Source organism: Macaca fascicularis, chromosome 15, assembly GCF_037993035.2.
Source record: "Macaca fascicularis isolate 582-1 chromosome 15, T2T-MFA8v1.1".
NCBI classification, from domain to species: Eukaryota; Metazoa; Chordata; class Mammalia; order Primates; family Cercopithecidae; genus Macaca; species Macaca fascicularis.
The window spans coordinates 66,466,437-66,754,794 of NC_088389.1; the positions used below are offsets into that span (position 1 = coordinate 66,466,437).

At 40.5% G+C, this 288,358-nt stretch overlaps 5 protein-coding genes, 4 long non-coding RNA genes and 1 pseudogene across 17 annotated transcripts; 6 read left to right on the forward strand and 4 right to left on the reverse strand.

Annotated features, from left to right (window-relative positions):
* The first annotated feature begins 49,849 nt into the window (after positions 1-49,849).
* NDUFB6 (NADH:ubiquinone oxidoreductase subunit B6) lies at positions 49,850-69,151 on the forward strand. Its single transcript, XM_015436501.3, has 4 exons — positions 49,850-50,153; positions 51,965-52,057; positions 63,970-64,014; positions 68,976-69,151. Exons 1-4 carry the CDS (start codon positions 49,974-49,976, stop codon positions 69,042-69,044), a joined length of 387 nt encoding a protein of 128 aa, XP_015291987.2. The 5' UTR covers positions 49,850-49,973; the 3' UTR covers positions 69,045-69,151.
* LOC141408651 (DNA fragmentation factor subunit beta pseudogene) lies at positions 55,515-56,905 on the forward strand (annotated as a pseudogene).
* LOC102138914 (uncharacterized) lies at positions 58,193-58,510 on the forward strand. Its single transcript, XR_012424649.1, has 2 exons — positions 58,193-58,321; positions 58,475-58,510. It is a non-coding gene; the product is annotated as an uncharacterized lncRNA (long non-coding RNA).
* Positions 69,152-69,907: 756 nt separating the features above from the next.
* SMIM27 (small integral membrane protein 27) lies at positions 69,908-70,890 on the reverse strand. 2 transcript variants are annotated; one of them, XM_045373351.2, is made up of 3 exons: positions 70,738-70,890; positions 70,250-70,420; positions 69,908-70,126 (listed from the first exon to the last, which is right to left on the reverse strand). In XM_045373351.2, exons 1-2 carry the CDS (start codon positions 70,780-70,782, stop codon positions 70,298-70,300), a joined length of 168 nt encoding a protein of 55 aa, XP_045229286.1. In that variant the 5' UTR covers positions 70,783-70,890; the 3' UTR covers positions 69,908-70,126; positions 70,250-70,297. The 2 variants fall into 2 exon arrangements, with proteins under 2 accessions (XP_045229286.1, XP_045229285.1); XM_045373350.2 differs by having other exon boundaries at positions 69,908-70,420.
* On the forward strand, positions 70,614-82,050 carry TOPORS (TOP1 binding arginine/serine rich protein, E3 ubiquitin ligase). Of its 4 annotated transcripts, XM_045373349.2 has the most exons (4): positions 70,614-70,783; positions 71,775-71,879; positions 72,277-72,471; positions 78,504-82,050. In XM_045373349.2, exon 4 carries the CDS (start codon positions 78,507-78,509, stop codon positions 81,441-81,443), a length of 2,937 nt encoding a protein of 978 aa, XP_045229284.1. In that variant the 5' UTR covers positions 70,614-70,783; positions 71,775-71,879; positions 72,277-72,471; positions 78,504-78,506; the 3' UTR covers positions 81,444-82,050. The 4 variants fall into 4 exon arrangements, with proteins under 4 accessions (XP_045229284.1, XP_045229283.1, XP_005581612.1 ...); XM_045373348.2 differs by lacking the exon at positions 71,775-71,879 and having other exon boundaries at positions 72,245-72,471; XM_005581555.4 differs by lacking the exon at positions 71,775-71,879.
* Positions 82,051-93,789: 11,739 nt separating this feature from the next.
* LOC135967421 (uncharacterized) lies at positions 93,790-96,856 on the reverse strand. Of its 2 annotated transcripts, none has more exons than XR_012424647.1 (2): positions 96,648-96,856; positions 93,790-95,414 (listed from the first exon to the last, which is right to left on the reverse strand). It is a non-coding gene; the product is annotated as an uncharacterized lncRNA (long non-coding RNA). The 2 variants fall into 2 exon arrangements; XR_010581541.2 differs by having other exon boundaries at positions 94,258-94,496.
* A 194-nt stretch (positions 96,857-97,050) lies between these two features.
* On the forward strand, positions 97,051-170,537 carry RIGI (RNA sensor RIG-I). Of its 2 annotated transcripts, XM_005581558.5 has the most exons (18): positions 97,051-97,180; positions 123,257-123,391; positions 131,454-131,635; positions 132,883-133,030; positions 134,007-134,126; positions 135,998-136,105; positions 136,506-136,659; positions 137,180-137,438; positions 137,753-137,915; positions 140,072-140,176; positions 143,841-143,998; positions 144,989-145,124; positions 148,223-148,371; positions 152,106-152,196; positions 157,585-157,755; positions 158,910-159,061; positions 165,790-165,933; positions 168,412-170,537. In XM_005581558.5, the coding sequence occupies exons 1-18, from the start codon at positions 97,075-97,077 to the stop codon at positions 168,706-168,708; spliced, it is 2,778 nt and encodes a 925-aa protein (XP_005581615.3). In that variant the 5' UTR covers positions 97,051-97,074; the 3' UTR covers positions 168,709-170,537. The 2 variants fall into 2 exon arrangements, with proteins under 2 accessions (XP_005581615.3, XP_065386501.1); XM_065530429.2 differs by lacking the exons at positions 97,051-97,180; positions 123,257-123,391 and having other exon boundaries at positions 131,514-131,635; positions 132,870-133,030.
* On the reverse strand, positions 148,160-150,788 carry LOC107127645 (uncharacterized). The gene is made up of 2 exons (XR_010581543.2): positions 150,560-150,788; positions 148,160-148,684 (listed from the first exon to the last, which is right to left on the reverse strand). It is a non-coding gene; the product is annotated as an uncharacterized lncRNA (long non-coding RNA).
* Positions 170,538-171,478: 941 nt separating the features above from the next.
* On the forward strand, positions 171,479-175,077 carry LOC141408652 (uncharacterized). The gene is made up of 2 exons (XR_012424648.1): positions 171,479-171,585; positions 174,467-175,077. It is a non-coding gene; the product is annotated as an uncharacterized lncRNA (long non-coding RNA).
* ACO1 (aconitase 1) lies at positions 174,985-243,365 on the reverse strand. Of its 3 annotated transcripts, none has more exons than XM_005581561.4 (21): positions 243,281-243,365; positions 221,976-222,094; positions 220,139-220,307; positions 218,603-218,740; positions 209,010-209,079; positions 208,696-208,879; positions 208,017-208,156; positions 205,862-206,033; positions 203,185-203,285; positions 201,943-202,059; positions 200,640-200,799; positions 199,202-199,337; positions 197,484-197,568; positions 196,423-196,579; positions 195,132-195,256; positions 193,166-193,270; positions 192,297-192,439; positions 190,602-190,749; positions 186,387-186,509; positions 176,717-176,902; positions 174,985-175,817 (listed from the first exon to the last, which is right to left on the reverse strand). In XM_005581561.4, exons 2-21 carry the CDS (start codon positions 222,070-222,072, stop codon positions 175,704-175,706), a joined length of 2,670 nt encoding a protein of 889 aa, XP_005581618.3. In that variant the 5' UTR covers positions 222,073-222,094; positions 243,281-243,365; the 3' UTR covers positions 174,985-175,703. The 3 variants fall into 3 exon arrangements, with proteins under 3 accessions (XP_005581618.3, XP_073873454.1, XP_065386502.1); XM_074017353.1 differs by having other exon boundaries at positions 220,139-220,766; XM_065530430.1 differs by lacking the exons at positions 220,139-220,307; positions 221,976-222,094; positions 243,281-243,365 and adding an exon at positions 218,288-218,377 and having other exon boundaries at positions 218,603-218,744.
* Between the last annotated feature and the right edge of the window lie 44,993 nt (positions 243,366-288,358).

The following is a 288,358-nucleotide window of genomic DNA, read 5'->3' on the forward strand; positions in this document are numbered from 1 at the left end:
TGCACCACTGCACCCCATCCTGGGTGACAGGACAAGATACTGTCTCTAAATAAATAAATAAGCAAAATTAAACAACAACAACAAAAAACTGGGTAAAATATCTGAACAGGCACTTCATCAAAGGTGAATTATGAATAGCAAATAAGCATATGAAAAGATGCTCAATGTTATTAGTCATCAAGAAAATGCAAATTAAAAGAATGACATACAGCTGCATAGCAAACTTTTTTAAAAAAGAAAAGCAGGCCGGGCGCGGTGGCTCAAGCCTGTAATCCCAGCACTTTGGGAGGCTGAGACGGGCGGATCACGAGGTCAGGAGATCGAGACCATCCTGGCTAACACGGTGAAACCCTGTCTCTACTGAAAAATACAAAAAACTAGCCGGGCAAGGTGGCGGGCGCCTGTAGTCCCAGCTACTCGGGAGGCTGAGGCAGGAGAATGGCGTAAACCCGGGGGGCGGAGCTTGCAGTGAGCTGAGATCCGGCCACTGCACTCCAGTCTGGGCGACACAGCGAGACTCCGTCTCAAAAAAAAAAAAAAAAAAAAAGAAAAGCAACTGACAATACCAAATGCTGGTGAGGGTGTAGAGCAATTGGAGCTCACATGCACTGCTGGTGGGAATGCAAAACGGTATAACTACTTTGAAAAATAGTTTGACAGGGATCGTTAAAAGTTAAACATAAACTTATCACAGGACTTAGCAATCCAAATTCGAAATAGTTACCCAAGAGAAATGAAGATAAATGTCTACATAAAAAGCTGTTCACAAATGTTTATAGTAACTTTATTTATAATAGTAAAAATGTGGGAACTGTTTATTGGTAAATGGATAAACAGATACACATTGGAATACTACTCAAGTTTCTTAGAAGATTCTTGGAAGAATCTTTTTTTTTTTTTTTTTTTTTTGAGACAGAGTCTCACTCTGTCACCCAGGCTGGAGTGCAATGGTGCAATCTTGGCTTTCTGCAACCTCCAACTCCCGGGTTCAAGCGATTCTCCTGCCTCAGTCTCCTGAGTAGCTGTGATTACAGGCGCACAGCACTATGCCTGGCTAAATTTTGTATTTTTAGTAGAGATGGGGTTCCACCATGTTGGCCAGGCTAGTTTCTAACTCCTAACCTCAGGTGATCCACCCACCTCAGTCTCCCCAAGTGCTGGGATTACAAGCATGAGCCACGGTGCCTGGCCAGAAGAATCTTGTTTTTGTTTTTGTTTTTTTGAGAGGGAGTCTCGCTCTGTTGCCCAGGCTGGAGTGCAGTGGTGCAATCTCAGCTCACTGCAAACTCCGCCTCCCGGGTTCTCGCCATTCTCCTGCCTCAGCCTCCCGAGTAGCTGGGACTACAGGTGCCTGCCACCACGCCGGGCTAATTTTTTGTATTTTTAGTAGAGATAGGGTTTTATCGTGTTCACCAGGATGGTCTCGATCTCCTGACCTTGTGATCTGCCTGCCTCGGCCTCCCAAAGTGCTGGGATTACAGGCTTGAGGCACCGCGCCCGGCCAGGAAGAATCGTTTTTTGAAGAGCCTGCATTGACCCATTCAGAACTGGTCTGACATTTCATTGACTGTGTGAGTTGCCCTTGGAACATGTGGGAGCCCTGAGAGCAGAGTAATGATAAACCTCATACTCCATGCAGGCTTCAGCCCTATCACTTCCCATTCCTCCCTTCCATTTGACTTGCTTGATTCCTCATCTGATTTGGTGCTCCTTCAGTTGTTCCTGCTGTCCCCCGTGGTTTGGCTTTAGGTCTCCTGTGTCACGGCCAGACAGTCAAGGACATTTCCACAGGAAGGGCATTTGCTGTGAGGCTCAGCTGCCTCACTAATTAGCCCAGTGTCTTATGTCATCGAGAGCGGGAAGGAGAAACAGACTTGAGACTTAAGGGCAGGACCTTGTCTTATGCCCCTTGCAGTGGCCCATCATCTGCAAGCACAGAGCCTAATATATAGTAGGTTCCCAATACACGTTTGCTTTGTGCGCCGATTCAGTTTAAGATGTTAAATTCAGTTCTTAGTGTGTGGAATTAAAGTGTAAGCAATGAAAACTGAAAATGCTGTAGCAGGAGACATGCTTAAATCATTGGAAGAGAAATAATAACCTTGATGTGCTTAATTTAAGGATATTGGCTATGTCATATATTTTTGTTCATTGGTGTATTTAGCAAATATTGATTGAATACCAACTATGTTGTAGATTCTATGCCAAATTATTTAGGTCAAAGGGATCTATACCCAAGAACAAAAATGTATTATTAATTAAAAATTTCAAAGATATATATTGGTCTTCACATATTTTGCTTCCCAGTGAATTTTTTTCTCTTCCTTTTTTTTTCACAGTAAGAAATAGATGTTATATACAGGTGTCCTGGAATGGTAACTGGAAACTGTCTTTTCTGTCCCAGCATACATCATTTCAGTGAGTAGTGAAGAATGAAGTATCAGAATTCAAAGAGTTAGGGGAACATGTGTAGTTCTACACCATCTGTCTACCCCTTCTCTTCCACTGTGACTGTCAGCTGTTTTAATATCTGTTTTGTGCAGAGGAAAGAGTTTTCCCATGTTTACTTCCTCTTTCTTAATTGGAAAGACACAATTGTTTTTGCTACTTCGAGGTTTCATTAAACAATAACTATTTTCAAAATATTAAACATATACAGTTAAATTTTCTCTATTAGTCTGTTATTATCTGTAGTTTCTTTCTTTCTTCCCTCTGTCTCTTCCTCTCTCCCTCCTCCTCCCACCTCTTTCTTTCCATACTTCTTTATTCTTGTGTTTTGATGATTTTGATTTTTGTTTAATTAGTTTTGGGTATTGCCATTGGTTTCATAAATTATTGGTGGTAAGAAACAGAAATAAAATATCTAATAATATTTGGAGACTGACTTACATATAGACAATTGAGTCATGTTCATTTTTATTGATGCTAAGTGGTGACTTCAAATCATTTGGGAGATAAATTTTAATAAATAATTTCAATAAACTTTTTTCGCTTGAAAAAATAGTAGACAATGTAACATAGAAGAAAACTTCGTACATCCCCATTATGAGTATCCCAATCCCTCAAACTTTCTGGTGTCCACAAGCATACACACTCTAATATATTACAACTATACTAATGGTGGTTGTGAAGGGCACATGGGGAGAAGGGGGATGAAGGGAATGTTTCACATTGAGCCTCAGTGGTGGTTTTCTTGCTGTCATTGTTTTTCTTCTTTTCTTTTTGACAAGGTCTTGCTCTGTCACCGAGGCTGGAGTACAGTGGCCCGATCATGGCTTATTGTAGCCTCAAACTCCTGGGCTCAAGTGATCCTCCCATCTCAGCTTCTTGAGTAGCTGGGCCTACAGCTGTGGCCCCTACACCTGGCTAATTTTTATATTTTTCTTTCATAGAGGCGGGGACTCCTGATGTTGATCAGGCTGGTTTCAAACTCCTGGTCTCAAGTGATCCTCCTGCGTCAGCCTCCCAAAGTGTCAGGATTACAGGCGTAAGCAACCACGCCTGGCCTAAGTGCTGTTCATTGCTGGGATTCTGGGTGGCACCTCTATCTGCTGCAGGGATTAGAGGATAGTGGGTCTTCTGAGGATCCCTAAATCAGGAATATACAATCAGTGAAGCAGTATACTTTCAATTAGCAGAATCTAGCTTTTTAATGGTCATCTGCTGCTATCAGGCATTGCCTTGAGGAGCCACGTCCCCCAAGCCCTACTCATGGTGATTATTAGTCATCAAACAGAATAGATTTCTTCCTTTGGGTAGGAAGAAGGGATTCTCCTTCTAGGAAAAGAAGATGATCTCCATATGGTAATGTATATGACATGCAGAATAGCTCTTCACTTCTGAGAAGACAGTATGGCCAGAAACACTCCTCAGTAATGTACAGAGCATGGGCTCCTGCTGACCTCTGAGCACACTACTGACACTCTGTGAGTAGCTTTGGATAGATGTGTGCTTGTTTTCTAGGAAATGAGTTTATAACTTCCATTAAATTCTTAAAGGTGCTTATGACCCCACAAATAGTAACCAATGTTTTATATTTGGCCTTTGATTGACCTCATCAATGCTTATAGCTTCACTTGATATCTACATGACAATGATCTCAAATATATTTTTCCAACCCCTTACTCTCTAGAAATAAAATTTATGGATAATATAACCATTCTATACAAACTTTTGAAAGACTATGCCTAATGCCTTAATGGCAATATAAAGGAAAAATCTGAAAATAATTTCTAATAAAATTGTATATATTTCTTTTTTTAATCTTTTTAAAATAGAGATGGAGTCTCACTATTTTGCCCAGGCTGTTCTTGAACTCCTGGACTCAAGCAATCCTTCCCCCTCAGCATCCCAAAGTGCTGGGATTACAAGTGTGAGCCACTGTGCCCAGCCAAAACTGAGTATTTCTTTTTCTTTTTTTTTTTTTTTTTTGAGACAGACTTTTGCTCTTGTTGCCCAGGCTGGAGTGCAATAGTGCAATCTTGGCTCACCGCAATCTCCGCCTCCTGGGTTCAAGCAATTCTCCTGCCTCAGCCTCCTGAGTAGCTAGGATTATAGGCATGTGCCACCATGCCTTGATAATTTTGTATTTTTAGTAGAGACGGGGTTTCTCCATGTTGATCAGGCTGGTCTCGAACTCCCAACCTCAGGTGATCTGCCCACCTTGGCCTCCCAAAGTGCTGGGATTACAGGCGTGAGCCACTGCTCCCGGCCAACTGAGTGTATTTTTATTGCAAATGCTTGCATGTGACTATGCAAGAAGACATAATAAAGTAGTCAGAGGCTCCTGTCAAATTGCACTGTGAGTGACAGTTATGTATACAGCTGAGCATCTGTGCACCATTGGCAGCTCAAATACCATGAGAAGCATTGTTACTGACATCAAAATTTTCCAGAATGGAGACCACTCTTGGTAAAGTTCTAGACAAAATGAGGTTCTCTGATTTACAAGGAAGTTTCATTACTGAAAATTCTAATAAACGAAAACCATACCAAAACAAACAAAACCACCACTACCACCACCATCACAACAAATTTTGTGTTTGATTAAAAAAAAAAAAAAAAAAAGAACAGGAGTTAGGTTGTCAGCTCAGCTCATTATAAACAGGAATGTCACCCACATGAATCCTGCTGGGATAAGAAATGATTCTTCATTGTGTGGGATTGTTCCTTGCATTCAGGATGTCCAGCATCCTTGGTCTCTGTCTGCTGAATACCAGGTCACATCCCCTCCCATCATCACAACAGCCAAAAACATTCCCACAAATGTCCAAAATGCTCTCAAAGAGATGGTGTCACCTCCATTGAGACCACTGACCTGCTGGGTAAAGTTCAGACTCCTGAGCTTTGCACAGAAATCCTTCAGGATCTGGCTTCTGCTTCCCTGTCCATTTTCATCTTGAAGCATACACCCACCCTGTGGCTATTCAGACCATGAGAATTTCCCTGACTGGCTACACCTTTCCTGTCCCTATGCCTGTGAACAGCTCTCTCACAGTTTAACTTATTCATGATCACCTCCTCCCCAGACACTCCTCAGCTCAGCTCAGCTCATCCAGGATGGATTAGCACTCCCTCCCCATGCCCACTCTTCTTGCTTACCTCTTTACAACCTTTGCAAACTTATAGTAAGAGATGGTGTTCTTGTCAATTTCTTCCCAGCACTATTTCCACACTGTGATCTTTTTAATAGTAGGAGAAAGAGCTCCTGTGTCTTTGTACTCTGGTGTGGTCCCCCTGGGTGTTCAGTTAATGGCTGCTGATGTTGATGTGCTAACAGAGAAGACCCTGGCCTTCTCTTGGTGCCAGAGCTCTGTCCTGGCCCCAGGTTTTCTACATGCTCTTCCTTTTTCATTGCTCCTGTTCCCTCAGCTCTGTCACATTCTACTCTTTCTTCAGGTCTTAGCTTAACTGTCACTTATCCAGGAGTGTTTTCCTTGTCCCCCTCCCCCAGCTGTCACCACAATCCTATTATTTGTCATAAATGTACCCTGTACTTCCCTTAACACTGCAAAGATGATCTCCAGGTCCTTAGAAAGAACAGGGACAGCAGAGGAAACCTAGACTGAGAACCAGGCTCCTCCTCCTTTTTATTGGATCTTGTAAGCCAGAGGTTCCTCCATCATCCCTAAATGACTAATAATGACTTCTCCCCAGTCTTAGACATTGAGGCTCTTGAGCTTAATTTATCTTGATTTGGAAATATAAAGAAATGTGACCCTCTTGTTGCTGGTTACATTTCTTAGTCTGACACTAGTGTATAGGAGAGGCTCAACACAGAAGGTGAATCAAAATTTCTGGCACACACAAGGTCAGAAAGACACACACAAGGGCAGTTACACTTCTTTGTATGACCCAGAAAATAAGACAGGCACTCAAATAACGTAATAACCAATACTTGCTTATTATCCTGTGGAATTCTCTGTGCTCTATAAAAACATTAGCAGGTGGAATGGACTCCGCAGTGTTAAGGTAATTAAATGGAGAGGTGAGCATTTTATTGTTGAAAAAGGTGATTAGTTAAAATTATATACGAAGACATGTAGGTTGTTATTTTACTAAACGAAAAAATAAATTCTGCCACTCTAGTCTCAAGATTTGTCTACCTGCGGCTGATTTACCTGCCTAGAGGGTGAGCCGTCTCCATTCTTCAAACTTGTAGGTAACTTCTTTGAGGACCTCATCATGCTGATCCTTTGAACTATTCTAGGACTTTGGGCTTTCTCTGAGTTTTTGTCTCTTCTATCCTTTTTTCTTTTTTAAATTATTTATTTATTTATTTATTTATTTATTTTTGAGACAGAGTCTTACTGTATCGCCTAGGCTGGAGTGCAGTGGTGAGATCTTGACTCACTACAACCTCCACCTCCCAGTTTCAAGTAATTCTCCTGCCTCAGCCTCCCGAGTAGCTGGGATTACAGATGCCTGCCACCATGTCCAGCTAATTTTTTGTATTTTCAGTAGAGATGAGGTATCACCATGTTGGCCAGGCTGGTCTCGAATTCCTGACCTCAAGTGATCTGCCCACCTTGGCCTCCCAAAGTGTTGGGATTACAGGAGTGAGCTACCATAACCGGCCTCTTCCATCCTTTTTAAAATGACACTTTCAATGGTTTGTCATTCAATAGTCAGTCCCATATGTGCCCAAAGCTCTGCAATTCCAGGAGAAACTTAATTTCATAAATGATAAAATGTATTAATTCTGGCCAGGCATGGTGGCTCACCCTTGTAATCCTAGCACTTTGGGAAGCCTAGGTGGGCAGATCACCTGAGGTCAGGAGTTGAAGACCAGCCAACATGGTAAAACCCCATCTCTACTAAAAACACAAAAAATTAGCTGGGTATGGTGGCAGGTGCCTATAATCGCAGCTACTTGGGAGGCTGAGGCAGGAGAATCGCTTGAACCTGGAGGACGGAGGTTATAGTGAGCCGAGATCGTGCCACTTCACTGCAGCCTGGCAAATGAGCAAAACTCCATCTCAAAAAAAAAAAAAAAAGCATTAATTCTTAAATCTCTTTAGCAGCCTAAAGTCAGTTGTTACTAATACTTTTTTCTGATTATATTTTTTAAAATCCTCTTTAAGACAGAGCAACATGCCTTACTAATAATATACTTGAATTTTATCTTCCTGCATACATCATGTCCAATAGCCCAGGTGAGTTTTTGAGTTTTTAATCTCAATACAATTCATGTTATTTTTCTTATTACCATTGCTGTTATCAATTATAAACATTTCTTATATATAAACAAAGTGTCACTGACAAAGCATAAAATTAGGTACTAGTTCTTGCTTGTCAATTTGAAACAGAAACTGCTTGCATTATACATACATCAATTAGCCATCCCAAAATGTTCACTCATGAGATACAGGAAAATAATAATCATGAATGCATCCATATGCTTTAGAAGATGACTAAATCCTTAATAATCTGGAAGTGCTCTAATTTACTGATTAGGAAGCTAATGTGGTTTGTCACACAGTTTAGAGTTGACTTGAATAAGATAATTTTAAATATCAATTATTTCCCCTACACAGAAATAAAACATGTCTTACAAATGTATGTTCAATCTACATGTGAATATTGGTAAACCATAAGTGATTTAGATAATAAATTCTATTTATGGATTAATGAATACCATCCTAATTGACAATACTTTACATTTAAGAATATAATTTAGTAATAAAGAAAAATTGTGGGAAATAAGATTGCTTAGAATAACAGAAGAATCCCAGAAAGAATTTTCTGAGTTCCTACTCTAAACTCCTATTTATATGGCATATGAATATATTTTTATACTTGCGTGTATGTATATATATAACAACAAAAACCTAGATATGTAACTGCTTTGCCTAAACAGCATTTTCATGATTGACTATTGCTAACACATGATTTTAAAACAGTGCTGTGTATGTCTTTTGATTTCAACCCATATTATTCGTTTCCTAAGGACACATGAAAAAGGAGAAACAACCCTTAATACAATGATTAAGCACAATAGAGTGAGAAACAAAGAAATCAGGAAAAAGTGAGAACAATATTTCTACAAGTACAAGAAATGGGGGAAAAGGGTTAGGACTCAAAGCCACCAAACTGTGTATTCCAATTTTCAGTAGACATATATGACTTGCAAAGCCACATCTCCTGCCTGTGTTCTTCTTTATTGACTCATTCCAACACACACTGCTACTCATACGTTTTGTCACTCACACAGTTTCTATGGCCTGCTGACCATGAACACAGAGTGGCTAGTCTGTTGGCATCACTCTGGAGTGGCTGTGTAAAGGAGCTCGTGCTCCACTAGGATGCCTTCTAAAAGGTCCATTTCTAGCTCTTAGTGTCTTTTACACATGCCCAGAAGTCACAAGAAGACTTCTAGCTCCTCTATAATTCCCTGGCTCTCGATGTCCAGTGGGAAGTGAAGATGGTAACTGACGAGTTTGGGACATGGCTGATCTTTGCATGAGGGTCTTTGAATCAATCAATGCTCCCTTTAGCTTGTGTGGTAAGGTCTATTGACATACATTCTGTATCAATTGCCATACAAGAAACTTGAGATCCTCCATTTAAGACTGTTGGTCTTGGCTTGGTGCAGTGGCTCATGCCTGTAATCTCAGCAGGTTGGGATGCCAAGGCAGGAGGATTGCTTGAGCCTAGGAGTTCAAGACTAGCCTGGGCAAATAGTGCGATCCCATCTCTACAAAAAGTAAAAAAATAAAAATAAAAAAAGAATAGCCTGATATGGTGGCATGTGCCATGTGCCTGGGAGGCTGATGTGAGGAGATTGCTTAAGCCAGGAGTTCAAGGCTGCAGTGAGCCATGATTGAGCCATTGCACTTGAGCTGGAGCAATGAGCAACACAGTGAGATCCTGTCTCAAAAAATAAATGAATAAATAAAGATCGTTGGTCTTCTTGTCAATCTTTTCATTGCCCTATTGGGGCAACCCTGTCTCCCTCAGTGGTAGCCCTTTGATAGGCATCCTATATTTTTGTTTCTTTTTTATTACTGTAAATCAAGTTGTTTCAGCTGTAACTTATTTTATTCATGTCCAGTCCTCCTTCCAGCTCAATTTTCTAATTTTGGACTAATTTACAAAAAACCTAGCATGCTAAGGTTTAAGAAAACAGCATAGCATGGAGTAAATGTAAGCATATGCAATGAAATCCACAGCAAAGTTATCCTGGAGTCTCATTAGTGATGGGCTGCTCTCTTCTCTCAGCCTAGCCCGGGCAGAGAAGTGGGCTGCAGTGGTGCTGGTGCTGGTGCTGGTGGTGCTGGTGGTGCTGGTGAGGGTGTGTGTGTGTGAATGCAACTTGCCACCCAGTCTTGGAAATGGGGATGTGAAATGTGGGTTCCCACATCTTCATTATTCTCTGGGCACAATCTCCTTAGATTGGGGCCAGATAAAATGGGAGCCAATAATTGGAGGATTTCTGAAAACACTGCTACTCTTCTAGAAGCTCCGTCCCAGTAATACTTAAACCGGAGTGGACTATTGCCATCAGGTGGTGCCAATCTCAGGACTAGATCTGATTTGGAGCTCAAAACTAGACCCGTCCCAGCTCCTGGTCGGGATCACTTCATTAAACTGGCAATAAAGGAAACACATTTTGGGCCGCTGAATTTTTATACTCGGCTAATCATATAAAGGAGGAGTTTTACTGAATGTGTTCACATGTATTTCATTTCTTATTTTAAACACAAATGTGATAATGTTATGTAGAGGGGTGGTGATACATTCTGCAGTGTAATACATTGCATCTTATTTTTTTCCCCCTCACTAATATGTCTTGGACAGCTTTCCATAGTAATATATGTGGATCAATGTAATGATCCACATGTATTCTAATAGCTGCCTTGTATCACATTACATAAATGTAGCATAATTTATCTGACTCATCTAATGAAAAAAGTTCCATATCCGCTCCTACCAGGTTTTTGGTTGTTTTTGCTGTTATTACAAATAGTGTTGTAATAAGAATTCTGGAATATATATCTTTGCGACATTTGAAAGTATATCTGTAGAAAAAATGCTAGAAGTAGGTTAAAGATTATGTACTCAATGGAGAGAATAGGATTCATTACAGAGGGATGAGATTTGCAGCCACATGAGTTGACAGGAAGGGGCTCTAGCCAGAGACTTAAGAAGCATTCTAGATAAAGCATGGGAAAGGAGAATGGCTTTAATTAGTGCACATTTAGCTGAACTGAATAACTTAGAAATGTTCAGGGAAGTGAGAGGAAGAACAGAAGTTATGGTATTGTGGAAATTATCTTTGTGTTTTTCACATGCGAAGAGTAGAAAATATCTTTCTAGGGGGGAAATAGAGAAAATGACTGAGATATCCATCAACAGGGGTTTGGTTAAACCAGCTGTGGTATAGTCATGCAGGAAAGTACTATTCGGCTGTTAAAAATGAATCTACCCATGGTATATTGAGTGGAAAGGGGAGGTTATAGAACATGATGAATATTGCACACTGGGAGAGAGAGTTAGTTCCCCACGAAGTAGCCATTCTAGTCTTCTCCCTCAAGTTAGGGGGAACTTCTTTTTAGGTGGGCACAATGTAACCCATCAGTAAGATGACATTTCCCTCCTCCCTTGCAAAGATGTGACCATATAACTAAATTCTGACAATGAAGTATAATCAGAAGTTTCCTTGAAAAGGAGAGAATTATGCCCTTTTCCCTCTTCTCCAATCTGCTCCTTGGAATGTGGATGTAATGGCAGAAGCCCTGTCATTTTTCTCTGGTGAGAGACAAGTAAAGATTTATCTTGTTCAAGTCATAATTTAAGAGTTTCTGTTATGTACAGCCAAATGTAATCCTAACTCATATAAACCCCACTTGTGTTTAAAAGTGAAATATGTACACATATATGCACAGATACACACACACACACATATAAGGTGTATATGTTTAAAACACATATGCATAAAATATATGTAAGTGTATATAACAAACTATTAAGAGTTGGGGGATTTGAGATTATAAGCAGGAGGTGGGGGGATTTTTTACATTTTTTAAGTTTTAGCAATAAAATGTTTTCAGGAAAAATTAAGATATTTCTATTTTTATGAAGAAGACAGCTTGACTGATAATTCCTTAAAATCAAAACACTGGGCAAGTCCCTTATTTGTCTCTGTCTTCCTCAGATGAAATGCCCTCATGATCGTGTCAGCTTCCCACCTATTTTTCAATGTTCCCAACTTCATCTAGGAGGATCGGTTTACCCACCCATTCTGAATATTCCAGTTTTCTTTTAAATAGGCAGCATCCTGCTTCTAATACAAAAACAGTTTAAGAGAAAGCTGAATTTAATAATGGAATGAATAATTGATTCCAGTGGATAAGAACACACATACACAGCTGCTTTGACAATAAAAAAAGGTTTTCTCTAAATAAGACTTCTTGTTATCATCAGCACTCAGTTGTTACCATGGCTACATGTTCATTTAAAAACCAATCACAATAAGAAAATATGATCCAGTTCTCCAGATAACTGGAGTGGGTTAAAGCAAGACTTGGAGAGGAAGCTGCTTAGAGGCCCTGGAAGTCCAGGGACTTCTGGTCTCAGCATTACAATGCCTCATCCGTGCTAGTCTGTCCCAATTGTGTTCAATTTCATGAGTAACACAAATAAATAGACATATGGAATATGGAAGTAAGGGACAGGAGGATTGGTACCCCAAGAGAAACCAAATCAAGGAGCTGGGGGGAGGAAGGGGAGGACATTGATTAACGATATGATACATATTCAAAATTCAGGTAAAAAGAAAGGTCTAAGCCTGATGCAGTGGCTCATGCCTGTAATCCCAGCATTCGGGAGGCTGAGGCAGGAGGATTGCTTGAGGCCAGGAGTTCGAGACTAGCTTGGGCAACATAACAAGACCCTGTCTCAAAAAAATCAAAAAATTAGCCAGCATGGTGGCACGTGGTTGTAGTCTCAGCTGCTTGGGAGGCTGAGGCGGGAGGATCACTTGAGCCTAGGAATTGGAGACTGCAGTGAGTTTTGATCATGCAACTGCATTCCAGCTTGGGTGACAGATCAAGACCCTGTCTCAGAAAAAAAAAAAGAGAAAGGTTTCTGTATTATGTGGTTGATTCCAGAGCTGCCTAAGAAGTGTAAAATTATTCTATTTACAAATTCCAACTTTAAATCGTATGTATACATACATAGTTGTATCTCCAAGTGCCAATAAATATTTATAACTTGAGAGGCAGATGGCTAGGACATCGGATCCTGAACATGTGAATTCTAGCTGCTAGCTGCTACCAAGTACCTGTTCCCACAGGGTCCCAGGAGAAAATGGCTTATATACACAGAGGACCAGCCAGGTTGATGGGGAGTTTTTGTCACTCTGAGGGTTGGCCCCAAGCCCCAGAGCAGAACTCCAGTTAGGCCAAACCATGTAAAGAGCTCCTTTTAAATAATGTCTTTTTTTTTTTTTTTTTTTAATGTAACACATGATAAGGGGAAAAAAGAAATGTAAGGCAAAAAGTGAAAATCTCCCAGAGTTCTGGCCTCAGTCGCCAATTTTTCTCTGTCTTATATACTCTACAGAAAATATCTTTCCTAGATCATATGTGCCCTTCCTGAATTATTTCCTTAGGAGAAATGCCTAGAAATGAAATTTCTGGATTAAATTAACTTTCAGAAAGGTTGCACAAACTCTGCACCCAACACTACTATAGGAATGTCAGTTTCCCTCTGCGTGCTAATAAGGTTGAAGATTTGTATATATAAATTAGACATTTTCTTTTTTGAGTAAATTGTCAGTTCACATGCTGTTGGGGTGTTGTTCCAGTTATCTATTGCTGTGTAACAAATAGCCACAAATAAAACAACAGTCATTTTGTTAATTATATCTCATGATTATGTGAGTTAAGAATTTGGCCAGGATTCAGCTAGGTATTCTTCTGTTCCTATATCAAGTGGGGTCTCTTGATGATGTGGAGTTGCCATCTGGGGTACCAAGATGCCATCTGGGGCTTTACTCACCTGCTTGGCATCTTGGTGTAGACAGCTAGAAGGATGGGCCAGTCCTTGTCGTCTCAGAGCCTCTCTATTTGGACAGAAGAGTCCAACTTCTCAGAGGTAGCTCAGGGCTCCCAGAATTGAATGTGAAAGCTGCCAGTCATATATACACATAGAGAAAGACAGTGAGTGAGTGAACAGAGAGTAAGGAGGTATGTGTGTGTGTGTGTGTGTGTGTGTGTGTGTGTGTGTGTGTGTGTGTGTAGAGGGAGAGAGACAGAGAAAGAGAGAGAGGGAGAGACAGATGGAGTCTTACTTTGTTGCCCAGGCTAGTCTCAAACTCCTGACCTCAAGCAATCTTCCACCTTTAGCCTCCCAGAAACTGGGATTATGGGAATGAGCCACTGCATCCAGCCATTGCTGCCAATCCTCTTAAAGGCATAGTGTCACAACCACTGTTCTAAATTGGTCAAAGCAGTCACAGGTCATCTCAGATCTCAGGAGAGGGCCAATAGACCCTACTTCTCAATGGAGGAGTAGCAAAGAATTTGTCCTCATCTTTATTTATTTTATTCATTTTTTTGAGACAGAGTCTCACTGTGTCACCCAGGCTGGAGTGCAGCAGTGTGATCTCAGCTCACTGCAGCCTCCATCTCCTGGGTTCAAGCAATTCTCCTGCCTCAGCCTCCCGAGTAGCTGGGATTACAGGCACCTCCCACCATGCCTGGCTAATTTTTGTATTTTTAGTAGAAGCAGGGTTGCACCATGTTGGCCAGGCTGCTCTCCAATTCCTGATCTCAAATGATCTGCCCACCTGAGCCTCCCAAAGTGGTGGGAATACAGGTGTGAGCCACGGTGCTCGGCCTGTCCTCATCTTTAGTCTGTCACAAATGTCGATATTAGTATATTCTTTTCCTTTTTTTTTTTTTTTTTTTTTTTTGCAGATTCTCACTCTTGTCGCCTAGGCTGTAGCGCAGTGGCATGATCTCAGCTCACTGCAACCTCTGTCTCCTGGGTTCAAGTGATTCTCCTGCCTCAGCCTCCCTAGTAGATGGGATTACAGGTGCCTGCCACCATGCCTGACTAATTTATTTGTATTTTTAGTAGAGACAGGGTTTCACCATATTGGCCAGGCTCGTCTCAAACTTCTGACCTCAGGTGATCCGCCTGCCTCACCCTCCCAAAGTGGTGGGATTATAGGCGTGAGCCACCATGCCCAGCCTAGTATATTTCTGAATACAAAAAAAAAAAAATCATATTTTTTGAGGAAATTCTACTTGAACATGGTGGAAAGTCCCTAAATATGTTATTTAATTTAATTTGTAATTTTTTCTCTCTCTTTTTTTTTATTTTTTAGAGATGTGGTCTCGCTCCATCACCCAGGCTGGAGTGCAGTGGTGCTATCATAGCTCACTGAAGCCTCAAACTGCTGGGCTTAAGCAGTCCTCCCACCTTGGCCTCCTGAGGAGCTGAGTCTACAGGCGCACACCACTGTGCCCAGCTTTCCCTCACCCGTGGCTAATTTTTGAATTTTTTTTTTAGAGATAGGGTCTTGCCATGTTGGCCAGGCTGTTCTTGAACTCCTGGCTTCGAACAATCCTCCTGCCTCAGGTTCCAAAAGTGTTGGAATTACAGGTGTGAGCCACTGCACCCAGCCTAATTTGTAAGTAGTTTACCCAAGGTTTTTGCATCTATATTGATATATAAGATTGGTTTATAGTTGTTGCTATTGTTTTAAGTTTTGGTGCCAAGGTATTTTTCGGTTTTTGTTTTGTTTGTTTGGTTTCTTTTCTATAATTAATTTGGTAGGTTTTCCATTTTTAACTTTGAAGGAGTTTATAGAGGGAGAATCATATGTGTTTTTAATATTTAAAAAGGCTCACCCACAAAGCTACTTGGGTTGGGAGATTTCTTTGGAGTGAATTCTATTATTTTAAAAAATTTTATTATTGGAGGGGCAATTCCTCAAGGATCTAGAACTAGAAATACCATTTGACCCAGCAATTCCATTACTGGGTATATACCCAAAGGATTATAAGTCATGCTACTATAAAAACACATGCACACATATGTTTACTGCAGCGCTATTCACAACAGCAAAGACATGGAACCAACCCCAATGTCCATCAATGATAGACTGAATAAAGAAAATGTGGCACATATGCGCCATGGAATACTATGCAGTCATAAAAAGGAATGAGATCATGTCTTTTGCAGGGACATAGATGAAGCTGGAAACCATCATCCTCAGCAAAGTAACACAGGCACAGAAAACCAAACACTGCATGTTCTCACTTATAAGTAGGAGTTGAATATTGAGAAAACATGGACACAGAGAGGAGAACAACACGCACCACGGCCAGTTGCAGGGTTGGAGGTGAGGGAAAGGAACCGAGATAACAGATCAATAGGTGCAGCAAACCACCATGGCACACATTTACCTATGTAACAAACCTGTACGTTCTGCACATGTATCCTGTTTTTCTTTTTTTAGAAGGAATAAAGAAAAAAAATTATTATTGGTATTCAGATTAGATCACTTCATCCTGAGTCAATTATGATCATTTAATGTTTTTTCACATTTAAGTCTAGAGTTGTATGTTGTTGCTATATTTATGACCTCAGAAAGGGCTTTCTAATGTTAAGGAAGGAAAACAAAAGGATAAAAAAAACCTGGGAAGGTAGTTCTTTCTGGAAAGATTTATTGCAGGCACAAGAAGCAAATTTTAGACCTCATGTTTATTTAATTTTTTTTCATGAAATTCATGAAGATATAGGCTCTTTGAAATTCGAAAAAAAGAAAAAAGAAACTTATACTGAGATGAGACCTGTACTTGAACAAGCAGCCGAGGCAGAACAAGAAACCAGGTTTGGGCTCTTAGGAACATCCTTACTCCTGGCAATAGGAGGTTCAAGAAATCTTTGTGGATGTATATGTGAAGAATTAATGAATGATTAGGAATATCAATTCTCACAGCATGGTGTAGTCTCATGTAGGAGACTACATGAGACTGTAGGAGATTGAGCTGGGCCACAGGGACTGGGGGAGTATCTCTGAGCGCTGCTTTTGTTATGTACTTGGCTCCTCTCCTCCACACCCCCTTAAGGTTAGTTCTCCCTGCAAGGGTCCAGCATCATTACTCTGCTCTGGGTTTTCTCTTACCATTGCTTGTTGCCACTCTCCTGGTTCACCTTTTCCCATCCCTGAGCACTGCCCAGGCCATGGCTTTTTTAACCACTTAATATCCCCAGCAACTAATCATGGTGTGTCCTTGAATTCTAGATTTTCTCAGGCTGCAAAGAAAATTAAAAACAGGCTGGGTATGGTGGCTCATGCCTGTAATCCCAGAGCTTTGGGAAGCCAAGGCAGGAGGATCACTTCAGGCCAGGAGTTCAAGAGCAGCCTGAGCAATGTAGCAAGACCTCATCTCTAAAAATAAAAGTGTATAATTTAATAATTCTTAGTAAGTTTAAAGAGCTTTGCAATCATTACCACAATGGAATTTTAGAACATTTCCTTCACCCCCAAAATAACCTCATTCCCATTTACAGTCACTTCCCATTTCCACCTTCAGCCCCGCTTCCCCAAAACCACTAATCTGCTTTCTGTTTCTATTGATGTGTCTATGATGGATATTTCATATATTTATATTCATATAAATGGAACCATGGTCTTTTGTTTCTGTCTTCTTTCACTTAATGTTTTTGACATGCATTCATGTTGAAGCATGTGTCAATACTTTGTTCCTTTTTATTACTGGAATAGTATTCTGTTGTATGGATATACCACATTTTTCTTATCCATTCACCAGTTAAAACATTTGGGTTATTTCCACTTTTTGGATATTATGGCTAATGTTCTCAGGAACATTCATATACAAGTCTGTGTGTGAACATAGATTTTCATTTCTCCTGGTTAGATAATAATGGCTGAATTGTTGGGTCATATGGGGACTCTATGTAGTAATTTAAGAAACTGAAAAATGTTTTACAAAGTGTCTGCACCATTTTCCCACCAGCAGAATCTTTATATCCTTGTCAACATTTGTTATTGCCTGTTTTTTATACATTGGCTTGGTAAATATTTGTAATAATGTACAGAATCTCATACCAACTTTGTAGACCCTCAGGTGGAAGCTGCTATCTGAAATCACATTCTGAGAAATAGATTAATTATTCTTCACTGATGCTTAGGACCTATGTACACATTCTGCTGTTGTATTAAAATCTAAAAACTCTAGTATTTTTGTAAAAATATCATACTACCTAAAGCTTAGGGTGTCCATGTGTCAAAGACTATTAATTATACTCCAGTATCCAGTCTCCCCTTCTTACACAGGGGACAGTCAAAGAGTCCCATTTTCCAGCCTCCCTTGCAGCTAGATGTAGCTATGTGACTAAGTTCAGAAGAATGGGATGTGAGCAAAAATGTCATGTTCTCTTAAATGGAAGAAGTGAGCCAGGCTTCTGCCTCTTTCCACATCCTCACTGATGGGAAGGTGGAAGTGAGGGTAGCCATCCTTAGAGCAAAGACAGATACTAGGTGCTGAGGTTGGCAGGGCATTAAGATACAGAAGGCTCAGGCATCTGGTGATTGCAGGGCCTCCATTCCAGCCCTGGATTGCTCACCTGGACTTTAACATGAGAGATAAGTATCTTGTTTAATCCAGTGTTGTTTTTTATTTATTTTGTATTTATTTGAGATGTAGTCTTGCTCTGTTGCCCAGGCTAGAGTGCAGTGGCTGCAATCCCAGCTCACTGCAACCTCTGCCTCCCGGGTTCGAGCAATTCTCCTGCCTCAGCCTCCTGAGTAGCTGGGATTACAGGCGCCTACCATCTCACCTAGCTAGTTTTTCATATTTTTAGTAGAGACGAGGTTTTGCCATTTTGGCCAGGCTGGTCTGGAACTCCTGACCTCAAGTGATCCACCCACCTAGGCCTCTCAAAGGGCTGAGATTACAGGCATGAACCACTGAGGCCAGCCCCAGTGTTATTTTGAGGCTCTCTGTTGTAACAGCCAAAATGTGAAATTACTAACATCTAGAATGGCTCTGTAGGAACATGGCTAGAATATGAGAGTCTCCACCGATGAATATGATAGTACAAGGAAAAGCAGGGCAATGGAGTCAAAAAAGCCTGGGAAGAAAATCAGTACACTAGAATTTTAGTACCATTTTTACCTCTAGTCAGCTTTGTGATCTCAGGCAAGCCTTTATATTTCTCTGTCTTCATCCATGAAACAAGATGGTTTTGTACAGTTGAAAATAAATCTTTAAAGCTTGAAAATAAAAAGCATATGGTTTCAGAAGTACTTCATTATATTCATAATCACGGGTAAAGCAACTCAGTACTAGAGGCTGGGAAGGGGAGGGGAGGGAGGAATAGGGATAGATTTGTAGAAGAATTCAAAATTACAGCTAGATAGGAGGAATGAGTTCTAGTGTTACATAGAGCCACAGGATGACGATAGTTAACAATAATATACTATATAGTTTCAAATAGCTAGCAGGAGGATGTTAAATGTTCCCAACACAAAGAAATGATAAATGTTTGACATGATGGCTATGCTAATTACCCTGACCTTATCACTATACATTGTATGTGTCGAAACGTCACTGTGTATGCCATAAATATGTACAAATCATTATGTGTCATTTTTAATATTTTTTAAAATTAGGAAAATACATAAATGTAACTTTGGTATCAGCTTTCTTAAATAAAATAATAGATGTTAATCATCTTCAGCAGCTGCATCAGTGAGAATCTTTACACAGAGCTAAGAATTTTCCTATACACAGTATTAGCTTTTTAAGGCCTCCCAAGGGGTGCCATTATTGTCTCCATTTAACAAATAAGGAACCTGAGGTTTAATGAGGTTAAGGACCTTGCCCTGCCATGCAGATAGTTAGTGGTGGAGCCAGGATTTCAATTCCTAAACCCAGAACACAGATGTTCGACCACTGCTACTCTGCCTCCATAACTATACCTAACACATACCAGAAGATCAATAGTAATGGCCAGTGGCCATATGACCACTTTAGCTATTGTGACTAGGAGGGATTCTCATACTTTAAAATGAATAAACCACTCTTCCTGATTTGCTCACTAGGTTAAGGTGACATGGGAAGCTATCATTGTGAGTCATTCAGGGAACACAGGGGGAGTTAAGCTGATGGTGACGCACACCTGCCAACTGCTGAGAAGAAGATAATCAGCCCTCAGGAACGTTCGACCCAGCCCCACCGCACCGCGTGGTCACTGGACTCCTAGGACCAAGCCTCCTGGGCCTGGCAGGCAGCTGTAATTCAGAGCGGGTCGGGACTCCAGCCTGTGTTGTTTCCTGCTCATTGCACTTCGCAGAAGCACAGAGGAGAAGCTAAGCCTGATGGACTCTGAACACTGGTTGGGTTTCTTTTATTTTTTTCTGGCAACAAAATTAAAACTGCCCCTCGGGATTTATCCACCCTTTTGTTGATCTCGGTGTGAACTGTGCAGCTGAATCCCTGCACACAGTACTGACTGTATCTCCCGGGTGTTGCTTAAAATGTGGCTCCGCACAAATGGAAAACATCAAGTCTTGTTGAAGTCAGCACACAGAATTAATCTCTAAAAGTAATGAAAGAATTAGTTTCACTTTGTAAGATATATAAACGAAAGGATGGTGAAGTCAGAGATGTTTAGCTCAGCTGCTTTTAGAAGGTGACATCTTGTGAAAATGATATTATATATTTGGGACACATTTTAACACCACTCTAATATCTTGTGTTATTATAAGGATGCTTTGGGGTTTTGTGTTGTTGTTTTTGAAGTCTATTTAGCATATGAGATTTTTAACCTGCAGTGATTCACCTTTAGTGAATTTTTAGTGTTGGAAATAGCAAAAGCTTCAAAGTGTCTTGTCCTTTTTTTTAAGTTCTTGGAAACATAAGTATATGATCTAAGTAAATACAAAATTAGAAGTCATCTCAACACTAGAACTTATTCCTCCTGTCTAGCTGTAATTCAGCCTCTAAAGTGAATGTGAAATAAGGCTCACTGTTTTTCACCCCATCCTTAATTTTATTTTTACCCTGACACTGAATTTCAGGCATTGGTTTTTCTGAGTGTGGCCCACCTGCTTGAAAGTTGTTCTGAAAGTCTGAGGTAAAGGAAGTCAGATCAGGGAGCATTTTTCCCCCAGTACCTAACAAAATGAATAAAATGACTGCATTTTAAAGGGTCGAAAATTTATCCTCAGTGATCAAGATTGAAAAAAGGGCAAAACTTCATGTAATACAGTTTGAACATTGGCTTTCAACCTTGTAATGACACTTGCTTTTCAGAAAGAGAAATGAGGAAAGGTGAGTCAACAAAATTCTGATACTTTTTCTGAATTCAGCTTGATGTGAAGAAGTGGACTGAGGCATGAGGAGATGGGGAAACTGAGGCATAGGAGCCACTCTCCAAGGAGGTGGGGAAACTGACGCATAGTAGCCACTCTTCATGCCACTGCAGACCCTTGCTAAGGCAGGAGGAGTAGGCAGGGCCGGACATTCTCCAGGGTGCTTGCTGAATGGGGGAATCAACCAAAGCCCTTGGGTTAGAAAATGTCCCATGCTGGGAAGACTGGCCCTGGTAAGGGACATTTGCTGGGACTTGGAGGACAGAATGCAGCCAGGACCCAGCAACAACTGCAGGCAGCTCCTAATGACCTTTCCTCCTTCTCACAAGTTTTCTGGCTAGAGAAAAGTAAGCAGAAAATAACAGCCAGCCCTCAAGTTGTTCTCCATAGGGGTGATAAATAGTTTCCAGGAAGACGGTCAAGAAGAACTACAGTAGATCAGAGAAACTGAAGAGTTTATACCACAGCAGTGCATAAGTTTAGCTTGAGCAAAATGAAAATAGGTGTCATGTCAACCTTGCAAATGAGACACAGAGGACAGATAGAGAGAGAGACAGGATAACATGAGAATAACAATCTCTGCTTCACAGAGTTGTTGGAAGGAGTAAAAGAGAAAAAAATATGCAACTACTGGACCACAGAACCTGATACATTCGAAGTGCACAAAAATTATAGTCTCTCCTCCACTCCCATCCCTTGCTCATAGCCCTACATATTGTTTTTTGTTTTGTTTTGTTGTGTTCAATTCAGGCTCACTTTGCATTCTTACACCACTGTAGTTGTTTAGGTTATTTATGGCTTAAAGCTAAATAATTATTTGCCAGCAAACTGTTCCTGAAAATATACAGCAGCATAGGACAGGTCATGGGCTTTAGTGTTAGAACTAGGCTTTGATCCTGGGTCACCTCCCTGAGTTTGTGTTTTTAGGCAGGTTATATATTTAATTTCTCTGAGCTGAGTTTTCTTCTTTACTGAATGATATCAATAACCCTAAATCTGCTGTACCTGTATGTATATAAAGCACCTTGCACAAACTATGTGCTCCTTGAGGTGGCATGGTTAATATCATTTTACTTTTTCACATTGTTATATGAAACAACAACAAATTATTGTTTGTTACCCCAAGTGCTTCTTTAGGAGGACGAATCTTATTACTGTAGAGCATCTTGTTTTGCGGAGCACCGTGATGTCCTTGGGTCTGTACGTTTACGAATTGAGGGAAGTGGCTAACTTGCTTGTGTAAGAAAGGGAAGGAAAAAAATGAAAAGGCAGGAATTGGGGGCAGGATGGTCAAGAATCTAGGAGAGAGAATTAAGCAGTGAAATCTGGAATCAATCCAAGGGAGAAAAATCCCTAGAGAGGATAAAGACAGGAAGGGATTTTTGAAGGTACAAATATAGAATGTCAATTTTACCTCGTTTTATTCAGGTTGTGTGATAAAGCTGCCCTTCCTGTCCCCTCCTTCTCCTCCAGGACACACAGAATCTTCAGGGAACTTAACATTGCCCACTAAAGCTGTTTTTGTGGCTGGATTTGGTGGAGAGCAGCGGACTAGGAGAGGTGCTGAGCTCTGCATCCAGGTTGATGCAGTGAGGCTGAGCAGTGTGGGCAGATGCGGGAATCAGAGGACACAGGGGAGGTGACATCTGGCTTTTGGGTAGATTTCCACAGGTCTGATCATGCTCTGTATTTGTCATCTGCCAAGCTTTATTCAGGAAGTCTTAAGGTCTGGGTAGATATTAAATCTCTCAGCTCGTAGAATTTCAACTACTCTTTCCATAGTAGCAGAAAAGTAGAAGTGAAGACAGTACCAGAACCATGTGTCTTCTAGAGCCTTAACATACCCCTGCTCTGCCTTCTTCCACTCCACCCCCATCAATGTCAGACATAAGCCATGTCTGCTTTGCACATTGGTTCAAGGTCTCCAACCAAAAGCATTGGAGTTCACTCTTTGAGTTCCCTTCTACTAGTACCCTGGCTCAGTCCTCCCAAGAAAGATGCTGCTCTGTTTCCTCAGACATCCAACTGTGTAACTCTTAATTCCCTGGGGGAGCTTCCTCTTCTGTTTGCTTATGGAATCTTAATTACTCCCCATCTCCCTTAGCAGCAGTGTTCTTATACCCTAGCCACCACCTCTCCCAGAATATTCTATGTTGCTTAGACCTCTTCTGCTGGTCACCATCAAAATGCTCCTTCCTTCCTTCTCTGCCTAGGCAATCACTCATAGTTTCAAATCTCATCACAAAATTTGCTACTCTGATGTGCTCAGGAAGCTCAATTAAGGAATCAATGTTCAGTCCCAGGCCTTGCCCTTTCATCTCTGTATACTTCTTCCCTAGGTAGCGCCATTCACAACATGGCTTCAGTTATTGACAGGCATATGAACCAAAAGTTTATATCACCCACACAGATTTTTCTTCCAAATTCTAGTCTCATATATCCAACTACCTATTTGATGTTCCCTAAATGTTCAAGAGCTCCTTTAATCTTCTTAAAAATTATGATGTAATTACTTTTATTATTCTTATTTTGAAAACTGGAAAACTGATGCTCAGAAAATTAAAATATGTTTTGTGTGTAAGTTCACACAACTGATTAATATTTGATGGAATCTGAACACAGGACTCACTGCCCTCAAACCGTATTCTTTTATCCAGCATATCATTACTGCCTTTTAAATATTTATAACAGGGAAACTAAGATCACTTGCTTGACATAGTAATAATAACAAAAGTATTATCATTGAGAAATAAAAACAATTTATTTGAACAGGAATAAGACAACATGCTGATAATTTCAGAACTTTCAGAATAATAACAAAATTTTAGGACTGAATTTCCTTCTTTACTGAATGATATCAATAATTCTAAGTTTGCCGTATTTATATATATAAAGTGCCTGGCACAAACTTGGATCTTTAAAAAAATAATTTTTAATTTTTGTGAATACATAGTAGATATAATATTTATGGGATACATGAGATGTTTTGATACAGGCATGCACTGTGAAATAATCACATCATGGAGAATGGGGTATCCATCCCCTCAAGCATTCATCCTTTGTGTTACAGACAATCCAATTACACTCTATTAGTTGTTTTAACGTGTACAACTAAGTTATTATTGACTATAGTCACCCAGTTGGGCTATCAAATACTAGGTCTTACGCATTCTTTCCAACTTTTTTGTACCCATTAACCTCCCGCTTAGCCCCCGCAACTACCCTTCCCAGCCTCTGATAACCATCCTTCTACTCTGTCTGTCCTTGAGTTCAATTGTTTTGATTTTTAGATGCCACAAATAAGTGAGAACATGTGATATTCATCTTTCTGTTCCTGGCTTATTTCACTTAATATAATGATCTCTAGTTCCATTCATGTTGTTGCAGATGACAGGCTCTCATTCTTTTTTATGGCTCAAGGACTCCATTGTGGATATGTACCACTTTTTCCTTATCCATTCATCTGTTGATGGACACTTAGATTGCTTCCAAATCTTAGCTATTGTAAAAGCTGCAACAAACATAGGAGTGCAGATATCTCTTCGATATGCTGATTTCCTTTCTTTTGGGTATATACCCAGCAGTGAGATTGCTGGAGCATATGGTAGCTCTATTTTTAGTTTTTTGAGGAACTTCCAAACTGTTCTCCATAGTAGTTGTGCTAACTTACATTCCCACCAACAGCATGTAAGAGTTCCCTTTACTCCACATTCTCACCAGCATTTGTTATTGCCTGTTTTCTGGATACAAGCCATTTTAACTGGGGTGAGATGATATCTCATTGTGGTTTTGATTTATATTTCTCTGATGATCAATGATGTTGAACACTTTTTCATGTTCCTGTTTGCTATTGTATGTCTGTTGAGAAATGTCTATTCAAATCTTTTGCCCAATTATTTTTATCATTTAGATTTTTTCCTATGGAGTTGTTGTCAGATGGATGGTTTGCAAATATTCTCTCCCATTCTGTGGGTTGTCTCTTCACTTTGTGGATTGTTTCCTTTCCTGTACAGAAGCTTTTCAACTTTATGTGATCCCATTTGTCCATTTTTGCTTTGGTTGCCTGTGCTTGTGGGGTATTGCTCAAGAAATTTTTGCCTGGACCAAATGTCCTGGAGATTTTCCCCAAGTTTTCTTGTAGTAGTTTCATAGTATGAGTTCTTAGATTTAAGTCTTTAATCCACTTTGATTTGATTTTTTTATATGGTGAGAGATAGGGGTCTAATTTCCTTCTTCCGCATATGGATATCCAGTTTTCCTAACACCCTTTATTGAAGAGATTGTCTTTTTTTCCAGTGTATGTTCTTGACACCTTTATTGAAAATGAGTTTACTGTAGATGTGTCGATTTGTTTCTGGGTTCTCTATCCTGTTCCACTGGTGTATGTGTCTGTTTTTATGTCAGCACCATGCCGTTTTGATTACTATAGCTCTGTAGTATAATATGAAGTCAGGTAATGTGATTCCTCCAGTTTTGCTCTCTTTGCTTAGAATAGCTTTGGTTATTCCGGGTCTTTTGTGGTTCTATATAAATTTTAGAATTTTTTTTTCTATTTCTGTGAAGAATGTCATTGGTAGTTTGATAGGAATGACATTAATCTATAGATTGCTTTTGGGTAGTTAGACATTTTAACAATCCATGAACATGAAATATTTTCAATATTTTTGGTGTCCTCTTCAATTTCTTTCATCAGTGTTTTTTAGTTTTTATTGTAGAGATCTTTCACTTTTTTGGTTAATTCCTAGGTATTTAATTTTATGTGTGACTATTATAAGTGGGATTACTTTTTATTTCTGTTTTAGATTCTTTACCGTTGGCATATAGAATTGCTACTGATATTTGTATGTTGATTTTGTATCCTGCAACTTTACTGGATTTGTTGATCACTTCTAGTGGTTTTCTTGTGGAATCTTTAGGTTTTTCCAAATATAAGATTATATCATCTACAAACAAGGATAATTTGACTTCTAGGATGAGTTCTTGAAGGCCATTCTGTCCATCCATTTTGGCAGATGTTTGAGATCATAGGTTTTTGTTGTTTGTTTTTTAAAAGAAAATGTTTTTATTTTTCATTTGAATGGACTGATATTGCTTTTTCAGAGCAACGAGGAGAGGAAATGAGTCATGTTAATATTATTTCAACTCTTGGCTCCTGCTATATCTGATTACCTACCTCCATGATTTTTTTTTTACTTGCACTTTGTGAGCCACCCCCACTTCTTTTTGTTAAACTCATTTAAGCTGAGGTTCTCACTTAGTTGACATTGTCTTTTGGATGTCTCAAGCCATCTCAAATTAGATGGAGCTAATACTAAAACCTGGGTTCTTCTCTCCAAGCTAGCCCTCCTCCAGTTTCACCATCTTGGTGATTGGCACCACTCTTTATCCAGTTCTGCAAGTCAGAACCTTAGCTGTCACCCTAGATCCACTGCTCTCTCACCTCCAACATCTGATTATCATCACATCCTGGCCTATGTACTTTCTAAATAGCTCTTGACTCTGTCCTCATCTCTCTACTTCCACTGCTACCAATTTAGTCAAAGCTAACATTTAACCTCTGCCCTGGACCATTGGAGCAGCCGAGTACTTGATCTTTCTGCTTTCATTTCTTGCTCCTTCCAATTTGTTCTCCAGAGTGCAGAGTAATCTTTTTGACACACAGATCAGTATGTCACTCCCTAGTTAACATCCCACAATGGCTTCTCATTGCCCTTGGAATAAAGTCAAAGCCCCCTAACATGGCTTTTATGGTGCTGCATGGTCCATCCTATTTCAGTGCCTGGTATACATATCATGCTCTCTCCCACCACAGGACCTCGGAACATGTGGTTTCCCCTGCTTGGAACACTCTCCTTTCCTCTTCACCTAATTAACTAAGACCCTGCTTCCTACTACAAAACCTAAAAGAGGAAGAAGGCCATTTCATCTTCCCACATTTGGGCAGGCACATGATCTTAGCCTGAACAAGCAAATAAGCCTTAGGAAATGCTGCAAAAGCACAGGGCTGATTAGAGCTTTTTCTTGGTTGGGCAGAGTTGAGAGTCCAGTGTCACAGTGGCAAGTGTCCAGGGGTGGCAGTGGTGAATGTCCAACAGTCATGTCACCATCAGGGCAGGTATTAGTTCCTGCAGCAGAGTCTTGGCTGTGCATAGCCTTCTTTGGTTTCTGCCTTAGTCTGATTCTTTGACATTTCTGTGAATGCTGTAAGCCATCTGATACTCTTCCATCAAGTTATTTTTCTTCTTAATTTAACCAGACTTAGTTTCGTTTTTACAACCAAGGATCCTGATGACTACAGTGTGACTCTTTGATTAATGGCTGCCTTGTCTTCCAGAGAGGAAGTTCTGTGGCTATTTTGTCCACTAATTTTATTCAAAGAAACTAACACAGTACCTGGAGTAGAATTAGTACTCGATAAATGTTTTTAAAAACATTAATAGGTAGATTATTCTCTACGTTTCAGTAGCAGTTTGCCCTCATCATTTTGTATTGCAATCCTGGTTTTGCCCTTAAGGACACATGCCTCATCTTATTTTCGTCTAGGGGCTGACACTCTTTGCCTGACTCACAGAAAGTCCTCCAGAGCTGTGTGTTGATCAAATGGAAACCACAAATTAGCTTGCTTTGTGGAGTTGTTTGGGAGATGCTTGTCTTAGCATCAAGGGCTAAATTTGCATCTCTCCTCACCCTCCCAATCCCACTGGTCTAAAGTAGGTCACATACCTGGGTACCCTTTGTACCTTGATTATTCAGTTCACTCTATACTTTCCTTAACTAAATGGTAGCTACTTAGTGCCTGTCTGACTTATCTGCATTAGTTAATCCATTTACCATCTAATTTATTGGAGTTGTATCTAGGGTTTGGTTATTATAAATAAAGCTGCTATAAATATTTGAGTATAAGTTTTTATGCGAACATATGTTTTAATTTCTCATGGTAAATCTAGGAATAGAATTGCTAGTTCATATGGTAAGTATACATTCAACTTTTTAAGAAACTGCCAAACTGTTTTCCAAAGTGACTGTACCATTTTGCATTTCCACCAGCAATGTATAGGAGTCTTAATTGGGTCACGCGCGGTGGCTCATGCCTGCAATCCCAGCACTTTGGGAGGCCAAACTGAACGGATCACCTGAGGTAAGGAGATTGAGACCAGCCTGGCAAACATGATGACACCCCGTCTCTACTAAAAATATAAAAATTAGCTGGGCCTGGTGGCGCATACCTGTAATCCCAGCTACTCAGGCAGCTGAGACAGAAGAATCGCTTGAACCCGGGAGGCAGAGGTTGCAGTGAGCCAAGATTGTGCCATTGCACTCCAGTGTGGGTGACAGAGGGACACTCCATCTCAAAAAAACAAAAAAAGAAAAAAAAGTTTTAATTGCTCTACTTACTTGTCAATACTTGATATAATCATTCTTTTTAAATTGCACTGGGAGGCTGGGTATGGTGGCTCACACCTGTAATCCCAGCACTTTGGGAGGCTGACGTGGGTGGATCATTTGAGGTCAGGAGTTTGAGACCAGCCTGGTCAACACGGTGAAAACCCGTCTCTACTAAAATTACAAGAAAATTAACTGGGCGTGGTGGTGCATGCCTGTAATCCCAGCTACTTGGGAGGCTCAGGCAGGAGAATCATTTGAACCCAGGAGAGGGAGGCTTCAATGAGCCAAGATCATGTCACTGCACTCCAGTCTGGATGACAGAGTGAGACTGCACCTCAAAAATAATAATAATAATAATAATAATAATAATGATAAGTTGCATTGTGGTTTTTTTTGCATTTCTATAGTGTCCAATAATGTTGAGCATCTCTTCCGTGCTTGTCATTCAAAACTCTATCAAAGTGTCTATTCAAATTTTTTGCCCATTATAAAAATGAGATTAAAAATGTTTTTAATCATGTATTTTTTTTTCTTGCTACTGAGTTGTAAAAGTGCCATGTCTATTTAAAACCTGTTGGCATTTTGACTGAAAATGTGTTGACACTATGGATCAATTTACAGAGAATTGTCATCTTAATAATATTTAGTTTTCTGATCCATAAATATGCTCTTTGTATTTATATAGGTCTTTAATTTCTCTCAGCAAAGTTTTATAGTTTCTCAGTGTATGGCTCTTAAATATGTTGTATTAAATATATCCCTAAGTATTTAATATTTTTGATGTTATTATAAATTGTATTTTTTTATTTCAACTTCCAATTGTTCATTCTAGTATATATGAATATAAATGATTTTTATATATTGATCTTGTATCCTACAATCCTTTTAAATTCATTATTTCTAGTAGCATTATTGGCCTGCAAATAAAGATGGTTTTAGTTCTTCCTTTCAAATCTGTGTATCTTTTATTTCTTTTCTTAGCCTTATGGTGCTGGCTAGGGCCTTTAGTACAATATTAAATAGAAGTAGTATAAGCAAGAATCTTTCCCTTATTCCCAATTTTAAGGGAAAGAATTAAGATTTTCTCCATTAAATATGTTAGTAGCTAGTGCAGTGGCATGAACCTATAGTCCCAGCTATTCAGGAAGCTGAGGCTTGAGGGTCATCTGAACCCAGGAGTTCAAAGTTTGAGACCAGCCTTGGCAACATAGCAAGATTACATCTCTTTAAAAAAAAAAAAAAAAGATGTTGTAGAATTTTTGTGGGTACTCTTTACCAGGTTTAGGAAGTTCCCTTCTTTTCCTAGCTTGCTGAGAGAGTCTTTGTTTTGTTTCTTTTGGGTTTTTCTTAAATCATGAATGGGTGTCAAATCTTGTCAAATACTTCTTCTCCATCTATTGATTATACAGTTTTTCTCTTTTCCTGTGTTAATATGGTAAGTTCCATTAGTTAATCTTTGAACTTTCAACCAAACTTACATTCTTGTGATAAACCTATGTAGTCCTGATGTTATCATATTATATACTGCAGGATGTGATTTGCTAAAATTTTCTTCAGATTTTTTGTGTCTGTATTATGAAGGATGATGGCCTGTGATTGTGTTTTCTTACAATGTCTTTGTTTGGTTTTGATGTTGGGGTACTGCTTCCCTTGTAGAATGATTTGGGAAGTGTTCCCTCATCTTCAATTTTCTCAAGAGTTTGTGTAGAACTGGTATTATTTCTTCCTAAAATGTTTGTTAGAATTCACCAGTAGAGCCATCAGGAGCTGAAGTTTACTTTGTGGGAGGTTTTTAAACTACAAATTAAATCTCCCTAATAGATATAGGGTTATTCACGTTATCTATTTGTTAATGTATGAGCTTTGCGAGTGTTTGTCATGCAAGGGATTTGTCCATTTCATCCAAATTGTTGAATTTATTGGCTTGGCATTGTTTGTGACACTCTTTTATTTTCCTTTCAATGTCTGCAGCATCTGTAGTGATGTTCTCTCTTTCATTTGATATTGGCGACTTGTGATCTCTCTACTTTTTCTCATCAGTCTGGCTAGAAATTTATGATTTCCTTTTTTGTCTTTTCAAAGAAGCAACCCTTGGTTTCATTGGGGTTTTTTTCTCTATTACCTTTCTTTTCCCTTTTGCTTTGATTTCTGCTTTTCATTCATTTCCTTTTGCTTACTTTAGGTTTCATTTGTTCTTCTAATAGTTTTTTAAGTGGAAGCTTAAATCATGGATTTGAGGCATTTCTTCTTAAATATTATTCTTCAATATGATAACTTTCCTTTTGAGCACTGCTTTAACTACACCCCACAAATTTTTATGTGTTTTTGTTGTTGTTTTTAAGTTCTGGGGTACATGTGCAGGATGTGCAGGTTTGTTACATAGGTAAACATGTGTCAGGGTGGTTTGCTGCACCTATGAACCCATCACCTACGTATTAAGCCCAGCATGCATTAGCTGTTTTCCCTAATGCTCTCCCCTCACTGCCCTCCCTCAACAGGCCCCAGTGAGTGTTGTTCCTCTCTCTGTATCCGTGTGTTCTCATTTTTCAGCTCCCACTTATAAGTGAGAACATGCAGTGTTTGGTTTTCCGTTCCTGAGTTAGTTTGCTAAGGATAATGGCTTCCAGTTTCATCCATGTCCCTGCAAAGGTAATGATCTCATTCCTTTTTATGGCTGCATAGTATTCCGTGGTGTATATGTGCCACATTTTCTTTATTCAGTCTATCATTGATGGGCATTTTGGTTGATTCCATGTCTTTGCTATTGTGAATAGTGCTGCAGTGAACATACACATGCACGTATCTTTATAATAGAATGATTTCTATTCCTTTGGGTATATACCCAGTAATAGGATTGCTGGATCAAAAATGGTATTTCCAGTTCTAAATCTTTGAGGAATTGCCACACTGTCTTTCACAATTTGAACTAATTTACATTCCCACCAACAGTGTAAAAACGTTCCTATTTTTCTGCAACCTTGCCAGCATCTATTGTTTCTTGACTTTTTAATAATCATCATTCTGACTGGTGTGAGATGATATCTCATTGTGGTTTTGATTTGCATTGCTTTAATGATCAGTGATGTTGAGCTTTTTTTCACATTTGTTGGCCACATGTATGTCTTTTTTGAGAAGTGTCTGTTCATATCCTTTGCCCACTTTCTAATGGGGTTGTTTGTTTTTTCTTGTAAATTTACTTAAGTTCCTTGTATATACTGGCAATTATACCTTTGTCAGATAGATAAATTGCAAAAAATTTTTCCCATTCTGTAGGTTGTCTGATTCCTCTCCTGATCATTCTTGCTTTCCTCCAACTTATTGAATATATAGAGCATATTCATAATAGCTTTTTAAAACATCCTTCTTTGCTAATTCCATTATCTTTGTCATTTTTGTTTTTTTCTGCTGACTATTTTTTGCTGGTTACGGATCTGTTTTCCTGCTTTTTTGCATGCTTGGCATTGTTTGTTGTAGTGATTTCTCAGGTTTCTTTCTCTGGCCTCAGGTAGTTTTCTCTGACTCATGCACAGATCATTACTGAGTGAAAAACTTCAGAGCACTCTCCCTCTGTAGCTCCCTCCTCTCTGAGGGAAATTCTAGCTGCCTTGGCTTCCTAAAACTTCAGTCTCTAACTCAGTGAGACTGCCGTGCTCTGTTTGGGTTTTCTCTTCCTGCACTGCAACCTAAAAACTTCTTCAAGCAGAAAACGGGGTAATTGTAGGGCTCACCTCATTTATTTCCCTCTGGCGGGGATCATGATCCCACATTGTCCAATGTCTTAAAACCATTGCTTCGTACATTTTGTCAGATTTCCTAGTTGTTTTGGGGTAGAAAGGTAAATCCAGTCCCTGGTAGTTCATCATAGCCAGAGGTAGAATTACATACGTATTAGCTCTGCCAAATTTAATCCCTCAACTCTCTGGACTCCTTATTCTACCTCCCACACACAGATAAAAGCACACACAAATGTGCAACAGTTTTGGTCTACGTTTTAGTGGATAAGTGCTATAAATCTGGAAGAACTGGGATGGAAGGTATTTTCAACATAATATCCAGATAACCAGATAGCCATAGTACTGGAAGGAGACTATCTTAGCCGAAAGTGGTACTCTGATTTCTCATCTACAATTATGGATGTGTCTTAGAACTGTTTAATAATGAGCTGGGTGCGGTGGCACATGCCTGTAATCCCAGCACTTCGGGAGGCTGAGGTGGGCGAATCACCTGAGGTTAGGAGTTCGAGACCAGTCTGGCCAACATGGAGAAACTCCATTTCTACTAAAAATATTAAATCAGCTGGGCGTGGTGGTGCATGCCTATAATCCCAGCTACTCAGGAGGCTGAGGCAGGAGAAGCACTTGAACCAGGGAAGCAGAGGTTGCTGTGAGCTGAGATTATGCCATTGTACTCCAGCCTGGGCAACAGGAGTGAAACTCTGTCTTAAAAAAAAAAAAAAAAAAAAAGGAACTGTTTAATAATGTTGAGTGTAGTGTGGGGCCTCCATTTAAATACAGGAACAATCCTGATGGATGGTATGAGTGGAGGCTCTGGTGTTGGCTTCCTTTGTTTCTGGGAATAAACCAATGTTGCCACTATCAAATTTGCAGGAGGTGATCATGAGAGCAGAAGTGGTGGAAGATCCCACTATTGGTCTTTAATCTTTAATCAGATAAACTTCCTGTTTGGTTTGAGAGCCAATACCTGACACAAAGGATACCAGCATTAATGAATGCACAGTTAGGAAAAAGAGACACTAGCATTCTCTGTTCTATCTCGTCGGCAATTCTGGAGATGTCTAATAAGGACAACTACCAGACTCTAGTTAATAAATACTGGTTTGTAGCTTTTTATTATAATCATCCCATTTTAGTTTCAGAAAATATTTTAATTGGGTGGTTTAGACTTATTTGGAACTCTCAAAATCCATGTAACATAACAGAATAACCTAGGACTTCGAAATGTGTGTCTCAAAATAGAGCTGGAAAAGGGAGGGGGGAGGACAGAATCTGTGCTGGCTTTAAAATCCACTTGGAGCAAGGGAAATTTACAGCTCCAGCTTCTTCCTGAACTCTTGCAACATCACTGCTGATTCTGCACTTTGGGGGACAGGCTGTCATTTCAGTGCAGGTTGTTCATTGTAAATGATTTGTTCAGAACGAAATACTCTGTTAAGAAAACTTTGGGCTAAATTCTTTTACCAAAACATTTCCATGTCATACTGAAAGAGGAAATTTGCCACATCAATAGCATTTTAGAAAAATCAACTACAATTGATAATGAAGTGCCCTAAATACTTGAAAAGGTCTGAGAGTTGCAGTTACCAGGAAGCTGTACATCTCCAGCTTTGTAGCATTTTGAAACAGGGCCATCTAGTGGAGTCTCCTAATTGTGAAGCTATGAGTGCATTCTCCAAGACCTTACATTTGAGTCTTTAAAATATGCTTTTTCATGCCTTGAGACCCAAATTAACTGTCCCCAATACAAATCTTTTGCGCAGAAATAAGTATCCTTCCACTCAACTTCCTGCACTGATTAATTTTGTAATATCATGTTCTGTGGATACACATTCAACTAAGTTTCTAAAACTAAGTTGTTTTCTTTTTTCCTTTCCTATAGAAAACAGCCCTTTCTAGCTTGTCTCCTCTCACTGCCACCCCCTCAACTGTGAAATCTCATTGAAGAATTAACAAAATGTATATGTGAGATGATCCAAGATTTATACAAGATAGTATATTATATAGAATCTAGATGTTTGTTACAGATGTAACTGGACTGTGTACGGCCCATCAAACACATTGTTGGCATGTATGAGATGTCAAAGGATGTTTCCGTGGACTGGTTGCTTATACCCTTCCTTAGTCCTCCAAGGAAGCATATGCATAAACCTCTCCCTAGCCAAATGGAATGAAGGGTTTGTTCATCAAACTCATTTTGTTCTTTTCCTGAAAACATAGCTAAATTACATTTTCCAGCATTTCCTGCAGTTAGGTGGGGCCGTAAAGCTGAGTTCTGGCAAATGGAATGGGGATGGAAGACTTGCAGTCCTAGCTCCTAAAATACCCGACATTATCCCACATTTTTTTTGTCTCTCCTCCCCACCCACATCTGGTGGATGTCATTGCTCAGGCAGACCATGGGACCCTTTATCATTCTGCATCCTTGAATGTCTGAGGAGAGCCTAATCCTCCACCCTAATCCCCATAACCTGCAATAGACTGTGATGGGGACATGAAATACACTTTTATCATTCTAGGCCAATGAAAATTTGGAGTTATTTGTTAATTACCCTGATCAAGACAGGAGAGAAGAAACTGGGAGAAGGAAAGATGATAATAGGAAAGGCAATGATTTTCTTCAGAGACACATGTGAGCATTCAAACTCTTTTCTTCAAGTTTTGAGAGCAAGCACATGGTTTATAAATAGTGAAAACATCCAGCAGAACAGCTATAAGTAAAACCATAACATTCTGTCTGACAGAATTTGCTCTTGTGGAGTCAGAGGCAGGCTGCAGCTGAAAATGATGAGGCTTGGAAAGAGGTGCTTCCCACAGCTTTAGCCATGGTGAGTGCAGTGTGAGGTGTTCACCACCTGGGAAGTTTGGAAACAGGGCCTTGTCAGTTTAGCCACCAGACGTTTACTAATGTTATCATACATCGTTTCCTGCTAATCAAGCTTCTTAATGAACTCTATTCCAAGATGTCCTGCAAAGATATGGATGTGCCTGTTTCCAATAACAGATATTTCAGGTATATTCAAGCTATGCAGAGTGGGATGTTGTGTAAATTTTTCAACTGAGCCATTTGTGAAAGCAAATATTGGCATAGGTTTAACAGACAAAGAAGCCTTTAGATGGGCAAAAGAAGCAAAAATCACTGAGCCACGGAGGTCAAAGTTTACAGAGGCAGTAGGACTTGGGTAAGACTGTCTGCTAGCAGATAGGAAGAAGTCAAGGAGATGGTAGTGAATACGGTGATATTGTTGGGGGACAGAAATGCAATTGCTCCATAATGTAGGGTTGAGGTAGGGGGAGAGGGTGAAATTAGGTGGTATAGGCAAAATAAAGGCAGGTTACTAAAAGCCTTGAAAACTATCGGTGGGATTTTTCATCTGTTTGTTTGTTTGTTTTGAGACAGTCTTGCTCTGTCACCCAGGCTAAAGTACAGTGGCACAATCTAGGTTCACTGCAACCTCCCCCTCCTGGGTTCAAGCGATTCTCTTGCCTCAGCCTCCCAAGTAGCTGGGATTACAGGTGCACACCACCATGCCCAGCTAAGTTTTGTGGTTTTAGTAGAGATGAGGTTTCGCCATGTTGGCCAGGCTGGTCTCAAACTCCTGACCTCAAGTGATCCACCCGCCTCAGCCTCCCAAAGTTTGGAATTACAGGTATGAGCCACTGTCTAGCCTGGGATTATGATTTGAAGCTACAGGCCAGGGTTCCTGGGTCAGTCAAATGCAGGCATACCTTGTTGTATTGTGCTTCACTTTATGACACTTCACATAAGTTGCATGTTTTACAAATTAATGGTTTGTGGCAATTGTATGGCAAGCAAGTCTATCTGCACCATTTTTTCCAAGAGCATGTGCTCACTTCATGTCTATGTGTCACCTGTTGGCGATTCTTTCAATGTTTCAATCTATATCAGTATTATATCTGGTATGGTGATCTTTCATCAGTAATCTTTGTGTTACTATTCTAATTGTTTTATGGTGCAATGAACCACACCCATAGAAGACAGCAAACTTAATTGATAAATGTCTATGGGTTTTGATTGCTCCACCAACTGGCTGTTTCTCCACTGGTTCATGAGGCTAAGGAAAGAAGCCTTCTCCATAACAAAAGTGCAAGGTGAAGCAGCAAGTATTGATGTAGATGCTGCAGCAAGTTAACCAGAAGATGTAGCTAAGATCTGTGATGAAGGTGGCTACACTGAACGACAGATTTTCAATGTAGACCAGACAGTTTTATATTAGAAGAAGATGCCATCTAGGACTTTTATAGCTAGAGGGAAGTCAATGCCTGGCTTCAAATCTTCAAAGGATAGGCTGACTCTCTTGTTAGGGGTGAATGTAGCTGGATACTTTAAGTTGAAGCCATTGCTAATTACCATTCTGAAAATCCGTAAAGAGCCGTTAAGAATTTTGCTCAGTCTACTCTGCTTGTGATCTATAAATGGCACAACAAAGCCTGGATGATAGCACATCTGTTTACAGCATCATTTACTGAATATTTTAAACCCACTTTGAGAACCACTGCTTAGAAAAGGAGACTTCTTTCAAAACATTACTGCTCATTGACAATGCACCTTGTCACCCAAGAGCTCTGATGGAGATGTACAAAGAAATGAATATTGTATTTATGCCTTCAAACACAGCATGCATTCTGCAGCCCATGGATCAAGGAGTAATTTCAACTTTCAAGTCTTATTCTTTAAGAAGTACATTTCGTAAGGCTACAGCTGCCACAGATAGTGATTCCTCTGATGGATCTGGGCAAAGTAAATTGAAAACCTTCTGGGAAGGAATTTACTGTCCTATATGCCATTAAAAAGATTTGTGATTCATGGGAGGAAGTCAAAGTATCAATATGAACAGGAGTTTGGAAGAAGTTGATTTCAACTCTCATGGATGAATTTGAGGGGTTCAAGACTTCAGTGGAGAAAGTAACTGCAGATGTGGTAGATATAGCAAGAGAACTAGAATTAGAAACTGGAGCCTGAAGATGTGACTGAAGTGCCTCAATCTCATGATAAAGCTTGATAGATGAGAAGTTGCTTCTTCTGGATAAGCAAAGAAAGTGGTTTCTTGAGATGGAAACTGTTCCTGGTGAAGATGCTGTGAACATTGTTGAAATGACAACAAAGGATGTCAAGTGTTACATAAACTTAGTTGATAAAGCAGCAGCATGGTTTGAGAGGATTGACTCCAATTTTGAAAGATGTTATTTTGGACACATAAACAGAAGACAGCCGCATTTATATACAATGCTCAAAAATACTTTTTACAAATAGTAAAGACTTTTAAGACTCTTAAGTCACATCTATGAAGTAAAAAATGAGGGTCAAATTGTATCAATTACTATGAAAATTTGTATTATAATCAGTTGAAATGATTCAGATCCCACTTTTTTTTCCCTCCAAAAGCCATCTATCACCCAAGAAAATCAACTAAAACTAAGGAGAAAAAAGACAAAATTAGTTACTCATGGTGGGAAAAGAGAAAAGAAGGAAAGTAAGAACAAAAAGAAAACATATCTTTCTGGAAGATTTTAGAAAACTTTAGGCTTAAACACTTGGCCTCTGAGGTTCCATAAGATGCATCATTTATGAAATGTAATTTACTAGGTTGAAATTAAAGAATAATCTCTTATCTAAGAATACTAGATCTTTCCTCAAAAAACTAAAAATAGAACTACCTTATGATCTAGCAATTCTACTTCTAGATATATATCCAAAGGAATTGAAATCAATATGTTGAAAAGATTTTTATCTGTGCTCCCATGTTCATTGCAGCACTATTCACAATAGCCAAGATACGAATCAACCTAAGTGTTCATCAGTGGATGAACAGATAAAGACAATATGGCATGTATATACAATGGAATGCTATTCAGCCTTAAAAAAATATGGAAATCTTGTCATTTGCAACAGCATGAATGAATTAGAGGACGTTATACTACATGAAATAAACCAGGCAATCAAGACAAATACTACATGATCTCACATATATGTGGAATCTAAAAAAAGTTGAACTCATGAAAGTAAACAGTAAAATGGTAGTTACCAGAGGCTGGGAGTATGGGGGAGTGGGTGGACAGAGAGATGTTGATCAAAGGGTACAAAATTTAAGTTAGGCGAGAGGAATAAATTTGTGGGATCTGTTACACAGCAGGGTGCCTATAGTTAAAATAGCATATACATCAAAATTGCTAAAAGAATCAATTTTTTCTTTCTTTTTTTTTTTTTTTTTTTTTGACAGAGTCTCACTCTGTCACCCAGGCTGGAGTGCAGTGGCATAATCGTGGCTCACTTTAGCCTCGGCCTTCCAGACTCAAGTGATCCTCTCATCCCAGCCTCCCAAATAGCTGGGACCATGGGCATACACCACCATGCTGGGCTAATTTTTTAATTTTTGTAGAGATGGGGGTCTCACTATGTTGCCCAGGCTGGTCTTGAACGCCTGGGTTCAAGTGATCCTCTTGCCTCAACCTCCCAAAATGCTGGGATTACAGGTGTGAGCCACTGTGCCCAGCCAAAGAGAGTAAATTTCAAATGTCTCACCACAGAAAATTAGTAAGCGATGGATATGTTAATTAGCTTGATTTAATCATTCTGCAGTGTATTCAAAACATTACATTGTTCCCCATAAATGTATATACTTATTACAATTATTATTTTCTAGAGACAGGGTCTCACTGTATTGCCTAGGCTGGTCTCAAACTCCTGACCTCAAGCAATCTTCCTGCCTTGGCCTCCAAAGTGCTGGGATTACAAGCGTAAGCCACCATACTAATAAAGTGTTTTGAAAAAAATATTCGATCTTACAAAGTTAGTTGTCATTCTAGTCCCTAAAAGGCAGTGCAGCTCAGCTTTTGATTATATGCCTACTCTGGCTTTCTTTAGTTTATTCCCTGTTGATTATTAATAGCTTTATAGAAAAAATAAACTTGTATGATGTTATAACAGTGTTTTTCAAAGTTAAATAATGTAATAATCCCTTTTAGAGGAGCAAAAAATTATTGAATATCTTGTGTTAAATTATTTTTATTCCTTTAAATGTTCATAAGCATCAAATTACATATACATTCAGTGTATAGTTTGTTTCAACCATAAAACTGAAATTAATTTGCAAGTTAAGTGCAAACAAAAACATAAAACTAGTAAAATTCAATGAATAATATTTTCATAAAACAAAAACAATGGTTTGGGTTGAATAGTGGAAAGATGCATTTGGAGATTTTATGCTTCATTGTGTATTACATTGACTTTGAACACTCCGGAACATTATTTGAGTCACGGGCATTGTTTTTAGTTTTCCTTTTAAATAATGACAATTTTTAAACTAATTTTTGAACCAATTCATTGTTTTGAAGAGCTGATCTGCTTCATAGCACCCTCCAAGTTGCAATAGTAATAAAATACTTGAACAATTAAAAGTCATAATAAATGCTTTTCCATTTGGCCTATTTATTACCTCACTTACTAAAGGAAGTGTCCTGTGAAGTGTGCTATGAGGTGACTCTCTTCACCACCTCCCTACATCTGGACGACTATGAAACCTTTATTCATATAAAGTGCCAGAACATTACAGGGCCTCCTCTTGGCTCCCACACAATTGTAAACACTCATACGGTTTGGGTGTTTGGTTATAAAGTGGTTATCCAAGTGATCTAGAATATACTCATGCCAGAGTTTTAAAATGATCATTGAAATGAAAACACAAAGTTCAGAAACTCTTGCAGAGAACTCGAGGGCTCCTGTGTTACAAAGTTAGTGATTTTAATCAGTTGCTCTTTCTTTTGTTTGCTTTGTTTTGTTTGTTTTTGTTTTTGAGATGGAGTCTTGCTCTATCGCCCAGGCTAGAGTGCTGTGGTGCAATCTCGGCTCACTGCCATCTCCGCCTCCCGGGTTCGCGCCATTCTCCTGCCTCAGCCTCCTGAGTAGCTGGGACTACAGATGCCTGCCACCACGCCCGGCTAATTTTTTTGTATTTTTAGTAGAGATGGGGTTTCACCGTGTTAGCCAGGATGGTCTCCATCTCCTGACTTCGTGATCCGCCCGCCTCGGCCTCCCAAAGTGCTGGGATTACAGGACTAAGCCACCGCGCCTGGCCAATCAGTTGCTCTTCCTAGAGTTTCACTGGCACCGCACCACTTGCCACTGAGAGTGCGGGGGTCCAACTAGAAGTCAAATTTGAGCAAATGAATATTGTTTTCGACTACTAAATGTTGAAGACGTCAGACAAGTGATTCGGCTCTACTAATATAAGAAGGATATGAAGACAGTGGTAGTCAAGCCCATTGTGCTTCCCGGATGAAAACTAATATTCAACTACAGGTGCAGCTCACAACTCTGTCTCTGGTACACTGTGTGTGACCGTCTGCCCTATAAGTAGCAAACTTCACCATGAATTGCTGATGCCGTTAGTTTCTGCGTATCTCCAAAACACTGACCAGAAAAGTTCCACAGTAGGGATTTGTAGGAGAATGCCCTCGCTTATGCATCTTCACAGATTTTTCTGATCAACATGAGCAAGTTTGCCTCCTTGTCCCCTTGAAAATAATAATGTCTTGTATGGTTGGATGAAACTTTTTTTTTTTTTTTTGCTAAAAAAAAAAAAAAAGAGCCGGGCGCGGTGGCTCAAGCCTGTAATCCCAGCACTTTGGGAGGCCGAGACGGGCAGATCACGAGGTCGGGAGATCGAGACCATCCTGGCGAACACGGTGAAACCCCGTCTCTACTAAAAAGTACAAAAAAAAAAAAAAAAAAAACACAAAACTAGCCGGGCGAGGTGGCGGGCGCCTGTAGTCCCAGCTGCTCGGGAGCCTGAGGCAGGAGAATGGCGTAAACCCGGGAGGCGGAGCTTGCAGTGAGCTGAGATCCGGCCACTGCACTCCAGCCTGGGCGACAGAGCGAGACTCCGTCTCAAAAAAAAAAAAAAAAAAAAAAAAAACCTTACAGGGAGATAAAGGAATTTCTGGATAAAATAATTTTTTTTTCAATTATGCGGGACAAGTGGTGCTTAAAATGAAGATAGGACCAAGGCCCTTAAACTTTTGACTGAATGATGGAAAGGGAACTTGGATGTGGAACTTCCATCTCCATTCCTGATTGCAGACTCAGTCTGACGGGGAGGTCTTGCACTCAAACCTGCCTTCTCTCCACAGCCTCTGAAATCCACGGCCTGTGTGCCCCAATTAGTACACTCTGCCAGGGGGCAAATGAAGCCCCCTACTGGCTTGTAAAAACATAGCTGGAGGTTAGACCCTTATTAGATGGATCCAAAGTTGAAGAGGTAATCTTATTGACAGAAGACACCTCCTCATCTTATTTCCTGGCCCTCTCTCTTCCCTGCCCACTGTGCTTTAGCTCCTTTGAGTTTTGTGGACTGGTTACTGAGGCCTGAGATAAGATGGGATTTACTTGTATTTATAATTTTTCAGCAAGTTAGAGTGCCCTCTGGTGGGAATGTCTCCAGTAGTTACCCAGGTCTTGCAGACTATCTGAATTCCTGAGTCCACATTTTCTGCTTGTGCTAAGCTGAACACTGTCTCTCACTGCTCCCTTTTTATTCAACTCAGCCTCATGAGTTTCACAGCCAGAGATAAGTGAGAAAGGACGGAAATGCGGTCGGCAATAGCCAGTGGTATATTTTTCTAAGCAATATTGATTTTATTTATGTTTCTTTTCAAATGTGGTAGTGGTGGGGAATGGGGGGGAATGTAGTAATTTCCCAGAGTAAGCCAGAATGATGGTTCCAAACTCAAGAAATACTAAATGTATTTAACTCCACTCGCAAAGGAAACATTTGGGTTATCAAATGACTCATTGTGTAACTGAGTGTCCTGTTTTTAAAAGTTTTTTTCTCTTTCCTTCCCGTTCCTTGTCTTGCCTTTAACAATGAGATAATAGTCTTTACTCTCACTCTTTCTGCCAGGCACCACCTTGCACAGTGTTTCCCTTATCTAATTACGTGTTTGCTTAGAAGTTCCAGAGACTAAATCTTGAAGCAATTCAGCTACTATGGGATTCTCCCCCACCTAGAGGTTACTTCATGGCTGCAGTTAATTTGCAACCTGGCTGTCCCAGAGATGGCACCAGCCCACACACCAGATGGGGCAACAGCTCAGGATAGTCATTAGAGCAAGTCACATAGGCTGACACCTATCACCACTCCTGCATGCCCATCATACCAAACTCCCCTTTAGCCTTTACTCCTGATCTAGAAAGCTGAAACGGTTTCTTTAAGGCACTAGCTTTGGCCACTTTTCCACTGCTAGCTCTGAAATAAAGTAACTTTTCTTTAGCTGTAGTTCATCCTTGTTATTGGCTTTGCAAGTGGTGAGCAACTGAGCCTGCACCCGGTAACAATTGGAGACCTAAATATAGTATTTCCTGGGATGTTTAAGCACTCAGGGGCTTACTTTCCCTTGAGTATCAATTGTTCAGATCTCACCATAACAAAGTTGAGAGTTCCAGTCTAAGTAGGTTGCAAAATTTTAGTCCAAAATGTAATAAGACAGACTGAGAATTAGTAATAGTTTAAATACACAGTTTAGTTACTACTTCAAGGCATTTTTTTTTTTTTTTGGTAGAGTCGGGGTGGGGGGGGGTCTTAGTATGTTGCCTAGGCTGGTCTCCAACTTCTGGGCTTACACATTCCTCCTGTCTCAGCCTCCCAATGCAATGGAATTATAGGCTTGAGCCACTGTGCCCAGCCTCAAGGCATAATTTTTTAAAAATTTTATTTAGAATATTTTTAAACATTTACAAAATAGTATATGAGAGACTATAAAAAGCCCCCATTTGCCTATCAGATAGCTTCAGCAGTTGCCAACTTATTACTAGTCTTATTTCTCTATGCCTTCTTCCTCCTTTCTCAAATATTCAGATGTAAACTTCAGACCTCATACCCTTTCATCTATAAATATTTCAGAAGATATCTCTAAGAGATTAGAACTTCCCTTTGAAAAATATAACCACAAATCATCATATACAAAAACTTAATGACAATTCCCTAATACCACATCGAGTAATGTTTAAATTTCCCTCTGTCCTTTTAATCTATGGATTCTCCTCTCTCTCCTTTCTTTTTACTCAATATATTTCTTAAGAAACCCAGTCACTTATATGCAGTTCCTACAATCTAGATTTATCTCAGTGTATCATTTTGGTGTTGTTTAAGGAGCTCTGTTATTAAATAACTAGTTAGATCTAGGAACTTGATCAGATTCAGGTTCAATTTTTGTTTGGCAAGGCAACTTCACAGGCCAATGAGGCAGCTTTCCACCAGGAGGCGCAGTAGGTCCCTTTTTGAGATGTCTGCAGCTATTGATGGATAAACTACTGCATTGATTTATTAATAAATGAACAGTTGCAAAATGGTGATATTCTAACTGTGCCATCCTGTTTTCTTTCATTAGCTTTTTAATGATTCTTTGAAGAAATTTCCCCTCATGAATCATTTTGTTACTTTAAGATGCAATTTGTAACAAAAAACTAGCCGGGCGAGGTGGCGGGCGCCTGTAGTCCCAGCTACTCGGGAGGCTGAGGCCGGAGAACGGCGTAAACCCGGGAGGCGGAGCTTGCAGTGAGCTGAGATCCGGCCACTGCACTCCAGCCTGGGTGACAGAGCGAGACTCCGTCTCAAAAAAAAAAAAAAAAAAAAAGATGCAATTTGTATAGGGAGCCTGGAAAAATGCTTGGGTTTTTTCCTTACCAGTTTTCAAAATGAGTTGGTTCTTCTGAAGAATAGAGAGGAAAAACAAATCCAGTTTCTCTCACTATAGTCTCACAACCCACTTCTGACACCAGAAGTAGGGGTGTTCTCCTTTCCTCCCCTCCTTGCCCCCCGACCTGCCGACCTCAAGCAAGCAATCAATTCTGCCGGAGACACCAGCTGGGTGTCCTCTAATTCAATTCGGTTCTGACACTATCTACCTGGAGACAGTGTTACAGGACAGAGAAATATGTTACAGGAAAGGGCTCCCAATCCAGACACCGAGAGAGGGTTCTTGGATCTCGTGCAAGAAAGAATTCAGGGCGAGTTCACAGAGCAAAGTGAAAGCAAGTTTATTAAGAAAGTAAAGGAATGAAAGAATGGCTATTCCATAGTCAGAGCAACCCTGAGGGCTGCTGGTTGCCCATTTTTAATGGCTATTTTTTGATGATATGCTAAACAAGAGGTGGATTATTCATGCCTCCCCTTTTTAGACCATATAGGGTAACTTCCTGACGTTGCCATGGCATTTGTCAACTGTCATGGCGCTGGTGGGAGTGTCCAGTGAGGATGACCAGAGGTCAGTCTCGTCGCTATTTTGGTTTGGGTGGATTTTGGCTGGCTCCTTTACTGCAACCTGTTTTATCACCAAGGTCTTTATGACATGTATTTTGTGCTGATCTTCTATCTCATCCTGTGACTTAGAATGCCTTAACTGTCTGGGAATGCAGCCCAGTAGGTTTCAGCCTCGTTTTACCCAGCTCCTATTTGAGATGGAGTTGCTTTGATTCACACACCTTTGACAATAGCATCAGAACCCACAGGTTGAGGGCTCAGCCCCACAAGAGTTCTTCCCGCTTCAGATCTGAAGTAATAAGTTGTCACCCATTTTTCTGTCCAATTAGCTATAAATTGGGGTTTCTATGACCGCCTGCTCTGGCTTTATTAATTTGTTAGGACAATTCACAGAACTCAGGGAAACACATTTCTGGCTTATTGTTGTAAAAGATATTACAAAGCCTACAGATGAACAGTCAGATGGAAGAGGTGCACACAGTAAGATATGTGGGAAGGGGTGTGGAGTTCCTGCCACCCTCCAGGAACCTCCATATGTTCAGCTATCCAGTCTTTTTGGATTTTTATGGAAGCTTCATTACACAGGCATGACTGATTAAATTATTGGCCATTGGTAATCAACTCAACCTTCAGCCCCTCTCTCCTCACCAAAAGTTGAGGCAGTGGGGCTGGAAGTCCCAACACTCTAATCATGCCTTATTCTTTCCAGTGACCAATTCTCATCCTGAGGCTATCCAGGGAGAGCCAGTCATGAATCATTAGCATACAAAAAGACACATCACTTTGGAGATTCCAAGGATTTTAGAAGCTGTGTGCCAGGAAGTGGGAAGAAGACCAAATATATATTTTACAATATCACAGTTCCCTAACATCATCCAAAGGTGACAAGTGAGGTTTTAAAAAATCATTATGAATTCACGTATGTGAACATATTTGATATTTTTCAGTCCACTGAAGTTATTATACTTGTTGATGCTCAAATTTTCCTATCTTTAACCAGTGGGAACCTATTTAAGTTGGCTACCAAATCATTTTGACATAACCCTACCGGCCTTTAAAACTTCCCTGCTTTCTGACATGACGAGATGTTCCAGGCTTTCTTTACATTTCCTAATCCAACCCAGGCCTGGGGTTAGCCATTTTTCCAAGGCAGAGGTTCTCAAAGCTTGGCCCAGGGCCTCTTGTGATTCCTTGTGATCCTTTTATGGGGTCCATGATGTCAAGATTATTTCATAATAAGAGTTATCACTCATACCCATGCCCCCAAGGATACTGAAGGTCCCAGGACCCCTCTCAGATACCCAAATCCACAGATGCTCATCTACCTCGTTAAAAGAAAAACTGTAGACAAATTAAGTTTAACAAAGTTTAATTGATCAAGGAAAAAGCAATTCACAAATTGGGTCCTCAGAATCACAGCAAATTCAGAGAGTTATCTCTGCACAGTTGGAGAGATTTTAAGAATAGAAAAAGGAAAGTAAAATACAAAAAAACAGAAGAGGTACAGAAACAGCCAGATTGGCTACAGCTTGGCGTTTGCCTTATTTGGTCCTGGTTTGGACAGTTGGCCACCTGTGAGTGGCTGAAGTATGGCTGCAGTGATTAACTGAGATGCAGTTATTGTTACAGAAGTATGTCTCCATTAGATTTTTCAGTTTGCTTATCTATTAAGTTAGGTTGCAATCCCTAAGTAAAAACTCAAGTATGCAAGTATGGAGACTTTCTCGGGCCAGATTTTAGTTTGGTTTAGCACCCTCATATAAAATGGGGGAGTATTTGCATATAACCTATGCACATCCTCACATATACTTTAAGTCATCTGTAGGTTATGTAACTGGGTACCCCAATTTTTCTAAGAAAAAGATAATGAGTTATTTTTTTTTTGTTGTTATTTTTCTTCTTTTCTCTTCTGTTTCTTGCTATTCTCCACTTCCTACTAGCCCATTTGAAATGCAATTATAATCTTTTACCTCCCCTTCCCCAGACACTCCCTACAGGGAAAGTTCATCTAACAATGTACTTAGAAGCTCCAGAACAAACTCTCACCTACCAGACAATTGCCTCAAGCGGTAACAGTTGATTTACAACCCGAAGTATACCTGATGAGAAACCCTCTCCCACCAGGAAAGTTTTTGGCCATTTTTATAACTTATGTCTGCGCATAAAGATGCCAACTTGACTGACTAGTAGATAAGGTACCAAGCTACCATGTGGACTACCCACCCACTTGCTGTCTCCCCTGCCTTTCAAAAGTACCCACTTTCTGCTCCAAAAGTGAAGCAGTACCTTTGAGGCTGGAAGCCCATACTTCTTCCCCTAAGCTAGCTTTGGAATACAAAGTCACTTTCTTTATACCAGACCTCGCTCTTGTTAACTGGACTCTACAAGTATTGAGTGACTAAACCTGTGTTTCAGTTACAATTACTTATAATACTTAATACAATGTCAATACTCTGTCAATAGTTGTTATGCTGTATTGTTTAAAATTCATATTACTTTTTATTGGTTTTTTTTTTTCCTGAATAGTTTCTATCTGTGGTTGGCTGAATATGTAATTGTGGAACCCACAGATACAGAGAACTGACTATTTGCCCTTTTTATTTTACCCTTATAAAGTCTCATTCTCTCACAAATATACATGGGGATTTTCAGAGGCTATACGATGTGTTACACTATCATGGAATGCAGAGCAGTTATAACAATTCTGCTGTCATTTGTGAAGCAAGACATTAAAGACATTTACAAAAATGTAAAACAATGGCATTCTTCTCACTAATTTTTTAATAAGTACATTGTTACTTTAAAATTTTTAATTTCTAATGCAGTAAACATCAATAGATTTAACCCACATAAACAAAATCTCTTTGGGATCTCCAACAATTTTTAAGAATTTGAAGATTTCTTGGAAGCAAAACTTTTGAGAACTGCTGCTTCAAGCAGTCCTAGTCCCTTTCAATGGAAAATGTACATGAAAGATCACAATCTAAGAACAAAAGATGCTCATGATTACTGGTTTGGCAATTTCTTCTAGGCCATTATCAACAGGCAGAGCTAAGACAAAATGATATACATTTTTTAAGATAAAATACAATATGAGTTCATACTGATTCTTTCTGTTCATAATTTAAGACTATAGGATTTTTACTTAAACACATATAATTTATATACATATCTCCTTTCTCCCATACCAAAAAATACCAGTTTTTAGAGTACTCATGTAAACAGTTATTTTCAGTGTCAGATTAACAATACCACGATCAACACCACTATCCCCGATATGATTACTTAAAACAGGTTAAGATTTTTTTAAGTTTTTCTTTGTCTTTGCAGGTTATCTCACTGTAGATTTACAATAATTCAGTGGTTTAAATTTATAGTTGATCTTTGAAAAAAACAGGTTGAACTTCAAGGGTCCATCATATGTGGATTTTCTTCTGTCTCTGGCACCCCAAGACAGCAAAACCAACCCCTCTCTTTGCCTCCTTATGATTTTCTTAATAACAGTTTATTTTTTCTGGCTTACTTTATTGTAATAATATAGTATATAGTACATATACAAAATGTGTGTTAGTTGACTGTATGTTATCAGTAAGACTTCTGGTCAACAGTAGGCTATTAAGTTTTCGGACAGTTGAAAGTTATATGTGGATGTTTGAGTGTGCCGAGTGGAGGGGACTGGCACTTCTAACCCCATAATTGTTACAAGGGCTATTGTATTTAGAATGATGTGTACCTTTGAGATTATGCCACCAAGTGGACCAGTTAGAGCTACTGGTTTTTACTTGATTTTTTTATGGACTGCTTTTTGTAAATTTAATTTTGTTTTATAATGATATTGCTAAAATTAAAATTTTAGAAAAATTAAATTTAGCAGAAATTAATTGAGCAATGACTAATTTGAGAATCAGACAGCCCTCAGAACAACAGGAGGTTCAGAAAGTATCGTTCCACAAAGAGGCCAGGCAGCACTCATAGAAAAAAAACAGAAATGAGATACGGAAACAGCTTGATTGGCTACAGGTTGGCCTTTGCCTTATTTGAACATGGGCTGATCAGTCGACCACCTGTGATGATTGACTGAGACTCAGTTATTTGTTACAGAAGTATATTCCTAAGTTAAGCTGTGAGTTAAATTGCATACTAAGTTGGGTTGCAGTTCATTATATAAGGGCTCAAAATAGGGAGACATCTTTAAGCTAAATTTAGTTTCACAATGTGAAATATTTACTTGGTTCTAAAGTCAAATGTATGAAGTAAGATGTTTCCAGAGATGTCTAGATTCTATCCCTGTCTCCTCTATCCTATTTATTTCCTCCACCATAGGTAACATCTTAAAAAACCTCAATTGTTTTCTTTCCCATTATTTTGAAATTTTAAGAAAATATGTATATATATTGAAATTACCACCATCTTTCTCTTTTTGGGTAAAAGCATACTGTATAAATTCCCATCCATTTTTTTTTTCACTTTATAATGTATCCTGGAAATCACACCACAGATGTATATAGAGTTCTTCCCCATTACTTTTCTCAATTATATTAGCATTTCATTGCTTTGTTGTGTGAAAGTTTTTGGGAAGCCACTGTTTTGGACTAGCCTCATGCACTAGGCCCCAGCAGACCAGACCAAATCAGAATGGAGTCGTTTGTGCTAAGTACAACGTAATCAAACTGAACTTTGAAATGGGCCAGTTTTCCAAAAAATGGGAAATTCCCCTAAGCCTGAGTCAGTGAAACAAGGAAGTTCCTTCTGCTTTAACTCTAAGAGAAAAATAACTTTGAAACGACGAGTCTGCTTTTTGTTCTGTTTCTGCTTTCTTCAGCCCCTATTTGCCAATAAAACCAACCGCCTCTGCTCAGCTGATCAGAACACTCATTCTACTTTATAGAATGGGGTGTTTTCTGAGTCTAGAATCACAAATAAGAGTCAATTAAGATTTTTAAACTAATTCATTGTAACGCTGTCTTTCGACTGTTGTACTATAATTTATTCAAGCATTCCTTTATTTAGGAATTTGGGGGTAATTTCCAATATTTTGGTATTACGAATCATGCTGAATAGTCGTGCATGCCCTTTCATATTTTCACCACACGTATTTTTGGGTGAAAGCATGAATGCATCCATGCAATTTTGCTAGATATTAAGCTACTCTTTTCACTATTTCTGTACAGATGGAGGGACAGATGAGACAGCTGCCTGGGGCACTTCAGCAGTTACTGGCACAGCTGGGATTTGAACTTGGATGTTAACTATTTTCATACACTCTCTAGGTCATTCCAAGGTGGCAGAGACAAGCAAATAATTTCGTATCTGGACAGCATATTCACTGAAACACTTATGCGTATCCTTCCTGCTCCCAGCATACAAGTTCTTCCTTAGCAAAACCTCCAGTCCTCTAATTTAGCATACTTTCGTCTAATCTGTCACTTTCCTCAGGCCTCAAAACTAAGAGCACTCCTCATCCCCACCCGGTAATAATCTGGTCGGGTATAGCGGCGGTGGGCGGAGAGAGAATTGGAGGTGGAGAGCTTTGCGCATGCCCGGACACTTAGGACTCTGGGGCCCCTGCAGAGGCAGGACCAGGATGTGACGTAATAACCGCGCGCGGCGCCCGGCGTTCCCACAAGGTCGCTTTGCAGAGCGGGAGCGAGCTTAAGTAACTAGTCCCTAGTTCGAGGGTGGGTCGTGTCCTTTTGCCTTGGTACCAGCGGAGACATGACGGGGTATACTCCGGATGAGAAACTGCGGCTGCAACAGCTGCGAGAGCTGAGAAGGCGATGGCTGAAGGACCAGGAGCTGAGCGCTCGGGAGCCGGTGCTGCCCCCACAGAAGATGTGGCCTATGGAGAAATTCTGGAATAAGTTTTTGGAGAATAAATCCCCTTGGAGGAGAACGGTGAGTGACAGACCTCTCCGGTCCCCCCTCAACACACCCCACCGCGGCCAGCAGCCCGGACACTGAACGTCCGCTCCCTGCAGCCACACCAAGGACTGATAACCGCTCCGTGCTGGGAAACACTGGCCAGTCCCGAGAGCGCTCCTGGAGTCCCGGGAGGCAGGAGTCCGGGAATATGTATGGCTTTGAGAGAATCATGCCTTTTATTGTCAAGTACAGTGAGACGGGGGCGAATTTTAATACTTAGGTTTTCCAGGACGCTGCACATTTGGTTCTCTTTTGACTGTAGAAATCTTCCCTCAGAATAATAGCCAAGGACTCGCTAGAATTAAAATTCTGTGATTTAAGTATTTGAGGACACTTGTCTAACTTTTAAGTGTGACGTTCTAGAGATCAAGTAACACAGTATCCAACTACCAGAGGGCACAGCCAGCCCTTAGCTGGTAGTACAGCCCCATGTGATCCCCGTAAAAGACAGGGTCCTGTTGGTATGCCTTGTGAGTCACATTCAAGAGCTACCTTTCTAAACTACCGTTCTGTACTTTTAACACAGGGTTTCGTTAAAAAATGACATTTTGGACTTTGAAGAAAATCACTCATTCAAGAAATTTATTTTCAAGGCCTCTGGGTATTTTCTTGAGGTCTGTTATGGGTGATAAACATCTCAGAATTGCTTTCAGTTACCTACAACACTTACTGATAATAGTAGTAATAATACTAAGTAGCACCTGGGTGCTTGCTGTGTACTTGGCACTCTACTGAGGGTTTTACAAATGTTACTTCATTTCTTTATTCCTGCAAGGTAGATATTCCTAATCCTCACTTTAAATGTGAAGAAACTGAGGCCTATAAAGATTCAGTGATTTGCCGGTGGTCAGGGAGCTAGGAATTGAAGGAGTTCATATTGAAATCAACATGTACCTATTTCTTACTGTACTACAAAGTCTAGTGCAATAGAATTGTTGAAAATTTTTTCTGAGAAAGTGGTATTGGATACTTATTTATGGTGGTAAAATTCAACTCTTCTCTCACCCTTTGTATCCCTGACATTATCGGGATATTGGCAGTCACTGATTTAAGTTGACATCCCATCCATCAGCCAGTGATAAAAGGAAGTAAATAAATTATCATGTGTTGAAATTCACCTTACCTTAATGTATTCTTTTATAATCATATCTGTTATAATTCTTAGATTCTTGATTGTCCCTTCCTTGAATGGATAGGTGTTTTGTAATCAAATTGGAGGACATGGGAAAGTTCCATTTTTAGTTCTTTTTTAAAATAGTGTTGCAGAGGGCATTTTGGAGTGAGTTTGGGACACCCATTAGTATGTAAAATGTCCTTTTTCCAGCATTGGTGTTGTCAAGGTTTTCTGCCTTATACTTAAAATAATGTGAGTGCCATTGATCAATAAATAAGGGAGATGACTATACCTGAAAAATTATGAGGTTTGATTACTCTGGTTAAATACATTAAAATTATTATTTCATTAATTTGCTCTATTTTATCTTTAACAAACTTATAATAAGGGTATTTTTTAAAGTCTTTAAAAAATCTATAAATGCCTTGCTATATTCTTGCAAAATACTATTTAAGCATTTTGGTCTGGACTTTGTAGGTATCTTCTAGTGGACTCTGCATTTACTAAGAATATTTGAGTAGATGAGGTTACCTACAAACTATAAGAAAATATGTACCATTTAGAGTTTTGTAAAATAATAATGACATTGTTACATCATTGATGCCTTTTGTTCTGCCATAAATATGAAAAATGGGATATGTTTATTTTGTGTATGTGTTTTTTCCGCCAGGTCCATGGGGTATACCAAAAGGGTATCTTTATTTTCACTCATATACTTGTACCTGCCTGGATTATTCATTATTACCTGAAGTATCATGTGTCTGTAAGTATGTCCTCTTCAGAATTTATTTTTATATTGTCCAAAATTATTTTCTATGTGGATATCTTACCCTACTTAGTGGAAATAATCTGCCACTTATAAATGGATTTTGAAGTACTTTGAATTCTCTTAGGTAAAAGGTTTAATGAAAGTTACGTAATTGGGTATAGTTTTTTAAAAAAATACTGTGACTAGTTTACAACTTGGAATGGATTTCCTCATAGAAATTGGTATTTAAGAGATAAGAATGTAGTGACCTAATAATACTAGGGTAAATTTGGGGTCATGAATAGGAAAGGAGAAAAGAATTTCTGCTCCTTTTAAAAAACCTATATCTGGTATAAGATAAAAATTCAAAATAGACAAAGCTTATCTTTGTCATCATCCTATTTCTGTTTCCTTCATTTTATCTGATTCTTCACAACTTTTATTTATTTAGAACTCAGGATGTCCAGATGCCTGCACTTTTTCACTGATACAGATCTTGCATGGGCTGATTGAACTCAGCCAGTCATGGTATTTTAAATGCTTAGTCTGGTGCAGGGTGTTGGATCCCAGGCAGAATGAGAAGGGCATACATTTTGGGAAGTGGCGTGGCAGAGGGAGCAGTGGAGTGTTGGAACACAAAAGAGTGAGGAGGGCATTTGTATACCAAGAGAGGGGTGTTAGATCCTGAGTGGGTTGCAGGGGAGAAGGGTGAGTACGTCTGTTTGGGGGGCAACAGTGGCAACAACCTAGTATGGGATATTAGTACCTGAGCAGAGGGAGGAGGACATCTGGAAGAAGGATGGTATGAGGCAGTGAGGCAAGTGGTAACTTAGAGTAAGATGTCAGAACCTGAATGAGGTGAGGCAGGTATTCATGCTGGGATGTGGTTGTGGTGACAGGAGATGGCTTATATATAGGGAGATTGGTCAAATACAGGCATACCTCAGAGATACTACAGAATTGGTTCTAGACCACTGCAGTTCCAAAAGTATTCTTTGGTTCTAGACCACCAAAATGAGTTACACAAATTTTTTGGCTTCCTAGTGCATATAAAAGTTATGTTTACACTGTGCTGTAGTCTCAGTGTGTAATAGCAGTATGTGTAAAAGAACAATGTATATGCTTTAATTTAAAAATACTTTATTGCTGGGCCATGTGCGGCGGCTCCCACCTGTAGCCCTAGCATTTTGAGAGGCCAAGGCAGGAAGATTGCTTGAGGCCAGAAGTTCGACCAGCCTGGGCAACATAGTGAGACTCCATCTCTACAAAAAAAAAAAAAAAAAAGAGCTGGATGTGGTGGTCCACACCTGTAATCCCAGCTACTCAAGAGGCTGAGATGGGAGGATTGCTTGAGCCCAGGAGGTCAAGGCTACAATAAACTGTGATTGCACCACTGCACCCCAGCCTAGGTGCCAGGGTGATATCCTGCCTTAAAAAAGCAGGCTGGGCACGGTGGCTCACACCTGTAATCCCAGCACTTTGCGAGGCCGAGGCGGGTAGATCACGAGGTCAAGAGATAGAGACCATCCTGGCCAACGTGGTGAAACCCTACCTCTACTAAAAATAAAAAAAAAATAGCTAGGCATGGTAGTGCGTGCCTGTAGCCCCAGCTACTCGGGAGATTGAGGCAGAAGAATCACTTGACCCTGGGAGGCGGAGGTTGCAGTGAGCTGAGATCGTGCCTTTGCACTCCAGCCTGGCAACAGAGCAAGACTCCGTCTAAAAAAAAAAAAAAAGAAAAAAAAACTTCATTGCTAAAAAATGCTAACGGTCATCTAAGTATGATCTTTTTGCTAGTGGAAAGTCTGCTTTGATGTTGATAACTGCTGACTGATAGGGTGATAGTTGTTGCAGGCTGGAGTGGCTGTGGCAATTTCTTAGTATAAGACAACAGGCTGGGCACGGTGGCTCACGCCTGTAATCCCACCACTTTGGGAGGCCAAGGCAGGTAGATCACGAGGTGAGGAGTTCAAGACCAGCCTGGCCAAGATGGTGAAACCCTGTCTCTACTAAAAATACAAAAATTATCTGGGCGTAGTGGTGGGCGCCTGTAATCCCAGCTACTCAGGAGGCTGAGGCAGGAGAATCACTTGAACCGGGGAGGCAGAGGTTGCAGTGAGCTGAGATTGCACCACTGCACTCCAGCCTGGGCAACAGAGCAAGACTCCGTCTCAAAAAAAAGAAATTATATATATATATGTATATTTGACAACACTGCTGAGGTTTGCCACATCTATTGACTTTTATTTTCATGAAAGATATCTCTGTAGCATGAGATGCTGTTTGATAGCATTTTACCCACAGTAGAACTTTTGGAGTCAGGCCTTTGAAACCATGCAGCTGCTTTATCAACTAAGTTTATGTAATATTTGAAATATTTTGTTGTCATTTCAACAATGTTCATAGCATCTTCACCTGGAGCAGATTCCATCTCAAGAAACCACTTTGTTTGCTCATCCAAAAGGAGCAACTTCTCATCTATCAAGCTTTATTATGTGATTGAGGCACTTCAGTCACATCTTCAGGCTCCACTTCTAATTCTAGTTCTTTTGCTATATCCACTACATTGAGAGTTCCTTCCTGCACTGGTCTTGAACCCCTCAAAGTCATCCACGAGAGTTGAAATCAACTTCTTCCAAACTCCTGTTCATGTTGAAGATACTTTGACCTCCTCCTATTAATCACAAATCTTCTTAATGGCATATAGGATGGTAAATTCTTTCCCAGAAGATTTTCCATTTACTTTGCTTTGATCCATCAGAGGAATCACTATCTTTTTTTTTTTTTTTCTTTTTGAGACAAGGTCTTGCTGTGTCACCCAGGCTGGAGTGCAGTGGTGCCATCTTGGCTCACTGCAACCTCCGCCTCCCAGGTTCAAGCAATTCTCCTGCCTTAGCCTATCAAGTAGCTTTTGAAAGAAAGTGAGAAACACGCAGCTCTTCCTTTTATTTGAACAGTTGGAGGTCATTGTAGTATTATTATTTGGCCTAATTTCAATCTTGTGTCTCAGGGAATAGGACGGTCCAAGGAGAGGGAGAGAGGTGGGGAATGACCAGTTGGTGGAACAGTCACAACATACAACATTTACTGATTAAATTCACTATCTTATATGGGTGTGATTTGTGTTGCCCCTAAAATTTATAGTAGTAACATCAAGAATCACTGAGTGCAGATTACCATAACAAATATTAATATAACAATAATGACAAAGTTTGAAGCCAGGCGCGGTGGCTCACACCTGTAATCCCAGCACTTTGGGAGGCTGAGGCGGGCAGATCAGCTGAGGTCAGGAGTTCGAGATCAGCCTGGCCAACATGGTGAAACCGCATCTCTACTGAAAATACAAAAATTAGCCGGGCGTGGTGGTGCACGTCTGTAGTCCCAGCCACTCGGGAGGCTGAGGCAGGAGAATACCTTGAACCTGGGAGAATGAGGTTGCAGTGAGCCAAGATCCTACCACTGCACTCCAGCCTGGGTGACAGAGCGAGACTCCACCTGAAAAAGTTTGAAATATTGGGAGAATTACCAAAATATTGCACAGAGATGGGAAGTGAACACATGCTCTTAGAAAAATGGCACTGAGTTTCCGGGATTGGGGCCCGGCCCATGCCAGCTTTGCAGAGCACACCTGGTGTAGACCCCAGCAGCCAGGGCCACGACCAGCTTGAGCAGCTGGCCAGCAGGGGCCACTCCCTGCAGGGCCTAGAGGCCTTGAGGACATCTGCAGTGCTCCAGAAGCCCAAGACCGTGACGCTGCGGGCCCTGTGCAGCCAGAGGAAGTTTGGCGTGGTGGGCAGGAGCTGCAGGGAGGTGCTGCGCAAGGGCTGCCTCCGCTTCCAGCTCCCTGAGCATGGCTCCCGGCTGTGCCTGTACAAGGATGGCATGGAGCTGACCGAAGACTACTTCCCCAGCGTCCTCGACAATGCTGAGCTCCTGCTGCTCACCTCGGGCCAGGCCTGGCAGGGATATGTGAGTGACATCGGGCGTTTCCTCAGTGCTTTTCTCGAGCCGCACGCTTGGCTCATCCAGGCCGCCTGACAGCTACTGTGTGATGAGCAGGCCCTGCAGAGGCAGAGGCTGCTGGCCGACCTCCTGTACAACATCAGCCAGAACATCACAGCCGACACCCAGGCTGAGGACCCGCTGTGGTTTGAAGGCTTGGAGTCCCAATTTTGGAATAAGTCTGGCTATCTGAGATATAGCTGTGAGAGCCAGATCCGGAGTTACCTGAGAGAGGTGAGCTCCTGCTCCTCCATGGTGGGTGCAGAGGTTCAGGAGGAATTCCTGCAGGTCCTCCGCTCCATATGCCAGAAGCTCTAGTCTGTGCAGTGCAATGGCATCTACTTCGACAGAGGAGCCAAGGGTGGCAGCCGTCTCTACACACTGGAAGGCTAGTTCTCCTGCCAGAGTCCCTTTGACATGGATGGCTGCTTGTCGAGATACTCCATCAACCCCTAAAGTAACAGGGAGAGCAGGATCCTATTCAGCACCTGGAACCTGGATCACATAATAGCAGAAACGTACCATCATTCCTACACTGGGTGGAAGCAATTAAAGAACAAGATGGAAGAGAAATGGACTAGGAATATTTTTATGGCCTGCTTTTTACGTCAGAGAACCTAAAATTAGTGCACATTGTCTGCCATAAGAAAACCATCCAAGACCAGCTATGACCTGAACAGAATCTACAAATCCGAGACAAGGTTGAAGAGGAAATGGCCTGTGCGAAAGTGCCAGTGACACGTACACACCACATTCTCGTCTTTGCTCGAGGCCTGACGTGGGCATAATGTTAACAGGTGCCTTTTTTTTTTTTTTTTTTTTGGTCCAGTAGCTCCTGGAAAAAAACCTTAAAAAATATTTCCAGCAAATCTGATTTCAGTACATTTCTGAATCGTTGTTTGTTTGTTTTTTGTAGCTGGAGTTTCACTTTTGTTGCCCAGGCTGGAGTGTAGTGGTGCGATCTCGGCTCACTGCAACCTCCGCCTCCCGGGTTCAAGTGATTCTCCTGCCTCAGCCTCCCAAGTAGCTGGGATTACAGGCATGTGCCACCATGCCTGGCTAATTTTTGTATTTTTAGTAGAGACAGGGTTTCACCATGTTGATCAGGCTGGTCTTGAACTCCTGACCTCAGGTGATCCACCTGCCTCGGCCTCCCAAAGTGCTGGGATTACAGGCGTGAGCCTCCGTGCCTGGCCTGAATCATTTTTTATACCTTCTGACAGCCCAACTTCAAGAGGACAGCTTTGGGGTACTCACTGGACGTATGGTGAGTTGTCAGTAGGGATAAGAATTGTCCTGAGCTCAGGAATTCTTCTGTTCTCTGGTTTTACCAATATATGGTTTGCGCATGTGGTGTGGTCACTATACTAAAGCGGTGTTATGGCTGAAGTTAGCCACTCTTGTTTGAGGGACAAGTTGTTTATGCATCAGCCGTCTCTTGGGTCTCCATTTCCATGGCACATGGGCAACTCCATCCTTTTTGACTCTTCTAAATGCCCAAAAGAGAGGTGTCATGCTTTGGGGTTAAGATGTTTGTACTCCATAAAGAACATACAAGGACGTTCACTGCTGGCTTTTTTTTTTTTTTTTTTTTTTTTTTTTTTTTTTTGTGAGACAGGGTCTCACTGTGTCTCCTAGCTGGAGTGCAATGGCGTGATCTCGGCTCCCTGCAACCTCTGCCTCCTGGGTTCAAGCGATTCTCCTGCCTCAGCCTCCCAACTAGCTGGGATTACAGGTGTCCACCACTATGGCTGGCTAATTTTTGTATTTTTAGTAGAGATGGGCTTTTGCCCTGTTGGCCAAGCTGGTCTCGAACTCCTGACCTCAGGTGATCTGCCCACTTTGTCCTCCCAAAGTGCTGGGATTACAAGCGTGAGCCACTGCACCTGGCCTGCTGAATTGTTTATAATGGCAAAAAGTAGGAAACCTCCCAATGTCTATGAGTAGGGCCATAGCTATTATGTCGAACTACATGAAACTGCTGTTCTTCTAGGCCAAAAATGGTGAGTGATGATTAACTTCATAATTCAACCTGATACGTTTACATAGTGCTAACTATGTTGCAGTTTCAAGCTTTTATGAAGAAAGTGTTTCTATATAGAAACTGGAAGCTGTTCAGTGCAAGGCAGCTGAACCCTGCCCCTGCTCCATTTGTCATAGTTACTATCATCTCAGATAATATGGAGCTCATGTCAGCAGTGCAAGTGGTGGGTGCACAGAGACAATCTGGAAGGAAACATGCTGATCTGAACAGCAGTAATCCTGGGGGACATGCAGGTGGGACTGAACTACAGAGGACTCATTTTCTAAGTCATGTATTTTATGATACTGGAATTTTTTTGAAATGGGCATTTTATAACATGTTATAATGTACTTTTTTTAAAAAGTCATTTTGTAATATTTGAATTTTTACATTTGTTGTATAATCAGGAAAAGCAATAAAGATTTTTGAGAAAAAAAGAAAAATGGCACGGATAGAGTTGCTTGTCTCGGGGTTACTAAAACCTTCTCTTTATAAGAAAACACAATATATGTGAAGTGCAGTAAAGCAAAGTGCAATAAGGTGAGGTATGCCTGTGAGTACATATGTTGATGATAAAGGGACCCAGGATTCTCACTGCCGGAAAAGGGAGTTATGTATGTGAAAAGGAAGAAAAGCTTGTGGTGGTGGAATGGAATTGGAGGTACTGGTGTGAACTCTTGGTTTTTAAAACGTATTGATAGACCTAGAAATAGATATAGATGTAAATGTGGATGTGTGTGTATCTGCGTGTACATATTCTCTAGTTCTGTCCACTGAGATGGCCTGGAAACATTGCCACTCCTTAGTAATTAGCACACTTAGAAGCCAGGTCTTATTTTCTAAATACAGATATCCACTGAAAGGACCCAGAGCTCAGAGCAATGGCCGATTCCAGGGCGGGAGGAGAGAAAGTATAAGATGAACTTGGAACATATTATTGTGCCAGAAAGTAAAGAAGTGCTGAAAGAATGATGGGAACATATTTCAAAGGACACAGAGTCAGTTTGCAAGGATTCCTACTAGGGCAATTTGAGCATCAAAATAAATAATGATAGTAATAGATGATAGTCACCTGAATAAAATGAAAATCCATGAGTGTAAACTGATATAAATAAGTGAAATAATAAATGGGTAGAAAAGAAAGCTTTTTGATGCAATAATTTGCTGAATGATGGAAAAATTACCATTTGAGAATCATCATAGTAATATTTAATTCAGCTAAGGAACATCAAAAGATGCTAACATTAGTCTGGGCACAGTGGCTAACACCTGTAGTCCCACCACTTTGGGAGGCTGAAGTGGGAGGACCACTTGAGGCCAAGAGTTTGAGATCAACCTGGGCAACATAAAGAGACCCCATCCCCATCCCTACCAAAAAAAAAAAATGCTGAGTAGTCCCAGCTATTCAGGAGGCTGAGGCAGGAGGATTGCTTGAGCCCAGGATGTGGAACCTGCAATGAGCTACGATTGTGCTGCCCACTGTACTCCATCCACCCTGGGTGACACAGTGAGACTCCCATCTCAATCAAAAAGAGAAAATTCAAAAAAAAAGGAGGATGCTAATACTAAGTTTAAAGTACTTATCCTCAAAGTACTTATTTGTTACAAAGGGAGAAAGAGTGTCTTTGTAGTAGAGAAATCTGACAGATGACACCTTAGTCAAGGGGTCTAAATTAACATTATCGATAATGGGGCAAACTGAAATTATGTGTTACTTGATAGGCTGAAATAAGAACACAGCATTACTTTTGTGATATTCCTGCCAAAGGTGCATAACCTGAATATAATTTATTGATTAAATTCACATGAGGAAACAGAAGATAAACCCGAACAGAGGGGCTGTTCTGCATCATTATAGGCATTATACCTTCAGAAATGTCAAGAACATGAATGTTAAAGAACAGCTTTAATATTGTTCCAGTTTGAGGAAGAATAAAGAGGTATGCCAACTAAATGCAATTCTTCATTAATAGGCATAATTGCATTATCTGTAAGAACAGTGATGGTGTTGGCAGTCAGAATTTTAAAGAGCCTACACAATCAATGGGGAACATGTCATGTAAGGGGATTTTCTGGTAAGTCCAAACAATTATTGAGACAATTGGGAAAATCTGAATGGATTTTTTTAGACCAGGTAGAGATAGTAATGTATGAGTGTTAATTTCCTGATCTTGATAGTTGTATTGTAATTATTTTAAGAATATTGTCTTTGTAGGACGTACACTAGAGTAATAAACTAGTCAGCAATTTACTATAAAGTGATTCAAGGAAAAAATTCTTTTTTTTCATTCTTGCAGCCTTATGTAAATTTAAAATTATTTCAGAGTAAAGACAGAAGTTAAGGACTGCCTAACAAATTATAGCTAATGCAATGGATATTGGCTTTTCTGTTAGCCTATTGACAGGAGAGTGAAACAACCAAAATTTTGGGGGGTTTTCAAAACACCTCTGCCCCCAACATGACTTATTCTCTCTGATTGTGTTCTCTATTGATTGTGTAGGCTCTTTAAAATTCTGATTGCTGACATCTTTGTTCCGTGTAATAAGCAGATTAAGCCCCTTGATTAACAAATACGGAGTGCCTAGCATGTCCTCTTCCTTTATTGCTACAGAAAGAATATACAAGACCAAATTCCTTATCTCAAAGACTTCATAGTAAAGTTGGAAGATAGGTATAATTTGGGAAAGAGTATGGAGGAAAAAAGTTAATTCCCGTTAGAAGCAAAGATATGGAGTCAGTAATGAACGTGGCCATATGTACTTAAGACTGAGGAGCTGATTAGAATGGAAGGTCTGTTGACTAGGTAGTCTGGAACCAATTTCTGGAAGGTCTTGAAAGTTAGATGAAGTTGAACTGCATGTGATAGACAATGGGAAGCTTTCCATTTTTTAACGGGAGAGTGACTTGAATGTGATACATTGAGGAAAATGAAGAAAAACATTGAAACATAGGGTGAATTGAAGGGAAGAAAGTTCTGACAGCGGGGCAGATCAGCTGGAGGCTGTTGGATTTTAGTAGATGTCAGTTGAGAATCTGGTTAGGGTGAAGATAGCAGGGATGAAGAAGAATAAAGCCAGAGACACTTTGGAAGGAAGAAACACCTGAAGTTGGTGGTTGATTAAGTTGGGGATAAAACCAAAGTTCACAGTCATTTATCACTGTAAAATCTCTAGCCTTGGAAATTATAAGTAGGGTATTGGAAGGGAGGGCTTTCTGATGATAGGACAGAAGTGAATTTTTTTAGGCCGGGTGCAGTGGCTCATGCCTATAATCTAGCACTTTGGGAGGCTGAGGTGGTGGATTGCTTGAGCTCAGGAGTTCAAGACCAGCCTGGGCAACATGGCGGAACCCCATCTCTACTAAAATACAAACAATTGGCTGGGCTTGGTGGCGTGTGCCTGTGATCCCAGCTACTCAGGAGGCTGAGGCAGAAGAATTGCTAGAACCCAGGAGGCGAAGTTGCAGTGAGTCGTGATCGGGCCACTGCGCTCCCCAGCCTGGGCAATATAACGAGACTCCGTCTCAAACAAAAAAAAAGAGTGAATTTTTTAGGAACGTCTGCTGCCATGGCAGTTTTGGAGATGTCCAAATGGACATTGCCTGTCTTATGTGTTACAAACATGAGATTATTAGTTCTAAGAGGAATTAGAGTTGGGTTAGGGGATTTTCACATTATAAACCAACACAAACTCTCTCTACAACCATTGAAAAGGGCTAACAATTTATATCTCTAAGGGTCAGAGAATAGTTTAGATTTCTGTTGTTGATGGGCTTAAAAAAACTTTATGTTCATAAAAAGGCTACTTCATTTCATTATACATCTGTTATGTTTTCACTATTTTGGCATGTAAGACCCTAGAGAAGAAAATATATTACTTTCTGTCACTGAAAGTTTAACATCCAAGAGGGATTTTTATGTGCAGAAAGAACTGGTTACAGTGACTTGAAATACAGATTAATATTCAGTTCTTTAGTTTCAAATATAAAACATAATTTTTTCCTAATTCTTTAAATTCAGTTTTAAAATTCTATTAAACTATGCATCTAGTAAAATAATAATCTCCTTTGTTTTTACCGTCTTTGGATTAATTGAAGTTGAACTCTTCTGAAACAATTCCATTTACAAACATAGCCAAATTCTCTTAAATATTTTCAATTGTATTTATACATTTTGTGTGTTCAATTTTATTTTGAAGTATTTATATGGTAAGTTTATGATTCTAAGAAGTAATTTTTTTAACCTGAAATCACAAATCTAAATCAATTATGCATTGTACCTAGAATCCTAAACCTAATTTTTTAAAACCTCTGTTAGCCAGATTATCTTATACATTACAAACTCTAACCAACAGAATGTATGGAATATACCAATGTTTTCAGAACTTTTAAAAGTTGACACATTCACTTATTTATACTCTGGGTTTAACTTCCTTTATCATATCTAAATTTAACTACATTTTTCTGGGATCTAAAAGACATTTTTAGGAGAAGCAAATTTAACAAGCTGCAGTTACTGGGTTGGCAATTCAATATAGTTATGTGGTTCCTTATCTGAGGGTTCACACTTCCAGGTGATTTTTCCTGAGCCATAGATGGACATATTTAGTTAAACATTTTGTGTCAGTAGAGGTCCCAAAGCCACTCACTTACCTTACTTTTTCTCTTGATTTGGGTATGTAAAGGATTGCATCTTCAGTAAGATTGCAACCAGTTTGCTTCAGCTCACTCCTTTGCTGCCTAATTGAATTTTGCATCTCTCAGATGACTTTTCAGTGTCTTTTTGCCTTTTGGCACGTAAAGACATTTTAAAGTCCTCACATTGTATTCTGAGTTTCTCTCATGTTCCAGTTCTCTATGCTTTATATCATGCCAATAATCTTTTAAATTTTGAGCAGTGGTATCTTGTGCAGATGTATATGCATTAAAAGTACATGTATTCAACAATTACTTATGTAGTACCTCTTATGTGCAAGGCACTGTTTTAAACACCAGGATACAGCAGTGAACAGAGCAGATTGAGTTCCTCCCCTCATGAAATGTTTAGTTTTAGAGACTGGTAATAAGTATATAAACAAAGAGGTATATTATGTTATAGGAGAACAAGTCTATAGAAGAAGAATTAAGCAGGGTAAAAACTAGAGACTGATAGGGCTTGCTATTTTAATTAGGCCTCTCTGAGGGAGTGATCTTTGAAGACAAATATAAATGAAATGAGGATACAGGCCAAGCAGTATTTAGGAGAAGAACATTTCAGGTAGAGGAATCTTGAAGTACAAAAGCCTTGAGGCACAAGCAGGCTTGACTGAATTGGCCTCCTAGGAAGGGAGCCACTGTGGCTGTAGTACAGTGAGTGAAGGAGAAAAGACTGGCTTTTTCTCTAAGAATTATGAAACTTTGAGCAGCATGACCTATCTTAAAAGAATCAGTGTACTCTGCCTTGAACTGTGGAGAATAGACTTTTCATTTGCATAGGAGGGCACAAGTGGAAGCAGGGAGGCTAGTAGGTGCTGTGTGGTAGTTGAGGTGAAAATATGATAAGGCTTGGACAAGGGTGGTGATGAGAACTAGTTGGATTCAGATAGATTCAAGATAGAATCAACAGGCTCTGCTGAGGAGTCAAGGTTTCTGGCTTTCATAACTGGGGGAATAAAAGTGCCATTTACTGAGATGAGGGACATGGGGAGGAACAGTTTGGGGATGGGAGAAGTTAAGTGTTAGACCTGGTTAAGTTTGAGATGCTTATTTGATAGCTAAGTAGAGATGTTGAGTAAATAGTTGGATATGTGAATCTGGATTTCTGTGAAAGTTTGGAGCTTAAGTTAAAATTTGGGGTATGACCTATTTCTTATTTTCAGAAGAAACTCAACACCATAATTAATACAGAGTTAACTTTTATTACAGGAAAAACCGTATGGCATAGTTGACACGAAGGCCGGAATATTCCCTGTAAGTCTTAAAACTTCTGATTTTTCTTTTGTTTATTGTTTTTCTCTCTCCTTTTCCTCCCCTTCCAAGCAATTATTAGATTAAAATGTTCTTTCCTTCTCACTTTCAGTTTAAGTCCGTTTTGTGTATTCTTGTTAAAAAAAAAAAAAAAAAAAGGAAGAAATAACGTAAGGTAACAATTACAGTTCAAATGGGAAGTGAGCACATTTATTTTCAACCTGCCTGTAAAACGTGTTTTGTGACCTTGATTGTCCTAAAGGGAGTTGAAAGTACCAAAAGTTTTTCACTGTGTCCTGTTTCATGTTGGGTAAAGAGCTTAGGGCACAAGCCTAAGCAAACATCCATGCATGGTGACAGCAACTGAATTTCTGTTATTAATTCAAAACTCTCATGTCCTATGGCTTTGTACTTCATTTTCAAGATTTGACCTTAAGTTCTCCATCTGTGAATTTAATATCCACTAGTGAGTGTTTTAAATTTTATACTATGGGCTGGGCACAGTGGCTCACGCCTATAATCCCAGCACTTTGGGAGTCCGAGGCGGGTGGATCATGAGGTCAAGAGATTGAGACCATCCTGGCTAACACGGTGAAACACCATCTCTACTAAAAATACAAAAAATTAGCTGGGCATGGTGGTGGGTGCCTGTAGTCCCAGCTGCTCGGGAGGCTGAGGCAGGAGAATGGTGTGAACCTGGGAGGCGGAGCTTATAGTGATCCGAGATCACGCCACTGCACTCCAGCCTGGGCGACAGAGCGAGACTCTGTCTCAAAAAAAAAAAAAAAAATTTTTTTATACTATGAATGTGTGAGCTATAGTACTAATTTGAAATGAGTTATTTTAGCATTAAAAGATGACTCAGTAGTTGGTATTTTTACTAGCCGTTTGTGAGGTTATTATTTAGCATAGTAGAATACATACTATGTTCTTGTCTATTTCTAGTCACAGATGATGAATGAACTATGATAACTCAAAATTCCTTAATTTAAATAACAAAACTTAGTGTGATTCTTGCTTTAATCAAATGACTTAGTCACAGTAATCATTATCTTTTGCAACAAGGGAATTTTAGGAAGGGCCACCAAAACTGGCCAACTGTCCCAGTTGGAACGCTGCTTTAGAAAATAGTTGGGGGAGTGGCCGGGCACAGTGGCTCATGCCTGTAATCCCAGCACTTTGGGAGGCCGAGGTGGGTGAATCACGAGGTCAGGAGTTCAAGACCAGCCTGGCCAACATGGTGAAACCCCATCTCTATTAAAAATACAAAAATTACCGTGCGTGGTGGCGGGTGTCTGTAATCACAGCTACTGGGGAGGCTGAGGCAGGAGAATTACTTGCAACTGGAAGGCGGAGGTTGCAGTGAGCCGAGATCGTGCCACTGCACTCCAGCCTGGGAAACAAGAGTGAAACTCCATCACAAAAAAAAAAAAAAAAAGTAGGGGGGTATCAGGGGCTCACCTGTAATTACAGCACTATGGGAAGCCAAGGTGGGTGGATCCCTTGAGGCTAGGAGTTCAAGACCAGCCTGGCCAACATGGTGAAACACCATCTCTACTAAAAAAAAAAAATACAAAAATAAACCAGGTGTGGTGGTGCACGCCTGTAATCCCAGCTACCTGGAGGCTGAGGCACAAGAATTGCTTGAACCTGGAAGGTGGAAGTTGCAGTGTGTGGAGATTGTGCCACTACGCTCCAGCCTGGGTCACAGAATGAGACTCTGTCTCAGGGGGAAAAAAAAAAAAGAAGTAGGGGCCGGGCATGGTGGCTCACACCTATAATCCCAGCACTTTGAGAGGCAGAGACAGGTGGGTCACCTGAGGTCAGGATTTTGAGACCAGCCTGGCCAACATGGTAAAACTCCATCTCTACTATTAATAAAAATACAAAAATTAGCTGGGCATGGTGGTGCATGCCTGTAATCCTAGCTACTGGGGAGGCTGAGGCACAAGAATCGCCTGAACCTGGGAGGCACAGGTTGCAGTGAGCCAAGATTGTGCCACTGCACTCCAGCCTGAGCAACAGAGCACCCTGCCTCAAAAAAAAAAAAAAAAAAAAAAAGTAGGGGATTTCTCCTTTTGTTTTATTGTGTAACATTGATGTGTGTTATAGCCTAGATAGTCTCAAAATAGGAAATTATCTTGCTGGTTTTACCAGTTGGGCAATTTATATTTATTTAGTCTTCCATTTATTCCATTTAAATGTTAATTTATTTTGCCATTACTGTTCAAAGGAAAAGGAGAGCTCTATTCAGAAGATCATATCAGGGATCCTGTAGCATTTCTCATATTTCTGTATTTTTTGCCACTGTGGTTCTTTCCTGTTTCTGTGCCATGACCCCTTTGAGGAACTGAAGAATGCTCATTGTATGTATGTTTAGAATAGGACAAGTAATAACAAACTTCCAAATCCCAGTGGCTTAACAAAACAGAGGTTTATTTCTTGTTGACATCACAGAATACTATGGATCAGGTGCTCCTCCTCAATCTTATAGCCGTGCCTCTCGAATATGAGGTTCCAAGATCGTGATAGAGAGGGCAGGATGTCTCAGGGGATGATTTTTAGGGTCTAAGCTTACAAGTAGCTCACATCACTTCTGCTCAAATTCTGTTAGCTAAAACTCACTGTCATCTTCCCAAATATTATCTGTGTGCTCTTTGCTATTTCCCAGGCCCCTGTTCATGGAGTTTCTGCTACATTCCATATTTCTAGTCACCAAACAGCTCTTTGCTTCTTTCTTTACCCATGCATAACACACTTAGTCCCTCTCCTTAGGGAGAAATCCCCAAGTCCCATTCCATCACTGCACCCGGCCTTAAATCCATGATCTCCAGATGATGTACATAGTATGTCAGGTTTAGACATGACTTCTGTTGATCTGAGGATCAGTGAACTAAGAGAGGTTAACTATATCCTTGTTCCCCTACCACACCCATTGTTCAGTGGTATAATTTGGATAGCATAGTAGTCACTGATTCTTGGCAATTCTGAAATCTCACTCGTAACCCCTGTGTGTGAGAAATTACTTGAGTGGGCACTGATTTTGTTTTCTTGAAAGAACACCTTTGTCCATAGTTCTTCCTGGTTCCTGGCTCTGTCCAGGGGGTTTGTTCTTTTCATTATCTACCTAGACCACATCTAAGTGGTATTGGGAAGCATGCCCTCCTTAGGTGCCGTAAGGGCTTCAAAATCTGCCACCTGCTTGCAGGAGGTTGAATGCCAGAGGTGGTTTTAATTTCAGACATTCTGGCAGGATTTTGTAAACTATATGTTTGGTTTCTTTGTCCATCCATTTCCCTTAACATTTGGAAGCATGAAAAGAAAAATATTTGGTAGGCATCTAATGTGTTTACTTCTAGTCAGTTTCTCATGCCAGTATCTGTTTTTCCTATACATAGTTACCAGCTTCTCTCATTTCTTTGTCCTTATGCATCTGCCTCTCTCACCTCATTGGCAGCTATGTGGAGGCCATCTGAGGCAGACTGGTTCAAAGGCTACCTTCATTTTAAACTGATCTTTGCCATAGTGCTGTGTCCCTCTGTTTGAATTTTATTGGGCTTCTGTTGCTTAGATCTTTTGTGTTAACTTACTGTTCAGGAATTCTGAAGTGGTCTGATTTTCCAATATCACAAGGTCCTGATTTTTTATTTATTTTTAAGATAGAGGGTCCCACTCTTACCCAGCCTGGTTTTGAACTCTGGGCCTCAGGCATGCCTCCTGCCTTGGACTCTCAAAGTGCTGGGATTACAGGCATGAGCCACCATGACTGGCCCGAATTTTTAGATTCTATTAACTTTTTTTTTTTTTTTTTTTTTGGTCAGGAACAGAAAGTCTCTAGCGTGGGCCAAAGGTGTTCTCTCTTCCTCTCTATTTTTGTCTCCTCTCAAATCAGCCACTTTTTGCCTGAGCAAAAGTACATGCTTCTTAAAGTACATTCCCAAGGCAGCCAATAGGATCCAAACACATACTATAAACTTTTTTTTTCTAGCTACTACTTTTAGAACCTCAAGTTCATTAGGCAGTCTGCTTCCAAGTTATAGGACATATTTTGCTAAATAGTTTGCCACTGCCTTTTGTTTCCATTTTTATCTTTGCTACCAGACTGCTAAGCCAGTGCCCTATAGCTTGATTTTTATTACAGCAGCATTAGTGCCACTTCAAGGCACTGATTTCTGTTGGGATAATGCTGGCTATGAAAACAAATTGTTGCCCAAATGTATAATGGCTTAAACATAATATATTTTTTCATTGGATTATAATCCTGAGCAGTACCAGTCAGGGAATGGCAGGAATTGGGGTGGGGATGGGGACAATTCTACTCTTCCCAGTCATTCAGGGACTGGCAGGCTAACATAATCTGTTATCTTAAACACATGGCTGAAACTGAAATTGAATAATCTTAAAACTATACAGCTTGTCAGTGGAGGTCCCAAGATTCTTACCACTTGGTTCTGGCTTCAAAGCCCATGCCTTTTTGCCCACACACTATATCAAGAATTGAAGAGACACCTGGACCAGTTACCTAGCCAAAGTTTGTATTCTGTATTCAATATGTAAGCCAATCAGAAAACTGGTGATTGCTTAACACATTCAGTTGCTGGGGGTACATTACCTCCTTATCTGCAACTGCAGATGTTTCCTTGCAACTTCTTTCTTGGGCCTCCATTTATTGGGGCCATACAAAATAAAAGATTATCCCTTTATCCCTTAGAGAACACAATTTTCGTGCCCTTTTCGATTATTTCGTTTCTGAGTGAAAATTTCCCTATTATTTCAGTGTACCTGAAGATTTTGAATACTGATTGTTCAGATTTAGACAGCTTCTACTTTGTCTAGGTTCCTTTTAAAGGGAATGCCAGAACTCAAGTACATTTTCCATGTGAGATGTGATAAACATGGAACAGAATAGAACTATCACCTCTGTAGACTTAAGATTTTTCTCCTAACTATCTTTGTGTTCCTAGGGTGATACAATTCTGGAGACTGGAGAAGTAATTCCACCGATGAAAGAATTTCCTGATCAACATCATTAAAGATTATGTAAAAACTTAAAAGGCTTATGAGCCTAAATTTGTTCCTATATTACCGTATTTACTGAATTTTCTGGAAAAGTAACTTTAATAAAGTTTAATCTCAGAAATTGTCATATTTCTTTTCCAGCATTGTACAATTTGAGACTCTTTGAGTAATTTAATAATAAGTAAAAAGTGGACATGCTAAAAAAAAATATGAGAGACCACCTACTGTTTCTGGTCATTCTTGACTTGGAAAACAGGGTATGGAAAAGTATTCAGTTACGTACTAGTTTGTTTGGTTTTTTTTCCTTATACAATACTTTAATTTGGTATCAGGGTATGCAACAGTGAATTTTCGCAATAAACAAATATAAGAACAGAAATTCCATGCACTTTTGTTTTAAGGAAATCTTTCCGGCTGGGCATGGTGGCTCACGCCTGTAATCCTAGCACTTTGGGAGGCCAAGGCGGGCAGATCACGAGGTCAGGAGATCAAGACCATCCTGGCAAACACAGTGAAACCCCGTCTCTACTAAAAATACAAAAAAATTAGCCGGGCATGGTGGCGGGCACCTGTAGTCCCAGCTACTCGGGAGGCTGAGGCAGGAGAATGGTGTGAACCCAGAAGGCAGAGCTTGCAGTGAGCTGAGATAGAGCCACTGACTGCACTCCAGCCTGGGCGACAGAGCAAGACACTGTCCCTACCCACCCCCCCCAAAAAATAAAAAGGAATCTTTCCGAGTCATTTTTAAAGAATTTAGAAACTTCATTGAAAAGCTTATTTGCTGTTTTGTCATGAGAATGTAAAATACTAAAATTTCTAAGTTAAAAATTTGCATATTAGTGCTTGTTACAAAAGATAATGCAAAAATAAACTTGGGAACTTTGCATTATGAATTTTATTTTTAAATCTACATAAGCATGAGGGAAAGAACTGTATTTTCAAAGAATTAAATACAGAGGAGTTACAAATTTTCATTCGTCCCAAAGATTTTGTCTGTGTATTTCTTCCTTAGCTGTCGTCTTGCAGACACCATTGAAGCATAGATGATGCAGCCCCAGTTGATTAAAACGATGGCAAGCAGCAACTAAACCAAAAACTGCAAAAGAGGTGTGAAATGTGCCTGATATTTCTGCAAATTTGCATACTAGTGCTTGTTATAAAGGATAATGCAAAAATAAACTTGGGAACTTTGCATTATGAATTTTACTTTTAAATCTACCTAAGCATGAGGGAAAGAACTATTTTCAGAGAAGTAAATCCAGAGGAGTTACAAATTTTCATTCGTCCCAAAGATTTTGTCTGGGTATTTCTTCCTTAGCTGTCGTCTTGCAGACACCATTGAAGCATAGATGATGCAGCCCCAGGAGATTAAAACGATGACAAGCAGCAACTAAACCAAAAACCAAAAGAGGTGTGAAATGTGCCTGGTATTTCCCCCCGCCGTCAGGTTACCGTGTGCCATTGCTAAGGTGGGAATTAAAGTAACAAAGTCGAATAAATGGGGTTCCAGTGGCGGGTACACCCAGCTGCCCTTACGTAAGAAGCGGAAGATCGTATCCTCCAGGAAGAGGCGGAGTCGAGGTGAGGGAGTGAAATGCTTAATTCAGGAATGGATTTTGGAGTTTCTGGGTGCTGAAGAAGTAGAGCCTTTCTGCCTGCAGGCCCAGTGAGTCGACACGGTGGGGGCCCGCGAGCCCCGGGACTTACCACAGAATAAATCCAGTCCAGCGTGCGACGACTCACTGGCTTCATGGTAAGGAGGCGGCAGCGGTTCGCGGGAGCTGGCGGGAGTTGCGGGCCTTACAGTAACCTCCCAGGCGGTGGCTGCCCGGCGGCAGCAGCCATCTTTTAGCCGGGCACGAGCGGCCGCCCACTCGCTTCGTGCAGAGGTGTTGCCGGCCTCTTCCGCCCGGAGTTGGTAGTGGGGGGGGGGGGGGGGCGGGATCACGTGATCGGGGGCCTTGCCCGCCTTTTAGAGGGGAATAAACGAGAAAATGTTAAAAATTGCCTTTTTTTTTTTTTCTTCCTTTTTTTGCCAACTAGAGAGATAGGAGATGGGCGTACCTCCACAGGTTTTCTTTATAGTTGCAATGCAGTATTAACGCAGGATGAGGTGCTGTCGTGTCCATTGAAAAGTTTATTTGAAAAACAATCCACGTTTTAAATATTACGTCGGGGTCTAAAGCTGGAAGAATTAATGCTTTCTCCCCCGGCTTCCCTACGCCTCTCCGCATCTGATACCACACGATTTAGATGAACGTTCGCCTGTTCATCTTTGACGTAAAAATACCACCCACTCTTTTGTATGTGACAGATCGTTGTGGGAACCCCTGTAAATCGAGCCGTTCTTCACAAATGTATAGCATGATGTATATCTCTAAGAAGAAATATGTGGGATGCGTTACCCGCCATAATGTACCAGTCAAGCAACAAGTGTTTTCTGAGCGTGTCTGAGGTTCTTGAACGGCCGCGCATGAGATACTGAGCCCCGAGCACGGCAGTTTGGCTGGCAAGCGTACCAGGTTCAGCTCTAGAATGTTTGGGACGCTCACATTTGAGGCCTGAGGAGTAGAATCTGGCAACGGGCCGCTTTAGGCTCTAGACGTTCTTTATACCTCGCAGTTATCTTAAAAGAGTTTTAGTCTAGATTTCAGGGAGTGGGAAGGGGAAGAGCGGAGAAAAACGTGGTCTGTTTAGGGAAGAGTCCAGGCCCTGTTTTGTTAGGTTGTCCTGTTTCTCCCCAGCCTGGAGGGGATCCCTCTCTGAAGATTTTATAGGATACTGGTTGGGCTCTGGTTTTGGATCCCGTTGGACTCCCGGTGTTGCTTCCGGGAGGCGTACAACAGGAGGTGAGAGACTTCAACTCCGTGTAACAGTTCCCTTATCTAGACACTAGAGACAATTTCGTAAGTTCCCGCAGAGTTTGGTGAGGTTGAAACGACATCGAACTAGTTGTCGTGTTTTCCGGGTAAGTTAGGGGCGAACATTCAGTCAGTGTCCCCAGCGGCTGAGTACCAGTAACAAGATGGGGAGGGTCGCACTGCCCTCATCCCGGGTCTGGAGCTGCGGGGGAGGGGCCGCGTTTCGGCAGGCGCGCTGAGCCCCGCCCTCGGGGCCGGCGCCCATCTCCTGCGCATGCGTGGCGAAGGCGGGTGTTGTGTTTTGACGCGCCGGGAGCTGGTGGGTGGGTCTCACTCTCTGCCCTGCTTCCGAGCTGCCATTGGTGATGAGCGCTTTGCGTCACAGGGGTCGCAGCCGCCGCTGGGGTCTCCGCTGTCTCGCGAGGAGGGTGAAGCGCCCCCGCCTGCTCCCGCTTCGGAGGGTAGGCGGAGAAGTCGCCGGGTACGCCTTCGCGGATCCTGCCGTCACCGACCTAGCTTTCTGGGCTGCCGGGAGCTCGTGGCGAGCGCCCCAGCCAGGCCTGCGCCGGCATCCTCCGAGGTGAGTGAGATTCGGAACAATGGGACGTGGGGGTCGGAAGGGTCGGATGAGCTGACGCTCCCGCCTGGAGCGGCGCCTCGGGACCCGAGGGCTGCGGGTTTGGCCTGCGGGGCCGTCCGGGCCTCAGCGGGCCAGGGCCAGGGCCCCCGGGCGGCTTCTGCGCGCACCTGTGGATTGGTGCGGGCGGGCGAGGGTTGCGCTTCCCACAAGCGCTCCCGAGGGGCGCGAGCCTGCCCGTGTACTGGAAAGAGCTTGGTCTCAGGGAAAAACGAAAAAGCAATGAAACTGAATCGTGGCGTCACCCTTACAGGATATGTGACCTTGCCTAGGTCCCCTAAGCCCCTGAGCCTGTCTGTAAAATGGGAATAACAATATTTAAGTTCATTGTAGTTATGTAATGCTCATGGTGCCTATCTTAGGTCTGTCTAGTGGCAGTTCTGAACCAAAGCAAACGACTATCACCGTGGCTTTTGGACTCGTCTGTGCTGTGTTAAACATTCTGAGCAGAAATTGCCCGTGACTTGTTCATGCATCCAGTTACTGCAGCTTTCCTCATGGGTTGCTGATTGTAGGCTGGAAGGGGGCAGTGCTGAGATGAGCCACATAGTGATTTAAGAGGAAAACGGAGTAGACCTTTTGATAGATAATTTTCAAGATTATTTAAGATAAATTAAGAAACAGCTGCCCGAGATTTTAGTAGTGGTGAGAACTTTCTGGGTTTTGTCCATGAAATGCAAAGAAAGCTATACAATCAGCTAAAATCAATCATGCTTGTCTGGAATGAGTGGTTTTAGAGGGGAACGGTTCCCAACCAATTCTTATTGCAGGAATTGGAATTCAATTTGATAGGATCTGGTCAGCAGATCGCATAACTTTTGTATCTTCTTTTGGAATTGATTAAAATGTATTTCAGAGAGGTACAGTGATTTTTTTAAGGTGGCAAGAGGTAGCGAACCTGTTTAAGTATGATGATTGTTTTGTTGTTACAGACTATCCTCTGTCTGGGCCCTTATAATCAGTTATGGGTGATGAGCTACCAAAATTCACTTCGTGTTCACGTAACATAGAGAACAGTGTTGAGGTCTTACTGTGCACCAAGCACTGTGCTAAGGGTTTTCATGAAATATGTTCCGTCACACAACCACCTTTTCAATTCCATTTTAGAACTGAGAAAACGTGAGATTTTGAGAAATAACTTCCTCCAGATCACACACCTAATAAGTGGTGGTAATTCTCAGCCTTGGCTCTGCGTCAGAATTAACATCACTCCTGCAAATATAATCAGCAGATGATTAAATTTTATATACAGTGTATGCCATAGATGACTTTTGTAATAAGTCTGACTTTAATTCCACAGAGCAGTTCTACTTCGTTTATATCATTGTGCAGTTTTTCAAATATCCAGTCTCCTGAAATGTAGATTCGAGCTTCCTGATTTTTTTATCTCCCCCATCCATTTTCCCTAGATGTGTGTCCGTATTAATTATCTAAAATTTCCCTGAATTGTGACATGAAGGGTTCTTATCCTTGTTAAAACCAGATTTGAGGATTTGGGAAAGGGAAGTTTTGGCTTAATCAGTTTATACTAAAGATGGTGAACTTCATTTAGGATTTGAGAGACAGTTTAAAAAGTGCGACTGGAGGAACTGATTGTCTCCTGTGAGGAAATGAATAGTCCTAATTCCTAGAGTGCTAGGATGGAGAAACTTTTACACAGGCTTCTTACAGAACCTGAAGCACTGTGTTTTTCATCGGGTCTACCTGATGAAAATTTAAGAATTGCTACTTAAATTCAGAACTTCTCCTGGAAATCAACCACTCTTGTGTGTGTGAGGCAGAGTTTCGCTCTTACTGCCCAGGCTGGAGTGCAGTGGCACAATCTCGGCTCACTGCAACCTCTGCCTCCAGGTTCAAGCGATTCTCCTGCTTCAGCCTCCTGAGTAGCTGGGATTCCAGGCATGTGCCACCACGCCTGGCTAATTTTTGTATTTTTAGTAGAGACGGGGTTTCTCCATGTTGGTCAGGCTGGTCTCGAACTGCCGACCTCAGGTGATCCGCTGGCCTCGGCCTCCCAAAGTGTTGAGATTACAGGCATGAGCCACCGCGCCCGGCCAGCAAATCAACGACTCTTAATCTGTATCTAGTCATCCCAGTTTTTATGCCTTAATTTGTATTTTTAAACAGCTTTGTTAAGATTACATTTCGGGCCAGTCACGGTGGCTCACGCCTGTAATCCCAGCACTTTGGGAGGCCGAGACGGGCGGATCACTAGGTCAGGAGATCGAGACCATCTTGGCTAACACCATGAAACCCCGTCTCTACTAAAAATACAAAAAAATTAGCCAGGCGTGGTGGCAGGTGCCTGTAATCCAGCTACTGGGGAGGCTGAGGCAGGAGAAGGGCGTGAACCCGGGCGGCGGAGCTTGCAGTGAGCCGAGATCCGCACCACTGCCCTGCAGCCTGGGTGACAGAGCAAGACTCTGTCTCAAACAAAATAAAAAATAAAAAATAAAAAAAAAGATTACATTCCATCCATAAAGTTCACCCGTTTAAAGTTTGTAAGTCAATTATTTTTAGTATACTTACAGAGTTGTACAACCATTACAATAATCTAATTGTAGAACATTTTCGTCATCCCAGAAATAAACCTCATTACTGCCCCAGCAGCAGCCACCAACCAGCCTTATTTCCTCTCTATAGATTTGCCTATTCTGGACATTTCATATAAAAGGTATCATACTATATGTGGGTTCTTGTGAATTTTTTTTCATTCATTTAGCATAATAAAAAGGTTCATCCATGTTACAACATGGTACCAGTACTTTGTTCCTTTTTATTGCCATAAAATTCCATTGTATGGATAGACCACATTTTATTAATCTGTTAATCAATTGATGGGTATTTGAGTTTCTCCTTTTGAGGTATTATGACTAAAGTTGCTGTGAATATTCATATACAGTTTTTTGTGTGGACAAGTTTTCATTTCCCTTGGGTATATCTAGGTGTGTAATTGCTGGGTCATAGTTCGACTTTATTTGCATTTTAAAAAACATTTTAATTTAGTATTTAGTGATGATTTTGAAGAGCTAATTACTTATTTGATGATTTACATGCATTCCAATTGTTTGATGTTTCTTTTTATTTTTTAAAATAGAGACTGGATCTCGCTTTGTTGCCTAGGCTGTCTCAAATTCCTGGCCTCAAGTGTCTTCTGCCTTGGCTTTCCAAAGTGATAGGATTACAGGCGTGAGCTACCGTGCCCCGCTTCTTTGATGTTTCTGATGAAGACTGCTTGTTTTGTTTATTTTGAAGCGGGGTCTCATTCTGTCACCTAGGCTGGAGTGCAGTGGTGCAATTATGGCTCACTGCAGCTTGGACCTCCCAGGCTCAGTTAATCCTCCTGCCTCAGTCTCCTGAATAACTGGGACTACAGGTGTTCCCATCATGCCTGGCTAAGATTATTCTTTTCAGCTAATGATTCCTGTGTAGAAATATAAGAATGAGTTCTAATTTGTTTGTTTGTTTTTTTTAACCTATTGTGGAGGACATTACCAGTCATTCATTCACCTTTTACTGTCAAAGTGGTTAACAGGCTTATAAAACTAGAGAAGGGAAGGGTAAGGTTTCATTTTTTTTTTTTAAATCATACTTTGTTGAGATTTTATTTTATTTGAACTTCAAGTTTACTACCTAATAATTCCCTTTAATACATTAATTTTCAGCTGTAATTTTTATGTGAAATGGAAGTGTTCAGAAAACACTAAAATTCTATTTCAAAGAACTAAGTGAAGATAACATGTATTAACTTGGAATTCACAGGTATTTTTTCCAAGTCCAGTAATCCCTTCATTATATAGAGGAGAAAACTAAAGTCCAGAGTAATGTGGTTTTCTTCACATTAACTAGAGCTCGTTCTAGATGAAGCCTGGTCTTCAATCCAGATCTTTTGATAACCTCTTCGATTCCCTCCCAACTTTTCTCTATCCCTTCCCTCCACCACACACACAGTCTCTGAACTGAAAGGTTTTTATTTTTATATGTGTGTTTCTTTAAATTTCCTGAGTGGGCAGATTAAAAAATGTTAAAAGTAGAGGGAAATACTGAGAAGATTGTGCAGTATTAGGGTTTTAGAGTGCTTATGAACAAAAAAGCAGTATGATGTATTTATAATTCTGCTTTTCCAGACCTTCCAGGACAGTGATGATTTTTTGCATTTTCAGTCCAGTAAATAGAAGACTAGAAATACCTGAACCCCTGAAGAAAGACTTGTTTAGCATTAATTGATTGTCTATTAAGTTATGGTTCTGAGAAAGCCAAGATGCCCTAAAGTGAGCAAGTTTAATATGAAAACTATGGTGGAATACTTGTATTTCACAGTCATGAGTTTTTGTTGTGGGTTTTGTTTATTGGTTTTTCTTATCTCTTTAGAAAATTACCATTCTGTTATTTGATTAACTTGACCCCAGTTGACTAGTGATGGAACTTCCTGTGATAAAGGAGGTGGAGGAAGATGAATATTAGGCCCCGGGAAACAAAGGGCCTAGTAGTTTTTTGTTGTTGTTTGTTTGTTTTGAGACGGAGTTTCACTCTTGTCACCCAGGCTAGAGCGCAATGGCACAATCTCGGCTCACTGCAACCTCTGCCTCCTGGGTTCAAGCGATTCTCCTGTCTCAGCCTTCCAAGTAGCTGGGATTACAGGTGCCTGCCACCATGCCCGGCTAATTTTTGTATTCTTAGTAGAGACGGGGTTTCACCATGTTGGCCAGGCTGGTCTTGAACTCCTGACCTCAGGTGATCTGCTTGCCTTGGCCTCCCAGAGTTCTGGATTATAGGCATGAGCCACTGCACCCGGCCCCCCAGTAGTCAATATATTCAAAATGGTTAGTATAAAATGCAGCTTTGGGGTTTATGAGATAAAGCTAAAATGCGTACTAGATTTCAGCTCTAGCAAAGTTTTGAGCCAGTGTAAACTGATAAAACAAACTAATCTTTAATATTCTAGTCATCCTTATGGGAAAGGATAATAGGGAAGGGGACCGAAAACATGATTTCAAGATATTTTGTGGCCTGACTTTTGGATTAAAGAAAAAAAGCTAAAGGAAGGCTTATTGGGAATGCTGAAAGGAATGAGAGATAAACTGAATATAATAGTGTAGTAATAACAGTAATACAGTGTAGTAATAATAACAGCTAACATTTACTCAGCACCTGCTGTGAGCCAGGCACTGCCTCTTGGCTGCTTTTTCATTTATTATTTAATCTTCACTAAAAGTTTCCTGTGCTTTTTTAAAATTAGCTTTCTAAGGTTGAAAAAAGAATCTTTCACTAAAAACCATAGGATTGGTTTAAACAGGTGAACTTTCTGGTATGTAAGTTATATCTCACCAAAGTTGTTTTAGAAAAGTACATATAAAATACTATCACAGATAAATCAGTAGTCTGTATTGTTAGTGGCATATGTATATGAAAGGTATGAAGCCGTACATAGAAATAACATCAACTGAGGACTGTGGTGTTTTTGTTTTTTGTTTTCTACAGAGTGATAGGAGGGGAAGATAAGGGGCATAAGATAAGTGGTGGATACATGGATATTTGGTACTTTTTTTTGTCTATGTCAGATATTTCTCAAATTGGTTTTAAAAAGATTAGTAGAGTGTTAAATAATATTTGAGAACTTTACTGTGTACCGGGTGCCTTTTCTAAGGGCTTTTTACATCTTCACAAACCCTGTGAGGCAGATTCTGTTATCACTGACTTGCGGATGAAATTAAAGCACAGATATACTAACTGGCACATAATTACGCTGGTAGTGTGGAACCAGAATTCAGTCTTAGGAAATCTGACTTCAGAGCTTATGCTTTAACCACTACATTACTATGCTACAGTGCCCCTTTATAATACAACAGAAGTAATGGGTCACTTAAGTATTTTCACCAAAATATGTTTCAAGGTCTTTATTTGCATTTTTTGTTGAGACTATTTAGTCATTCGTCTGTTTTCAGGTTACTGATATATTTCTTTCCCTTTTACAGATAATGGCATCAGCTGCTAAGGAATTTAAAATGGACAACTTTTCACCTAAAGCTGGCACTAGCAAATTGCAACAGACAGTACCAGCTGATGCATCTCCTGATTCTAAGTGTCCTATATGCTTGGATAGATTTGATAATGTGTCTTACTTAGATCGCTGCTTACATAAGTTCTGTTTTCGCTGTGTACAGGAGTGGTCAAAAAACAAAGCTGAATGTCCACTATGTAAACAGCCCTTTGATTCTATTTTCCATTCTGTGAGGGCGGAAGATGACTTCAAGGAGTATGTCCTAAGGCCTTCGTATAATGGTTCTTTTGTCACCCCTGATCGACGATTTCGCTACCGTACAACTCTGACAAGGGAACGAAATGCTTCTGTGTATTCACCTAGTGGTCCTGTGAACAGAAGAACAACAACTCCACCAGATAGTGGAGTACTATTTGAAGGGTTAGGCATTTCAACAAGACCTAGAGATGCTGAAATTCCTCAATTTATGAGACAAATTGCAGTAAGAAGGCCAACTACTGCAGATGAAAGATCTTTGCGGAAAATTCAAGAACAAGATATTATTAATTTTAGACGAACTCTCTATCGTGCTGGTGCTCGAGTTAGAAATATTGAAGATGGTGGCCGCTACAGGGATATTTCAGCTGAATTTTTCCGTAGAAATCCAGCTTGCCTTCACAGATTAGTCCCCTGGTTAAAACGTGAACTTACAGTTCTTTTTGGAGCTCATGGATCTTTAGTGAATATTGTCCAGCATATTATCATGAGTAATGTTACTCGCTATGACTTGGAGAGTCAGGCATTTGTGTCTGATTTAAGACCATTTTTACTTAATCGAACTGAGCATTTTATACATGAATTTATCAGTTTTGCCCGATCTCCTTTTAACATGGCAGCCTTTGACCAGCATGCCAATTATGATTGCCCTGCTCCTTCATATGAAGAAGGCAGCCATTCTGATTCTTCAGTCATAACAATATCCCCAGATGAGGCTGAGACCCAAGAGCTGGATATTAATGTAGCCACTGTTAGTCAGGCACCATGGGATGATGAAACTCCAGGACCATCTTACTCAAGCTCAGAGCAGGTACACGTTACTATGTCTTCTCTTTTAAATACTTCTGACAGTTCAGATGAAGAACTTGTCACAGGAGGAGCCACGTCTCAGATACAAGGAGTACAAACCAATGAGGACCTAAATAATGACAGTGATGATTCTTCAGATAATTGTGTCATTGTTGGGTTTGTTAAACCACTAGCTGAGAGGACCCCAGAACTTGTTGAACTGTCCTCTGATTCTGAGGACTTAGGTTCTTATGAGAAAATGGAGACAGTGAAGACACAAGAACAGGAGCAATCTTACAGTTCTGGTGATAGCGATGTTAGTAGATGCTCATCTCCACACTCTGTCCTTGGAAAGGATGAAGAAATAAATAAAGGTCATTGTGATTCTAGTACAAGAATCAAATCAAAGAAGGAAGAGAAACGATCTACGTCATTGTCATCTCCCAGAAACCTGAGCTCATCTGTAAGAGGAGACAGAGTATATTCTCCATATAATCATAGACACAGAAAGAGGGGAAGATCAAGAAGTTCAGATTCACGTTCTCAGAGTAGAAGTGGGCATGATCAGAAGAATCATAGAAAGCATCATGGGAAGAAAAGGATGAAAAGTAAACGATCCAGAAGCAGGGAAAGTAGCAGACCTAGAGGGAGAAGAGACAAAAAGAGATCAAGAACTAGAGATAGCAGTTGGTCCAGAAGAAGCCAAACTCTGTCTTTAAGTAGTGAAAGCACAAGCAGATCAAGGTCTCGTAGCAGTGATCATGGTAAAAGAAGATCACGGAGCAGAAATAGAGATCGTTATTATTTAAGAAATAATTATGGAAGCAGATACAAATGGGAGTATACTTATTACAGTAGAAACAAGGACAGGGATGGGTATGAATCATCTTACAGGAGGAGGACTCTGTCCAGAGCTCATTATTCTAGACAGTCTTCAAGTCCAGAATTTAGAGTGCAGTCCTTTTCTGAAAGAACAAATGCTAGGAAAAAAAATAATCACAGTGAGAGGAAATATTACTACTATGAAAGGCACAGATCAAGGAGCCTGTCTAGTAACAGATCAAGGACTGCATCTACCGGGACTGACCGGGTGAGAAATGAAAAGCCTGGAGGGAAACGAAAATATAAAACACGGCATTTGGAGGGTACTAACGAAGTGGCTCAGCCATCTCGTGAATTTGCTTCTAAAGCAAAGGACAGTCATTACCAAAAATCTTCATCAAAATTGGATGGAAACTACAAAAATGAGAGTGATACCTTTTCGGACAGCCGATCATCAGACAGAGAGACAAAACACAAAAGGAGAAAAAGGAAGACCCGGAGCCTAAGTGTAGAGATAGTCTATGAAGGAAAAGCTACTGATACAACTAAACACCATAAAAAGAAAAAGAAGAAACATAAGAAGAAGCATAAGAAACACCATGGAGATAATGCTTCACGTTCCCCAGTTGTAATTACCATCGACAGTGACAGTGATAAGGATTCTGAAATAAAGGAGGATACAGAATGTGACAATAGTGGTCCTCAAGACCCTCTACAAAATGAGTTTTTGGCTCCTTCCTTGGAACCATTTGAAACTAAAGATGTAGTTACAATAGAAGATGAATTTGGTGTGCTGGACAAGGAGTGTGATATTGCTTCACTTAGTAACAACTTGAATAATGCCAACAAAACTGTAGATAATATTCCATCTCCAGCAGCTTCAGTTGAACAAACTCTGGATGTAAGAGAAGAGAGCACCTTTGTTTCTGATTTGGAGAACCAGCCCAGTAACATTGTGTCTATTCAAACTGAGCCATCAAGGCAGTTGCCATCTCCACGGACATCATTAATGTCAGTATGTCTTGGTAGAGACTGTGATATGTCTTAAAACTGGCCAAAGCATTTCATTGAGAATTCTGATGGTATAAAAAGAAAAAAGGAAGAATGTCATCTACTGCAGTCTCTTTAAAGATGACGTTTGGTGAAAACTCTCTTCCTCACAATATTTTAAGTGATTTTTTTTTTTTGGTGTTAATTTGTAAAAATCATTATTTGTTCAAAATGTATGTCCCACCCTCAAAGATATGCACTTTTAAGTGAAGAAAATGATACTGCTAGCAGTTTATTTAAAACTTGGGGTCCTTTTTAAATAAGAAAAATTATATAAATTTTAGAAGTTATTTCATAAAGCCATACGGTATTGACATATTTTTAAGGTAGTCAATGAGTATTTTTGAATTTTTTTTTTTTTGAGAGTTATTCTGGAAATGTGTTATAAGCTAGGAGAATCCCTTTGGACAGTCTTTATTTTTCTTAAAAATTTATATGATTCAAAACCATTTCTTCAGGTTAAATTGAGGCATTTTAATCTGCACAGTTTATCTTCTGCCAAAATAAAAATTTACTATTTCCTTTATATACTTGTTTATCTGGACTGCTAGTAAAACAAATGTGTATTCAACAAAAGAAAAATAAAACACACTTTCAAACAAGAATCAGACATTTTCCTATGCAGTATTTTTTTTTTTTTAAGTTTATTTTAGTAAAGCTAAAATCTTGAAAGTAGCTAAGGGCTTAATTATCTCATAAATACTGAACTTCAGGTGAACATATACTTTATAGTTTTAATTATTTTAGTTTTTTGAGTATCTCATTTGCTTTTTATCATCAGTAAAAACAGCATTTAACTTGCTAAATAAACATGAAAAATCCTTGTCATACTTATTTTACATTGGTAGTTCTTTTATATAAAGTGGTTATGTTTTCTCTTGTTTTAGGGATGATAAAATTACATCGATGCTGATGTAGGATTGCCACTGAACAGTGGAGCTTGAGTTGAATCTTAATTCAGCCTTCAGTTTGCCTCTGCCTTGTTCCCATATTCATTCTTTATTCAGTAGAAATTGCAATGCCTACTATGTGGCAGGTTCTGCACTAAGTTTTGCTTTTTGTTTTTTTGAGTTGGAATCTGGCTCTGTTGCCCAGGCTGGAGTTCAGTGGTGCAATCTCACTTCACCACAACCTCTGCCTCCCGGGTTCAAGCAATTCTCCTGCTTCAGCCTCCGGAGTAGCTGGGGCTACAGACACGCGCCACCATGCCCGGCTAATTTGTGTGTTTTTAGTAGAGGCAGGGTTTCACTATGTTGGCCAGACTGGTCTCGAACTCCTGACCGTGATCCACCCGCCTCAGCCTCCCAAAGTGCTGGTATTACAGGCATGAGCCACCACACCCGGTGGTTCTGCACTAAGTTTTATCAAGAGAGCAAAGCAGATATGCTCCTTGCCTTCATGGTGCTTATGGACTGTTAAGACAAATATTTATGTAAGTATAACATTATCATATGTTCTCTGAGGAAAAAGTATAATTCCCTTAGAAGTGAATGGGAACCTAATCATGATTGGAAGTAATAGTTGAATCTAGAAAACAAGCCAGCATTAACTGGGGGGAGGAATTGCTGTTGGCAAAGGATTCTCAAAGGCTGATGAAGAGACTAGTATATTCCAAGAACTAACAGGATTAGACAAAGGACAGAGGGTGGGAACAGTCTTGGTAGGCCATGTTTAGAATCTGTTTATCCTAAGGACAGTAGAAAATTGTTTAAGGAGAATCTAAAATTGATGTTGGCAATTTTTAGGTAAGCTCGGACATTGAGAAATTGTGGGAAGACTATAGTTGATCAAGAAATACACATTTGAAATTACTTTGTAGTTACAGTGTAATTTTTCTTAAGTATTAAAAAAAAAAACTATTCCACATGGTAATTTCACATCATGTTTTCCGTTAAATATTTAATGAAAACAATACATGGCACCATCATCCTTTTGGGTGTTGAAGCCAAAAATTGCCAAGTCTTGATTCATGCCTGCCCTTCAGCCCCCCTCATTCAGCTTTCAAATCCTTGGCACTAATGATTTTTATGATATTTCTATTGTGTCTATACCATCCACATCCAATCTGGGTAGCCAAGATCTCTCATCTGTGCTACCATAATGGGTCAGCCTGCATTCATTGTTGGCCTACACCCACTCCTTCCCCCATCCATTTGTGATGCAGCACTGAAAAGATTTTTTTTTCTCTTGAGACAGTCTTGCTCTGTCACCCAGGCTGGAATACAGTGGCACGATCTCGGCTCACTGCAATGCAACCTCCACCTCCTGGGTTCAAGCGATTCTCCTATCAGCTTCCTGAGTAGCTGGTATTACAGATGCCCGTCACCACGCCCGGCTAGTTTTTGTATTTCTAGTAGAGATGGGGTTTCACTATGTTGGCCAGGCTGGTCTCGAACTCCTGACCTCAGGTGATCTGCCCGCTTTTGCCTCCCAAAGTGCTGGGATTACAGGCATGAGCCACCGTGCCCTGCTGATCTGTGCCCTGATAATGAAATTTTCATTTCATCCGCTTCTTAAAATCCTTCAGTAGCTTCCTATTTCCTTAGGATATTAAAAGCAGACAAAAAATCCAACAGCGTGATATGGTTTATAGAGTTCTGCCTAATTAGGCTCTGGCCCATCTTCAGCATTTCTGTCACTTCATTTGGGCTCATGCCACGCTAGGCTGCTCCAGGGCTATGGCGGTGCTGCTCTGTACTACATGAGAGCTTTCATTCGTGGCAGTTTTCTTCTGCTGGAAACTGAACTCCACCCTGGCTAAACTAGATTTGTTAAAAGTGTGCCCTCTTCCCACCTCCCCAAAACTGCTTCAGACAACTCCAGGCTCCTTCAGACCACTCATCACAATTAGCAGTTGATTACTAAATGTCTTATCTCCCACCAGTCGGAAAGTTCTGTGAAACTGTATCAGTGTACTGCTAGATTCTTTCACTGCTTGACAACCGACATGCTTAAAACACTGAATGAATGGGACCTGGAAAATTTGAAAATGGGCTCAGGCCTGCTATAAACTTTTAGAATAATAGTATATTCTTTTAATATGTTCATCTGAATTCAGTGTCCATGCCATTTTATTTTACCTTGGGTTCTCAGTGTAGTGACTTTGTCATTTAATCTGTGTAAGGAAGTATAAACCATTCATGCTTGCTTACTCATGATCATGATCCTGAGGTTCACAACACGAAAATTTGTTACTACTTTTTACCTCCTAGTCCAAGTAATGAAGTTCAATAGTCCCCAATTTCTAGGCTAGCCAATCTAAAGGGCCTCCCTAACTCATCCAGTCTGTAGTAAAGATGTGCAGTGTGCACAAAGGGGCTTACAGGAGGCAAGCTGACAACCCACACTTGCTGGGAATTCTTCCCTTGTGAAGAATAATTGCAGTCCCCTGCCAGTGTAGGATGTAGACACGCTGAGCAAGCCAGTAGCACATTTCTGGATGCAGAAAAATTTTTGGAAGGCACTTGGGGGTGCTGGAACCCAAGTGTGATCTGGTTTAGGCTGTTGCCACTCCCAGTATTCCCACCAACAGGGGCAAGGAATGGGAAGTGGAGAGGGAGAGGTTTCCCTTTATCAAAACTCTTGATTTCCTCAGCATTCAGTGTGGATGCACCATTTAGAAGAGTATATAGAGTTTAGAGGGGTATAAAATCAAAAAGAGTTTTTTGTTTTGAAACTTAATGGGAGGGAGAGAGGAGCCTTTTTTTGGGAGAGAGCCCCTTGAGAAGGAAAGGTTGACTAATGAAACAGTTCCTGAATGGGAAAGATGGTCCAGAGCACAGAGAAATAAAATTAGCAATGGACAAGCAAAGGCAAGTCTTACTATAAAACGGCAGGAGGTAAAAACAGAAAAAAAAGTGTTTGTGGGTAGATGCATTAAGATGAGGTAATACATGCCCTAAAGCCTCTCCTTTGTCTATGAAATAGAATGCCATCTTCTGAAAAGGTTGGATCATGAGTAGGATTGAGTTTGAGAGGAGTGCAAAAAACGCCCCTTGAAAGGCACAAAGAGAAGGTTAAGAATCGCTGATTAGTGTTGAGGCCTCACCTGAGATGGGATATTTAAATTTGTGGGACACTATGACTTGTGACTTCTTTTTGTCCCACCAGCATTCAACATTGGAAGAAGCAGAAACTAATGTTGGACCTATAGTATTCATTTAGTATTTGTACTGAGCAAATGAATAAATGGATGGATTTATTAGATGTTCTGGATGTCAGCAGTAAAAGGACGGGCAAAGGAGTTGAGGGATAGAGTGGTGAGAGTAGCAGAATTGATGCATTTTGTTATCTGGGCTGAGTAGGGAGGGAAGTGAAGCTATGAGATGGCCAATGTACTTGGAGAACAGAGAGATTATCAAGGGATTCATTTTCCAATGGGGTTCCAGTAGATACAAGGGCAGGAGTAAGAAGACAAAAATATATATATATTTTTTAGAGAGTGCCTAATTGTAGGTATTGTTGGAAGTAGGTGACTAAAATTGAAGCAGGTGGAGCTGAAGGTAACTGGAATTGAGAATAATGATCTGCGAGGCTGTAGGTATATCCTCAACAAGAAAAACATTCTGTGATGGCAGGAGATACAGGGTGGAGAAGAAAATAGTTGTGTTGTGATTATATCTTCCTTTAACTATATTTGTGTTCCTCCACAGCAGCTGGCATGCAGAGAAGATTTAAAATGTGTTGAATAAACGATTATTTCCTCATTCTTGGTTCTTAGTCAAAACCTAAATCAGTTATTAGAAAACTGTGGGATATGGCCATTTTTAAAAATACAGTAGGATTAGTTGTTACAATGTCACGAAAATTGGTAAGTTCTTTCCTGTTTTACCTACAAAGATATTGGGTGATCGTAAATACCATTGGATCTGTCCTTGAAGAAAGCAAGAGGCAAGGAAATGGAGTTCAAATTAGGCTAAGCTCTGAAGCCAAATTCCTACCTGTAGAATCCGTAACTGTGGTTGCTCCAGAACATTGGGTAATATAATTTATATAGACACAAGGGGGCAAAGTTAGGCATCTTGTACAATTTGCTTGGAGTAGGCTGGTTCCAGCTTATCTGCATGACTATTTGCACTGTAAATAGGTAAATAGTTCTCTCCTGGACAAGGGGATATCCCTTTGCTTTTCTATCTGTAAAACTCATTTTTTTTTTTTTTTTTGAGACGGAGTCTTGCTCTGTTGCCCAGTCTGGAGTGCCGTGGAAAACTCATTTATTCATCAGGCATTGAGTACATAGAGTCCAAGAGTATTCTAAATGCTAGGGATATAAGGATGAATAGGATGGAACCAACAGGAATCTTAAAGAAGGTAGGAATGGAACAATCAGATTTGTTCTTAAGAAACAACTAGTAGTAATGTAGCATAAGGTTTGGAGTAGGGAAAGCCTCAGAAAAAGACTTTAAGAAGCTCTTGTCTTGATGCAGTGGTTCATGCCTGCAGTCCCAGCACTTTGGGAGGCTGAGGCAGGAGGATCGCTTGAACCCAGGAGTTTGAAGCTGCAGTAGCTTCAAGTAGTAGAGAGATATTTCCTATCTCTAAAATATATCTCAATTAACTTCTTACACTCTCTGCCACAATGTCCTTATCTATGCCTCTCATCATCTTACTTGAGGGCCACTGCACTCCAGACAGGGTCTCACACACACACACACACACACACACACACACACACACACACACACAAAAGCTCTGAAAAGTAGCTCAAACCAGATATCAGAAGGGCCTGTACAAGAACAGGGATAATAAGGATCCAGAGAAGGGGCTAGATTGGAGATTTCTGAGGTACACGAGACAATATTTAGGTACAATTTAGATGGAGATGGGCTGTGAAGGAGAGGGAAAAGTCTAAGATGACCAGACCTTTTTTTTTTTTTTTTTTTTTTTTTTCCAAATGAGAGATGCATGGTGATACCAGTATCTATGGTGAGAAATACAGGAACAGGAATAGTCTGGGGAAGAAAATGAGTTCAGTTTGAAACTAAGCAGCCTAGAGTTGTGCTATAGTAGCTGCTAGCCCCATGTTGATATCGAGTACTTAAAATGTGGCTGGTAAAACCTAGGAGTTGAACTTTAAATTTTATTTAGTTTTAAGTAATTTAAATAGCCACTTGAGGCTAGTGGCTACCGCATTGGTCAGTAGAGGTATACAACATTCCCACCATCACAGATGAAATAGAAGATACTCATCAGGAGGAAAATTTCCAGTGGGAATCCGAAAATTGGAGTGTGAATCTTGGAGGCAAGATTGGGGCTAGAGAAATGATTTAGGAGTTGCTGTGAAACAGAGTAGTACTGAGGCTGTGGGAGCATGAGATACTCCAGAGAGAGGAGGTAGAGCAAGAGAAGCAGACATAAGTGAGAATACTAGGGAACATAACATGAAAAGTTGGCTGGCAACAGAAAAGAAGCTTTCAAAAGAGGCCAATAAGTGTTTCCCATATATTTTATTTGCCTCTTCAATTTTATGTTGTGTCTCCTGTATCTAAAACAGTGCCCTCGTCACTATGGAATGTAAACAGATTTTTTGAGAGGTTAATCTTATTTTTAGGTTCTTGGGGGCACCTTACTCTTACCCTCATGTGATCATTATATTAGAAACCGCTGCTTTGGTGGAGCAGGTTAGGCTGCCTCCAAGGAAATCTAGTAGGATTTTTAGACAGAATATATGACCGGGAAGTACCATCTTTAGATTCTACTCTATCAGTCACTCTCCTTTGCTTTCCTTCATGTCCAGTTATGATTTTCCAGATAATGTTTTAATCACTCTCCTTGCAGTACCCTCCAACTTGCTTGCCCTTCTTTCATCGTTTACCTACTTTAGGAGTTGGGAAACGTTTCCTCTAGGGCCATGCACAGGCTGTGTCACATAATCTTTGTTTTTTTCTACACTTTTTTTCAAATTGAGGTGGAGCTTTGCTTTGTTGCCCAGCATGGTCTCAAACTCCTGGGTTCAAGCAGTCCTCCCACCTTGGCCTCCCAAAGTGCTGGGTTTACAGGTGTGAGCCACCATGCCTGGCCTACAACACTTTTTAAATGTTAAAACAATTTTTAGCTTTTGGTCTGTACAAAAACAAGCCATGTGCCAGATTTGGCATGCAAGCTGTAGTTGGCTAACACTTTACCTGGCAAGATCTCAGTCTGGATGAACCCATTTCTTCAGTTGTGCCTACACGCGTGCTTCTAAGTATCGTGAAGGAAATCAGTAACTGGTAACTGTGCAGATTGGTGTATATCAGCTTCCTATGCTGTACAACATTAGAGGGCAAGTTTTTGTAGTATTCTTGCTCATTGTATTTCACATAATGGCTGTTTTACACCTTTTTCTCCTCAAGCCTCCTATTTCTCTCTACCACCCATATATTTTAGAGATAGGATTGAGTGACTGGCTGGGCAGTTATGATCAGCACAGGATCAAACACAAACCCTGCCTGTTTACCAAAACCAGTATCTGCATCATAGTAGTTCTTAGAGATACTGCCTGCCAAGATTGTCTTGACTGGCATTCTTGTGTGTCTTCAGTCAACTTGTGGGTTGGCTGCTCTAAGGCTTCAGCTGGGATTACTGGGCTCTGTGTGTTTTCTCATCCTCCAGCACATTGGCCTGAGCTTGTTTACATGGTGATCTGACCAACTCATCTAATATAAGCAGCCCCATTACTCATTATTCCTTTATTCTACTTTATTTCTCCTCACTGCACTTATTACTATGTAACATCTACTTTTCTGTCTGTCTCCCGCGCTAGAATGTGGTAAGCTCTAAAGCCATATTCTCCACTTTAGTCATGGTACTACCATTCTCCTAGTTGCTCAAACCAGATACCTGGAATGTATCAATTTTTTCTTATTCCTTTCATTTGCCAGCCACTCAATCCTATCTCTAAAATATATCTCAATTAACTTCTTACACTCTCTGCCACAATGTCCTTATCTATGCTTCTCATCATCTTACTTGAGTCACCTCCCAACTGATCTCATTCTGGATAGGAGCCAGAGAAGTTTTTAAAAAATGTAATCAGATTATGTTATTTCTTGCTTGAAACCCTGCAGTATGGCCGGGCGCGGTGGCTAACGCCTGTAATCCCAGCACTTTGAGAGGGGCGGATCACGAGATCAGAAGATCAAGACCATCCTGGCTAACATGGTGAAACCCCATCTCTACTAAAAATACAGAAACAAAATTAGCTGGGCGTGGTGGTGGGTGCCTGTAGTCCCAGCTACTCGGGAGGCTGAGGTGGGAGAATGGTGTGAACCTAGAGGCGGAGCGTGTAGTGAGCCTAGATCCCACCACTGCACTCCAGCCTGGGCGAAAAAGCGAGACTCCATCTCAAAAAAAAAAAAAATCGAAAAACAAAAACAACAAAAACCCTGCAGTATGTTCTCATTGCACTTCATTCCTTGCATTAAAGATGCTGCTTACTGGTTCAGCTCCACCGCAATACCATTTACCTCTTGCTCACAGAGTTCCAGCTACAAGCATCTTGCATTTTTCACTTTTTTTTTTTTTAAACTCTTTTGTGCATTCTGTCTCCCTGTATGGAATACCCCTTTACCTGCCTTACCTGCCTTTTTTTTTTTTTTGAGACTGAGTCTGGCTCTATTGCCCAGACTGGAGGGCAGTGGCATGATCTCGGTTCACTGCAACCCCTGCCTCCCAGGTTCAAGCGATTCTCCTGTCTCAGACACCTGGGACTACAGGTGCGTGCCACCACACCCAATTTTTTGTATTTTTAGTAGAGATGGGGTTTCACCATGTTGGCTAGGCTGGTCTCGAACTCCTAACTACAAATAATCCATCCACCTTGGCCTCCCAAAGTGCTGGGATTACAGGTGTGAGCCTCCGTGCCCAGCCTACCTGCTTTTTTTGAATAGCTAATTCCTTCTCAATCTTCAGGATTCAGCTGAAATGTGACCTCCTCAGAAAGGTATTCCCTTACCACTGTATTGAAATAGTTTCCTCCATGTCACTTCACATTTGGCAGTTACTGTTTGTGTTTTTACATCTTTATTGTGTCTTCTTCCTCCTTCAATCAGACTCTAAGCTCTTGACAGAGATTTTTTTCCACTTATCTCCATATATCTAGTGTTTTTCACACTACCTGACATACAGTAGATATTCTGTAAATGTGCTGAGTAAATTAATGCCCAGGTGAGGAGACGGTCCAAGACTGAGATTTTTTTTAATTTTTAATTTTTATTTTTAAGTTCTGGGGTACATGTTACAGGATGTGCAGGTTTGGTACATAGGTAAATGTGTGCCATGGTGGTTTGCTGCACCTATCAATGAATCATCTAGGTATTAAGCCCAGGACTGAGATCTTACCATTCTGTGACACTCCCCTTCTTCCCTGGCCTTGGTCAAATTTTACCTATGAATCTGTCAAATGATTCCATTTCTGGAACTTCAGTTCTTTCAGATATAATCTATATTATAATTGTTGATGTTTTCTAAATCCATTGTTATTCAGGTATACATTATTTCCCACTAGTAGCATAGAAGGAGGCATGTCTTTACCTTTTTAAAGGAATTTTGGATCTGATTTCTTTTTCTCAGCTAAAACCCAAATCCAGGTATTGGCAGAGTAGCTTGCATGAGATAATAATTATAAACATAGATAAAACATAAGGGTATAAAGAACTTGAAGGTATTGGAGGGCAGTCAAAAAGCAGAAACTGGAGGGAATTAGACCCTTGAAAGATGGAGATAACACTGTATGAGAACAGTTTCTTTGGCATTTCATCTGAGGGTCATCCCTAGTACATAGGGAGAATAGAATGCAAGCAGAGAGCCACAGTCATTGTTTCAGAAGATGGACCCTGGGGCTGCTGAGTGACTGCATTTTGAGGGAGATATTTCAGAAAGTAGACACAGAAAACAAGTCCTAAAGTTTTTATATAACTTTTACTCAAATCTTTACCTGACCCTGAAATGTACATGTGCAGGAAAGATCCCAAAGAGCCCATGTAAGCAATAGCTGGAAAGCTCAAAGGGCTCAATAGATACATTTCAGCCGCCACCACCACAGGGAATATAGAACTTGGAGGTTGAATCCCACCAACTTAGATGGGCTGAGAAACATGTAGGACTTTTCACTGGAACCCATGCAGGGCCACAGCTTACTGTGGAAGACTATGACTTAGGACTAAGTACTTACCTTGCAATAAGGGCAAAACTTGAAACAGACCTACCACAGTGTATAAATGATGTCTTTGTAAGTTTAAAGTGATTCACTGGTAATTCAGTGGAATGCTAGAACAAAAAGTAATACTCTTGAGAGTAAAATAATAGAATCCAGAGATTCTATAATACATCTATAGCATCTAGTGTAAAAAAAAAAATTCTAGACATGTGAATGAACCCATAGTCAAGAGAAAAAGCAGTCACCAAAACAGGTTCTGAGATGGAATTAGCAGACAAGGACTTTAAAGACACTATTAGAAATACGTATATGAACTTAAAGGAAAACATGGTTATAATGAATGAACAGATAGTGGTTCTCAGCTGAGACATGAGAAGTAGAAAAAAGAAACAGTGGAAATCCTAGAACTACAAAAAACAAACAAACAAACAAAAACCTGAAATGAAAAAGTTACTGGAAGCCTTAAGAGATTGGAGAAGATAGAAGTGAAATGACATTAGATGGAAACGAGTGTTTACCAGAGGCAATGAATAGCACTAGCAATAGCAAACAGCATGGAAAAACAAAAACTATGTTTTTTCTTATTTTACTTAAAAGACAACAAGCTATAACAAGGTTTATAACATTGTATTATTGTAGTATGTATTTTATAACATATATAAAAGTACAGTTTCAGACAATGATAGCAAAAAGGATGGGGTGGAATTATATGGTTGTGATGGTCTTATATTTTACCTAATGTGGTACAATATTAGTTCTAAATAGATCGAGATAAGTTGAGGATACACATTGTAATCCCTAGTGCAACCACTAAATACACACACACACGAATAAAATAATATATAGAGTGTATACAAATATATATGTATATGTGTGTATGGAGAGAGACCTATAGCTAAAAGAATACAAAGAGTTATAGCTAAAAGAAGTTAAAGTTATATTTGATTAATGTACATCAAAGGAGTCCATTTTACTGGATGACACAGCAAAACCCTATCTCTTAAAATTATTGAATTAAAAATTTGTTGTTTGAAAAGATGCAATTGGTAAATCCCTGGCAAGACTGAATTTCTTTTTTCTTTTTTTTTTTTTTTTGAGATGGAGTCTCGCTCTGTCACCATGCTGGAGTGCAGTGGCGCGATCTTGGCTCACTGCAACCTCCACCTCCCAGGTTCAAGTGATTCTCCTGTCTCGGACTTCTGAGGAGCTGGGACTATAGGCACACACCATGACACCCAGTTAATTTTTGTATTTTTAGTAGAGATGGGGTTTCACCATGTTGGTCAGGATGGTTTTGATCTCTTGACTTCATGATCTGCCTGCCTTGGCCTCCCAAAGTGCTGGGATTACAGGTGTGAGCCACCACGCCTGGCCAAGACTGATTTTTTAAAAAGGCAAAAAGATAATAAGGTCTATCATGAACACCATATGCCAATATACTTAACAATTTAGAGGAAATGATCAAATTCTTTGTGTTATAATATAAACTTTTCCACATTAAAATTTCAAGCTGGCCAGGCGTGGTGGCTCACACCTGTAATCCCATCACTCTGGGAGGCCAAGGGGGTTGGATCACCTGAGCTCAGGAGTTCGAGACCACCCTGGTAACATGGTGAAACCCCGTCTCTACTAAAACTACAAAAAAATTAACTGGGTATGGTGGCACATGGCTCTAGTCCCAGCTACTTGGGGGCTGGGGCAGGAGAATCACTTGAGCCCTAGAGGTGAAGTCTGCAGTGAGCCGAGATAGTGCCACTACACTCCAGCTTGGGCTACAGAGTGAGACTCTGTCTCAAACAAACAAAAAAAAATTTAAGGTATTCCAGCAGTGCTTCATAAATTGAGCAGTTACAAACCAGAAGTGGTTTGGGGCTCTGTTAGAAGGGGTTGCAGAGCAAAGAAATTGTTTCATTGGTTAAAGTTTGAGTGTTTGCCTTATTTGGACTATCCAAATGAGAAATTTATGACAATACAACCAATATCCCAGTTAGCCAACTGTGATTGGCTAAACTTAAGTTTCATTTTCCTCATGAGGGTATTAGAGCTACATAAGTCTAATGGCTTACCAATTATTTTAACACTTGAGAAGCACAATTTATCAAAACTGATTAAAGATTAAAAGTCAGAATAGCTTTGTATCTAATTGAGAAATTGAATTCATTATAAAGAATCTTCAAACAAGGAAAATGTCAAGCCCAAATGGTTCTGTTAAACATTTAAGGGAAAAATGATACCAATCTGAAGCAAACTCTTGTTTTATGAGACTGGCATAACTCTGATATCAAAACCTGATAAAGGCATTACAAGAAAATAAAATTATTGACTAATATTCCTCATGAACACAGACACAAAAATATTTATGAAAATACTCATTTGGTCATGATATAGCATCCTTTGTATCTACAACCAAATGAGATTTATCCCAGGAATGGTAGGTTGGGTTAACATTCAAAAATTGATCAATGAAATTTGGTATGTTAACAGAATATATGATCACCTCAATAAATGCAGGAAAAAACATTTGAAAAATTCAACACCCATGCATTATAAAAACTCAGCAAACCAGGAATAAAAGAGAACTTCATCAATCTGATAAAAGGTATCTGAGAAAAATTTACAGCTACCATATTATTTAAAGTTATTATTACTACATTGTTATTTCCCCACTGAAATTAGCAATAAAGTAATGGTGTCAACAGTCACCACTTTTATTTTACTTTCTATAGGAGACTCTAGAAGTTACCGTAATAAAGAAAGGAAGCAAAAAGCATGAAGACTGGAAAGAAAGAAGTAAAACTGGCTAGGCGTGGTGGCTCATGTCTGTAATCCCAGCACTTTGAGAGGCTGAGATGGACGGATCGCTTGAGTTCAGCATGTTGAGACCAGCCTGGGCATCAGGGCGAAACTCCATCTCTACAAAAAAATACAAAAATTAGCTGGGTGTAGTGGTGTGCACCTGTGGTCCTAGCTACTCAGGAGGCTACGGTGGGAGGATCCTTGAGCCTGGGAGGTGGAGGCTACAGCAGCCTGGTTGACAAAGTGAGACCCTGTCTCAAAAAGAAAAAACTGTAATGAAAGGAAATAAAAGGCATAAAGATTGGAAAGGAAGAAGTTAAATTATGTATTCACAAATGACATCATTATTTATCTAGAAAATTTAAAGGAATTTACAGAACAATTACTAGAACAAATAAGTGAAGTTAGCTATGTTGCCTGTTTTAAGGTCAAAAAACAAAAATCACTTGTATTTCTTTTTTTTTTTTTTTCGTGAGATGGAGTCTCACTCTCTCGCCCAGGCTAGAGTGCAGTGGTGTGATCTCGGCTCACCGCACCCTCCAATTCCTGGGTTCAAGCGATTCTCCTGCCTCAGCCTCCCAAGTAGCTGGGATTACAGGCACCTGCCACCATGCCCGGCTAATTTTTGTACTTTTAGTAGAGACAAGGTTTCACCATGTTGGCCAGGCTGGTCTTGAAAGCCTGACCTCAGGTGATCCACCCGCTTCGGCCTCCCAAAATGCTGCGATTACAGGCGTGAGCCACCACGCCTGGCCAGTCATTTGTATTTCTATACAGTAGCAACAGACAATTTGAAAATGAAATCTTAAAAACAATTCCATTGACAGTATCATCAAATAACATAAAATAGTTCAGAATAGCCAGGTGTGACGGTCCATGCCTGTAGTCCCAGCTACTCTGGATGGCTGAGGTAGGAGGATTGCTTGAGTCCAGGTGGATTCCTTGAGCCCACCAGTTCAAGGCTGTAGCACACTATAATTGTGCCTGTTTGAATAGCCACTGCACTCCAGCTTGGGCAACATAGTGAGACTCCATCTGTAAAATAAAATGAAACAAAACTAAAATACTGCTGAGAGAAATTATAGACCTTAGTAAATGAAAAGACATACCATGCTTATGGATTAGAAGACTCAATATTGTTAAGATGTCACTTCTCCCCAAGTTTATCTGTAGGTTCAATGCAATCTTGATCAAAATCCCAATAAGCTTTTTTTGGGGGGAGGAAGGGGTAGTTGACAAGTTGATTCTTATTTCATATGGAAATGCACAGGGATTCAAGGTTGCAGTGACCCCTGTTTGCACCACTGCACTCCAGCCTGGGAGACAGAGTGAGACCTTGTCTCAAAGAAGAAATTTAAAAAAATAAATAAAAAGGAATGCAAAGAATCTCAAATAGCTAATATCTTCACATTGAAAAAACAAATTTGGAGAACTTAGTAGTACCTAAGTTTGAGACTTAGTTGATATCTAAAGTAACCAAGAGACACTGGTATTGTCATAAGTAGTAGTAGAATATAACAAGAGTCAGAAATAGACCCACATACATTCAATGGACTTGGTTTTTTTTACAAAGGTCCCAAGGCTATCCAATGGCGAAAGGAAAAGTTTTCAACAAATGGTGCTGAAACAATTAGAAATATGGAAAAAGTGAACCTGGACCCCCCATCTCACACCACAACAAAATTATTTTGAGATAGTAATAGACCCAGAAGTAAAGGCTAAAAATATAAATAATCTAAAAGGAAACAATATTTTCATGACCTTGGGGTAGGCAAAGATTTATTAAAGAGGACACAAAAAACAACAGAAGAAAAACCTGAAAAATTGCATCAATATAAGTGTCTGCTCCTCAAAAGACACCTTTAAGAAAATGAAATGGTAAGCCACAGACTGGAAGAAGATACTTCGAATACATATATTTAACAATTTTGTATCCATAATAAACTCCTGTCAGTCCATAAAACAAAAAACTCCAAAGTCAGGGAAAAGATTGGAGCAGATGCTTCACAAAAGAATATGAATGACCCAGTGAGCACATGCAAATGTGCCCACCATTAATTATATGGGAAATTAAAATTAAAACCACAATAATATACCATTTCACACCGACCAAGATGGAAGTTAAAAAAAAAAAAAAAAAAAAAGAAAGGCTGACCAATGTGTCTATCTACTGGAGCTCTCCTACTGCAGGTGGGAATGTAAACTGGATATAATCAATCATTTTGGAAAACAGGTGGCGGTTTCCCATAAAGCTAAACATCGACTTACCCTGGCACCCAGCCGACGTGGGAGAGCTGGGTACACCGGTGTACACTTTACAAAACTCATCGAATTGCACACTCAGATTGTGTGCATTTTACTGTATCTAAACGTTAGCGCTATAAAAGCAAAACAAAATATAAGATCATAAAAATAAAAGCAGTTCCTAGGGGTCCCCTCCTTTTCCTGGCTTCCTCGGTGCGGAGGGAAACGAAACTAGCGAGAGGCAGCACAGCCTCCGCGGCCCCCGCCCACCGCTAGTTGCACTTTCGATTTTCCTTTTAGTTATTAAGATTCCCATGCAGCTCCGCCTCTCGTCCGGTATCATTTCAGCGGAAAATCCTTGCTTTCCCTGCTGGCCACGCCCTCCTCCTATCCGGCTTTAAAGCTAGTGAGGCACAGCCGGGCGGGCACGTAGCTGGAAGCAGAGGCCGGCATGACTACGGAGCAGCGGCGCAGCCTGCTAGCCTTCCAGGATTATATCCGGAAGACCCTGGACCCTACCTACATCCTGAGCTACATGGCCCCCTGGTTTAGGGAGGGTGAGTGTCCCCAGCGGCGCCTTCTCGGCGGAATACATCTGAGGACTTGTTTTTCTCTTGCTTCGCTCCCTTTTAATCTATACAGATAGCCTGCCAGACACCCCAGTTTGTGGTAAGATCTCCGCAGCATTTTAGGCTAGAGGTTGCCAGAGTTTGAGGAGCCCTCGGAGGCCTAGGTGGGGAAACTGAGTTCCAGCGAGGTGAAGCGACTTGTTTAAGGGTGCTCATCTATTTAGTTCAAAGCTGGGGAAGAAATGTTCTGTTTGTTTAACTGATTTTCACTAATATTAAAGTCTACTGTGCTTGGCTGGATACTGACAGAGATTGAGAAATGAGATAAGGGCTCTTCCTTAGTATACATTACAGCCCAAGGGATGGGACACAAAGGTCAGATAATTACTGTACTGAGCACAAAATGCGCTCTGAGCTTAAAGGAAGTTGATGCTTACTCTGCCGAGTCTTATTTTCACATCCAAAGAACTGGAAGCTGGAGAGGAGCCGGACTTTTCCAGACGTTAGGCTTTAATACAGGTGTTTCCATCTAGCTTCGGAGACAGGTGATCCTGGGTAATGACCATTTGTAAATTTGTATCACATTACTTTCTGCTGGCGATGAGCGGAGGCTTTTGGGAAAGAGGTGAAAGGAGGTGGTACTTACAAGATATCGATGAGGCCCGGCGCAGTGGCTCACGCTGTAATCCCAGTTGTAGAGCACCCGATGCTGTTGCTGTTCGGGGTGCCACTAGGAAACCCGCATGGACCTAGGGGGACTGAACAAAGGGGGGCAAACGTGGGAATAAAAGACAAGAGACAAAAGAGTATATTTGGAAGAAGAGATCAGGGGGCACCTTGCGTCTAGTGGACAAGGGCCCTGAGCTTTACACAGCCCTCCTTATTTATTAGGCAAAAGAGTGAGAAGTGGGGGTGGTTGACAAGGGGGGATGGTTGACGGTGGGCAGCTTGATTCACAGCAGGTTTGCAAGACTGCATTCTTCGAACAATAGGTGCTAGATTTCTCAATAAATAATTTCAAGGAGCCCAGCACCAGGGAGTGAGGCTCTCAGCAAACCTTTTGGTGGCAAGGCAGTGTGAGTTTGCCTACCTACTGCATTCATGATAAGCAGTTTGTTGTTTGATCATATAGCCTCCAGCGGAATGCTGAGTTGGTCACGGTCCCAAGGGCCTTCAGCTCCCTGCACCCAGCACTTTGGGAGGCCGAGGCAGGAGGATCACAAGGTCAGGAGTTCAAGACCAGCTTGGCCAATATGATAAAACCCCGTCTCTACTGAAAAATACAAAATTAGCCAGGCGTAGTGGTGCACGCCTGTAGTCCCAGCTACTCAGGAGGCCGAGGCAGGAAAATCGCTTGAACCAGAGGCACGGAGGTTGCGGTGAGCCGAGATCATACCACTGCACTCCAGCCTGGGCGACAGCTGTCTTGAACTACCTAATAGGGCGTGTCATTGAAAGCTGAGGAAGCAATGAGGAGCACAGTAGAAACCTCCCCTGCCCTAATAGTGATTAGTGTGCGTATGTGAATGCAGGTAACAAAATAGTAAATAATAAAGTGCAGCAGTGCTTTGATGGAAAAAAGCTGGGATGTCTACTAGAGTCCGAAGGGCACAGCCAAAGCTTCCCAGATATTTGGCATTTGAACTGAGGTATGAAGGAGGAGAAAAAATTAGCTGGAAGGAGACAATAATAAATTGCAGTTAGAGGGCTCCTTATGTGCAAAGGTCCGAGATGAAAGAGAAACCAGAGTGTTCCAGGTATCCAGAAAATATTAGTATGGTGGCATTGTGGAGAGAGAGGCAGGAGTTGAGAGAGATGAGACTTGAGAGGCAAGCAGAAGTGGGATATGAACAGTTTTGGACTTTATCCACTGAAATGTGATAAGGAGAGGGGACCAAAATAGAATTTGCATTGTAGAAAAACGACTTTGACTTCAGTTTGAGGAATTGCTTGGATAGGTACAAGACAGGGAGAAAGAGAAGGGCAGATGCAATGATGCCAGGACAGCAGAGTGGAAAATCTGGAAGCAGGGAGACCAGTTAGGAAAATAGGAATCCAGAGGAATGGGAAGAAATGGATGGATTCAAGACACAGTTGGAAAGTATAATCAATAGGTCTCTTGGGGAGTTGTGGTGAGGAGGTAAGGGTGAGGACAGGGTGGAGAATGACTTCCAGGTCTCTGGCTTTGGTCCTTGGGTGAATAAATGGTAGTTTCTGAGATAGGAAATGTGGGAAGAGGGACAGGTTTGCAGGAGGAGAAAAATTCGGATTTAGGTATGCTGGGTTTGTATGCCTTGGATACATCAATGAAGAGATGTTCATCAGATTGTTGGCTGCACAGGTGTGGAGTTCAGGAAAAGGGTCCACAGTTGGGGAGACATTAATGTAGAGATCCTTGCTGAAACAATGAGAGTGGGTGCGATTGTTACTGAAGCACCAGGGATTCAGCCTAGGTTCTGTTGCTGCCTGCACAGAAAGCCAATCACTGAGACGACAAGTATCACCAGGGCTTTAATTGGGAGCTGCAGCAGAGGAGGTAGGAGATCAGTCTCAAATCCATCTCCCTGACCCATTGAAATTAGGGGTATGGATAGAAGAAAAGAAATATAACTAGGTGTTGGAAAATGGACTCTCGAGGGGTGAGGAAGCAATCATGAGAAATGAGGGGCCTGGTGTCTCATTGTCCGGATGTGATGATCTGATGAGTTTCAGTTCTTTTATATCTTTTGAGAGGCCTGGGTGTCCCTTTCCTGGGGAAGGAACTCAGATAAAACAAATATAAGTTTCAGCTTTAAGATCAGAAGGGTCAATTTCTGTGTTTATTCGAAAGAATTGTATATGGGACTATTGTGTTGGTTTCAGTCCCCCTCTTTCTATTTATCAATTCCTGGATCATGGGGAATCTGATCCTCAATCTTTCTGGCAGCTTCATGCTGAGGAATGGTGTGGGTGCAGTTCCATACTATGGGTGACCACGTGGCCACCCAGGAATCAAAAGTTAATCTAATACTATAGTTTTTTCTGAGACACAATCTATATCATTGCTGTTTCCCACTTCCACCAAAGACATATCACACCAGGGTGGGCCTACCTGCAAAATAAGCCTCAGTTACATATACTTGGCTTATTTACCCACACAAAGTGCAGCAAAAATTATTGTCTATATGGGCTCTCCTAATTGGCTTTGCTGGAACCTCTCACAAGGCCATTTCAGTCAAAGCCCTGGGAAAATAACTTGTTCCTCCAACTGTGTCCCATTATAAAAGAAAATAGATTTTTATTAAATGTATGCAAGAAAACACATTGCCATGAATTAAGAGTATTCACAAATAGTTTATAAATTCTGGAGAAATTAGGGAGAGAGAAAATGCCTTAAATTCTGTTTACAAGGGTATACTCTACTTAATATACTGTATTCTTTTTTTTTTTTTTTTTGAGACGGAGTCTCGCTCTGCTGCCCAGGCTGGAGTGCAGTGGCCGGATCTCAGCTCACTGCAAGCTCCGCCTCCCGGGTTCACGCCATTCTCCTGCCTCAGCCTCCTGAGTAGCTGGGATTACAGGCGCCCGCCACCTCGCCCGGCTAGTTTTTTGTATTCTCTAAAGGCTACGAAGCTTAAAAGAAAAAAATTCTCCAGATTCTGAAAAACAAAAATTCTCCAGACTTTTTCAAACACAACCATAAAAAATTATTTCAGTCTCACATTAGTTCAGTCCATGCAATCAACTCCTGCTGTGCTTCATATTGGGTTAGTCATCTTTATAAACATGTTATTCTTTTAATTAAGAGGGACTCTAGAAGTTTTCTGTAGGACATTTTCTAGGACTCTAAGAGTCTTAGAAGTTTTCTGTATTCCAGTGGCACAATCTCCAAAGTTATCAGAAATCTGCATTCAAGACTCCTTTTCATGAAGTCCCCTAAATAAATAATCTCTGGACTACATCTGATTATAAGTCACTTTTTGAGAAGAATCGATGCAAAACAACAATTGTGATGACAAAAGTCTTAGGAGAGCCATAAAGACACAGTTGGCAAGGATATTTTTTTTTTCTGTTGGCATACAACACTTTAACATAATAATCATCATTACTGACACCATATATTAAGACATATCAGAATTTTAGGAATCTCATATAATCCTGCAACACATATTAATAGCACATCTATATAAATATAACCCAAAGCAAGTTAAATACCACCTCACATTTGATAATGCTTCCTGTATAATTCTAACATACCAAAGAAGCCTAACATGTCTCTCTTGGACTTCAAGGAAGCTAATATACAAAAAAGTTAGTTTGAGGTAATAACAAAACAAAAAACCTGAATTTAGAACTTGAAATTTTTGCTGTTGGGAAGTCTGTCAGTTATCAAAGATTTAAGACACTTGATATCACAAAATAGGATCACAGGTCACTATAAAATTGTTATTCATTTAGCCAAAAACATAAAACATTTACCCTTTGATAGATGACTCAGTTTCCTAAACAATACGGCCTAATAAAGACAGCATGAGGCCAACTAAATGTCTCTCCCTCTCCTTTTTCTTCCCCCTACAGTTTACTCAAAAGGTAAACAAATATTTTATCTCATTAATAATATACAAACATCTTATTCAAAAGAGAACATCAAATTTTACCTTTGTATGGTATATTTTTAATGTTAAAGCTAATTTTAATAAAACCTTGTAAACCTAATTTTAATCAGTTTGACTATAAGGTAGGATTTCTGTAAACTTTTTTTTTTTTTTTTAGATGGAGTCTTCTGCTCTGTTGCCCAGGCTACAGTGGTGCGATTTTGGCTCACTGCAACCTCCACCTCCTGGGTTCAAGCAGTTCTCCTGCCTCAACCTCCCTAGTAGCTGGGATTACAGGCCATGCCACCACATCTGGCTAATTTTTGTATTTTTAGTAGAGACAGGGTTTCACCATGTTGGCCAGGCTGGTCTCCAACTCCTGACCTCAGCTGCTCCACCTGCCTCGGCCTCTCAAAGAAGTGAGATTACAGACGTGACCCACCACACCCAGCCTGAGCCACCACGCCCAGCCTGAGCCACCACACCCGGCCATCTTTTTATAACCTTTTACGATTTCCTATTAAAGAGTAGAGTAATGCTCCAAGAAAACCCTGTTATGACACAGGGGCCCAGACATTGGTCTTGCATCAGTGTGCTTTTGATGTCAATGTTTAATTCATAGAAAAACCCTGAGCTAATTTTATAACTCAAAATCAGCCCTTACAAGTTCACATGCTCACCTTTTCTGCAGTAGTTCCTGGGCCTAGAGGGATTGAATGGTTTTAATTTCTAGCCCTGTGTCTCATGAAAGCAGTTCATTTTCGTTGTCACCTTCTGAGTCTGAAGATGAGGCTTCAATTGGTGTCAATGCTCAAGATTTAGCAGGTGTTGGTGTTTTTTGGACCCAGGAGTCAAAGGCCTTTGAATTATTAAATAATTGTTTTCTAAGAATTATTTAATAGGGTATTTTTACGATAGAAAACCCCATCATTCTCTCTAATATGTCACAAAATAAAACTCTGGGATTTGGTGTCCAGTAGTTACCGTCTGAAACACTTAAACCCATTATACAATCCATTGTATTAAAGTGGTTAGGTTACTCCTTGCATTTATCTGTTAGCATTCTAGTGACAAAACTGTGACCTAGAGCCTCAAAAATGTGGTAGGTCCTGTGCCAAACTTACCAAAGTAAGATGGTTAACTTTTCTTTCCATCATTAAAAAAAAAAAAGGTAAATGCGAGTATGAGTTCTGGAAATTCAGTATGAGGATAAATCTTTCATTTAAAAAATATACAACAAAACAAGGACAAAGTGACAGCAAGCACACAGTAATTTCTTTTCAGCTATTTTAAAAGAGCCTCATCTTACATTTCCAAGATTGGTTTCTAGAGGCAGTACTGACAACTGATTTAGGTGACTTACACCACTAGAATCTTCAAACTGGCGCAACACTTGTATGTACATATTTTGTTTTCAAGTATACACATGAAGGCCCATCAGTGATAAACAGCTTAGGATAAAAAAACACTAGAAAGTCTTATAATTTTTTTTATGACTTAATCCAAGTAAATGTTATTTAATCTTAATAATGGTAAACACAACTAAATTAGTTTGAGAGAAAGCCCAATCAATATAATTTCCTTAAAGTCAATTTTTTTCTGAATCTTAAAACTTTGTACCCGTGTAGCAGTTTTGCCTCATTAAAGGAAAAGATCTGAAACCACTCAAATTGTTGATTGAATTGAATTACCTTGGAAATTAACACCATTTAAACATTTCTCTCACCTACTTTTCCAAATAACCAATAATAATGTACTATTTCTGTTCAGAACTTATAAGAATAAACCTTTTATTATTTTTTGCCAGGAGCCTTAAAGTTCTTATAGCTCTCTAGTTCATTAGAGGTAAGCAAAACCAAACAAACTTTAAAGGCTGATGTCCACCATCAATTTTTGGAGGCTTGAAAAAGGTAGCTTAGGAACTTTGGATAAGTAGAGCAAATGATGAGTTACTGGAAATGCATAGGAAACAAAATGACTATTCATGGCACCAAATAAGAGCCTTCCTTCCATTAGAAACTAAAAACCATCAATGGTTTTATTAATATGTATATATAAGTAAAACCTAAAGAAGAGCAAACAGCAAATAAATGCAAATTAAAAGAAAAAACAAACAGGAAACCAACCTGAAAATTTTCTACTCAGTTTACCTTGGAGGCTACAGTGTTACCCAGAGCCAAAAAAAACACATGAAGAATATTTTGTTCCTGATGCACAATTTAATGTCTTTAAGTTCACCAATACCACTATATATATATAGTACAATTAAGAAATTCACTTTAGGATGGGCATGGTGGCTCACGCCTGTAATCTCAGCACTTTGGGAGGTGGAGGTGGGTAGATCACTTGAGGCCAGGAGTTTGAGACCAGCCTGGCCAACATGGTAATACTCCATCTCTACTAAAAATACAAAAATTGGCCAGGCATGATGGCACACACCTATAATCCCAGCTACTCTGGAGGAGGCTGAGGCATGAAAATTGTGTGATCGGGAGGTGGAGCCAAGATCATGCCACTGCACTCCAACCTGGATGACAGTGAGAATCTGTATCCAAAAAAAAAAAAAAAAATCACTTTAGGTATGTGACCAGTAAGTGATTATACTTTAATAAATAGTATATATACTTTAATAGATAGTATATCTATACAGAAGAGCAAATACAGTGTGAAGCAATGCAAGCATGTAGGGAAATTTGGTTGCTGATATATCTGGCTTCTGTCTGGCTTCATGATTAACTATATTAAGAAAGAACTGCCAAACTGCCAGTGTGTTTCTTTACAATATTTCTTATTTTACTTTCATCAGGACAAAGAACTTTATGAGCAGTGTTAATTAGCCAAATTTCTCCAATATTCTATCTGGTTTTAAGAGAGTATTATTTAAACCTTTTAAATTTTATATTTTCGCTGTCTGTACATACAGATAGACACACAAAGAAATAGGAAATAAACTATATATGACTTACACCATCTATGATATGCTTGGACTTTCTGATTTGTCCTGGATTTTCCTTCTTCTTCTTTCTTCTTCTTTCTGTTTTTTTTTTTCAGTCATTTAACTTTAGGACAAAAAATTTACCATTATAAGATGCTTTGTCATACAAAATTATTTTCTTTATAACCTTCCTTACCAAAAATACATCTTCATACTCATAACTTTCTCCACATCTTTCCTCTACTTCTTTTCTACATTGTTTCATAAGTAACTTTTCAAGTCCATAATTTGAATTATTAATAGACTTTAGATGACTTCTGAGTTATATAAAATTATTTTTTTCTGAATAAAAACACATTGGCTTTTGCACATTTTATATGTAGAATTACATATGAACTAGAATTCTAATCCTTAGTAACAACCTTAAATTTCAGTAAAAACCCAGGAAGCAAGAAATCTTGAGCTGCCTAGCACATGTTAGTATTTTATAGATGAGAACCATCCCACAATTTTTTAGAAACATGTTCCCCACATCATAACCTTTTCTTGATTGGAAATGACTCAAACATCCAATGATTATATTTCTGATTATGCCAAAATTCATCTACAGCACTTGACCATTTACATTTTATTTACTTTTAGCAGTTTATCTAGATTATTTCTGTATCATTTCCTTGTTGACCATTTTATAACCTGTGAATGTCAGGTGTTCACCTAAATAAGGACCTTAAAAATAACTGCATGGGCATTGTTATTTATCAATAACTCAGATGATTCAGCTGTTTTCATTAAACTAACTGTTAAATTAGTCTTATAAAGAATTCACACAAATATTCACTGGGTTTATAGCTTTATAACCTTCTGCCAAACTCTGATACCTCACATTATCTAGCTGAGACAAATATAAAACCGAGACAAAAATATATGCTGACAATTCTGAAGACATTTCTATTTTTATTTTATCTAAAATTTAAAAGACAGCTTGTTTAATAAAGATTTATTTAAGTCATGTGGACTTGAAAAACACTTTGGACTTAATTTATGAGCACTCTTTTATTTATAAGCCAATTTGGTATGTATAGTGTATAACATAGTTAATGTACATCTAGATAAACACATCTAAACATGTATACACACGTACATGTTTCAATAGCTTTTACCTTGGAACTCTAGCCATGAGATAGCAATACAAACTCACCAGTCTACAACCAAGTCCCCATATGGCTAAACTTTGTTTGCTCCAATCGGTAATCCAGTGAAGGCTGTGAACCACAATTTTGGGTAAAGCAGTTTCCATGGCAGTTCGATTTTTAGAAGCTAGATTCCAAAGAACCCTGGGGGCAAACAGCACTACAGAAGAACGTCATGTTGCAACTACTCACCAGGCCCAACCCTGCTTAAAACAGCGGCATAAAATACACGGGAAATTTGGCTAATACCCAGAATACATGGGACTCCACCTGGCTTTCCTATTCAACAGCCAACTCCAGATTCCAAAGAATATTTGTTTATTGAATTCTAATTTCCTATTACTAAATTCACACACACACACACACACACACAATCACCAAAACACAATCCAAACTGCTGTAGCAATAGACAAGCCCTCACAGTGTTCAAACTGAAATAGTCAAGGTGCGTTTCTGTCTCAATTGGGCTTTATTAACCTGCAAACAGAAATTTCTTAGGAGTTTTCCAAATTGAGAGGAGCTGATCCCACTGTCTGGTACCCAAAAAAGACACTAACTTGGCCAGACACAAACACAGCAATTACAAACATGCTCCCTAGAGTATCATACTGAAAGAGTCAGGGTGCTTCCCTTTCTTAGTCAGCTGGGCTTGTTTAACCTGCAAATGGAAGCTCCTTTTAAAATTTCCCAAATTGAGAGGAGCAGATCTTGCTGTCTGGGCCAACAAAGGACACTCACTTATCCAGATGCCAACGTCACATTTCAAAGGTTGTTCTTCCTAGCAATCAGGAACTCAGCTGGGGCTGGCAGCAGTGGGGCCAGAGAGCCCAAAACTCACTTCCAGCCAAAATTAGGTGGGCAGTTGCTTAGGAGGGCTTCTGAGACTCCTGGACCACAGCAACCCAGCCACAAAAATCTGTTACTGAAGCACCAGGGGTTTGGCCTAGGTCCTCCTGCTAGCCACACAGAAAGCCAAACAAGGAGACAATGAGTATTGCCAGGGGAGAAGGCTTTAATTGGGAGCTGTAGCCAAGAGATGAGAGATTAGTCTCTGATCCACCTCCCTGACCCACTAAAATTAGGGGTTTATATAGCAGGGAAGAAATGTAATTGTGTGGGAAAACAAGAACTCAGGAAGCAATCATGATGAATGAGGGGCGTGGCCTCTTATTGTCTGGATGTGATAATCTGGTGAATTTCAGTTTGATACTTTTTGAGAGGCCTGGTGGTCTTTCTCCTGAGAAAGGATCTCAGATAAAACTAGTGTAAGCTTCAAGCTTAAAGACCAGAAGGGTCAATTTCCATTTATCTGGAATAAATGTCTATGGGACTGTAGTCAGTTTCAAGATTGCTTTTTGGAGGGTGAGTAGAAAGAGCCTGGGATGGAATCCTGTGCAAGCCCTCATTTAAGAGATGAGCAGAGGAGGAAAAGAGACTGGGAAAGAGTGCTACATAATGTGGGCAAGGAGACATCACGAAAACCAAGGGAGAATGATGCTGAGAACCCAAGCTCTGTCAGAACTGAAAAAACTTGCCCTTTACTTTGGCATTATTGACTTCTGGGGCCACCCACAGGACTAGTTTCTGTGGAGTAGGGATGAAGGTACAGGTATAAGATGGTTGGGAAACTAACTGCAAGAGTAGACTGAGGAATAAATAGAGGTCAAGGAAGTGGAGAAGATAAATGTAGGCAGTTCTTTTGAAAATATAATTCACAAATTAAAAATTACAAGGGAGGTAGTGCTTAATAGTATTTTCACACAAATCCAGTCTATACAATTTGGTTACAATGTGGGTTCCAAGAAAGGAGAGAAGACAGAAGCAAATATAAATGGAAAAAATAGAAAATTTCACGTGTCTAAGAAAGAAACAGCACTTTGTATGTGAGTTTAATGAGAAGGGAATACACTAGGATTTTCATATTTCTGAGATGAAGAAATAATCATGTAAGCATTCAGGAAAAACAAATAAGGTTTTTTGGGTTTTTTTGTTTGTTTGTTTTTGTTTTGAGATGGAGTCTCTCTCTGTCACCCAGGCTGGAGTGCAGTGGTGTGATCTCGGCTCACTGCAGCATCTACCTCCTGGGTTCAAGTGAGACGGAATTTCACCATGTTGGTCAGGCTGTTCTCAAACTCCTGGCCTTGTGATCCACCTCGGCCTCTCAAAGTGCTGGGATTACAGGCGTGAGCCACCACACCTGGCCACAAATAAGATTACTCAGGTTTCTTCTAATGAAATCAACATCAATTGGTCTCTGACTTCTCTGCAACTCTAATGTAACTAAAGAGTAAAACTGTGTGCAGAATTTAAAAGGTAAAACAAAGTTGCCCCTATTTTATATTTAGCCAGGTATTTATATATGTAAGCAAGAAGAAAACATTATTATATGTGTGGGGTCTCATATATATTTCTTACAGAAATTACTGGAAATGTGATTCCAAACAATGAGAACTGAAAAAAATTAGCTTAAAAAAAGAAGTTCTTGTAAGGCAAGGATTGGTTGTGAATGTTGAAACTAGGCATGTAGAGTTGATTTTAAATAACTTTATAAATTTGTCCACAAAAGTAAGTGCAATAGTCAAGCATTTTTTAAAAATTATACTTTAAGTTCTGGGACACATGTGCAGAACGTGCAGGTTTGTTACATAGGTATAAATGTGCCATGGTGGTTTGCTGCACCCATCAACCTGTCATCTCCATTAGGTATTTCTCCTAATGCTATCCCTCCCCTGGCACCTCACCCCCCGACAGGCCCCAGTGTGTGATGTTCCCCTCACTGTGTCCATGTGTTCTTACTGTTCAACTCCCACTTATGAGTAAGAACATACAGTGTTTGGTTTTCTGTTCCTGTGTTAGTTTGCTGAGAATGATGGTTTCCAGCTTCATCCATGTCCCTGCAAAGGACATGAACTCATTATTTTTTATGGCTGCATAGTATCCGTGGTATATATGTGCCACATTTGCTTTATCCAGTTTATCATAGTATCTGTGGTATATATGTGCCACAGTTGCTTTATCCAGTTTATCACTGATGGGCATTTGGGTTGGTTCCAAGTCTTTGCTATTGTAAACAATGCCACAAGACACATACATTTGCATGTGTCTTTATAGGAGGATGATTTACAATCTTTTGGTATATACCCAGTAATGGGATTGCTGGGTCAAAGATTATTTCTGGTTCTAGATCCTTGAGGAATCACCACACTGTCTTCCACAATGGTTGAACTAGTTTACACTCCCACCCACAGTGTAAAAACTTTCCTGTTTCTCCACATCCTCTCCAGCATCTGTTGTTTCCTAACTTTTTAATGATCGCCATTCTAACTGGCAGGAGATGGTATCTCATTGTGGTTTTCATTTGCATTTCTCTAATGACCAGTGATGATGAGCATTTTTCATGTGTTTGTTGGCAGTATAAATGTCTTCATTTGAGAAGTGTCTGTTCATATCCTTCACCCACTTGTTGATGGGGTTGTTTCTTTCTTTAAAATTTGTTTAAGTTCCTTATAGATTCTGGATATTAGCCCTTTGTCAGATGGATAGATTGCAAAAATTTTCTCCCATTGTATAGGTTGCCTGTTCACTCTGATGGTAGTTTCTTTAGCTGTGCAGAAACTTTTTGGTTTATTAGATTCCATTTGTCAGTTTTCACTTTTGTTGCCATTGCTTTTGGTGTTTTAATCATGAAGTCTTTGCCCATGCCTACGTCCTGAATGGTATTGCCTAGGTTTTCTTCTAGGGATTTTATGATTTTAGGTCTTACATTTAAGTCTTTAATCCATCTTGAGTTAATTTTTGTATAAGATGTAAGGAAGTGGTCCAGTTTCAGTTTTCTGCATATGGCTAGTCAGTTTTCCCAACAACATTTATTAACTAGGGAATCCTTTCTCCATTGCTTGTTTTTGTCAGGGTTGTCAAAGACCATATGGTTGTAGATGTGTGGCATTATTTCTGATGCCTGTTCTGTTCCATTGGTCTATATATCTGATAATCTGTTTTGGTACCAGTACCATGCTCTTTTGATTACTGTAGCCTTGTAGTATAGTTTGAAGTCAGGTACCGTGATTCCTTCAGCTTTGTTCTTTTTTGCTTAGGATTGTCTTGGCTGTGTGAGTTCTTTTTTGGTCCCATACTAAATTTAAAGTAGTTTTTTCCAATTCTGTGAAGAAAGTCAGTGGTAGCTTGATGTGGATACCATTGAATCTATAAATTACCTTGGGCAGTATGGCCATTTTCATGATATTGATTCTTCGTATTCATGAGCATGGAATGTTCTTCCATTTGTTTGTGTCCTCTTTTATTTTGTTGACCAGTGGTTTGTAGTTCTTGAAGAGGTCCTTTATGTCCCTTCTAAGTTGGATTCCTAGGTATTTTATTCTCTTTGTAGTAATTGTGAATGGGAGTTCACTCATGATTTGGCTGTGTGTCTGTTCTTGGTGTATAGGAATGCTTGTGATTTTTGCATATTGATTTTGCATCCTGAGACTTTGCTGAAGTTGCTTATCAGCTTAAGGAGATTTTGGGCTGAGACTATGGGGTTTTCTAAATATACCATCATGTCATCTGCAAACAGATACAATTTGACTTCCTCTTCTCCTAACTGAATACCTTTTATTTCTTTCTCTTGCCTAATTGCCCTGGCCAGAACTTCTAACAGTATGTTGAATAGGAGTGAGGAGAGAGGGCATCCTTGTCCTGTGCCAGTTTTCAAAGGAAATGCTTCCAAGTTTTGCCCATTCAGTATGATATTGGCTGTGGGTTTGTCATAAATAGCTCTTTATTATTTTGAGGTATGTTCCATCAATACCTAGTTTATTGAGAGTTTTTAGCATGAAGGGCTGTTGAATTTTATCAAAGGCGTTTTCTGCATCTATTGAGATAATCATATGATTTTTGTCATTAGTTCTCTTTATGTGATGGATTATGTTTATCGATTTGCATATGTTGAACCAGCCTTGCATCCCAGGAATGAAGCAGACTTGATTATGGTGAATAAGCTTTTTGATGTCCTGCTGGATTCAGTTTTCCAGTATTTTATTGAGGATTTTTGCTTTGATGTTCATCAGAGATATTGGCTTGAAATTTTCTTTTTTTTGTTTTGTCTCTTCCAGGTTTTGGTATCAGGATGATGCTAGCTTCATAAAATGAATTAGGGAGGAGTCCCTCTTTTTCTATTGTTGGGAATGGTTTCAGAAGGAATGGTATAAGCTCCTCTTTGTACCTCTGATAGAATTCAGCTGTGAATCCATCTGGTCTTGGGCTTTTTTTTTTTTTTTTTTTATTGGTAGGCTGTTATTGCCTCAATTTCAGGACTTGTTATTAGTCTATTCAGGGATTTGACTTCTTCCTGGTTTAGTCTTGGGAAGGTGTATGTGTCTAGGAATTTATCCATTTCTTCTAGATTTTCTAGTGTATTTGAGTAGATGTGTTTATAGTATTCTGTGATGGTAGTTTGTATTTCTGTGGGATCACTGGTAATATCCCCTTTATTATTTTCATTGTGTCTATTTGAGCCTTCTCTCTTTTCTTCTTTATTAGACTGGCTTGTGGTCTATTTTGTTAATATTTTCGAAAAACCAGCTCCTGGATTCACTGATTTTTTTTTGAAGGGTTTTTTGTGTCTCTATCTCCTTCAGTTCTACTCTGATCTTAGTTATTTCTTGTCTTTTGCTAGCTTTTGAATTTGTTTGCTCTTGCTTCTCTAGTTCTTTTAATTGTGATGTTACAATGTCAATTTTAGATCTTTCCCGCTTTCTCCTGTGGTCATTTAGTGCTATAAATTTCCATCTACACACTCCTTTAAATGTGTCACAGAGATTCTGGTACGTTGTGTCTTTGTTCTCATTGGTTTCAAAGACCTTATTTATTTCTGCCTTCATTTCATTATTTACCCAGTAGTCATTCAGGAGCAGGTTGTTCAGCTTCCATGTAGTTGTGCAGTTTTGAGTGAGTTTCTTAATCCTTAGTTCTAATTAGATTGCACAGTGTTCTGGCAGACTGTTATGATTTCCACTCTTTTGCGTTTGCTGTGGAGTGTTTTATTTCCTATTATGTGGTCAATTTTAGAATAAGTATGATGTGGTGCTGAGAAGAACGTATATTCTGTTGATCTGTGGTGGAGAGTTCTGTAGATGTCTATTGGGTCAGCTTTGTCCAGAGCTGAGTTCAAGTCCTGAATATTCTTGTTAATTTTTCTGTTTCGTTGATCTATTATTGACAGTGGGGTGTTAAAGTCTCCCACTATTATTGTGTGGGGTCTGTGTCTCTTTGTAGGTCTGTAAGAACTTGCTTTATGAATCTGGGTATTCCTGTATTGGGTGCATATATATTTAGGATGGTTAGCTCTTCTTGTTGCATTGATCCTTTACCATTATATAATGCCCTTCTTTGTCTTTTTTGATCTTTGTTGGTTGAAAGTCTGTTTTATCAGAGACTGGGATTGCATCCCCTGCTTTTTTTTTTTTTTTTTTTTTTTTTTTCCTTTCCATTTGCTTGGTAAATCTTCCTCCATCCCTTTATTTTGAGCCTATGTGTATCTTTGCATGTGAGATGGGTCTCCTGAATACAACACACCAATGGATCTTGACTCCATCCAATTTGCCAGTCTGTGTCTTTTAATTGGGGCATTTAGCCCATTTACACTTAAGGTTAATATTGTTATGTGTGAATTTGATCCTGTCATTATGATGCTAGCTGGTTATTTTGCCCATTAGTTGATGCATTTTCTTCATCGTGTTGATAGTCTTTATGATTGGTATGTTTTTGCAGTGGCTGGTACCGGTTTTCCTTTCCATATTTCCATAAATATTTCCATATTTAGTGCTTCCTTCAGCAGCTCTTGTAAGGCAGGCCTGGTGGTGACAAAATCTCTCAGCATTTGCTTGTCTGTAAAGGATTTTATTTCTTCTTCACTTATGAATCTTAGTTTGGCTGGATATGAAATTTGGGTTGAAAAATCTTTAAGAATGTTGAATACTGGCCCCCACTCTCTTCTGGCTTGTAGGGTTTCTGCAGCGAGATCTGTTAGTCTGATGGGCTTCCCTTTGTGAGTAACTCAACCTTTCTTTCTGGCTGCGCCTAACATTTTTTCCTCCATTTCAACCTTGGTGAATCTGACGATTATGTCTTGTGTCTTGTGGTTGCTCTTCTCGAGGAGTATCTTTGTGGTGTTCTCTGTATTTTCTGAATTTGAATGTTGGCATGTATTGCTAGGTTGGGGATGTTCTCCTAGATAACATCCTGACGAGGGTTTTCTAACTTGGTTCCATTCTCCCCGTGACTTTCAGGTACACCAATCAAACATTGATTTGGTATTTTCACATAGTCCCGTATTTCTTGGAAGCTTTGTTCATTCCTTTTCATTCTTTTTTTCTCTAATCTTGTGTTCATGCTTTATTTCATTAAATTGATCTTCAATCTCCAATATCCTTTCTTCTGCTTGATTGATTCAGCTATTGATAGTTGTGTATGCTTCACAAAGTTCTTATGCTGTTTTTCAGTTCCATCAGGTCATTTAGGTTCTTCTCTAAATTGGTTATTCTAGTTATCACTCCTCTAACCTTTTTTCAAGGTTTGTAGCGTCCTTGCATTGGGTTAGAACATGCTCCATTAGCTCAGAGGAGTTATTACCCACCTTCTGAAGCCTACTTCTGTCAATTTGTCAAAGTCATTCTCTGTCCACTTTAGTTCCCTGGCTGGTGAGGAGTTGTGATCCTTCGGAGGAGAAAAGGGGTTCTGGTTTTTTGAATTTTCTGCCTTTTTGTGCTGGCTTTTCCTCATCTTCATGGATTTATCTACCTTTGGTCTTTGATTTTGGTGACCTTCAGATGGGTTATCTGTGTGGATGTCCTTTTTGTTGATATTGATGCTATTCCTGTCTGTTTGTTAGTTTTCCTTCTAACAGGCCGCTCAGCTGCAGGTCTGATGAAGTTTGCTGGAGGTCCACTCCAGACCCTGTTTGCCTGGGTATCACCAGCAGAGGCGGCAGAACACCAAAGATTTCTGCCTGTTTCTTCCTTTGGAAGCTTCATCCCAGAGGGGCACCTGCCAGATGCCAGCTGGAGCCTTCCTGTATGAGGTGTCTGTTGTCCCTGGTAGGAGGTGTCTCCCTGCCAAGAGGCATGGGTGTCAGGGACCCACTTGAGGAGGCAATCTGTCCATTAGCAGAGCTCAAGCGTTGTGCTGGGAGATGTCATACTCTCTTCAGAGCCAGCAGGCAGCAACATTTAAGTCTGCCGAAGCTGCGCCCACAGCCACCCCTTTCCCCAGGCGCCCTGTCCCAGGAAGATGGGAGTTTTATCTATATGCCCCTGACTGAGGCTGCTGCCTTTTTTTCAGAGATGCCCTGCCCAGAGTGAAGAATCTAGAGAGGCAGTCTGGCTACAGTGGCTTTGCCAAGCTGCAGTAGGCTCCACCCAGTTCGAACTTCCAGGTGGCTTTGTTTACACTGTGAGGGGAATACAGCCTACTCAAGCCTCAGTAATTGTGGATGCCCCTCCCCCAACCAAGCTTGAGTGTCCCAGGTTGACTTCAGACTGCTGTGCTGGCAGCGAGAATTTCAAGCCAGTGGATTTTAGCTTGCTGGGCTCTGTAGGGTTGAGATTTGCTGAGCTAGACCACTTGGCTCCCTGGCTTCAGCCCGCTTTCCAGGAGAGTGAATGGTTCTGTCTTGCTGGCATTAGAGGTACCACTGGGGTATGAAAAAAACTCCTGCAGCTAGCTCAGTGTCTGCCCAAATGGCCACCCAGTTTTGTGCTTAAAACCCAGAGCCCTGGTGGTGTAGGCACCAGAGAGAATCTCCTGGTCTGCGGATTGCGAAGACCATGGGGAAAAGCATAGTATCTGGGCCAGGGTGCACCATTCTTCATGGCACAGTCCTTCATGGCTTCCCTTGGCTAGGGGAGGGAGTTCCCAGACCCCTTGTGCTTCGTGGGTGAGGTGACACCCTACCCTGCTTCGGCTCGCCGTCTGTGGGCTGCACCCACTCTCTAACCAGTCCCAATGAGGTGAACCGGGTACCTCTGTTGGAAATGCAGAAATCACTCTCCTTCTGTGTTGATCTCTCTGTGAGCTGCAGACCAGACCAGAGCTGCTCCTTTTTGGCCATCTTGCCCTGGTTCCTAGTCAAGCATTTTTTAAGAGAGGATTTTCATATAGTTAAAAAAAAAAAAAAAAAAAAATTTAAATAATTTGGTTTAAAATTTTAGATTGAGTCTGTAAGGAGCTAGGGAAAATTATGATAAATAACAGTTAAATCCCTTGCCTCAAAAGGGGGAGACTTAAAATATTACCATTTTCCACTTGCTTCTGTAGTTTTAAAAACTATATGAATGGTTACAGATAATGATACAATTTAAATGATGTTGTATATGTTTTGTTGTTCTTGAAGGAGATAGGAAAGGGAAATATAAACAAGATAACGCAAGGAAAACTAGTTATATCAGCTATGGCCATGTAATTAGGTCAAACATCTTTTAAATAGGTGTAAATGAGTCAGAAAGCAGAATCCAGGTTTTGGTCATCTGCCAGAGACCCGTGTAAAGTCTAGTAACATAAAAAATGAAAACGGGGGCCAGGCTTGGTGGCTCATGCCTGTAATTCCAGCACTTTGGGAGCCCCAGGTGGGAGGATTGCTTGAGCCCCCAAAATTGAGCCTATGGTGAGCTATGATCATGCTGCTGTACTTCCGCCTGGGCAATGGAGCAAGACCCTGTCTCAAAAATAAATAAATAAAAAAGAGATAAAGAAGGGACAAAAATATATTAAATAAATGCATACAAAAAGAAAGCAAGAATTATACTTAAATCGCACTAGTGGAAGGTATTAAGATATCACAGTGAAGAATTGGTACACATAAATCTTTGTTTATTAAATATTAGAAAACATCAAGAAATGGGAATTATAAGATATCTTTATTAGTACTGCTAAGTCAGATAAATGATAAAGGTATAAATAGGCCGGGCGTGGTGGCTCAAGCCTGTAATCCCAGCACTTTGGGAGGCCAAGACGGGCGGATCACGAGGTCAGGAGATCGAGACCATCCTGGCTAACACGGTGAAACCCCGTCTCTACTAAAAAATACAAAAAAACTAGCCGGGCGAGGTGGCAGGCGCCTGTAGTCCCAGCTACTCGGGAGGCTGAGGCAGGAGAATGGCATAAACCCGGGAGGCGGAGCTTGCAGTGAGCTGAGATCCGGCCACTGCACTCCAGCCTGGGCGACAGAGCGAGACTCCGTCTCAAAAAAAAAAAAAAAAAAAAAGGTATAAATGATCTGTTTAATAAGGTTAATTTAATGTCTATGTTTTCCATTTTGTATCATATAAAGAATATATCCTTCTCCTCCAATTCTTAAAAAGCTTTGCCAAAGTGATCCTATATGAGTTACAGATAAATATTTAATAAATTCTCAAAGCATAACTTTTATGAGTTTTATTTTCAAGTTTGTAGGCTCTGTGACTCTGGGCAAATGTCTTAACTCTTGTATGCCTCAGTTTCCTTATTTGTAAAATTAGAATAACAACTACGTTTGGGTGTTTTGGAAATTAAACTGCATGGCATTAAATTACAGTTAGCTATTATTCTATATCCCAGAAATTAATCATAGGTTTAAAAAAGTATCAAATAATTTCAAAGTAACATTCTTTTGAGTAACTCCTAACAGAATGAGAAAATGTAAACAAGTATAGCTACTTTCAAAAGTAAGCATGGCAATCAGCCAACACATTATATATTTTAAGATGTAATATGCTTTTAATCAGAATTTATAGCCTAAATGGATTTATTGGTATTTCAAAAGAATGAAAACTTATGAATTAATTAATTTGACAGAAGTAATTGCAAAAAGAACAGCCAGTTAACTCCAAAGACAGCAAACTGGCTAAAATAAAGAACAAAAACAAAATTCCCCCAAATTACCGGAACTAACAGAGTTCATTCAGTCTTGTTGCAATAGATACGTAAAATAAAACTGGAGGCCACGCATTTTTATCTACTGGAAAACAAGTGAGATTATACTAGAAAAACAGTATTTTCATATACTGGAAAAACGAGCCAGATTATATAACATCTACCTAAATGCATAAAAGATTCTTATAAATCCAATTTAGAAAAAATATGAATGTCCCCTCAAAACTAGCTGTGTGACATGAACAGGAAATTTATTCAGAAAAAAAAAAAAAAAGACATTGGCCAAAGGTGGAAGAAATGCCACAAGAAATCATTAAAAACGGTGAAGTTTATTTGTTTGGTCTGTTTTTTTCTCTCAGTTTTGCAAAAGTTATGAAGATTGAGCACATTCAGTGCTATGGAGGGAAATATCATTCATACACTATGGATGGAGGGTAAGTTAGTACAGTTTGGAAGGTAGTTGGGGAAAATGTATTAATATTCATTCATTCCTTCATTGATTCATTCCTTCATTTATGGATTGATTGATTGATTGATTGAGACAGAATCTCACTCTGTCGCCTCTGCTGGAGTACGGTGGTGCAATCTCAGCTCACTGCAATCTCCACCTCCCAGGTTTAAGCGATTCTCCTACCTCAGCCTTCTGAGTAGCTGGGATTACGGGTGCAAGCCACCACGCCTGGCTAATTTTTCTATTTTTAGTAGAGATGGAGTTTCACCATGTTGGCTAGGCTGGTCTTGAACTCCTGACCTCAAGTGATCCACCTGCCTTGGCCTCCCAAAGTGCGGGATTAGAGGCATGAGCCACCGCGCCTGGCCTCAACATTTAAAAGCATATACCATTAAACTGAGGAATTATACTTCTGAGAACTTATTCTAGGGAAAAGTTGGTAAAGCAGGTAAAGACAGATGTGTCTGTACTAAACACATTTTAGTTACCTATTAATAAGGAATACATTAAATTATACTACACTTATGTGACATAAAACTATGCAGCCACTAAAAGTTGATGTAGGTACATATTTATTAATAGGAAACAACATCTGTAATCCATTGAGTAGAAAAGAGCAGATTTGTTAAATCTTATTTATTTAAAACTATATATTTATACACATAATCAGATACATAGAAGGATGGTTTCTAGAGGTTGTTACATGTGATTGAAGATAGTCATACATTTAACAAAAATATGCTGAAATGATATGAAGAAAACTATGAAGTCCCTGAGAAGAAATCAGGCTCTGATTTGATTGAGGAAGAGACAGCCTACGTTTCTGCATGGGGACTATAGGTTTGTAAACATGTCAGTTCTCCCCACGCTAATTTATAGAAGGCAATCACAATAAATATACCAGAAAGTAAGTTAAAAGAAAAAGCACGCTGAAGAACTTCTTAATTTTTAATGTGAGTATATATTAATGTAGTATAATTTAATGTATTCCTTATTAATAGGTAACTAAAATGTGTTTAGTACATACATATCTATGTCTTTACCTGCTTTACCAACTTTTCCCTGGAATAAGTTCTCAGAAGTATAATGTGAAAGATACCCTTGAGGTCTTCTTTTGATTCCCTCTGCAGAGGCAACCATTGTTATGAAGTTGATTTACATTTTTCTTACTTATGCCTTTTTACTTTATAATGTGCATCTCTGTCCACATACCTTTTGGGTTCAACTCCTTTTTCTATTTTCTATTAGAGTGATCAAGTTTTTCTCTCTTCCCTATTTTTTTCTAGGCTGCTTTGGAAGCTCTAGATTCCATTGGTTAACTTTAATTGTGACACATATATCTATTATATATAATAGATATATAATATAATATAAATATAATATATAATTATACAAAAATATGTATGTTATATAATATATAACAATATTATATATTATAATAGATATTATATACTATATATGATATATAGTATATATTATACTATATATAATTTATTATATAATATATAATATATGTAATTATATATAATTAATATATGTTAAAATTATATATAATATATTAAAAATTATAAACTAAAATATAAATTTAATTTATATTTATATAAAATAATACATTTATTATAAATAAAAATAAAATTTTAATTTATATAAAAATATAAATTTATTTTAATTATATATAATTATATATTATATAAATATATAATTTATTTATGTAATATAAATATATTTATTTATGTAATATATATTATATAAATATATTTATTTATGTAATATAAATATATTTATATAAATATATTTATTTATGTAATATAAATATATTATATTTATGTAATATAAATATTTATATAATATAAATATAATTATTTATGTTTATGTAATATAAATATTTATATAGTATAAATATAATTTATATATTATATAGTATAAATATAAAATTATTTATACTATATAAATATATTTATATTATATAAATATATTATATATTTATATAGATAATTATGTATAATTAATATATAATATATATAATATATAATATAAAAATTATATAAATTGTAATAAATTATACATTTAATAATTTAATACATCTATATATTTAGTATATAAAATAATGATATATGATAATATATATGATATAATATATATTATATATGATATCAGTATTATTTTTTATACTAAATATATATATTTTATATACTAAATATGTATATTTTATATATTTATTAAATGTATTAAATGTATAATACATATATATGTTTTTGAGATGGTCTTCTTCTGTTGCCCAGGCTGGAGTGCAGTGGTGGGATTTTAGCTCTTAGCTCACTGCAGTCTCCACCTCCGGGGTTCAAGTGATTCTCCTGCCTCAGCCTCCTGAGTAGCTGAGATTACAGGCACTGGCCACCATGCCCATCTAATTTTTGTATTTTTTTAGTAGAGACAGGGTTTCACCATGTTAGCCAGGCTGGTCTTGAACTCCTGGCCTCAAGTAATCCACCCACCTCAGCCTCCCAAAGTGCTAGGATTACAGGCGTGAGCCACTGTGCCTGGCCGTGACAAGTATATTTTATCAGTGAGGATTTGGTCAGGGACCAGAGACACTAATGAGTGTTATGGCTGGATATAAAACTTTTGATTCATATTTTTTTGCCATCCGTGGAAAGCAAAGGGAGCTTATCCACACTCTCCCCATGCCCACATCTAGCATCTCGTTTACTATAACCCTCTCTGCAATCAGATACTGTGATTACTGACACTAGTTACTTCGTGGAAAAGGAGCACTGAAGCCATGTTTCTCCTGGAGAACTTGCATGGTTCCCTGGAAGCTGCAGGACTTTTCTTACTCACAGGTTGTCCAGGATGTTTCAAGGCAGACCTGGGGGTGTGTGTGTGTGTGTGTGTGTGTATGTGTGTATGTGTGTGTATTTGAGATGGAGTCTTGCTCTATTGCCCGGGCTGGAGTGCAGTGGCACGATCTCGGCTCACGGCAACCTCTGTCTCCTGGGTTCAAGTGATTCTCCTGCCTCAGCCTCCCGAGTAGCTGGAATTATAGGCACTGACCACCACGCCTGGCTAATTTTTGTATTTTCAGTAGAGATGGGGTTTCACCATGTTGGCTGGTCTCAAACCCCTGACCTCAAGTGATCCACCCACCTCAGCCTCCCAAAGTGCTGGGATTAGAGGTGTGAGCCACTGTGCCCACCCTCAGATTTTTTATAACATTTTGGAGTCAAAGGCCAAGTGTGATTCTGGAGAGGCACCAGGTGGGCACTATTCTGAGTATCCATTCCTTTGGTAGCACTTTCTGGACACATGCATGAGCCAGGTACTGTGCTGACGATTACAAGATAAATGTTCCAAGTCACAGTCTCAGGTAGAAGACAGGCCCACATTTACTACGTACTATGCAGTGTAAGTGCTTTAGTCAGTAGTCAGTAAAGAGCTTTAGTCAGTAAAGAGACTGAGAAAGCAGAGAAGGGATCAAGAAATTCTACCTTGAGAAGCTGAGGTTGGCATCACAGTGGGCCCGGGGACAGCAAAGGCAGTGGGAAATACTGTTAAAGATGAGGTTTTGTCTGCATTGTCGATGCTTTTGAGGAAATTGTCACTACTCTGTAGCAGCAGATATTGGGGCCAGGTAGTGGGATGGGCCTGACCACATGCAAAGTAAATGTGAACTGCCCAGGATACTGCAAGGCAGTTTATCTGGGAAGGCGGTAGCTGTGGCTGGGATAAATTTGCGTCTCCACGTGGAATATCTGTAATGGCTGGTAGCATGTCAAAAGGAAGCTCAAGCAGCAGGGAGGCCTGGGAACAAAAGTACAGCTGTAAGGACTGGGCTTAGGAACAGAATGAACTGACTCAATGAAATACGGTAGGATTGTGGGTCCAGGGAAGCTGGGATAGGTGACAAGATAGGTTGCTGTTACGAGTTGAATTGTGTCCCCCCGACCCAAAAGATATGTTCAAGTCCTAATTCCCAGTACTTCAGAATGTGATTTATTTGGAGATTGTGTCTTTACAGAGGTAATTAGTTACGATGAGGTCATACTAGAGTAGGGCAGGCCCCTAGTTCAATCTGACTGGTGTCCCTCTAAGAAAACAGCCATGTGAAGTCATAGAGACAACAAGAATGCCATGTGAAAACATAGGCAGAGACTGGAGTGATGTGGCCACAAGCCAGAGAAACGGAAGGCACAGTTGGAGGGAGCATTGTCACAAGCCAAGGAATGCCAGCAGCTACCAGAAACTGGAAGGGCAGGGAATGCATTCTCCCTTAGAGTCTTCAGAGGAAGCATGACTCTGCTGACACCGTGATTCACAATTCTGGCCTCCAAGAACAGAGAGAATAAGCTTCTATTGTTTAAACCACCTGGTTTGTCCTAATTTGTTATTGCAGCCACAGGAAACTCATACAGAAGGCTAAAATGAAAAAGATGATAAGAAGTATTGGCAAGGATGTGTGGAAATTGGAATCCTCTTAGATTACTTGTGGGAATGTAAGATGGTGCAGCTCCTTTGGAAAATGGCTTGACAATTCCCTACAACGTTAAAAACCGAGTTACCATAAGAACTAGAAATCTCACACCTATGTGTATACTCAAGAGAAATGAATATATACATCTTCACATAAAATTACTCATGAATGTTCATAGCATGTCTATTTGTAATAGGCAAAATGTGGACACAACTCAAATGGCCACTGAGGAGTGGATAAACAAAATGTGGTGTATCCATACAGTGGGATATGATCTGGCAATAAAAAGGAATGAATAATAACATGCTACAACATGGTTAAACCTTAAAAACATTATGCAAAGTAAGACAGGCCAGACACAGACTATGTATTGCATGATTCCATTAATATGAAATGTGTAAAATAGGCAAATCCATGGAGACTCAATTTGATTAGTGTTTGCCCGGGGCTAAGGAGAGGGAAAGTAGGGAATGACTGCTAATGGATATAGGTTTTCTTTTTATAGTAATGAAAATGTACTAAAATTAGATAGTACTAATGGATTCACCGCTCCAAAAACCATTGAATTTTATTTTTTGAAAGGGTTGATTTTATTGTTGTCAAGACAGAGACCTTGGCAGAGATGCCTTTAAGTAGAGCAAGATTATAAGGCATTCCTTCTTCTCTTCCTTCATTCATTAAACATACCTTTGTTTACTGTCTATAATGTGCTAGGTCTTCTTCTAATCTACGAGGATATAGTGGTTCACCAGCCTGACAACTTGCTTACTCCCTTGGAATTTGCATTCCATCAACAATTGAAAAAACCCCAGAAAATTATCAAGTATTAGGTCATACCAAGGTAGCATTTTTGTTACTACTCCTCAGGTATGAAATTAGTGTACAAAGTTAGAATGACCACCAGCAGTTGGTAGATAGTTTTCTCCCAAAAAGACCATGAAAATATCCCTTACTTACTTCCTTCTCCTTTGCTTGTCCTATTTCAAGACAAGTTTTCACTCTGTTTCCCAGGCTGGAGTACAGTGATGCCATCATAGCTTACTGGAACCTTGAACTCCTTGGTTCAAGTGATCCTCCCACCTCAGCCTCCAAAGTAGCTGAGACTACAGGTGTGAGCCACCACACCCAACTAATTAAAAGAAATTTTTTTTTCTAGAGGCTGGGTGCAGTGGCTTACACCTGTAATCCCAGTACTTTGAGAGGCTGAGACAGGAGGATAGTTTGAGGCCACCATGACTTCTCCCTTTTTGCAGGGACATTTTTTTACACATCTTCAAGAAATTCCTTTTCTAGAATGTGTGCTCAGACCTCCATACCAAACTGGAAGTTTCCAGAGAGGATGGGAAGAGTGGCTTGGTGAAGAATGGGCATAGTCGGCCTGGGCAGAGGTTTTGCTGCTTCTCTAAAGATTCTTCCAATGCTGTGACTTGTTACAGTTCCTGTCACTATTTGGGAAGGTCTCATGATCCTTTTCTGGTTTTTCTTCTAATGATTAATAGTTCTGCAATTTGATGAGTCATTTTTGCTTCTGTTCGTAGAAGAGGTGCAGTATATTCAGGCTGAGAAAAACAACAAGGGCCCAATGGAGGCTGCCACACTTTTTCTCAAGTTCCTGTTGGAGCTCCAGGAGGAAGGCTGGTTCCGTGGCTTTTTGGATGCCCTAGACCATGCAGGTTAGTTCATTCTTTTTAATCACAAATCCCAAATCTTTTTAATCACAAATCACAAATCACAAAACCTTGCTGCCTGACAATACTGTAAAAGTTAAAAGCTATTAATTTTGAAGTATCCACTTATAGTTCATGCCTCTTAGTCTGAGGCAATGTAAAGACTGTGTTTAGGCAGATGACATAATTGTTTACCTGAAACATCCAGCAAAAGAATCTGCAGAGAGATTATTGTTACTAATGGAAGAGTTTTGCAAGATTATTTGGATATAAAACTAATACACAAAAATTAGTTGCATTTCTGCCCAGTGGAAGCAAACAAAATATGTAATCCAAAATGAAGTATCATTTCTAATAATAACAATTGTAATATATTTAGGAATAAATCTAACAAAAGATGTATAAGGTCTGAATGGAGAAAATGATAAAATGTTATTGAAAGATACTAAAGAAGTCCTGAATGGAAAAACATACCCATCACATAGAGAAGGAGGCTTGAGATCATAAAAAATGTCAGTTCTCCCTACATTGATCTGTATATTCAATATAATTCTAATAAAAATCCTACATATTTTTCAGAGTGTGGCAAGTTGATTCTACAATGTATATGGAAGAATTACGACCCAACAATAGTCAAGACACCCCTAAAGAAGACAAGTTTAGTAGATTGGGGCTTTTCTTTCTACCTGTCAGCATTTGTTAGAAAGCTACAGGCATTGAGACAGTGAAATGTTGGTTCTGGCACTGACAAACTGACCATTGAAACAGAATAAAGACCCTTTAATTAGGCCCATGTCTTTATGGAAACCTGATATATTAGACATCACTGAGAAAGGAAGATTACTGGGAAAGGAGGAGCTATTAAAAAAATAGCGTTGATAAACAGAATAATATTAAAAACCAAACAAACTCAAGCTGGACATGGTGGCATGTACCTGTAGTCCCAGCTACTCAGGAGGCTGAGGCAGGAGGACTGCCTGAGTCCAGAAGTTTGAGGCTGCAGTGAGCTATGATGGCACTGCTGCACTCCAGCCTGGGCAACATAGGGAGACCCCCGCATTTAAAAAACAAACCCTGGGCCGGGCGTGGTGGCTCACGCCTGTAATCCCAGCACTTTGGGAGGATGAGGCAGGCAGATTACCTGAGGTCAGGAGTTTGAGACCAGTTTAGCCAACTTGGCAAAACCCTGTCTCTACTAAAAATACAAAAATTAGCTGGGCGTGGTGGTGGGCACCTGTAATCCCAGCTACTCTGGAGGCTGAAGCAGGAGAATTGCCTGAACCCAGGAGGCGGAGGTTGCAGTGAGCTGAGATTGCATCATTGCACTCCAGCTTGGGCAATGAGTAAAACTCCTTCTCAAATTAAAATAAATAAATAAATAAATAAACCGTGTATTTAAAAAACAAACCCTAACTTTCATGCCCATGTGGATACAAATAAATAAATACATTTGTATTCCTTACATCAAGTTTATCAAAAACACCATAAAGAAAGTGAAAAAACAAAACAAAACAAATCACAAACTCTGGGAGAAGATATTTTCAAAATATATAATCACTAAAGGATTAGTATCTAGAATATATTAAAAAGGTCTTAAAATCAATTGGAAAAAGAAAACACATAGAGCAAAAAATTTGGACAAACATTTCAATGAATACGAAGAATGAAATAAATGTATGAAAAGATTCTCAGCCCAATTAGGAATTTGGGAATTGTAGATTAGGAACACAGTGAAATAACATTTTATAACTACCAGACAGCAAAACTTAAGTCCAACAGTGCTAAGGTTAAAGAAGATATTTAATGGAAATCTTTTTTTTTTTTTTTGAGACAGAGTCTCGCTCTGTTGCCCAGGCTGGAGTGCAATGGCACGATCTCGGCTCACTGCAACCTCCGCCTCCTAGGTTCAAGTTATTTTCATGTCTCAGCCTCCTGAGTAGCTGGGATTACAGGTGCCCACCACCATACCTGGCTAATTATTGTATTTTTAGTAGAGATGGGTTTTTTTGTTATTTGGGGTTTTTTTGAGATGGAGTCTCACTCTGTCGCCTAGGCTGGAGTGCAGTGGCGCGATCTCGGCTCACTGCAAGCTCCGCCTCCCGGGTTCATGCCATTCTCCTGCCTCAGCCTTCGAGTAGCTGGTACTACAGGCGCGCACCACCACGCCTGGCTAATTTTTTGTATTTTTAGTAGAGACAGGGTTTCACCATGTTAGCCAGGATGGTCTCGATCTACTGACCTCGTGATCCGCCTGCCTCGGTCTCCCAAAGTGCTGGAATTACAGGCGTGAGCCACCGCGCCTAGCCAGAGATGGGGTTTTGTCATGTTGGTCAGGTTGGCCTCGAACTCCTGACCTCAGGTGATCCACCTGCCTCGGCCTCCCAAAGTGCTGGGATTATAGGCGTGAGCTACCGTGCCTGGCTGGAAATCTTAAATATCATTATATAGATTGTAAATTGATACAACTATTTTGAAAAATAACTTGATATCACCTTGTAGAATTCAGCTCTCATGTATCCTTCTATCCAAAAGTTTCACTTTTAAGTTTGTGCCCTAGAAAAACTTATATATATATTCCAGAATATGCATATAAGAGTGTTCATAGTATAATTGTAGTAACAAAAGCAAGCAAACAAAACTGGAAATTAGCCTGATGTCTTTTAAGAGGAGAATGTATACATAAATTTTATAGTATTTACACATGGTCCATTAAACTACAATGAAAAGGTGTGAACACATCTATAGATGACAACTCAGGTGAGTTGTAGAAATGTAATGTTAAATTTTAAAGAAAGAGAAACTTACATGGCATAGGATATAATATTTATAAAGCTCCAAAAAGCTAAACTTAACATATTGCTTAGGGAATCAAATATATGCAACTATAAAAAAATTAAAGTATTGATATATTAAATACAGGAAAGCAGTGACTTTGGCAGGGAGCAGAGAGGTTGGAAAGAGAAGGCACAAAGTATTGGAATATGTTGGGTTTTTTTGTTTGTTTGTTTGTTTGTTTTTGTTTTTTTGAGGCAGAGTTTCACTCCATAGCCCAGGCTGGAGTGCAGTGTTGCAATCTCCGCTCACTGCAACCTCCGCCTCCTGGGTCCCGGTTCAAGCAATTCTTCTCCCTCAGCCTCCCGAGTAGCTGGGATTACAGGCACATGCCACCATGCCCAGCTAATTTTTGTATTTTTAGTAGAGATGGGGTTTCACCATGTTGGTCAGACTGGTCTTGAATACCTGGCCTCAAGTGATCTGCCTGCCTTGGCCTCCTAAAGTGCTGGGATTACAGGCATGAGCCCCTGCACCCAGCCGGAATTTGGTGGTTCTTAAATTGGATAGTGGGTTCACATATGTTCCTTTTCTTGTTACAGTCTTTATTATATATGTTACAAATATTCTGGTACATGCATCAAATATTACATAATTTTTACATTTCTGTTTTCAGAGCTATGGCGTTTTCTATCAACAGAAGAATCATGAAGTTCATAAATTTGGAAAGGAGAGCTTTATTTTTCATAAAGGGTTGGCAGTCTGTCTGCATGGTGGCCATTTTGACAGGCTGGGAAGTGTAGCCTCCTGCCAGAAGCGGGAAACAGGCACTTTGAGGGTGGGAAGAGTGAAACAGGGATTTATGCTGAACAGGGTGACCAAATATTCAGTAAGCTGCAGGAGGAGTCATGAATATGAAAGTAGAAGAATGCACCTGGGCAGCTGAGTTCATGCCTTTCCATGGCACCCATGTTCAAAAACTGGCAGTGTTAGCATGATCCATGGGTGGAGTTTTTGGCCCTCTGATGTCAGAAGGTGAAACAGAGGACATGAAAACTCTCACTGCACATCCTTCATAGACTAGCCAGACCCACTCTATGGTTGGTGGTCTCTTATCAGGAAGAAATGCTGGTTGGTTGTAGTGTTGAAACTGCTAAAGGGAGGGGCAGTCAGGAGGTTGGTTGAAATCAGCAATGGAGCAAGTCTTTCCAAAGGGCTGGTTTCTGTTTCTCTTCAGAGAAAGCACTATTTCTCCACTTTGGGGATATGATTAATCTGGATATTGTAAGTTATTTTAACCCTTACCAACCTGTTAGGTAAAAATAGTACTTTTAATGGTTTAGTATTGGAAGTCCTAGCTGGAGCAGTTAGGCGAGGAAAAGAAAGACAAGGTATCCAAATTGGAAAAGAAGAAGTAAAATAATCTGTTTGCAGATGGCAGAATTTTTTTTTTGAGACAGTCTCGCTCTGTCGCCTGGGTTGGATGGAATGCAGTGGCGCGATCTCGGCTCACTGCAAGCTCTGCCTCCTGGGTTCACGCCATTCTCCTGCCTCAGCCTCCCGAGTAGCTGGGACTACAGGTGCTCGCCACCACACCCAGCTAATTTTGTGTATTTTTAGTAGAGACCGGCTTTCACCGTGTTAACCAGGATGATCTCAATCTCCTGACCTCGTGATCTGCCTGCCTTAGCCTCCCAAAGTGCTGGGATTACAGGCGTGAGCCACCATGCCCGGCCAATGGCAGAATCTTATATGTAGAAAACCCTAAAGATTTTAGAAAAAACTATTAGAACTAATTCAGAAAAGTTTCAGGACACAAATCAACACCCCCAAATTAGTCACATGTTTATGTATTGACAAATAATCCAAAAAAGAAATTAAGGTAACAATTCCATTTATAATAGCAACAAAAAGATTAAAATACTTAGGAAGAAACCTAACCAAGGAGATAAAAGATTCACACCCTGAAAACAACAAAATATTGCTGAAAGAATGAAAGATAACACAAATAAATGGAAAGACATCTCCATTCATGAATTAAAGACTTAAGATGCCTATACTACCAAAAGTGAACTGCAGATTCAATGCACTCCCTATCAAAATCCCAATGGCATTTTTTTTGTAGAAATAGAAAAATGTATCCAAAATTTATAGAGAATCTCAAGGTATCTCGAATAGGTAAAATTTTGATAATGAAAAATAAACCAGGAGGCCTCACCTCTCCTGATTTCAAAACACATTAAAAATCTGTAGCAATCAAAATGGTGTGGCACTGGCATAAAGACAGAGAAATAAGCCAAAAGAGCACCCAGAAATAAATTCTCAAGTATGTGGTCAAAGATACCAAGACCACTCAATGGGGAAAGGACAATCTCTTCAGCAAATGTTGTTGGGAAAACTGGATATTCATATGCAAAATAATGAATTTTGACACTTATACCATGTATTACAGTTCTCCAGAGAAACAAAAGCAATAGGATATATTTGTGTGTATATATTATGAGATATGTATACACATTGTTACATGTATATTTTTGGAATTGGCTCACGTGATTATGGAGGCTGAGATGTCCCATGATCTGCTGTCTGCAATCTGGAGAATCAGAAGAGCAGTTGGTGTAATTCAGAGTCTGAAGGCCTGAGAACCAGGACCTCTGATGTCCAAGGGCAAGAAAAATGATGAGCTCAAGAAAAGAGAATTGGCCCTTCTTCTCCCTTTTTGTTCCCTTTTGGTCTATAATGGATTGGATGATGTCTGCACACATCAGTGAGGGTGAATTTCTTTATTCAGTCTGATTCAAGTGATAATCTGTTCTGAAAACACCGTTACAGACACACCCAAAAATAATGTTTTACCAGCTATCTGGGCATCCCTTAGCCCAGTCAAGCTGACACAGAAAATTAACCATCACACACTTTATACAAAAATCAACTCAAAATGCATTAAAGACCTAAATATAAGACCTAAAACTGTTAAAACTCCTAGAAGAAAGCATAGGAGAAAAAAATTCATGACATTGGAATTGGCAATGATTTCTTGGACATGATATCAGAAGCATAGGCAGCAAAAGTGAAAAAATAGACAAATGGGACTATATGAAACTTACATGCCTCAAAGGACGTAATAGGGTGAAAAAACCCATGGAATGAGAGAAAATGTTTGCAAATCATATACCTGATAAGGGGTTAATATGTAGACTATATCAAGGACTCCTGCAACTCAAAGACAAAAAAATCAAATTAAAAAATAGGCAAAGGGACTGGGCGTGGTGGCTCATGCCTGTAATCCCAGCACTTTGGGAGGCTGAGGGAGGTGGATCACCTGAGGTCAGGAGTTCAAGACCAGCCTGGCCAACATGACAAAACCCTGTCTCTACTAAAAATACAAATAGCCGGGTGTGGTGGCATACGCCTGTAGTCCCAGCTACTCAGGAGGCTGAGGCAGGAGAATAACTTGAACCTGGGAGGTGCAGGTTGCAGTGAGCCGACATCATGCCACTGTGCTCCAGCCTGGGTGACAGAGCGAGACTCATCTAAAAAAAAAAGCAAAAAAAAAAAAAAAGCAAAGGACTTGAATAGACATTTATCCAAATATGGTATGCAAATGGCTAATGAGTATATGGAAAGATATTCAACATCAGTAATCATCAGAGAAATTCAAAGCCATTATGTGATATCACATCACCCCCATTACAATGGTTTCTATAAAAATAAAAACAGGCCGGGCGCGGTGGCTCAAGCCTGTAATCCCAGCACTTTGGGAGGCTGAGACGGGCGGATCACGAGGTCAGGAGATCGAGACCATCCTGGCTAACACGGTGAAACCCCGTCTCTACTAAAAAATACAAAAAACTAGCCGGGCGAGGTGGCGGGTGCCTGTAGTCCCAGCTACTCGGGAGGCTGAGGCAGGAGAATGGTCTAAACCCGGGAAGCGGAGCTTGCAGTGAGCTGAGATCCGGCCACTGCACCCCAGCCTGGGCGACAGAGCAAGACTCTGTCTCAAAAAAATAAATAAATAAATAAATAATAAAAAAATAAAAACAGAAAATAATGCGTATAGTTGAGGATGTGGAGAAACTGCAACCCTGTGCCTGATTGGTAGGACTGTAAAATGGTATAACAGCCATGGAAAATAGTTTGGCAGTCCCTCAAATAATTGAAAATATATATCACCATATGATCCAGCAATTCTGCTTCTGGTGTATTTCCAAAAGAATTGAAAGCAGGGTATTGATGAGATATTTGCACATCCATGTTGATAGTAGCGTTATTCGTGATCACTTACAAGGTAGAAGCAACTCAGATGTCCATCAGTGATGAATGGATCAACAAAATGTGATATACACATGCAATGGAATATTATTCCGCCTTAAAAAGAAAAGGAAAGGAAATCCTGGCACATGCTGCAAAATCGACATACATTGAGGGCGCTGTGCTGAGTGGAGTAAGCCAGTCAAAAAAGACAAATATTGTATTTTGCCACCTATATAAATTATCTAAAGTAGTCGGATTCATAAAAACAGAAAGAGTGGTGGTTACCGGGAGCAGGGGTGAGGAGAGAAAAAGGAATAGTTGTTTTATAGAGTTTTAGATTTGCAAGGTGGAAAAGGTCTGGATTTTTGTTTTATAACAAAAATGAATTTAACACGACCGAACTGTACATTTAAAAATAGTTAAGATGGTAAATGTTTTATCTGTTTTTTACTACAATTTTAAAAAAGAATGAGGTTGAACATCTTATGTATGTTGGCCATTAGTATTTTTTTCTGAACTTTCTAAATATGATTTTTAAATAAATGTCTTTTAAAGGCATGTGGAATAATATTAAGTAAATTTCCCATTTACTTAATATTATCTTAGAAAAATTAGAAGGAAAGTTCCTTGGGGTCAGGAATTAAGGTTTATGTTTCTTTTTGCCTTCTTTACTGCTTTCCACTGAGAAGATACTTAATAAACCTGTTGACTCTGACTTTTTAAAGACAAATTAGGGATTGTAGGTGAAGTCCATGGAGCACTTTGTAAGAAAGATTTTATACTAAGATAAAAATGTAAGACTTCAAAGTTGTCCTTAGTACTTTTTCCCAATAGATAATAAGTATTGCTAGAAGGCCTAAAAGTGTTGGATGACTAAAATGAATACTGTTTTCTTTTTGAAAAATCAATGACAATTGGGGGTAATTTACAGATATTTTTTGAATTCTACCACCATACATTCAAACATGATTTCTATGATACTAATCTCAAAGTATTTTTCAGTTGGTTTCATAAAAGTCCACATTTTTTTCATTCTTTTCAGGTTATTCTGGACTTTATGAAGCCATTGAAAGTTGGGATTTCAAAAAAATTGAAAAGTTGGAGGAGTATAGATTACTTTTAAAACGTTTACAACCAGAATTTAAAACCAGAATTATTCCAACAGATATCCTTTCTGATCTGTCTGAATGTTTAATTAATCAGGAATGTGAAGAAATTCTACAGGTAAGTTAATATAAAGTACTAAAATTGGGGGAAATAATAATAACATGGGAGGTGTCTTCTGTTTTCTATACTGTTTTAGACCTGAGAAAGACCATTGAAACCCACAAAAGTACTCATAGAATAGTACCTTTTTTTTTTTTTTTTTGAGATGGAGTCTCGCTCTGTCACCGAGGCTGGAGTGCAATGGCATGATCTCGGTTCACTGCACCCTCTGCCTCCTGGGTTCAAGTGATTATCCTGCCTCAGCCTCCTGAGTAGCTGGGATTATGGGTGCGCGCTACCACGCCCAGCTAATTTTTGTATTTTTAGTAGAGACGGGGTTTCACCATGTTGATCAGGCTGGTCTCGAACTCCTGACCTCGTGATCCACCTGCCTCGGCCTCTCAAAGTGCTGGGATTACAGGTGTGAGCCACCGCGCCCAGCCAGAATGGTACTTTTAATGTGAACTGAGTAATATTTATGTCACAAAGTTTTTTTGAAGTTTGCCCTATTTTCAGTTAAAATCACCACAGTCTGTGAACAGTGTTTTATGCAAATTTAAATTGAACAGTTGAGCAGATGAGAAAGGGCTACAGACTCTAGCAGTTAAGTGTTTAGACTCTGAACACAGATAAATTTCGTTAGAATCATAGCTCAACCACTTACTAGCAGTATGATCTTGGGCAAGTTACTTAGTTTCTCTGAATATCTATCTGTTTCCTTGTGTGTAAAATGGAAATAATAATGGTACCTTATTAATATGGTACTTTTATAAGGGTAATGAGATATGTAAATGAGATAATATATATAAAGTACTCATGTATGTCTTGCACAGAGTGTGTGAACAATAAACTTTAGTTATTATGATTAGTAAAAGTCATACAAATTCCTCAACCCTGAAAAAAAAATTGTTAGTATTTTGTTATCTGTTTCCACATATTGCTATATGCCAATATACCCATGTTGGGAATGGTTGTCAAATGATTATTTTCCTAATATTGCTGATGAGGATAGGTGTAAGAACTCAGAGGCGATGAGAAGGCTTGGCTTGACACAGTGACATCTAGTGGAAAGGAAAGGATGAGGGAAAAAGTATCTTAAAAGATGTGTTGGACGGGGAAAAAATTGTCATGAATATGACCCATTGAACCGTAATGTACAATGGCTTTAAATCAGATAGTATGTGAACTGACATTTCTTCAGTCAAAACTGATAGAGGGAAAGCTTTTGAGATAATTGATCAATAAACTACAGTTGCTTTGCTTAGATTTGCTCCACTAAGGGGATGATGGCAGGTGCAGAGAAATTGGTGGAATGCCTTCTCAGATCAGACAAGGAGAACTGGCCCAAAACTTTGAAACTTGCTTTGGAGAGAGAGAGGAACAAGTTCAGTGAACTGTGGACTGTAGAGAAAGGTAAGACACTGTACCCTCCTCACAGCTCTACTTAGGGCTTCGCTCATTCCAACTGGTCTCTCACATCCCATCAGAGGCGTTTTCCCCTCAGAGAGCCAGAGCTACATGTCTAGTGCGAGACCAGCAGGAAGCTGCATTCTGGGAGGGAGGCAGTTACTTGCCTACAAAGTTAGTTTGGTTGTATATAACCCCTAAAAATGGACTGGGGAAAACCACTTTCATCCAGAATTAGCCCATCTGGCCCAAAGGATTTGGGGAAGGCAGAATCCGAACTCCCAGTCTAAGTTTAGATTATCAGAGAAATAGCTTGAGAATTCTAGAGTGAAAGGTTCAAACTCCAGGACTTACCCCCTTTTCAGAGTAGATTTTTTGATAGACATCGCCTGGTTCTCTTACTGGAAGCCATCTGGAACTGAATCCGACAGGTGAAAGAATTGGTTGTTGATTAAGTGTCTGAACCATCATTTGGTTTCTTGAAGCTAACGCTCAGAGCGTTGTTTCAAAGGCTGAGTTTGGTAAACATCTGAATATCTGGTCTTAGCTTTCCTAGGCTTCTTTGGATCGTAAGTTGTTTCAGAAACTGTCTGTATAAATACACATCTGATTTACTGGGTCAAGAGTCAGTCAGAAATGGAAGACACGAATGTCTGCTAAATCATGCTTCTATTTTTTTTTTTTTTTTTGGTGCATATGAATCCCTTGGAGGTCTTGTTAAAATGTGGATTCTGACTCAGTAGGGCAATACATTCCACACTTTGAGTAATATAGCTCTAAATTACATTGGAGGTCAACTCCAAATTGAGATTTGAAACTCAAAGTGATTCTTTTAACTGTTTTAAAAGGTGAAGAGGAGTGGTTGTGAGAAATTTTAATAGAAGTTAAAAATCTTAGTGTTATGACCTTTTTGTGGAGCTTTCACCATCAAAACTATAATCAGATTATGTGAAGATTCTAAGACTTTTTTGGTCTTACAAAGGTATAAAAGATGTTGAAACAGAAGATCTCGAGGATAAGATGGAAACTTCTGACATACAGATTTTCTACCAAGAAGATCCAGAATGCCAGAATCTTAGTGAGAATTCATGTCCACCTTCAGGTACCTGGCATTGTTTGTTCTTTTCCATAATGGTGCTCTTCTGGTATTTGGTGTGGGGACACGTTTTGCAGTACCCAAAGTCACAGCCTTGTGAAAAGGCTTGTAAGGAAAATTAAGAAAGAAAAGAGAATTTATGTTACAATAGATACTTTTTCTATATTTGGAATGCCATTCTTTCCTTCCAGTTCTTCCACTATCTTTTTTTTTCTTCTTTTTACTATCTTTTGTTCTTCTTTTACCACTAAGAAAGTATGTGCATGTCTCTGGTGGAAATGCAAATAGAGTCTTCACCAAAACCTGATGATGTCTATGAATTCCCAAATCAGCCTTGCTTTCTAAAGAAATACTACTTCTATTTCTGAGCCACTTGCTCAATTTCCTTTTAGGACCCCTGGGCTGCCCTGCAAGTTGATGAAGTTAGTGTGCTACCCAAATGCACCCAGCTGAGAATTGAGTAGCGGCTGAGATCCAGCCTGTGCATTTGCCACACAGTGCACTGGGGGGCTGTGTCCTCCAAGAGAAGCTCCTTTTTCTCATTTACACAGAGGCATTGTGTAAGTTAGCTGTGGCCCTGTGAGGCCCCCATATGCTTCTCGAAGCATATTTTCTTGATGGCTTTATGACACCAGAAAGTTGTATAATATGCCATAGTAAAAAGTTATTTATAAAAGAGTATCAGGAAGGAAATTAGGATTAATAATGAGTGATGTTAGAAGAAAAATGATATTAGGATAACATCATAAAGAGAAAATGTGCAGATTGCTTCTGCAACTGAATATTACAAGTATTTTTGTTTTGTTTTGTTGTTGGTCATTTCAGAATAAAATCTGTTACCCCTTGGGAAAAAAAAGAAGAAGAAATAATGAATATGAGTTGCTTTGAATTTTCTGACATGTGAAGATTTTTGCATGTCTTTTGTTGTTTTTTGAGATGGAGTCTCTCGCTCTATTGTTCAGGCTGGAGTGCAGTGGCACAATCTCAGCTCACTGCAACGTTGGCCTCCTGGGTTCAAGTGATTCTCCTGCCTCAGTCTCCCAAGTAGCTGGGACCACGGGCATGTGCCACCACATCTGGATAATTTTTGTATTTTTTTTTTTTTTTTTTTTTGTAGAGATGGGGATTTCACCATGTTGGCCAGGCTGTTCTCAAACTCCTGACCTCAAGTGATCCATCCACTTCGGCCTCCCAAGTGCTGGGATTATAGGCATGAGCCACTGCGCCTGGCCCTTACATGTCTTTTGTGTGAGGTTAATTCACTTAACCTTTTAGAAATTCTCCCTTTCTCTAAAATGGGCAGGTTAGACTCAGTAGATAATTTCCAAAGTCTTTGCTAGCTCTTAACATTTTATATGCCTACCTGTTATTGAGATAAAGCCTTTGATTATTTTTTAAAACTTCTGGTTGTGTCGAGAGAAAATATCGTTTGAGAACCTGAAGAACGACAAAGTGTTATTGCTCCTTAATAAGAAATTGCTTTGAGAATCCAATGTTAACAGTTTGGTTTTCTTCAAATATCTTGGGAGGATTTGTTGCTTTTTTCCATACAGCATTGCCTTTAGTGGACAGGTTGTCTTACCCTGAATTGGGCCATTCTTGCTTTGGTTTCTCTTGTTAGCCTTCCATGATTGTATAAAAAATAATTCATGGTTTGTTTTTTTTTCCCTTCTTGCCATCAATACTTGGTCACTGAGAGAATTCTGTACTTCAAATTAGTGGAAAAGAAAGAGTGGTTACCAAGAGAAAGGATTCTAAACTTTCTCCAGTGAGGCTTTTCTTGCTGGAGTCAGAATTTGTGGACATTAGACTGTAGCTATTACCGTGATTCCTCAGAGCAGGAACTGTTTGGTAATTTTGCTCCTTTTGTATTCCAGAAGTGTCTGATACAAACTTGTACAGCCCATTTAAACTAAGAAATTACCAATTAGAGCTTGCTTTGCCTGCTAAGAAAGGAAAAAACACAATAATATGTGCTCCTACAGGTAAGCCTATTGCCATTACTTACATTGTTTTTCTGTTTGCTTCCTTTTTGGTTGTTGTTGTTGAATACTGGGACAGAATGGGCAAGTTTCAGTTTTTTCCTTGTTCCATATGTCTTTTGAGAAAACTGTCGTACTAATGTCCTTGTGTATTTTATGGGACATGAGAAGGTAAGAAAAGTGCCCTCTGTTAGCTTGCTTTTGGGTCTTGGCTGTTTGCATGCACCTAGGAAGTAGCTTGATATTTTTTAGTCATAGTGTAAATTCTGTAACTGTTAACCCATCTAAATTATCAGTTAATTAGTCAGCTCAGTAGTATTAGAAGATCCAAAAATAAATGCCTTTCTAGAGAAATATCTAATATATGAGTTACATGTTTTCTTTTTTTCTTACATGTTAAAAGGTTGTGGAAAAACCCTGGTTGCAGTCCTTATATGTGAACATCATCTTAAAAAATTCCCACCAGGACAAAAGGGGAAAGTTGTCTTTTTTGCAAATCAGATCCCAGTATATGAACAGCAGGAATCTGTATTCTCAAAATACTTTGAAAGACTTGGGTAGGTATAATAGTTGCTTCAATTTCTTTTCCTCCAGCTTTGTGTTAATTGATGTGTTTTCTGTTTGGTTTTGAAAAACAACAATAAAAAATTATATTAGATTCAGCTTTTATATAATCCAGATGTAATTCCTTCATGGATTCAAGTCTTTTTTGTTAGATGTACCAGAAAGCTTAAACTCCCCTGGTTTGCCCTTGTATGGGGAGTAAATGACTTCAGGGATAAATCTGATGTTTATGGGACACGTTTAACTTCTTTAGTGATTTTATAATTTATTTGATATTATTCTTTTACATACTCTTTTCTCAGTGACTTAATATATACTACTATAAATTACAACTAGCTTGGATTTATTGATCACTTACTATGTGTCAGGCTCTGTGCTAAGGACTTGCCTACAGCTATACTCCTTTTGGACTCAGGGAGAATTTCATCAGTTGATGTTCTGAGCTAGCATTTCATATTTGTGGTTCCTTATTCACATCGTGATTGGTAATATGGAATTTCTGTCATTTCCCAGGTATAGAGTTACAGGCATTTCTGGAGCAACAGCTGAGAATGTACCGGTGGAACAGATTGTTGAGAACAATGACATCATCATTTTAACTCCGCAGATTCTTGTGAACAACCTTAAAAAGGGAACGATTCCATCACTGTCCGTCTTTACTTTGATGATATTTGATGAATGCCACAACACCAGTAAACAACACCCATACAATATGATCATGTTTAATTATCTAGATCAGAAACTTGGAGGATCTTCAGGCCCACTGCCCCAGGTATCTCCAAAGTCAGACGAATACTTCGGAAGAGTTATAATCTTCCTAACTCCTATTTTCTTACTCTTGTGGCCACATTGAAGATGTCCTTCTCAAGTCCCGAGTCCATATTGTACAACTCATTATGAATTTTGTTTCCTTTACTCATTTGTTCACTTAGTAAATATGCATTATGCACCTCCATGTGCTATACACTGTGTGTTAGTAAAAACAAAAAAAACAAAAACCGTACTCCAGCAGGAAAGTTATATGAGGGGTTGTGGAAACATGGTACCGTTTCTCAGACATCTCATGATTTTGAATGCTCCTTACAGGTCATTGGGCTGACTGCCTCGGTTGGTGTTGGGGATGCCAAAGACACAGATGAAGCCTTGGATTATATCTGCAAGCTGTGTGCTTCTCTTGATGCGTCAGTGATAGCAACAGTCAAAGACAACCTGGAGGAACTGGAGCAAGTTGTTTATAAGCCCCAGAAGTGTAAGTTGGATCCAGTAACAAGCCCTTTGAGATTTTGTTACTCTCTGCTACCTCTGGTTCAGAGCCATCTAGACGAACACTGAACTTTGACTCTTTCTCTGCTTAGTAGAAAATATTTAACCCCAAACTTGAGTAATAGTCACATTTTTAGCCTCTCTAACTGAGCTCTCATCCCAAGCAATGGATGAACCTCAGAAGTGGCCTGTAGAGAGTAAACGTTCTTCCTCTTTGGTTCCAAAAACCTCTTATAAATGTACTAGCAATGCAAAAGAGGTGATGAGAGAATTTAGACATCAGATAGCCAAGAGCTGGGCTCACTCAGCCTTTTCCCATGCTCTGTCCCTGTGTGATCATCACTGTTTGAATATGTATTTGATCATTTGAGTTGAAATGGAATGATCTGAATTCATTATGTCACTCCTCAAAAGATCAGAGACGATTTTTTAATAAGACTAACAACTGTTTATTGATGTTATTATTATGCTAACCCTGCAAGGAAGAGAGGGATACGGAAAATATATATGACTTCACCCTTGCTCTCTGAGTAGTACGTGACTGTATGTCTGAGGTAGAACAAATAGACCTGTAATAGGGAGTGGTATAGATAAGTTGCTTTTTGAAGGCTGCTTGTAAGTAAGGAGTTTGATGTACCCAATCCCAACTTTTCAGTGTCACATATGAATTTCTTTATAATCCGGTTCCTCCTGCCCCTCTGAGCTTCATCGCCTTCAAATATTCATAAACCCAACCATGTTGCATTCCTCTGGGCTACTCAATCATGCCGTGTGCTTTCTCTCTCCAACCTTTTGTCTGTGCTTCCTTTGTACGTCACTGCGCTTTTTTTTTCTTTGCCAAGTTGTGATGGAATATATATGACTTCTCTTGCTTTCTTCTTTCTTCTTCCTGTATTTATTCTACAACTCTGACTTCCCTGGAAGAATTAGGTGTTACTTTCCTTGTGTTTTGTGACACTTTGCTTGTACAATTTCTTTTTTTTTGAGACGGAGTCTCACGCTGTTGCCTAGGCTGGAGTGCAGTGGTGCAATCTCAGCTCACTGCAAGCTCCACCTCCTGGGTTCAAGTGATTCTCCTGCCTCAGTCTCCTGAGTAGCTGGAATTACAAGCATGTACCACCACACCTGGCTAATTTTTTGTATTTTTAGTAGAGACAGGGTTTCACCATGTTGGCCAGGCTGGTCTTGAATTCCTGACCTCAAGTGATCCACCCTCCTCGGCCTCCCAAAGTGTTAGGATTACAGGCATGAGCCACCACACCCGGCCACACTTTACATGTACTTCCGTTAGAGAACTGCTATGGTTAGTTAGCCATGTATATTTCTCTCCCTTAAGATCACAGCCCTGTATGGAGCATGAAGTGTGTTCTTTCAACTGTTTTTAATCAAAGCATGGCACATTACAGGCAATTAATAATTAGGCTGAAATAATACAGTGATAAATGGAGGATCAGTGTGAATACCGCTGGGGGCTGTGGGAGGAGGGAGAATGTCAAAGCACAGAGACAGGGTTAGATTTTGGCACTTGCAGAGACATGAGAGATGCCAGCCTCATCAGAGAAGAGGTAACAGGACAGCCACAGTAAGAAACTGGTTAGGCCGGGTGCAGTGGCTCACACCTGTAATCCTGGCACTTTGGGAGGCCAAGGCGGGTGGATCACCAGCTCAGGAGTTCGAGACCAACCTGGCCAATATGGTAAAGCCCTGTCTCTACTAAAAATATAAAAATTAGCCAGGCGTGGTGGCGGGTGCCTGTAGTTCCATCTACTTGGGAGGCTGAGGCAGAAGAATCACTTGAACCTGGGAGACGGAGGTTGCAGTGAGCTGAGATCACACCACTGCACTCCAGCCTGGGTGACAGAGTGAGACTCCGTCTCAATCAAAAAAAAAAAAAAAAGAAGTTAGTTAGACCTACACCATGAAAGACAGATGTTAGAATCAGTACAAGAAGCAACAGGGAGCCATTGCATTTTGAGCATTTGTTATATCATCTGGACCACCTGCCAGTGAGCTTGGAGCCTTAGGTTTTTCAGAGGAAGTATCAAAGGCAGAAAAAGGTTTTAGAGATATCTACTTTGAACTACAGTCTGTCCTTCCTGAAAATATACTCACTCTTTTTTCTTTTTTTTTTTATGTCTCTAGTTTTCAGGAAAGTGGAATCACGGGTTAGCGACAAATTTAAATGCATCATAGCTCAGCTGATGAAGGACACAGAGAGTCTGGCGAAGAGAATCTGCAAAGACCTCGGTGAGATAAATCTCATATTTTGTGTTCTGTCTACTTGGGAATAGCCATTTGTTGTTCACTGTGGTCTTTTTGCGTTCTCCTTAGTTCAGACAATGTCAAGAGCATATCCAGAGATTGTCTTCTTGATTATAGGTTATTTGGGAGCCTTATATGTCTTCCTTTATTCTTTCTTTTTTTCCTTTTTAAATCCAAAATAAGTTCATCCAGACACACGCACCTGAAAAATAACCATGATAACCATACTTAAGTCAGTTCATTGCTTTCTCTACCTTCTAAATCAGCTTTCCCTCCTGACTTTCCTGTTTACCTGAATGAAACCCCCATTCCTCTGCTGGCTCAGATTTATACCTAGAGGCAGTCACCTCACACATTTCCCAGCACTAAAGGAGTGCGACTAGAGATGGGCCAGGGGAAGACAGTGAAGGGTCTGGATTTGAATTTTATCCTAAAAATAATGGGGAAAAAGTGAAGATTTAAAACTGATTAGTGATGTAATAAAGATACCAGTGAATGAGAAGGACCAAAGAGAGGCAGTGGAGATGGACTGGAGAAGGAAGGAGACACATGTGAGATGCTTCTAACTTGAGTGTTATGATTGGATGGCTAACCGGATTCGGGTGGGGATGAGAAAGGGGAGGGAGGGGCTGATTCCCCCCCAGGTGTCTGGCTTAGGCCCCTGTATGAATGCCAGTGGGTGGTCCTGGTACCAGGACTAGAAGCATTGGCAGGTACAAGGTGAGTTTTGAGCTTTAGAGATGTTAAATGTGACGTCTGTAAGACACCTCATGGAGTCTCTCCTTCTCTCACACGTATTTTGCTTTTCTCTCCCCTTTTCTTTCACAATTGCTATTATAACTGTTCTAACAGCCTTCTAGCTGATTTTGCCCACCTCCGCTCTCTCTTCCATTCAACCCCTCATGAACTAGTCAGTCTTCATGAATACATTTTATCATGTCCCTGTCCTGCTTAAAAACCCTTTGCCTACAGGATAATCGTCACGCCTCTAACCTGCAGTCTGAGCTCTGCCTGAACAACCAGGTTCTACTTATCTTTCCAATGTTATATTCTACTACTTCCCTACCTGAATCCTTCTGATTTAGCAATTTCCTGAATGTGTTCATGCATATGTTCATTCGTTTAGTACTAAGGAATGTGCTAGGTGATGGGAATACAGCATGAACCCAAAGACACAGCCCCGGGCCTCAGGGCATTTCTAGTCTGATGGTAAGGCCAAAATTAGATAAGTAATAATAATACTAAAGCAGCTGGTGTGGTAGGGATAATAAGGTGTGTTTCAGGCACAGGGAATAGCATATGCAAAGGCCAGGACACTAGGAAGAGTATGGGGACTTCCATTAGTCCTGTAGAATGCTGAAAGGAGAGTGGCCGGAAATGAGAAGCAAAAGCAAGCAGAGGCCAGAACATGGGGAGGAGCCTGTGAGCTGGAGCAGGATTTTGACTGCGGGAACCCACTAAAAGCTTTTAAGCAGTGGGGTGGAATGGTTTCTCATCTGCAATTTTGCAAACTCCTCTAACCACTGGGTAGAGAATGGGGTAGAGGGAACAAGGCAAGAGGAAGGGAGACCAGTTTGGAGGTTGTCATATTATCCAGCAGCACAATGATGTGGTTTGAATTGGGGAAGTAGCAAAGGATGGAGAGATGGTGACGTGAGTTTCTGTTTTCTTACTCCTCCCACCTCAGGTACCCTGCCTTTTTGCAGGTCCGAATACAGTTAGCTGCTTATTTCTAAATTGCTTAGGCTATTTTTACACCTACCCAGGTTCAATCAGTACCCGTTGGCTCATCATCTTTACTGCTGGCTGCCTCGTTGTAGCTGCAACTTGGAAAGAAGAATGTCAATACTACTTGTTTGGGTAGCCTCCTTTGTTCCTATTATTGAAAATGAGTGAGGGGAAGAATTTAACCCAGAAATATAGCTCTTGCCTGTGACTTTTGTTGTACTGCGCTCTTCACGAGGAGCCCTGGCGAACTGATACCAGAGTAACTCACAGACTCAGCCGCTTGAGAACACAGCCATAGTCTCCTCATCTTTTTATTCCCAGCACCCTGCACAGAGCCTGGACCACAGCAGACGCTCCAGCTGTAAACCAAGCCGCTGAGGCTTATCCTAGGAGATGCACACAGACAGATGCATCTGTGATCAGTGTCTTTTGAGGGCCGATTCTGTGCTTGGCCCTGAGAATGCTGCTCTGGAGAACAAGAGGCCCAAGTCCACAGCAAAGCAGAATATAGGGTGTACTGAGTCCTCAATCTCCTCCTTGATTTTTTTTGTTTTTAAGAGTCTCACTCTGTTGCCAGGCTGGAGTACAGTGATGTAATCTCAGTTCACTGCAACCTCCGCCTCCTGGGTTCAAGCGATTCTTCTGCCTCAGTCTCCCAAGTAGGTGGGACTACAGGTGCGCACCACCACCCCCAGCTAATTTTTGTATTTTTAGTAGAAACAGGGTTTTACCATGTTGGCCAGGATGGTCTCGATCTGTTGACCTCGTGATCCATCCGCCTGGGGCTCCCAAAGTGCTGGGATTACAGGCATGAGCCACCGCGGCTGGCCAATCTCCTGCTTTTATATATCCTCCTCTAACGAAGCTCTTGAGACCTGTTATTTTTACTTTGTCATTTTTAAAGGCAAAGTTGGGTTTTTCATGTCTACTGTTTTATTTCTGGGCTGCTTTGGTTGTCATCTCATAGAGCCAGTAGAGCTTGGGCATGAGACACAAGTGGGTTTGAATTCCTGCCCTTTGTCCACGTACTTGCTGTGTGACTTCAGGTAAATTACTTATTACTTGGCTTTTCTGAACTTCAGTTTCCCAATATGTGAAATGTAATACGTATCTCATGGGTTGCGAAAATTATATAAAATTATGAATGTAAGGTACTTTGAAAATTATATAAAATTATGAATGTAAGGTACTTTGATTCTTGGTACATAGTACTCAAGAAACAATCAAACACACACACACACACACACAGATGCACTGCTTAAAACTCAAGGGAGGGAACAAGGCAAGAGGTAGGGAGAACAGTTTGGAGGTTGTCATATTACCTAGCAGCACAGTGATGTGGTCTGAATGGGGGAAGGAGCAGAAGGATGGAGAGATGGTAATGGAGTCACATGAGTTTCTATTTTCTTACTCTTCCCACCTCAGGTACCCTGCCTCCACCTTTTCACCAGTCTGAATCCAGTTAAATAGTTTTAACTAGACTACTTAAGACTATTTCATGGAGGAATACCCTGTTTGCAGAGAGTAAGAAAGAAAATTAGGCCGGGTGCAGTGGCTCACGCCTGTAATCCCAGCACTTTGGGAGACCAAGGCAGGCAGATCACCTGAGGTCAGGAGTTCAAAACCAGCCTGACAACATGGTGAAACCCTGTCTCTACTAAAAATATAAAAATTAGCCAGGCTTGGTGGTGCATGCCTGTAGTCTCAGCTGCTTAGCAGGCTAAGGCAGGAGAATCGCTTGAATCCGGGAAGTGGAGGTTGCGGTGAGCCAAGATCGTACCACTGTACTACAGCCTGGGCATCAGAGTGAGACTCTGCCTCAAGAAAAAAAAAGAAAAAAGAAAATGAAAGGGTGAGGCCTGTTTATAACCTAAATGACCATATGACACAGTGACAAACTTTTTTTTTTTTTTTTTTACAGAAAGCTTTTCTCAAATTCAAAATAGGGAATTTGGAACACAGAAATATGAACAATGGATTGTTACAGTTCAGAAGGCATGCATGGTGTTCCAGATGCCAGACAAAGATGAAGAGAGCAGGATTTGTAAAGCCCTGTTTTTATATACTTCACATTTGCGGGTATGTTCCTCCTTTTAAGAGTCATATTCTGGTCGCAGCACCTACTGGGAGTGGCACCCTGGAAGCCAAGATAACAACTTCTTATCCTGTCCTCAAGAGCTTGCTTAGGAACCTTTCCAGAAAGTTCTTATGAAGCAAACTCCAAAAGTTTTCCCATTCAGCAGCATCTCAGTTTACTTTCTGAAATTTCACACTGCAGGCAACAGGACTGAAATAAAGGCTCAGATTCTATGCCTTGCCTCTAGCATTAACTGACATGGTTGGACAAAATTGGGTGATGATGAGAGAACATTATTCCAGATACAAGACCAGTTCAGTGACAGCCATCTTTAAAGCTCAGCAAGTGGAAAGTTCTGTTGCCATGTCTTGAAGCACACATTTCTTCACCTTTGGTGACTCTCCATGCTCAGAAATCCAGGTTCTCTGGCTAACCAAGAAGTTAAGGAACTACAGCAACAGCTATCACCTCTGCTTATCCAGCCATTGAAAATATATTCAAATGCATTCAATTAGCATGCATTTGTAGAATTTCAGTTAGCTTAGTTGAAAATTTGATGGAGGTGGTCAGGGCCATCATTTTGGAAGATGCAATGAGAATGTAGTGATGGCTTCAGATGTAAATAGAAATTAAGTGAAATGTCGGAATTATGAGGCAGGTTGATGTAGAAGTTGATTTACTTTCATTATTGTTTTTTAATTTGGATATGTGTTTTTCATGTAGTTTTTCTTTTCTAAGGTAAAATTCAATAATCCAAAGTGATGATAATTAATGTTACTAGCTAATTGAGATTTTTTTTTTTTAACACTATTTGGTTCAAAGATTTTGTTACAGAACTGTTAGAGGCCATTCATTTTTAAAAAGCTAAGTTGGAATAGATTTGAAAAGAAAAGTTTTCTTAAAACTAATTCTTTAAATACAATGAATTGAACCTGAGTACAGTGAATGTGTTGACATTGGAAGCATATTGAGACAGTTTTTACTTTCAACAGAAATATAATGATGCCCTCATTATCAGTGAGCACGCACGAGTGAAAGATGCTTTGGATTACCTGAAAGACTTCTTCAGCAATGTCCGAGCAGCAGGATTCGATGAGACTGAGCAAGATCTTACTCAGAGGTTTGAAGGTGGGTGGTGTTTTCAGAGGAGGAAGCCACAGTAGCATTCTTGGTGATTGGAATGGCAAAACAAACATGTATTGTATTTAATATACATAAACTTGGGGATGCTTAGGGAGTTGTCCTGGATGTAGGAAGATGGAGATGGTAGGACTATTTAGGTTCAATGAAATCTAGTACCTATGGGAAGAGTCTGTTTCTTATACCATTCCCTATTTAGAAGAAGGAAAAACAGGATTTGCAAAGGGTGTTTCCCATATGGTTCACAGACAGTAGCATTCTTTTTGTTTAACGTTCTTTTTTAGTAATTTTATAAAGGTTTAAAAAATATGAAAAAGTATTTTAATGATATTAAAAAGACTATAATTTATATATACTTTTGTGTTTTTTTGAGATGGAGTCTTGCTCTGTTGCCCAGGGTCAAGTGCAGTGGCTCAATCATGGCTCACTGCAACCTCTGCCTCCTGGACTCAGGCAATTCTCATGTCTCAGCCTCCCGAGTAGCCAGGAATACAGGTGTGTGCCACCACACCCAGCTAATTTTTGTATTTTTAGTAGAGATGGAGTTTTGCCATCTTGGCCAGATTGGTCTTGAACTCCTGACCTCAAGTGATCCACCCGCCTCTGCCTCCCAAAATGCTGGAATTACAGGCATGAGCCACTGCGCCTGGCCTATATATATTTTTACATAAAGAGGAAACCAAAATGGCACATAATCTCACCGCTGCATATGATTAAAAAATAGATATTAAACAAAAAAGCTGCTTCTCTCTGTTTTGAATTCTTTTCCCAAAGGTAATTACTGGTAATTTGGGGTTTTTTGGCCTATACCTAAGTATTTACTTACTGGTAAATACTTACTGTATATACTTACTGGTACATACGTGTAACCAGTGCTTTGCTGGTAAATATTTAACAACTCACTAGAGAAAAAAATGTATGCATGTATATGTACAAAAGCTTATTTTTTTTTTATATAGAGGAGGTATGCAACCCACAATTTATGAATAATAATAAAAATAGACTATTCTTTATTATAAAATCCACATAGCCAATTAATTCTCATAGAATGCTTTTGGTGGTTTTTGCAGATTTTTTGTATACATGGCCAACCAAGGGTTGCAATGACAAAGAAGTGTGGTTCTTTCTGATATGGTTGTTAGTATATAGTTTCGTTAATATTAGAAGATGAAAATGAAACAACAAAGGTGTATGTTGGAACTTCACTCGTTTGCCAATGATGCAAGCAATTTTTTGCTGAATTGTATAATAGTTTTTCAAAAACCGGGAGACTGTTTCTCCATATTTTGTGCTATTCACAATGTAATTGCTAAATTTAATCTGTATTATCATGTTTTTATCATGTTCATAAGTCTAAACTCTCAACATAAGCATGACATGGTGGCTTACATTTGTCACTGTGGCACTTTAGGAGGTTAAGGTGGGTAGATTACTTGAGCCCAGGAGCTGGAGATCAGTCTGGGCAGAATGGCGAAACCCCATCTCTACAAAAAATACAAAAATTAGCTGAGTGTGGTGGTATGCTCCTGTGGTCCCAGCTACTTGGGAGGCTGAGGTGGAAGGATCACCTGAGCCTGGAAGGCAGAGGTTGCAGTGAGCTGAGATTGCACCACTGGACCCCAGCTTGGGTGATAGAGTGAGTCCTTGTCTCAATCAATCAATCCAGCACTGATTTTTTGTGTTTTCTTGATTTCCATGGTATAACTGCTTCCACTGTAGTGAATTCCAGGCTACCAACAAGATGTCATTGAACTAGTGTTAAAAAGAGATGAGCAGCACATCATTCTATAGTATTTCTACCGTACAGATACAATAGATGTAACTAACCTCAAAAGCATAGATAATTGAAAAAAGTAATACAATTTAACAATTGGCCAGGCATGGTGGCTCACACCTGTAGTGCCAGCACTTTGGGAGGCTGAGATGGGTGGGCCATCTGAGGTCAGGAGTTCAAGACCAGCCTGACCAACATGGTGAAACCCCATCTTTACTAAAAATACAAAATATTAGCCAGATGTGGTGGCACGCACCTGTAATCCCAGTTACTTGAGAGGCTGAGGCAGGAGAATCGCTTGAACTCAGAAGGCAGAGGTTGCAGTGAGCCAAGTTGTACCACTGCACTCCAGCCTGAGTGACAGGAGACTCCATCTCAAGAAAAACAAACAAAAAAAACAATAAAACAGAAACCACAATTGATTCCCATAGTCCCATAGTCTGGTATGATCTGGCTATAACACATCCCTGTTTTATAACTATATGTATTTTTTTTTTCTTTTTTCTTTTTTTTGAGACAGAGTATCATTCTCTTTCCCAGGCTGGAGTGCAGTGGTGAGATCTTGGCTCACTGTAACCCCTGCTTCCCAGGTTCAAGTGATTCTCCTGCCTTATCCTCCTGAGGAGCTGGGATTATAGGCGCCTGCCAGCATGCCCAGCTAATTTTTGTATTTTAAGTAGAGACGGGGTTTCACCATGTTGACCAGTCTAGTCTTGAACCCCTGAGGGTGATCCACCCATCTCAACCTCCCAAAGTGCTGGGATTACAGGTGTGAGCCACCCCACCCAGCCTAACTATATTTTTAAAGATGGGACCATACTGAACATAGTGTCCTTACCTTGATTTTTTTTAACCTTAAAATATTTTGGTATCATATATATCATGTACATAACTCCCTTATTAATTTTCACAGCCACATTTTATTAATATTAGATGCATAGCCCATGATCTATTGAACTGTTTTCCTATTGTTGGGCACTTAGGTTTTCTGTTTTTCTTTTATACCTTAAACAGTGGTACAGTGAAATCCTTGGAGACCTCTTCCATAATTTTCTAAATATAACTGTGTCTCAAACTTCTTAGATGTAGAATTATTGGATCGAAGGATGTGTGTGTATTATATTTTGATAGATATTGCCAAATTGCCTCTTAAAAGGTTATACCAACTTAAATCAGTAGTTATTACTCAAAACATTCTGGTCAAAGATGTAGAGATTAACTGTTTGAACGATAGCTAAAGGTCACAGTGTGTTCTAAATTTTTAGAATTTATTAGCCATTTATAAAATTTATAAAATGTTTCCCATTTGCAGAAAAGCTGCAGGAACTAGAAAGTGTTTCCAGGGATCCCAGCAATGAGAACCCTAAACTTGAAGACCTCTGCTTCATCTTACAAGAAGAGTACCACTTAAACCCAGAGACAATCACAATTCTCTTTGTGAAAACCAGAGCACTTGTGGATGTAAGCTTTTTTTCTCCTTGTAGATAACAAATGGACTCAGCACTGTTCATTGAAAAGATTGGGCTGGGTATGGTGGCTCACGCCTGTAATCCCAGAAGTCTGGGAAGTCGAGGCAGGAGAATTGCTTGGGCCAAGAGTTCAAGACCAGCCTGGGCAACATAGTGAAACCTCATCTCTTAAAAAAGAAAAATTAGCTGGTAGTGTGCACCTGTAATTCCAGTTACTTGGGAGGCTAAGGCTCGAGGATTGCTTGAAGCTGCAGTGATCATGACAGTGTACTCCTGCACTCCAGCCCGAGCAACAGAGGTAGAACCTGTGTCAAAGAAAAAAAAAAGCTGTTTTCTCTCTACGGTCAGGAAACCATATATGTGTATGTGGGGGTCTGTTTTGGGGTTCTCTATTCTGTTCTGAATATATGTTTATCCTTACACTAATACTCCTCACTGTGTTTTTTGTTTGTTTGTTTGTTTCACTTAGAGACGGTCTCACTCTGTCACCTAGGCTGGAATGCAATGGCACAATTATGGCTCTCTGCACCCTCAACCTCTCAAACTCAAGCGATTCTCCCACCTCAGCCCCCTCTCCCACCATGCCTGGGACTATAGTCATGTGCCACCATGCCCAGCTAATTTATTTATTCATTTTTGTAGGGATGGGGTCTTGCTATGTTGCCTAGACTGGTCTTGAATTCCTGGCCTCACATAATCCTCCCACCTTGGCCTCCCAAAGTTTTGGAACCTGGCTTCGTGCTGTCACTATGTTAATCACTCTAATTATAAGTATTGATACTTGTAGAGCAAGCATTTCTTCCTTTCTTTACTTTTTAAATTTTAGTCATTTTATGGGTAGGTAATGATACCTCACTACAGTTTTAATTTGCATTTCACTAATGAGTAATATGGCTGAACATCTTTCTTCTGCTTATTCGCCATCTGTATCTGCCTTGGTGAGGTGTCTGTTCAGATCTTCTGGTTTGAAAAGATTGGTTTATCATCTGATTGAGTTTTTGAGAATTCTTTCTATAGTCTGACAAAAAAGTCCTCTGTCAGAAATGTGATTTGCAAATATTTTCTTCTGGTCTGTGGCTTGTCTGCTTATTCTCTTGACAGTATCTTTTGCAGATTGGAAGTTTTGAGTTTTGACAAAGTTCAGTATATCAGTTTTTTCTTTTATGGGTTTTTGCCTATGGTGGTATTATCTCTAAAAATCCTTTGCTTACCTAAGGTCACAAAGATTTTCACTATGTCGTCATCTGGAAGTGTTACAGCTTTACATTTTACATTTAGGTCTGCAGTCAATTTTAAATTAATTTTGTATAAGGTGTGAGGTATTGGTTGAGATGCTTTTTTTTTTTTCTTTTTGTATGTGGACATTCAGTTGTTCCAGTTCTGTATGTTGACAAGACTATCTTTTCTTCATTGAATTGCCTTTGTAACTTCTGAAAACATCAATTGACTATATTTGCATGGATCTGTTTCTGGATTCTCTATTTTGTTTATTGATCCATACATATACCTCTTCACCCATTCCATGCTGTCGTGATTACTGTAGCTTGATAGTAAGTCTTGAAATGGGGTGATGCGAGTCCTCCAATTTTTTTTTTAAAGGTTATTTTAAGCTATGTTCCTTTGCCTTTCTATATACATTTTTGAGGCAACTTGTCCACATATATGAAAAAGTCTGCTGGGATTTTATTGAATCTGAACATAAAATTGAGGCTGGGCATGGTGGCTTACACCTCTAATCCCACCACTTTGGGAGGCTGAGGCGGGCGGATCGTTTGAAGTCAGGAGTTTGACATCAGCCTGGCCAACATGGTGAAACCCTGTCTCTACTAAAAATACAAAAATTAGCCTAGCGTGGTGGCTTGCCCCTGTAATCATAGATACTTGGGAGACTGAGGCAAGAGAATCACTTGAACCTGGGAGGCGAAGGCTGTGGTGAGCTGAAATTGCACCACTGCACTCCAGCCCGGGCGACAGAGTGAGACTTGGTCTTGAAAAAATAAAATATTTTAAAAAATACATAAAGATAAAATTGGGGGAGAAATGACATCTTGACAATATTGAGTGTTCTAATCCATGACCATAGTATATCTCTTTCTTTATATGGCTTCCATATTAGTTATATAATGCCGAGGAACAATTACCCCAAAACTGAGTGTCTGGAAACAAGAAACATCTATTACCTTACAATATCTATGAGCCATGAATCTGGAAACAATTTAACTGGGTGTTTCTGGCTGAAGATCTCTCATGAGGCTGTAGTGAAGGTGTTGGCCATGGCTTGACTCAAGGCTTGACTGGGGGAGGTTAACTTCCAAACTCCTCTCATATGGCTGTTGGCTGAAGAGCCTCTGAGTTCACTCATGTGGGTCTCTCCACACGTCCATCTCACAGACCAGCAGATGGCTTCCCCTAGAAAGAGTGATCCCAGAGATTGAGATAGAGGGTATCTAAGTTGGAAGCCACAGTCATAACTTCATCTTGGAAATGATGCCACATTGCATCTGTTGTATTTTATTCATTAAAAGCAAGTCAGTAAGTCCCCTTCACACTCAGGGGAGGGGATTACACGAGGATCTGAATACAGAAGGTGGAGATCATTGAGGGCTACCTTAAAGGTGGACTAACCAGATGTTCTTTGGTTTCTTTTATCAGTGTTTTGTCATTTTCAGCAGATTCTGCACATATTTTGTTAGCCTTATACTTAGGTATTAATTTTTTGATGCTATTATAAATGGTACTTTAAAAACTTTTTTTTTTTTTTTGAGACAGGGTCTCACTGTCATTGCCCAGGCTGGAGTACACTAGTGTGATCACAGCTCACTGCAGCCTCAACTTCCCTGGCTTAGGTGATTCTCCCATCTCAGCCTCCCCAGTAGCTGGGACTGCAGGTGTATACCACCACACCCAGCTAATTTTTATTTTTATTTATTTATTTAATTTTGAGACAGAGTCTCGCTCTGTCACCCAGGTGGGAGTGCAGTGGCACAACCTCGGCTCACTGCAGTCTACACCTCCCGGGTTCAAGTGATTCTCTTGCCTCAGCTTCCTGAGTAGCTGAGACCACAGGCGTGTGCCACCACGCCCAGCTAATTTTTGTATTTTTAGTAGAGACAGGCTTTTGCCATGTTGCCCAGGTTGGTCTTGAATTCCTGACCTCGTGATCCACCCACCTCAGCCTCCCAAAGTGCTGGGATTACAGGCATGAGCTACCGTACCTGGCCATCTCTAAGACATTTTTAAGAGAAAAAACAAAAGTTCAAAATAGTGGGTATGTAGAATAAGTGAGTTTAGTGTGATTGCAGGACATGAGATCAATATACATAATTCAACTGTATTTCTACATACTAGCAACAAACCACTGGAATTTCAAAAGTTTTTAAGTACTGGACACAGTGGCTCACACTTATAATCCCAGCATTTTGGGAGGCCGAGGCAGGAGAGTCACTTGAGCCCAGGCGATAGACCAAGATTCCATCTCAAAAAAAAAAACAAAAACACCAAAAAAGTCTTAGAGATTAAACCATATCAGGTCACAGAGATCTATGCCATTTTAGTTAATTATTACATAGAGTTCAATTCCAAAATGCTTTTTTTCTCAGGTTTGTCAGTCTGAAAACTGTACATATACTAACTTTAAATTTTTTTCTTTTTGCATGTATTTCAATATTGAATTAGTACAAATGATTTATAAGGAGTGTCCAATTGATAATTGCTTTTCATTTTCAGGCTTTAAAAAATTGGATTGAAGGAAATCCTAAACTCCATTTTCTAAAACCTGGCATATTGACTGGACGTGGCAAAACAAATCAGAACACAGGTATTTATATATAGTGAATTAGATTTAGTGGATTATGCATTTAAGAATATGTGTGTGTGTGGGTGTGTATATATATATTTCAAATTCTGTTTTAATATATTTCAATATTAAATATTGAATATTTAATAAATATAAATTTTAATATATATTTAATATATATTTCAAATTCTGTTTTAATGTTTGTATCAGTCAAGGTTTAACCAGAGAAGCAAAAGCAGTAGGTGATTATACATATATATGAGAGGCATGTGTCTCACATATGCACACATACAGAGATTTCTTGCAAGGAATTATTTTACACAATTGGGTTGGCAAAGCAAGTCTGAAGTCTGTAGGACAGGTAGTCAGGAAGGGACTATCAGGAACAGACTACAACCCCACAGGCATGAGCTATCTGGAGTCTCTGAGCTCGGAGAAGGCCTAAGCTGTCTTTTAAAAGGCTCACCTGATTAGGCAGGCCCACCTGGAATGAACTCTCTTTCTATTTGACTTAAAGTCAACTGATTAGGGACTTGAATCACATCCGTAAAATCTCTTCAGAGCTGTAGCTAGATGAATTACTGGGAACTGTTGTTTGGCCTAGCCAAGTTAATGCATCAAAAAGCCATCACAATGCTCAAACGCCAAAAACCACTCCAGTCTCTTTCCTTGTAGACATTGCCTCCTCTCATATGTCCTACAGACAAAGCCAGGGATGTTTTTTAAGTCATGCTTGAGTGCATTATTATCCTGCTCAAATTTTCAACCAATAGATTAAGATTAACTGGAAATAGAAATGTTCTGTTTGTTTTATTGTTATTCTTTAAGCAGTAGATATGCATAGCTTTCATGTGTATTATGTATTTTACAATTTTAAAAATTCCAAGCAGACAATTCTGAAATCCAGCTAGAGTGATCAAATGATAACAGGCTGCCTATGTTATTATCTGGGAGGATCCTAGGTGGCCTGCCCTCATCCTGACCACCTCACAGCTGTGCCCCCCACCCCTCAGTGACTGGCGCTGACAAGTCTTCCTATTTAGTGTTGTTTATAATAAGCACCCTCCCATGCCCACCCTGTCAGTCCCCAGTTATCGCCCTCGCACTTTCCCTTCATGTAATTTTTAAATATCACAAATATGAAAAGTAGATTCGGGTCTTAAAAAGTGGCTCACCAGGCCGGGCATGGTGGCTCACGCCTGTAATCCCAGCACTTTGGAAGGCTGAGGCGGGCAGATCACGAGGTCAGGAGATCAAGACCATCCTGGCTAACACAGTGACACCCTGTCTCTACTAAAAAAAAATACAAAAAAATTAGCTGGGGCTGGTGGCGGATGCCTGTAGTCCCAGCTACTTGGGAGGCTGAGGCAGGAGAATGGCGTGAACCCGGGAGGCGGAGCTTACAGTGAGCCGAGATTGCGCCACTGCACTCCAGCCTGGGCCACAGAGAGAGACTCTGTCTCAAAAAAAAAAAATAATAAAAAAAAAAAGGGGCTCACCAAATGAAGTCTAACACCGTATTCTCGTGGTTGGGATTCAAAGTTCTCTGCGATCTGACTCCAACATGAGTCCTACTTGATTTTCAAACTTTGTTGTTTCTCCACACATAGACACTCAGGAAATATTTTCTTATTGGTTTGTTCATTTATTCATCCATTCATTCAACAACATTTATTTATAACTTATGCTGTACCAGGCATTGTGCTTCTCCCATGTAGCCTTCCCCAACCTCCAAAAACTGGTAGAGATCTCCTTCTTCCACATTCCTATAGCATCCTTTCTGTGCTCATCACACTCAATTATAGCTTCCTATTTATATTTTTCTTCCACAAAATATGAGCTCCTTGTGGATAAAAATGGACCTTTTAATCATTATTTTTATCTGACAAGCCATAATTACTGAATAAATGTTTGACTGAATAGATGAATAAATTAAGAAATTAATCACGTATGATGTCTGTTCCAGAGATGCTCATTGTTTAGTAGATGATGATGGTGAAAATAAATTGTTTTGGCCATAGAAAAATATATCTCAAGATTTGGGCTGGAAATACATTAGGAAAAAATTGGAACTTTATTTTATTTTATTTTTGAGACAGAGTCTTGCTCTATTTTCCAGGCTAGAGTGCAGTGGCACGAACTCAGCTCACTGCAACCTTCCAGTTTCAAGCGATTCTCATGCCTCGGCCTCCCAAGTAGCTGGGATTACAGATGCATGCCGCCATGCCCAGCTAATTTTTGTAATTTTAGTAGGGAAAGGATTTCGCCATGTTGGCCAGGCTGGTCTTGAACTCCTGGCCTCAAGTAATCTGCCACCTTCGCCTCCCAAAATGCTGGGATTACAGGTGTGAAACACCGTGCCTAGCCAGTTGGAGCTTTTATAAATTCTGTTAACTGTGAGGTGGAAACCACTGAAGTATTTTCTTCACTCAGTTTATCAGTGTGAACTCCATAGCTTTTATCGAATGGGTTAAACTTGATTTACCAGGTAATTAAGACAATTTTAGCTGAATTTGTTTCTGGTCTCATCCTCTTCCTTGCACAGTTAAGCTAGAAGAATTGTGAACAGCTTTTTTATAAAAAGCTGCATGTAAATAAGCAAAAGTTCAGTTTGCTAAATTTGTATATTTCCAAATTTCCATTTCTTAATTTCCTGTTTTGTGAAGAAGCAGGTTATCTAACATCTTCATGACTTACTTTCTTCATCTGTCAAATGGAAAAATAATAAGAGTACCTAGCTGAGAGGGTTAATGTCATTAGCAAAATCTGGCTCACTGCCTGCTTATGAATGACTCTTGAGCTAAGAATGATTTTTGTTTGAAAAGGAATATTTTATGACATGTGAAAGGCTTGTGCAATTCACATTTCATTGTCTATAAAATAATCTTTGGGGGGAACACAGTCATGACCATTCATGTATGTGTTGTCTGTGGCTGCTTTCACACTATAATGGCAGTGTTGTGTAGCTGAGACAGCATGGCCTGCAAAGCCTAAAGTATTTACTATACATCTAGCCCTTTATGGAAAAAGTTTGCCAACTCCTGGTTTAGAACAATGCCTGGCATATGGTGAGTGTTCAATATATGTTAAATGTTAGCTATTATTCACATCCAGAAGTTTTATGTAATGGTCCACAATGTTCATCATTTGTTTGGTTTTGGTTTTACTGAGAATACATGGATTCAAAAATAACAGAAAGTACGTATCTTTAAAAAAAGTATTCTGGATAAAGCAAGCTCAAAAGTAAAATCAAAATAATGTTTAGAGATTGATTTTTAAGCACCTTTCTGAAAATAAAGCTGCCTGCATTTGAATTTTCATGACTTTGAATAGTAAATAATTCAAAAATCACAAGGGATCTTTTTCCACAAACTCTGAGTCCACTGCCAGCTAGGTAATGGAAAGTAATACACATTACCTTCCTCTACCTGCCTGAGGTGGGTCTGCCCAGTGAGCAGTGAGTGGAGATCAGGTGATTCTACTAATAGACAAACATAGATGTCTTTAGGATCCACACAGTTTGAAGTGTGCATATTGTTTGAGCCACCATTTTGGGTGTCCGCCATGATCACACAAACTGGGTAATTATCACATCCGAACTTCACACCGTATTCAGACAATTTAAATTTAGCCTCCACTATCATAGGATATTAGAAGGCAGTATGTGGTTGTTTTAGTCAAGATGCTTTCTTTTCCCCAATTAACAGAAACCCACTTAGGCTAGTCTAAGCACAAGGGGGTGTAGCTGCTACAGGGATAATTGGGTCTACCATAGAACTCACAGTCCGGAAGTGCACTCGGGCTTTGTGGACAATTGCAACTGGGACTGGAAATTTTTCTGAATCCTGCACATCTGCTTCATAGTTTCCTTTTACAGATTGCTCTCTCTGCTTCTCCATTCATGACTGCCCCACACCTTCCTGATTTACTACCTGTCTCCAAATCCCAATTGCAGATTCCAAGAGGGAAGAATTGCATTGGCCCAACATAGTTCAGATGTTTATTTCAGTCCAGTAGCTGCAGCCAGGAACAGGCTGTGTGTAAATCAGGGTAATCTGATTGCTCTAACAGACAACCCCCATGATCTCAGGGGCAGGGCAAAATAAAAGTTATACCTCACACTCACAGGTGTAGGGAGGTAGGGGTGGGGGCTCTGCTCACTTACGCTCCCAAGTATAGATAGGTAGGGGTGGGGGCTCTGCTCCATCCTCTTCCACTTACTGTAGGGACCCAGGCTCTTTCCTTGTTATGGCTCACAGGGGGTCTCTAAGTCCTCTACTGTGACCTTATCATCCAGTGATGAGAAATAACAAGAACATGGACAATTTTTAGGGGTCTGGTTTGGAAGATATACACATGACCTCTGCCTACATGCCATTAGTGACAGGTTAGATTGGGAAGTATAATTCAGCTGTGTGCCCCCAGCAGGAGAAAGAAACAGGATTGGTGAGCAGACAGCATTGCCTTTTTCATAGAGAAACATAATACAACTGTATTGTGGGTGGGTGTGGCAGAAAATGATTTAGTTTGTGTATGGGGAGGCCGACACCCCAACAGTGCACACTATTAGGGTCTTAAACTGAAGTTCAAGGTCCAACACTGCTGATAGCTAGCTTGTCAGCTTACCTTACTTCTGGAACCTCAAGCCCCTTCATTTGTGTCTTTATTTTATTTTTTGAGATAGTCTCATTCTGTTGCCCAGGCTGGAGTGTAGTAGCGCCATCATGGCTCACTGCAGCCTCAACTTCCCTGGCTCAGGTGATTCTCTTACCTAAGCCTCCTGAGTAGCTGGGACTACAGGTGTGTGCCACCATGCCCAGCTAATTCTTAAATTTTTTTGTAGAGATGGGTTCTCCCTGTGTTAACCAGGCTGATTTCAAACTCCTATGCTCAAGTGATTCACCTGCCTTGGCCTCCCAAAGTGTTATGACTACAGGCGTGAGCCACGCCTGGCACGGCCCTCATTTGTTAAGGGGAATCGGAACACTTACCCGTTGACCTATAGGGCTTTATGATGATATCACTCTGGTGAGAAGACGTGAAAGTGTTTTGTCAGCTATAAATTCTTACACACATGTAAAGGTGTTAAAATTAGCTGTTGATATTTCTGCAAACAAGTGTGTTTCTTAGATAATATGGCTAAAGCCATACAACCAATAAGTCCCCCAGAGCTGGGATTTGAACTCAGTCTTGTGGCAGAGTCTAAGCATTAGATGCCACCCTAAATGTCCCTTCTGAAACAGCCATAGAAACAGACCCCACTGCCTAGGTGTGTTGTGAGATCATGGATATAAAGTACTTATCACAGTACTTGGCATGTAATAAGCATTCCATAATTAGTAACTGTTTTTTTCAAGGGGGAAGTTCCCTCTTTGGTGAGTTGTATAACGCCCTCTTACTCTGACACAGGAATGACCCTCCCAGCACAGAAGTGTATATTGGAAGCATTCAAAGTCAATGGAGATCACAATATTCTGATTGCCACCTCAGTTGCTGATGAAGGCATTGACATTGCACAGTGCAATCTTGTCATCCTGTATGAGTATGTGGGCAATGTCATCAAAATGATCCAAACCAGAGGTAAGAGAAGCTTTGAGACCATTCCTACATGGATTCTGTTTTGACTGATTTGTAAGTGTATGTGTCATTCTGGCCTTTCTCTTTACTGAGCCATGGTTGAGTATGTAAACAATGGCACAGTGCACTTTAGTATCATTGGCCTTCGAGGTGGCTACAGTTTTGTTCACTAACATAAACTCTACTTTGATTCTTACAATGATGCTGCTCACTTGCCTGGCATTGACTGATATATTTATGGAAGAATAATTCCAACTTGGATTGAAGCTTTGCCAGTCAACCTGTAGACCTTTCATGGTGGTGCTGGTGGGCTGAAGGGCCCCCTGTATTCAAGAAGGGATACTCCACAGTTCTTCTGCCCCACCTGGACTAGACTAGTCTCCTAACTAGTCTTCCCTCCTTTTTCCTTTTCTTCTTCCAATTTCCATAAGTACAGCTATCATACTAATTTTCCTGAAAAACAGCTGTGATCATGTCACTTCCTTGTATTGAAACGCCAGTGGTTCCCCAATTTACTTGATGCTAAAGTTTCCAAAATCCAGCACCCATTTCTTTCCAACTTTATTATCCATTCTTCCCTTTTGTTCATTATCCACTTCCGCCAACCTGACTTCCTCATTTATTGCTTGTTGAAGGAACTGCTCAGGTACTGCTACTCTTCATTTTACCTCTTCCCCTGCCTCCATATCATCTGACCCTAATCCTCCTAGCTGGTAAAAAATCTCTCTTTGGAATATATAAAGCCTGTAACCCTTTATATCTATCTTTGTAATAACACTTAAAATTTTCCACCTATGTTTTGCTGGTTATGAAGAGATCTTATTTCCTCATTGTCTAGAAGGTTCTCGAAGGAGGGCCTGTTTATTGCTCATCTTAGAGCCATCACAGTGTCATACTGGGGGTTCATGTAGATAGGTCTTGCTCTGTCACCCAGGTTAGAGTGCAGTGGTGTAATTCTAGCTCACTGCAACTTCAAACTCCTGGGTTCAAGCAGTGCTGCCTCATGAGTTCACTCTTTAATAGCTCAACTTTCCTGGGAAGTGGGATTCAGTGAACCAAAGTTGAATTTTAGGACTACCTCTATCTGTTTACCTATTTGCAGATTATATCAGAGCTTTAAGTCAAAAACACCAACTAAAATATTTATTTTCTGATAGGCAGAGGAAGAGCAAGAGGTAGCAAGTGCTTCCTTCTGACTAGTAATGCTGGTGTAATTGAAAAAGAACAAATAAACATGTACAAAGAAAAAATGATGAATGACTGTATTTTACACCTTCAGACATGGGATGAAGCAGTATTTAGGGAAAAGGTAAGTCTATGTTATTCTTTCAGCATCTGACTATAAATAACTATCAGGGAAGGTGAGGATGGTTGGTACCTTTTATCATATTGCTTAGAGTGTTACAACAAAAAGTTTATACTTAGCGAATATTAACTTCATTCTGTTTTTAAGTGTCAATGAGGTTAGATTATATTTAATAGTGCTAATAACTGAAGTTATGTTTTCAGATCTAAAAGGCAAATTGAGCTAGGATTTCTGTAGTTGACAGTTCATCTCAAGGACTATATCCTAATACTGAAAACAACAGCTCTTCTTAGTCTCTTCCTTAAATCTCTCTCTCTCCAATGAGTCCTCAGAGAAAAGCTCCTAGGTCATGATGCAGGTATTGGAATGTCTTTTTATAGCTGTGGACAATCATATATACCTTGGAGTGGCATACCTATTCAGATCAACTTCTTAGTGTAATAACCTTCATTCCATTGTAATTTCCATAACACAGAAGCATGAAATCAGATTGGAGAAAGTCAAGAAACACATACCTACACTTTCTCCAGACCCATTGCAGAGATTTACATAGGCTCAGAATCTCTGGAAGCATGGTCACTGCAGGGCTAGGGGAGAGCTTTAACACTAGAATCCATGGTTCAAATCCCAGTTCTGTCACTTGCAAGATGTGTGACCTCAGGCAGTTGCTCTGTCTTTTAAATAATCGATCTCCTCGTGTAAAAAGTGGGGGACATAATGGTATTTAATTCCCAGGGTGGTCATGAGGATAAATGAGATGTATGCATTGTATCTCTTAGTGCCTGGCATAAAATACATGCCCAAGAAATGAGAGCTGTTACTGGATAGACATGTGAGACGTAGTTTAACTTCATGAAGATGAACCTTACAGTTTAATAGACCAACTCCATAGTGTCTATAATTTTAAAAAGTCATAATCTCTGTGCTCCAAAAAGTATTGACAATCAATTATCGAAAGCAGATTAACACTTTAGTACACAAATCACAACTTTGTCAGTGTTTACTAATCTAAAAAACAATTTTCTTCCTAAAGCTGGGAGATTAAGTTATCCAGAACCACGTCTTCCACATTTTCAGTGAGGAGAATTGCAGGGAAATTATGTAGTTCCTCCCTTAGTTTTACTGGGGATGGGATTCTCTTTTCACTGAGCCACCTTTCCATTTTGTAAAATATATTGCCAAAACATGTTTTAAAACCGCGAGTTTTAATAACCATGGCATAATGTTTATCTCTTCTCCTAGGTGACAGGCTACTTAGACTCATGTGACAGAAGCAATAGAGTAAAAGTCTGTTGAGGAAGAGAGAGGCTAGACCAGATGTAGGCATTCTTTTGTAGCCAGCACACCAGGATAAGGAGTGGGGTGAGGAGGAAATGGGTTACATATCTGTTGAATCAGGCTGTGTAATAGCATTTGGGGTTCCCCTAACACCTATAGATAGATAGGCAGAGATGGTAGGGAACAAGAAGCCCTATAACCAGTGTAGCTGGGAGTTACTGGCAGCCGGGAGGCCTGAGTTGTGTTGGTATCCCTGTCCTATAATACATGACCAGGCCCAGCTGCCCTGTTCAAAGGGGAAGGATTTGCTTTCAAAGGCTTAGTAAAGGCCGGGTGCGGTGGCTCACGCCTGTAATCCCAGCACTTTGGGAGCCCGAGGCGGGTGGATCCCGAGGTCAGGAGATTGAGACTACGGTGAAACCCCGTCTCTACTAAAAATACAAAAAGTTAGCCAGGTGCGGTGGTGGGTGCCTGTAGTCCCAGCTACTTGGGAGGCTGAGGCAGGAGAATGGCGTGAACCAGGGAGGCGGAGCTTGCAGTGAGCTGAGATCACACCACTGCATTCCAGCCTGGGCAACACAGTGAGAGACTGTCTAAAAAAAAAAAAAAGGCTTAGTAAAAGTATAATGAGGTAGGGAAAATCTTATATTCTTAAAACTAAAGGGAATTATGGTTCTAGGGGTGAGCCCCCCTTTTGTGGGTGCTTTGATAAGGGTTTGGGGTTTGGGTTTGAGCATCCTGGTCCCTATATATGGGTTTTAATGGAAGGAAGGAACTCTGCAGAAGAGAGGGCAAAAGCTTGGAGCTCTTTAGGGCAATCTGCAAGAACAGGAAAGGGAGATGGAGGAGCAGAGAGTACTGGGAGACTGCTTTCTTCCCCAGCGCCCCAGCTGCACTGTCCCTTGTCTGCGTGTGGCCTGCTGTCACTAGAGCACTCCCCATCCCCCGCCCCAGAATTCTCTGGTCACTCTGCAGCCATCTTAACATGTAGACAGCCCAGAGGTATCCAAGAACTGATTTCCATGGTGGACGCTTCAGGATTTGGTGGTGTTTCATTCTGGAGGAATAAGGATGAAGGGTCTGGCAGTTGTGGTTGTGAAGGTTTATTTGAAATCAAAATGAGGAAGCTGCTTTTCTTTCCTCATGAAGCAGAGAACAAAGATGGGATGCAAGAAAGTTCATTTTGAACAAAGAACTTCCAACATGCGTACCCATGACTACACATAATTAAGATAGTTTGCTTTTCTCCACCTCCGTGTGGAGCTAGGCTTCTTTTTTTAGGTTGTATGGGTGAAGGTCAGTATGCCATAGACTTATGATTGGTTGAGCCTCTTTACCCAGTTATTGATTTTTACTTAGTTTTAAGTATAGCTGTAATAGTTTTAGCTTATTAGGATTTATACCTATTGCCTAGAGTAACACTTAAAATATTTGAGATTATTAGTATTTAATTGAATTTCAGTATATAATTGAATACCATTATAAGTGAATTTTTTAAAAACTTGGATGCCTGAAAGGCAAGGTTATATTTTCACCTTCTTTCCTGGTAACCTCTATTCTGCTTAAGTAGTGATTAGAACCATATCTGAAAAAACTAATTAAAAAAGAAAATTAAAATTGCTCATAGGAAAATGTGTATCATATAACCCAGGTATTTCAAATCTAGAAATTTGTCCAAAGGGAAATAATGGGATATAATGTAGCAGTTTTACAACAGTGAAAAATTGGATTAAAAACAGGAGGCCTGAACACCCTTTATTTTTACAAAAATAATGAAGATAATTTCAGGTGGGATGGGGCAAGAAGTGGGGAAGGGGAAATCACGTTTGGTTTTTAATTTTTAAATTATTTATTTCTTATTTATTTTTTTGAGACAGGGTCTCACTCTGTCTCCCAGGCTGGAGTGCAGTGGCGTGATCTTGGCTCACTGCAATCTCAGCCTCCAAAGTAGCTAGGACTACAGGTGTGTGCCACCACGCATCATTAATTTTTGTATTTTTAGTAGAGATGGTCTCTACAGCCCAGGCTGGTCTTGAACTCTAGACTCAAGTGATATGTCAGCCTTGGCCTCCCAAAGTGTCGGGATTACAGGCTGGGATTATAGGCATGAGCTACTGTGCCCAGCCAGTATATTTGGTTTTTTAAATCAAAACATTCTAGGTCTAGCTGGGCATGATGGCTCACGCCTATAGTCCCAGCTACATGGGAGGATCATTTAAGCCCAAGAGTTCAAGTCCAGCCAGGGCAACGTAGTAGGAATCTATCTCAAAAAGCGGGGGTAGGGGAAAGGAAGCCGGGTGTGGTGGCTTACACGTGTAATACCAGCACTTTGGGAGGCTGAGGTGGGTGGATAACCCGAGGTCAGGAGTTCAAGACCAGCCTAGCCAACATGGTGAAACCCCATCTCTACTAAAAATACAAAAATTAGCTGGATGTGGTGGCACCTGCCTGTAATCCCAGCTACTTGGGAGGCTGAGGCAGGAGAATCACTTGAACCCAGGAGAATCACTTGAACCCAGGAGTCGGAGGTTGCAGTGAGCTGAGATTGTGCCACTGTACTCCAGCCTGGGTGACAAAGTGAGACTCTGTCTCAAAAAAAAAAAAAAAAAAAAATCTAAATTTTTTTTTATATAAAGCAAATTTGAATTTGAAGTGGTATGGGAATCAGATTATCTATGTATGATCAGTAACCAACTAAAAGATATAAGGGGGAGGGAGATTTCCATTCACAGTGACAATAACTGCAGTTCATGCATGTAGAACACTGACTCTCCACTAGTCCCTGCAAATGCTTTACTTACATCAATAGGCTTTACAGCAATCCATATAGTAGTGCCTCCTATGTCATTTTATAGGCAGGAAACTGAGACTTGAATAGCTTCAGTGCCAGTAGATCACACAGCTAGTTCATGGCAGAGTTGGTAGAGCCCATCTGTTTAACCATTACATCTACCAGCCTAATCAGAAAAGTTTGAAGCAGAAATGAGGACAAATAAATTTTACTGGGAGATATTAAGATAAAAGAAATGCCATGCTCTTGAATGACTGAATATTTTAAACATGTGCATTCATCCCAAATTCGCTTATTCATGTATCACAAACCATATTGAAAGCATAAATATACTTTTAATTTGATAAAATGGTTCTAGAGTTTATATAAAATAATAAATAGATGAAAATAGCTATATTTCTAGAAAAATTAAAATGGGGGTAGCTAGTTGTTTTGTATTGATAAGGCAATCCCTAATGAATGGAGATTGCCTTATCAATACAAAACTACAAGCCACCCCATTACAACATTTTCATGGCTCTTAGCATAAGACTAGCCTAACAGAGGGAGGCAACGCTGATGGGCATTTACCCTGTGCTGGGCAGGCCTGAGCAGTCATAAGCTCATGTTATCTCCTGACAGTCCATGAAGCAGATGCTATCATCCCATTTTATATGTAAAGAAACGAGGCGCTTGCCCAAAATGACGTAGCTGCTAAGTGACAGGGACGCTATTTGCATCTAGGCTGTCTGGATCCACCTGGGACACTTGAAAGCATAGTCTGATATAGAGAGGCGCCACCATAAACCAGTGGGACGGACAGAATCTTCCATAGAAGACATGGAGGAAATCTGTGTTCTTTCTTCCTTCATGATGTTTCAGGGTTCCTTTTATCATTTCCTCTGTTTAGAAAACTTCCTTTAGCCAATATTTTAGGGTAAATCTGCTGATGACAGATTCTCAGTGTTCCTTCATCTGAGAATGTCTTCATTTCTTCCTTATTTTTGAAGGTGGCATCTTGCTGAGTCTAGGGTTCTGGGATGGACTGTTCTTTTCTTTCAGCATTTAAAAAATATTGTGCCACTTCCAGGTAGCCTCCATTGTTTCTAATGACAAATCTCCTGTTATTCAGACTGATTTCCCCCTATGGGTAAGATGTCTTTTTTTTTTTTTTTCCTCTGCTTTCAAGATTTTTTTCTTCAGTTTTCATAAGTTTAATTATAACGTGTCTCAGAGTGTTTTTTGAAGGTGTTTATCCTGTTTGGAGCTTGTTCAGCTTCTTGAATCTTGGTTGATGTAGCTTGTTAAATTTGGGATATATTTGGCTGTTATTTCTTTGAATACTTTTTAAGCCCTGCTCTTCTCTCCTTGCAGAACTCCAGTGCCATGACATCGTTTTTTATAGTCCTACAGGTCCTTGAGACTTTGCTTCCCCCCCTCCCAGTGTATTTTGTTGTTGTTTAGATTGGGTAATTTCTGTTGTTCTTTCAGATCACTGACTCTTTTCTTTGTCCCTTCCATTCTGCCACGGAAAGCCCATCCATTGACCTTTTTATTTTGGTTGTATCTTTCAGTTCTAAACTTTGTCTTCCATTTCATTGTTGAACCTTTATGTTTTCTCTTTATGTTTCAAAAGTATTTATAATTGTCCATCGAAGCATCTTTATTAGGGGCTTTAAAATCTTTCTCATCTTAGTGTTGGCATCTATGATTTTTTTTTCATTCAGTTTGAGATCTATTTATTGGTATGAAGAGTTTTATACTATCATGTCCATGGTTCTAAGTTGGACCATGTTCTTAGCCAAGGACTAGATTTTGAATTAGAATATAATCATACTACACATATGCAACAATATTCCCTGTGGCTGAAGGGGAGAGAGAAAAAAGGTTTTAGATGTTGAGGGCTGTATTAGTCTGTTTTTATGCCACCGACAAAGACATACCTGAGATTGGGAAAACAAAGAGGTTTAATTGGACTTACAGTTCCACATGGCTGGGGAGGCCTCAGAATCATGGTGGGAGGCAGAAGGCACTTCTTACATGGCAGCAGCAGGAGAAAAATGAGGAAGAAGCAAAAGTGGAAACCCCTGATAAACCCATCAGATCTCGTGAGACTTATTCACTATCATAAGAATAGCACAGGAAAGACTGGCCCCCATGATTCAATTACCTCTCCCTGGGTCTGTCCCATAACACACGGGAATTCTGGAAGATGAAAACAATTCAAGTTGAGATTTGGGTAAGGATACAGCCAAACCGTATCAGGGGCTCTTCTGCCTGCTGTATCACTCATTGGGTTTGTGCCTGCAAATGGATATAATTATGCCTGAAACAGTGCATATTGTATATCTGGTACAGGTTTTGCTTTTTTTCAAGTTTTGCAAAACACTAAAGTAGAAAGCATGGTTCATATGACTATTCTATGGACGTCTTTAGTGCTTTTATGAGCATTTTTGATGAAGAAATTCAAAGACTGGTTGGAGGCCACAATTAAACATTGACTAATATTAAGTTAGGAGAACCAATAAAATCTGTGATTTTACCAAGTCAGGTACCATATGTTCATGGAAGTTGTATATGAATGATTGTATATGTGCATGTATATGTATATATCTATCTGTGCCTGTTTCTCTCTATATGTGTTATACTCAAATTATATTTGAGGTCTTTATTTTTGCATTAGATTCTGCATATACAGACTCATGAAAAATTAATCAGAGATAGTCAAGAAAAACCAAAACCTGTACCTGATAAGGAAAATAAAAAACTGCTCTGCGGAAAGTGCAAAGCCTTGGTATGTTACACAGCTGACATAAGAGTGATAGAGGTAAGCTGCCTTTTTACAAAGTGCCTGGTCATGTTTTAGCACTAGCTAAAGCTTACTGTTGGTGAAATATTTATAGTAAAACTCTATTATTTCCATTGCTATTGTGGCCATGATCTGTGTATTTGAAAAAAAGCTAAGAAGTGAAAAAGAAATACTAAATGTTCAATAATAAAGTTTTTGGCCAGGCATAGTGGCTCACACCTGTAATCCAAACACTTTGGGAGGCCGAGGTGGGTAAATCACAAGGTCAGGAGTTCGAGACCAGCCCGGCCAACATGATGAAACCCTGTCTCTACTAAAAATACAAAAATTAGCTGGGCGTAGGGGCAGGCGGCTGTAATCTTAGCTACTCGGGAGGCTGAGGCAGGAGAATTGCTTGAACCCAGGAGGCAGAGGTTGCAGTGAGCCGAAATCACGCCATTCCACTCCAGCCCAGGTGACAGAGAGACTCCGTCACAAAAAAAAAATTAAAAAAAAAAAAAAAAAGCTGGGCATGGTAGCAAGAGCCTGTAGTTCCAGCTACTCAGGAGGCTAGGTGGGCTGATTGTTTGAACTTGAGAGATCAAGGCTGCAGTAAGCCATGATTGCACCACTGCACTCTAGTCTGGATGACAGAGTAAGACCCTGGCTCAAAAAAAGAAAAAAATAGTTTTAAAACATTGCTGTACAGCCACTTAATATTACACAGCCATTTAAAAAAAAGCCATTAAAGTGGTCAGGCCGAGCATGGTGGCTCATGCCTGTAATCCCAGTACTTTGAGGCAGGTGGATCACCTGAGGTCAGGAGTTCGAGACCAGCCTGGCCAACATGGCAAAACCCTCTCTCTACTAAAAATACAAAAATAAGCTGGGCATGGTGGTGGGCACCTGTAATCCCAGCTACTCAGGAGGCTGAGGCAGGAGAATCACTTGAACCCAGGAGGCGGAGGTTGCAGTGAGCTGATGTCGCACCACTGCACTCTAGTCTGGGTGACAGAGCAAGACTCTGTCTCAAAAAAAAAAAAAAAAAAAAAAAAAAAAAAAAGTCATGCTACATGCAATGAAGTGTCCTGGATTAGCTCCTGGAACAGATAAAGGATATGACTAGAGAAAGAGTGGTAAAATCTGTAGTTTAGATAATAGTAATGTACTGAGGTTAATATCTTGGTTTTGACAAATGTACTGTGGTATATGAAATGTTAGCATTTGGGGAAACTGGGCAAAGGGTATGCAGAAATTTTCTGGGATATCTTTGCAATTTTTCTGTAAATCTAAAATTGTTCCAAAGTAAAGTTTATTTTAAAGATTATGAAGTTTATGTAGTATAATGAAAAACTGCTTACAAACTAATGTGGAAAAAAGTAACCAGAACACAAAATTATAAAGATGCTACTTTATAGCTGTGTGAAACAGCAGCAAATACCATTGTCACTGTCAAGAAAAAGTCAAAAAACTTACCTTTCTACAGAAAAACAAAGGCTAGGGGAACTATACCAAAATGTATTAATATTTTGGTGGTGAGATTCCATGATCTTTTTCTCTTTCCCTAGTACTTTATGTTTTCCAAACATTCCTTTTGGGCTATGGATCACTTCTATAATGAAGAAAATATATCCTTATTTGTAAAATGTGACATCTGAAGGTTGGCTTTCTATTGCAGCCTTGTATTTTGTTCTTAAAACTTTCAGAAAAAGGGTTAGAAAAATCTCCAAAGAGAAATGTGGGGTATAACTGTCTTGCATGTGGGGTTACGGTGGAGGGGCTGGGCTGGCTCAGATGAGGAGTTATTACTTCAGGGTGTTCCATTCATCTTCAGAAAGCAGAAATCTCTCATCAGCTCAGCTGTTTGGGCAAAAAGCATATTAGGAGTCATATTGCTAAGTTCCCTTACCTTTCTAAGTCTGCTGCTTTAGCGTAAAAGGTCCTTTTAGCTCCAATTTGGGTGATTATTCTACTAAAAATGGCCCTTTTAGACCCTATGTTTTCCTGAGGGACTAGTATGTTGGATCTGCATTTGTTTGAGCCGTTTACTCTAAAGTTGACTCTAGGTGGGGCCTGTGAACACGTTAGTCCCTGACCTTCTTCAATTGCACCTTGACCTTGGTCATTTTCCCTGTATCCTTTGGATTGTGCCTGCTAGGGCCACTGGTGAACTTCAGCTTCACAGATTTTCAACAAACATCGCTTGTGTTTTTGAATAATAAGTATCTACCTTCAGAAGCTGGGTTACCTGGGTCTTTCTTAATCTTCCTCTCTATGAGGTGCCCAGTGTCTCACTTGCAACACTACCCTGCCTGTAGAAGGGAGTCAGGTGCATGGATCGTCCTCTGGACTTTAGGTGAATCCATATTTGTTTTCCTCCAATTGTAAAATAAGTGAGACCCACCTATTCTTCATCTCAGATTATTGTGGAGTTCTCTCTTTTTTTTTTTTTTAATCACAATTATGTACTGGTTCTAATGTTCTCTTTTGTGTGTTATTCCATCCCTTTATCTGTAGGAATGCCATTACACTGTGCTTGGAGATGCTTTTAAGGAATGCTTTGTGAGGAGACCACATCCCAAGCCAAAGAAGTTTTCAAATTTTGATAAAAGAGAAAAGATATTCTGTGCCCGACAGAACTGCAGCCATGACTGGGGAATCCATATGAAGTACAAGACATTTGAGATTCCAGTTATAAAAATTGAAAGTTTTGTGGTGGAGGATATTGCAACTGGAGTTCAGACACTGTACTCGAAATGGAAGGACTTTCATTTTGAGAAGATACCATTTGATCCAGCAGAAATGGCCAAATGATATCAGGGCCTCAATCTTCAGCTACAGGGAATGAGTAACTTTGAGTGGAGAAGAAACAAACATAGTGGGTATAATCATGGATCGCTTGTACGCCTGTGAAAATATTTTTTTAAAAATATCTTTAACAGTTTGTATTATATTATATATGCAAAGCACACATGAGTGAATCACAGCACTGAATATTTTGTAGGCCAACAGAGCTCTTAGTACTTGGGAAAAATTTAAAAGCCTCATTTCTAGCTTTCTTTTTAGAGTAACTGCCAACAAACACACAGTAATCACTCTGTACACACCGGGATAGATGAATGAATGGAATGTTGGGAATTTTTATCTCCTTTTTTCTCCTTAACCTACTGTACATTGGCTTTTGCCATTAACAATCTACTGAAATTGTTCTTTTGAAGGTTACCAGTGACTCTGGTTGCCAAATCCACTGGGCACTTCTTGACCTTCTATTTGACCTCTGCACATTTGGCCCTGTTGAGCACTCTTCTTGAAACTGTCCCTGGGCTCTTCTCTCTTCTAGTTCTAGTCTAGTCTTTTTTATTGAGTCCTCCTCTTTGCTGATCCCTTAAGGGTTGGTAATTCCAAGGGTTCAATATATATACATGTATATACTGTAAATATGTATATATAACTATTATACATACATACAGGTATGTATATGTAATGGTTATATGTACTCATGTTCCCTGTGTAGCAACATGTGGTACGGCTACACAGAGAACATGAGTACATAAAGCCATTTTTATGCTCACTACTAAAAGCTGTCCACTCTAGAGTTGCTGTATGTAGCAATGTGTGTCCACTCTACAGTGGACAGCTTTTAGTAGTGAGCATAAAAATGATAAAATATTTCTTGAAAACTTAGTTTACTATATATCTTACCCTATTAATATGTTCTCTTAATATGTGCCATTGTTCTCTTTGACGATTTTCCTTTAATGGTTGATGTTCAACACCTGGACTGAATGTCTGTTCTCAGATCCCTTGGATGTTACAGGTGAGGCAGTCTGACTGTCCTTTCTACTTGAAAGATTAGAATATGTATCCAAATGGCATTCATGTGTCACTTAGCAAGGTTTGCTCATGCTTCAAAGAGCTTAGTTTGCGGTTTTTCTAGACATGGAAGCAAGTGCCTGAGTTCCCTGGAGATCAACGGGATGAGGTGTTCCAGCCGCCTCCCTCTCCATGCAATCTAGTGAGCAATGGTGCAGGCAGGGAGCCAGAGAAACTTGCCAGTTATATAACTTCTCTTTGGCTTTTCTTCATCTATAAAACAAGGATAATACTGAACTGTAAGGGTTAGTGGAGAGTTTTTAATTAAAAGAATGTGTGAAATGTACATGACACAGTAGTTGCTTGATAATAATTACTAGTAGCAGTATTCTTACTAAGATCCAATACAAATTGATTATTTAAACCAAGTTTATGAGTTGATTTTTTTTTCATTTTCCATTTGTATTTTATTAAGAATGTCTTTTCTTATGTGACTGTTTTTTTAATTGCTATTTGATATGGTTTGGCTCTGTGTCCCCACCCAAATCTCATCTTGAATTATAATCCCCATGTGTCAAGGGAGGGACCTGATGGGAGGTGATTAGATCACGGGGGCAGTTGTCCCCATGCTGTTCTTGGGATAGTGAGTTCTCATAAGAGCTGATGGTTTTATAAGTGTTTGACAATTCCTCCTTTACACACACACTTTCTCTCTCATCTGCTGCCATGTAAGACGTGCCTACTTCCCCTTCTGCCATGATTGTAAGTTTCCTGAGGCCTCCTCAGCCATGTGTAACTGTGAGTCTATTAAACCTCTTTTCTTTATAAATTACCCAGTCTCAGGCAGTTCTTTATAGCAGTGTGAAAATGGACTAATACACTACTGTTTAAGAACTCCAATAGGATGTGTAAAACATCTACCAGAAATAGATTTAATAAGAGAAAAAAAAATTTTTTTTGAGATGGAGTCTCACTCTGTTGCCCAGGTTGGAGTATAGTGGTGTGATCTCGGCTCACTGCAATCTCTGCTTTCTGGGTTCAAGTGATTCTCCTGCCTCAGCCTCCCAAGTAGCTGGGTACGGGCACCTGCCACCACACCCGGCTAATTTTTATTATTGTTAGTGGAGTCAGGGTTTCACCATGTTGGCCAGGCTGATCTTGAACTCCTGACCTCAAGTGATCCACTTGCCTCAGCCTCCCACAGTGTTGGGATTACAGGCATAAGCCACCATAACTGGCCAAGAAAAGTTCTTTTAAGTGTGTAAATGATTCAATTTGGATGAAGGTGAATAGCCCTCTTCAGCCAACTGAGGCAGGCAGACTGAAGTGAAATAAGGAAAACTTAGCATTTCCTTGTTTGACTTTTAATAGAATAATGTCATTGCCAGGCATGGACTCAAACAAAGTAGGCACTTGGTTAACATGTATTGAATGAAAGAGATGAGTAGGTAGGCTTTTAGGAAGTGGATCTCTTGACTGACTCCCAAATGCTGGTCATTGCATTTCTAGACCAAAGGCCACATTTTAGAAACAACTGGGGAGTCTTCTTCATGGACACATGCCCAGCCCCATTACAGCATCCTGGCAGGGTGTCCAGCCATGTGCATGTTTTGAAGCTCCTGTGGTTGAGACACCACCTGTTATACAACCACCACCTTGTTATCTCTGCAGTCCTGGCCTGTGCTGATGCTGTGATATTTTCACCCTGAAATGAAGACTCATCTCAATATTAAGGTCAGTAAAACAATTCCTGTCCTTAAAACTGATTCATTATTATTTGAATTTCAAACAGCAGACCAACCATAGCTCAGTGTTTCTCAAGAGCATCCTGTGGAGCACAGTGTGTGAGACGCCCAGAAGAAAGCACTCTGTGGTCAGGTGGGTTTCTGTGCCATTTGCTGCCACCTTCCCTGCAAACAGTGATTTACAGCACACATTGTTCTTGTGTCTGTTCTGCAGTGATAAAACCCGTTTAACTCAGTGGTTCCCAAATGTACTGACCCTGGGTCTGTTTTACTCAGGGGACACTGTTAACATCCTGTAAAAGCACAGTAGCAGGTATCCAGCCTGCATACGAAAAGACAACCAGAACCAAATTTGGCAGGTACATGCCTGGAACTCTGTTTCATTATAACATAAAACTACGAATTTCATTCAATAAATCTGTATTGAATATGTAGGATTCACTCTTGGGATGTCAACTTTTAAAAATAAGAATATCAGCTACCATTATATAATCTTTTTTCATGATAATTATGCCGTCTGGTTGAACACAAACTGGCTGGATGTTAAAATCCACTTGTGTTTATGACATTTAATAATGTCCTAAGAAGGCAGCCAGGAGAACCTTGGTTACTATTTTTCAAAAGTGGCTCTGCATTGCTCCTACATAACCCCGTGCATTACTCCAGTCCTGTTAGAGCCCTGAAAGGGAAACTGCCAAAAATAAAGTTCTTCATTTAGGTGACTAGGAACTCCCAATATTTTTGCCCTAGGGAATACTGGGAGACAAATCTCCAAGATCACAAATTATTAATGGTTGCCCCAGAACTGCTGGTGGCCATATCCCCTGGCATATGGAAGGGCCCAGAATAGGCCACTTTACTGCAGAGGCCAATAGAAGGTATGATTGGCGGAGGGATGGGGGGTGGTTGGAGGGGCAAATGGAAGGGAGCTTGAGTCACTAGATCCAATCAAGCCCACAGTCATGGCCACCACTGTTCCTCAAGTTCTGTGAGCCAGCTTTTTTTTTTTTTTTTTTTTTGCTTTAGCTAATTTCAGTTGTGCTTCATGCACACAGCTAAGATTCATGCCTAATGGATCTTTCCCCTAGATTACTCCCGACGTACCATAAGAATCTGGTGGGTAAATAAGGACGAGGGATGCCCTTCGTGTGTATTTGCTATATTAAAAATATTAACTCTTAGCTTGCTGTGGATGCCAGGAATGCCTTTTTCCCTAGGAGGGATCAGGCAGTAATGAATTTGGAAAACTATCAGAACAAACATGGGAATCTTCATTCCCAAAGAATATGGGAGGGAGAACAGCATATTTTTCATTTGGATAGTAAGACGACCAGCCCTTAAAGAACCAGGTAAAAGAAGTTCGTTTATTTAGGCTTGTTAGTGGGCAAGGTTGAGACACTGGCCAAGATACCTTTTTTTTTTTTTTTTTTTTCCGGGGGGGTGATAGGGTCTTACTTTGTTGCCCAGGCTGGAGTGCAGTGGAACAATCATGGCCTCGACCTCCCAGGCTCAAGTGGTCTTCCCACCTCAGCCTCCTCAAAAGCTGGGACCACAGGTGCACACCTGGCTGATTTAATTAATTAATTTTTTTTTGTAAAGTGTTGCCCAGGTTGGTCTCAAACTTCTGGGCTCAAGCAACCCTCCAGCCTCGGCCTCCCAAAGTGTTGGGATTATAGGCATGAGCCACTGTGTCTGGCAAAGATATTTTTACTGAAAAGGACAGAAGGTATACTTGGAGGTAAGGGACCCAATTCCATTAGTCTAGCCACAAGAATCTGTTTCCTCATAACCACGGTCTTTGGTTGGGCTGCTGTAACTAAATATGAACTGGGTGCCTTATAAACAATAGACATTCCTCACAGTTCTGGCCGAAAGTCTAGGTTCAAAGCACTGGCAGATTCAGTATCTGGTGAGAACCCACTTTCTGGTTCACAGATGGTACTTTCTTGCTGTGTTCTCCCATGGTAGAAGAAATGAGGGGGTCTCTAACTTGAGCCTCTTTTAAGGCACTACCCCCATCCATGAGGGCCTCACCACCATGATCTAATCACCTTCCAAAGGCCCCAGCTTCTATTACCATCACCTAGGGGGTTAAGGTTTCACCACGTGAATTTTGGGAGGATACAAACATTCAGACCATAGGAGCCACTGAATGTGGGGATTAAGACGGCTCCCCAGCTGCTCAGTAATGGAGAGCTAAGAGGGTGGAGGTCTGTTTTCTCAGCCATTCTTAGTGTTTTTATTCTAGGACTGATCCTAACATGAGGATCACAGGCTTTTTGTATAATGGAGTTCTGTTTGTATTTTTTTTTTTTTTTTTGAGATGGAGTTTTGCTCTTGTAGCCAGGCTGGAGTACAATGGCATGATCTCCGCTCACTGCAGCCTCTGCCTCCTGGGTTCAAGCAATTTTCCTGCCTCAGCCTCCCATGTAGCTGGGATTACAGGCGCCTGACACCATACCTGGCTAATTTTTGTATTTTTAGTAGAGACAGGGTTTTACCATGTTGGCCAGGCTGGTCTAGAACTCCTGACCTCAGATGATCTACCCGCCTCAGCCTCCCAAAGTGCTTTATAGGTGTGAGCCACCGTGCCTGGCTGTTTGTAATTTTTTTTTATTAATATAAATAAGATCCCCAGGACCGCAAGTGCAGGGATGCTAAATAACCTGTCTTGATCCCTCATCTGGTGAGAAGTAGAAAAAGGATTAGATTCCAGATGTTGTGATGGCCAGGCCATATCCCCTGAGTGCTAAGTTTGACATAAAAAATTTGTTACAAAGATCCTGCCCTCTTGTCCCTGGACATCACAGCTCCTGCTGGTTCTTGGGCATTCAGACTCTGGGACTTACACCAGCATTCCCCATGCCCCTCCAGGTTCTTAGGCCATTTGGACTTGAACCAAGTTATACCGCCAGCTTTCCTGGGTCTCCCTAAGAGTGGAACCCTGATCCAATACAATTAGTGTTGCTGTAAGAAGAGACATGGGAGAGCCCATTTTCTCTCTCTCCCACTAGGCACAAACCAAAGAAATGCCATGTGAGAACAAGCAAGAAGGTGGCCATCTGTAAGCCAGGAAGAGTGTCCTCACCAGAAAATGAAGTGGCTAGAACTTTGATCTCAGAATTCCAGCCTCCATAACTGTGAGAAAATACATTTCTATTCTTTCAGCCATTCAGGCTATGGTATTACATTATAGCAGCCCAAGCAAACTAAGACATGCCCAGAAACGACTACAGGGGTAAAAATGAGCAGATAAACTTCAGGGCACTAAAAACCGATCATCTGCTTTTCCTTACGTACTCACATCATTGCTACTGCTAGCAGGCTACTCTTCCCTCTTGTCTGCTCCCAAACAGGGTAGAGCATAATGGTTCCTAAACATTTCCATTATACCTGTACAATTCTGATAGAGTTGTAAAAATGGGAGAATATGAAGGTTGTTCAGGCTTCCTAATGACATAGTCTGAGATTCACTCTGCACTAAATGTCCCAAATTCCAGCCACAAACACAGCAAAACTCAAAGTCAACATGTTTTCATTGAAAATAGATTTCATTTCATTCAAATTAGAAATGTGTTCTGCCAAAACCGCCTCCCAACAAAGGTCTCTGCTTGATAAATGAAAAGATAGTAAAAGAAAACTTCAGATTTCTTTTTATGTGGATCTATCAAAAGGTACATAATCAAAAAAACTTCAACACCTGATCTGTCCATGAGGAGTCTGGATGATTCACTCTGAAGGAAAAGGGGAGAGAAGAGAGAATCACTGCTCTGATTTGAAGTGTGAAAAGTTCGTATCTATCCATGTCAGTTAACACTGGTATAATATAGAAAGGAAAATGACCTTTAAGAGAAAGGTTTCATTGAGCAGAGGGTAAGAGGAACAATAAGAGGGTAGGAGACACCTCCTGAGAAGGTTTGCTTGTGTTCAGCTGAAGATTAATAGGAAATAGTGAAAAATCAACGTCCTGTGATCAGTAACTTTAAAGACAAGCTTGGTTCTTTCTGACACTACTGACATTCCCACCATTCTGGCTTCCAAATTCTGGAAAAAGAGAAGATTAACAAAAATAGAGAATGTAGAAACTTCTGGTTTTGTGCCTGCAGGATTGGCACCAAAACCCTGGTGCTCACTTGCTCCATCTACAAGGCAGCACCCCTCCCAGAGGCAGCCGGGGAGGCCTCTCCACCAGGGCCTGGGCTGGCTGGTGGTGCGACTTCCTCCCTGGGCGCAGCACCAAGTGCAGGTCTCCTACTTGGCCATCTTGCGGATCATGTAGTTGAGGATGCCCCCATTGAGGAAATAAGTGAGCTCCACATCAGTGTCGAACCTCATGACAACCTGGAAAGTCTTTCCAGTATCCAGCTGCGGCACAAAGAAACAGAAGAATCACTGAGGGAGGCGGCGAGACAGCTCTGTTCAGAGGAGATTCTGCCCAGCCTGCCCCTCAGGTGTGGTCCACACGTCAGCAACACCAGCAGCACATGGGGACACGTAAGGCTGCTGGCCCCAGCCCAGACCCACTAAATCAGAAGATGCATTTCAGCAAGATCCCTGGGAGGCTGCTTTGCCCATTAAAGTTTAAGAATCACGCAGACTGCAAATGATTGGAGGGGAGAGGCATCTAAGAACTAGAAATAGCCTCTCAGGGCAGTAGCTATTAATATCCTTGGGGTGATATTTTCTAAACCTCTGGGGGCTCCCTGTGGACGGAATATCCAATCAGCAGAGATTTCATTAAGGTTGTCCCTTAGGCAGCTGGCCCACCTGCTTATCTGAGACACAGACACCGAATCCCCCTTGGGACCTGGTGCTGGGTACTTTATCTTTACCTTGCCTAGGGATCTGTCAGTTTTACTCTTGGGCTAATCAAAGCCTGGTGCCTATGGGCAGGCTTAGGGAGGAGTGAGTATATCTGTTGCTCACATTTTTATAGTGAAATGTTTTAGGGAATGTGAAATGTAACATTCCTGAGCTCCATCATGATCTTCTGCCTCTGGGCTGAGTGAGACCGGGAACAGGGTACAGTAGGGGGTGGGAGGTAAGAATGGAACTGAGGATAACTCTATAAATAAACAGAGAAATTAATAAATCCATAGGCATCATCCATAGAAAAGGTGCTAGTAGGCCTCCTAAGTCTAATGCAGTCCTACTGAGTGATTTTTTTTTTTACCTTCCAAACCTCACTAATTTCCTTCTAACAAGACTGGTTACAAACAAGGGGACCCCTTTTGATGGGGCCTGGCATAGGGGCTCCAGCTTACCTTGACCTGAACTTTCATTCGTGGTTTGAGGTTTTCTGGAATAATGATAGTGTATCGTTCCTGCCCTGTGAGCCCCAGGGCATCTGCATTCTCACCAGGGAGATATTCAAGTGGGATCACCCCCATGCCAACCAGGTTACTGCGGTGAATGCGCTCATAGCTCTCGGCCAGGACAGCTTTGATTCCCTGATGAATAAAAGCAGTAGTTTAGACACAGTTCCAATCTTCTTCGGATATACAGATTTACAAAAGACTCTGTGAGAGAGCTGGCATGATGGTCGAATAGGAACAGCTCCAGTCTGCAGCTCCCAGTGAGATCAACACAGAAGGCAGGTGATTTCTGCATTTCCAACTGAGGTACCCAGTTCATCTCATTGGGACTGGTTGGACAGTGGGTGCAGCCCACAGAGGGTGACCCCAAGTGGGTTGGGGCGTTGCCTCACCCAGGAAGCACAAAGGGTCAGGAAACTCCCTCTCCTAGCCAAGGGAAGCCATGAGAGGCTGTACCGGGAGGAATGGTGCAGACCGGCCTGATACTGTACTTTTCCCATGGCCTTTGCAACTGGCAGACCAGGAGATTCCCTCCAGTGCCTGGCTTGGCGGGTCCCACACCGGCAAGGAGCCCAGAAAGCTAAGATCCACTGGCTTGAAATTCTTGCTGCTAGCACAGCAGTCTGAGGTCAACCTGGGATGCTTGAGCTTGGTAGGGGGAGGGGCATTGGACATTGCTGAGGCTTGAGTAGGCGGTTTTACCCTCAGTGTAAACAAAGTTTCAAACTGGGTGGAGCCCACCACAGCTCAGCATGGCCGATTGCCTCTCTAGATTCCTCCTCCCTGGGCAGGGCATCTCAAAGGCAGCAGCCCCAGCCAGGCACTTATAGACAACACCCCCATCTCCCTGGGACAGAGCACCTAGGGGAAGGGGTGGCTGTGGGTGCAGCCTCAGCACACTTAAATGTCCCTGCCTGACAGCTCTGAAGAGAGTAGCGGTTCTCCCAGCCCAGCATTCGAGCTCTGATAAGGCCAGATTGCCTTCTCAAGTGGGTCCCTGTATCCTGACTGGAAGAGCTCTGGCCGGCAGCTGGTGGGTGCCCCTTTGGGATGAAGCTTCCAGAGGAAGGAACAGGCAGCAATTGTTGCTGTTCTGCAGCCTCTGCTGGTGATACCCAAGCAAACAGGGTCTGGAGTGGACCTCTAGCAAACTCCAGCAGACCTGCAGCAGAGGGGTCTGTTAGAGGGAAAACTAACAAACAAAAAGGAATAGCATCAACATCAACAAAAAGGACATCCACTCAGAGACCCCATCCGACAGTCACCAACATCAAAGGCCAAAGGTAAATAAATCCACAAAGATGGGGAGAAACCAGTGCAAAAAGGCTGAACATTCCAAAAACCAGAATGGCTCTTCTCCCAAGGACCACAACTCCTCGCCAGCAACGGAACAAAACTAGAGAGTGAATGAGATTGACAAATTGACAGAAGTACCCTTCAGAAGGTGGGTACTAATAAACTCCTCCAAGCTAAAGGAGCATGTTCTAACCCAATGCAAGGAAGCCAAGAACCTTGAAAAAAGGTTAGATGAATTGCTAAGTAGAATAACCAGTTTAGAGAAGAATATAAATGACCTGATGGAGCTGAAAAACAGCATGAGAACTTTGTGAAGCATATACAAGTATCAATAGCTGAATCGATCAAGAAAATATATCAGAGATTAGAGAAAAAAGAGTGAAAAGAAACGAACAAAGCCTCCAAGAAATATGGGACTATGTGAAAAGACCAAATTATGTTTGACTGGTGTACCTGAAAGTGACAGGGAGAATGAAACCTGTTGGAAGTTGGAAAACATTCTTCAGGATATTATCCAGGAGAACTTCCCCAACCTAGCAAGGCAGGCCAACATTCAAACTCAGGAAATACACAGAACACCACAGTGATACTCAACAGGACACATAATTGTCAGATTCACCAAGGTTGAAACAAAGGAAAAAATGTTAAGGGCAGCCAGAGAGAAAGGTCAGGTTACCCACAAAGGGAAGCCCATCAGACTAACAATGGATCTCTCTACAGAAACCCTACAAGTCAGAGGAGAATGGGGGCCAATATTCAACATTCTTAAAGAATTTTCAACCCAGAATTTCATATCCAGCCAAACTAAGCTTCATAAGTGAAGGAGACATAAAATCCTTTATAGACAAGCAAATGCTGAGAGATTTTGTCACCACCAGGCCTGCCTCACAAGAGCTCCTGAAGCAAGCAGTAAACATGGAAAGGAACAACCGATACCAGTCACTGCAAAAACATACCAAATTGTAAAGACCATCAATGCTATGAAGAACCTGCATCAACGGGCAAAATAACCAGCTAACATCATGATGACAGGATCAGATTCACACATAACAATATTAACCTTAAATGTAAATGGGCTAAATGCCCCAATTAAAAGACATAGATTGGCAAAATTGGATAAAGAGTCAAGACCCATCAGTGTGCTGTATTCAGAAGACCCATGTCAAGTGCAAAGACACACATAGACTCCAAATAAAGGGATGGAGGAAGATTTACCAACCAAATGGAAAGCAAAAGAAAGCAGGGGTTGCAATCCTAGTCTCTGATAAAACAGACTTTAAACCAACGAAGATCAAAAGAGACAAGGCCATTACATGATGGTAAAGGGATCAATGTGACAAGAAGAGCTAACTATCCTAAATATATATGCACCCAATACATAAAGCAAGTTCTTAGAGACCTACAAAGAGACTTAGACTCCCACACAATAATAGTGGGAGACTTTAACACCCCACTGGCAATAATAGATCAACAAGACAGAAAATTAACAAGGATATTCAGGACTTGAACTCACCTCTGGACAAAGCTGACCTAATAGACATCTACAGAACTTTCCACCCCAAATCAACAGAATATACATTCTTCTCAGCACCACATCGCACTTTTTCTAAAACTGACTACATAATTGGAAGTAAAACACTCCTCAGCATATGCAAAAGAATGGAAATCATAACAAACTGTCTCTCAGACCACAGTGCAATCAAATTAGAACTCAAGATTAAGAAACTCGCTCAAAACCACACAACTACACGGAAACTGAACAACTTGCTTCTGAATGACTGGTAAAAAATGAAATGAAGGCAGAAATAAAGATGTTCTTTGAAACCAATGAGAACAAAGACACAATGTACCAGAATCTCTGGGACACACTTAAAGCAGTGTGTAGAGGGAAATTTATAGCACTAAATGCCCATAAGAGAAAGAGGAAAGTTCTAAAATCAACATCCTAACATCACAGTTAAGAGAACTAGAGATGCAAGAGCAAACAAACTCAAAAGCTAGCAGAAGGCAAGAAATAATTAAGATCAAAGCAGAACTGAAGGAGATAGAGACACTAGAAACTGTTCAAAAAATTAATCCAGGAGGTGGTTTTTTGAAAAGATCAACAAAACAGACTGCTAGCCAGACTAATAAAGAAGAAAAGAGAGAAGAATCAAATAGATGCAATAAAAAATGATAAAGGAAATATCACCAGTGATCCCACAGAAATACAAAGTACCAGTATAGAGAATACTATAAACACCTCTATGCAAATAAACTAGAAATTCTAGAAGAAATGGATAAATTCCTGGACACATACACCCTCCCAAGACTAAACCAGGAAGAAGTTGAATCCCTGAATAGACCAATAACAAGTTCTGAAATTGAGGCTGTAATAAATAGCCTACCAACCAAAAAAAGCCCAGGACCAGACGGATTCACAGCCAAATTCTACCAGAGGTACAAAGAGGAGCTGGTACCATTCCTTCTGAAACTATTCCTAACAATAACAATAGAAAAAGAGGGACTCCTCCCTAACTCATTTTATGAGGCCAGCATCATCCTGATACCAAAACCTGGCAGACACACAACAAAAAAGAAAATTTCAAGCCAATATCCCTGATGAACATCAATGCAAAAATCCTCAAGATACTGGCAAACCAAATCCAGCAGCACATCAAAAAGCTTATCCACCATGATCAAGTCGGCTTCATCCCGGGAATGCAAGGCTGGTTCAACATACACAATTCAATAAATGTAATCCATCACATAAACAGAACCAAAGACAAAAACCACATGATTATCTCAATAGATAGATAAAAGGCCTTCGACAAAATTCAATAGCCCTTCATGTTAAAAACTCTCAATAAACCAGGTATTGATGGAACATATCTCAAAATAGTAAGAGCTATTTATGACAAACCCACAGTCAATACCATACTGAATGGGCAAAAACTGGAAGCATTCTCTTTGAAAACTGGCACAAGACAAGGATGCCCTCTCTCACCACTACTATTCAACACAGTATTGGAAGTTCTGGCCAGGGAAATAGGCAAGAGAAAGAAATACAGGGTATTGAAATAGGAATGTCTCTGTTTGCAGATGACATGATTGTATATTTAGAAAACCCCTTTGCCTCAGTCCAAAATCTCCTTAAGGTGATAAGCAACTTCAGCAAAGTCTCAGGATACAAAACCAATCTGCAAAAATCACAAGCATTCCTATACACTGATAATAGACAAACAGCCAAATCATGAATGAACTCCCATTCACAACTGCTACAAAGAGAATAAAATACTCAGGAGTACAACTCATAAGGGATGTGAAGGACCTCTTCAAGAACTACAAACCACTGTTCAAGGAAATAAGAGAGGACACAAACAAATGGAAGAACATTCCATGCTCATGGATAGGAAGAATAAATATTGTGAAAATGGCCATACTGCCCAAAGTAATTTACAGATTCAGTGCTATCCACATCAAGCTACCATTGACTTGCTTCACAGAATTGGAAAAAACTACTTTAAATTTCATATGGAACCAAAAAAGGGCCCATGTAGCCAAGACAATCCTAAACAAAATGAACAAAGCTGGAGGCGTCATGCTTCCTGCTATCTGACTTCAAACTATACTACAAGGCTACAGTAATAAAAACAGCATGTTACTAGTACCAAAACAATTATATAGACCAGTGGAACAGAACAGAGGCCTCTGAAATAACATCACACATCTACAACCATCTGATCTTTGACAAACCTGACAAAAACAAGCAATGGGGAAAGGATTCCCTATTTAATGAATGGTGTTGGAAAAACTGGGTAGCCATATGCAGAAAGCTGAAACTGGATCCCTTCCTTACACGTTATACAAAAATTAACTCAAGATGGATTAAAGACTTAAACGTAAGACCTGAAACCATAAAAATCCTCCGAAGAAAACCTAGGCAATATCATTCAGGACATAGGCATGGGCAAAGACTTGTCTAAAACACCAAAACTATGGCAACAAAAGCCAAAATTGACAAATGGGATCTAATTAAAACTAAAGAGCTTCTGCACGGCTAAAGAAACTATACCTGATGTAAATGATGAGTTGATGGGTGCAGCACAGCAACATGGCACAAGTATACATATGTAACAAACCTGCACGTTATGCACATGTACCCTAGAACTTATAATAATAAAAAAAAAAAAAAAGAAAGAAAAAAAAAGAGAAACTATCATCAGAGTGAACAGGCAACCTAGAGAATGGGAGAAAATTTTTGCAATCTATCCATCTGACAAAGGGCTAATCAAAAGACATTTATGCAGCCAACATACATATGAACAAATGCTCATCCTCACTGGTCATTAGAGAAATCCAAATCAAAACCACAATGAGATACCATCTCATGCCAGTTAGAATGGTGATCATTAAAAAGTCAGGACACAACAGATGCTGGAGAGGGTGGGAAGAAACAAATGTTTTTACACTGTTGGTGGGAGTGTAAATTAGTTCAACCATTGTGGAAGACGGTGTGGTGATTCCTCAAGCATGCAGAACCAGAGATACCATTTGACGCAGCAATCCCATTCCTGGGTATATACCCAAAGGATTATAAATCATTGTACTATAAAGACACATGCACATGTATATTTACTGTGGCACTGTTCCCAATAGCAAAGACGTGGAACCAACCCAAATGCCCATCAAAGATAGACTGGATTAAGAAAATGTGACACATATACACCATGGAATACTATGCAGTCATAAAAAAGGATGAGTTCATGTCCTTTGCAGGGACAGGGATGAAGCTAGAAACCATCATTCTCAGCAAACTAACACAAGAACAGAAAACCAAACACCGCATGTTCTCACCCATAAGTGGGAGTTGAACAATGAGAACCCATGGACACAGGGAGGGGAATGAACATCACACACCGGGGCCTGTTGGCAGGTGGAGGGCTATGGGAGGGACAGCATTAGGAGGATAATGTAGATGACGGGTTGATGGGTGCAGCAAACCACCACAGCACATGTATATGTATGTAACAAACCTCCACATTCTGCACATGTACCCCAGAACTTAAAGTATAATAATAAAAAGTAAACACAACAATGAAATACAGCATACAAATAAACAAAAATGTTTGCATATATTTTGTAACCTTTGCCTTGCTACCTCTTTAATTCTCAATTTACACCATGTTTTTAGTTAATGTCAGAGTAAAAAAAGTCACTACAATCATACTACATTCTATCAATGTATAAGAAATCACTTCCGTTATAAAACGAAGGATGATAAACCTAAAAATCAGTCAGTGTATGCAAATCTGGAAATACTCTGGAGTTCTATTTCTGAAATATTAGTATTAAATACCAAAGAATTGTTTAATTATCTGATAAAAATAATAAAAAGCTTTAAGCTTTTTATTATTTTACTTCCAAGTCTAGAATATTGATAATGAGATGATTCATAGACAGTGATGACAGTAACCTTTTACCTTTGTTATATCTTGAAAAGTCACTTGGTTCTATGGACTTTTATAGGCCCTCATTTCCAGCAATTGTATACTATATTTCAGTGAAATCAGATGTCTAATATCACAGGAGAAAAAGATGCTCCAGCCTAATTTTGCCATACATCTTCTAGACTGAAGGTCACAATGATGCGGTTTTTTTTTTTTTTTTTTTTTACATTAACTTTGTACTCTAAGGGAATTACATCTTGAATACATCTAGGATGACAGAAAATGGCGTAATTAATCTTCAGTTAGTGGTCCTTATGTTTGCCTCGTAACACCGTGTTTTCTTCTATTATATTGCTTTGTAATTGTCTATTTACTGGTCTGTGCCCTACCCCACATTATAAGCTTCTTGAGCTGGTGATTGTTAAAAAAAACAAAACAAACAAAAGACTTTGTAAGTTAGAACCGTTCTCACACATAAATTATTTGTAAGTACCGATTAATATTTTACATAAAATGTTATCCTCTAGTGATAAATAACACAACAGCTAGTCTTCACTGATTGCTCACAACGTAAAGGCACTATGTAAGCACTTAAATAATTCCTCTCATTCCACCCTCCACTAACCCAGGGATGTAGATGCCCTTATTGTCCCCCTTTACCCAGGGAGTCAGTGCTGGAATCTGGTATTTGGACCCTGGAGTCTGACAAGCGATGTAACATGTTTGAGCAAACTTACATTGTATCTGGAATCCACATCGCAAAACAACATAAAATTTTTCCCTTGATTTTTTCCCCACTATTTTAGCTGTATCACCAGGCACAGAAAGTTCAATCAAAAAAGCAACTTTCAGAACATACCACAGATAAAGTAAACAATTACCTCTTGTGTACTGCTTTTACACTTTCTGCTTCAAAGACCAAATTGTGTTGAATATAGTCTTGATACTAAGCTTAAAGTATGTTTTACTGGGAATCTATAATCGGCAATATACAGCAATAAAGAATGGTACTCCATTAACTAGAACTCCCCATCAGTTTATTATAATTAACAACTGTCATATAATATTAAAATACCCTAAGAGGTCTCTTGATATCTAGGGCACACTTTTAATTGCCCAACACCAGGGTCACTTTAGGAGCTTGTTGAAAACATAGATACTTGGGTACTACTCCAGATCTGCTGCATCAGAATGTCTTGCAGGGAGCATGGGTGGGAGGGGACTAGTGATTCTTATAATTTTGAGAACCGTGAACTATAGCTCAATGGTTCTCAACCACTGCTGCATACCAGAATTAGCAGGGGAGGCTTTTAAAATCCCAATGTCCAGGCCTTTCTCCTTACCAATTAAACCAGAATCTCTGGAGATGAGATCCAAGCATAGGTATTAAAACAAAATAATAATCCCATAAGTGTTTCCAAACTTGCGAAGCACTGCTACAGGGAGAGGGCAGATTCTTTGGGGCTGTAGATATTTTCTAGGGTTTTAGGGATAGGTGGATGTATTCTGGGGAAGTAGAAAGCTTTCTAAACACACCCTATTCATGTCACTAGCTCTGTGCAAAGGCCATGCTGCTGTGCTTCAGAAGCTGTAAATCATAGCTGTCCACTGCTCTCTGGTAAGTACAGTCCAGCACAGCTGAGTGGCCCAGCCTGGACAGCTACAGAACAGAAGAGCGCATGGCTTCCTGGGCAGCCAGAACTCAGCGGTTCTGTAGAAAAGTCTGGACTCCAGAGAACCCGTGGGGGCCAGTTCTCTTATCCTCTATCAGATCTTAGAGTTCCCTACCTGAGTGCTGACTGCTTGGGTCGCATTTTGGCTACCAGCTCCCAACCCACTTCCTAAAATCCTTTTTCTTCTGCAATTATCTGGATCTTTTCAGTAGTTTCCAGAAAAGACAGGCCTTTGACCTACTACTAACTAATCAGAGAACATTTCTATTTTCCTCAGAGCAAAATAACCAATGAAAATAATAGGTGTGATGTTCAAAGACATTTTCAGAAGCCTGGATGTCTGGAGAACTGCCTGCCAGACGGCCACATTTTTTTTTACTGTACTTCTGGATATGAACTTAGTGTTTCCCAAGTGCATTAATTTGCAAGCCATAAATGATTTAAATTGACATCAGGTAAGCCATGTTTACCCCACCCTGAAGATTCAGGCTGGGTGGCACGATTCTTCTCTGCTTTTAGGGCAAGCAAATGCTCAAGAGTTGCTCTCTGCTCCCTGCATGGCCCCTTCCATGGGGACACCTCAAGAGGTGGAGCCCCGAGATGGCAGAAGGTTCTAAAGAGCTGCCTGGGTATGTGCAGGGTGAGTTTCCCTCTCTCATGGAGAGCCCATAAACAGATATTCATAGGCAGTGAAGAGCAATTGTAAAAAGTGATTCTCCCAATTTTCCAGGAGACTTAGAACGCATTCTTGCCGAAGTAACTACTGAAAAAGTTCAGGCTCCTTTTCTCTTCTGTGAACCTGACAGACAATACAATAGCTCTGGCTTATTCCTGACATCCACCTGGAACAAGGTACTTGAATAAATTTGGGGTCCTCAGCCTCTGAGAATGTTATAAAAGCCATGACACCGCTCCCCAAGAAAGACATCTGTATACACTTCTGGATATGTTTCAGAGACTTCACAGACCCTACCCCAAAACTGTTCTACAGACACACCCCCAAGGTTCATTAATCAATGACAGATCCAGTTCAACTCTGCATGGCCCTTCACCAAGTAAAATAAATCCAGAGGCTCTAAGAAGCAGGCCAGGAATAAATGCTACATGCTTTTTTGAGCTTGCTCTTCCTTGACATCTTCTTGGAAAGTAAAGCAACAGGATTTGTGCCTGGGGACCCTCACAGTTCAGAGGGGAGCTGCCTCCTGGCTGCTTCATACTCACCAGCAGGAAAGGGCCCTTGGCTGCCCAGTCTCGGGAGCTGCCTGCACCATACTCTTTGCCAGCCAGAACGATCAGGGGAAGGCCTGCCTGCTGGTACCGCTCAGCAGCATCAAACACATCAAGCTGAGGAAGAGAAAAGGAAGTTTTACAGATGCAGGAGAGGCAAAGAGTGGACACAAGTCCCCTGAGCCCTGGTGAGGGCGGGGCCAGAAGGGTCTGCAGATGACCAAATCCGTGCAATCAGACATCTGGTCTATAAATTCCCAATTATCTTGATCTTTCTACTTCTACCAAATATATATATATATATATATATATATATATATATATTTTTTTTTTGAGATAGAGTCTCGCTCTATCGTCCAGGCTGGAGTACAGTGGCACGATCTCAGCTCACCGTAACCTCCGCCTCCTGGGTTCAGGTGATTCTCCTGCTTCAGTTTCCCAAGTAGCTGGGATTACAGGTGCACACCACCACACCCGGCTAATTTTTGTATTTTTAGTAGAGGTGGGGTTTCACCATGTTGGCCAGACTGGTCTTGAACTCCTGACCTCAAATGATCCTCCCACCTTGGCTTCTCAAAGTGCTGGGATTACAGGCACTTAAGCTACTGCACCTGGCCTTAAATTTTGTATTCTTAAAAACCATTTTATATTCTTTTGACAGAAATGCCTAATTGTTGTTGGTTTTATAAAAACATTGGAATCCTAAGGCATCAGGGGACAGAAGGAAACTAGATCAGATTTTTTCTTTTCCATTGACTAAATTATTTTAAAACTCAAAAAACAGAATCCGACCTAAACATTAATTTTGACTTGATATCAGAAACTCACTGAGGTCAGTTGTAAAAGGTAGGAAAACACAAAGAAGGTAACATGTTCTGAAATTATATAAGACCCAAACTTTTATTAGTCACCTTTCTTCTTGAAGGTCAAGGGAAGAGATGCTACAAATGCAAATGGAAGCCCAAGTAAATAAAAGGTAGAAAAAGATTAATATTTTAGTACATGAGAAACATCTTACACAAATAGATTTGTTTTCTCATAGGAAATCTGAATATCTCACTGAACTGAGACTTTACAAAGACATGGTATCATCTCTGCTGATTGAGCAGTACCATTATTTTTCCTGGCTATGTAAGTCCTAAGATAACATTCCTCAAAGGAGAGACAGGAGCTACAGAAAACTCTCAAACAGATTTTCCCAAATTCGTATTTTGGTGTACTGATGGAACCTGTGGTTAATTTCACATGGCATTACCTAAATGTGGATAGGATTCTGTATGTCTTCAGCTAGACAGAACTCATAGAAACTGTCACAGAAATGGTGAAAACCTTCTTCTGTCTAACTGAATTGTCTGGATCCTTTCAAAGACCAGAAAGAAACAACTTATCTGGTATTTTCAGAGATTTTAGCTTTGGGTATTAAAAATGTGAAAGTGTGTGCTTTAAAAAGTACTGCAAAGTTGACAATCTCATGGAAAAGCACGTCATGTTACCCAAGATCAGAGGGACTAAGCAGGTCTAGAACTCAGGTCTCCTGACTTTTCTATTAAACGCGCCATGCTGAGAGCCATCGATAGCTTAGAAAGAAACAGCTCCCTGCACTCTTATGCTCGTCTAAAGAGAACACAGCATTTAGCTCTTTCTTCTGTCACTGTGCCTGTGTATCTCTACGTATTATGTTTAAACTACTAGTTTTTGATTTCTCCATTTTTAAAAAATTATCTGTCAATTTCCTACTCTGAGGATTTACTTTTCTTAACAATCTCTCCTCTTCCACACATTTCCCTTCTCCCCAACCTCCCGATACAGTTCTTTTGGTAAGTCAGCATTTGGTGTTTGCATGATTATGATGATGTAAATACTATTTACAGCTGAGCCAGGTAATGTACTACGATTTCCTTTTCTTGGTGATTTAAGACATGTTTCACTGGAGTCAGTAATTTTCATTTTTTCTATGTTTTTCCTGTTTCTATGTCCTTACCCATTAATTAAGCCCTGCAGTACAAATCACCTTTAAAGACATTCAAACACATTAGGCAATTTACCATTTTAAAATCTCTGTCATGGAGCTATCATTCCTGGAGCTCTCAGTCCTGTTCCAACTTGGGCCGACTGCTTGCTCTCTGGGCTTGCTGCATTCCTGTTACAGAGGACTCTTCCTTCACCAGCATCCTGGGGATTCCCTTCATCTGGATCCTATGTCTTCCCCTTTGATTTACTCCCTCATTTTGGTGAAACACGTTGCCAAGTAGCTTCCTAAGGAAGGTATTGAGGGCTATTTTTTAAGCTTTTGAATATCTGAATGTGTCATTACTTTAAGTGCACTTGACTGGTGATCTGATGGGCGTAGATTTTAGGATGCAAATCATTTTCCTCAGTCTAAGTTTCTAGCATCAAGAAGTCTGGAACACGTCTTATTTCCTGTTGTTTCATGTAAGCTGTTTTTCTCTGGAAACGTTGAGATTTCTCCTTTTGTTGCTCTTACTTTCGCAATGATATAACTTGGAGTGAGTTTTAAAATTATTTAGATGGGACTTCAGTTGGCCTTTTCAATCTGGATTCTCAGACCATTCAGTTGGAGAAATTTTACTTGTAGTTTTTCGTTTTGTTTTGAAATAATTTCCTCTCTTGCATTTTTTTGGTTCTCTTTTGAACACTTCTATTTAGGCAGGTGTTAGGGCCTCCTGAGTTCAGTTCTTACATTTTTTTCTCTTATCTTTCTGTTACATATTCTAGGAAATGTTCTCAACCAATCAACTTCTCCTTTGAATTTTCTTTGTAAATTTAAAACATTTTCTTGTCTTCTGATTGTTATTTCATAGCAACAGAAAATGAACTCTTCTCTAAGGATATAATTTTTTTTCTTTTACTTTTTGCACCCACCCCCCCCCCCCCATGCCCCTGTTCAAGTCTTGGCTCAAATGTCTATTCATCCTTTATTCTGTCTCATTTAAGATGAGGCTCTAGACATCTGACTAGAAGTTCTATGTCAAACAGGGCTTGTAAATGAGTGTGGTACACTGTGACGTTTATTAGGGGTCCCCCAAAGTCTATAACTACAAGTCTTTCCCCTTGGTCTCTCGGGTATTCCATCATTCAACATGTAACTTTTTTCATTTAATATTCTGTAACCTCTGCTATTCATTGAACAAGCATCTGCTGTGCTAGGTCCTGGTTATCAATGCTTATCTCTAAAGAACGCGTTTGTGTTACAAAAATACAATCAGTTACGAGTGAGGCAGTACGTGTGGTGGTAAAGGGCACTGACTTGAGCCAGACTTGCTGGGTTTTAATTTCAGCTTTTCCACTGTGTGACCTAAACGAGTAATACGACTTCTTTATGCTTCAGTTCTCAATTTAAAGCACAGATAATCATGGTACCTACTTCAAGGGGTTGTTATGAGCATTATATAAATCAATATATGCAAAGAGCTTAGGAGAACACCTGGAATGTGGTTAAGTGCCGCAGACATATTAGCTATTATTATTTTAAAATAAGTCGGCAGGGTTATTTCTCAAATAAGTTAAACGGTTTACAGGCAATTTCACAGCACTCACTGGGAAGGGAAGTGACACTAAGGACCTATGACATGCACCAGAATCTATGCTAGATTTTATATTTCATTCCATTTTAAGCCTCACAGCTTTCTTCCAAGGTAGGTAGTATTTTTACTTCACAGGTGAGAAAAACGAGGCTCGGAGATGGAAATAACTTCAAGGCCCCACAGCTACTATAACACAGAGCTGGGAACAAACAGTCCCTGCTGCAACACACTGACCATGGTGCTCCCATTAGCACCAAAACACACCTCCAAGCGCCTCTCTACTCCTTCTTTTCATGTGGACTAGACGAATTAAATTACATGCCAATAAAGTCATACAATAACACTTCTTGATAAATACCCTTTAATTTAACCCGGTATTTCCCCTTCAAATACTTTAAATGAAATTTCACTCAAAGCTCAATTCCTAAGAAACGAGACTCGGTGAAACCACAGTTTAGAATCTTTAAGCAACAAGAAAAGGTTTGAATTTGTCAGTGATAGATTCTATGCATATAGACACCTGGCAAGGAGGACTGTAGTTAGTCTGAGGTAGGATGGAGCTGTGAAGAAAAACTAAAACCAAAAGACGAGTAACTGTAAATATCCAACCTCCACCAAGGCTGACAAATGCTAGTGTCTGCAGGAAGCGGAAGACAATACTCACGATTTCCCCAGAAGGCAGATGGATAGTCTGTGGTGCCTGCTTGTTCAAAAATCTGTTTAACAAGCGAATGTTGGCAAATGTTCCCCGTGCCATGACGGCGTCATTACCTCGGCGGGAGCCATAGGAGTTAAATTCTCGTGGAGTTAGGCTAAGGAGGCAAGCAAGAAAGGAGCTGGCTTAGTGAAGCAAGCAAAGATTAACCTTAGCTTACACCAAGAAAAGAAAAACAAACAAACAAACAACAACCAAAAAAAACCATAGACCCGGCTATTTCTCTAAATCTCCTAAGCATTGTTCTCCATGGCATAAAAGCTGTCCCCAAAGCTTCAACGGAGAACAGAGAGAGGTGAGAAGGGGTGGTGAGAGGCATAACGCAGTATTCTCCTGGGTTAACTGTCTTTCAAATCTGGTTAGGAAAATAAGAAGGAAATCTTAAAAAGATATTTTATTTGTTAGTAGGGTAGCCTATAAAGCTTCATATAAGATAAAGAGCTAAAATTAAAAATAAGTGAGAAAATGAAAGCAAAGAATTACGGTAGGCAAATCAGATGGAGCCACAAATAGGGGGAAACACAAAATACATTCCATAAAGTAACCAGAAATAGTTTCAAATTTGTCCCTGAGTTATCAGGAACTCAATGCAAAGGAAAGACACACAACTGGCACCATAACTTACAACTTCCATGAGAGAAAAATCAAAGCAGTGCCAAAGAGGCAGAACAGTTATTTCTGGTCCCCAAACCAGAGGAAATCTTGTCTGTGGGCCCTCAGTGAAAGGAAACTTTGCAGTGTCAGGAAACATACCTTACAATTAACACAGTGATCAGTTCACTGAGCTGTTCCTTAAAATACTAGGGGGTGGATGTGTTAATATGATTTAATTAATGGTTAGATTGAATTTAAGGACTGAGTTTAATGGGCTTCAGGAGCAGGTGAGTATGTCTTGGAATCCTTGAAACTATCCAAAATGTTGTGGGTATGTGCATTTTTCTGGGAAGGCATTAGATTTGCTTTCATTCAATTCTCTGAAGTGTTCATGCCTCAAAAGGGGTCAAAAATCAATAGAAAAAAGGCATTTGGATTCTGTTCCTCAAATTTGCTCTGGCGAATCGCTGAAAGAGCTGATTCAGGAGATGGGGATAGGAACCAGGAATTTTTATCTCCTCACATGATTCTCATGGAAACTCAGACTGGGGAACCACTGACCTCGAGTAATATTAATCTACGAGATAGTAGTTGATAATACTGGTATACCTATGAATATCAGCACACTACTGAAGAACTGATAAACAGATGAGTAAGCTGCAAATCCTCCAAGCAGTGCTCTGTAAACATTAGGTTTCTCAACCAGGACCTGGCAATGCATGTCAGGTTCTGCCTCTGCCTCAGGTTAAGAGCAGAGCCTTGTACTTTAAAGATCAGCCACCCTGGGGGCAGGGATGACAGCTGGGCCTAATGGATACACTAGGTCCCTCTCCCCTTCCCCTTGTTGGGATTCACATGTTGATCGTTTCTCCCATGGAAGCTGTTAAGGAGCAAACAGAAAACGCAATTGGTTTTTAAACCCCAGGGTTAAGCCTCAGTGAACACTGAAGAGTCTGATTCTAAAGGGCCAGGTGAAAAGAGAAACGCTGGCCTCATTTACTCCATTACTCCATTTTTGCCTTTAGTCCTTCCTGCCTCACTCATACTTACCCTCTGTTAGTTAAGTAGCGAGCAGCAGGACTGTTTCTCGCAATATTTCCAGCTGGAGAGATGTGGTCAGTTGTTACTGAATCTCCCAAATTTAGCAGCACATAGGCATCCACTATAGATTTAGGAGGCTGAAGATCCAAAGTCTAGCAAAGAATACAAAAAGTCAGCATTGGCCCAGGTTTTCTCAAACAAGTTACCAGATCAGTCTCAACGATGGTGGCCCATGGACCTGAACCAGATGACAGTTCCACAGCAATGCACAGAAAATTCTAGTGTTCTAGTTTTTATCAAAGATGCTAAGAAAAGTAAGGTGAATTTACTCAAAACATTCATATCTCAATCTTGAAGAAAAGGTCAAGTACTGGCAATATCCCCTCAAAAGCAACAGTAATGCAGCTACAAATGACATTCTCTCTCTTCACATCCCTAGAACTCCTCAGATCCTGAGGACAACTGGAATCCTGACTTCTACTGCATCCCCTTCCCACAGTGACCCACCAGGAGGGCATAAACTTCTAGATCATCAGTTTCAGGGACAATGTCCCTGGTTTTTATGGGTATAAGGTTCACTATGGTGGGCAGTGGGGATGTTCTCCTGGAACAGTCCCTCAGACTCTACTAGGTTTAAGTCCAGGTGATCACCAGGGTGCCTGCGTACATCCACGCAGAACCCCTGCATAGAGAAACTGTAGGCCCACGGTAGCCAAATATCCCAGCCTCCCAACACTTTCCCTGCCAATATCTGCTTGGGTTTGCAAAGGTTTTAATAAAATGGGTAGTCAAAGCAAGAGTATGGGGTAATAAAGTAGATATGATTAGGAAAGAAATCCTTCAAAGAATTCATTTTGTTAAAAAATAAAAAGCCATACCAGGTTTTCAAAGAATGGTGGTGATTTGATATATGTAGATTTGGAATTCCAGAAAAACAGCTTATCTGATGGGGTTGCTAAGGCATTCCAGCTTTCATTCACAGTCTTAAAAAAGAAAAGAAAGGCAGATCTAATCACATCCCATTCTAGAGAAAATTTAATATGCAAACACAAAATATACATTCAAGCTAAAAGGTACACTAAAAACCATTTTTATTCTTAATAGCCACACACAAGAGTTCCTTTATACTAATAGTGTGTCACACTAAGTAACTTAAAAATCCATAGATACTGTGGGCTGGGTGTGGTAGCTCACATCTACTAATCCCAGTACTTAGGTAGGCTGAGGTGGGAGGATGGCTTGAGGCCAGGAGTTCAAGACCAGCCTGGGCAACATGGCAAAACCATGTCTCTACAAAAATTCTAAAAAAAAATTGGGTGTGGTGGCATGCGCCTCTAGTCCGAGCTACTCGGGAGGCTGAGATGGGAGGATTGCTTGAGCTCAGGAATTTGAGGTGGCAGTGAGCTATGATCACACTACTGCACTCCAGCCTAGATGACAAAGTGAGACCTGGTCTCTGAAAAACAAACAACAACATACATATGCACTGTGATAGGCAGCCTCTGGGATGGCAGGAGGGATCCTGCCTCCCGGGATTCACATCCTTTGTTGACCCCCTCCTGTTGAGTGTGGACTGAAGCTAGTGACTACCTCCTAGATTAGGTTACTGAGACCTGCCTTCTGTCTCTCTTGCTCTGATGGAAGCCAGCTACCATGTGAGCTGTGAAGAGACCCTCATAGCAAGTTGCTGAGGGAGGCTTCTAGTGAACAGCCAGTGAGAAATGGAGGACCTCGGTGCAACAGCCCTTGAGGAACTTAATCCTGCCAATAGCCACATGAGTGAGCCTAAGAGGACCCTTCTCCAGAGACTGCAGCCCCAGATGACAACTATTGGAACCCTGTGAAAGTACACAGTGAAGCTGTGCCTGGATTCTTGATGCACAGAAACTGGAAGACAATATATGTTTGTTGTTTCAACTCTATATTTTGGGGTAATTTGTCGCATAGCAATAGATAACTAATGCATATGCTTATCAATAACTTATGAAATCATAATAATCTAGATTGTACCAAAGAGGAAATTACTCTCTGTTTTGGGAAGTGGCCTTCCAGGTCACACAGACACTGGGTAGCAAATGACAGCTGCTATGCATTAAAATTGGTTTGAATTCTGTCCACAGGTCCATTAACTCGGCCTTTGGAGGAATGCATTTAGCACAATGCCTGCCAAGCTCCCTAACACCATCTCCCACGGAGCACCTTGTGGAGGGTGCAGTGTGTGAACATCACACCCACATCACCCTTTCCCACAGACAGTTCTACTCTCATTTAAACCACCAGCTGCAGTCAGAAGCCCTTGGGTCAGCTGAATGCAGAAGGCGGGGAAAGGAATAATATCCAAGAGTCTCAGAATATAATGCTGAGCCCCATACATTGCCTCCTATTTGTAAAATGTACGGAAAGTTTGATTTTAGTAGCTTGGTACTTATTGAGTGGCCTTAATTTTTTTTAAGTGTGCAAAAATGCATTCTGAGAGGTGCATTCAACCAATGGACTCCACTTAGTGACACAATATAGAGACTACCAGGGCTCCTCACCACAGCTGACACACACCCCATGGTGTCCGAGACAGGGGTGGGGTTTTGGAGAGCTGAACCTGAGGCCTTTCTTCTCTAGGCTGTCACTGACTTGTCCAAATCCGGGAACATTTAGGGGAGGTGGGGTTTGTAAAAATGCGAGTCACAGAAGAAAAATGACGGAGAACCCCCTCCCCAGTTATCTGAAGAAATAAATGTTACTTTATATAGTTGATACTCCCATTAGCCTTGAGGTCTGCAGACAGGACACAAAGGGAGCAGCTTTTCCTCAGATCCTCGGCGTGGGGAGGGCAGTGTAGGACCTCACCTCTATTTTCTGATAGACTTCCTTAAACATCCCCGGGATGACATACTGACGCTCCACTGCCTGGATCTCATCTCTAGTCGGCCAGATATCTTTCAGAAATACCTTCTGTCCCTTTGCATTTACTCCTGGGGAAAAATTGTTTATTAATGAGAAAACTTTCTAATATGCAATTTTCATGATTATAGAGTCAAGCCTCGTTCTCCTTGGTAGTTATGTTCTATAAAGCCTGTGTGAATGCTGAATGACTGGATACTGAATCATTGCCACTGGACGAAATACAGGATTAGGTTCCTGGGAGCCTCTGGTCACCAATCAATACATAACCTTGCTTCATGTGAGGCTTATTATTCACCTTATTCACCTTATTTAATAGAAACTGTTGACTCACTAACATTGAACTTCCAGCCGAAAGCACTATAACTCTTCTGAATGAAGCCTATCTAAACACAATGCACATCACAGTCAGCTTGTGCTTAAGAACGCCAGACAGCACTTCAGGGCTACGCTCAACGACCATTTTGAACAGCGAAATCACCACAAAAAGCACAAAAATGCAAAAAGCACGGCATTAAGTAGACTGAGCAAAGGATCCTTATATATCACATGAGAGCTGAAACAAGAAGTCAGAGTGACGCCTTGTCTGATCTCAGCATAGAACATGTGTGTTCAGTGATATAAAGTTTTCACCCCTTTATGCTGATCTGTGAATGACCGTGAACATACTACAAGTATTGATTTGGGGGTTAAAATACATTTTAGTGACTAGGCAAATCTGCAAGTATAGAACTCACAAATAATAAGGATCAACTGTACGTCTAAAGTTACGATTTCAGGGACGTTGTTTTCATATTATCTATTTGGCTTAGAATAGATTGAGGCAGGCAGAGCAAGCAAGCTGATCTGAGGAAAGGAGATATTGTATCATTTCTTTGGAATTCTGAGAAGTTGAAATATCTGCAGTATGTTTCTACAGAGTATATATTAAAACAACGCCTATAATTAAAGTCAGAGCTGGAAAGGGAGGAACTACAGAAGAAACCAGAATGGCAAGATGTCTATTCCTTTTGGCACCTACTTTCCTTTCGTCATCCTTGACCCTCAGTAGATTCTTGTTTTAACTACTGCAGTTAAGTCTTAGCTGTATACTGGGGAATAAAGAAATGATTCTCTTCTTTGTCTTCTCCCTGGAGGTTCTATGCTTCATTTCTTATTAAGGAAAGCGGCAACTTTCTTCCAGTAATATTTCTGAATTCACTGGAAAAAAATTATAGCTGCGCAAACAAAATCTTACCCAGTGGTTCTTTCTCAAAGTCAATTCTGATGGTCCCAGCAATTGCGTATGCTATTACTAAGGGGGGAGAAGCTAAATAGTTGGCCCGGGTGTTGGGGTGCACTCGACCTTCAAAATTCCTGTTCCCAGATAGTACTCCAACAGCGACAAGGTCTCCCTGTGTAAGGCAAGAGAAAAATCAGGTCATTAAAAGAGACTGACTAGGCTTCTTGTCTCAGACCATTTGCAAGAGTTTCCACATCGCAAGGATAGTCCTTTAAGCTGCCCTTTCACTTGGTTCTCTCCCACTAGAGGGGAAAAGGGTACATCGGGTGTCCCCGTGGGAGATACTCTGGGTCAAAGGAAGCAGAGACATGTTTAGTGATTTCTGCTCACGAGAAAATACCAGGTAGTTAGAAGGCAACATACTAGTTATTGCTGTCTGGGGCCCAAGAACAGGTGGGAAAGACCTAACAGTTGATAGCTAAAGGAAGTCACAATGACTTACATAGATTCTATAATTAATGCAAAGCAAACCAAATAATATTTTTCAAGGTTCAGCATTTTTGGGACAAAAATCAAGCCAAAACAATTTAGTTCAGATTCATTTGTGTGGAGACTTGTCTCACTTTGAACCAATTTTCAAATTATCCAAGTTGGTGCAAAAGTAATTGTGGCCTTCATCACTGAAATGGCAAAATCACAGTTACTGTTGCACTAACCCAATACCTATAACAAACAGCTGTAGAGCTCTTTGTAGTCAAAACCAGCAAGTACTGAGCACTTACTGGAGTGCCAGACACTGCACTAAGTGACTTATGTTTATCATCATCTTAATTCTCACAACTCTATAAAATAGATACCATTATCATCTCCAATATACAGTTGTGAAAACCCAGGCACAGATAGGCTAATTAACTTGCCCAAGGTTATCCAGCTAGTAATTTTAGCTAAACTCAAAAGACCACACTCTAAACCACATCCCCTGCTTCCATGGACCTTCCTGAAAATACCAGCATTTTTGTCAAATTACATGAAAAGAAACAACTGCTCTGAAGACCTACAGGCACCTCTGCAATTACCTGTGTGATGGCTTCTACCACAGGTTCAGGTAAAGGCCCACTGTTGCCAATGCAGGTCATGCAGCCATAGCCCACCACGTCAAACCTAGACACCAAGGGAGAAGCACAAAAAAAAAGAATAACCTTCAGTGAGCCTTTCTGCTGGCCACAGTTTCCAGAGACCACTGTTCAAAAAGGAATTGCAGTGCATGAACAAAGTTCAGTACAGTGCTATTTCTAAAAGTTTCATTCTTGAGAGCATTCTGATATATCATATAGCATAAGAAAACTATTCATATTTTTTACTTATAAAAAGGAATCAAATTGAATAAACAACAATTTTAAGAGTTGAAATCATATATGCCATTTAATATCTTAACTACTGTTATTGTATAATCCCAAGGAGATTTGAATTTTATGAGGCACATGAATAAAATATAAGTCAGGAATAATATGGAAATTGGAGAAAGCGTATTTGGCAATGAATACGTTCACGCACTGCACAATGATGTTTCAGTTAGTGACAGACCACATATACACAACGGAGCTGACAAATTCCTATCACCTAGTGATGTTGTAGCCATCGTGATGTCACGGCGCAAGGCATTTCTTGTTTATGATGATGCTGGTATAAACAAACTCATGCTGACGTTTTATAGTTCTTTTAGAGTGTACTCTTTTTTTAAAAAAAAAAAAAAACAGTTAAGTGTAAAACAGCCTCAGGAAGTAATCCAGAAGGCATTATTATCTTAGGAGATGACAGCTCCATGGATGCTATTGCCCCTGAAGACCTTCCAGTGGGACAGATGTGGAGGTAGAAGACAGTAACACTGACGATCCTGACCCTGTGTAGGCCTAAAGTGTGTGTTTATCTCTTAGGGATTTTTTTTGTTGTCGTGGTGTTTTTTTTTTTTTGAGACAGGGTCTTGCTGTCACCCAAACTGGAGTACAGTGGCATGATCATAGCTCACTGCAACCTCAAACTCTGGACTCAAGCCATCCTGCAGCCTCAGCCTCCTGAGTAGCTAGGACTACAGGCATGTACCACCATGCCTGGCTAATTGTTTAAAATTTTTTTTGTAGAAACAGGGGTCTCACTATGTTGTCCTGGCTGGTTTCAAACTCCTGGCTTGAAGCAATCCTCTTGCCTTGGCATCTCAAAGCACTGATATTATAGGTGTGAGCTACTGGGTCCAGCCTGTCTTGGTTTTTAACAAAAAAGTTTAAAAAGTAAAAAAATAAAAACTTCAAAAACAGAAAAAACCTTATGAAATAAAGATACAAAGAAAATATTGTGGAACAGCTATATGATATGTTTGTTTTAAGCTAAGTGTTATAAGAGTCAAGAGTTTCAATAAACTTAAAAGTTTGTAAAATAAAAGTAAGCAACGGTTAACACTATTGAAGAAAGAAACTGTTTTTTAAATTAAGTTAGTGTAGCCTAAGTGTCCAGTGTTTATAAAGTCAACAGTAGTGTGCAGTAATGTCCTAGGCCTTCACATTCACTCTCCACTCGTTCACTGATTCACCCAAAGCAACTTCCAGTCCTGCAAAGTCCATCCCTCTAGGGCACTTACCTCTTTAGATGGAATGTAAGGGTTTAAGTCTAACTACCATCTGATAAATGACTATGCAATTAGATATCAGATAATCTCACATCTGTTACAAGGTGACACAGCAAGATACATGAGGGATAAAATTCAACAAAAGCAATGGTGCAAAAGAAAACTCTCCCTCACCCAAGCTGAGACAGATAAGGCATGACTCCGCTTTCTTGTAGGTAGTAGGTGACCACGCCGCTCCCAGGAGACAGGCTAGTTTTGATGTAAGGCATCACGTTCAGGCCAGCATCCACAGCTTTCTTTGCTAACAATCCTGTGAAATGGTAAACACAGATGCAGTGTGGGTGGCTGCCTGCTTAGGTGCCAGGCACACTTCAGAAAAGAGCCTGATTTTCTTCAGTCTGCATTTCCTGCCACCACCTGACCATGCTCCCTTCCTGTTGGCACTATCTGCTGTTTTTGCTGCCAAACAGAAATCTAAAGGTTCCCTGGCCAACGGTCATTTAGATGTATGCAGTAAACTCAAAACTAGGCAAGGAAATGAAGAAAGAGATTTGCTTATTTTTTTTTTAAAAGAGATAAATCTAAAACCATTTAGGAATATATTACAAAATGAGTTTTTAATTTTTTTAGAGGGAAAATGATCTTTCTAATTATGTTTGATTTGGATGAAAATCATAATTGAAGGAGCCCTTTTTGTAACTATATCAACTGTGTGCTGGCTGGCAAGGAACAGTCAGCCGAGAAGTAAAAATCGAATGTTCAGATATATCTTGAAGTGGAAGATCTGCTGGACTTTGGCAGATACAGAGACTGCTACTGGAACACCGGGTGCTCTGTCTTAGGAAGTATCACAGAAGTAACAAAAACATGAGCAGTGGGGGTGGGGGCATGAGGGGACAAAAAGCCACAGACAAGCTGGTGACTTGTCCACAGAAGACTGGTTTGCTCCAGACCAGACAGGGAAAGCTTAGGTGGCAATACATGGACTCAGGCAAAGAAGGTTTTCCTAATGCCTGTGTCTGCTTCATAAAAAGGAACTGTTGACACTGTCTGGTCTGTGGATGGATATAAGAGAAGCTTTAGGGATGACCAAAAACTTTGAAACTAAAGAGACCTTATAGTAGGGAAACCGCGTATATAAATATTAACAACTTAACCAGAATTGTAAAACAGGTCGGCTGCCCCAGGTTTTATCAGCCAGTGCCCTGTGCCTCATTCAGAAACACCTCCCAGCATTCAAGTCAGAACTCAATCCTGCTGCTCAGGGCTTTCACGGAGAACAAAGTCTGTGATAACGCTTTATTTTTCTTCCAAAGTCTGACATGAGAATGTAGGCTTTCCCAGAAATCTAGCTTCCTTTGCTTTCCTCTATTTATTTTCTGTGTTAATTCTCAAGACAGACTATTATGCAGTGTGCATTCTATTTTAGAAACTTTGCTTTGGACACTATTTATTGTGTAGATATTTATGGGCCAATAAATATCTGTATCTGGAAAAGATGAGGTTCAGGGAACTACACATAGAACTCCGCTAAGGCCCAGGGCCCTGTCTTGGGCTATTTCCACCTACACATGTGTATGATGACCATGAGGATGGAGTCAAATGCACTTACCTGCCCCTAACATCACAGATGGATTACTGGTGTTTGTGCAGCTAGTAATGGCCGCAATGACCACAGAACCATGAGCAAGGGTGAATTCAGTGTTATCATAGATAAAGGTCTTATGGTCATTATGATGTTCGGGAGCCACTTGGAATCCTTTAAATCCTTGCTAAAAGAAGAAAAAATATATATTATATAGGAATATGTTTATATAAGATACACATATATCTGGCTAGAGGAAAAAACATACATATAGTCAATGGTTCTCACATTAGAAGAAGGAATACTTTGGTAAGTATAATTTTAAGGGCCAATTCTGCAAGTAAACTCTGAAATACTACAGAAAAATTACTCGTTTTAAATCTTTACGAAAAGCAGTCATGATATCTGAGTCTTACTCTGCACTGAAATTAGTAACAATTACTTCCTTCCCACCTCAAAAATGTAAATGCTAAAACTACAAATTTAAAGTTAGTCTAAATTGAACTCAATGACATTATTGTACAGTTTAATGGATAGGGACTGATTAAGACTATGGATTCTAACCTTACGGAAATTTAGAAAAAGGTGCTATTTTGACCAGATTCAACTAATCATGATCAACAGTGCAAACAAAGTACAACTGAATATTTGGCATAATACTGGTGTCTCACAGATAAAATCCATCATACATCTTAATCATTCCTTTGGGAAATGTTCATTGAAAATCTACTGCATATGAGATACTGTGCTAGGTACCTTGTGGGCTCCCAAGGTGATTCAGACACAAATCCTGTTCTCAAAGGTACAGTCTAGTAACAGAAATCATACATGCAAATAAAATACCAACAATGTAAGTTAAAGAATATGGAACGCTATCAAAGTATTTCAGACCAAGCACCATGAAGTGTCCAATAAGGAAAGGTGACTTTCTGCTATGAGATTCTGAGAACCCAATGCAGAGTAGCTGGTATCTGAACAAAGTTTTATGGAGTTCACAAAACAGAATATAATGAGTTGGAGAAGAGACTTTCAGGCAGGGAGGGGCATGCAGAAAGGTACAACAGTTAGAAAACCTTGGGTGAGTAAACAGTGTGGTGAGGGTCCTGCGAAAAGCAGACGTGCTTAAAAAGGTGGGTTGAGTTGTGTTTATGATGGCTCTTGCTGCTTGGCTCGTGGCTAATGGAGGAAGTCATTAAGGACTTCAGAAGGGAGAATAAACACCCTCAAGCGTCAGGCTGTAGGAAGATTCATGTCAAGTGGGATGAAAGCCTGGACCCTGAGTAACCGGGGTAGAGTCGAGAGGATTCAACCTCTTCCCACAGGCCCCTACCTTGGCTCCAAGGCAGCTCTCAAAATCCTTTTTCATGTCGGACACAGCAACTTTGTCCTGAGGCCTTTTGGGTCCACTACAGCAAGGCACTACTGTTTTCAAATCTAATTCCACAACCTGTTGACCCCAAAGAAAAGAAATTACAGAATTTACATTATACCCACAAAGAGGAAATCCAAAGCATGCCAGAAAATTTAAAACATCACAACCATAAAAATAAGCAAATAAACTACCACATTCAAAAACAAGGAAGCCAATGTTTCTCTTAATTCTCTTAATTAATCTTAAGCGATTAATTTCACAAGATCATGATGGGCACTTAAGTAGCAGGAGACAGGCAGGCAGCCTTGCCATCTCTCAGAAAGAACAGGGTGGGTGCTGCAGAGGCCCAGTGTCCTCCACTCACCCATCCTTGGAGGCAGCTCATCGCGCTTTGTATGGCTAAGTTAGGTTGAAGGTGGGTTATCTATTGAAATCATACATAAACCATTACACTTCTAAGGTGATTTGGGAGGGATGCAGCCATTAAGTTATCAACGCCAGGAAATGGGCCTTAGTCTAATTGAATATTTCCTTTCCTCAGTGTAATAAGAAACCAAACAAGGGTCGCAGGTCTAGTTTACCTTGTGGTCTAGAAAAATGTGGATTCAGTTTACTGACATGTTTGTACCTTCACTTCTTTCTAGGTCTATAATAATGATGGTTTAGCCTTAAACAGCTCTTGTTCCACTAGTGAAATCTTTTCATTTTTCTTTATATTTCAATAGATTTTTGAGGAACAGGTGGTGTTTGGTTACATGAATAAGTTCTTTAGTGGTGATTTCTGAGATTTTGGTGCATCCATCACCTGAGCAGTGTACATCGTACCCAATGTGTAATCTTTTATCCTTCACCTCCCTCCCACCCTTTCCCCTGAGTCCCCAAAGTCCATTGTATCATTTTTATTCCTTTAGCAGTCTTTCAGTGGTCTTCCACATTAAGAGGCATGAATCAATAGTTCAAATAGGGGGGGACACTTAACTTATAATGATTAAGCCAGTAGGAATGTAAGAAGTTATATTATTCTGTTATGTTTACAATTTCCTTATCCTTTTGGTTTTTCAACCTTTTAACAGTCCGTTCTCTTGTAATGCCTTGGCAGTGACTAATTTCTTACCAGTGCATTCCCCCAAGAAAAAACACAACTAAAATCGCAGGCTTGTGGAAGAGGAAATACATGCGCAGTGGAAGGTACTCTCATACCTGGGTGAAGTCTGGGTCTTGAGAAGGGTCATTGAAATCTCGAAACATTCCTACAGCCTGAAGATATTTTTTAATGTACTTTACTTTTTCTTCATCACGACCTAAAAGGCATTTTAAGGAGTAACAAGTAACATAGGTTAGTATTTCCTGGTTGAAGTTTATAAACTGATACTTGCATCAGCAATTATGTAAGTATGCAACATATGCTGCACTTACACGCACACCAACAGCTCTGTCGATTTTTCGGCTTCCACGCTAATGGTTTAACTCTCCCCCTGATGCTGCTTTTTATTAGGGGCCATTAATGAATGTGCTGTTCCTATCAAAGTGACTGTTTTCTGAAAAATATTCTGGTTCTATCTATAGATAACCCCCTTCTTTTTGGGTATAGCCTTTAATTAAGAGAATCTTACGCCTGAGCTAATTGTGAAAGCATGCCTATGCATTTGCCTTCAACTGGCCACAAAGACTCAGCATTCCACATGATTTTACTGTTAAAATTAAAACCCATCCCAACCCCACCCGAAACCACTGGCTACTGAGCACTTTCTGGGCACTGTGCCCTAAACCTTTTAAATGTATTACCTCAATCTCTAATCCTTTATCATAGTCTTATGATACAATGATTATTCCCATTTATAGATGAGGAAATGGTGGCTCAAGAAGACTCCCTAAGTAACCTTCTCATGTAACACAGCCAGTAAACGGCAGAACTAAAATCCAAACCTGAGCTTGACCCAGAAGTTCAAAGTCTTAACTCATGATGCTGCATCACCAGGAATATGACCTTGAGCCCTTTGCTATTTAACTCTTATCAAGATCCCGGTGTAGGAGATAATACTCATGAAGTATGACCAACGGACATGCCGTCCACAATTTCTCTGATGGTTAGAAACAGAAGGTTTGATCCTTTGGCCTACCACTGATCAGAATTTTTTGTTTGTCTGCTTGTTTTAGCTGAATTGTAAACGTCATTAGCTCTCAGCACAGGCCTCATAAAAGACAGCTGTATGAGCTTCACTAATGTATTTGTATCCTGACCTGTTGTTGAGCCCGCTGTTCACTACACCCCATGCCATGCTCTTCATGAAGATGAACAGGAGAAATGTCTCTTAGGGTTTACTGTGAGAAAGGGCTACACTCTTCTGAAGCAATATGTTTGTTTCAATTTAATAGATGTTACAAATTTGGCACTGGATCACCAAGAAGTATAATGGCCACCTGCAGCACCACGGGAACTAACCAGTTAACCTTCCCTCTAGATCCATCTCACAGCTTTTGCCCCTCTATCCAGCACACTATCCCTTCTCTTCTTTAGGTTGATTCCCTCAATTATTTATTCCGTTCTTTTAGTTCTTTATCTTTTTCACTTAAAATCCTTTGGGGGAACAAAGATGTATTAATCAATTTCAATTTATTTTTATATTTAATAAAAACTTTTTTTAAATAAACTTTTTCATCACAATCTTTGCTATTTCTAGAGGAATTTCCTCAGTTTATGAGAGAAGACTAAGATTTATTTGGAGTCTGAAAGATTCTCATGAAACCCTTCCAGTGGCTGTCCCTTCACTTCATCCAGACATCTGCGGAAGCACCTCTGGAGTACTTCAGCCACCTCCCCTTTCTTTTTCATTATCACATCACACTTACACATTTGTTCACTTGTTCACTGTCCTCCCCCCTCACTAGAAAGTAAGCTACCTGATGGCAGGGACTTTATTTTATAATCTTGTTCACTGCCATATCTTTGGGAACTAGACCAGATATTGATAATTTGCTAAATGAATGACTGAATGAAGAGTTAATGTTTTTAAAACGAGAAACACATTTTAAAGCTTTCTCAAAGTTAAAAGTCAAATTTCTAAAAATACAGAGTTAAAGATCTGTCAATGATTTAAGATGCCTTCATAAGCAGCCTCTCATTTCTTTTCTTTCTTTCTTTCTTTTTTTTCTTGAGACAGTCTTTCTCTGTTGCCTAGGCTGGAGTGCAGTGGTGCGAGATCAGCTCACCACAACCTCCGCCTCCCGGGAGTTTCACCATGTTGGCCAGGCTGGTCTCGAACTCCTGACCTCAGGTGATCTGCCTGTCTTGGCCTCCGAAAGTGGTGGGATGACAGGAGTGAGCTACCATGCCTGGCCTCATTTCATTTTTCGGACATCCCTGAGAGGGGTGTTGCAGAGTGCTGTTTCTGTTTGGAGCCAGGCAGTTGCAGGGTTGGCTTCTGACTCTGCTATTTATTAGCCTTGGGGATGAACACTTCTCTGATCCTCAGTTTTCTCTAATGATAATTAACTTGTCAATCAACCTACCGTACAGATTTGTAAAGAGGTTGACAGCAAATACATACCAGGTGCCTGGTACACAGCAAGTACCCAACAGACAACAGTAACCATTACTAAGATCACTTGTTTAATGTCAAAAAAACTAGTAGTAGAGGACAAGTATAAATATCCAGGCTTCTGTAATCTCTGAGCTCTTTCTATTGGCCATACCATCTCTATCTCATATTAACTCCTTAAATCCCAAAAACCCATTTTGACTCCATGGAGGAAAAAAAAAATGTGTAACTGTAACCCAGTGCCTTCTGTTGGGCAGAGGCAGAAGGCAGTGCTCAGATTCTCAGTGTTTCGTCAAACTTTTACAAAGAGCCCTGTGCTTTCGGGGCCCTTCACTTACCTGTTTGCACCAGGTATGTGATACTAACTTCGTCAACTGGGAAAAAGGCAGCAGTTGCTCCGTACTCTGGACACATGTTAGCAATTGTAGCTCGGTCAGCAATGGACAACTGGGCTACTCCTGGCCCGAAGAACTCGACAAATCTGCCCACTACCCCAACCTGGCGGAGGTGCTAAGCAGCAGAAACAACAGAAAAGTTGGAGATCTGACGGCCCACATTCAAAATGCAGAACTACCATCTTGCACTTCTTATAAACTAGTCTTGTCAGTAAACCCAAAAAATACATTAGCCCAACACATTTGTGATCACTTTCAAAACTTAAAAAGCAATGCCAACTAAATGCAACATGGTATCCTGGATTGAATTCTGGAGCAGAAAAGGGACATTACTGAAAAACCTGGTAAAGCCTGTAGTTAAGAGTACCACACCAATGTTAACCTCTTAGTTTTGATAAACGTGCCATGGTTATTTAAGATGTTAACATTATGGGAAGCTGGGAGAAAGATAACAGGAATTCTCTGTACTCTTTGTACTAACTCTCCTATAAATCTAAGATGATGTCAAATAGTTCTTATTTATAAAAAGAAAGACAAAGTGTGCCCAAAATACAAATGATATTAAGAAAAATATTTCAAAATGAGAAACATTCTCTTTCCCTCTCTAATGAGATCATTGGAAGCATCTGGAAGTGTTACACATTAAATTCTTTCAACCTAAATAACTACTTGCACTAGTTAAGAAAGTAATTTTTCAAAGGCATAATGAACAAAATTCATGCTACAAGTGTAAGTCAAATGTAACCAAAAGATCCCCATATCTTTTCCACACAAGGCACCAGCCAGGAATGAGGCCACAGTGACTGACTTAGCTCTGCATAAAGCCAGTTTCTAGTCACAACCACATAGATGGGCTCTTTTGGTTATATGGGATTCTGCCAAATTTTGTGAGGAAGTCCTGTAGTATTCCACATCTGAAGAACAGTGCACAGACATTTGTGATAAGCTATGGTATTCAAATAAATCCAATTCCAAATTTCACAAAAATTAAATCAAACAGAAATGTGTTTTGCACTTTAACAATGGCGTGTCCATGCAAAAGACCCCAGCCTCCAAACTATAAAAGCAGAAAAAATTATGTTTGTGAACATTAAAAACCATTGCTTTTCCAAGCGTCTTCCAAAATGAAATGGCCTTCTTTTTACCAAACAAGTAGATCACAGAAAAAGATGATCTCCTCTAACAGCTACAGAAAAAGCCTAATACTTTCCAGCTTCATGACATATCTGTAACAATAATGTAACTTATAATACAGAGAAGAGAATTTAAAAAGTAAAACTCGATTCATGGAACTACCTTGCTATTTGCATAAAAGGAAGAACCATGTGGAAAACATGTAGTGAAAGCATAAACACACGCACGGGAATGATTCTTACAACCTCAGGATAGTGATTATTTCTAGAAATGGGGAATGTGGCTTTAGCCACAGATATTACATATTATTTCTTTAAAAACACAGAGAGCTCTGAAGCAACTATGACAAAATGGTATCATCTGTTAAATCTAGGTGGTGGGCATATGAATGCCATCTTAATTTCTGTATCATTGAACTATTTCACAGTTTAAAAATTTTCCTTTAAGAAAAAAGATCAAGCCTGTAATCCCAGCACTTTGGGAGGCCGAGACGGGCAGATCACGAGGTCAGGAGATCGAGACCATCCTGGCGAACACGGTGAAACCCCGTCTCTACTAAAAAAAATACAAAAAACTAGCCGGGCGAGGTGGCGGGCGCCTGTAGTCCCAGCTACTCGGGAGGCTGAGGCAGGAGAATGGCGTAAACCCGGGAGGCGGAGCTTGCAGTGAGCTGAGATGCGGCCACTGCGCTCCAGACTGGGCGACAGAGCGAGACTCCGTCTCAAAAAAGAAAAAAAGAAAAAAGAAAAAGATCAATGCAGCAATACTAGAAGAAAATAAACATAATTATCTAAACTTAACAAAGAATACTCCCCTTACCTCATCTCCTTTCAAAATCATCAACCTGATTTTCTAGCATTGCTAGAGCACTTGGAAACCAAAAAAGATTCCATTATTTATTCCCTCCATTGGAAAGCTACAATTGCGACTTTCCAAGACCACAGAAGAGGTTGCATATTGTTACCTTGGTAATGGTGAGCACGATGTCAGTGGATGTTACCAGAGGGTGGGGCTTCCCCATCAGCCTATAGCCAATCACCTGAGGAAGCACCATACTGATTGGCTGACCCAACATGACAGCTTCTGCTTCAATACCACCGACACCTGCAATGAACAGCATGACCGGAAAAATGCTTTCATCACTCCTTACTCTATCTCTCAGGTATAAATTTAGTGACATTAACAGGTAATAAACCCAGATACAATGTTTAATTGGTACAGAGTTATGTTCCTATAAAGAACAGTTGTTTTTTCTCTATTTTCCTTTATAGAATTTTTAAACAAGTGTTTCTCAAAGCATGGTCCCCCAAACACCTGTATCAAAATCCCCTTGGTGCCACATGCAAAGAAGAGTAAGCTTTGGGAACCTCTGTTTTTAATACCCCAGGCGATTTTCATGTACGCTAAATGTCCCTAACCCCTTGCTCCTGTTCATTCTTCCAAGTATAATTACTGAGTGCCTGCTAGGTGCAAAGTGATTCTCTGGGCACTGGAAAAACACCAGTGACAAAACTGACAAAAATACCTCTCAGAAACTTGTGGTCATGTAAATTCATGTTACTGAAATGTAATAGAATCAAAGTGAATTAAAGTGCATGCCCCAAAACAGCATATATGGAATAGAAACCTGGAAGAACACTCACCCCAACCAAGAATGCCCAAGCCATCAATCATGGTAGTGTGCGAGTCTGTGCCCACGAGGCTGTCTGGGTAATAATATCCATCCTGATCAAATACCACTCTTGCCAAATATTCCAAATTCACCTGGTGGATGATTCCTGAGCCGGGGGGAATAATCCTCATGTTGTGAAAAGCCTGGGAACCCCACTGGGATTGACAAATGGAAAGAACACTATGAACACGTGCAGTACTTCTACTCAGCCCATCTTCTTGGCATCTCTCCCTGGTACCCCACATACAAAGAAAACCAAACAATGGAACCAGAACCTGCCCATACCTTTAAAAATTCAAATCGCTCTCTATTTCTTTCAAATTCCAGGTCTTGATTCTTCTGTAAACTGTCTGCCCTGTCAGAGAGAAAAATTAAATGTATACAATTTGAGGCTTAACATGTTAGTGGTCAAATTTATTGGTGGTGAAGAAACAAAATGGAATTGCATCTCCTTGCTTGCTGAGTGATAATTTCACTCGTGACTACTTACAGTGTGGAATAGGAGAGGTAACTAGTGAAAGTAAAAAGAGTAATTATTGTTTGGTTCAAGTGATTCCTACAAGGCCTTTAAATATGGTAGGCAGAAAACATGGAACTGAATTCAAGTTAAAACTAATCTAATCATAGTCTGACTCTTAGGAACAGACTCAAGACATTATATGACAACAGCAGCCTGGACATTTAAAGAACTCTTGTTTCTATACTCCTCATTCATGACCTCATTATAACACCTCTCTGACCTGGGCTGTGTCTGGGTTGGCATTTTCATCTCTATGTTGGGAGACAGAAAACTAGCAATGCTGACAGGATCAGTACCTTATAGAATCACAATCTCCTGTGTGTAGGACCAAGGTTTATGAGGAAGATGGTGTCACCTGATAACGTCTGTGAACCACAGATTATACGCGAAGATTTACTCAAGGTCATTCAGTCCATCAGGACAACATAGGGCACCAAGATGATTTTCTAGGATTTTAAAAATCAAACTGCATTGTTTTGAGTCAAGGTAGAATAAGCCATAGTCACAAGATCGCAGATTCAGCACACAGAATGTGCTCATAAAGTGTGTATCATAGGATTCAGTGAACACAGGAAAAGCTAGTAAAATTCATAGCTAAGATCAAAGTCAGACTTCATTAATGAAGTACTGGATAACTACTTTCTAGTACCCAGTAGTTAACACTTATTGACACTACTAGGAGCCAGCAACTATTCTAAATGCTTTATGTTAATTTTCTCATTCAGTCTCCATAATATCCCTTTGAGTCAGGTACAACTAATAGCCACATTTTTCAAGTGGGGAAACTGAGACACGGACAGGTTAACAAACTTGCTCAGGACCACAGAAACTAGTAAATGGTGGAACTGGGATTGAAACCCAGGCTGTCTGACTCCTGAGTTGACACAATCCTTTAATCCCTATACTACACAGCCTTCCTGTCATAGTTACAGAGACGGTGGCAGTAATGGTGGCAGTGGTAGTACCACCACCACAGTAACAGCAAGAGCTAAAAGGCAACATTACGTTATGGACGCTCAGAGCTTTACACATGTGAAGTCATCATCACAACCCCTCACGTAAATGCTACTGTCATCCTCAGTGTCCGGAAGCAGCAGCTGAGGCATAGAAAGGTTAAAATTGTCCGAAGTTAGACGATAACACAGTACGGTTATCTGAGCCGAGGTCTGACTTGCCCCGGGACTTTCTGCTTTGACCATGATACTCTGTTTCTCACTCACTCTGATCATCCACCCTCCCAGAGCCTGCCATGTGCTACATGCTGAAAATGCAATGGTGCAAAAGCTGCGTGCTCACTGCCCACTGCCGCACTGAGTTTGGTGAGAGGGCAACTGCAGAAGCATGTAATCATCACTGCCTGGTATGGGAAGCACAGGGTGCCATGGGAGCACTCGGAATGGGCCATGAACTCAGCCAGCGGTGGGGGCTGAGGGGACCAGAATGCTTTCCAGAAGGACATGGTATCAATGTGGTCTGAAGGATGACGGTAAGTCAGCCTGAGCAAGATGGTCAGGCACTCCTTGGGGGAAAAAAGGACTGGAAGCACATGTTATTTACCTCATAGAAAACACATTTGGAGCCGGGCACAGTGGCTCATGCCTGTAATCCCAGCACTTTGGGAGGCTGAGGTGGGCAGATCACAAGGTAAGGAGTTCAAGACCAGGTGGGCCAACATGGTGAAACCCTGTCTCTACTAAAAATACAAAAATTAGCCAGGCGTGGTGGCATGCGTCTGCAATCCCAGTTACTCAGGAGGCTGAGGCAGGAGAATCCCTTGAACCTGGGAGGCGGAGGTTGCAGTGAGCTGAGATCACGCCACTGCACTCCAGCCTGGGTGACAGAGCGAGACTCCGTCTCAAAAAAAAAAAAAAAAAGAAAGAAAAAAGAAAAAGAAAATATAGTTGGCTACTACACTGACTTTTTTTTATCTTGATATCAGTATTCTCCAAGACAAGTGTTGGTTGCTTTAATAGGATCATTTCCAGAGACTGCCTCACAGGGGTCTACAAACTAGCCCATGGGCCAAATGTGGCCCAATGCCCAGATATGCTTGGCCCTCAAATGAAGCATGATTTTTACATTTCTAAAGGGCTGGGGTGTTGGGAGGGAAGAATATGTGACAGAGACAGCATGTGGCCAGCAAAGTCTAAAGTATTTGCTATTGGCCCTTTCTAGAAAAAGTCTGCAGATCCCTGCCTGAGTGAATGAGTGTCTGTGAATGTATGTACATGTTCGAGAAGAGCAAAAGACAGAGAGAAAGGAGGGACCCCAGGATAGCAGAACAAGGCAGGACACCTGCACTGACACCGGCATCAGCAGACTCTGTGGATCCTCTGGACGAGACACAGCTACTCCTCAAGGTCCTCATCTCGACCTTCTCAGTAGAATGCTGAGTGCTCCATCCCTCCAGTTCCCACCTGTCTCTACACCCAGATCTATGTTTCCAGTGTGTTTTGGGCATGCGCATCAAGAATACTTCAGGCACCACAAACTCAACGGGTCAAACCCTGATGCTGGGCTTTCTTTCCTAAATCTGTTCCTCTTCCCTGTCTGTCCATATCTAACGAGCTCTTTTCCCACCACTTAGTACCTATAGCTATCAAGGTATTTATTCCAGAAATAGCCTCCCAACTAGCTGCCCTGTGAGGCCATTCAATCTACGTTTGGTATGGTCACCTGAATCATTTCTAAAATGTAAATCATCACAAACCAGTTTGAATCTACCAATGGCTTCCCATTTTCTAATAAAGTAAAAATTCCTTGTCTTAAAAACCCAAGTCCTTCAACCTGACCTCAGCCATCCTTTATAAGCTCTCCTAGCCTCCAGTCCAAGCTCTCAGCTTCAGCCACACTGTAGTCAGCATGCTCTTCCCACCCCCACTTTCCTCATGCCTTTGCATGCTCTATTTGCTCTGAGTGGAAGGTCTTTTCCAGCTCTTCTCTCCTTGGTAAACAGGCTTCAGGATCCAGATCAGGTGACACTCCTTGAAAAACCTGCAGACTCCCCAGATCAGGATGATTTGCCCCTTCTCTGTGGTGACTACACTTACCAACTGCATGAAAGCTGTGTGTTCACTAATTTCTCTCCCCTTCTAAACTATAACCTGTTTCTGGAATAAATACTGGCACATAATAGATCTGCTAAATGGATTTAATTTTTTTTAAAAAAAGGAAAGCATCTCTGACATTGATTTCTAGCACTACAGGTGAGATTATAACCACATGTGGCCCCTGACTCTCCTCCCCATCTCTTTTGCTATACTGTGAGCACTTATGGACTGCTAGTCATTGTCCCTGATCTTCTACCCTCCAGCACCAGGAGGATGACAGAGCTTCTCACAGCAGAAGCATGACTGATGATTGATGCGGGAACGTTTACCCCAGAAAATGCTGGGGGTATCAGTTTGATGGAAGCAACATGTTCATAGGACGTGCAGAAGCCAGAAATGCTTAGACTGTTTCATGATACAGTAATTCCAGGTAAAACCCTATTTACTCAGGAAAACAAAACATCTATTATATGGAGCTTGGCTCAATTAGCCTAGTTCTAGTTACTGGAATGAATAAATAGACCTAGCATTCAGAATTTTCTACCACTCAGAACTTTCCTAAATTAGTCTAATCTAGTGAGCTTTTAATAAGGTCTCTAAATGTGAATGGCCTCACAGACTAAAGAGGAAATTTCTTAGTTACTTAATTTGAATTCAGAATTGAATGTAGTTCAGTTTCTGAGAATTACATTTAATGGAGCTCCAGAAATTCACAGACAGTATTAACATGGAGATAGTTTTCACATCAATGAAATCTGGTCAGAAACTCTTATGAAATTCTTTTTTTTTTTTTTTTTGAGACTGAGTCTTGGTGTGTCGCCCAGACTGGAGTGCAGTGGTACAATCTCGGCTCACTGCAAGCTCCGCCTCCTGGGTTCACGCCATTCCCCAGCCTCAGCCTCCCAAGTAGCTGGGACTACAGGCGCCCGGTACCACACAGGCTAATTTTTGTATTTTTAGTAGAGACAAGGGGCTTCACCATGTTAGCCAGGATGGTCTCAATCTCCTGACCTTGTGATCCGCCCGCGTCGGCCTCCCAAAGTGCCGGGATTATAGGCGTGAGCCACCGCGCCCGGCCACTGTTATGAAATTCTTGTTGAAGGAACAAAAAAAAAAAAAGGTGAGGTAACTTTGTAAAATATCACAATAATGTGTTAAAACTTCAACTTCTAAAGAGGGTGTGAAGCTAATTAGTATTATTCAAACTAGGCAAAGAGCTTATAAACATTTAACTGAGATATTTACCACTCTACCACACTGTACCCAGTTTTTCTCACTCATTTCTAGAAACAGAGCTGGAAATTAGCCCACAGCACACAGTTTCACAGAGTTGAGACATCACATTTAATTCCTTACAAAAATGAGGAGAGAGATCATGAGGTTAAACTGCAAAAACCACAACTCAAGAAATAAAAACAAAATACCACCAATAAAAACACTTCTAAAAGAAATGTTCTTTTTTTTTTGAGATGGAATCTCACTCTGTCACCAGGCTGCAATGCAGTGGCACAATCTCGGTTCACTGCAACCTCCACCTCCCGGATTCAAGCGATTCCCCTGCCTCAGCCTCCTGAGTAGCTGGGACTACAGGCACACACCACCATGCCCGGCTAATTTTTTGTATTTTAGTAGAGACATGGTTTTACCATGTTGGACGGGATGGTCTTGATCTCCTGACCTCGTGATCTGCCTGCCTCAGCCTCCCAAAGTGCTGGGATTACAGGCACGAGCCCCCACACCCGGCCAGTATTTGCTCTAATTTTATATATATATGTGGGTTTGCTAGATTTGGTTATCAATCTAGGTCAAAGCTCACCCTTGGATTTTGCTGTTTTTGTTTTCAGTACATGATGTAAATGAAAAAGGTCTATAAAAAATTGAAACCACAGTTGATTAGAGTCAAGGTCTAAAAAAAGAAAAAAAAATTACAGTGAACTTGGTGATGACCCAAGTTTAAGATGTATTAACAGCAATGAGCTCTTTGAATTTTGAGTCAATAGAGTTTAGACATGAAAACTATATTACAATTCTGTCTCTACCTGTACTTTCACCTTCTAGGCGAGCGAAATGAAGGTAAACCCATCAACATTAATGAAAGTCTCCAAGAAAGATGAAATTGGGCATGAATTTATGGCTACTTTCATAACTTCTGAAGTGGGTCTTTATCCTATCTCAAACAGGATAACATTTTATGCATATATTTTAAACTCTTCCATTTGAAACCAAAACATTAAATGAGTTCACGTGATTTAGAAAAAAAGGAAGGTGGGGGAAGACATATTGCCTTAGGAGAGGTTCAGAGTCCAAAGGAAAGGGAAGAGCTGGTGAGTACATGGTCTGTTCCAAGAACCATCAATCAATTCAGGGGACAAAGTAGATTTCTCTTTATCCTGAATTTATCTGGTTTGGATGTTAGCAATATTAACTGGAGAAAGACCATTTTCTAAATTTATTTTGAGGCTGCCTGGAACTCAGTTACATCCCCAGAGAAGCAAATAAAGGTGTTTTTGTTTCCCTTTGAGTGATTTCATATTCTTAAATGACTTAATTATAAAAATAATAGCTTCTTATTAGGAAAATGAAGACAGTTACAATCCCGGAGATAACCGCTTTGCAACTTGGCACCCTTTCCAATCTTTTAATTCCTGCATCATTTTCCATGTAGCTTACGTCACTCTACATATGCAATGTAGCATCTGGCTCGTTGAGCTACAATGTGATTATGTTCCAAGTGTGAATAAAGACTTCATAAAACTCTAAAGGTTACCTAATGATTCACTTCAGGGGTATACTATAATTTAATAAGCCATTTTTTGTTGGACATTTAGAATGTTTCTAGGCTTCATTTATAAATAATACTTTAATAAACATTATAGGCCATTAAGCTTTCTCTGAAGTCAGCTATTCAGATTAGCAAATGTAGTGGTGCATGCCTGTGATCACAGCTACTCGGAAGGCTGAGGTGTGAGGATTGCTTAAGCCCAGGAGGTCAAGGCTGCAGTGAACTGTGATCACGTCACCCTGGTGTAGGGAACAGAGTGAGACCGTGTCTCGAAAAATAAATAAATAAATAAATAAAAGATATAAAGGGTATGCTTGGAAGTAGAAATTCCAGGACAAAGGATACAGAAATTTCTAAGGTCTTAACATATATTGCTTTAATCCTCATTTCTAATTTATAGTGCTATCAGCAGTGTATAAAAGTGTCTCCCTTATAACACCTTCATAATTAATGTTTATTTTCTAATGTCAACTATATTGATAAGAAAATGACATCTCAAATATTTACTTTTTTATTACTTGTGAGATTGAAAAAGCCTTTATATACTGTTTACTACCATCTGCATTTCCTTTTATTATGAAATGTCCACTTCCCTTTGCCCATTTATCTTCAGGGACCTATTATTTTCCTAAATGGATTACAGATACTCCATTTATTAAGTATATTAACAGTTTGCCATATTTTTCAAGTTATTTTCTCTTAACTTTGAAGTAACTAAATCTATAGCTTTTTTCCTTGTTTCATTCGTTGCTTCTAAATTTAGTCTCATCAAGACATCTGATACACACAGATTTCCTTCTCAAACTTTTAAACATTCATAAGAACTGCTCCCTCCACTAATCAGTTTCTAGCACTGTATGTGGAAAAGTTATTTCTTTTCCCACTGATAGTTGTTTTGACAACTTTAGGTAGTCATACTTCTAGGTTAAGATAATAGCCTCTTAAAAACACCTGATTGCCCTCCCTGTATCAAAACCCTTGCTGTGTAACCTTGCAGTTACTTCCACTGAAGATGGGTGAACTGTATTTCCCCATCCCAGCTTTGGGCTCAACCCTGTGATTTGCTTTGATCAGTGGCACCGTGAACAGAAGTGATGCTTTGCTGGTCCTTAGCTAGGCCTTAGAGATATTGTGTGTTTCTACTTGCCCACTTGAGTCTCTGTGGTCACAAGACAGCGGCTTTCTCCTTTAGCCTGGACCCCAAAAGAAACACACATGGAACAGAGTTGTCCCGGCTGCCCCGCAGATGTATGGTTCAGTGTAAGCTGCCAACCTGGCTACTGCAGGGCAAAGCAGAGCTGCCCAACTGTGCTCACCTGACCTCCCAAACAACTAGAAGATGTGTAAGAAATAAATTCTGATTGTTGCCTGCTGCTGAGATTCTGGGGTTATACAGCAATAGCTGATTTTTTTACACCTATCTCTACATTGAAATCTTCGTGGTTTTGGCTGGTACAAATTCTGCCTTTTGGAGAAAAGGACAAATGGTAGAGTTTCTTCTGACTTCATTCCCATCTGTCGATTACCATTTTGATCCAAAGGGCAAAGATGACTACATTCTTTTTTTTTTTTTTTTTCAAGTTTAACTTCATCAGGTACTCTTCGTTTTTTTGAGACGGAGTCTTGCTCTGTCGCCCAGGCTGGAGTGCAGTCGCGCTATCTCTGCTCACTGCAAGCTCCGCCTCCGGGGTTCACGCCATTCTCCTGCCTCAGCCTCCCAAGTAGCTGGGACTACAGGCACCAGCCGCCATACCCGGCTAATATTTTTGTATTTTCAGTAGAGATGGGGTTTCACCATGTTCGCCAGGATGGTCTTGATCTGACCTCGTGATCCGCCCGCCTTGGCCTCCCAAAGTGATGGGATTACAGGCGTGAGTCACCGTGTCCAGCCATCAGGTACTTTTATAGGCCCTATCAAATCACTAAGTGCTTCTCTTAGATTCTATTTTCTATGCTTTTTTGTATATCTTACAAAAGACTGGGGCTATATAACAATGTTTAACATCCTGATGCCATTTTAACCCAAAGACTCACTCCCAACATGTCCAACTTAAAGCAAAGGCTTTTAGAGAGTGAGATTTAGGGATAAAAGCTCATTAAAATAAACTGAGTCAGGAAAATTGACCGTTACTACTTGGCTCCTAATCTCACAAAACTTAGTCATCTCTTCATTGGGCTAGGATTACAAATGGTACATATATTTTGATTAAGAAGTATTCACTTTTAAAGTTTAACAGGCCAGGCCTAAGTTGCTAGTTCACAACTACAAATTCACATGTTCAGTTCTCTTCTTTGTAAAACATTTTCTTTATTAAGTTTGTTTTTTTTTGTTTTGTTTTGTTTTGTTTTAAAAGACAAGGTCTTGCTCTGTCACCCAACTGGTATGCACGGCCTAACCTCCTGGGCTCAGGTGATCCTCCTGCCTCAGCCTCCTAAGTAGCTGGGACCACACAGGCACACACGACCACACGTGGCTAATTTTTAAAAAGTTATTTGTAGAGATGTGGTCTTCCTAAGTTGCCCAGGCTGGTATCAAACTCCTAGGCTCAAGCGATCCTCCTGTCTCAGCCTTCCAAAGTGCTGGGATTACAGGCATGAGCCACTGCACGTGGCCAATGAAGACATTTTAATATGCACACCTTTGGATGCCAAGGATGTGGGGATGGATTTAAAAAAACAAAAACAACAACAAAAAACCTATTCTCAGAGTTGTTTAGTTTTTCCCCACCTAAAGGTGTTAGACCATTAGGTGTCTATATTCAGGCTTACTAAGATTCTCACTAAATTGAAGAATAATTTCAAGGTCACTCAGTTTAGGACACTAAATGCCTATTTATCTGCTCAGCTCTTGCATTCAGGGAGCTGAGAGTCTATTTACCAAGGCAACTCAAGTGACAATTTCCCTTCAAGGGCTACAGGCCCACTCAGGACACTAAATCATCTGGCAAACTGAAGAACAGGGAGCTTCGTAGGCTGGAAAGTAAAGGATTCCTAACAGAATAAAATATAAGCTGGCCTTAAAGGACAGGTAAGATTTGGCAGGAAGAGAGAAGAGGATATCCCAAACAAAAAAAGAAACACAGAGGAAGAAAGGGATAGGCATTATGGAAACCCACGTGGAGAGGCCGAGATTGCTAGATACGCAACAGTTACTTGGGATCAAAAAAGGAGTAAGGTTCCAGTGGATGAAAAAGCTCAAACATATACTTGCATTGACATATACTTGTGTTGACAAGCTCTCAAGGCAGAACTTCATGTGGCTGTGTTTTCACCCCAACTTCAAGCCAGATTCAAATGCAGGCTGCTCCCACCCAAGAAGTAAAAACAAATAAAAAAAGATTTTAAAAAATCCACCCACTCTTCCCCCTAAAACATCTTTACTGCAAAATCTATATGAAGTTTAAGTTTTTCAGAAGATATCTTTTAAAGATTTTCTTCTTTAACCACATATACACATTTTTAAAAGATTCGTATTCAAAGACTTTGCACAAAGCAGAACACTCAGGTATTCGTTTTAATCTCTCACCTTCTGTTGAAATCAACCTGGATGGAATGATCTATTACAAGATCAGCAGGACAGACAGGGTTTATTTTCTCTGGATCTCCTCCTAACTTTTTCACAGCATCACGCATTGCAGCAAAGTCAACCACAGCGGGCACACCCCTAAGAGAAGAAAGAGAATAATGCAGAAAATAAGCCTTAAATGTGTGTAACTGGATTTTTCACCTTTTGCCTCCATTGATAATATTGACAAGGCCTTCCCTCATCAGAGGAGCTAACAATGGGTGAGACTTAGAAGAGTGAAAGTTTCTAAGCATATTTCCTCAGGCAGAAATCACATAGACAGTAGGTACCATAACTGGGTGGTCTCTCTATGTACAATGTTATCACTGTATTAAATTTAATAACAGCTATGGTCTAAATAGAGCAACGACGGGAAAGCTGGCACTTAACAACTCTGGAACTCTTACTGCTATGAGTGCTTCCCATTCACATGGTGGCTAGACAAAGACCTGGAGAAGACATTCAGATCACACCCTCAACTTTGACCAGATTTCAAGGAATGGATATAATTCAGAAAAGTTGGCTGTGAATCAAATTCATGTTAAATGAATCTTTCTCTCTTTTTTGCTTAAAAGTATAACGTTTTGGTGCTCTTCCTCTAGAAAAATGAAATTGGGTCTCTAGAAGCAATAAAATAACATCACTTACAAATGGAAATATAGTATCTCAACAAAGATGCTGCAATGGGGAGCAAGGATACCTAAAAATAGCAGGATGAGAACTGAGGCTTAACAGTTATGGTCAAGATTTGTGATGTGAGCTACAACATCTCCCCTTGGCAGACAGCACATCAGTGTTTCAAGTACAAGTGTCTGACACCTGGTTTCCTGGGCAATACAATGCGGGAGAGAAAAGATTCCAAGATGGCTCTATTCCATGCTATTTCTTTCTTTCTTTTTTTTTTTTTTTTTTAAGAGACGGAGTCTTGCTGTTGCCCAGGCTAGAGTGTAGTGGTGCGATCTCAGCTCACTGCAAGCTCCGCCTCCCGGGTTCACGCCATTCTCCTGCCTCAGCCTCCCGAGTAGCTGGGACTACAGGCGCCCACCACCACGCCTGGCTAATTTTTTTGTATTTTTAGTAGAGATGGGGTTTCACTGTGTTAGGCAGGATGGTCTCGATCTCCTGACCTTGTGATCCGCCCGCCTCAGCCTCCCAGAGTGCTGGGATTACAGGCGTGAGCCACCGCGCCCGGCCCTCCATGCTATCTCTTTGACCTTTCCCTAGAATACTCAGGACTAGGATCTTTAAGAGCAAGGATAATGACCCTTGCCATTAGAAAAGGTGGGGTGTCTCAGTTTGTCTGAGACAATCCTGGTTTCCTCTTGCTGCTGGGGGCAATGACCCCCCTCCTTAGCTTTCAAAAGTGTCTGGATATGGGTATATGGGTAATAAATTATATAGTCATTGCACAGTGTTTTCGTTTGTTTAAAAGAAAACTTTTTTGAAAGGCTAACGAGGGAGGCAGAGAAGAGGAGAGTGAAGTGACATTAGGCTCACGTAAAGTCCTGTAGGATGACACGAGCAGGCTTAAATGGCACTTCTATGTTCTCATGCTGCATGACATTCCAGTGCAGAATATTTTCAATATCGTGTTTCTTCACCAAAAACTCATCACAATTCCGAATGGCTGCTTCCAGAAGAATTCTGATGGAAAATGGTAAGCGCCCTAAGAGTTAAGGAGAAAGCATGACAAAATAAACAAAACTCGTGAGACAACTTAAGGGCACTCTTTAAGGCTAATCTCTATATAAAGTTGACACGAGGCATCAGACTATTTTTCCACAAGTAAAGAGGGTAAAGTGACCAACAGTTTAAAATACATGGATATTTAATGGGTTGAAGAGATATTCAGGGCTGGGCATGGTGGCTCATGCCTGTAATCCCAGCACTGTGGGAGGCTGAGGTGGGCAGATCACGAGGTCAAGAGATCAAGACCATCCTGGCCAACATGGTGAAACTCCATCTCTACTAAAAGTACAAAACTTAGCTGGGCATGGTGGTGTGTGCCTGTAGTCCCGGCTACTGGGGAGGCTGAGGCAAGAGAATTGCTTGAACCCAGGAGGCAGAAGTTGCAGTGAGCCGAGATCCACGCCACTGCACTCCAGCCTGGTGACAGAGCGAGACTCTGTTTCAAAAAAAAAAAAAAAAAAGAGATATTCAGTGGTAGAAAACACCACAGACGAGGCCAAAATAAAACATTATTCTTTGGTATTAAATGGTTGTCTTGTCCTGGATTCCAACAACAGAAAGTTTCCCTTAAGTCATCCCATCTCACCATGAGTCTAGATTTTTATTGTATTACGTATTTTGTTTGTTTTTGAGACAGGGTCTCACTCTATCACCCAGACTGGAGTGTAGTGGTGTGATCACAGTTCACTGCAGCCTCAAACTCCCTGGCTCAAGTGATTCTCCCACCTCAGCCTCCTAAATACCTGGGACTATAGGTAAGCACCACCACACCCAGCTAAATTTTTTTGTATTTTTTGTGGAGACGGGGTTTCACTATGTTGCCCAGGCTAGTCTTGAGCTCCTGGACTCAAGGGATTGCCTGCTTTGGCCTCCTGAAGTGCAGGGATTATAGGCATGAGCCACTACACCCAGCCTATGTTAAATGTTAACAAGTAATGTATATTTATACATGTACATATACAAAGAGTAATAGTTCTTATGAAAACTAATGCTCAAGAAATGAGAAAATAACCCCTTTACAAATGTTGTATTTAAGACCAAAGTATATGCATGTACATCTTTCAAAGGAAACAAAACCCTAAACCCTATGCAGCATAGCCAGTGGTAACTGGAGTTCCTAAAACAATATTAATTCATAAGAAAAATGGTTTTGTTTACTTATAAAAGTTCCATTTTGATATGTGAAAATTACTAAGCAATACTATCTGGAAATGTTATCTGGAAAAGACAGTGCAAAGGCAGAAAAAGGACAGAATTTGGAAGAAAAAAGACTGTTCTTGTCCTGCTTGTCTACAACCCACATACTTGTGATCTGAGCATGTGTCATTGATTCTTGGGCCTTAGCTTCCTCAGGACCTCTTATATTTTATAAACATGACCCCAAAGGGTTGTTATTCAGATTAAATGATATGATACAAATGTATACTCTATAAAGTGTTATATAAATGTTAAATGTATGTAATCATTATTACCTACTTAAATTTGACTAATGTAGGAAAGGCATGTGTGTGCTTGTGCACTTAACCCAAGAACATTCAACTATTCTCTGCTACTCCCTCTTCAAACTCTCCTGAAGTATAATTAATTACATAGCCTAATCATTGTGCAAATGAGATTCCAATTGCTATCATAGCCATGTACCTACCATATCTTGGATCCTCCAATTTATTCAAATTGAAGAATTTCTTTCCTGGTTGTACAGGATCCAGCGGCTCAGCAAGGTGTGCAAATGGGTTGCTCATGATGACTGATGGCCACGTATTCCTGAAAAGAAAAGAGAACATTTAAACTCTTCTTTTGAAGCTGGACCTCATTTATACTGACAAGCATTTACCCTTTTCAACAATTTCAGTACACATTCACTTAAAGAAATCATTTGTTATCTTTTTGAAGTAGGAGGATAGTGGAAGGTAAATGAATACAAGAATGATATTCTTAGCAAGTAAAATGGGCTTGTGAAAAGTTACTGTGAATGCTAGCCTTCACCTCTCAAGACAGCATAAAAACTCAAACTTCTTTTGCCTTATTTCTACAACTTTCCAACATTCTTCCACTGGCAGGAAAAAGTGAAATGAAGGACACATCTCATGGTCAATCTTGAATATATGAACAGACCTCTAAGCTGGTCTCATGTCCTGCATGGCAAGAGGTTACAAGCCCATAGCAGGTGACACTATGCAATTGTATAAAACTTGAACTTTGGAAGTGGAGAGTTAAGAGCAGTCATTTTCTGGTACTGTCCTGTGAATTTCCTGTTGTAACAATCTCTGCAGCATTTTGAATATACTTGAATGTCATAGTTAGAAGCCTTCCCGATTCATTTTTGCAGATGGTGGCAATGGTGCATTGACATCAGGGAATGTTTAAAGCAGGGGTCCCCAAGTCCCAGACGGCAGACCAGTATCAGTCCGTGACCTGTTAGGAGCCAGGCCATATAGCAGGAGGTGAGCAGCGGGCAGGTGATGCAGCATTAAAGGCCTGAGCTCACCTCCCATCAGACCACTAGATTCTCATCGGAGCACAAACCCTACTGTGAACTGCGCATGCGAATCTAACTAATGCCCAACAATCTGAGGTGAGGTGGAACAGAATAGTTTCATCCCGAAACCATCCCCTACCCACAATCCATGGAAAACTTGTCTTCTATGAAACCGGTTTCTGGTGCCAAAAGGTTGGGGACTGCTGGTGTCACTCGTGTCCGTGTGAAGAGACCACAAAACAGGCTTTGTGTGAGCAACAAGGCTATTTATTTCACTGGGTGCAGGGGGGCTGAGTCTGAAAAGAGAGTCAACGTACATCCAGATATGTACGTGCAGGTCACAGGGGATATGATGGCTTAGCTTTGGCTCAGAGGCCTGACAGTTGGTTTAAAGTACACTATGATGGCATAAAGGCCCCAACTCCGCAGATGGGTTTGGAGGGGGACCCTCTACCCCAGCTCTGGGCAGAAGTTCTCATGTATCTTTTTATAAACAAGGGAAGATGCCATTCTTTTCACCATATGGAAAAATGGCTATTTCAAATCATTTAACTATCCATCTTAGAGCAAAACACACTGGGGCGGGAGTCAGAAGGCTTGCTTTCTGGTCCTACCTCTTGGACAAAAAATTTTTGTATCAATCGATTCCTCAATATTCTTAATTTTAGGATATATTAGAATAGCTAACATTTCCCTGTTTAATCCCAGGGTTTTTATAAGTAAACATTTAAATATTTAACATGTTTATGAAATGACTGATATAAAATAATATGTAACTGTAAAATGAAAAAAAAAAAAACCCCACCATGGATAAAGGAAAGGACTGAGGGGATAGAAGGTTGGAAGTGTGCTTTGTCTCTATAGACAGGCCCCTATCCTCACAGGACACAAAAGGGACTGGGCTTCTTTTAAGAGGCCTGGGACCTAGAAATCAGGACTGGGAGGAAAGCTCAGTTTTTACTATGTTTCTTTTAGTATTGTTTGCATTTTTAACCATGTACACACTCAATTTTTTTAAAAATAGCTAAAAATTTAAAAGAAATAGATACTTGCACATCTCCTCTGGCCAAAGTCTGGTAGGTAGTAGGTAGTTCTGGGGAGAAGCAGTTGATTGAGAAGCAGCCTGTGTCTTCCTGGATTGCTAGTGCAGGAGGTGGGAGGACATGCCAGAGGTACTGGTAATGGGCGCAAGACACTGAAGAGGAGACAGCCAGGCTGTTTGCCCAGCACCTCTTTCCTGGGAACTGCTTCTCCCACCTAGTCTCACATGTTGTATGCAGCAGCTGCGATTTGGTGGGAGAGAGGAAAGGTGTCTGACCCAATCTGGCCCAATCAACTTCCTTCTCTGGGGGTTCTGGAACTGAAACTAAAGAATGGGCAGCAAAGGCTACTGGAATACACCGTAACTGTGTTTATAAAAGTATGTACCTTAGGCCATCTGCATTAGAATTATCCAGGAATCTTTCTTGTGAAAAATATAGATTCCTGACTATCCCCTCCCCACCCACTGAACCTGTTCAAGCGTCTAGGTGATTCCAACACATGTTCAGCTTGAGAATCATTGGTGGGCACCATGGAGTGTCACCAGGTGAGGCACTTAACACTTAATTCAGGAAGCAGAGAGGATACCGAAAAAGGGAGGGCACATTCTAAAACAGGAGTCACAATCAAAATGCCTCCAGGGCTCAGAAAGAGACCTGTGCACGTGAGGCAGGCTGCACAGGGACTAAAGACCCTGGGTGATCTGTGCCCATCTAAGGGGGCAGAGACCACCTGGCTCCAGCCGAGAGGGTATGAAGGAATGCTTGCCCAGTGTTGAGAGATCATCTAATTTTCCAAGTGAGACTGGTAATCTAGATTTTTATATGAACTCTTGACTTATAAAAGCTGGCAACTAATTTTTTCTAAACTGTGTGGGTCTGTGGCATGATGGCAAAACCAAACACACCTGTGGGTCCTGTTCTACCAGCGGTGACAGGTAAGCAGGTGGGCAAGTGCATGGCAGAAACTGAAATGGAAAAAAGGGATGGATGGATTAAAAGCTGAAGAGGCAAAATTTAGAGAAAATGGCTGCTAGGTGAATGGGAGAAAACCTATGGGGAGAAGAAATAAGGCTGAACTCCAGGCATGGAGGATTGACGGCTATTGGGACTGTTTTGGGAGGGAAGATGGTGGCTTTAGTTTTTGAGGTGAGAGTGCATGTAAGATAAAGTGCCACACAAATTCAAGAGATTTGTGACTAATTCTCACTCAACGAGCAGCCAATCAGGAGGGGGGAAAACCCTGTAAATAAGAAACCTGCTGGCCTGTCCGCAGAAGGAGAAGTTTACAAATCTGTGGGCTCAGAAAATGAAACTAGTAATTCCACTGGCTGAAATTCTGAATATATTTAAAAAGGCAACAGTGCTACTCTCCCTTTCATTTGTCACCCATGCTATACTCCCCAGACTTACCTTTTCCACCCTCAAACAGTAGCAACGGCAACAATAAAACTGCTATTTTCCTGACTGGAAAAACAGAAGACTATCTCCACAGAAGCCAGAGTCTCTGCAGGCAGGGGAAGCTGTGGGAAACGCACACGGGACTGAGCAAGATGGGTCAATCACCTCTTTAAATGGCCTTAAGTGTCCGAATCATCCTATCTCTGTGTCGAGTCCTAAAGGAGCCAGATGCCCCAAGTCTGCCAAAATTTTTGGCAGTTGTTTATTTGTACCCATATTTGCCATTATGCAGTGGGGACCAAATGTGTCAATTTACTTCCCTGTAGCTACAAATGTCTGGGCCATAACACAAGAAGCCCCACATGATTCCTGCTACTCCCACCACCCTACAAAGTCAGCTGGTATTTTACGATGGATATAGTGACCAATATGTTGGCTCTTGGAGAAAATGGTTTGTTTTAAAGCACACTACCATCTGCCTCCCTTTATCCTTGGAAGCTAGATAACTGTCTAGTTTCACTATATTAAGGAAGTAAATTCTATCTGTGGAAGGGAAGAGAAGAACCAGTTAGTTATACCAGCACATGCCAAGTGCTTTACACCGTCTTCTCTACCTGGCAACATCTCCATAAATGAAACCATATCATTATTCCCATTTTACAGATGAGGATACTGCAGCTCAGAGGGATGAAAAACTTTGCCTAACAGCATACACCAAGTAAGAGGCAGAGCTAGGTTTCAAACCCTGGCTCTTTCGGCCACCCTATACCACCTCTCTACATGCAGCCACCCTGCTCTGACGATGCCGCTGTTGGAGGTCACCCGCCAGCCCCTAAAGCTGGGAAAGTCATGGGCAGTCCTCACACAAGAGACTCAGTTTTGAATGCTGCAGTTGCCTTTACTTCTTTCCAGGGGGCCCCCTTGCAATCAGGTCTGAGCCAGGCACTGTCACCTGTCTCCTGCCACTTTGTGCTGAGCCACAGGTCAGTAGAAAGTAACAGCAGCTCCATTTGGGCAACCAAAGACTAACTTTGTTTGGAAAACAGGCCCTCCATACAAGCCTAGAGGACTCTGGAATTTGGAGCCACTTTAAGGTTCCACCCATACTATCACTTGTCTCAAATCTCCTGGTTTAGTAACTCCAAGAGAAAGCCAAAAACAATCATGTTTCAAAGAGGTGTGAGAAGAAAGATCTTTGGCTGGGTAATGGGTCTAGATCCAGAGAAGAATCCAGGCATCATGCCTCCTATGCCTGCCTTTCCCTGGCCAGACACTCATCCCATCCCTAATCCTTGAATATTATTACTGATCCTTCAGGCTCCAAAAATAACCCCAACATCTGGGGTTTCATCTAGGAACCCCACCATTGGCCAGGAAGCCCTCCCTATGTCCCACATCCACATAAAGCACAGGTCCCACTCTTTCAATTCCTTTCTTATCTCCCACTCTCTCCTCCTGCTGCTTTGTTCGTGGCTCTTTTCTGTTTTATCTGATCTTCATTCAACAATAAAGGATAGGAATGAACAAACGAAGACAGCTAATGTGGATTTTTTTGGAGGTGGCAGGGTATCTAAATATATACAGTGTTTTTCTTTTTCGAAAAAGGGAAGAGTTAGCATATATCACACTATTTGGGGTTGCTGCTTTCTTTGTCCTATAGAATGAGATGATACTGCATGGTGGCAAGAAGAAAAAAGAAAAAAAAAAGGAAGGAAGGAATGGGAAATGGTATCTTTTAAAGCACAAGGTGGGGGCAATTATTCAGAACTTCTCCCTCCGGGACGCTTGTCAGAATGCTGAGGATGGCTGAACACTTGTCCCTGGCCACTGAATCAAGTAAGACAGATGAACAGTTCTTATACAAAAGGAGTAAAAATGGAGCTACTGTATCTGAAACCCTTGACTACATGTAGTTCACATTCTGAAAGTCAAGATAATTATTTGGTAGAGAAACAGTGTCTTTCAAAGCTAACCCATCCTGAAATACTAGCTGGGTGACTTGTACAGGGTCATGATTAGCACAGGTACACTCTATGCATGCAAGAGTAGGGGTAGGCGTGGACGGTCTGACACCAGATTTTTAAAGTAAGTCACTAAAAAATAACAAATATTAGGCAAAGGCAGGCAGAACTAGGGTAAGACATTTAATAAATAAGTCATGCTCCCAGTAAAAGGGTGGGAGGAGTGAAGAGCTGGGGTTCTTCCCCAACCACAGTCTTGCTACCAACTGACCTTTGGCTCAATGGAGGACACTTGCAGGTGCCTTGGTGTGGCGCCTTTTGTGCATACATGGCATGGCACTAAGGCATGGCACCAACCTGTCACCATTCCCTAGGGACACCTTAACTTTAGGTGCTAAGGAGGTAATGAGACAGAGAATGTTGAGTTTTTGGTAAAGAGCCTTGGCAATCATATGGCATTCCTCCGAGGAAGACAGAGAAGCCCTGAAAAGCAACTGACTGCCTAGGGTCACAGGACTCATTAGTGGGAAAACCAGGAAAAAAAAAAAATACAACTGAGTTTCCTTCCAATGAAATGCAAATTTCCCTCAGGGAGAAAAAAAAAAAAGCTTAAAATCTTTCATAGGTAGAGTTGAAAAAAGTACTACTTAGGTGTATCACAGTCTTTTGGTGCTTCTGTGATGTTAGTTCTATAATCACTCACTAAAACTTCCATGTGTTTCAGAATTCCAGAGAACTGACAGCTAAACTTTGGAAAAACAACTTAAGTTTAGGTTTCTGATGATCTGCCCTGGGTGCCACTTTTTTCCAAAAGACACACTAAGGGCAAATCAATTTTACTGACACAATATTGAATATACAATCCTTTACTCAGATTCAAGATAAAAAATGTTAGTAAAGGTTCACATTAAAGGATATGAGAATTTTAAAGTTGCAAAATAATATATATATGTATATACTAGGATCTGATTTAAGTGAAAAAAAAAAACAACTTCAAGATCATTAGTGTATAGTCATTCATACATACACACCATTGCATATGCAAATGTGCAAAAAAGAAAGACATAAAGTTAACATGGATTACAAATAGAATAACACATTGTATATAAGGGAGACTTTAGCTTTCTATGTTTTATACCCCTGTATTATTCAAATTCTATTTTTGATAAGCATGCATTCATTTACTACTTCTTAAAATACTGGAGCAGTCACTTAAACTTTGTACATAAATACCTATATTAGCAGCTCTATAAAATGAGAACTTGACTTCAGCAATAACCTTTGAAAGAAAGAATTGTTCATAAAGTTCCTGGAACTACAAGTGCAGGTCATTCTTTAATAATGACTAGTGAAGATGTATTTAAATTTATGACTATAACTCCAGATAAAGTCCACTTTGCTCCCCTCAATATGTTCTTTGATATCCACCAACAGAGAGAAAGAGCTGTGAAGAGAATCCCTGAATGGCTCAAATTTAGCCTTAGATGAACAGTGCCACACCTCATTTGAGTCAAACAGGCTAATCCAAGTGGGGCCCTCCCTTCCCACCCCAACCCCAGCTCCCTTTCCAATCTCACAGCAGGATACCAAATTTGTTACTGAACCACATCTTCTTGGGTAGTGATAACTTTAAAAAATATTACACTAAGAAATAGATATGGCCAGGCACAGTGGCTCAAGCCTGTAATCCCAGCACTTTAGGAGGTCAAGATGGGCGGATCACCTCAGGTCAGGAGTTTGAGACCAGCCTGGCCAATGTGGTGAAACCCTCTCTCTACTAAAAGTACAAAAATTAGCCAGGTATGGTAGCATACACCTGTAGTCCCAGCAGGAGGCTGAGGCAGAAGAATTATTCAACCCAGCAGGCAGAGGTTGCAGTGAGCCAAGATCACGCCATTGCACTCCAGCCTGGGTGACAAAGCGAGACTCTAACTCAAGAAAAAAAGAAAAAGAAAAAGAAAGAAAGAAAAAAAAAAATTGATGCTCACTGTAGAAACAACAGAAAATGCAGGTGAGCAAAAATAACAAAATAAAATCCTTCGTAATATCATGATTTAGAGTTTCATTTACCATAACTTTTAAATGCATTTGAATTTTTCAAAAAAAAAAAATGGACTAGACCTCACATTGTTTTGCAAATTGCTTTTTTTCCACTCAACAATAAACCTCAAATATCTTAATAGGACAATCGTGTGATTTTTACAGCACTTTTAACTATACCATAAACATCTATCCTTCAGATATATAACAATTTCCCTATTATTAAAAGACTTAGGTCATTTCCAAGTACTAGCATTCAAACAATGATGCCTTGTATACTCACATCATTCGTAGGTCCTTAAATCATTTCTTTTAAACAAATTTCTAGCTTTCAGTTCCTAGAAGACAGCTGAGTGAAAGGATCTGCACATCACCAGGATGCCTGGAAAAGGCTGTACCAATTTTACCACCCTTTTCCGAGGCAGTGAGCGGAGGTACTCAAACCAGGCAACCAAATTCATATTTACCGTTTGCTAAGTTGAGACATTAAAAAGCCAATCTTGGTATTTATTTAATAGTTAGTTAAATTGAGTAATTTTCCATCTGTCTGTTAGACATCTAAATTTCTTCTTTTGTAAACTGCCTGTCTGCCAGACAGGTCAAACTGAGTAACACTAAGATGACCTCTGCTGATCAAATGTTCTCATCTCCAAGGGGACTTAACTGAGCTATTAATGTGGATGCCTCAGCTCTGTAACTCTGGAGAGACTGAAACTGTCTTTGGCCTCTACTTGGTCTTGAGATATGGTCAACATTTCCCTTTATGTGAATGACAAACAGCCCTAAAATCTATTGACAATTTGACCCCATGCTTGGGTGCACTGTGAGCCTAGTGAACTATAGCAAGGAAAGGGGATGATTATCTTAAATTATGGACAAAATCCTATTTGGGGCAGTACATTTTGCTTATGAGTAACTCTACATTAAAATTTAAATATTAGGTTGGCAGCTATTTTCTTTCAGCATTTAGAAATATCAATCTGGGTTGACGCAGTGGCTCATGCCTGGAATCCCAGCAATTTGGGAGGCCAACGTGGGTGGATTGCTTGAGCCCAGGAGTTTGAGACCAGCCTGGGCAACATAGCAAGACCATGTCTCTACAAAAAAGTGAAAAAACTAGCCAGTCATGGTGTCCCACACCTGTAGTCTCAGCTACTCGGGAGGCTGAGGTGGGAGGATCACTGGAGCCTGGAAGATTGAGGCTGCAGTGAGCTGTGATTGTGCCACTGCATTCCAGTCTGGGTAACACATCAAGACTGTCAAAAAAGAAAAAAGAAAAGAAAAGAAAAGAAAAGAAAAAACAAAAAAAAGAAATTCCGAACCCTAGCAGCAATCCTTGCAAACAGGTTTTGTGAGGGAGACTGCACACAGCATATGGATGGATGCTAAACCATCACTCTTGCTAGAAAACCATGTCAGACCATACACCCACCCAGCTGACAGGGAGTGATTCAACAGTAGCATTCAAGAGGAGTGCTATGTGATGATGTTTATCTATCATAGCCAGATTTGTAGAGATGTTTGGAACAGTCGACTTACTTTAAGCTAAATGCCAAGGATCAGAAAAAATAAGATTCTCCTTTTAGGGTCTCCACCCCATCTTTGGAATATATAAGTCTATGAATTTGCTACTTGTGTTATCAAAGTTTAATTTTCCTAAGATAATTAAATATTATACTTAATTACCTTATGATACAGACAGAGGCATAGATATTAATGGGTCCCACAAGCAAGCGCAGGATTTCCACACAGCAGCAGGAGGATCACAGGAGACGAACAAACCCAGGCAGCAGAACTGTCAGCAGTGGGCTGGAGAGGATGAGGGTTTGTTTTTTGGTTTGTTTGTTTTGGGGGTACATATCAGTTTCCAGGGGAGCTTGTATAGTTTGAAAGAGCCTTCAGACAATCAACTGAGAATCATCTCTCTAAATCTAACCATCTAGTCTAAAGTACTGGCAGCACATCCCCCGATCCTTTTTTTTGGGCTATCTAAAGACACATAAGAGTGGATTTAAAAAAATCTATGCAAACAAGAGAAAAAGATTTCTCCTGTATTTTATGTGGTTTGCCCATCTGTTTTCCTCTCCTCCCACACCTTCTGAAATATACCTGTCTTGAACTGCCATGGCTTCCAACTCTAAAGTCAAAGTACTATCACTGCATCTCTAAGGTTCACTGCAGTTCATTAAAAAGGTTAGCTATATTTCATTTCCATTTAAACAGAAATTAATTGGCCCCACTCCTAAACTAACTTTTGTGTATCTAAACATCATGCTACTTATAAACAATATTTTTGTCAAAAGTAAAATTCCAAGGATATCTATGTGAATATAAACAACACTGAGCTCAGAATCATCATGGCCAGCAGTATCACCAAGGCTTGTCAACTGGGTTCTTTCATAAGAGGAGAGCTAGAAATATTAATTCTTTGTTTTATTTAATGTGGATGCATCTGGGAAACTGCACTAAATATCTCTGAATTTTCCAAGAAACCAGGTCATCTCTTCAATTATTTTAGCTGGTCATAAAACAAAAACCTCTTAAATGTGATACTTGCAACTAGAAAAACTTTGAAGGAGAAGTCATATGAGCAATTATCTATTTTTTGGAGAGAAACTGGGGGGAAAAGAGTGGTGCAGAAAGAATGGATTTAACAATATAACCACCTATGTGAACACGTTTTTCTTGAGCACTAAGCATGTGCAAGGCGCACCATATGCTACAGAGAAGAACAAAATTCTGCCTCTATATCAGAAAGCTTTGCCATCTCAGAGCAGCTTGTCTCTTCTTGCTCAAATTTTAAGTTAGTGGTCTATCTTCATTCAGTCTTGTCTCATCCTGGATAACTAACCAGAATGTGCTATATACATGTCAAGATTAAAAAAAGAAAAAAACTTAAATGGTCTTTAAATGATGGTTTTATTTTGAATTAGCCATAAAATGTTTCTGTGCCTCAGTTTCCCAATCTATAAATAAGGTTGGTTAATGATCTAAAAAGTCCGTTCTAAGTGAAAAATATTCAATGATTCATTCATTCACATTTATGTTAACTGTCTATTATGTGCCAGGAACTGTTTTAGGTCCTGGGGATACATCAGTGAACAACAGAGTCCCTGCCCTCATAGTACTTCCATTTTAATGGAAGGAGACAGACTAAACAAATAAATAAATATACAAACAGAATGCCAGATGGTGACCCATTCTATAGATAAAGCAGGGCAAGAGCAGTAGAAAGTACACGGGCTTTGGGGAGTCAGTGATCAAAGAAGGCCTCACTGATGTTCAGCCACTGTGCCATTCAGGGAGGGGTAAGCTCACGTGCAAAGGTCCTGAGGTGGGGGCATGCCTAGTGGGTCTAAGGAAGGCCAAGGAGACCAGGGTGAGTGAAGGCAAATAAGGGGAAGACAGAAAAGGCAAAAGGTAGCAGCGGCCAGACCACATGAGGCTCTTCAGCCAATTCTGATGTTGGAAATCTATAAGCCAGGTGTACAGCTAGATGTTTGTAGTTTATCAAAGTCGCTACTGTGAGGACTTTGATAAAGACAGTAATAAAGTGGCCACAGTAGGGATTTTGATAAAGACAAACTACAAAGCCCTAACTGTACATCTGGTTTGGACTATAGATTTCCAACATTAAAAATTCATTAAAGTTTGATATGAAATTAGCTCATATATGAAAATATTAGATTGCACTTAAAAAGTAGTTACTTCCTCAAGTCTAACCCTGTTTCCCTGAATTTCATTATTAAGTAACACTGGAAATTCTCAGGATGTATCACAAAAATGATCATGACTCACTCGGCAGATGTGCACAGCCACTGCCAAAAACAACAGGACTTGGGGAACCAGGGCCATGCTATAACAACGCCTGACCAGGCAGCCCCTGCCTCTTGAGGGCTCCCCCAGTTCTGGGCTCAGTGACCAAGAAGGGGCAGAGCATCACATGCAACTCTTACAGAGAAAGACTTAACACATACTGTAAGCTCATTTTAAATTAGTTGCAGCAGCACAAACTCAACGGAAATATTCACTTTTACTTTTTAGTGTCACTGTGGGCCAATATAAGCAGAGTTTCATAAAAAGTCTTAGTGAACTTCGACATTTATAAATTCCAGAGACAGGCTGAGAAAGAAAGTCACCAAGGGGTCATGAAACATTTGGCAAGAAAGTAAAGGAAGAAGTGGGGACATTGTCCTGAGAACCCGGCATCTGACCCGGCCCTGAGCCTGACCTCATCCTCTCCTCCTTGAGGTCTTCCTCAGCCCCTTCTCAGAATGTGGGCCCCCTACCCTGCAGCTCCCCATGGTCACCAGTGGGGTGTAGTACATGACACCTGCAGAGATCCCAACTAAGCCCTACTGCATGTAAGTTTTTTGGTTTTTTCGTTTGTTTTTTTTGAGACAGGGTCTCACTCTGTCACCCAGGCTGGAGTGCAGTGGCACAATCTTGGCTCACTGCAACCTCCACCTCCCAGGTTCAAGTGATTCTCTGGCCTCAGCCTCCAGAGTTGCTGGGATTACAGGTGCCCACTGCCACGCCTGGCTAATTTTTGTATTTTTAGTAGAGACGGGGTTTCACCACGTTGGCCAGCTGGTCTCAAACTTCTGACCTCAAGCGATCCATCCATCTCGGCCACCCAAAGTGCTGGGGTTATAGGTATGAGTCACCGCACACAGCCTGCATTTATGTTTTAAGAGGAGGAGAAGTAGTGGGTGGAGACAGCTATACTTTCAAAAAAAAGTATTACAAAGCAAGTCCAGTTGAGATCCAATCTTTAAGAAAGCTGCATGATTTCCTCAGGCTCCTGAACTCATTTCACAGACTGTGGCAACAAACTTTTCTAACTCGAACTTCAGGAATTAGGAATTAGAAAAAAAGGACGTCACCACAAAAGACCGGGTGTCTGGCTGCCAGAGGTCTTATAGGGCCATCTTTACCTCTGTGAATTCACCAAGTGTCTGAGGACACCTATCCCCACCCCCTCACCAACCTGGTCTCATCAGGGCTGACTGAACTCAGGGATTACGACTCATGCTAATAAAATTCTCAGAGCTCAATATGTAAACCCATATATTTACTGATTTTACTTAAGAAAGGCAACTGTCAGGAGGACCTGAGGCTCCTATTTCTGACCAGCACATTCCTTCCCCGCAGCAGGATAGAAGGACGTTAGGAGCTGCAAATCTGAAGCCAGATGTAGGCGTGCTGAAAGAGGGAACCGGAACACAAACCCAAGTCCATCAGACTGCAGAGCCCAACTCTGAAGCAGCTGCTTCCATCCCAGTGACTCCCACAATGGCATGGCTGCTCTATTTCATTGGGTTGAAGGAGTGACAAATACTAAAGCAGCATTAGACCTTGATACTTCTGAGACCTGGGCCTTTCTACGTTGTCTGTGGGAAGAGACTGGTGTGGATTCATTCATACACATGACATTTACAGACCTGGAATGAAGGGATAAAGTCCCCATCCTCCTTCAGATGCTCAGACTGAGAACGGAGACTGTGCAGGACAAATCAGAACATCATGCAGCCCATGCTACAGGTGTGGTGGATGAGGGCTGATAAAGAACCGTCAGGGGAAAGCACCTAATCCAACATCAGAGCATCGGAGGGGGAGAGAAAGGCCTCTAGGGAGAGGTGACACCATGCATAAACTTCCCAGAATTACACAGAGGTAGGGAGTCACTGAAAGAGGAAGCTGGCAGATGAAACAATACATTAAAGGCAAAAAAGTGTGACACTGCGGGAATCATACAGTTATTGCACATGGATAAGGTACAAGGCACATGTTGGGGAGAGCTAAGAAACAAGGGATGGAGCAAGGTCCAGGTTGCTGCAAGGTTTGAATTTTTACCAAAGGTAAGGAGACACTATTAAAGGATTCTGAGCTGTAATCTTTAAGACCAGATTTGATTTTCAGAGATCATGCTGGTAGGGGTGTAGACTGACTCAGGGAAAGGATGCCAGACTGGTGTCAGGGATGCAGGTTACAGTGCTATTACAGTCATCAAGACAAGGCAATGAGGAGGTACAGGAGGGAACAAATCCAGGGAGAGTTATGCAAGCAGGACAGGCTGGGGTAGGCGAAGAAAAAAGAGAGGTCTCGAATAGCTTCTATGTTTCTCATTTGGGCAAACTGGCAGAGCCAATGAACAAGATGGGAACTGGGATGTTGGTTTTAGACATGGCGGATCTGGGATAAGATGTCCAGCGGGCAGGGGCATATATGGGCCTGGAACTTAGCAGGTTGGACTGGGACAGAAGCTGGGAAGAACAGCAGCAATGTTTAGGCATTATCCCATGTGTGCCAGGTCATTTTAGAAGCTCAGCAGCCTGGAGACACGTGATGAGTACCTGTGGGGTGCCACACATCTAATCCAATTCTTCTAATGCAGACCCTTGGCAACTCTGTAACAAGGGCATCACCATCCCATTTTACATGAGAGAAGACAGGATCTGAGGGGTTAAGTATCTTGCCATGGTCTCATGGCTGGTAAGTGACCAAACTGGGAGTCAAACTCAGGCTCCTGATGTCAGAACCAACTCTCTTGCAACATGCTCCTCCCAACAGGCTGCACAAGTGATATCATTTTACAGTCACTTAACATATTGAGATCCAAAAAAGCAAATGCATTTAAAAAAAATAAATCTAATTTTAAAACAATCTCCAAGCTCTAAAGCACTTATATGGGGATGAGATGATAAACCTCATGTTCCCCAAAACATCCTTGATTTTGGCAAAATTTGTATGATAGATAACTTTTAAAGAATGGGTTGATGTAAATAATACAGGCATTATCCGCTCTTAGGAAGAGACTGATTTCTTATCTAAGAAAATAAGGGTTTCTGAAACATAACATCCTTAAAACCAATCCTGAGGCTAGTTTTGATTCTACCATTAATCAAAATTGTACCTTTCAAATGTCTGCCCAGCATAGCTCTTGTACATAGCAGATTCTTGGCAATGGCTTACATATCTTATCTGTTCTAAACCAAAAATTCAAACCTGGTGATCATGTAGGAGGATTCTTTCCTAGACTGACACCTCTTCTTCATGAACTATGTCACAAATTGCAACTTGCTTTGTAATTCCACAATAGCAGTTATAGAAACGATGATGAGGACGTTGAATAATTAAGTGCTCCATACATGTCTGTTTTGTGAGCAGTGGCCCAGGCAAGTTACACTATCCCAAGATGGGCTTGCCCAGGATTCTCCTTAGATCAAGACAAGAGAATGAGAGAGAACCACACCAGCACTCATGTACAGACAGCCTTACTAATTCTTCCAAGGTGGATTAATTTTTGACACCAAAGATAACAGAACATGAGGAATCTGAGGAACAACTGGCTTCAAGAGTGTGATATTGTTTCAATAGGCCTATGGCATTAAGGGGCACAAGAACCTGTTCTGTCTCCCAAAGACAGGCTTAGATGCTTTTGCATCTTCACATATTCGCAACATCTAATCCCAAAGACTCTTGGTTTCCAATTGATTCTTAAAGGTCAGTCTTTGCCACCTGCTGCTGAGGGTAAGATTTCCTCTATATTCTTAAACCTCAGTTTACTTCTTTGCAGATTTTAGGTAACAATGTCTGTCTGCACTGCTCTGCCCAGATGACAAGGGCTGCTGGGATCATTAAACGAGGTAACACACGAAAGCACTGCATATTCTGGGAACTATATCCCCATGAGCCACCATAATTCATGAGATTGCTATTGACTTACCTATGGTAAGCTCTAAATGTAGCCTGTTTCTTTTACTGAAGATTTAAATATACATTTTAAAACAAGTATTTAAAATACAGTCAAGAATCACTCTTATCCATACAAGTGACCCAGAATTATTCAGTTTTATTTTTTCAGGTCTTTCTCCTGGTGGGGGGCGGGAGGTGCGAGGGGATGCAGTCTACGATTAGAGAAGACCCAAAGGTTCCAGATATATTTGTGAAAAAGTGACAAAAGATCATTGAAAACGTTTTCTTTTTAGAAAGCTACCTTTTTATATTGGCTTGAATTTAAGACTCAAAAATGGCTCAAATTTAAGACTCTTTTCACCATGATTCTTTAAAATCTTTGAAAATCCAAACAGGTAAAGGAAAATTTTCTTGGTCCAGGTCATATTTGAACATTTTTCTTTTAATGTGAAATAGATTTCTTTTATTCTCAAAATTTTTCTCCAGTGAACTTAATCAACTCAAATTATTTTAGCATGTATTTCTTGAGTATCTTCTTTGCATTATGCATTGCCAAACACCAAAGAAGAAAAAAAGATAGGCACACATTCCTTCTCTTATTTGAAGACTGCAATCTAACAAGGAGACTAAGATAGGCACACAAATACAATAGGATAAGGGGCATAAGAAAACTCAAAGGAAAGAGACAGATACAAGTGGGATTCAAGAAAGGCTTTACAGAGAACTAGGAAGTGGAAGATGAATTTAGATGCACAGGCAGAGTAAAGAGCAAATAACAAAGTGGAGAAACAGGATAGCAGAGCAAGTGTTCAGGGACTGCTCAGCAGTTCAGTATGGCTGACAGCAGGGCAGAACAGTTTTAAGATTTTTGCTACAGCAGTCAATACATGCTTATTCCTAAAAGACCTAATAAGTGATTCTCATTAATTTATATAGTTGCAGATGAAGATGCCAACTCTTGCCAGAGGGAAAAAGAGATGATGTTGAAGAAAAGTACAAGGGAGGGGCCAGGCGCAGTGGCTCACGCCTGTAATCCCAGCACTTCAGGAGGCCGAGGCAGGCGGATCACCTGAAGTAAGGAGTTCGTGACCAGCCTGGCCAACATGGTGAAACCCCCATTGCTACTAAAAATACAAAAATTAGCTGGGCGTGGTGGTGCACGCGTGTAATTCCAGCTACTTTGAGGTTGAGACAGAAGAATTGCTTGAACCCGGGAGGTGGAGGTTCGAGTGAGCTGAGGTCGTGACACTGCACTCCAGCTTGGGTGACAGTGAGACACTGTCTCAAAAAAAAAAAAAAAGGTATAGAGGAAACAAAATCAGCCAATTATCACTGTTCACAGTCATTGAGACTGAGGGTTTATACTCTCCTCTCCACTTTGTATGTCTGAGATTTTCCATTAAAAATAGAGAAAAGGAAAAAAAAAAAAAAAAAAAAGAAATGAAGGCCAGTTGATCTAGGGAGACGGTCAGCTGATGGGGCCAGTTAACTGAAGTGAGAGGGCAGGCCAAGGTCAGACAGACTCTACAGGGGAAGCAGACACAGCACAATGTGACTATGTGGTCAATGTGCCTGTTTTTTGGTTCCCCAGGCCTCACACTCCTCACATTTCTCACTGCGAGAGAGTAGCTGGGGTCTGCCACCAGGTAAGCTGGTGGTAAGACTGTCTAAGAAAGATGGAGAAACTGTCCTCAACATACCAGGTGTAAACATACTGTAGAGGTTGATTTTGGTAATGACAAATGTAGTATTTATTCATGCTTGAAAACCCCAATAAGCTAAAGTAAAGAAAATCTAAAAAGCAACGTGCTCTATCACCAAGAGAAAAGCACTCAATGTTTTGGCGTATCTGCTGCCTTCATACATGCAGGGAGGGGCACACGTGTACATATATGCACATGCTTTCTCTACTGAGAAATATAGAATCACAGGGAAATACTGCTGTGTAACATGCTTTTTTAGTTAAAAAACTATACAATAGCATTTTGTAACACCAGTGTAAAGGCTGCATAATAGCTTGCTAAGGAACACTTTGACCTAGTATTTCTAACCCTGGACAAGAGTCAAATGTTAATACTGTTAAATAAAATGTTTCAACATGAGAGGCTCTCTCTTATTTTGTTAACATATACTAATCTTATGTATACAAGTTCAGAGCTGTGACATGACAAAGTAAGTTTTTTTTAATTGGGGGAGGAGGATGGTGGCAACATTCCTATCAAATAACTCTATTTTCCTTCCAAAAGTACAGGTTGTTGAGATTTTAGGTTTTTTAGGTTGTAAAAGCAATATATGAATGCTACAGGCTATTCTCCCTTGTAAGATAGGCACACATCTGGTATTACGAAAAGTAACAAAAGTTCTCTGGCTTCCTGCTACCTCATTCCACTGCCCAGAACTGGCTACTGGTCTGTCTTCTAAACATTCATGACGCTACTTTAAATACATGGAATGGAATATGTAATGACACATGCACACAACTTATGTACACTTAGATGTATAAATATGCATACACACAGGTATACACACAGTGTACTCTACAATGTATCATATACATATATAACGAGGATTTTTTTTTTTTTTTGAGATAGGGTCTTACTCTGTTGCCCAGGCTGAAGTGCCGTGACACAATCATGGCTCACTGCAGCCTGGACCTCCCAGGTGATCTTCCTGCCTCTGCCTCCCAAGTAGCTGGGACTACAGATATGTGCCACCATACCTGGCTATTCTTTTTTTTCTGTATTTTTGGTAGAGATGGGGTTTCGCCATGTTGCCCAGGTTGGTCTTGAACTCCTGGGCTCAAGCAATCTGGCCTCTCTGAAAGTGCTGAGATTATAGGCGTGAGTCACCATGCCTAGGCCTTTCCATCCTTTTTTAACATTTCCTTTGTCTCTGCCCCTGGAACCAAGATAGCTCTTAGAGACACTACTAGTTTTTGCATAATAATACGCAAAATTCACACAATGGGTTAGACTGCAGGTCCATCCATCCCAGCATAACATCTGAGATGGCTTCAGGGAGGGAGTTAGGAATAAGACCCATAGGTGGCTCTGTCCTCCAAACTTGACCACACTTGGCCTTTCTTTAAACAACCTACTATGGAGTCTTCTATGATTGATTCCAAATCCTCTACAGTTACTACTGCCTTCTATATCCATCTTGGAGACTCAAGTTTCTGGTATTCATGCATAAAGTCCTGAAGAATCTCCTTTTCCATAAAACTATCTCTTTGAAACATGGTTCTTGTTCTGATAAGCTAGGTCAGGAGTCTGCAAACTAAGGTCAGCACTTGTTTTTGTAAATCAAGTTTGATTGGAACACAGCCATGCTCGTTTGTTTGCATATTGTCTATTGCTGCTTTCATGCTTCAACAGCAGAGCTGAGTAGCTGCAATAGAAACTGTATAACCATAACCCAAAAAGCCTAAAATGTTTCACTACCTGTCCCTTTACACAAAAAGGTTGCTGATCTATATTTTAGAATATGATGAAAACATATTTTTTTCTTATCAAAAATTTTAGAGGACTTGAATCATACACCCTATATCTAGGATCTTGTCTAGGCTAAAGAGTCTGTTTTCTACTAAGAAAACAAACCAAAAGCACCTTAGCTCAGACAATAGCAGTGTCAGCTGGCAAAGGTTTAACAACTTGAATTCCAGGAGGAAAAAAAAACTCTGATGTAGTATTTGCTGATTTCCATGGTGTAATTATTCCCACCATGGCTTATTTCAATCTAAAAAAAGGTGTTGCCACTGAACACGGAATTAGGAAGAGATATGCACAAACGCTAGTATGCCTTGGGACACTTACTATCAATGGCCTAACTCCTCATTTTAAAGTCAAAGACATTGAGACCCAGAGAAGGTGTCTTAACCCGAGGCTGGCCCAGTGACTGGCACCAGGTTGGAGGTAATTTCCCTGTGAGTCTGGCTGCCTCCCAGGAAATTACTTCCTACGTAGAAGGAAGAGTGGGGGAAAGAAGGAAAAGGAAGTTCTTTGCCAGGTACCTGGTGATACGCGTTGGTTTTTATCATCATCTTCACAGTGTGGGACTCTGGTTTCTTCAGCACATGCCTCTGAGGCACACTTTAGGTAGGGGGTACTGCTCTTCACACAGGACCAGCTTTCATGTACACTCTGACAACAGACTATCTCAATTAACCAGCAGTTATCTAAGCTATCAGACCATAATTGCCAGAAAGACAGGGACTGCATCTTTTGTGCTCACTACTTTCCTGGCATCCCGCACGTAACTGGACACATGAGAAAGAGGTGGCCAATAAAAATCTACTGAAAGAATGAAGGAATGAGACCCCATCACCAAAGTGGAATTTTTTAATACAAAGAACACAGCAGGTGCTCAGAGTTTAGATCCCATTTCCTTCTCCTGTGGACTTCTCCTTCTCACCTGTGGACTGTGCAACACACACAACATGCTCATGTGCATGCAACACTTCTCAAGTATCGGCCGTAGCATTTAAACTAATCCATCAGAGCACAAGAGGCTCTATGGATGAAGGAACAAAAGGGAGGATGGAGTCAGAAAATTTCTTCATCCCATATATATACACGTAACATCTGTCTTGAACTTGTTCTGACAAGGCACAAAGCTAAGGAAAGAGTCCCATGAAGGACCTCACCTACCACACTGCAGGATGGTGGAAATTGCTTTTTGACAGGGGCTGAGGAAGCATCACTCAGAGTGATACACCTCTGAAAGTGGAAAGTGAAAGAACATCAAGACTGGGAATCATTATTCCAATAAACTCAAGGCTAATAACCATGCAACTGCAAACAGCAATGAACACGTGCAAGGGAAGGCAAAAGCATGCCTCCCTGTTCTTTGGGAAATAACTTCCTGACTACTTGGTAACTATCACACGAACCCCTACACACTTGGCACGGTCTTCCCATTGGTACTTTTCTGAGCCCACATGTCCTGTTTGCCACATCACTGTTGTAATCCTGATGAACAGACAGGTCAGTTCTGCAGGCACAGAAACAACCAAAGGCATGTGTGAAACCGTGCTGACTTTTCAGGAGGCTGGCAAGGTTCATCACAGCCTCACAGGGGACCTAGTACATGGTTTCCAAAGTGAGATCCAACTTGGTTCCAGATACCAGAAGTTAACACTGTCCATGGCATGGGGTGGTGAGTGTTCCCATTCAGAGGAAGGATCACAAACAAGAAGCAGGCCCAATGAATGAAGCCTCTGAAGCATCCTCAAAGTGTGGTGCAGAGAACTCCTAGGGATCTCCAAGGTCAAAAACCACTTTCATAGTAATAAAACGTTACTCGCTTTTTTTCACTCACGCATTTTCAGGAGTATACAATGGAGGTCTCAAGAGGCTACATGATATGCGATACTGCAACAGACTGCAGAAGCAGCTATCGAAATCCAGCTGTCTTCAATTATGCTTGACATCAAAGAGATTTGCAAAAATGTAAAACAATGCCATTCTTCTCAATAATTTTCTGTTTTGGAAAATATAGTTCTTTTTCACAAAAATAGGCAATATTAAGATATAATTAGCTCATTATTCTTTTTAAATGAATTATTAAATATAGTAGAAATTTCTGTCTTACACATTATAAATATGGATAGATATAACTCACATAAAAGCTCCTTAAGATACTAATTTTTAAGAGTGTAAAGGGGTACTGAGTCCCAAAAAAGTTTGGGGACTTCTGTCCTAGAGGTTGTCCCCCAGGGAAGAGAATTGTGTGTGTTGCAAGAAGGAAGATGCCATTACGATGTGCTAGCTAAACGTGGAAAAAAATGACTTGGTCATAACTGCAGCCCAAGCTCCTTTCTGGATCTCTGAATCTATCAGGGTGGGCTCTGTGTTCAAGCCTCCCACGTAAGGGTCTCTTCCCCCTCATCCCATTTTCCCTTTACCCCTTGGAGTGCATTCCCGGATCTGCCCGCACAACTTTAGCAAGCGTTTCCCTACCCAGCTAGCCGGGCCTGGGCGATGACTCCCAGTGCGGGCCTCACGGCCTCGGGGTTAGGACTCCCAGGATCGGCCGCACACCCTAGACAAGGACTTTCAGGACAGCACGCACAGCCAAGGCTAAGAGGGTCTAGGAAAGCCATTTCCAATCCCTGGTCCCTCTCTTCGGCATGGCATAGACTGGGGACTGGGGGGGACGTCAGTCGCCAGAAACACGTCCCCGATTCTCCTCTCAGCCTCCACAAGCTCGCCTCCGAGTCCCCCGGGCCGCACTGCCTCAGGCACCTCGGTAAAGGCCCGCACCGACTCCCGAAGGATACAGGGTGGACGGCGCTCCCGCCTGGGGACGTGGGCCGGGCAACGTCGGTACTCACCTCCGACTGCACGGTGGGGCTCCCGCGACCGGCGCACCAGACCCAAGGAGCGGGACGCGTCCCCGTGCGCTGCGCGGTTTCAGCTGCCGCCTCCACGCTCCGCCCCCTCTCGCCCCCGGGGCCGCCGCGCGATGGGCGGAGCAGGGGCGGGACTGGCGGGCAGCGAGCCGAGGAAGGGGCGGAGCCTGCGGGCGCCCTCGCGGGCCCGGAGGACTTCGCCCGGGGCAGGAGTCGAGGGTTGCGAAAGGCTCCTCCGTAGGATGTGGGAGAGCTGATCCCTCCGCCCGGTCCGCTTCTGCCAGCCTGAGTCCTGGGACGAGGGTGTCTTGCTCACTTTGGGGCTTAGCATTCCTAACGTCCAGCCGGCGTTAGGAAGTGACCAAAGGGTAGGGAAGAAATGGAATTATTTAAAAAACATGATTTGGCCATAACTGCAGAGGTTTCATGTACTGCAGAGGTTTCATGCAAAGGTTTCATGTACGTGTGGTCACTTCGTCCGCCTCCCTTCTCACTTTGTCCCTACCCACCCTCTCCAACCTCGCCTTAATTCTTTGCGCAAAGCCTGCCAAGTGGGCATCGGAGTCACGCTGTCAGAGTAGGACTTCAGCATTTCCGTGGCAAAAGTTCTATGTGTAGATTTCCTTGGACATGTCACAACACTTTCTAATACACGATGTTCCCCGATCTGAAGTCAGAAAAATGGCTGGGAGATGGCACTAGGTGGACTTTCACAAGACCTGCTTTTCATGTTGGTTGGAGTTTTGCCCTTTTGGGTGAATGTGCGTTCAAAGAAGTGATTAGATCTTTCTAGATAAAAGGTGGTGAGTTTTTCCCGCCCAAATTATTTGGAAAGTTACTGTAGTTTTCCGAATAAGCAGCTTATAGGATGAGTAAACAATAGCCAGTACTAATAGCCCCCTGCTACCTTATACTGCCCTTCTACTCTGCACAAAGCCCTGTGATGGACTCTTTCCACGTTACTCAGTTCAGCTCTTCCAACCACCCTACAGGTAAAGAATATTACCCGTCTTTGCAGGTGTGCAATGTGCAACAGCTGAGACTCAGTCCGTAGGTTGATTTGACGCCAAAGCCTACACCTTCCCTGTCATGCTGCACTATAGGGTACATCTATCATCTAGTTATATTTAACTTTGAAATATAAATACTTATATTTATTTTGAAAGAGGAAGTAACTGTATTTCCAATATGAGAGGAGACTTTCTTCCCACCCACTTCCTAAATCCTTTCCATTCACATTAGTAATTAAATTTTCTTTGAGTCTCCACCATATGGCAGAGGTGCACCACAATCTCTGCAAAATCGTGCTCCATTCTCCTTCGGAGGTAGGGAGAGTAGGGCAAGGTGAGAGCGAGTAGAAGGCTGGGGAAGTCCGATGAGGACACATCCAGCTAGATTTCAATTCTTAATGAGGCAGCCATTCGGAAAGCGAAGTATCTAATGTTCAATGATAGCATCCGTGTAACTGAGAATCCTTTGCAGTAAATAATCAAATCAGAGCTATGAAGGGAATTGAGATTTATTAGTAAGCATGCTGGCCAAAACCGTGAAGGAAATAGTTCCACATTCCCCCAGTCTGTTGTTCTTGGACGTTGTCACCAGTGACATGCAGATCGTGAATCCCAGGGCCTGTCCTCAGTTCCTGTCCTTACTCACTGCTCTGTGGTATTTGACACGGGCGATTCGTTTTCCTTGAAATGTTAACCTCCTTTTGGCTTTTTAGCCCTCCACTCTTAGGAGTCACCTCTTCCCTCTTTGGCCCCTCTTTTTTACGGTCTTTCATTACACTCTCCCCTCTTGCTTTGTATGTTTCTCCATTTGCTGAGTTTTTCTTCATCTATTTTCTCACTATGCAGACTGCCTGCCACTTCTAGCTGAAGCCTGCTATATGTCTGTCATTGGTCTTACTTAACCTTCTGACCTTCACACTCTTGATTTGCAGCCATATGTGGCAACCCCACCTGGATATTCCAAAGGCACCTGTATTAGACTGTTCTCACGCTGCTGTAAAAACTGCCTGAGACTGGGTAATTCATAGGCAAAGAGGTTTAATTGGTTTACAGTTCTGCATGCTGGGGAGGCTTCAGGAAGCTTAGAATTATGGCAGAAGGAGAAATAGGCACGTCTTACATGGCAGCAGGCGAGAGAGTGTCCTCTCAATGTACAGTGGTCCTCCTGAATGCTTTGAGGGGACTTTAGAATCCCTACATTTTTCACTGAATATATGTCTTCATACCAGAGAAAATTTGAAATAAATGTTTTGTTCCTCTTTTTTAAAAAGTTATATTCATTACAAGGAGAGGCAGTTCTTAGCCTCATCTTGGCTCCCAGTAAATATCCAACTGCTCTCCCCCATGCCCTCTTCCTACCACACCTACTATACACTTAATTTTCATGCTCTCCTAATTACTGCCTAAGGGCCTGATCCCTGAGCTGCCTTCCCAGGGAACAAGAATCCTCTGGGCAGCTGCTTACAGTTAAGCACCATTTCTCTCAATATAGCTAATAATAAAAATCACCCCCATGATCCAATCACCTCCTTCCCTCCACACATGGGATTACAATTTGCATGAGTACGCAAAGCCAAACCGTATCAGCGAAAATGGGAATTTAGTGTCTTCTCTAACCATCCTATCTCCAACCTGTCCCCTCCTATCCATCCAGTTTCTGTTTCTTCTTCATCCTAATCCCGCATCCTGAAAATGTATTTCATGATCTGTTGGGAAAGCTAAATGTTTAAAGGGTATATTGCTATGGCATATTACTATGCTCTCATAGGGTCCACCTAACAAATATTTCTGTCATGATATAAAAGGTTCTGCTAATGGCCCAGCTGAGGGCATATACTCTAGGGACCTTCAGAGAGGATGTCACCCAAGTATGTAACTGCTCAGGCACCACAGCTCTGCTCCAGGGGCCAGAGGCAAAAGGACCTTCATATGAAGGAACAGCACTGATTTAGGAGCCTTACCTGCTAGAAGGCTCTGCTGCTATAAGAAGAACCATGAAGATTCTGTCGGAGACCTGTTGAGCTCTGAGGAATGCCTCATTATATTCCACACTGACTTCAGTTGCTTGTATATGCTGGACTTCCTGAGTTTATTGAAAGGTCCTAGGAACTATCCCCAACTAACTTTGTATAATGCTTTGCAATTTGTATTGCACTTTCACATACATATCATTTAATAGGAAGGAAGAGGTGTAAGAGAAAGACAGTCTAGCATAACGCTTCTAAGACCTTGGGGTACATTGAAAACACATGTGCCTGTGTTGTGCTCTTAGGAGGTTGAGTTTGATGCAGGTGGTCAAAAGACCATCCTTTGAGAAACACCAATGTTCTCTGAGTGTGGGTGTTTCTCAGATTCACCAGAGGGCACTGATTAAAAATATAGCCTCCTGTATCCTCTGCCTCCTAGAATGTCTGATTCATTAGGTCAGGGTGGGGGGTCTGTGTTCAGATTCTGAATACGCTACATTTTTACCACAGGTGATTCTGCTGTAGCATGTCCCCAGGTTGGCACCAAGGACCTGTTACCTAGAAATATACACTCCATGAGGGCAGGGGCCCATGTCAGTTTGTTCGTCATCCCTAACATGGAGTCTAGTGCATAGTAGGTGCTCAATACAAGTTTGTTGACTGACTTACTGTCAGTGTGTTTCTATTGCTTAGACTTTGCTCTCTGTTGGCCTTTGTACTGTTCAGAGTCCTCTAGCATGGCACCGAGGGAAGACATGTGTTTGGCAATGAATGAAGTATAAAATGGTCCTCCTGAATGCTTTGAGGGGATTTTAGAATCCCTACATTTTTCACTGAATATATGTCTTCATACCAGAGAAAATTTGAAATGTTTTGTTCCCCTTAAAAACAAAGTTATATTCATAGCAAGGAGGGGCAAGTCTTAGCCTCATCTTGGCTCCCGGTAAATATCCAACTGCTGTCTCCTGATGCCCTCTTGCCAGCACACCTGCTATACGCTTAATTTTCATGCTCTCTTAATTACCGCCTAAGGGCCTGATCCCTGAGCTACCTTCCCAGGGAACAAGAATCCTCTGGGCAGCTGCTTACAGTTAAGCACCATTTCTCTCAACATAGCTTATAATAAAAATCTTCACAACCACCTGTTGATGCTGGTAACATTATTATTGCCATAGTTTCACAGATGAGGAAACTGAGATTCAGAGTAGTTAGACAGCATGCTTCAGTCACGAAACTTAAATGGTGATCCCGGGGTTTTAATGAAGGCTGGCCTCACTCCAGAGCTTGTGCTATTAAGTGTTGTGCAACAAAATCATCAGATATCCTGAAGTTGTGAATTATTTGTTCTTTGCAGAAAAGAAGAGGGACTTAAATGTTCTAGGGAAAAGATTTGTTCTATCACCATATAGTCTGGAATTCCTTATTCACATATTTCCAGGGCTTGTTCTCCCTGATGATAGCACAGAGATCCCTGCTGCAGCCATGTAATGTAGGGACACCTGGGTAAAGAGACTCCTCATTCTGGGGGATGGAGGTGTTGAAAATCCAGGGCAGCTTGAGTATGAATTCCAGGATTGGTACATAATTCCTGGGTGTCTAGTACCATCTTTCACATGTGTTAATTTGCTGGTTACTTTTTGAGTACTTTGTGTTATATATTTTTCAGAATGGAGAGGGAAGTACTCTGCAGGATTGGTCTATTAAATTATTTAGGTATGCACAAAATAAAACTTTTTTTGAGAAAATAATTTGGTAACATTGACAGATGAGAGTAAAAATAAAAATTTGTCACTAATGTGACTCATTTATAATTTCAGTTTATGATGAGATTACTTTCACATGTCAGTTTAACTGCTTTTTTTATTTTCTTCTTGAGACAGGATTTTGCTCTGTTGCCCAGGCTGGAGTGCAGTCTGCAGGATCACAGCTCGGTGCGGCCTCAACCTCCTGGGCTCAAGCAATCCTCCTGCCTCAGCCTCCTGAGTAGCTGGGACAAACGTGTGTGCCACCACACTCAGCTAATTTTAACATTTTTTATAGAGATGGGATCTCCTCATGTTGCCCAGGCTGGTCTCAAACTCCTGGGCTGAAGCAATCCTCCTCCCTCAGCCTCCCAAAGTGCTGGGATTACAGGTGTGAGCCACTGTGCCTGGCTTTAAGTGCTTTTTAAAATGGAAAATCCTCTTTCTCTCCTCCCTTCCTCCATACTTGGCGGGAGGAAACAACAAACATCTGGTCTGTTCCAAGTTCATCCTTGAAAGTACCACGCAGATTACCTTAACCAGACGATGGTGAGCTACTGCCCTCTGTTGATGAGTGTGTGGTAAACACATTGTCAAACAGAAAAAGCTGAGAGGATGGTTAGCATTAAGAGGAAAAACAATTGGGCGACAGAGTGAGAACTTGTCTCTAAGAGAGACAAAGAATAAGTATTAAGAAGACATAAATGGATTAAGAAAGCTACCTTTTGTTCCTTAATTTCACATTTACTGAATGTTCTAGAAGTTAGAGTAGAGAGCAGAAACTTAATCAGTCCACAAACTGGCTCTGCTAAGAACTTGGTGTGATGAGTCCAAAAATGACTATGATTAATTCTTACTCTGAGGGACCTGAGAACTTATTGTTTTATTATTTTCCCACAGCTTTACTGATACTATTTTAATGTTTGCCCACGATAGTACAGTATTCATCTTTCACATATCAAAATCTAATGTTAATTGTTATTTTTAAATCTTTTTTTCCCAGATAATTCCAAGTTCTTACAACCTCTAACTACATGTACCCTCCTTTTGATTTCTATGTCATTGTTATCTCGTATTTTATAGTCATAGATTGTAACTCTTAAAGGCATTATTATTCCTGTTTTATAGAGTTAATATTTGTTTATAGTCAAGCATACTTTTACCATTTTTGTTGACTACTTCTTAGTACTTCCTCTCCTCGCTTCTCCCATACTTGGTGGGAGGAAACAACAACAGACAACACAGAAAGATACATTTTGTCTGTTCCAAGTTCATCCTTGAAAGTACCATGCAGGCTAACTAAACCCAATGATGGTGAGCTACTGCCCTCTGTTGATGGGTATGTGGTAAACACATTGTTAGCCGTAAAAAGCTGAGAGGATGGTTAGCATTAGGAGAATCAATAATTGGGTGACAGAGAGTGAGACCCTGTCTCAAAAAAAGAGAGAATAAGTATTAAGAAGAAAACATTGTCTACTGGTGATAAATTTTCTCAGACTTCATTTGTTGTAAAATGTCTTTCTTTTACTGTCTTGTTAAAAACATTTATTTATTTATTTTTATTGTTTTTATTATTTTTTATTTTTTTAAGACAGAGTCTCGCTGTGTTGCCCAGGTGACAGAGTACGATCTTGGCTAACCGCAACCTCTGCCTCTGGGTTCAAGTGATTCTCGTGCCTCAGCCTCCTGAGTAGCTGGGACCATAGGCACCCACCACCATGCCCAGCTAATTTTTGTATTTTTAGTGGAGACGGGGTTTCGCTATGTTGGCCAGGCTGTCTTGAACTCCTGACCTCAGGTGATCCACCTGCCTTGGCCTCCCAAAGTGCTGGGGCTCTCACTCTGTCACCCAGGCTGTAAGGCAGTGGCATGAACATAGTTCATTACAACCTTGACTTCCCAGGCTCAGGCAATCCTTCTACCTCAGCCTCCTGAATAGCTGGGACTACAGGTGTGCACTATCATGCCTGACTAATTTTAATTTTTTTTTCTAGAAACAGGGTCTTGCTATATTGTCCAGGCTGGTCTGGAATTCCTGAGCTCAAGTGATCCTCCCACCTCAGCCTCCCAGAGTGCTGGGATTATAGCATGAGCTACCATGCCCAGCCTACTGTCTTTGTTGAATAACATTTTTTCTGGATATTAAATATTAGATTGGCAGTTATTTTTTTTCCAACATTTAAAAGTATCAACCCAGGCCGGGCATGGTGGCTCATGTGTATAATCCCAGCACTTTAGGAGGCTGAGGTGGGAAGATCACTTGAGCCCAGGAGTTCCAGGCAAGCCTGGGCAACGTGGTGAGACTCTATCTCTAAAAAATTGTTTTTAAAAATTAGCCAGGTGTGGTGGGATGTGCATAGTCCCTGCTACTCGGGAGGCTGAGGTGAGAGAATTGCTTGAACCTAGGAGATCAAGGCTGCAGTGATCCCTGTTCTTGCCTGCCACTTGCATTCCACCTGAGTGACAGAGTGAGACTCTATCTGAAAAAAACAAAAAACAAAAAAATCAAGCCATGTCTTCTGGCTTTGCTAACTTTTGTTGAGAAGTTTGTTGTCAGTCTAAATCTTCCTGTTCTGAAAGTAATGTTTCTTTTTCTCTGGCTACTTTTATAATCTTCTATTGTCTTTTGTTTTCACCAGTTTGAATTTTCTATACATTTATTTTTTTCTGAGATTCATAGTACTTTCTGAATCTGTGGCTTAATGTATTTCAGCATTACTGGGAAAAAATTAATTATTGTCTTTTAAATGTTGCTTCTGTCCTATTCTCTGCCTCTTTTCCTTTTGGGATTATAATTTCACATATGCTAGACTGTCTTACTATAACCTTTATGTCTCTTATGTTTTCCATTCTTTAGTCTCTGTCATTCATTCTGGGTATTTCTTGCTGACATGTCTTTTTGTACTATAAAAGCAGTGGATTCTACAATCTCACTTTTCCTCATCTATGAAGCAGATTCACTATATGCTAAGCATTCCACCTGGGCCCCTACCTATCTCGTCTGTGGGATTTGGTGGCGAGGGGAACTAATGCAACCTTATTTTCATGCTACTTGTTATGCATGTAATCATGTACTTTATCTCTGACACAAGAGCCTCATGTCTTCTGCCAACATCCATGAAACAATAACAGGTTAAGTTACTAGCTTGTATATAGGGTAAAATCCCAGACCCTGACAGTTTGGGTGACAAGATAGGGTGCTGGCTGAGGTGTGCCTTTCTGGAAGACCCCATGGGCTGTGTTAGTAGGACGCAGTAGCAAATGCCCTCATCAAAGTGGGGAGCAAGGGGGAAAGTACATTTATCTCACTCTCCTGCCTGTTAATGAATGTTTAGAGGCTAAGCAAGAGGCAAGGTTGAAACAGTCTACCTAAATGGTACTTTGATTGTGCTCACTCTCCTCAGGAACAGGAAGAAGGCACTTTATGTGACAATTAGGCAGCAAGAGTGGGGAAGCCAAAAGTGGCTGCATCTGATTGGTCAAGGAGTCCCCGCAAAGCTTAAATAATGATGTCATCTGTAAGTAGATAAAGCTTCAGGTGGACCAAAGCCAGAGGTTCACTTGAATGAGCCCAGGCTGCTGGTACCTGCTTGAAATGGAAAGCTGATGCAAACTAGCTTACTGGCCTGAAACTGCTCTTTCCCTCTGCACTTCCTGACCCTTCCCATCCCCTGTACCCCAGCCTCAACTGCTTTAAGGAAAATGCTGAGTATGTGGGGGAACTGGAAAGAGGGGAGGAACTCAAATATTTTTAGCTCTGTCGAATATAGGTGCCCAAGTCACAATCTTTCCCAGTCTCATGAATGGAGGGGGTGCTGTGCACAAGGATATCTAAAGGCACTGAGGATTATAGGGTGCAAGGGAATTTACACTGAGCCTGGTTGGGAGAAACAAAGGATAAGAAAAGCCATCTTCTCCCTGCATCTGCATCCCCCTTCCAGCAGCTATTGCTACAGCCCCGTTATGTCTGTTAGACTTCTTGGTCCATATTTCCATAGGGCAGTGTTTTTCAACCAGGATCATTTTGTCCTCTCCTCCCACCCAGTGGACATGTGACAATGTCTGGAGACTTTTTTTTTTTTTTTTTGAGACAGAGTTTCGCTGTTGTTGCCCAGGCTGGAGTGCAATGGCATGATCTCGGCACACTGCAACCTCCGCCTCCTGGGTTCAAGTGATTCTCCTGCCTCAGCCTCCCAAGTAGCTGGGATTACAGGCACCCACCACCATGCCCAGGTAATTTTTGTATTATTTATTTATTTATTTATTTATTTATTTATTTTAGTAGAGTTGGGGTTTCTCCATGTTGGCCAGGCTGTTCTCGAACTCCTGATCTCAGGTGATCAGCCTGCCTCGGCCTCCCAAAGTGTTGGGTTTACAGGCATGAGCCACTGTACTCAGCCTGGAGACATTTTTGATTGTCACAACTGAGCCAGGGGATGATGTGGGGGTGTGTTCTACTGGCATCTAGTGGGTAAGGCAGGGATACTGCTAAGTTTCCCACAGTGCTTGGGAAAGCTCCCCGACAAAGAATTAACCACTCCTCAATGGCAAGAATGAACCTCTGCCGTGGGAGAAAAATGTGCTCCAAATTCAACTGATGGGGTTTGGGCAACGTTTAGGACCTTTAGGGCCAATCCAATGTACTGTTGTTTGCTGTGTCTTTCACTGATGAGTGTGTAATTGGTGTTCACCTTGTATGTGTTTGTGTTGTGAATGCTCATGAAGCCCAGAGGAATCCTTCCATTCAAGGACCATGGCATGTGGAGGGGTAATCTCTGTCTCTTTCCCAGTAGTATAGCAAAGAGAATATAAAACCTGATAAGAAATGGAAATTACAGCTTTAAAGACTTAGTGGCTGCAGTATACAGGAGGCAATTTCCTAGTAACAGCTGATGCAAGGACCAAGTACACCTCTTTTAAAAGCAGGGGCTGCTATTGTCCTGGTTGCTGAGCTATTGACCCATATAGACTTTGGGTCAAGAAGCTGAACTGCTGACCCATAGAAGCTTTGTGACTCTGCAGCCTGATGTCTCCATTTTGGAATGGGTTATCTTGCATTTGACAACCTAAAAGGAAAAGGCCCGATATATCTCAGTTGTCAAATGGAAATTAATATTCAAGGATAGAGTTGGTCTGTTCCCAGTAGCATCTCAGTTTACATGAAAGAGCGGCAGCTATCATTTTAGGGAAACTATTTTCATTATGCTGCTTGAAGTAAGGCCACCAGATCAATAAGGCCCTTGATTCACAGTGTTCCTCTCAATGCCTGGGCCTGGTTTACTGATGGTTTGGCTAAGTTGAAACCTGTTGGTGTCCATTAGCTGCTATAGCAGTCAACTGCTGCTCTATACATGGCACCCTGAAAACTGATGTGCTTGTCCACTCAGTGGGAAGATTTAAGACCATTTTCGTAATTCTGCCCAATACTTCCCACAAAAACTTATATTTTTACTAACTCTTGGGATATTGCTAATGATCAAGCCATTTGGTCTGCTATATGGCCTGTCACTTACAAGCCTATACACTGACAGATTAAAGATACTTCTCTCTCAGGAAATGAACTGTGGAAATAAGCCATCGCTGATGATAAAATACTTAGGCCATTCGTGTTAGATGATGTTTGTATTAAGAACTCATTCTCCAGTGAGACCTACAGAAATCAAGATGCTGATGCAGCCTGAAATGTCCAGCTCATTTCTGCTGCCACCTTGATCTATCACTGTATTAGACATGGCCACATATATATCATCATTGACTTGGCACAAGATAAAGGGTTATATACTTCTAATGTGGAAGCTACCAGTGTGTGCCAGACTCGAAACACCTGTCAAGGATTGGCTGGCTCGTCTTGTGGTGAAGGAGGTTACATTGCACAGGTATGAACTCTGTCCATTCTTGGCACATTGACAATATCAGACCTTTGACCTCCTTTTGTATCTATTGGTGGTGTCTCACTGTTCTTGATACTTTTCCCCAGTCCAATCAGCCAACTCTGGCTATACTCCTATGGCTCTTGAGACTAGTCTGTGTTTATATGTTTGATTTTCTGGGCCATTTGCAGCCTGTCAATGGTACCACTTTTGTGACAAAGGTCACCTAATGATAAGCCAATATTCAAGAATTCAATTCCATGCTCCATCTGCAGGCATCTAATATTGTTGAGTCAATATTCAACAATATCAGATGATATTGAATCTGAAATGGATTTCTCAAAATTTGACTTAAAAAGATTTCAACTCTACTTTTCTCACCTCCTGCTGTAAAGAGTAGTAAGACAGTATGGTCACTAAATGTGGTTGTCTCCAGAACCATAATGGAGACAAGAAGTGGCCAAGGGGTTATTTTCTGGATACTAATCAAAATGAAAGGACAAGAGTTTATATAAGCCTATTTTGAAAATTTGGAATTCTGTACTAACCATTCTTGGACACAATGGATCTTTCTTTACCCTAGAACAACACTAGACCAGTGGTTTGTACATCCTCCTATCTTTAGCAGTGTAGCCAAAGGGGATACTAAGGAATTAAAATTAATTCTGATTCAGCCATCTGGATCCTCTTTTTGGATTGACATGGTCCAATATGAAGACAATGGTTACCTGGTTGGGTACACTGCTTGCTGAATTCCCCTACGAAAAATGTAATGGCTTAAAAGAACACAAACTTATTATTTTACACATCTGGAGGTCAGAAATCTGAAATGGGTTCCATTGGCTAACATCAAGGTATTGGTAAGGCTGCATTCCTTCTAGAGTCTCCAGGGGAGAATTTCTCTGTCTTTTCTAGCTTCTAGATACCACATGCATTCCTTGGCTGTGGCCCCTTCCTCCATCTGCAAAGCCATGAACATGGCATCTTCACATCTCCGCCTCTGCTCTGTTGTCACATCCCCTTTTCTGACTCTGATCCTCTTGCCTCTCTCTTACAAGGACCTTTATTATTACATTGGGTTTATTCCAATAATCCAGGATATCTTTCCTTCTCAAGATCCTTAATTTAATCACATATGTCATCCCTTTTGCCATGTTAAGTATGGCATCTTTGCCATCTTTGAAGGCTCATTATTCTGCCTTCCACATCCTTTTTGCTCCTAAAATTTCCAGAGAAAAGGTTTGTAAGTAGATGATTGAAAAAAGGTGAAGTTACAATTACTTGAATGGGACCTACTGATTTCATGGCACAGAAGACGAGCAACTACCGTGGCACCTGGGGCAGGAACACGTTTGACTCTGGAGGTGCAGGGGTGGGGGCACTTAATAATATCTTTGTCTCCTAGATCCGACACTGGGGTCTGAGTTAAACAGCAGGTGCAGCTGACAATCTGTAGACATGGTTTCTCGTGAATTATTTTGCTGTGCCTGATGCCATGAATAGCAGCTCTCAACATGGGCCTCTTTTACACACATATAAACACATAGACCAGTACAACATTGTTTCATTGTGTTACAAATTCACATGCTTCTTTGATGCTGAGAGGTCTTAGGTTATGCCTTGTATATAGTAAAGGAGGCTACAACCACTCAGTGATACTGCCCACGTGACTTAACTAAACCAAACCAATGTAATGCTGATCTAAATAACATTTTAAGATAAATCCTAATAGGAGTTACCTGTGCCTGTTTGGGTTATACATTTTATGTGGCTGAGAATGGGCCATAGAATGTCTCTCTACTGGGGATGGTGTTGGATTTTTGTTCATTTAATACCCCTTGTAATTATTGGCAAAGACACCAAAGATCAGGAGGTCAGTGTAAATTCCGTTGCATTGGTTGCAATGGATAACAGACTGGCCAGAGGCCAGATTACATCCTGACTGTCCGAAATAAAGTCTCCTGTTCTCCCCTGGGACAGCTGTCTGAGGGCAGAGCCCTGGAGGGAATGATCGAGGCCAATACTGCAGGTTAATTTTATCCTATTGTTTGGAGTCCCTTTGATAGTAACCTTAATTAAATGCTATATGAGACAAATTGAACAAGTTTAGTTCTAGCCCTGATGGTCAAATTAATCCGAGTGACCAAAAGAGTGACATACTTATGTGAAAGTTTATGAGAAGCCAGTACATATAGGGACAGAGGGAGGATGGAAGGGAAAGGCAATCTTTCATGGGCCCTGAGTATCTCTGCACATTTTTGCTGGGTGTGTCAAGAATGCGAGGCCCTGACTGCTCTTTACCCAGGCCATTTCTCAGGGTTGTGTTTTAGTGAGCAGCCATGAGGGTTTACATTTTATAAAGTCAGGTATTTGCTTGAAAATTATTGCATTTGAGAGGGGGCAAGAAGTGAATGAGTATATAGATGAAACAATATTGTCCAAAACTTTGTAATTGTTGAGTCTGGATCATGACATAATTGTGGATCATGGGTATGTGTGGGTTTAAAGAGCAGGCTTTCTTACCCCTAACTGTGAAAACAGTGAATCTCCAAGCTCAGTGTTCCCTGGCTGCAACACAAATCCATTGTATGTATTGCATCCTTCTAGGTCCCTCTGCATCATCCTGGTGGGACTTTGAACAAGGAGACCTGATGCAACATGATGCTTATGCTACTTGCTGTGTCATGAGTAGTAATGGGACTCCTATGAGCCAGGAGTCTTGTGTCTTCTGTCAATATCCATAAAATAGTACAGGCTCTTATTAGATTGTAAGTTGAGTAAAATCCCAAACTCTGACAGGTATCTGTGTTTTGGTGTTGGCTATGGTGTTTGGTTGAGATCACAAGGCACAAATTTGGCCTTGTAGTTTTGTTATTACGTTGAGGAAAAAATCAGCTTATCATGTATCTGCACCAAATTTTACCAACCTGGAAATTTAGAACTTTTCTATTTAGTGAATTAAAAATTTTATTATTATTAATAATCTCAACCATTTACAAAAGTAAAGAGAATATCATAATGAACTATAATAAAACTATAATAATGAACGATAATGAGAATATAATAATGATGTCTATAATAGTTTAAATATTACCCATTTTCAACAATTATCAACTCATGGCCAATTTTGCTAGTTTTATATATGCCTTCCATACCCTGATTGAAGCACATTTATAGTCATATAGTTTTATTTGTTATATATTATGTTTTAAAATCATTGACTAGAGTTTTCTTTGTTGTACAGTATCTGTATTCTTCATGTTTTTCAAGACCTATATTGTGAATAGAATATGTAACTTCATTAATAATACAAAAAAGTATTACAATTCTCCACCTGAAATATTTTGTAGGCAACCAAAGCTGTACATAGCGGCAAATGTATAGCCTTAAGTTCTGTAGCTATTTAAAAAAAGAGAAAATAATGAAGTTAGAAAAAAATCTAAGGTAAATATAAATTAGTATCACAAAATATCAATGAAGTAGAAAATATACAGAATTGACACTAATTCTGAGAACAGTATCTTTGGAAAAAACATTGAAATACACAAATCTCTGACAAGCTAAATAAAAATGGGTTACAATATGCAAACATTTATTGAGGTATATAACTACAAATATGACTTAAAAAACTTAATATAATACTGTGAAATACTCTATGCAAATAATTTTGAGACTTACAAGGAGACAGACAATTTCCACAAATATATATAAAACTTATATCCATGGTAGATTCTACTCCTCAGAGATTCAGTTGATTTTGTTTCAAGTGTTGACTTCTGTTCTTTGTTACAATCCAAAATTCTCCTCATGCTTAGGGATTTTGTGTCCTCTTCATATTTTTCTGAGCAACCACATTCCTGCATCCATGTAGGCTGTCATTATTGTCCCAGCAATATCCAACATGGGTTAATCTGTCCCCTTTCCTGGTTCTACCTGGAAACCACTTGTATTAGGCCATTCTTGCATTGCTATAAAGGAAAATCTGAGATTGGGTAATTTATAAAGAAAAGAGGTTTAATTGGCTCATGGTTCCACAGGCTGTAGAGTAAGCATAGCGCTGGCATCTTCTTGGTTTCTGAAGGAGGCCTCAGGGAGCTTTTACTCATGGCAGGAGGCTAAGCAGGGGTAGGCATGTCACATGGCAAGAATGGGAGCAAGAGAGAGAAGTGGGAGATGCCACACACTTTTAAACAGCCAGATCTCACAAGAACTCACTCAGTATCACAAGGACAGCATCAAGCACATGGCTCTAAGCCATTCATGAGTAAACCATCCTCATGTTCCAATCACCTCCTACCTGGCCCTAGGATTACAGTTCCATATGAGATTTAGAGGGAACAACATCCAAACGATATCACCACTCATATCACAGTAAAGCACTAGAGCAGGGGCTGGAAAACTTTTTCCGTAATGGACCAGATAGCAAATATTTTACTCTTTGTTGGCATTACTACTTCTCTTCCTCCTCCCTTCTCCTTCTTCTCCTGCTCCTCTTCCTTCCTTTTCCTCTTCTTATTTTTACAACCATTAAAAATAGAAAAACCTCTTTTAGCTCTCATGATATATAAAACAGGTCACTGGCTGTATTTGACCTATGGGCAGTAGTTCCTGATTCCTGCACTAGAATATAATGGCTAAAATATAAAGGCCCTACAGCCATGTTGTCTTTAAATCCTGGGTTTGAATCTAGGATTTGTAGTTGTATAGTAATTGTGTCATATGTAAAAAATATTTAACATCTCTGTGCCTTAATTTCCTCATCTAGAAAACAGTGGTAATAATAATTTTTACCTCATAGAGTTGTAATAGAGATTAAATAGGCTAATATGCATACTATGTTTAGAAGAGTAACTGGCACATAGTAAGTGCTCATTAGATGTTAGTTATTATTGTGGAGCCTTTTATTTCTTATAGACTATTTCTCTTCCTTACAAGAGTAATGGAAAGGGTTTAATCTTGTACTACATAGCTGTCTACCATCTTTTTCTTTCTCATTTCTACTCTCTTTCTCCCTCCTTATTTTCTTTCAGGTGTAACAAAGAAATTCCTGTTTGCTTGTTTGTCTGTTTGTTCTGTTTTGTTTTGTTTTGTCAGGCATGATTGTTCTTTCTGCAGTCAGGCTTGCTTACAGTCTTACATTCTATACAGAGCAGGCCTATTGATTTCATTCTCTAAGAAAAATTCATTTGAATGCATTTCTTTCCTTCACAGGATTACATATAAATTACCAAAAGATGACTGTAGAAGAAATGGAAAACCTGGCTAGTACAAAAATCATGCAAGAAATAAAAAGAATTATTGAAGAGTTACATCCAAAAATGTTTTTAGCTCAGATTGAGACTTTTAAATTGACTTATTATTGGAAAATGTCAAACATATAAAAATAATAATTGTATAATAAAGTCCCGTGTATCCATGACTCAGACTCCACAATTATAAACTCTTGGACAGTATTGTTTCATCTATACTCTTACACAATTCTTTCCCCCCACCTGATAATTTTAAATGAAATATCTGACTTTTTTTTTTTTTTTTGAGATGGCATCTTGTTCTGTTGCCCAGGCTGGAGTGCAGTGGTGTAATCTCAGCTCACTGCAACCTCCGCCTCCTGGGTTCCAGTGATTCTCCTGCCTCAGCCTCCTGAGTAGCTGGGATTACAGGCACCTGCCACCATACCCAGCTAATTTTTTAATTTTTAGTAGACATGGGGTTTCACCATGTTGGCCAGGGTGGTCTTGAACTCCTGACCTCAGATGATCCACCCACCTCAGTCTCCCAAAGTGCTAGGATTACATGTGTGAACCACTGTGCCCGGCCTTGACCGAATATTTGTATCTACGAAAAATTCGTATGTTGAAATCTAACCCCCAATGTGATGGAATTTGGAAGTGGGGCCTGTTGAAGGTAATTAGGTCATGAGGGTGGAGCACTCATGAATGGGCTTAATGCTTTTAAGATGAAGCCAGAGGGTGAGCTTGTCCTTTTTCTGTCGTGTGAGGATACAAGGAAAGGCTGGCTATCTCCAACCCAGAAGATGACCCTTTGCAGAACCCAACCAGGTTGACACTGTGATCTTGGACTTTCAGTCTCCAGTAATGTGAGAAATAAATGTTTGTTGTTTAAGCCACCCAGTCTATGGTAATTTGTTATGAGAGCCAGAACTGGCTAAGATAATGTATAATAAACAGTAGGCCCTGGCCCTCTGTATTCATGGGTTCTTATCCATGGATTTTGCATCTGCGGGTTCAACCAATCATACATTGGAAATATTCAGAAAAAAAATGAGTGGCCTTTTTGGTACTGAACAGGACAGATTCTTTTTCTTGTCATTATTCCTAAATAATATAGCATAACAACTATTTATATAGCATTTACATTACATTAGGTATAAGCAATTAGAGATGATTTAAGGTATATGGGAGGATGTGTGTAGGTTATATGAAAAGACTGTAACTTTTACGTAAGTCTCATTTTTATATTAGAGACTTAAACATTCATAAATTTTTATCCAAGGAGTGTTCCTGGAACCAATCTCCCACAGATATTTAGTGATGACTATATTTTATTTTTTAAAATTAAAAAATTTGTTAAAGCCATAACGCTTGTATTTTTATTATTTATGTATTTATTCACTTATTTATTTTAAAGACAGGGTCTTGCTGTGTCACCCAGGCTGGACTGCACACTGGCACAATCATGGTTTGTTGTAATCTTGAACGCCTGGACTCAAGTGATCTCCCATCTTAGCCTCTGGAGTGGCTAGGACTACAGGTGCATGCCACCTTGTCCAGCTAATGTTTTTGTGGAGATGGGGTCTTGCCATTTTGTCTAGGCTGCTCCCAAACTCCTGGCCTTAAGTGACTCTCCTGCCTCAGCCTCCTGAAGCACTGGGATTATAGGCGTGAGCCACACTGTGCCTGGCCTGTATTTTGTTTTAAAAACATACCCACAATATCGTCACATTAACAAAGTTAAAAAAAATTCTAAAATATCACCAAATACCTTATATGAGTTCAAATTTCCCCAGTTATTTTATAAATTTTAATACTTTTTTTGTTTAAATCAGTATTGAAAAGGATCTATAACCTTTTCTCTGTTAATTTACAGGTTTACATTCTCTTTTTCTTGTTGAATAAATATTTGTTAAGGAAATAAATGTTTGTAGTATAGTGTTCTACCATTTGTATTTTGCTAATTGTGCCTTTATAATGTTATTTAATATGTTCTTCTGTCCCCTGTAAATCAGTGCATGTATTTTGAGACTTGATTAGATTCAGGTTTAATATTTTTCACAAGAATGCTTTACAGATAATGTTGTATAGTTACATCAGGACACACATAATATCTGGTTGTCTTTTTTGTGATCTGAACAAACATTGACGAGCATTGCCTAGACTCATTAATCATTAGGGTCACATTGGAAGATATTCTAATTTTATAATTTCTCATTTATTTCTTCTATAATTGAAAAGCTTTTCTTCATTAACTACGTGGTTGCCCTTAGGTTTAACTCCCACAGAAAAAGCAAGATAAATGCTTGATTCTACCCCTATTTCTTATTTATTTATTACTAGTTTTCAAAATAAGTTGGGTCTCTCTCATTCTTCAAAAAGACCAATTATTTGTTTTTTCTTAATATCATTATAAACTCATAGACTTAGACATTTTCTTTGTCTAAAATTCTTGCATTATATTTATTTATGCTTAAATTAGTCTATCTTTGGTCAGTGGGACTCTCTTCAAGTTGGCTCCTGAGTTATTCTGGCATAACCTAGTTGTCCTTGATAACTTTCTACCTTTTTGGTATAGCAAGAGCTTCCTCACTCGTTTTGCATTAATACATTTTCTGCTTTAGACCTAGGACCTGCCATTTCTCAAAGAATCCCTGGTTCTTTTTAGTGATGAATGGTATTTAGAGACTGTGATCCAGGCACTAGGGGTGCTGAGTGCTATTGTGTTAGTCTCTAAAGAAATAATGCCTTTTCAGTGAATTGCTTTTGCTTGTTGATTTCTTTGTTTATAAAATGTAAGATTTCATACCAACACACCTGATTCAAATTTAGGATTTATTTAATTTCAACTTCTTATTACTATACCTCCTTTCTCCTATTTTGAAAATCCTGCTCCCCAATGGTCTTGATAAAATAATCACTACTTTGTACCATATTATGTGCACAACAGTCTAAGAATAGAATTACCATAAATAATGGTGGAATCCCTAATAAGTTACAAGTACAGTAAAACAAATCACATGGTGGTATCATATTGTGATTTTTATTTGCATTTCTCTGATCGTTAGTGATGTTGAGCATTTTTCCATATATGACCATATACGACCAACAATATAATTATTTTAAAAATGCTCCATATATATTTTTTGTAGTTCTTTTTGTACTTAGGGTATATCCTTCTAAGAATGTACAGCCATAGCTGTTTTATCTTCTATTTTTTTTGAGACAGTCTCACTCTGTTGCTCAGCCTGAAGTGCAGTGGCAATCGTGGCTCACTGAAACCTCCGCCTCCCAGGTTCAAGCAACTCTCCTGCCTCAGTCTCCTAACCATCTGGTATTACAGGCATGCGCCACCATACACAGCTAATTTTTGTATTTTTAGTAGAGACAGGGTTTTGCAATGTTGGCCAGGCTGGTCTTGAATTCCTGGCCTCAAGTGATCCACCAACCTTGGCCTCTTAAAGTGCTGGGATTACAGGTGTGAGCCACTGTGCCTGGCCAGCTGTTTTTCAATGTACTGGAAATAGTTTCTCTCTGTATGGTTATGCCACTAACTCAATATGTAGTTATATTAATTTTTTTTATTATACTTGTAACTTATTAGGGTTTCCACTTTTAATAAATTAATTTTATTTTCAATTATATAAATTATTTTTATGGTTTCAAAGTCAAATCTATAAAACAAGGTATATTCAGAGAAGTATGGCTTCTATCCCAATCTTCTTCAACCTGTTCTTTCCTACCTATAATGGATGTCTTTTTTTTAATCCTTCCATTTAAGTTAACAAAAGCAAATATGTGAATACACTCATATTCTTCCCTTTCATAGACAAATAGCAGCATACTACACACATTCTCTCTCCCCTTTTTTGCCTAATCACCTATCATGGAGATCACTCCATAGAAGTATATAGAGTCATTTCTATGTTCTCTATTATGTGCATTTACCATTGATAGACATTTCGTTTCCAACCTTTGCTATTATAAATAATGCTTCAAAGAAAATCTTAGAGCATTTTTTTGCATTAAGTTTTAGAAATGGTACTGATGAGTCAAAGGGTAAAGTCATATCAATTTTGCCAGATATTGCCAAATTCTTCTCTGCATCAGTTAGGGTCAAATTCAGAAACAGAAACTGTCCTGGTTATTAGAACCAATAGAATTTTAAAATTAATTTATTTTTTAATTTTAATAGGTTTTTAGGGAACAGGTGGTGTTTGGTTACATGAGTAAGCTCTTTACTGGTGACTTATGAGATTTCGGTGCATCTATCACCCAACCAGTGTACACTGTACCCAATACGTAGCTTTTTTATCCCTCATCCCCCCAACCCTTACCCTTGAGTCCCCAAAGCCCATTATATCATTCTTATGCCTTTGCATCCTTATAGCTTAGCTTCCAATTATGAGTGAGAATATAAAATGTTTGGTTTTCCATTCCTGAGTTACTTCACTTAGAATAATAGTCTCCAATTCCATCCAACTTACTGCAAATGCCATTATTTCATTCCTTTTTATGGCTGGGTAGTATTCCATGGTATATATGCATATCTATATCTGTATCTATATCTATATATCACATTTTCTTTATCCACTTGCTGATTGATGGGCATTTGGGCTGATTCCATATTCCTGCAATTGCAAATTGTGCTGCTATAACATGCATGTGCAAATATCTTTTTTGTATAATGACTTCTTTTTATTTTTTGAGACAAAATTTCACTCTTGTCGCCCAGGCTGGAGTGCAGTGGCACAGTCTTGGCTCACTGCAACCTCTGCCTCCTGGATTGAAGAGATTCTCCTGCCTCAGCCTCCTGAGTAGCTGGGATTACAGGCACACACCACCATGCCTGGATAATTTTTGTATTTTTATTAGAGACAGGGTTTCACTATGTTGGCCAGGCTGCTCTTGAACTCCTGACCTCAAGTGATCTGTCTGCCTCGGCCTCCCAAAGTGCTGGGATTACAGGCATGAGTCACTGCACTCTACCACTGACTTATTTTCCTCTGGGTAGATACCTGGTAGTAGCATTGCTGGATCAAATGGCAGATCTACTTTTAGTTGTTTAAAGAATTTCCACACTGTTTACCATAGTGTTTGTATTAGTTTACATTACCACCAATGCCGTAAAAGTGTTCCCTTTTCACCACATCCATGCCAACATCTATTATTTTTCGATTTTTGATTATGTCCATTCTTGCAGGAGTGAGGTGGTATCACATTGTGATTTTGATTTGCATTTTTCTGATCATTAGTGATGTTGAGCATTTTTCTATATGCTTCTTGGCCATTTGTATATCTCCTTTTGAGAATTGTCTATTCATGCCTTTTGCCTACTTTTAAAAATGGGATTGTTTGTTTGTTTTTTGTTGATTTGTTTGAGTTCTTTGTAGATTCTGGATATTAGTCCTTTGTCAGATGTATAGATTGTGAAGATTTTCTCCCACTCTGCGGGTTGTCTATTAATCTGCTGATGATTTCTTTTGCTGTGCAGAAATTTTTGAGTTTAATTAAGTTCCATCTATGTATTTTATTTTATTTTATTTTTATTATTATTTTTTTGAGACAGAGTCTTGCTCTGTAGCCCAGGCTGGAGTGCAGTGGCACAATCTCGACCACGGCTCACTGCAAGCTCCGCCTCCGGGGTTCACGCCATTCTCCTGCCTCAGCCTCCTGAGTAGCTGGGACTACAGGTGCCCGCCACGGCGCCCAGCTAATTTTTTGTATTTTTAGTAGAGATAGGGTTTCACCATGGTCTCGATCTCCTGACCTTGTGATCCACCCGCCTCGGCCTCCCAAGGTGCTGGGATTAGAAGCGTGAGCCACCTCGCCCGGCCTATTTTATTTTTTGTGATGGAGTCTCTCTCTATCCCCCAGGCTGGCTGCAGTGGTGCGATCTCGTCTCACTGCAACCTCCGCCTCCTGGGTTCAAGTGATTCTCCTGTCTTAGTCTCCGGAGTAGCTGAGATTACAGATGTGTGCCACCATGCCTGGCTAATTTTTTATATTTTCTACTAAGAGACAGGGTTTCACCATGTCAGTCAGGCTGGTCTCGAACTCCTGACCTCAAATGATCTGCCTGCCTCAGCTTCCCAAAGTGCTAGGATTACAGGCAAGAGCCACCATGCCCAGCATATTTATTTTTGTTTTTGTTACATTTGCTTTTGGGTTCTTGTTCATGAAGTCTTTGCCTAAGCCAATGTCTAGAAGGGTTTGTCTTATGTTATCTTCTAGAATTTTTATGGTTTCAGGTCTTGGATTTAAGTCTTTGATCCATCTTGAACTGATTTTTGTATAAGGTGAGAGATAAGGATCCAGTTTCATTCTTCTACATGTGGCTTGCCAATTATCCCAGCACTGTTTGTTGAGTTGGGTGTCCTTTCTCCACTTTATGCTTTTGTTTGCTTTGTCGAAGATCAGTTGGCTATAAGTATTTGGCTTTATTTCTGGGTTCTCTCTTCTGTTCACATCTGAGATTGACATGGGGAGCCCTGTGCACTGGGGACTCAGACCTTGAAGAGGAAAGGTGGCCAGCTGATACTAATCTCTCTCTGGGGGATAGGGATTTACAGGTGTAAGAAAAACTAAAAACTGGATATTGTTTTGAATATCTGCTGTGGGCAGATATTGCTGCTGTCAGGGTGAAAAGCATTGCAGGGCTCACTCATGGAAATTGCAAGCAGACATGAAGTCCAAAGGAAACAGAGCGGGAAGAGTAAGTCCCTTTGTCTTCCTCTAGCCTCTCAGGCTCCCTCTGATGCTTCTATAGAAGGAGCCTAACTCAGAGCCATGTGACAAAGCAGAAAGGTAGTTTGAGAGTCCTGGTCCTTACATCAAAAGCAAGAGTATAAAAGGATAGATTTGGAACTGAGAAGCAGCAATTTAATAATCTCCATGGATATGTTCTCCAGGGGTGTGGTAGCATTATTTTTTTCAAGCGACAAGTAAAATTGTATAAATTCATGGTGTACAAATGATGTTTTCATATATGTATACATTGTGGAATGGCTAAATCAAGCTATTTAGGCATTACTACACATACTTGTTTTTTGTGGTAAGAATGTTTAACGTCACTCTCTTAGAAATTTTCATATGTACAATACATCGTTATTACCTGTAGTCACCATGATGTGTAATAGGTCTCTTGAACTTATTCCTTCTAACTGAAATTTGGCATCCTTTGACCAATATTCTCCCAGCCCCCTGGTAACCATCATTACACTCTATTTCCATGAGTTCAAATTTTTTGGATTCCACATATAACTGAGATTATGCAGCATTTATCTTTCTGTGCCTGGCTTATTTCACTTAATCTAATATCCTCAGGGTTTATCCATGTTGTTGCAAGTGACAGCATTTTCTTCTTTTTTTAAGACTGAATACTATTCCATGGTGTATATATACCACATTTTCTTTATCCGTTTTTCCACTGATGAGCACTTAAGTTGATTCTTTATCTTTGAGATTCTGATTTCATTTCCTTTGGATATATAGTAGTGGGATTGCTGGATCATGGGGTGGTTCTACTTTTAGTTGTTTGAGAAACCATCGTACCATTTCCATAGTGGCTATATTGATTTACATTTCCACCAGCAGTGTACGAAGGTTTTCTTTTCTCCATGATGTGGTGGTATAATCATGCATGCCCATTACTAAGTGTGAGACTGCCTGTTTCACTACATCCTTAGCAACAGAATATTTTGTTAAGCATTTAGATTTTTGCCATTAGATGTTTCCTTTAAGTAACAGTTATGTATCATGCCTTGTAAATGGTTCCACAGAATAGAAAAAGAGAAATTATAATAGCGCTCACTGCTTTTACGCTTATCATATATAATGGCATTAATAATGCTTGTAAAACACTTCACAACTATACAGAAATACAACCGACACAGACTAATGAACAACTCTATGACCAAGGATAAATGTTGGTGCAAGGTAGCTTAAACCATCTGTTAGCAACAGTGATATACTTCCGGGGTAGCCTTTCACTGTTCCCAACAATTAAAGTGGAGAAACTTCTGTATTTTTATCTTCTTGAATTTTATAGTTTGTTTCACTCAGATTTAAGCCTAGAACAGTTTCTGGTATAAAATGAGGCTCCTTGTTAAAAAGTTCTTATTCTTTGCTTATTTTAAGATTAACTATATAAAAATCAATATGTAGAAAATACCCCCATAGGTTGTTTTCATTTGATATGTATTTTTTGACATTCAAAAATATTTTTTACAAAAGTTGGTTTGTCATTTCAAATTTTTATACCTTCACTAATGAGGTAATTGTTTCTTATCTCTAGTTTCCTGAATCTGATATCCTTTTTAGAAAACATTTACTTTTCTAATTTTTATTTATATTAGAATTCTAAAGAATTGATTAATTTGATTCTTTATCTTGGCTATTGTGAATAATGTTGCAATGAATGAAGGGGTGTGGATATCTTTGAGATTCTGATTTCATTTCCTTTAGATATATAGTAGTGGGATTGCTGGATCATGGGGTATATAATAATATAAATAATAATAATTATTATTATTATTATTTTTGCAGTTGCAATATTTAATAGAGTGAAATAGAGTGAAAACAGAGCTGCCATACAAAGGGAGGGGACCCACAGAGGGTAGCCATTGCTGGCTCGAATGCCTGGGTTTATATCCCGATCATTGTCCCTCCCACTGTGCTCTCAGGCAACAGATGATTGGCTATTTCTTTACCTCCTGTTTTTGCCTAATTCGCATTTTAGTGAGCTCTCTTTACTATCTGATTGGTTGGGTGTGAGCTAAGTGGCAAGCCCCGTGTTTAAAGGTGGAAGTGGTCACCTTCCCAGCTAGGCTTAGGGATTCTTAGTCGGCCTAGGAAATCCAGCTAGTCCTGTCTCTCAGTGCCTCCCTCAACAGGAAAACCCAAGTGCTTTTGGGGAAGTTGGCTGAGGACCTCTCTAACTGCTTCCTGCTGAATTGGGGCATAGTAGGCATTGTGCAGTTGAGATTTCCTCGGGAGGGGTGCCTTCGATGTCATTAACATCGGAGCATGGGCTAGCAGACCGGTCCAGGGGTCCGCAATAGATCTTAGTCATGGACTGCATCTGGGGCTCCATTTGAAGAACGATTTGTAGTTTTACAGCTTTGATTCTGGAAGAGACAAACTTAACAAGGAGGTTAAAGATACAGGGATTGAAATGTATGGCCTGCAGTGCAGGGGATTATTTCTTTGGCACACTTTACAGGCCCTGACTATCTGCTTGATAGTTTTGAAAAGGCCTGGTCCAGTAAAGAACAATTTGGCCATCTGATGGGTGCTATCAATGCCTAAGTGGAAGGTTTGGTGAAGGGTTTTAAGTAATTTCTATTGGTTAGCTGTAGGCAAAAGTATTTTCCTTCTTCGGTGGCTAGCCATCCTGAGGGGAGGAAAGTATGTCCTCGTGAAGTTTCCTATTCTATTTCTCCTGCTGAGTACTGGGGCTTGGTTTCCCAGAGGGCATTACCCCATACTAGGGGTCCTTCTATAAGCATTTCTAATGGAGGGTCCTGCCTTGCAGTTCTTTTAGCTTCAATATCCACTTGGCAGTTCCCTTCTATTTCCCTTTCCTTTCCTTTTTGATGACCCCAGCAGTGTAAGACTGCCACCTCTTTAGGTTTCTGTACAGCCAATAATAATTTCCTAATGGCTTCCTGATGTTTGATAGGTGTTCCCTCAGAAGTTGGGAATTCCCTTTCTCTCCATATTGCTGCATGGACATGGAGGACTAGGGAAGCATATTTAGAGTCTGAATATATATTTACCCTTTTTCCTTCTCCTAATTCTAGTGCCCGAGTGAGGGCTATTAGTTCTGCCAGCTGAGCTCTAGCTCCTGGAGTGAGAGGATTACTTTCAAGTATTCCATTATCACTGACCACTGCATACCCCGCTTTTCAAAGTCCTTTTTCTACAAAGGAGCTTCCATCAGTATACAAATTGAGGTCGGGATCAGTCAAGGGAACCTCTAGAAGGTCCCCTCGAGTGGCATAGATTTGAGCAATTACTTGTTGACAGTTATGTTCTATCTTTTCTTCATTGTCTGGAAGAAATGTGGCTGGGTTAAGAGTTGCACAAGTGCGCCGTCAAAGCACTGGCCCTTCAAGTAATAGAGCCTGATATTTAAGTAAATGGTTGTCTGACAGCCACAAGTCTCCTTTAGCAGTGAGCATGCCATTCACATCATGAGATGTCCACACAGTAAGATCTCTTCCCTGCATTATTTTAACTGCTTCAGATACTAAGCCTGCTACTGCTGCCACTACCTGTAAACAATAAGGCCACTTTGCCACTACATCAATTTTCTTACTGAGGTATGCCATGGGTTGCAAGCTCATCCCTTCGACCCGTGTAAGGACTCCTAGAGCTATTCCTGTTTTTTCTGTGACATATAAAGAAAAGTCTTGCCCTGTTGGCAAGCTTAAACAGGGGCTTGGGTTAGGGCCTTCTTTAAGGCCTGGAAAGCCGCTTCTGCTTCAGGTATCCATCTTACTAAATGGGTATTGGCTCTCTGAGTTTCCTTAATGAGTGTATATAATGGTCTGGCTATTTTCCCATACCTGGGAATCCATATTCGGCAGAAACCTGTTATGCCAAGGAACCCTCTTAGTTGCTTTAGGGTTTTGGGATGAGGATAAGCCAGTATAAGCTGAATACATTCCTCACTGAGGGCCCTGGTGCCTTTGAATAATTTTAGCCCTAAGTATTTAACCTACTATGAGCAGAGCTGAGCCTTTGGTTTGGAGACCTTGTAGCCACAGGTGGAGAGGAAATTAAAGAGCGCTTGGGTGGCTTGATGGCACAAGGTTTCTGAACGGGTGGCTAAAAGTAAATCATCCATATACCGAAGGACAAGAGTGTCCAGGTATGAGAACTGGCTCAAGTCTTGGGCTAATGCCTGGCCAAATAGATGGGGGCTATCCCTGAACCCTTGGGGTAAAACAGTCCAGGTGAGTTGAGATGTTGGGTTTGAAGGCTCTTCAAAGGCAAACAAGAATTGAGAATCGGGACATACAGGGATGCAGAAAAAGGCATCCTTAAGATTCAGGACTGTAAACCACTCTGCTTTCTCTGGTATTTGGGAAAGCAGAGTGTAAGAGTTAGGTACAGCTGGGTTTAGAGGAACAATAGCCTCACTGATAATCCTGAGATCTTGCACTAACCTCCACTGTCCATTGGGTTTCGGTACTCCTAAAATTGGAGTATTGCAGGGGCTATTGCATGGTTTTACTAGGCTTTGGGCTTTTGGGTCCTTAACAATTTTTTGGAGTCCTTGTTGTGCCTCAGGTCTAACGGGGTACCTCCTTTGGTAGGGAAAGGAGGTGGAATCCTTTAGTTTAACTTGAACAGGACGGGCATTCTTTGCTCATCCATATTGTCCTTCTGTTGCCCAGACTTCAGGATTAATTCCTTCCTCAAGCCAGGGACAACAAAGGGGTGTTCCTTCTCTTATGTTCAGGTGCACAATGGCCCCTGCTTTGGCTAGAATGTCTCTCCCTAACAAGGGAGTGGCGCTTTCAGGCATAATTAGAAAAGCATGTGAAAAGAGTAAAGTTCCCCAGTCACAACTTAGTGGCTGGGAGAAGTATCTAGTGACTGGCAGTCCTAGGACCCCTTAGATGGTGACAGATATGGAGGACAGTCATCTGGGACAGGAGAGTAAGACTGAGAAGGCTGTGCCAGTGTCCAGGAGACAGTTAACCTTCTGGCGCTCAATGGTAAAGCATACCCGGGGCTCTGTGAGGGTGATGGCATGGGCTGGTGCTTGCCCGGGCACCCTCAGTCCTCCTCAGTCCTGCTGCTGGATCATCTGGTTAGTGGCTTCTGACTCAGAGGACCTTCATCCCTTGGGGCAGTGGGCCTTCCAGTGATTCCCTTGACATAAGGGGCATGGATGAGGGGGCGGCTTGTTTCTACTTGGACAATCTTTTTTAAAGTGTCCTTGTAGACCGCACTGGAAGCAAGCCCTATTAGTCATTCAATTTGCCCAGCTTTTCCCTTTTCCAGAACCTCCAAAGTCTGCTTGCCTGAGGGCCATGACTAAAGCAGTGGCCTTTTAAAATCCCGTTTGTCCCGTTCTGCCTGCTCCTCCTGATCTCTGTTATAAAAAACCGAGGTTGCCAAGTTCAATAGGGTTTTTAAGTTTTGCTCTGGGCCTAAGGTGGACTTTTGAAGTTTTTTCCTAATGTCTGCAGCTGACTGAGTGATAAACTTATCCTTTAAGATTAGTCGGCCTTCAATAGAGTCAGGTGACAAGGAGGTGTGCTTCCTCAATGCCCCCCTTAATCTCTTCAGAACGGCAGTAGGATTTTCTTCCTTTCCCTGTGTTATAGTGGACATCATTGAATAATTCATAGGCTTCTTCCTAGTTTTCCTTAGTCCTTCTAGCACACAAGTTAGCAAATGTCTGCGGCACCAATCTCCATGTTCTGATTCTGTGTCCCAGTGAGGGTCTACACTGGGAAATGCCTGCTGGCCTGTGGGGAATCGTTCTCTTTCCTCTGTTGTCTTCCTATCATCGACCTGACGGAGATGCCAGAGATCGCCAAACTCTCGGGCTGCAGTTATGGCGGCGCTTCTCTCATTTGGGGTGTCTGATTTAGCCGTAACATTATATCTCTCCATGTCAGATCAAAGGATTGTCCTAACCCTTGTAAAACATCAATATAGCCATCAGGGTTATCTAAGAATTTACCTAGGTCTGTTTTAATTTAAGCCTGAGAAAGAAAAAGGTACATGCACTCTGGCTGGGCGGAATTCTCCTCCTCCCACCGCTTGGAGGGGGTATAATCGGGGAATACTGGCACTCTTTGGTTCATTGTTTACCCCTTGTCTATCTCCTTTTGGACCGTTTGGGTTGAAGGGGGGGTCCTTATTAGCTGGGGAAGGAGTCGGGGGGACGCCGGGGTTGGGAGGTAGACTCTGAGGGCTTCCTGTAGGGCATAAATCACACTTTTTACATAATCGCAAGTTGTCTCTTAATGAAAAGAAAGTTTGTACATATGGCACTTCACTCCATTTGCCTTCTTTTCTACAAAAGAAGTCTAGCTGTAAGATGGTGTTATAATTTATACTTCCCTCAGGAGGCCAGGTTTCTCCCCCTTGAAGAGGATGTCGTGGCCAGGCAGTACTGCAGAAGAATATAAGACGTTTCTTAGCGTCTGAGGGTCAAATTTGTCCTAATCCTCCAGAATACATCTTAGGGGTGTTTTTATCCCTGGGGGGAATGTTTCCCATCTGAAAAAAGAACATAGGGATGCCAGCACCCCTAGTCATTTTCCGATGAGCATTAGTCCTAGAGCATCCTCTATGCTTCTAATGCTTATTCCTTTCCAGGGACCTCTGCTTATCGGATTAGTTACGCTCACCGGTGTAGCAGTTCTGCACCCCTTTTCCTGCCTTTCTTGACCACAAAGAAAGGGGCCTGGGCTGCTGGATTCTAGTGGTCTTTTACCAGCGTGCTCAACATTGCCTTTGCGCTCAGAGGTGAGTTCCTTTCCAGGCTGCGTAACCACCCATGGACCTCTGCTTATCGGATTAGTTACACTCACCAAATGTAGCAGCCCTGCACCTGTTTTCCCACCTTTCTTGACCACAAAGAAAGGGGTCCAGGCTGCTGAATTCTAGTGGTCCTTTACCAGCGTGCACAACATTGCTTTTGCACGCAGGGGTGAGTCCTAGAGCTGGGCTGGGTTCCTGAGTATTTCATAACAACCCAGCTGCTTCATCAACATGCATTCCCATAAACAACAGTTCTTATGCAAATTTGTTTCGGAGAGGGTGTAGGTAAACTTTTGAGTCAGGATTGAGATAGTCTTCTTGATTCTCTAAGTACTTTAAGGCTTGGCTGAGTGCAAACAGCTCGCATATTTGAGCAGACCAATTATTAGGCAATTTTTCTAACTCTGCTTTCATAAGAGTCTCCCTATCAATTACTGAATACCAATTGTGGTTTTTTCCTGAATCACCTGGGAGGAACCATCTATCCTCCTGTCCTGAAGGGAGTTCCTCCTAGGTCTGGTCGGACCTTTGTATGGTAATTAAGATTTAAATCCCCTGTTAGGAAATCTTCTGGGTTAAGGGAATTATCAATGGTTGGTGTTAAATTACCTTTTTTTTCTAACAGAATAGCCCCATACTTTACGATTTTTGAGTTAGTAAGCTATCTTTTTGCTTTTTTGACTTAGAATAATTCTGAACTGGTGAGGTGTGCTCACAGTGAGGTTTCCTCTAAAAGTTACTTTTCTACTTTCTTCTGTTAACAAAGCAGTTGCCGCTACAGATTGAATGCATCCATGGGTTACTGGGTTAAGGATTTTTGATAGGAAGGCTATGGGTGTCAGTAGTCTCGGTGTTCTCTGGCTACGCCCTTGTTTACACTGACAACAGGGTAGTATTGGAGTGTTATAGGGTCACCGAGAAGACCTTCAATTATCAATTACAGGTTTTAAACTTACCCTGGCTTTTAAATGAAAAGGGCACACTGTTTTTTCTTTACTACTTCTATCTTTTTCTTTGTCTCTTTGACTCCCTCTTTCTCCTCTTTGCCTCGCTCTCCTCTCTGCCTCTCTCTCCTCTCTCTCCCTCTATCTGTCTCTCTCTCCCTCTCTCTGCCCCTCTCTCCTCTCTCTCCCTCTGTCTGTCTCTCTCTCCCTCTCTCTGCCCCTCTCTCCTCTCTCTCCCTCTGTCTGTCTCTCTCTCCCTCTCTCTGCCCCTCTCTCCTCTCTCTCCCTCTGTCTGTCTCTCTCTCCCTCTCTCTGCCCCTCTCTCCTCTCTCTGCCTCTCTTAGCCATTACAAACTTGGGGCCTTGGCAAGGGTGGTGGGGAACGGGTCCCACATAACTGCCCATGTTGAGAGTTGTAAACCTAAATTGGGAGGGACACCAGGGATAAGTCTCCCTAGGTTAATAGCCTAGATGCCTAAGGACGCAGCCTAGAGCTTCCTTAGATCCCTTTGGAGATACAACTTGCTAGAGGAAAGGAAAGTCTGAACCATTAGTACCTAGGAGGCAGGGATCAGAGGAAGTAGATTCAGAGATAAGGAGAATTTTGGGGCTATGCCTTCAAGAAAGTCGTGGTCGGGACCCAGGAGGAAAGGGTCAGAAGGAAAGGCAGGGCGCACACATGGACGACTGTTGAGTAGAGACTCTGGCTGCACCATGATCTCAACCGGCTACTGCTGGGAGTTTGGGACGACAGCTTTCTGCCTCTAGTAGGCCCTCGGCTTCCCCAAGAAAATTGAAAGTGGAAGCTGGCTCCGGGCAGACCAATGTCCCCAACCTGGGTTGTTAGAAAGCCCTTCCCCGGATAGCCTCACACCTGAGTCTTAAGTCCGGTGGCCACAATAATCGTTTTTAACCGGCCCACAGGTGCCTGGTATTTTCCTCCAATACTAAGGAAGGATAGTACAGAATAGCAAGCGAAAGTGGTCCAATATTACTTACCGCTTTGAAGGTCCCTTCGTGGTCGCCAAAATGTTACTGAGGGGTCCTTGCTTCCAGAGCTGGGGTTCTCTGACCTGGGGTTCTTGGCCTCACGGATTCCAAGGAATGGAATCTCGGGCCATGCAGTGAGTGTTATAGCTCTATTAGAAGCCATGGGTCATGGAAGAGAACTGTGGAACCCAGTGGCTAGTGTTCAGCTCGATTAGGATGAACCCAGGCACTTAGCCATGCAGGAACAATGGCAAGCCTTTGGCCCGATGGGGAGTGGCAATGGGCGCCTCACTGGATCAGGAGCATGGTGGACATCCTGCTGGATCTGGAGGGAAGGAAGTCAGCGGTGGTCTGCGATGGCAGCAAGCAGCAGCGGTGGACGGCGAGTGAAAGCTCAGCTCGAGCTGTAACAAACATGGAACAGAAGACTGCAGTTGCAAGATTTAATAGAGTGAAATAGAGTGAAAACAAAGCTCCCATACAAAGGGAGGGGACCCAAAGAGGGTAGCCCTGTACATAATTATTTATATTATTCTAATACAAATAAAATATTAGCTAGGCATCACAGTATTTAAAATATATTGAATATCAAAATATGCTCCCTGCTGGGGAACACCACTCACAGACACATCTCTTTACATTCTAGACACATTCTCTATTGAGTTTAGAAATGTTTGATTGAAATATGTAAAGGTTAAGTCATCGTATTAATAGCAGTGCTATTAACAATCACAAAATTAATGAGAATAATAATGAGCCCTAGTGTGTAAAATGCCATAGTTAGCATAAACACCATAATGCCTCTGCATATGACATTTTTGTATTGCCACAGGGAAAAGTTCTGTGAGCTAGTTCCCTAAGTAGGGCCAATACATTATTACTGCAAATAAACTGCTCATTGTCTAAGATGTTTTGCAACTTTTGGAGAAAGCAAAATGAGGTATTCTTGAAGGAAATATTTGTTGTTGTGTTGTAAAACATAAAAGTGATTTTTAAAGAGGTGAAATTAAGAACAGTTCTATACATCACATTCATTATCATTTTAAAGTAAAAGATATTCACTGCAAAAATTTTGAAAATACACATGTGCACACATACACATCCACCAATGAAAACTACCCATAGTCCTACCACCCATGGATGATCTATCACTGTATAAATTTAGTTCTATCAGTCTCTGTCCTATCTCAATAAGTGGGGAACACACAGTCGGTACTTTTATATATTGCATTTTCAAAATACAACATCAAAAACTTTTCTTAGGTCACCGAAAGTTAATTGAAAACATGATTTCAGTATTATTGCATTGTCTTTATTTAACCACTGATAGCCCCTGATTTTTAGCTATTCAAATTGCCCTCCAGAAAACTTTTATCAGTTTAAATTTTCACCAGCTGGGACAGAGTAGCTGTCTTTCAGAATCCTTCACAACTCTGGATATTATCATTTTTTTGTTAACTTGATGGGATAAATCGATAATTGATACTCATTAAATACTGATTTTTTTGAAAACTAATTTGTAAATAAAATTATAAGACCCAAATATGCTTGATGTAGCCATAATTGAAATTATAGTTGGAACCAGACAAATGCAAACGTATGCCCATACAAACATTTGGACATGAATGTTAATACCACCATTATTTATAATGGCCAAAAAGTAGAAACAACTCAAATTCCCATCAACTGATGAATGGATAAATGTGGCATATCCATATAATGAATATTTTTTGGCAATAAAAAGGAATAAAGTACTGATACATGCCATACCACAAATGCACCTTGAAAACATCATGTTAAGTGAAACAAGTCAGTGACAAAGGACTATATATTTTATGATTCCATTTATGAAATATCCAGAACAGTTAAGTACTGTACAAAATATTAGCCAATTTAATTTATCAATATAGGACAATATATAAAGAACAAAGAGGTTTATCTCAGGAAAGCAAGGCCACCTCAACATTTGAAAAATCAACCAGCATTTCACTATATCAATAGACTAACAAAGACCAACTATAGGCTGGGCACGGTGGCTCATGCCTGTAATTCCAACACTTTGGGAGGCTGAGGAGGACAGATTGCTTGAGCCCAAGAGTTTGAGACCAGCCTGGGCAACATTTGCCTCTACAACAAACCACAAATTAGTTAGGTGTGGTGGTGTGTGCCTGTAGCCCCAACTACTTGGGAGGCTGAGGTGGGAGGGTCACTTGAGCCCCAGAGGTCAAGACTGCAGTGAGCCCTGATTGTACCACCACACTCCACCTGGGCAACAGAGTGAGACTATGTCTCAAAAAAAAAAAAAAAAAAAAAAAAAGAAAAAAGTAAGAAAAACTTATTACTTCAATAAATGCAGAAAAAGAATCTGACTAAACTCACCTTCCATTCTAATAAAAACTTTAGCAAACTAGGAACAACAGAAAACATCCTCAATCTGAAAAAGGGCTTCTACAATAAACTTAGAGCTAATAACATACTTAATGATGAAAGACTGAAACTAGGCAAGGATGTCCACTGTCATCACTCCTATTCAACTTTCTTCTAGGTCCAACACAGTAAAATAAGCCAAGAAAAAGGATAAAAATTGGAAAGAAAGAAATAAAACTGTATTCTTTTTGCACATGACATAAACAATAATGTAAAAAATCTCTAATAATTTACAAAAAGATTAGTGGAACTAACAACTAAACTAAGCAGGGTTGCAGGATGCAAAGTTCACGTATAAAATTAAATTGGGCTGGGTGCAGTGACTCATGCCTGTAATCCTAGCACTTTTAGAGGCCGAGGCTGGCAGATCACTTGAGGCCAGGAGTTAGAGACCAGCCTGATCCAACATGGCGAAACCCTGTCTCAACTAAAAATACAAAAATTAGCTGGGCATGGTGGCACGCACCTGTAATCCCAGCTACTAAGGAGGCTGAGGCAGGAATATTACTTGAACTCAGGAGGAAGAGGTTACAGTGATCCAAGATCGCACCACTGCACTCCAGCCTAGGCAACAGAGCAAGACTCCATCTCAATATATAAAATTGCATTCTTATATATTGAATGAACAATTGGAAACTGAAATTAAAGACCAGTATGATTTACAAAAATTACATAATACTTAAGGTAAATCTCAAAAAAGTGTAGTATTTATATACTGGAAACTGTAAAACAGTAATGAAAGAAATCAAAAAGAGCTAAATAATGGAGATGTTTATTTATTTATTGAGGGAGAGTGTTAGGAATTTGAAGTCTCAACATTGTCAATTCTTTCCAATTTGAACTATAGAATCAATACAATTTCAATCAAAATCCTAGGAAAATTTTTGTAGAAACTGACAACTCATTCTAAATTTATATGGAAAGGCAAATGAAATAGAATAGCTATAACATTTTTGAAAAAGAACCAAGCTGAAGCATTCATTCTGCCTAATATCAAAACTTACTGATATGATTTGGTTCTGTTCCCACCCAAGTCTCATCTTGAATTGTAGCTCGCAAAATTCCCATATGTTGTGGGAGGGACCCAGTGGAAGATAACTGAGTCATAGGGTGGGTTTTTCCCATGCTGTTCTCCTGCTGGTAAGTCTCACAAGATCTGATGGTTTTATAAAGGGGAATTTCCTCCACACACTTTCTTGCTTGCCACCATGTGAGATGTGCCTTTGCTCCTCCTTCACCTTACACCATTGTGAGGCCTCCCCAGCCATGTGGAACTGTGAGTGAATTAAACATTTTTCCTTTATAAATTACCCAGTCTCAGGTATTTCTTTATTAGCAGTGTTAGAACAGACTAATACACTTACTGTAAAACTATATTAAGACAGTGTGGTATTGGCAAATGAAAAGACACATAGATCAATACAGGAGAATATACAGTGTGGAAATAGATGTGTGTGTGTGTGTGTGTATATATATATATATATATCTCAATTGATTTTCATCAAAGGTACAATTGGAATTCAGTGGAAAAAAGGGAAAAACTAGATATCCATATATAAGAAAATCAACTTTGACCCATACCTTGCAACATAGTAAAATATTAACTCAAAATAGATCATATCCCTAAATCTAAAATAAAAAACTACAAGACATCTAGAAGAAGACAGGGGAGAAAATATGTTGGGTATATAATTCTTAGATTCAACTAAAAGCATAAATCATAAAAGAAAAAAATTGATAAATTGAATTTCATCAAAAGTAAAACTTTTACTCAGTTATAAAAATAAAATGGCAAGCCACAGATTATGAGAAAATATTTGCAAAACTTATATCTGACAAGGGACTTGTATCTAGAATACATTAACAACTCTTTCAACTCAATAATGAGACAAACAACTCAATTAAAAAATGGGCAGATTTGAATACACTTTTCACTGAAAAAGATAGATGACAAATAATTACATAAGAAAATATATGAGACAAATAATAACATGACAACATTATTAATCATTGGGAAAGTGCAAATTAAAACTATGAGTGTCACAACACAGTCACTAGAATGACTGATATTTAACAAATGAACCATACCATGTTTTGGTGAGCATGAGGTGGAAGTGGTTTGTGATACACTCCTGGGGGGAATGTATAAAGGTACAGCACTTTGGAAAATTGGCACCTCTTAAATATACAGCCATACAACCCAGCCATTGCACTTCTAGATATTTACCTAACATAAATGAAAGCATAAAAAGCTTGTGCATAAAACGCTTGTACATGAATGTTCATAGCAGCTTTAGTTGTAATATCCAAAAACTGTAAAAAACCCAAGTGCCCATTAATAGATGAATGGATTGAGAATTGTGATATGACCATGCAATGGAATAGTACTCAGCAATGAAAAGGAATGAACTATTGATACATGCAACAACGTGGATGGATTTCAAAATAATTATGCAGAGTGAAAAAAGCTAGACTAAAAGTGAATACCTACTATATGATATCATTTATCTAGAATTCTGGGAAACACAAACAAAGCTGTAGTTAACAGATCAGTGGCTGTCTTGGTAATTGAGGGACAAGAGTGTGACAGAAGGATAAATTACAAGGGGACATGAGGAAACTTTTAGGGTGATGGATACTCCCATTACCTCATTACCTTTGTTGTGATGATGCTTTCATGGGTATATGTACTTTTTTTTTTTTTTTTTTTTGGAGACAGAGTCTCACTCTACCACCCAGCCTAGAGTGCAGTGGTGCAATCTTGGCTACTGCAACCTTCGCCTCCTGGGTTCAAGCAATTCTCCTATCTCAGCCTCCTAAGTAACTGGAATTACAAGTGCCCACTATCCAACCTGTTTAATTTTTGTATTTTTAGTAGAGGCGGGATTCAACATGTTGCCCAGCCTGGTCTCAAACTCTTCACCTCAAGTGATACACCTGACTCGGCCTCCCAAACTGTTAGGATTACAGGTGTGAGCAATTACGCCTGGCCACATGCTGAAACTCATACAATTATAGTTATTAGATTTTCAATGTATATAGCATATTGTGCATTAATTGTCACCTAATACAACTGTTAAAAACAGAATCCCAAAATATTTTTTAGTATCTATGAAGCAAAAACTTCTTTTACATGCTTATTAGTCATTGAGATTTCTTCTTATGTAAAATTTCTGATGACTTTTTAAGTGGACAGCTGCAGCACTACAGCCCCTCTCTAAGATATCCCTGAAGGACAGCAGTAAAGGGAAATCTTTCCAGTGGGTGGATCTTGAGCAGTGCACTTGGTTGTGCACTGCATGGAAAGAGAAATGGCCAGATGTGTGATTATATACTGATTAATGGACTGTAGCCAATGGTTTGGCTGGATGGTCAGGGACTTGGAAGAAGAAGGATTGGAAAGTTGGTGACAAAGAAATTTGGGGAAGAGGTATATGGATGGACCTCTCTGAGTGGTCAGAAACCGTGAAGATATTTGTATCCCATGTGAATGCTCACTAATGGGTGACCTCAGCAGAGGAGGAGTTTAATAATCAAGTGGATAGGATGACCCATTCTGTGGACACCACTCAGCCTCTTTCCCCAGTCACCTCTGTCATTGCTTAATGGGCCCATGAACAAAGTGGCCGTGGTGGTAGGGATGGAGGTTACACATGAGCGCAGCAACATGGACTTCCACTCACTAAGGCTGACCTGGCTACAGCCACTGCTGAGTGACCAATTTGCCAGCTGGGGAGATCAACACTGAGCCCTCGATATGACACAGTTCCTCAGGGTGATCAGCCAGCTACCTGGTGGCAGGTTATGTTGGACCTCTTCCATCATGGAAAGGGTAGAGATTTGTCCTCAGTGGAATAGACACTTACTTCATATATGTGTTTGCCTATCCTGCATGCAATGCTTCTGCCAAGACTACCATCCATGGACTCATGGAATGCCTTACCCACCATCATGGTATTTCACACAGCATTGTTTCTCATCAAGGCACTCACTTTAAGGCTAAAGAAGTGTGGCAGTGGGCTCATGCTTGTGGAATTCACTGGTCTTACCATGTTTTCCATCATCTTGAAGCAGCTGGATTGATAGAATGGTGGAAAGGCCTTTTGAAGTCACAATTACAATGCTAACTAGGTGACAATACTTTGCAGGGTGGGGACAAAGTTCTCCAGAAGGCCATGTATACTCTGAATTGGCATCCAATATATGGTATTGTTTCTCCCGTAGCCAGGATTCATGGGTGCAGGAATCAAGGGGTGGAAGTGGAAGTGGAATTGGCACCACTCACTGTCACCCCTAGTGATCCACTAGCAAAAATTTTGCTTCCTGTTCCTGTGGCATTATGTTCTTCAGGCCTAGAGGTCTTAGTTCCAGAGGGAGGAACACTGCCACCAGGAGACACAACAATGATTCAATTAAATTGGAAGTTAAGATTGCCACCTGGACACTTTGGGCTCCTCCTAAGTCAACAGGCTAAGAAGGGAGTTACAGTGTTGGCTGGGGTGATTGACCTGGACTATCAAGATGAAATCAGTCTACTACTCCACAACGGAGGTAAAAAAAAAAGAGTATGCATGGAATACAGGAGATCCATTAGGACATCTCTTAGTATTACCATGCCCTGTGATTAAGGTCAATGGGAAACTACGTCAGCCCAATCCAGCCAGGACTACAAATGGCTCAGACACTTCAGGAATGAAGGTTTGGGTCACTCCATCAGGAAAAAAAGCACAACCAGCTAAGGTAGTTGCTGAAGGCAAAGGGAATACAGAATGAGTAGTAGAAGAAGGTGGTCATCACTACCCGTTACGGCCACGTGACCAGCTGCAGAAATTGAGACTGTAATTGTCATGAGTATTTCCTCCTTCTTTTGCTAAAAACATGTTTGTGCATATATACTCCTGTACTAAGAAAATATCTTTATTTTATTTCCTTTTCCTTTATATGTGACATAAGATTTATTGACCTCATATCAGCATTTAAGTATTGTTAACTTTACGTAATAGTATTCGGTTTGGGGATTGGTGCATTTCTGGTTGTATGAAGGATAGTTGTATTACGTTAGGCATAATTATGACCTTAGTATTATCTTTATTTGAAGATTATGTATGATCTCAGGAGATGTGTATGGGTTCAAGCTGACAAGGGGCAGACTTGTGATGGTTAATACTGAGTGTCAACTTGATTGGATTGAAGGATACAAAGTATTGAATCTGCATATGTTTGTGAGGGTGTTGCCAAAGGAGATTAACATTTGAGTCAGTGCTCTGGGGAAGGCAGATCCACCTTTAATCTGGTGGGCACAATCTAATCAGCTGCCAGTGAATATAAAGCAGGCAGGAAAACATGAAAACGTGAGACTGGCCTAATCTCCTGGTCTACATCTTTCTCCTGTGCTGAATGTTTCCTGCCCTCAATTATCAGACTCCAAGTTCTTCAGTTTTGAGACTCGGACTGGCTCGCCTTGCTCCTCAAGCTTGCAGACAGACTATTGTGTGTCCTGTGATAATGTTAGTTAATACTTAATAAACACACACACACACACACACACACACACACACATATATATGTGTATATATATGACTAGAGAGGGCTGGAGTTTGGCATTTCCTTTCCCCAAGTAGATTAGGTGTTGATAGACCCACAGCAGGTCAGGCTGTGGTAAAATAGTTTCTTCTGAAGGCAGGTTTGCTAAGAACAGATGCTCTGGTCTATTTCAAGTGTTGACTTTCCCCCTCCTCCTGCAGGAAGCAAGAGGAGATTTTTCTCCCATATTTACTGTGAGGATCTGCCAAGGCTCTTGGAGGTAAAACCCATAAAAGTATGAGACCCCTCTTGACTGGTTTCCACTGAAGTCTTTAATTCTCAGACTTGCCCAAACTGAGTCTCCAGCAATTTATCAATTCCAGTTCAGTTTCTCTGCCCTGGCACTGCTTCCCATGGAGGTTGCAGCTGGCAGGTTTCTGCTCTAGCGACATGTGATTCTCTGTATCTGCCTGCCTGTCCCTCCAATTTTTGGGGCAATGGTCGGCCCTGTAACTTAATTCCTCTGACAGATCTAAGAAGAGTTGTTAACTTTTTTACTCTTTAGGAGACAGTGGTGACTTGTAAGACTTGTGAGACCCAAAACCAGACTCCAGGAACTTTTTACTGGTCCTTCCATTCAGTAAAAAGCTGTTATTGCTCAGCTCGAAGGCAGTCCTTCTACCCTCCGCCTTGTGTTGCAGTGGCTGGCACTCAGCCCTCTTCATTTCTGCTTCGCTGACTGCTCCTTGCAAGGCTTCCCCAGTTGGGGGCACTAGAGGGAGACTGGGAGACTGGAGGAGGAAGAGAGGATCTGCTCCTTACATTTGCTTCCTCTTCCTGTCAGAAGCTTCATAGTCTTCGTCAAGATCCTTATTGTTTCTTGCTGTTTGTGAACCTCCCTGCTTTCAGGTCCTCTTCAATTGTTTCTTAAGGCCAGACATTCCACATGAGAAGGACTGAGAGTTCAAGGTACTTATGGGGAAGTATGACAAAGCCTTTTCTTCATTTTACAACTACAATTACTATTAAAATCTGCCATTTATTGTCTACAAAGTGCTAAGTACTTCAAAAAATATTACCTTATTTAATCCTCACCACAATCTTACAAAAGAATTACTGTTATTTTCATTTACACATGAAGTCATGAAGGTAAAGGTAACTTGAGTTGGGTTTTAAGTGTAGGTTAGGGTAATAACACAAGAGGTGCACATATTAGTGAATTTACTATGGATGTGTAAAGTCCTATAGAAATTGGAACATCATGGGGATTTTGAGAACATTTTATGGTTTTCAAGGATTTTAAAGATTTCAAGGATGATGTGTTTTGTTTAAGAGAAGGTAGGACGACCTTGTCAGATGAAGAGAATTAGTTCCTCTAAGGTAGAGATTTGTTGTTGGGTGAGGAATGGCAAGACTGGTTCAGTCCCAATTTTCAGTATTAGTCAAATAGATACTTATAAAATTGAATGGCCCTTTTGTGTACTCATATGTTTTGTTACTTGTAAGCTATTCCAAAATGAGGATTGAAATGTTGGTGTTTCTAATATTTCACTCAACCCTTAATCATGATTTAAAATGATTATCATATTCTAAGCTGTTTTAGATTAAGTCTTTGCACAATATTGCTTCATATCTTTATATCTTATTTTGGAAAATTTGGCCTGGCTTCCCTTGGGAGGTGGAGATGGTGATCCAGGAAGCTTCTGGAAAGGGTGATGTGCATGAATTTAGTATCTATAAGTTTATTAAATCCCAAAGGCAAAGGGATTAAGGCAAGGGATATGTATTTAATTATTACAGTGGAAACTTTTTGAGAGGCTTAAAACATCTCCATAGAGTAACAAGAAAACATTTGATTTCAAAATATTTATTATTTGCAATATTAAATCGTGCCAATAGATGGAGAAGTTGTTCCACGTAAATCAGAATTGCCTCCTCTTATGAGGAATAAAGAAATTCAGGTTTCTGGCAAGTTGAAAATGAATTTCCTTAATAAAAATGTGAAGCAGGAAAACTGGGTTACTTATAAATTTTAACAAGACATAATGTTAACAAGGGACAAGAATTTCACTAATTTCAATTAAGTGTACATGAAACTCTTACTGCCTGTACTGTTTTTGAAATTTGGCCATAGCACTTTTAGATAATGTACATTTGTATTTATCTCTGTATTTATACATGGCCTGTACAAAAAGTGTTTTAAATAATGTACAGAACTTTATAAGATAAAAGAGATAAAACATGACTAAATTTAAAACAGTAGATAAAAAAAGAATGGGATGAAGTTGGGCTACAAATCTGGCCTGGTGCTTCCCAGCAGTCAATGCAAGTAGAGAAACAGGACCAATTGCATAACCCAATGTCCATAACAGAAAAACAAGCCAGGTGTTAGGAAAGGTACCATAAAATATGAAGACTAGGAATTATATCCTTTAGGAAATTATGAAGGAGATATTGTGTAAGGTGATAAGTCATTTCCTTACATTACACACAATGATACTTTTCACATGACTGCTTCCTACAGCTTCAGCTGATAGGTAACACTGCAATGCTATTCTGTCAAATGAGTTTAAGGTGGAGGGGGCAGAGTGAGCACTATGCATCCCAAAACACTTTCTTGGAGTGTAGCTTTCTGACTGTCTAGTTTAATTGAAGGGTACAATTTAGAATCCATCAACTCTCCATAAATACTATTTTTCTAACTGAGGGTTTGATAAAGATGGAAGGTTGCTGTGAAGATTAAGTAACATGTTGCATGCAGAACACTTGGCCTGAGCTTTGCAGGTTGTGAAGCCTCTTATGAAAGCCGTCCATGACCAGCCTGAACTATCTACTACCCTTGGATGAAGGACACATGATACCTCCTCTGGCTACTCTTGGATATCTGCGTGGCCTCTTACATATGTGGTGTATTTTTCGAGTCATTTCAACTGGGCTCACCTTGCCATCCCCCTCTAGTAGGATTCCCTTCAGCCTCATGTTCACTCCTTCTTCCTGTTCCAGACCTCCAACGCTCCTTTGTCCTGTTGGTGAATTTCGGCTCTCTCTTGTCATCTTTTCTTGCTTAGTCCTTTGCCTGCTTTGTTGGGATCCTCACTGTCTCTGATGTTCCAGAGAATATGGCTGCTCTAGACCCTGAAACCCAAACCAGGCTCCCACTGTCTCAACCTTTCTAGAATACTGCTGCGCAGATTGAGTTTCCCTCTCTTTGCAAGAAGGAAGATCTGACCACAGCCATCACATTTTATGGCTTCATTCTTGATCAATTTTCTCTAATTCTAGTGAGTCAGTGACACACGTGTAAATTTCTCATAGCCGCTTCTGGGGCTGGAGGTTTATCTGAGAACATTTCTCTGGCCCTATCTAGCCACCACTTGGTTTACTCACATCCACATTCTTTGCCTTCCAACATGGAATCATTGCACATTCAGGCTGGAAGTGGCAGAGGTCATTGAGTCCATCTGCCCAACCACACAGACAAACGTGCACCTTCCCCACACCCACACCATCTAACCTCCCTTTGTTCTCCATCGTATTGATTGCAAACTCTATCAAAAAGAATGTTGCAGTAATTTTGCATTCTATAGCCTGAGGATATGCTAAGGGTGTATTTTTGCCTACATTTCTGCACACTGGTTGAGAAAATGTGCCCTGAATTCTGTTTTGTTTCCATTAACCTTTTTCTGAGAAATTACTGACCCTGAATATTGGAGCCGCAAATGGATTCTCTTAACAAGTATCCTGTCAGGATGCAACCTCTGTGTACTATGTGGCTTTTAGTCAGCAAATGCTTCCTTTCAATGCATCGACTCCCTTAAGAAGTATTTGTTTGAGTTACTTTCTCTGTATGAGGATTTTAGGAATATTTTTATCTCTGCTGTTTTAGGAAACCTACATTCAGAAGAATTTATAGTTCACCTATTTTCATAGCTGGCCATAGCTATTTAAAAACCTTGCTTGAGATTTTTACTCCTACCTGCTTGAGATTTTCCCAAATCAATGATTTTTCTGATTTCTCCATAGACTCTGTCTTAACCCTGTGCACCCATTCTTAAGTGAGATATTTGTATCCTGACATATTTTGCACATTTCTATCATCCTTGAGAAAATCATGCAAAATTCTTTCCTAGCTCAGTGCAAAGCAGAGTTGTGCCACTATCATTCAGCCTCAACTTAGAGACTGTATGTTGAGACAAAGCAACACAATTTTGATCTTATATTATTCAAATGGGACCTGCATGGTCCGTTGCAACACTGTCCTGCCCAAAGTTACCATCAGAAAACAGGCCAGGATTGGATATACTTCTAGAGAGCAAACTCCATGGGTAGCCACAACACGTAGTCTTGGATCATTCATCATTTTCAGGCGATGCTGCCAACAACTCAGAACCCTAAAGCAGCAAGCATGTCAAGACTGGTCTCATGCGGGCTGTCCAGTCCTCCCTTCTCTTCTCTTCTTTATTTTCTATTGTAGCAATTTTTTTTTTTTTAGAAGACCCATTATAAACAATGCTTTGTTTCTGTCAGTGAATACATTTGGAAAATCTTCGGAATCCTGGGCCTACATTTTTTATGTGTGTGCATATGCATGAATGTGTGTGTGTGTGTGTGAGAGCGTTTGTGTGTGAAACTGGGGGTCAGGGGAGAGACAGTTGAAGTTGGAGACCCTGGCAATATAATCAAACTGAAAAGCAAGTTCTCCCTAAAGCCTTGCTGGAGAGTCAGCCCAGAAAGCAAAAGGAATTGCATTTCAGACCACCCCATCTCACTCTCTAAAATGCTGGCAATGCCCTGAGTTCTAAACCTCAGTTATTTATTTATTTATTTATTTTGAGATGGAGTTTTGCTGTTTTTGCCCAGGCTGGAGTGCAATGGCGCTATCTAGGCTCACTGCAACCTCTGCCTCCTGGCAAAACCTCAGTTATTGGTGACAAGTGAATTAAGGCAGCCTGGTTTCTAGGCCTAGCAGATTGGCCTGCAGTGAAATGTCTTAGGAGTACCTTGACCTTTGTCAGAAAGCTAAGCAGAGCTGACTACAGATGGTACCTGTAGAATAATTGTGATGTTTTCGCACACATCACTCGTATTTGCATTTGTGGGGTATAATCCAAGTTGTGAAGCAACAAGCTAACAGAGGGGCTGTAGGAAAGACGTTTTAGCACAACAATATCACATTGGTTTTGGCAGCACTGGGAACAGATGAGAGCTGGAAGTCACCGAGGAAGGACATAGATTGAAAGTCATGTGATGACTTTTACATGGCCAAGGGAATGCAGACTGGGTATGGCAATAGCTGGCAGTTTCTTCCAGATGGGATAGTTTTCTACCATCTTTCATTACATGGAGTAGAGATTTGTCAGTTAATGGTGTCATTGGCTCCTCCATATACCAGGAGCGACTTTAAATGAGCACGTTAGACAGAGGGAAAAAGCAGAGGACCTATTATATCAGGGTGATGTCTACAGAAAATGAAGCTGAGAAAGCATTCATTGGTTTGCGGGAGGGGGGAGGAACAGGGTGAGATGGGAAAGAGGTGCAGTGAACAAAGAGAACCAAAGAAGAAGGGAGAACAAACAGTGTCTCACAAAGACAAGCAGAAATGAAGATAGAATGAGAGAGATGAGAGATGGGAGAAAAATAATTTCAGACAAGAGACAGAGGGCAGGAAAGAACAAAATTAAATACCTCCAAATAAAGAGATGATATGGTGAATGTGATTTTTTTGTCTTAGCAAGACTGAGATAGTAGCCATGCACCATTACTTAAAAATGACGCGTAGTAAGCACTGCATAGAAAACGGACTAGTTAATACAAAACTAGTCCAGGCCCAGTACTGGGTGTAGC

Coding starts and splice junctions, on each gene's coding strand:
- SMIM27 (XM_045373351.2), bottom strand. CDS start 70,782: ATGAAGCCAGTGAGTCGTCGCACGCTGGACTGGATTTATTCTGTG. Junction 70,421..70,737: donor TGGACTGGATTTATTCTGTG/GTAAGTCCCGGG, acceptor TTTTTGGTTTAG/TTGCTGCTTGTCATCGTTTT.
- TOPORS (XM_005581555.4), top strand. Junction 72,472..78,503: donor CTGCGCCGGCATCCTCCGAG/GTGAGTGAGATT, acceptor TCCCTTTTACAG/ATAATGGCATCAGCTGCTAA.
- ACO1 (XM_005581561.4), bottom strand. CDS start 222,072: ATGAGCAACCCATTTGCACACCTTGCTGAGCCGCTGGATCCTGTACAA. Junction 199,338..200,639: donor ATCTGTGATGTTAGGGGCAG/GTAAGTGCATTT, acceptor ACCATTTCACAG/GATTGTTAGCAAAGAAAGCT. Junction 197,569..199,201: donor CCTTATCTGTCTCAGCTTGG/GTGAGGGAGAGT, acceptor CTTGGTGTCTAG/GTTTGACGTGGTGGGCTATG.
- NDUFB6 (XM_015436501.3), top strand. CDS start 49,974: ATGACGGGGTATACTCCGGATGAGAAACTGCGGCTGCAACAGCTGCGA. Junction 50,154..51,964: donor AATCCCCTTGGAGGAGAACG/GTGAGTGACAGA, acceptor TTTTTCCGCCAG/GTCCATGGGGTATACCAAAA. Junction 64,015..68,975: donor CGAAGGCCGGAATATTCCCT/GTAAGTCTTAAA, acceptor TTGTGTTCCTAG/GGTGATACAATTCTGGAGAC.
- RIGI (XM_005581558.5), top strand. CDS start 97,075: ATGACTACGGAGCAGCGGCGCAGCCTGCTAGCCTTCCAGGATTATATC. Junction 145,125..148,222: donor TCTTACTCAGAGGTTTGAAG/GTGGGTGGTGTT, acceptor TCCCATTTGCAG/AAAAGCTGCAGGAACTAGAA. Junction 152,197..157,584: donor CAAAACAAATCAGAACACAG/GTATTTATATAT, acceptor ACTCTGACACAG/GAATGACCCTCCCAGCACAG.